The sequence below is a fragment of the Phallusia mammillata genome, chromosome 4 (assembly GCF_965637545.1).
Source record: "Phallusia mammillata chromosome 4, kaPhaMamm4.hap1.1, whole genome shotgun sequence".
Lineage (NCBI taxonomy): Eukaryota > Metazoa > Chordata > Ascidiacea > Phlebobranchia > Ascidiidae > Phallusia > Phallusia mammillata.
In genome coordinates this window covers 24,485,780-24,774,137 of record NC_137255.1, presented here as the reverse complement: position 1 = coordinate 24,774,137, position 288,358 = coordinate 24,485,780, and the positions used below count along the sequence as shown (strand labels likewise).

Genomic DNA, 288,358 nt, shown 5'->3' with positions numbered 1-288,358 from the left:
TGTGATCATGTATATTTGCATTAAACGCCAACCTTTTACGCCGTGTTTACCAGTCCGATTTTACTTACCACACCACCAAACAACAAACCCTAAACCTCTATAATAATATATTACAAAGTCAAACAGCACATGTCCAACAAAGGAAATTGTAAGGCTTCAAATATTTCTAACTGAACCAGCACTTTACACGGCATTTTACCTGTAATAAAACGTCCCGTATGTAACTTTTCCATGACGTACTCTAGTCAATCATTTACCCGGCTCATCCGACGCCTTTTTTCAGAGAAGTCGGAATCGTGACATACGAACCTGGTATAAACTATGTAACGTTCAAATTCTATATTATCCCCAAAGAATAGGAAACGCGTCCACATTAACAAAAATGTTTGAATGAAGTAAACGTGAATCTTAGTAAACGATTCCAATAGACATTCTCAAGCAAACACTTTTAATCTAAGTGTCTAAATTAAAAACAAAACTGTAGCATGATACCATTTTTAAGTTTCCTGTGTCAGTGTTTGAGCGTTTCTCTTTGTGTCGCGGATAGAGTGCGTTTGATTTTTGTAGCGCTTTGACATGGGCGAGTTGTACTGTTGGATTGATTTTTAATTTTCGAATAAACAGACTCATATCGAGTATAACGATTTTAAATGTTGCAGTGTCGACACACATTAAAGAAAATTCGTTTGAATTGCGTATGAAACGAAATTTGAGACCTACGCCGTTCAATAAATATTTCTCCTGGTTACACAAGTCCAGATGCGGTTTGTCAAATAGATCAACCGTTTTGCTGCCGGCAATATACCACTTTCGTTTCGAAAAGCCCCCGTTAGCATTTCCTATCGTATCGAAATGGCCTGCCGTATCTTTAAAATAGAGGCCGCTTGTCAAATGGGACTGTTTGGCAGCCGGTCCGAAAGAAAGCAAGGTTTCGATGTAGGACCGATAAGCGTACGTGTTAGCCGAATTCGTCACTAACTTATTGTTGACCGAAAGATCCAATTGAGAAAATATGCTGTTTGCGAAAGAATTAATCGTAGATATCTCAGCGCCGGCATCCAAATCGCTTCCATCGGCTTTGGTTACCTTTAACCTTATTTGAAAGTAGGTATGGAACAAGTCGATATATTCGTCACTGGCCGCTGCAATGTGGAATTCGATTGGCGACGTTTGACCGATGGTACTTATCGGTAGATATTCGGTAAAATTATTTACACCGAGTTCGACAACGTTCTGGAAATTGACCGTGATCGCAACGTTCTGTTTGACTACGCCGCTTAACAATGGACACTGTTACGATATCGACAATACTGAACGGTGATGCTCAAGCCAGAAGAATTTTTCGAGGCGCTTTTGCCAAAGATCAACTAGAAGACATTATTACCGAGTCAGTTCCTTGCGGTTTCGTTTTTAACACAGACAACTCAAACGAAGAAGGTGAACATTGGGTAGCTGCTTATTTCAATCAAGATGGAGAGGGTATCTATTTCGACAGCTATGGCTTGATGCTCTATCCTGATTTTTACTTATTCATGGCCGAGAACGCCGTCGACCGTTGGTGTTATAACACTGTCAGACTGCAAGGCTTTCATTCAACGGTGTGCGGCCATTACGTGATCCTGTTTCTTATGGCCATGGCGCGTGAAATATCGCTTGACGCATTTGTAGACTGTTTTTCAAGTAATTACCGGGCAAACGATCGCTTCGTGCAACAACTATTTCAAAAACTGCTTTAATTGTGCTTACCTATGTGTGTGTGTGTGTGTGTGTGTGTGTGTGTGTGTGTGTGTGTGTGTGTGTGTGTGTGTGTGTGTGTGTGTGTGTGTGTGTGTGTGAGAGAAATAAAAAAGATCGAAACGAAAAAAACAATCTCTGCCGGGATTACGCATTCGAAACGCCGCGCGCGAGCCCGCGACGCGCACGAGACGCGCCGCTCATCCGATACGCAATCGAGCGCGACGCGCGTTCGCTCATCCGTGCGATTTACCACAGCTGGTAGACGACGCGTTTTTAACTCAGCCATAGAAACTCCATATGTTATGATAAGTTTTCTCGGGGCGGTGTGCTGATCACAAAGGGACCTGCGCGCAAGTCTTAAACAACACTTCCTTTGGAATTCCACGTAAAACGAACAATACCTGTATTATAATCTAACGAGCGCCAGCGCGCTCGCTCATCCGGTGAAACACGACAGCTGACACTAGAAACGCAGAGTAAAAAGTCTATGACGCAACTATTGGCGGTTTACTAACTCGGTTGTTTTTATGAAAGTCATGACCCACTTTCTTGCAACAAACAAACAAACAAACAAATACATATATTTGACTACGTCAAAAACTTGTGCAATTCCTTTGAAATTCCAGTACTTTAAAAACTTGAGCAAGTCTTACTTCCTTTGAAATTCCAGGTAATAACAGGTCTTGCGCAAGTCTTACTCATCCTTTGAAATTCCACGAAACACCTACAACGTCACCGGAAACTTTCACAAAGGTAAATTCGGGGAAGTCCGGATCTTCAAGACGTCTTCAAGATGGGGAAGTCGGAAACCAAGACGTGTAGCCAAGACTTCCTACGGAAGTCTTAAGACGTCTTCAAGGTCAAGGTAACCGGATGTCTTGCACGGAACTGGAGATTCTTTTCACCATCTCCCTACTACTACCATGGACCACAGTTTGAGAATCGCTGTGTTAAATACCAACCATTGGTCGCCTTATATCTATAAGGCTATAGCTTTTCCTCCACAATCTCCCCCTCTACAACAAGTTTTCTCCCTAGAATTACATTTTTTCCTCCGTAAGCCTAGTGGTGCCAGTTTGAAAACCCACGTGTTTAAATAAACAGGTATTAAGGACATATTAACAATTCTACTTTAAATTGTAAATAATACCGAACAGCAGTAAACCACGAACACAAAAGGCGCTCAAACGTTGCCAAATTGGAGCGACAAAAGCCTTTTATAGGCCTAGATCATTGGTTCTCAACTCGTTTCGGGCCATGGACCACCGGCCCAGCAAAAATAATACCGTGGACCATTTCTTTATGGACAAAGATTGAAGTATGCATACGAAACAACCAAGCTTAAAACATAGTTCTTTAAAACCAATTTCAAGAAGTGAGATACAATTATAATTGTACTGTTTTTACAGCTAACATTTAATAATTATTAACAGCTAACATTTTGATGCGCTTTCAAAATGTAATATGCAATCATCTCTAGTTTACAAACAAAGTTAATAGACATCCTGTGGACCACACAAAAAGTCATTATGGACCACCAGTTGAGAACCACTGGCCTACATGAACTGTTACTCTGCCAACTGCACCATACTTGTATTGAGTACATTCACCGTTGTTTGCTGCGTGCATAAAAGTGTCGCGTTACTGACTGTTAAGAGGCAAATTGCAATGTCGTTACCCTACTAGATAGTTTTTAACTGTTGTACGTCGTTAACTCGCGTGCACTTGCGTACTTACCAAAACAATCATAGCAATGTTTCTGAAACAAGTTGGTGCCAGGTTCAATACTTCGCATTTTAACAGACGAACTCTAAATTACTTTAAGTTTTTTAACCAAATCGTAAGCTAAAACACGTTATAACACACAAAATGCACTTACCATTATCCCCAGCTGTAGTTTGCTGTTCTGGTAAATCCACGTCATTCGGCATTTCTACTAACTGATTTTCTTCAATCTTACTAGAATAACCAGGGTTCACAGGATCGTCGGACGTTGTTATCTTTCATATTGTTATCAATAACGGTTCTGTTCGTAAACTTTTTTTTACCACAACAGGCAGAAAATTAGGCTTTTGTAAGTCAACATACATCAACATAAACCACTAACGTAAAGTGAAACAGTCGGTTTCACAACTAAATGATCGCACTGATAGTTTTACAGGAATTTGCTACACTGTAGCGAAAGGTACTGATGATGTACAGAGGCATTTAATTCAATAAATAAGCCTCACAATAGGCACACACACTCCGTTAGCAGGAACACAATGACGTATGTGTAGTTTTATTGACTTGTTAATTCAAAAGTAAATACACCCCTGGCAAAGTGCACAGCCATGTCAATAAGTTACAAAATTATTAGCCTATTGTCATCAGGGGTTTATTTGCTCTTATTGAAGCTACGCCGAGTTTATTGTGTTTGAGGCAACGATGCGTGTGCGCCTATTGTTAGAACTTATTTATTGACTTGATGCCTTTCCACACCACCAGTCGCCTACTGAAGTGTCGTGATGAACAAGTGTTGCACAAAATTAACAATATGTTATTGTTACTTCTAAAAGCTTCTAAATAAAATCAAATTGACCAGTTTTCCTATTATTTATTTGTTTATTTAATAACTCTGAAAGATTTAGCACGAGCATGCAGGAATTTATCCACATTTTACTCAAAACGAGACGACTCGGTTTAGTTAGAGTTTTTTAGTCAAGCTTCACTTTTTTCTAAGAAAGCGATTGTCAAAGTTTTCAGTCTCCCTAAAAACGATTGTTGCTATAAATAGCCAGGTAAAATGTTTGAACAACCACACGTATGGGATGTGCATTTAGTTGCCCTTTCAAAAGGTATTTCTATTTTTCGAGCCAATACAAAATTTTATTGTGTAACATTTAGTACGTCAATATAATTAAGTTGAGTTCGGGGTATGGGTTAATTTGTTTTCGAAGACTGTGTGTAACCAGGAGGCTTTTTTTAGAAATAAAAAATGTTTACATACAGTTTGTAACTAAGGCAATTCCACAACACTCACCTCGAGACTCGAACACCCACCAAACCGGAAACGAATCAGTAAAAAATTCAGTCTGTTTTATATTTTTTTATAGATTTTTTCAAAACGCGCATACAGGAGATTTCCTGCTGCGCAATTAAAAACATTTTGCAAGTAGTGTAAACATTTACGAAATAGACTGAAAAGGGCGTACTATGCACACTAATCGATATATACCAGGATGTCAACGCGTTTTACGCCTTTACTTGGTATTTCGTCTTTCATGAGACTTACATGACGTTGCGATGTTTCGTGTTTAAGCTAAAAAGATTTTATACGTAAATACAACAAACTCGTGTTTAGGCCACTCGTGCATTTTGTTCGGAGAATAAGTTCAACCAGACCGTATCAATAAAAACAGTAAAGGAGTGGGCAACGGTTTATTCAGTAGTGAACCTATACCTGGTGTCGTGCGTTTTACCCGATTTAAACCAGAATAGTTTGTTTTGTACCCAGTTACTATAAAAACGTCTTGCTATCATTTGCAAGCATAGTGTTTTTCTTGTTTTACGATTCTGTTGTTTTGCAGAAATATAAAATGTTTGCATTCAATTTGTAACTATGGCAGTGGGACTTCCACCAGAGGAATCATCTCAAAACTCGGATGTCCCCCAAACCAGTCGCGCCAACGAATCAGGTATTATGCAAAACTAGCTTTTATTTGTGATTTGTCAACACCATTCGTTGCAAAGGTGCAGTCGATAGTAAACCTCAGCCTGGTGTGGCCAAAAAATCGGATCAAAGTCAACCCCAACGCAGTCTACCAACAACATCCAGAAAGAGTGCACATGAGGTAGGTTGGACCAAAAAGAAAACGCTGCTCATAATGTTGCAGAAAATTATTTAAAGTTTTAGTCGATTGTGAAAGTTGGTTGTTTTGTAGGATGAAGCACAAAAGCCACATTTCGGAGAAAAATTCGCACACACAACTGGGCCAGTGTACAACGCACCGGTAGAAATTCACCATCACCACAACACGTTTGTTTTACAACAACCACAGCTGGCGCAGTATACGGAATCACAAATCCTTGGTCTCACCGCACAACCCGGAACGTCGACAAGGCCATCGACAGCAGCTCAGGTTTTAGCAAGTGAACGTCAGCAAACAAGGCAAGCAACTGGAAATGAAAAATGTGAGGACACCTGTAAGTTTGTTTGCCTGTTGAGATAAACTATATAACTGGACAATCTTCATTTTGATTTTTAGTTTACAGGAATGCGGCTGCTATGACTGTAAAAACAACGGCAAGGAAACAGTGGGCTTCAACAACGGTACCAAAACAGTTTCACGCCTCATGTGAACAAGGCGATGACCGGGGAAGAGAAGCCCTCGAGAGACACACGACTTCGAATGAGGTATAAATGTATATCTTTAACAGCTTTATAAATACACAAAATCTAAAAACGACGAGAAATAAAATAATGAATTAGTTGTTGTCAGGTTTCAGATACAATATTTATACAAAATTGAATGTTGTTCTTACCCGTAGTTAAAAAGAGTAATAAAACAACTTTATTCTGCATGTTAAGAATGTCCGTCCTTAAAACAATGATATTTTCAGGTTACGTTTTCCTCCAAGTTACAAGAGTTTAATCCAAAATCGCTTTTAACAAGTACGGACAAAACAGACTACATTGCTTGCGGAGGATTTGGGGCGATTCGTCGTTGCTACCACGAATCTTTGGGAACAGTCGTTGCAAAGTGCATTTCCCTCACTGGTGACAGACATAAAGTGGACAAGCGCAGAAATGGGTAGGGGTATAAAAAGGCGTAGCGTATATTTAGCAAGCCATTGTGAAGCCACAGTGATAGCAAATTACCACTGTGAAGTAAGTTTGTTTGCCTAACTTTCTAATGAGGCAAACCAACTTTTTCAGAGTTCGGCGTGAGGCGGGGGCTTTAGTACGATTTGAACATCAGCACATCATAAAGATTCATGGTTTTACATGCTGGAACAACGAGGTTGCCATTATACTCGAGTATGTCGGGGGTGGTACGCTTTCAGGGTTTTTGAAAGAACACAGGCACAAAAATCTAAGATGGAAGTTGCGACTTCGATTCGCTCGACAACTCATCTCGGCTCTTACTTACCTGCACAACTACAAATCAGGCCAAATATTTTGTCATGGTGATGTAAAACCCGATAATGTTTTACTTACAAACAACCTTTGGATAAAACTTTCCGATTTCGGAGCAAATAACGTTTTGAGAGCTTCAGGCATGAAAACCACAACATTGGATTTGACTACCACAAGACAATATACAGTGTTGTACGTTTCCCCCGAATATTACAACGGACGCCCAATGGATTCAGCATCGGACATATATAGGTTAGCTATGATTACGAACGTTGTTGTCCAAATAAATTTCTAATTGTGTTATTGTTTCAGCTTCGGAATGGTCTTGTATGAAATCGTGACATTGATACCGATTTTCCACGAGAGCGATCGTCCAGCTGAGGTTCTGATGTCGCGTATTATCTCTGGGATAAGACCAGATGAGGCGCATGTCAATGATGTTGAAACAACACTTGCTAGGAATGAGAAGGATATTTTTTATATCTTAACTGACCTCATGAGAAAATGTTGGAACAGAGAGGCTTCATTGCGCCCCAAGGCAAACCAAAGTAACTGCAAAATAAACAATACAATTCATCTTAAATAATATCAACCTTGTTTTATATTTCAAGTTTCGCATGACTTATCACAAGTTAGTACCAATAATCACAGTACAATCAATGTGACTGACAATGATCCTGAAGCTCTGTCCAAAACCTCAAATAAGATGGGAAACTTGAGCCAATTTACTGCTCCATTTATGGTGGCAACGCTCACTGGTTCTGTTCACCAAGCGTAGGATCAAGGTAATATTCAGATTGGTAAACAGATTTGGTAATAAAGAGCCTTTTTTCTCCATTATGTCATTATTCCCAAATTTGGGCCATGTTCTAAGACTTTTTAAGTGAAAAGTATGTATTTTCCTACTTGCCTCTTGAATGACTGTGTCTGGTAGTTGTCAGCTAAATTTTGCAATAATTTATGATAAATTTTACCGTTCACCGTGTAAAACCATAGAAAAATAATGTTTACTCGCATTGGATTAGGATGGTTTTTCTTGTTTCAGTTTTCTTTCACCTCCAACACGAGCATTCCTACGGATCTGTGGAAAAAATATAAACTAAAAACCGAATAAAAACTATCGTAAAACACTAAATTGACAACAATGGAACCAGGGGTGTGGATGATATAACTGCCAACATAGATTTCGACCCTTTCTACACCCACGGTGTGGGTAGCAAGATTGTTGGTAACAACGTTATTGTTTATGTGTCGATATGTAATGCAAAACTGTTCATGGAAAATGTAAAGACGAAGTGTGTGTATCATTTTGTGTTGCTTTGTTCTGTTGGAGGACAAGCAACAGAATAAACCCTGGTTATTTTGTTAAACGCGTGTTGACTTGAGTAAAATTTGTAGAGATTCCGCTTTCGACCCTGTGTGTACATTCGTATAGCCCGGTTATTTTTCTTGTGTTTCTGTCATTTTGATTGTAGGTTTATTGTTTTGGTTTGATTTTGTGTGTCGTGGGCCTTTGTTTCGAGATTCCAGATTCCAACAGTATAAACAACTAAATAAAACAGTAAAATCGTTATTCTAAATCTATGTGAATTGTTATATCCCGTTTTAATTCTGTGTCTTTCACTTGTTAATTGTCATACTCTTTGCGCTCTTTTGTGAACTTGTGACGCAAGATGTGTGCCCAAAATAAGACAAAGCTTTCGCGGCCAGTAGGTAAGGCTTTCGAGAAATGCATTAAACCCTATTGGTTTTCCCGATAACCCTCTAAATTAAATAAAGTTAGCGCACACAAACTGCCTTAAGTAATGATAACGTAAATGAAAAAAATATAGTGGCTTTGAATATTATACTCCGCTCTACAGCGACACCCATTGACAACACTGTTTTCATCTCTTTTAAAAGCCCCTAACCCCTATAACAAAAGCTTTACATTCGTTTTCTGCTGTTATTTAAATTGTCTTAGTCGAGGTTTCGTCATTGGGTTTCTTTTCTTGGTTTGCTTGTTTTTGTGTTTAAACACATGTTACGTTTTTTCTGATGTTTAAGATTGTCCAAACCCTAAAATTTTCTCTTCACGTTTTTTTTCCTGCAGCTACAGACACAATACAAACAATTTTGCCATCTGTGTCGTTTATTACTGTTGAATTGCGAAAGGCATTGCACATTTTCATGCATAAAATGACCCAAGCGAATGACTCTTTTTAATAACTGATGCATTGAAATCACCTTTCAACGCTACTTTAACAAGCATCACTTTCCCTTCTGCAAGTTGAAAAAAAACTTCTGAACGACATCACAACATTAAAAAAGATAACTAACTTATATATTACTGCAACCATTATTTGTAATTTTTTATGGCATTCTGGATCTGGCATCGATTGTATTAAAAATTTAAGCAAACAAGTATATCCGACAAGACTTACCACATGGAACGCAGACCATTCAAAGCGAAGTGAAAACCTCGCGAAATCGCAGCAAGATTAGACGCATAATACAGGTGGTTGCGTTCGAATTTAAAATTGCAAATATTTTTCATTTCAGAAAATATTTTACTGTATTAATCACAAATTTGTAAGAAAATGCGAACAAACAATCTTTATTTGTGTAATTTGTTTGTTGAAATTCAGTAAAAATGGTTTAAAACTCATTCGCGTTTCTAATCCCGCAATCTTTTTATATCCATTAATCATTTTTACGGAATAAAACAGTTTTAAATAAACAGCTCATTTTTTGAACATTTTATCATTCTTCTTTAAAACAATTGTTCTGTTTTAACGCATGACATCAATTTGCAAAATCGTAAGGCGTAAAAATATTGGTTGCGTTCGAGTTTATTCGGTGTTTTATTCCCATAAACTTGCTATGAAACGTTATTACTGTAGTATAAGCTGGAAAAATTTAAGTAGGCCAAATCTATAGTCCTGTACACACGCGGTGTCGCAGCGGAGTAGCTAAACAGGTACAGTCTACAACAGGCGCCACATGTCAGTAACCGAATCGCGGTGACAAAGGCTTTTGGACGTTAAAAAAATAGTGCATGAAGTAAATGTACAGTACATAAACGTTAAACTAGTGGTGATTCGCGCTTTAACAGGCAACAATAAAGTTTATTGTTCACATCAGAATAGGGCTGTGCTTTTCTGTTGCTCCGTAAACACCATTCTGGAAAATCTAAGTCTACGTACAACTTGTGTATTTGTTTCTCATTCCTGCACCTACTAGCTGCACTAAGACAATACTAAATACTAAGACAAAAACATTGTGTTAAAACTACTTGATAAACAACGTTTAACATACTTCAAGGCCTTTGGAATCAGTAGCAGATTCAATTCGTCATATTCGGCACACGTTGAGTCTATAGTTTATATACCAGGAAGTACAGTTGGGAATCAGTTTTACATATTGAAGTTTCTTGCCCCATGCAAAAACGTGATGTAGATCCACACAAAGAGAACAGGTAATAAAGTAACGGTTAGATAGGTTTGGAAAGAAAGTTTCAAGGTTAGAAATTAGTTTTTGGGAGTTTGTGACAGGTTTTTTGGGCCAGTAAAACTGTTTTCAAGCGTTAATGGCAAACGTTTGTCAGATAGAATTGCGTTATCCCCGCTTGGCCATTCCGCATTGCATTAACTCTTTTTCCTTTTCGCCTGAATCAAATAAAACTCACCAAAAAGAGTCAGCTTAGGTAAAGGTAAAGTTCTGGACCATCATAATCTAGAAAAATCTGTTATTATTACATATGTTTTTGCAGAGAAAAGAGAATGAGCGAAATATTTAGCTTGTTGCCAATAAAAAGCAACAATTTGACTCAACAAGGCTGTTGGACACGCTTAAGTGCGTTTTCACCACATCCCTGTACTTCGTGATGTGGAACGACTCGACATCGACTATCACGCGTTGTGACCTTATTTACATACAAGTTTTACCGCTTGGTGAAGCCAGAGCGCACTTAGGACATCATAACAGTATTTTACAACGAAATAGAACAGAACCAGAAATGCGACTTCTATTTATCCTTAATGAGTAGAAGATTTTTGATACTTCTTAAAAGTAGGTACAACACAACTGCGTTACAATTTCGTTTTGAACGTTAATTTAAACTTATTTTTAAACTTAGTGTGTTGGATTTTGTTGGTTGCCTTGTATTTCTAAGGTCGCAATTCGCATTTTAATAAAACTACAACATGTAGTGTGGTTGTACCGACCGCAGTTTTTGGTTTTCTGGTACATTTTCCCCCTGCTGTCCCGCCTGTTCATGGTCCGGTGCAGAACCATGGGGCCGTCTAGCTGTCGCCGTGTCACGTAGACCAAAATGCCTTTTTACTGCTTGGGTGTATGAAGCCGTTCGACGTACGGGTTTGTTTTCAATCCCAATTGGGGTCTATAGTTCTATGACAAAATGCGCAGGTCTATAGTTTTGTGGTTGTAGCAAAGTCGGATTGTTAAATGTTTTTGGCTTTGAATTGTTTACAAGAGTGCTGTAAGCTAGTAACTTGATAGTCAAAGCATGCTCTAATGTAAATGTAATGTAAAGTGACATAATTATATTTCAGAAGTTTAATAATGGTTGATACCAGTACGTGTTTACTGTGTTAAAGAAAACAGGTAAGCGTAAATGCTAAATGCTCAACAGGATATTTTTTCAAGATTCTAGAACACGCTCTTGTGTTTAAATGGTTTTGTCCTGAAATTGTGGTGGTTAGCTGTGTGTTAGTGAATTTGTAGTCAAAGATTTGTGTAATGTGGCTTTATGTTTTGAAAAAAAGTTACGTGTTGTTATCTGTGCAAGTTGTTATTTGCATTTTTTACATACATTGATTTGGGGAAAATATAACGTGATTATTAAATATTAAAAAATCGGCCTGTCGAAAAGAATCGCAAAGTTTCTCTAACGTAAAGTTATCGAAATTGTGCACCATAAACTTATGTTGACGCAGCGCGCTCTGCCCGTGGAATTACTGTATAGTCACCTAATATTTCCAGTTTCCTGTCTCGTGTGACAACGTCATGCATACCTAGCTTGGCTCTCTTGCAGTAAAGCTTGGGCTGCAGTTTTTGGTTGTTGAGTGTGCAGTTAAGAATTTTCGACTAAACACTAGTGATGGCCCCAAACGGCTAACTTTCGGTTCGGCCGAAACCGCATATTTGGCAGGTTTTGCCGAATAAATTCGGCCGAACTAGCCGAATTGTTTATGGCGCCAGGCGAAGTCGTACGTTACGCGATTAACATGAAAACATAAAAATACTAGGCAATTAGTGCAGAATAGTTGTGCTTTGTTGTTTTGAGAGGTTTAACATCGCCTCAAGCATGATTGCTAACCTGTCAAAGTATTATTGATTTTTACGTCTCCAGTGGAAAAAAAACGATAATTTGTGACAAAAAATTCCTACAAATTATTCGGCCAAAACCGAATCTTTACAAAAGTGACCGATTTGGCCGAATAAGTACATCTCCACTAAATACTTACCTTGATGAAAGTTGTTACCACCGTGCACTAACTTAGTTTCACTATTATGTGGAAGATTTTCTTGTTGTCTGAAAGAGTTATTTAATTTTTTGGTTTCAAATAATATTGTTTTGTTGATTTGTCATATTTAAAGTAGCTTTACTGTCGTACAATTACATTATTTAGGTTACAAACGACAAAAAGATTGCTTTCGCTTGATTTCCTGTAAGGAATTGATAAATATTCAATTAAATGTGAATTCCGGAAAAAATACAATCTACTCAATTTTTTAAGACTCGTATTAAAGTTTCAACATTACAACTTAAGTGTTTATAGATGATTGGTTTGTCTTAGATAAGTTACATCGACTTGGAATCACCTGTTTATCAACGTCTTATCGCGGTGTACGGTTGCCTTTGACTTTCTGTACCAGTGCAGCTGATAACCTAACAGTAGGTGTTGTTAAATTAGGTGCATTTCCAAAGCCGCAATGTATCATGCTCATATGTTGGTTATGGTGCAGCTCTACCACATAGCATACTGTACTGTTTTGATTTTTTAACAATCGGTAATTAGGAATAGATAGTTACAATTTATCGACCATGAACAATTGTAAAAGCAGAAACACACCTGAAAACGTACAAAGTAGAATGGCACTTGTTGGTCAGAGACTAAAAGTAGATAGTTTGTGATACTATATAATATCTAAAATGCCTAACTCAAGTGAAACGTTTCAAAATGAGTCAGCGTAGGAATACGGTTTGATGCTGTTGGACATGGTTCTACAGAAAGTATTTTCATCGCCAATCCCGTCCAGCGTGAAATCAGCTCCACCGCATTACAATTTCCTTCAGTGTGTTCAACATCAACTTTGTTATTCTTATAATCAGCGTGTTGCCATTAGATTTCTTGCTTTTTCTGCCCTGTACTTGCCAGGTCGTAATTTGCAACACAGTACAGCATTAACGTGCATTTTTCCGATGACAATGACTGTTGCTGTGTTGCCTAGTTAACCAAACTGGTGCAAAAACAAAATGGTTGTCAATTAAGCTGTCTAAAAATGCCTTTGATTTTTTGTATAAAGCCATTCGGACGTATAAGTTCCGTTTTGGGTCCCATTTTAAATCGTGTGCAGTGACATTTTTAATGGTTGTACCATACGTTATGGCTTAATTAGATTTGAAAAAATGTTACTAGATAAAATAGGTTGGTACAATGCAGCAGTCTGTTTAAAAATTATGATTTTGATTGGTATGGTTACTATATATCTGTCACAATATATGCATCATATTTTTTGGTTTAATTAGCCTACATTTGGAAAAAAAATGTTACTAGATAAAATAGGTTGGTACAATGCAACAATCTCTTGAAAGATTTTGATTGGTATGGTTACTGTATGTCTGTCACAATATATGACAACTCGAATGAAATCGTAAAGATTAACCTAATGCTGATAGAGTAATAGTTGCTGTTTTTTGGCAAAAAACAAAACAAGATTAAATAGTTCAGGCAATGTTTGGTGGGTCGTAATTGTTTCAGTATTTGCAGCTTTTAAAGTTACTTACTGGTATTATGACATACTAAAAAATCTCTTATTTTTATATTTCCTGCAAGAGCGTAATTACCTACGCTGTTTTTGTAAAACTTCACGCCTGGGTGACTTGGAATTTACTTCCGTGTAATCGCGAAGGTTTTGTTGAAGCAGAGTAAACGTTTACATGACAAGGGACGAAGCAAACGCTAATCCAACAAGTCTAGCTAGCAGTTTTATGCATGGTTGACTATGTAAAAATTCTATTTTCACCGGTTGTTTCGTACAGTATTTTTACCCATTTCATTCATTTGCGCCACATCTGTCTTTAGAAAGATATTTCATTTGTGGTTAATTCAGTCGGGATTGTATAATTGTTGTATTACCATGAAAAAGTAATGATTGACATTGCCACATTCCAAACTGCTAAACAGTTCAATAAAAGTTGTTGCTGTGCAATCAAATCAACTTTTAATGTTTCTAAAAACAATCAAACGCCTCAAATTCCCATGTTTGGTACAATCAGTCTGCATTAGGATGACCCATCAATGTTAGTGTGTCAAGTATTATTCATATTATTGCCTACACACCAGTTTATACTGTGATGTGGAATTAGTTTTGTATATTGCTATTAAAGTAACAGACTGTCTGTGACCTACTACACGGTGAGCGCCTAATTTTGCTGACTCAGCAAAAAAATTGTTTCGAATTTTTTATTTTTTTTGAAAAAACGTTTCCGAATTTTAAATTTGTTTTAAGGAAAAATCGTTTCGACAAAAATGTTTCAACATAAATAAAAGCAAAATAATGTTTGAACGTGGATCAAAAATGACTATGTCTCCCTAATTGCTTTTTTTATAATTATTGCAGGGCTTTAAAATAATTATTTAAAAAATTCCACTGCGGTGGCGATAGAGGACCATTTTGTATTCAGTTTGCGGCGAAGATTATTGTGTATCAAACACAAGTTGTTGCACGCGAATTCAAGGATTGTGAAACGGGGCTACTTTTAACGCAAAAGATATGGATTTTGGTGTGTTTTTCAATAACTTGTTTTAACGACCACCTATTTTTTTTGTAAATTGTCTTGCTAACAATAAAATTAAATGTTACGTAAAAATGACGTCATTGGTTGCTGGGCAACGCGTATTCTTTGCTGAAAAGCAGTTTTATTGGCACTAGTTTGACGAAAAATGTTTTTCTGCATCGTTTGCTGGCAAATTTGAGAAAATAGTCTTTGAGAAAACTATTGTGATGATAAAATGTAATAGATATAAATGACCCCGACTGTTTTAGATAATAAAAAAATGTTAAAAAATGATTTAATCAGTTCGATTTATCAAAGTTACACTGTTTAAAGTCTTTATCAAAAGTAAACTTATTTTTGGCTACTGGAAATAGGAAAGTGCAAACCAATGGAAAGTCACAATACATTTACCAGTTCTATGATAAGATGAGCGAAATGTGCACAGAAACTTGCTGCTTAAATTAGTGAAAAATTTATTCGGTGGCCAGTTATGTTTGCCAATATATTGAAGAAACTGTTGGATGGTTAGGCTTTCAAATGAATCAGTCATTGATATTTAAGTATCCTAACTAAACAAGAATTATCTACAAAATTGTCTACATGACAGATAAACAAGCAAAAATCATTTATTTATTTAATTGCCTAATGTAACTTTCTGACATTTAGTATTCTGGTACCACATGCATTGGACTTCATGTAACTACTGTGTTTCAGTTTATGAAGCTATACAAACAGCAATGTCATGCCTAATGCAAGAAATAGAAAACTAATTAATGCAAGAAATATATTTTAGACTTAAAGAATCAGATTCAACTAAACTAGTCCCTTTAAATGCAGTCATATCAGGAAAGCCATGCCGTTTGTTAAGGGCAGGAAAGCAAATTTTCCAAATATATGTACTGCAACCTTCCCATTTTGTGTATAAATATTAGATCACAGTGGGTTTAGTGTAAATTTTTGGTAAATGAATATTTTTCTGTGGAAATAATCGCAGGTTATTAAGATTAAACATTGAAATAACAATAGTATGTGAAATGGAAAATCAGTCTACATGGTGAAATTTGCAACAGCTTGTCCAATTTTGTACCTCAAAGATTAGAACCTGACAAAACAGTGAAGCAATGCAAAGTGACTGTCGACGGTGGGAATTGGGGAAGCATTTAGGGTCACTTTAGGACAATACCTCCAAGAAGGCTAACAAGCACAAAAAGAATCAACAGGAACATGCAGAGGGTTGGCTGAGATTGTCATCCAGTAGACTATTTGTAAAAAAAGATCCCCTGTCAAGTCATTGTTTGTGAAAGAAATTTGCTTATATGAGCTCACTGAAGGTTCTAAAAGTGTCCACAAAACCATTAATGCAAACAGCATGTTACTTTTCTTAAAGTAATGTTGTTGTTTGGCCATTCTTTCCACCTGTACACAAGTTACACTTAATACCTATTTGAAAACCTTCATTAATGTTAATGCCATTTAACCTTCATGCTGTTTATGGTCTTTATGTCTTGGATCTTGGATAAACGCAAAAAAGCTTTGTTCTCTAATGTTGAATTATTGGCAAAAGTGATCTATGAGATGATGAATTAAAAATCTGTTTTTAATTTAAGCATTCTGTTTGATGGCATGTTGTAATAACCTCATTATTTATTGATGTAGCTTAAACCATGACAGCTGGTTTATATATGTTAGTTTGAATGTAGCAAAGCATTGTAATGGCACCTATGCACAGCTGTTTCACCTTACTGTTTTTCAGTCTATATGCCTGATGACAAAAAATATTTGTGTAATTTTAAAGATGTAGGTAAAAGGATTACTGTCATGTATAATCATTTGATTAAATCTTCTATCTACAGGCTAGATCCCTTGTATATAAGCAGATTTTCATTTCTTGAACCAAATTATTGTGGTATATCAACTTACCATGTCTCATTCACATTTATTTCTGCCTTTATATAACTGTGTGAACCAATGTCGAACTGTTGGTAAAGTGCTTTGTTTTACCTAATTTATTATGTTTACTATGATACTAATTACTAATAAGCACAATACTGTATACTTTGTTCATATCATCAGGTTTTTGTGGCCACACAATGATTTATTTGGTGGTCAATTAGAGTCATTTTGCATGAGAAGCGCAATCCTCGTATTATGCTTGGGTAACTGAGTGACTTTATCTTTTTAAATCAATAAAATGTCGTTCTTACCATGTGCATTTGGTGTTTATCGTTGTAATTATTAACTAGTTCTAACAGGCTTTAGATCACAAACGACTTAACGTAAATGCAAAAGATTTTCTCAGGTCAACTAACCTATACCATGTAAGTAGTAAACACAAGCAAAATACCGTTTCAATGTGATCAAAACTTGGAAAATGAGAGGCACACATCATCAGCGAATGCCAGGCATGACCGCTTAAAAGTGGTTTCATGTGCATTTCCTTAAAAATGATTTTATGGGCACGCGCCCCCTCTTGCACCCCGCTGCGGACGCCCATGCAGGGATATGCAACATTTTTCGTTGGTGGGTCATATAACCAATTTCGAACATCAAGCGAGGGCCATACAATTTTTGTCATGTACACAATAAATTTAAAATTCTTCTAAAGCAGGGGTGTCCAACACGTGGCACGCAGAGCATTTGAAAATGGCACACAAGTTTTGCACATTTACATGGTAAACATAAGGATTTGTCACGCAATTAAATTTGTTTCTATTGATTTTTCATGGCCTTTATTCTAACTTCAGTAAAGATTATCAGTAGTAAAATTACACAACCCACTAATTTGTTCGTGAAATTGTTCGTTTTTTGACAAAACTTATGCCCCGTTGCAAACCATTTGTATTTTGTGTTGCATAAACAGAATAAAAGGTTTCTGGAGTACCATAAACAAGTTTACTCGCATTTGACGACATAATTTTTTTCTAATCATTTTATAGGGTTCTACATATTGGCCAAATATTCGGATTGAGCCCGTACCGTTAAGACGTTTAAGACATGGTTTGGAAAAAGTACCAAACGTTGATACGCGAGTATATTTTAAAGCCAAAATTGGCACGGCGGTGTGTACGAGTTGGACACCCTTGTTCTAAAGCATCAATACATTTGTTTTCTCAAAAATACGGTTTCGCCACCACACTGGCTTTCACAACAAAGTAATTGTTTACAAGACGAAGGGAATTGTTACGTCACAGTCGGAAGTACCTTCAAGCTGCTGTATGGCCCACCTGATAGTAAACGCTGGTTTAACTTATATTTGCTACGTATAGTATAGCAACTTAAAACATTTATTAAAAACAAGCGGAAAATTTTGCTGAATTCCTATATACAAGACTTGCATTATTTCTCTGAATCAGTGTGTTGGTGAGGGCCACACTAAATAGCTTCACGGGCCGGATTGTGGCCCACGGGCCGCCTGTTGCACACCCCTGGTTTAAGGCAAATGCAAAGGTTCAACGCATTTGCTAATGATGTGCGCCTTACATTTTCTAAATTTTGATCACATTGAAACGATATTTTGTTGTGTTTACTACTTACATTTTATAGTAGACCTGTAAAAATCGTTTGCATTTACGTTAAGTTGTTCAATTGTGATTTAGTGCCTGTATAATTTAGCTGTGTCGACAGCACATAAAATCATTTCAAAGCGGTCATACCTGGCGTTGCCTATGTAACGGCAGGAAACGAACTTTTAAAATGGTAACAAATTTTCTTAACGGTGAAATACGAAGTTTGTGGGACGTGCAAATTTGTTCCAAACAACGAAAGTTGTTATTGATTGTCCACGTGGATGTGCTACTGGTTTTATTAGTTCAAGATAGCAAACAATATGCACTTTGATTGCTGACGATAAATTGAGTTTTCATTGATTAAAGTTGTCTTTGAACGGGTACCACAACGTCGTCTCTAAAATATGAACAAACAGAGATAAAATTAAACGGTTTTCACAAATCAACTTGGAATTGCAATCAGAAACAGCTTGCAAAGTTCAGTTAAGCGAAACAGAAATGACAAGCGACCATCATACTTATTTTCGTGGGCACAACCGCTAACGAAGTAGGTCGCTTCAGTAGATGCATTGCGCCACAATCATAACAATTGACTGTTACGCCATAGGCGCGGTAACAAACAGCGGTTAGTGAACTAGAAATTGTTGTAGCCAATGGACCTCATAAACCCTGCCTTTTTAGTCCGTCAAGGATTATACGCACTATAAATTTTCGTGAACTTTTACAAAACGTATGCATTGATTCACAACAACCCAGTTTCAAGAAGTAATAAAAAAGGTTGGTGCCACTACCTTATTGGCTTTAAAACACGAACGAACAAAGATACAGTTAAACGTTTTCCACGATCCAACTTGGAATCTCAGTCAGACGTAGCTTGCAAACTTTCAGTTTGTTTAGTTTTGCAAAACGGATATAAAAAGCGAAATTCATTCTTATTTTCGAGGGCACGAAGTAGCTCTGAATATACCTTATTGACTCCAAAACGCAAACGAACTGAAACGGTTTTCACGAGCCAATTTGGAATTGGAGTCAGACATAGCTTGCAAAGTTCCAGTTTGTTCATGTTAGTGAAACCGAAATGACAAGCGAACATAATAGTTATTTTCGTGGGCACGACCGCTAACGCCATAGAAGTAGGTCGCCCTTAGCATACCTTAGTGGCTCTAAAACACAAAGGAACTGGTTTAAAATTAAACGGTTTTCACGATCCAACTTGGATTTGCAAGCAGAAACAGCTGGCAAAGTTCCAGTTTGTTCAGGTTAGCGAAACCGAAGTGACAAGCGAACATGATAGTTATTTTCGTGGGCACGACCGCTAACGCAATAGAAGTAGGTCGCCCTTAGCATACCTTAGTGGCTCTAAAACACGAACGAACAGGTTTAAAATTAAACGGTTTTCACGAGCCAACTTGGATTTGCAAGCAGAAACATCTGGCAAAGTTTCAGTTTGTTCAGGTTAGCGAAACCGAAATGACAAGCGAACATGATAGTTATTTTCGTGGGCACGCCCCTAACGCAATAGAAGTAGGTCGACCTTAGCATATCTTAGTGGCTCTAAAACACGAACAACCTGATTCAAAATTAAACGGTTTTCACGAGCCAACTTGGATTTGCAAGCAGAAACAGCTGGCCAAGTTTCAGTTTTTTCAGGTTAGCGAAACCGAAATGACAAGCGAACATGATAGTTTTTTTCGTGGGCACGACCGCTAACGCCATAGAAGTAGGTCGCCCTTAGCATACCTTACTGGCTCTAAAACACGAACGAACTGGTTTAAAATTAAACGGTTTTCACGAGCCAACTTGGATTTACAACTACAAATAGCTTGCCAAGTTTCAGTTTTTTCAGGTTAGCGAAACCGAAGTGACAAGCGAACATGATAGTTATTTTCGCGGGCACGACCCCTAATGCAATAGAAGTAGGTCGCCCTTAGCATATCTTAGAGAATCTAAAACACGAACGAACTGGTTTGAAATTAAACGGTTTTCACGAGCCAACTTGGATTTGCAACCAGAAACAGCATGCAAAGTTTCAGTTTGTACAGGTTAGCGAAACCGAAGTGACAAGCGAGCATGATAGTTATTTTCGTTGGCACGCCCCATAATTCAATAGAATTAGGTCGCCCTTAGCATACCTTACTGGCTCTAAAACACGAACGAACTGGTTTAAAATTAAACGGTTTTCACGAGCCAACTTGGATTTACAACTACAAATAGCTTGCCAAGTTTCAGTTTGTTCAGGTTAGCGAAACCGAAGTGACAAGCGAACATGATAGTTTTTTTCGTGGGCACGACCGCTAACGCGATATAAGTAGGTCGCCCTTAGCATACTTTACTGGCTCTAAAACACGAAGGAACTGGTTTAAAATTAAACGGTTTTCACGAGCCAACTTGGATTTGCAAGCAGAAACAGCTTGCAAAATTTCAGTTTGTTCAGGTTAGCGAAACCGAAATGACAAGCGAACATGATAGTTATTTTCGCGGGCACGACCCCTAATGCAATAGAAGTAGGTCGACCTTAGCATATCTTAGTGGCTCTAAAACACGAACAACCTGATTCAAAATTAAACGGTTTTCACGAGCCAACTTGGATTTGCAAGCAGAAACAGCTGGCCAAGTTTCAGTTTTTTCAGGTTAGCGAAACCGAAATGACAAGCGAACATGATAGTTTTTTTCGTGGGCACGCCCCTAACGCAATAGAAGTAGGTCGACCTTAGCATATCTTAGTGGCTCTAAAACACGAACAACCTGATTCAAAATTAAACGGTTTTCACGAGCCAACTTGGATTTGCAAGCAGAAACAGCTGGCCAAGTTTCAGTTTTTTCAGGTTAGCGAAACCGAAATGACAAGCGAACATGATAGTTTTTTTCGTGGGCACGACCGCTAACGCCATAGAAGTAGGTCGCCCTTAGCATACCTTACTGGCTCTAAAACACGAACGAACTGGTTTAAAATTAAACGGTTTTCACGAGCCAACTTGGATTTGCAAGCAGAAACATCTGGCAAAGTTTCAGTTTGTTCAGGTTAGCGAAACCGAAATGACAAGCGAACATGATAGTTATTTTCGTGGGCAGGCCCCTAATTCAATAGAAGTAGGTTGCCCTTAGCATACCTTAGTGGCTCGAAAACACGAACGAACTGGTTCAAAATTAAACAGTTTTCTCGAGCCAACTTGGATTTGCAAGCAGAAACAGCTGGCCAAGTTTCAGTTTTTTCAGGTTAGCGAAACCGAAATGACAAGCGAACATGATAGTTATTTTCGTGGGCACGCCCCTAACGCAATAGAAGTAGGTCGCCCTTAGCATATCTTAGTGGCTCTAAAACACGAACAACCTGATTCAAAATTAAACGGTTTTCACGAGCCAACTTGGATTTGCAAGCAGAAACAGCTGGCCAAGTTTCAGTTTTTTCAGGTTAGCGAAACCGAAATGACAAGCGAACATGATAGTTTTTTTCGTGGGCACGACCGCTAACGCGATATAAGTAGGGCGCCCTTAGCATACTTTACTGGCTCTAAAACACGAAGGAACTGGTTTAAAATTAAACGGTTTTCACGAACCAACTTGGATTTGCAAGCAGAAACAGCTTGCAAAATTTCAGTTTGTTCAGGTTAGCGAAACCGAAATGACAAGCGAACATGATAGTTATTTTCGCGGGCACGACCCCTAATGCAATAGAAGTAGGTTGTCCTTAGCATATCTTAGAGAATCTAAAACACGAACGAACTGGTTTGAAATTAAACGGTTTTCACGAGCCAACTTGGATTTGCAACCAGAAACAGCATGCAAAGTTTCAGTTTGTTCAGGTTAGCGAAACCGAAGTGACAAGCGAGCATGATAGTTATTTTCGTTGGCACGCCCCCAATTCAATAGAATTAGGTGGCCATTAGCATACTTTACTGGCTCTAAAACACGAACGAACTGGTTTAAAAGAAAACTGTTTTCAAGAGCCAACTTGGATTTGCAACCATAAACAGCTGACTTTGATTTGCCACACATTAATGTTTCTCTAATAATAGTTTTTTTGAACAAATTTGTTTCCTGTAACAATTTTTGAATCAAATTTGTTTCCTGCAACAATTTTTGAAACAAATTTGTTTCCTGTAACAATTTTTGAAACAAATTTGTTTCCTGTAATTAGTTTTGAAACAAATTTGTTTCCTGTAACAATTTTTGAAACAAATTTGTTTCCTGTAACAATTTTTGAAACAAATTTGTTTCCTGTAACAATTTTTGAAACAAATTTGTTTCCTGTTACAATTTTTGTTGTGCAATTATTTTAATAACCTGTCATGCTTTTCCCCTAAGAACTTATCAAATCTGATCTTCAAACTAAGATACTGAACTTGACTCACTGCTTGTTTGATATTTTTTTTTAAAACCGGAAATTAATGTGACTTTAATAACAATTTTTTGAAACAAATTTGTTTCCTGTAACAATTTTTGAAACAAATTTGTTTCCTGTAACAATTTTTGAAACAAATTTGTTTCCTGTAACAATTTTTGAAACAAATTTGTTTCCTGTAACAATTTTTGAAACAAATTTGTTTCCTGTAACAATTTTTGAAACAAATTTGTTTCCTGTAACAATTTTTGAAACAAATTTGTTTTCTGTTACAATTTTTGTTGTGCACTTATTTTAATAACCTGTCATGTTTTTCCCCTAAGAACTTATAAAATCGGATATTGAAACTAAGAAACTGAACTTGACTCACTGCTTGTTTGGTATTTTTTTTTAAAACGGAAATTAATGTGACTTTAATATCAATTTTTTGAAGCAAATTTGTTTCCTGTAACAATTTTTGAAACAAATTTGTTTCCTGTAACAATTTTTGAAACAAATTTGTTTCCTGTAACAATTTTTGAAACAAATTTGTTTCCTGTAACAATTTTTGAAACAAATTTGTTTCCTGTAACAATTTTTGAAACAAATTTGTTTCCTGTAACAATTTTTGAAACAAATTTGTTTCCTGTTACAATTTTTGTTGTGCAATTATTTTAGTAACCTGTCATGCTTTTCCCCTAAGAACTAATCAAATCTGATCTTGAAACTAAGATACTGAACTTGACTCACTGCTTGTTTGATATTTTTTTTTCAAACCGGAAATTAATGTGACTTTAATAACAATTTTTTGAAACAAATTTGTTTTCTGTTACAATTTTTGTTGTGCACTTATTTTAATAACCTGTCATGTTTTTCCCCTAAGAACTTATAAAATCGGATATTGAAACTAAGAAACTGAACTTGACTCACTGCTTGTTTGGTATTTTTTTTTAAAACGGAAATTAATGTGACTTTAATATCAATTTTTTGAAGCAAATTTGTTTCCTGTAACAATTTTTGAAACAAATTTGTTTCCTGTAACAATTTTTGAAACAAATTTGTTTCCTGTAACAATTTTTGAAACAAATTTGTTTCCTGTAACAATTTTTGAAACAAATTTGTTTCCTGTAACAATTTTTCAAACAAATTTGTTTCCTGTTACAATTTTTGTTGTGCAATTATTTTAGTAACCTGTCATGCTTTTCCCCTAAGAACTTATCAAATCTGATCTTGAAACTAAGATACTGAACTTGACTCACTGCTTGTTTGATATTTTTTTTTAAACCGGAAATTAATGTGACTTTAATAACAATTTTTTGAAACAAATTTGTTTCCTGTAACAATTTTTGAAACAAATTTGTTTCCTGTAACAATTTTTGAAACAAATTTGTTTCCTGTAACAATTTTTGAAACAAATTTGTTTCCTGTAATAAGTTTTGAAACAAATTTGTTTCCTGTAACAATTTTTGAAACAAATTTGTTTCCTGTTACAATTTTTGTTTTGCAATTATTTTAATAACCTGTCATGTTTTTCCCCTAAGAACTTATAAAATCGGATATTGAAACTAAGATACTGAACTTGACTCACTGCTTGTTTGGTATTTTTTTTTAAAACGGAAATTAATGTGACTTTAATATCAATTTTTTGAAGCAAATTTGTTTCCTGTAACAATTTTTGAAACAAATTTGTTTCCTGTAACAATTTTTGAAACAAATTTGTTTCCTGTAACAATTTTTGAAACAAATTTGTTTCCTGTAACAATTTTTGAAACAAATTTGTTTCCTGTAACAATTTTTGAAACAAATTTGTTTCCTGTAACAATTTTTGAAACAAATTTGTTTCCTGTAACAATTTTTGAAACAAATTTGTTTCCTGTAACAATTTTTGAAACAAATTTGTTTTCTGTTACAATTTTTGTTGTGCACTTATTTTAATAACCTGTCATGTTTTTCCCCTAAGAACTTATAAAATCGGATATTGAAACTAAGAAACTGAACTTGACTCACTGCTTGTTTGGTATTTTTTTTTAAAACGGAAATTAATGTGACTTTAATATCAATTTTTTGAAGCAAATTTGTTTCCTGTAACAATTTTTGAAACAAATTTGTTTCCTGTAACAATTTTTGAAACAAATTTGTTTCCTGTAACAATTTTTGAAACAAATTTGTTTCCTGTAACAATTTTTGAAACAAATTTGTTTCCTGTAACAATTTTTGAAACAAATTTGTTTCCTGTTACAATTTTTGTTGTGCAATTATTTTAGTAACCTGTCATGCTTTTCCCCTAAGAACTTATCAAATCTGATCTTGAAACTAAGATACTGAACTTGACTCACTGCTTGTTTGATATTTTTTTTTCAAACCGGAAATTAATGTGACTTTAATAACAATTTTTTGAAACAAATTTGTTTCCTGTAACAATTTTTGAAACAAATTTGTTTCCTGTAACAATTTTTGAAACAAATTTGTTTCCTGCAACAATTTTTGAAACAAATTTGTTTCCTGTAACAATTTTTGAAACAAATTTGTTTCCTGTAATAAGTTTTGAAACAAATTTGTTTCCTGTAACAATTTTTGAAACAAATTGTTTCCTGTTACAATTTTTGTTTTGCAATTATTTTAATAACCTGTCATGTTTTTCCCCTAAGAACTTATAAAATCGGATATTGAAACTAAGATACTGAACTTGACTCACTGCTTGTTTGGTATTTTTTTTTAAAACGGAAATTAATGTGACTTTAATATCAATTTTTTGAAGCAAATTTGTTTCCTGTAACAATTTTTGAAACAAATTTGTTTCCTGTAACAATTTTTGAAACAAATTTGTTTCCTGTAACAATTTTTGAAACAAATTTGTTTCCTGTAACAATTTTTGAAACAAATTTGTTTCCTGTAACAATTTTTGAAACAAATTTGTTTCCTGTAACAATTTTTGAAACAAATTTGTTTCCTGTAACAATTTTTGAAACAAATTTGTTTCCTGTAACAATTTTTGAAACAAATTTGTTTCCTGTAATTTTTAAAAGGAAATGATTTTTTGAACAAAGCACTCTGTGTCGCCATTTTTATCGATTTTGAAAATAAATGGCTCTTTATCTCCATCTAGTGGACCAAAAAGTTCGAAACAAAATTGTTACAAAATGCAACAAATTTTCTGAAATATTGTTAAAGTTTTTTTTTTCAGTTCGAAACAAATTTTGCTCGGAAACAATTTTTTACGTTGGAAACAAAATTCGTTTTGCCGAAACGAATTTCGTTTTGTCGAAACGATTTCGAAACGTTTTTTGCGTTTCAAGCCAAATTTCCTATCTCCACCGTACCCATAGATAGGAAAACGGTTTTGTTCACAAGGCAGTACATGCATCGGATGGCGACATGCAGTAAATATACGGCGTTTTAATAAAGTGGAATGTCACTTTTAAAAATGTTTTTGCTTTGTCGCTTCGTTCGGGTGAATAGCCTCTTAAAGCTTAGGATCTTTACTAGAGTGGTGAACTAAACCAGTGTTTTATTGCATGGTAAGTGTTTTTCTGTATAAACGCATGGGTATCACTGTTAAGCCTTGACATGTCCTTTTTGAGACTTTAGTGTCGTAGTTTCTGGATTCGTGATTGTCAACTAAATGCTAAAATATCTAATAAATCATATTAGGTAGGCTAATATTGCGTACATTGTAAGGCATATAAAAATTCCTTAAAATACAGTAAACTTTTAGGTTTATTTTCTTGTTCTTATAACTTTTTGCATTTTTTGCTGGGCGCCTCTCGATTATTTAAACACTGTTACCTTTAGTCGCTGCTTTACTTGATGCAAAACTCTTTGGCCACCAAGACCTTATTTGTACTCCAATTTGCTATCTTACGAAGTCAAACATAAGGTACCCCTAATTTAGGTAACCCTATACATATCTACAGAAACTGTTAAAAACGTTTTAGCGTTTAGTTATAAGGAAAACCGTTCGTTTTCGTTAAAATTAAACTAAAGCAAAATGAAACGGATGTTTTCGTCTTCACGTTGTAGATCAGCATTTTTTCAATTGTTTTTGAATGTGTAGTATTGCGATAGTTGACTTCAATATTTTGTTGCTTATGATTATTTCAGAGTTGTTATGTTAAATTGCATACAGGGAACAAATTTTCGAGGCAGAAAGTGGTGCATTTTACCACTGCAAACTAGGAAAAGTACTATTTTACAACCAACGCTATTTACATCTATCCTGACCGACGCCAATTACATTGCAGCGGAAAAACTTTAATTTCGAGAAAGCAACATTCCGGAAAGGTTTAAAAGGCGTTCATGTTTTTTGATCAACATGTCTTCCAAAAGCTCCATTTATAAACCTAATAAAACATGTTAAAAATGTTTCATACGTCGTCAGGATCCGAAATGACTTCGGTCCATAGTTTGGTGGCGACACCTGGCCCAGAGGATATTGCATATTGAAAAAGCAGGTCTCATTTTTAGGTTTACTGATTAAAACTTTAGTAAATGTAATATCCCTTTTACATATAGTTTTTTTTTTAGTTTTACAGACACTTAAAACAAAATGTTTTACAATTTGTAACTATGGCTCAACACGGACTCAATGCGCCCCCATTGGGCGATGCTTTACCTCAACTAAACGCATCTCAAACCTTGAATGCTGATGTTACCCAAACCAGTCAAACCAACAATGCAGGTAACTTACAAAGCATCCTATAACTTTACAATTTTGTTGACACAAGGTGTATATTTTAAGGATCAGTTGACATTGCACCTTCACTTGGTGTATCCCGAGAATCGGACAAAGTTCGACCCCAGTCCAATACATCTAAAGAACCAGCAAAAGAAGAACCACTTTTAATTCCAGCCAGCATGGTTCCAGTTAATCCCGAAAGCAATGTTATTAATATTGTAAGAAATTAAATAGGATCCAGCTACAATTTATTTTGAATGGTTATCTATGATTTTAGGGGGAATCAGAGGCTCCACAGTTTGGTGATACAATCACTCACACGACTGGACCGGTGTACAACGCACCAGTAGAATTTCATCACTTCTTCTTTAACTCCGTCCAATTTACAGGAGCCCAGCCTTCAGCAAGTCATCATCTTCAAACAACACAAGCCACTGAAAATAAAAAATGTGAGGACAGGTTTTGTTTAGCTGTTAAGTAAAAATAAAATAATACAGAACGGGATTTAAATTTACGTTTTTATTGTTAAGTTTACGCGGACACGGCTGCAGTAACACGGTTTTCTTGTTTATTTGTTCAGGTGAAGAGCTAAAGTATTTACTAGTAAGTGAAGTAAAAGCCGCTGCCAGTGACGAATCATCATTAGCTTAATATTTAGACCGTTGTATAGAACCAGTGAACGTTGCCATGGTCAGCAAACCAAAACAAATTGACGAGAAGTTTCAAGCAAACGGACTTGATCTTAGGCAAAAAAAGAATGCGCAGCAGGAGGCACAGCAAAAATATAAAGCCCATAAAAAAACAGAAAAACAAAACTACATCGAAAAACATGGGAATGTTGTTGGTGTGGTTGGACAAGCAGGAATAGGAAAAACCATCTCTGCAAAAAAGTGGGCTCTGCAAGCGTTACGTGGACAATTGTGTAGTAGAGTATCATTTATCTTTTACATCACGGTCCGATTTCTTGACTTCACCGCAAAGACGACGCTTCTTCAGTTTCTAATTTCTACCCTATTAACGGACTGGAAGTGCACACCAGATGAAGAAACCATTATCCTCTCTGCCATTTGCAGTGACCCTAATGTTTTGATCATTTTTGATGGTTTAGATGAGGCAGCATTTAGATCATTTTCCAGCTCGGTTTCAAAACCACTATTACATGGAAAAAATAGTGCAGAAAGTTATTTGAAGCATTTAGCGGGAGGAAACTTGCTTCCACGTGCTCGAAAGATTTTCACATCACGACCAGCTCAACTATACAAGCTCCCTCCATCATACCGACCCAAGTTTATAGTTCAGATACTTGGTTTAAACGCCACATCACAAGATAAACTCGAACGTCAGATATGTGGAAGCAGATACGATGCCATACATCAAAAACTAGTACAAAACCGTAACATATTCGAATACTGCTTTGTTCCTGTCAATTTCATATTGACACTTAACTATCTTCTGAACTACGATGGAGATATTCAGTTTGTTTCACTCACTCGTGTTCTTGCTTTCACTTGTAGCCAATACGTAACAACAGATCATCTGCAGGGCCAAGAATGCGAATTGGACAAACTGGCGAAAATGGCTTGGGATGCATTTCTTGAGGGCAACTTGGTATTTAAAGACAAGAACTTTCAAAAAGCTGGAATCAAACCTTCCACAGCCGACGCCTTCCTTAATACGTCAGTAACAAAGCAAGTGAATCTCAAGCTGACGATATTAGACGGACACAAAGTAAGATACTTTTCTCACCCCACCTGGCAGAAGTTTTTTGCCGCCTTCTACATGATGATGATTATGCCCATGAAGGAATTTAAGAAGCAACAGAACCAACTAACGGAGGACAGATGGGAATTTGTCACTAAGTTTGCTTTTGGTATGTGCGATCCTTCGATTTTCAATTTACTGGAAACCCTAGTTTCTACAACTTCCAATGAAGACTGGTTGTCTAAAAGAGCTTTACTCTTTAAACTTCTTAAGTCGTCAACATCAAATATATACACCAAGGAAATAAAGCGAGTTTGCAGCTGGATTTGCGAAATAGATGACGAAGAAGTTCGTTCCTCGCTTCTCAAAGAAGTCGACTCCATTTCGCAAGCTGATTTGCAGAATCTTTCTCTAGTTCATCGACAAAAAGCACAACTGGTATTACAGTGGTTTGTATTGGTTGATATGCCTGCTAACATCTGCAACCGAATATTCTTGAACAACATTTGCAACAAAAATGTCCCCTTAACACATGTGCTACACTGTTTGCATCGGTAACTTTTTTGACATGTTCAGACAAGTTGAAACTGTGCGCCTCATTGTTTAAATGTCCACATTTCAAATCATTAAAAAATAAGTATTAGTGAAAAGATTATTATAAATAAGTACATGGTGATCTGCATGTATTAGATTTAACTGAGATTACGTATGAAAAAGTACATCATTTTGACATAACTCAAATACTGGGTTGTAATAACTGTGATATTTATAGGAATTAACTGTAAAAGAAAAGAAGCTTAAGAAAACAGAAACTGAACTTGTTCCGAAAGTTTTGGACACATTTGGTAAGTAAAGTAGGATAAACTCGTTTTTATTGTTTATGATATACATGGTACCTAACCAGTAATATCTTGTTTTCCAAACTTTGATGGCCTAATACCATGAAATATCACAGGGACTATTGATTGACATGTAAAAAGCTTTACTTAGAATAATGAGTCATTATATTTTGGCTGTCGGTTTTGTTTTGTTATTTTGCTTCCACTGACAACCTTAATTGCGCCTGTTGATCAATGTTTGAATTCTGTTTATAGAATCTTGTTCTTCTGACAGTCTAACTAACGAACATGGCAAGCCCGAAACATCTAACGTCGAGGTAAAGGACACTTGTTTGTCCACAGTTTTTTATAGTCAATCACGAATAATGTTCTACAGTTTCAACCATTTTTCTAGAGTGACAGTTGTGAACCAATACTTCAACAATCGAAGAGACACGGGTTGCAGTACCATCAAAAATCGGTTGATGCCTCCGTACAAGGCCGCAACCTTCGACAAGAAGACGTACTTGCACCAACTAAGAATAAGGTACAGAAATACTTTACATCCAAACAAAACAAGTTCAAGAAGGTCAACAATTGAGTTTCTACTGACTACACTGCTTAATTTTTTTTGAATGTAATGTAAAATTCTAACTTCTTAATCAGCAAATGGATTTATTTCAGGATCCTGAGCTAACGTTCATTTTAAAACTGATTATATTTTTTTGTCTAATTCAAATAAAAAATTTAACCGTATAAGGAAATCTTATTTCGATATTTGTGACAACTGACATATTATAGGTTGTCTCCTCCAAGCTACTTGAAATCGATGCAGCATCACTTTCTACTAGCAGTGGCAAAGAAGACTATATTGCTTGCGGGGCATTTGGCGCAATTCGTCGCTGTCATCACGAATCTTTGGGAATAGTTGTTGCGAAATGCATATCGCTGACAGGAGATAATCATCAAATAGACAAGCGCAAAAAGGGGTAAACATAAATCCAGTCTTTAATGTGTTGAAACCATAAGTGATGTGAAATATAACAGATTCAATGTTTAAAGTGCACCAAACTTGTAACCATTAACATGTAACTAGCAAAACAACAAAATGGTTGCTTAAATGGTCACTGACACATCTCGACTTATGCGGACTAACAATAACTGTCAAAGGTTATTCACAGGGATAACTTGTTTACCGACTGGTAATAGTTTCTGTGACAATGCTGGTGCTTGTATTGCAACCTACCTAAAGAAAGTACTAATTCAATATCCGCATGTAAGCAAGCCAATCACTTTTTTGTAGTGTTAGAAGAGAAGCTGGGGTCTTGGTAAGAGTCCGGCATCCACACATCGTACAGATTTATGGATTTACCAGTTGGAACAACGAGGTTGCCATAATACTAGAGTACGTAAGTGGTGGGAGTCTGGCACGTTATTTAGAGAAACACAGGGAGAAAAATCTGCATTGGCAGCTAAGACTTCGATTCGCTCGACAGCTGATCTCGGCTCTTACTTACCTGCACAACTACAAACCTGGTCAGCAATTTTGTCATGGTGATATAAAACCGGATAACGTTTTACTTACAAACTACTTGCGGGTAAAACTTTCCGATTTTGGGGCCAATAACGTCATCAGGGCTTCAGGTATGGAATCCACCTCATTGGATTTGACCACCACAAGGCAATGTACATGGTTGTACGTTTCACCAGAATTTTTTAAAGGAGAAAAACCTAATCCAGCATCGGACATCTACAGGTTAGTTGTGGCTAAAAGTATTTAGAGCAGTGATTTCCAACTTTTTTCGACAAAATTCTCCCTTAAAAACATTCTCCTTCCTCCCTAATATGCTACATAGCACACGCTAAACCAAACTAAGATTATTTAAAATTGGGTCTTTTGTCAACTTTACAGGCCATTTTCCCAAAGCTTTAGTGTTTATCCACAAATCACCTAAAAATGAAAGTAAATTCCCCTCCCCCTCAAGTTTTAAAATTCTTTCGTTGGGAGAAATGCCTTTCCGATAGGGAACCACTTGTTTAGGTTCCATGTGTTGTTCACAAATATTTTATTCCTCAGCTTCGGAATGGTTTTGTATGAAATTGTGACATTACAACCGATCTTCCAAGGAAGTAACCCACGCCCTGATCTGCTGATGATACTAATTTCATCAGGTACAAGACCAGATGAGACGCATGTCAATAATGTGGAAACTACTCTTGCTGATGATGACAGAGAGATTTTCAATATCCTTACTGACCTCATGAGAAAATGCTGGGACGACATTGCTTCTTCGCGCCCCAGCGCCGAACAAAGTAAAATCGAGGTTGATAACTTTTACCCTTGCTGGTATATATTAACTTAACTACTTTTTAGTTTCTCATCGCTTAACACAAGTTGCTACTGATGATGAAATGAGTCAGACTGACAACGTATCAGAAGCACAACCCCACGCTTCAAGCAAAATGGGAAATCTGAGCCAGTTCACTGCTCCATTTCTCGACGCAACGCTTAATTTGTAAAACCAAATGGCCAAGTTTTCAGGTTAGTCATTAAGCCCACGGATTTTTTTTCTATTACCTTTTATGTCTTATGATTATAAAGCAAACCACAATCCTAACCGTCTGTGAAAATAAAGTAGATTATGAAAACCTATGTGTTTCAAATATGTAATTAAAAATTCTATTAAGCTATTTTGTGCGCATCAAACCCTAGAAAACAAGCATATCTCTTTAAACTTTTTTAGTTTACCACTGCTGGGTTCCGGTACTGAGAAACTTCACTAAATCCGTTCAGAGAAACGAAAGACAGTTTGATGGAGGCCCAAACCAATAGAAAAGTTCTTCGAAATTTGAAAATTAATATGTGAACTGGAACAAAAAAATCGTATTGTTTTGGAAATCGTCTCCTATTTATGTCAAAGGGGAACGTTTTGCAAGTCATTGTTGATTACTACAGTGTGCTTTGTGTTGATCTCAACTACTTTCTTTAATGTTTTATACTTTTTTGGTTTGGTATGTTGTGCTCTTTTTAAATAAGTAGTTTTGTTGTACTCAATCTGTGGTTTGCATCTGTAAATAATCAAAATTGTGTTTGCTATGAGCTCCTGAAATTTATATTGTTCCTCTGGTATCTTGTAGCGTTTGTCATAACAATGTTGTGACAATAACAATATAATTTTGTAGCAATTCTGGTGTGTATACTTTGTCAACGTTGTCGCGGCTGTGATCATCGCATATACAGACCACAAAACGCACTTGATACTTACATCACTGCGTAAATGCTATGACCACAATACATAAAAATGTAAATTCTCACCAATCATTTTGTGTAAATATGTTCCCATGGTAAACTATAAGTAATGTATTTATACATGTCGACAATCTTTGCGTTTGTTTGTAGTTCGACCGCTACCCCGTCTGCCTGGGCGTTGTGGACAGATAGGCTATATGCAACGTTAATGTTGGTTTGCTCTTGAGTGCCACCAAACGACCACCGTGGATTGATAAAATTTTACTGACATTTATGTTGTAGCGTTTGGATATCATATGTGTTGTTCGCTTGTTTATTGTTTTTATTTTCATCTCGTTAAATCTTTGCAATATGCGTCGCATTCAAATGAAACTTAACCATCTGCTAAATACATTATCAACAATAAAAAAATCACAAATATGATACCTGAATCGCATGGTTGTCCTGCTTGCACTGTAAAGTTGCTCAAATATCGAAAATAAAATTGGACGAAATCTCACAAAAAATGTTAAGTGTTGTTTATGTGTTTTGTTATGTGTTATTTACGTTTATGTACGTTTTCCAAAAAAAATGCCACCTTTGTTTGTTGAACCGCAAATCTTTGTTTTTTTTGCAATTGATTTTAAACTTAAATATAAATACTAAACTGGTACAAAAGATTTTTTGTTGTAGAATATAATTTGCTCATATTTCTACAAACCATCTTCAAGTGTTAAAATCAACCTTTCAGCAAGATGGGAAACCTGAGCCAATTCACCGCCCCATTTGTGGTGGCAACACTCACTGGTTCTGTTCAACAAGCGTAAGGATAGCAATGCGATTCAGGTTGGTAACCAAGTATGTAAATGCCAGTTTTTTCTTTTTGTCTTGATCTCTTATTTTTGTCTAGTTGTCACGACACAAGTTTCATTTTTTGTATTAACTTTTTTAAGAAAAACATTCTGATCCCGGCTGTCTGTGTTTCAACCAGCCTACGAAACTGAGTGTCTACTCACTTTGGCTTAGGGTTGGTTGTTTTGTTTCATTGAAAATCTGCGGGTTGCCTCTGCGGGAGATCTACATATTCTTCTTCGGATCTATGAAATAAGAATAGAAACTGAAGCTAGCTTAAAGTATTCTTAAAAACACATCAAATTTACATTTTTTCGACGTTTTTTGTTTACTGTAACGGCACTTTGGGCACTGGGAAAAATCTAATAACACCGCTTGATGTTACCTCAATATTTAGCTAAATTCCGATAAATGGCTGAATTGGTTTAGTTAAGGTAGTATCACAAAAAATACTGAAAACTTACGTTAGCGACTAAATTAATGATTCAGCTCTTTGCGCCGCCTATCGGAATTTAACCAAATGCGGGCCTGACTTGTGGTATGCTTTATCTTGCAGTAGGGACTGGGGAAACAAGTCTGATTTCAGAAATTATCGCTTAACTAAAACTTTTTTCAGCCAATGTTATTACTAAAATTAACTTTTTATCATTGTTGAATAACATCTCAATCGCTTTCTGTACGTTTTTCTGTTGTGCATTTTGAAATTTTGTACAATGTATTTGTAATTAATCCCAAAAGCAGATGGTTCGATTGTGCTTCTGCCTTATTATTGACAATTATTATTAGTTTCTTTAGTTTTCACGACAACTTTTCATACCGACTCCTAGACAATGCAACTTTTATTCGTGTTTGTAAAACTCACTGTAAATCGTACTCTCAAGAAAATATTGCTTTGCAAGCTGTTCGTTGCCTACTTTCTGTTCTGTTCTTACTGTTTCTTCTAATAAAGTTCATTTTTGTTTTTCGACTTGACATCTACTATCTGCATTGTGTTGCGAAGTAAGCTGCTTGTTATATCGTTTTGTGTGTTATTTTAAAGTTGCAAAGTAGGGAATGTGATTTAACTCAGTTTCGGACAATTTGTTCCCCTGGTAAACGAGGAATAAATTTAAATCATGTTGTTTCAGTTTGTATGCGTGCCAATTTGCGTTTGTATGTTTGTATAAACAGTGATCGCATCTTTTAGACCAGGTGTGGCCAACTGGTCAACACCTAAGAGCCACATTTGTTACTGGGTTACCACAAAGAGCCACATTACACACGGGCAAACATGTTCATTGCTTCGTCCTTCCTTACACACATGGACCTGTGCTTTGCCAGATTTATTCTAAATGTCGCACACAAACACAATAATGACACATTTTGACATGTACAGGCCACGGGTCAGTCATTTTCAACGATGAATGACTTTTACTGTCTACTTTAAAACACACAAACTCTCATTTCAACAAATCTCACAAACACAAACATACAAATTAAAACATCTTTTTTTCTCTTTCTATCAGTACCTTGCGGTAAGATTTACGTCTGGAGAGGTTCTGAAATCTTTTTTCTCTGTCATTTTGAAGGCTAACTTGACAAAAATTGTGTACTGAAAAGATTTTCCCTGGTGAGAAACTTTGCGGTATTTTTATTTAACGCGCATGCGCTCCAAAGTTGTCGTCGTGTTTTACAAAATGTAAGGTGGCGATACTAAATTCATCACAATCAAGCCATTTGCAACATGGGTTGCAGTTTCAAGACAAGGTTTGTGGCCGTATCGATAGTAAGTTTGTTTAAAAGCAAAATTTCCATAGCCACAAACTAACCAAAATATCCACAGTGACCCTAAGCTTCGACAACAACGTAACAGCCGCATAAAAACAGGCAAAGAGCCGGATGCGGCCACCCCTGTTCTACACGCTTAGTGCAGATGTGTGCAACTATATTGTTAATCTGCTATCGAGTGCCACCAAGCGACCACCTTGTGTTCATAATCTGTCACTGATTTTCAAATTCTAGACATTGGACACCGTACATATTGTTCGCTTGTATGTTGTTTAATTTTTCTCTCTTGTTAGGTCTTTGCAATCTATGCTTCATTTAATGAAAAACATGCTTTTTATACGTTTTTTAATAAACAATGAAATAAATAAATAAATGTAAGCCTTAATAACATGGTTGGCCCGACCAGAGCTTGTTCAAATATTCATACACAAAATTAAATACTAACAATTTTAAGACTTTAAACTGCAACAACATCATTTTATGTATTCCCAAACCTCTTACTAGAATGCCCCTGTTAACGTTTGCTGATTAGTGTAAATACATCAAAACAGTACTACAAAAATAATATATTTTGTGCTACAACCACCGACGATTTATCAAATCAAAAACACGCCAATTAAGCGACGTAAAATAACAATCTCTTTTCATCTTACATTATAACCAAATGACATAGAGGATGCTTACGTTGTACAAGGGCAAAAGTTAACGGCAATGTTAAAGTCTGCAGACGATTATTTAAAATATACAACAGATTACCACGATAACTTTTATCTTTACATTGCTGTATTCGTCATTTATCTAATGAAAAACTGCAATTCAGACATAACAGCTAGATATCACCCCACATACAATAAACATAACCAGATATAAACTGCGCAGAACAGCGAAAAAATTAGGCAACTGTATGACGTTTTTTTTGTTTAAGCAATGTCGAGCAGTTAGAATAAAAGAAACGTTTTGGCACGGGTCCCAAGCAGCGTTTTACTCACAGTTGCGTGTGTATAACAAAACACTTCGTGAACATTTTATAATGAGGTTTCACTGATTAATTATAGTATTATTTGGTGATTTTTAAAGGGAACAGTATTGTTGCAGTTTTTCTCGTTATATTTAAAAACATACACTTCATATAAAATGCTAGGAGACCACGACTCTTCATAAGTTAGTTTTGCAAACCAGTATCAGGCCAAAGTTTATCGTTGCCCGTAAGGAAGTCACCGCGAAAAAATGTGTGGTCCTGTACCTGATCATCGGACATTGTTTACAGGTGCGTGGGTGGGCAAATAAATGACTGTCGCCCTCTATGAACGTGGCAAGGTGTCATCCATAGTGGACTGGACCTAAATATTACTGCAATATTGGGCATTTGTTTTAAACTTGTAAGTAATCACTGCGGATATGTTCCACATTTGATGTTGTATTAATCAGTTGGTGGTTCTAAAGGGTTGATTTATGTTAGGCTAAGCCTAGTCTGAATGCAATACAGGGATTTTATTGCAGCTTATGTTGCAACAGCAAGGGATTATATTGCAACAGTAGGGGGCTTTTTTTTGTCAGACTTTAGTGTTGACTCACTTGTCTGCCAATATCCCTTCCGCTTGGTACGTTCTGCCTCAGTAAGTTTCGCTGCAAAAGTCGTAACTAAGCAAACAGAAGGAACAACAGGTACTGTAGCTACGTTTCGTTATGTTCCAAAGCAGAACTATAACTAAGTTAAATATTGTATTTGTTATCGGATTTTACATATCTGCATACCAAGGCCTTACAGTTGAAAGTTGTGAATAGGCGGTAAACGCGCTGTAGCTTCACCGTTATTCCAAGTCGTTAATTTCGCACTGAACTTGTACGCGCAAAAAGTTAGTATGCACTTACGATGGTTTATCATTAGTAAACTCGTTTGTACACGAGCGTTCTCGGCATTTGCTATATTTGGAAGTCGAATCCCAGAATCGTAAAACAGAAAAAAAACATGCCTGTAAAAGCGCAAAGCAGTCACGTACGCAATGTCCGCGGTCAAATCACCAGCAAGGTACAACATCTTTCTGTAGGTATTAGCCTCGTTTAGCGACGTGAGTTCTCGATATTTGCCAATTTGGGAAAACAAATTCCTGAATCGTAAAACAGGGATCAACAACTTTTTCTGTGAAAGCTAAAATCAGGCACGTACGCAAAATTTCTGGTCCAACCAACTGCAATTTTTAAATGACTTCGTTACCCAACAATTCGTGTTGAACTTCTTGCGCAGTGGTTTTTATTTTTTCTGCTTGTTTTATAGGTCGAAATGCTTAACAGTAGACATTCAATACAGGATTCTGCGAAACGCTGGCATTTTTAAATGTTGGTCCTGAAATATTTTGCAGTAGAGCTGTGTGTTAGCAAATGGACAGTGAGAGCTTGGTGGTAAAATGTTACTAGTTTCTAAACAGCATTTGGTTTTGTTAATTTGTCAGATTTTAAGCAAACTACTTTGTGCGGTTCTCTAGTTAAGATGCCATATCCCCATTTTAGGTTACCTTTTATGGATTAGGTTACCGGTACATATAAATAGAAACTGTTGGGAACGCTTCAATGGATAACTATGCGGTAAAACTCCGACAAGCTCTTGTTAACTTTAATGTAAGATACTTTACGGATATATTATTTTTCTTTGTTTTGCAAGAACTGAAAACAAAATGCTTTGCAATTTGTAATTATGGCTCAACACGGGCTTAATACGCCCGCATTGGGCGATACGTTACCTCAACAAAACTTATCTCAAGTCTTGAATGATGATGTTCCCCAAACCAGTCAAACCAACAAAGCGGGTAATTTACAAAGCATCCTATAACTTTACGATTTTCTTGACGCAAGTTGTATATTTTAAGGTTCGGTTGACATTTCATCTCCACTTGGTGTATCCCGAGAATCGGATACAGTTCCAGCCCACTTAATTCCAGCTCATCCCGAAAGCAATGTTACAAAAATTGTAAGAAATTCGAAAAGATCTATTATACTTTTATTTCCAATGGTTACACTGGGCAACAAAAAAAAAATATTTTTTTACTAGTGTCTGGAATGTTTTAACTGATTTTGACTAATTCTAGTGCTCTGATTTCAAAAATGCAACCAGTTTATCTGTATCACGTCTAGTTTTTGTGTTATGGTACATCCACATTTGAAAAACAATCTATATGTAAGTTATACACAAAAGTAAAACTGGTTTTGAGTATTTATTTAGAATTAACGTTATTGCAAGAACAAAATTTCGAATTTAATTTTAAATGTAACAGGTGGACACTCCTAAGAAACAAAATTCAACACAAAAAAACAAAAAAATGTTTCAAATGTGTAAGTTATCAGGTATACCCCTACACATGTACTTTGGTAACTTTCGGAACTGAGTGGCAGCAATATCGTCCCGTTTAATTGACCAACAGCAGTTAGCCAGGACCACATTATTCCTTCTTCCCTGACACATTTTGTTTTACTAATATCCTGATGAAACCTTTCAGCTTAATTCTGATCAATTTTATCACCTACGTTTCAAGAGGGAAGTGTAGCTTTATACTCATTTTGTTACCGAATTTTTCAGACCGCTCAATAACTTAGTTATGTACTCTTTCTAATAATTTCAGTCCCTTTTTGCTGTTTTTGTCCAGTACTGCAATATTCCAGTCAACATTAGGTAAGTGGAGCCAATTGCTTGTCCTAAACCCCTAAGACCTCATCGAAGTGTGCAAGATATGCACATTTGATACAGACCTTTTTTTCTTTTTAGTTGTGTTGTATGGGTTTACACCAGAAATGTAGCATAAAACATCTTGGTAATTCATGCAACACCTTATAGATGACCTAGCCACTATTAATTTTAGTTTTACCACCTTGCTTTACTAGACTGAAAATCATTCCATAAAACATGTATAGTTCAAAGTTACCGCTAGCCTGCACCAACCATTTTTAGACAGAGCATAAGCATAGAACGCATATGCTATAAAACTGACTGCACTGTAGGAAATTGATGTGTATAATGTAACAAAACTTTAACAAACACATAAAAGCATGATTTTAAAGTCATTGAATCAATATGGTCATAAATTTTGATTTTGTAAATAACTTAAAAAGTTGATCTGGTTGAAGAAAACCGTAATGATTTTTGAAATCAGCACCCCAAAATTAGTCAATATCAGTTTTAACATTAAAGACACCAAAAATTGTGTTGACCAGTGTAATCATCTATAACCGATAATAAATTTATTTTAGGGGGAAGCACAAGTGGTACAGCTTGGTGACACAACCACCAACACAAGTGGACCAGGGTGCAATGCAAAGCAACCACATACAGACCATAACCTATGGACGGAATCAGAAAGTCCTCCTCCTCCGGTAGCACAACCTGGGAGAGCAAAGAGCCCATCTACAGTAACCCAGTCTTCAGCAAGTCTGCATCAGCAAACAACACAAGCCATTGAAAATGAAATATGTGAGGACTATCTTTGTCTGACTTTTGAGTTAAGTCGTTTGAGAAAATTTTAAAATGTTTACGTGACGTAGTCCACCGGAAACGAAACAAAAAAAGATCATTAAAACACACACATAATAGGATTATTCATAGGTTTTAATTGCTAGTTAACAGGTTTACCCCTATGTTTGCAACCGTCAGTAGTTGCAATATTTAAGAAAACCCACTTATTAAAACGCGAAAGTAGTGTCACTCACGTTCGTAAGAAAGCAGACGACACATGCTACCGCAATGCACTACAAAGGAACACAGCTCACCGCATTGTAGCACCATGATGACGAAAAATTATTTGTCAAACTATTAATTTTCCTCTTTTAGATGAGCAACTACAGTTTCTACTCACCAAAAAAGTTGAAGCCATCGCTGATGATGAATCGTCACTATCTAAAATTGTAGACCGAGCTATAGAACCCGTCCCCGTTGCCATGGTCAGCAAACCACAACAAATTGAAGACGATTTTCAAGCAGAAGGACACTACCGCCGCATAAAGGAGGTCTATGAACCACCAAGTGACTTTACCGGTGAACAAATGTTTAATGTTGCACAACTGATGGCACAACACGAGGCTTCGAAAATATTTAGAACAGTTGAAAAAGAAGCTAAGCAAAACTACATCGAAAAACATGGAAATGTCTTAGGCGTTATTGGACAAGCTGGAATAGGAAAATCCACTATTTCCAAAAAGTGGGCCCTACAAGCTATACGTGGACAGTTATGTGGAAGAGTATCATTTGTCTTTTACATTGCGATCAGGCACCTTGACTTCATGGATAAGGTGACGCTTCTTCAGTTTTTGGTTTCCACCATGTTATCAGACTGGAACTGCACACGTGACGAGGCAACCGTTATACTCTCTGCCATTTGCAGTGATCCTCACGTTTTGATCATTTGCGACGGTTTGGATGAGGCAGCATTCAAATCATTTTCAAGTTTGATTTCGAAACCACTGTTACATGAAAAAAATACTGCAGAATGTTACTTGAAGCATTTAGCGGGAGGAAACTTGCTTCCACGTGCTCGAAAGATTTTCACATCACGACCATCTCAACTGCACAAGCTCCATCCTTCATACCGACCCAAGTTTATAGTCCAGATACTTGGTTTAACTCCAACATCACAGGATGAACTTGGACGTCAGATATGTGGAAACAACTACGAGGTTATACACCAAAAACTTATCCAACACCCCAATGTATTTGCATACTGTTATGTTCCTGTCAATTTCATATTGACACTCAACTACCTGATGAATTACGATGGAGATATTCAGTTTGTTTCACTCACACGAGTTCTAGCTTTTGCTTTTAGCCAATATCTAACAACAGATCATCCGAAGAGTCAAGAATGTGATATGGAGAAACTGGCAAAAATGGCTTGGGATGCTTTTCTCAACGGAAAATTTGTTTTAAAAGACAGGGACTTTGAAAAAGCTGGGATTAAATCTTCAACGATAAATGCATTCCTAAACATACCAGTAACAAAGCAAGTGAATATGAAGCTGACGATATTAGACGGACACAAAGTAAGATACTTTTCTCATCTCACCTGGCAGGAGTTTTTTGCCGCCTTCTACATGATGATGATTATGCCCTTGGATGACTTTCAAAGGCTACGGAGACAACTAACCGAGGACAAATGGGAACTGGTATCCAAGTTTGCTTTTGGTATGTGCGGTTCTGGTGTTTTTGATACACTTGAAACCTTGGTCTCAACAAGCTCCGCGAAAGATTGGTCACTTAAAAAACTTTGGTTATTGGAACCCATTACATCTGAGTTGAACTTATATGCGGAAAATATCAGGCGAGTGTGTAATTGGATTAATGAAGCCAATGATCCGGAACTCATTACATCTGCTTCATCTTTATTAAAAATGCTCAACTCATCACTTCCTTCCTTTGATCAGAGGCATGCCCTGGAAGCTCACCCAGCCAGGGGAGAGGTTTGTGCTATTAGACATATCAATTTCACATCAAGTTTAAGTCGTATTTTAAACTAATTGTTTTAATTTGATTACAGTACGGAAAATGTAAAAATTTTTTGACATGCTAAATTAATTTATTTTTTCTGTGGTTTGGTTATTTTATCGTTGTGTTAAAAAACGTCGTTGGTTTAGAGCTCTCACTCTAGTAGCCAACCAAAATCTCGGGCACCAGAAGACCATAGGCCACACTCTAATCCTGAAGAACACATTGTCGTTAAATCTGCGGAAATCCTTAAAAAAACAGCACAGAGTCAATCCAAGGTAAAAATATATTCTAAACATTTTAATGGTAGTGTTGAATTGACTATTGACATTGTTTGTCGAAATGGTCTACTGCAGTGGTTATCAAACTTTTTCATATTTTTTTCAAAACGTTTTTTTGCCATTGTTTTGAGGGGTCGCGGTCCTAAGCCTAAATGTGTATTTCATAGAAACGAAAGTTGATTTTAGCTAGTTATGCAAAAGGGCGCATAATAATCATCCAAAGACAGCTTGTAACATCACAGACAAAACAAGAAGCATTACGATTGTGAACAATTGCGTTTTTGATAGTTGTCATTCAATAAAGGCTATTGTCTAGCAATGGAGGCAGTCAATTCTCAATTCAACTTTGATTTAAACTTCTTTAGTGACACAAACTGACGCCAAATAATAATATCGCATTACTTCAACTTCGCGGTTCCCCCAAAATTGCCTCACGGACCCTTAAAGTTCCGCGGACCCCACATTGAGATCCGCTGGTCTACTGCGACACTTCACTAACTAATCTCACTTTGTTCTGTCGTAAACGACATATTTTGCGTTGTTTCAGATGCAGTTCTCCTCCAAGTTAACTGAAGTTGATGCAGTGTCACTAGCTACAAATATTGACAAGACAGACTACATTGGTTGCGGAGGATTTGGCGCAGTTCGTCGTTGCTACCATAAATCTTGGGGAAGAGTTGTTGCAAAGTGCATATCTCTGAAAGGCATCGGTCCAGAAATGGACAAGCGCAAAAATGGGTGTGTATAAGCAAAATATTTGATTAGTGGTTTTGATTATCAAAAATAACAAAAAATAATAAAAATCAAGTTTTCCAACAGTCTGTCTCAAGGTAAATTGGTATCAAAACATTAATTTAAGGGTTAGGTGACAAAATGGTCCAAAATGTCTGCGTAGACAATGTCAAATGAACAGACCAGTGTACAAAGTCAAAAAATTTACGTTCAACATCCTTATACCACTAAATACACTTTGCAGTGTTCGGCGGGAAGCTGGAGCGTTGGTTCGATTTCGTCATCCAAACATCGTGCAAATTTATGGCTTTACTAGTTGGAATAACGAGGTTGCCATAATACTGGAATTCATCGGTGGTGGAAATCTAAAAAGCTACTTGGAGGAACACAGGCAAAAAAACCTGCGTTGGAAGTTGAGACTTCGGTTCGCTCGACAACTTATCTCTGCTCTTTCATACTTGCACAACTACAAACCAGGCGAAACATTTTGTCATTGTGATATTAAACCTGAAAACATCTTACTTACTACTAATCTATGTGTGAAACTTGCTGATTTTGGAGCAAATAACGTCATAGCAGCTACTGAAATGACAACCACTGTTGACACGAGCAACACCAAGGAATATACAGCTTTTTACGTTTCCCCTGAGTTTTTTAAAGAGGGAATACCTGACCCAGCATCGGACATCTACAGGTTAGCTGTCATTGTATATTTGGGTAGAATTTAAACAAAACCTGTATTCCAACCAATCATGGTGTTGCATTAAACCCGTTGCTTATACATTTTTTCAGCTTCGGAATGGTTTTGTATGAAATCGTGACATTGTATCCGATTTTTCACGGCAATCAACGACCTCCGTTGGTGGTGATGCTGCGTATTCAATCAGGCCTAAGACCGGACGACGATGTGAAACATGTGACAAATGTTCAAACAACTCTTGCTGATGACGACAAGGAGATTTTCAATTTACTCACAAACCTCATGAGAAAATGTTGGGACGGAGATGCTTCTTCTCGTCCAAAAGCAGAACAAAGTAACTGTAAATTAAACAGTACAATCAATCTTAACGTAACATCTACCTAATTTTATATTTAAAGTTGCTCATGAGTTGTCACAAGTTAGTACCGATGATCACGACGAAATCAATGTGCCTGACGATGTACCTGAAGCTTTGCCCCCCAATTTAAGCAAGATGGGAAACCTGAGTCAATTCACTGCCCCATTTATTATAGCAACGCTCACTAGTTCTGTTGAAAAAGCGTAAGGGTCGCAATGTGATTCAGGTTGGTAAACAAGTATGTTAATGAATAACCAGTTTTTTTCATTACGCCCTGGTACCTTTATTTTGTCTAGTTGGCTTGACACAAGTTTCATATTTTTGAACCCTGAAAGAAAGGCATGCTTATTCAGCCTGCTTCCAGTCTTAAATTGGTACGAGTTGAGTTCTTATTGTTGCGATTCGTGTACTTTGTGCCAGCAAAGCATTTGACAAATGTGTGTGTTACAATTCGATCTAAAATTAGCCTCAGCCTGTGGAACTGACTGTCCATTTGCTTTTTTTGCTAAGGGTTGTTTTTTTTTGTTTCAGTGTACCTCCGTGGAAGTATTCCACAGACATTTCTACCGGTTTGTGGAAATGTAAAAAGAAACAGAAGCTAGCTTAAAGCGTTTCCGAAGACACACCTAAATGACATTTCTACAAAGTTTTTTTGTAACTTTCTTTTGTACTATATGTACCGGGAAAAATCTACTAACACCATTTCACGTCACCTCAATATTTAGCTAAATTCCGACAAGTGAAGCAAAGTGCACCAATACGTATTTGTTAAAACGAGACATTACAAAAAATTCTGCCAGTTTAGACAATGTGGGTTAAAGTAAGGTGATATAACAAAATTTAAAACTAACTTTAAAACTTAGTTTTTCACCCTACCCCACCCCCCTTTTTCCGCTTTATCTAAATGTGGAGCTGTCTTGTGGTATGCTTTACCTTGCAGTAGAGACTGGGGACAAAAGTTTAATTTCGGGAACTGGGATCTATCTAAATGTTTATACAGCCAATGCTTATGACTAAAATAAGTTTTTTATCAGTGTTAAATAACATCTCAATCAGTTTCCCGGCGTTTTGTTGTGTACATATTGAAATCGCCTGCTTTCGTGCACGCAGCTCGTACAAGGTATTTATCTACACTCTACAGGCTGCAAAATGTTCTCTTAATCACTGTAAATGGCATTATTAAGCAAATATTACTTTGCAAGTTTATTGTTGCCTATTTTATGTTCTGTTCTTCCTGTTTTTGTCATCGAGTTTATTTTTGTTTCTCTTGTGCATTTATTGTTGGTGCGATAAAGTTCCATTAATATATATAAGGAAAACGTCAACGTCTTGACTTCTCCTATCTGCTTTTCCTACGCTGTAAGCTCGCTTGTTTCATCCGTTTTGTGTTGTATTTTTAATTTGCAAAGTAGGGGATGTGATTTAACTATAGGTAAAATGTAAATGTAAAATTGTACAAATAATTTCGGGTAAATTAGTTCCCATGGTAAACAAGAAATGACAATTTTAATCATATTGTTATGACTTGTACGTGTATCGACTTGCCTTTGTTTGTGTAAATAGTTATCGCATGTTTTCGGGCGCTTGGTGTAGAAATGGGGGAACTATATTGTTGATTGGCTCTCGAGTTCTACCAAGCGGCCACCTTGTGTCCCAATACTGTCACTGATTTTCAAATTGTATCCATTGTATATCGTAGGCATTGTTCTATTATTGTTCTGGTTTCTTCGCTATTACGTTTTCTACGTTTCTCAAATATTCGAACACAAATATTAGGCGTTAACTATTATAAAAAATCGATTATGAGTGGTTCAAGTCTATGCACATTTCCCAGTAAATATATTTGTGTTGCGGAGTAAGCTTGCTTGTTATATACGTTTTGTGTTGGGTGTTTCATTTGCAAAGTAGAGAATGTGATTTAACTATGCGCAAAACTGTAAAACTGTAGAAATCATTTCGCATATTTTTTTTACATAGTAAACCAGGAATAAAAATCTACATCATGTGTAGGCGTGTCAACTTACGTTTGTTTGTTTGTGTAAGCAGTGAACGCACTTGCTTATTGTTGAGATTTGTGCACTATTCCAGATGATTTACTCTCTAGTTCGGTAAAATTGTATTAATTTTTTTAACTACAGTCTTTTGACGTCATAGGTATTGCTCTTACAATTTGTATTTTTTTGTTTAATTTGTATCTTGCAGTGTACGCCGAATTTAAACAAGATTTTGCCATCAGTATTATACTACATTATCTAAGTATCACAAATAGTCTTGAGCCTTAATCGCAATGTTTGTTTCTCTAAACCCCTACAGTCGAATAAAATATCAAACACAAAATTGGACGTCAACAATCGCACAAATCAAATGAACGTTTATGTGTAGATACACTCGCCAAAATGATGTTGCCGACTTTGTTGGAAAACCGTAAAAATGCAGCATCCTCATTTCATACCTGGCATATTTCTATATCTTTCTGTCAAACGTTAAAAGCAGGAGTTCTGTAATGCTTTGCCGTTTAGGATAAACTTTCACATTTTTACTTTTTTGCAGTAATTTTTGCTACTGTTAATTGTTTTGTCGTATAATACCGTTGCGTTATTAAAACCAACAAATGGTTGCTAATATATCGGTTTATTTGACGAAATGAAGTTGTCCACCGCCGGGTAGAATTTTCTGCAAACAATCGAGCTAAATTAAATAATATCGTCTGTTTGCAAGCAATGTATAAAAACATGGGTATAATGGGACACTTTAGCGGAAACCGTCGTAGCTTCGTTAACACTGGGAATATTGAACCCAAACTTACATGGCAGGTAGTTTAATCTATCTACTACAGAAACCACCCCCCAATAGTCAAGCCTTACTTTACAAACAACAAGTTATTTTAAATTTCCCAAGGGTCCGTTTTTTCCCATTTTGCCCCATAGGTGGGGTAAAATGAGATTTTGTCATACTGCACTAAAATGAATAAGAACAAAATGCACAAAATAGCAACAAATTGTTTTTTTTGCATTTATAAAGAAAATAGTTGCGAAGAACAACGAATACAACCAATGAACACTTTTCTTCAGTAACAGGCCTAATCAGTGGCATAAATCGCAAATATAGCGAATACAGCTTTCACACTCATCAACTCCAGCCGACGAGTAATGTGCCCACCTATGACAGATACAGCAACAAATCCATCATTCTGTAGAAGTGGAATATAACTCACAAAACAAGCAGACTGCATCTTCTTTCTGATTAAGTTTCACATTGTTTGCAGCCTTTTTATACTTTAAAATCCTCGAAGCCAATCTTTGCCGGCTAAGCCAGTGTTTTGATTAAATTTGTTCTCCATGTTGTTTCTTTTAGCAACTTGAAATGCTAGTCCACGAAGTTCTTTTGGAGTAAGACCAAACAGTGATGCTTCCAAAATTTTGACATATTTAAACAATTGCTTTTCTTGTGAAACAGAAAAAATTAGTCTGTATCTTCCAAGTTCTGCAAAATTTTAGTATTGGTAACATTTAAAAAGCACAGTGACAGTGAAAAGTAACCAAACATTAATAGGTAAATGCAGCTACTATACTGAAAAATCTGGGACAGTATGTCTAGATCTAAATATCATGATCTGTTACAGCCATACCTTTCCTGCATGCTGTATTTAATGTCTGGCTTTTTCGGAACCATGACACCCTTCTTTCAAGTGTACTTTCTGGGATATGGAAACTATCTGATGCCTCTCTGTAGCTCAAACGTTTGTTTGTTACCTCTAATACTGCTGATTGCATGGCTTCCTTGGACCAGTTTTGCCTATGAATTTTTCTCTTATATATCCTTGCCATGCTGGGTGTCTAATAAAAATACAAACTTCAATAGCTAACATTTAAATAAACAATTATATAATTTCCAAATCCTAAACCAATTTTCTGTTTCTCAACTGTTTAACAGCTAGCCAGCTATGCTATACCAATAAAAATACTAGATTGCGTGCCATTGTGATAGCAAAGTCAATAAATATGGGTTAGTTGTATTGCAATACCACAGTGGGGTACTTCATTTTGCCCCCCGCCTGTACTGAACAGAAAAAGCTTTCACAAAAAATAACAATAACTGGAAAACTTTTTGATTCATCACCAATTATTTTGTCTCAGCACTAACCAATCTAAAATAAAGACTTTTTATTTCTAAACTGTATATGTCTTGGGAAAAAAAGAATCAAACTTATGTCACTTATATTAAGAAACAGGCTATTTTTAATTTTTTTGCTCCAAACTTTTTAAAGAACCGCCGAAACCAAAATCTTTCCTCGACAAGATTGATACTCAAAATGGCCGCCTAAACACAGATTCGGCGCACGGTGGCGTAAGTAGGTCGTCTAAAAAAGGTCAACTTCATTTTACCCCACCACCTCATTTTAACCCGCTCTCCCCTAACTTTATTTCTTATGATTATAAATGGTCAACAGTTAAGCAATACAACGTAATGTATGTTGGAGCAGGTCGTCCGCAAAAAAGCGGACCCGAACTGCTATCACAAACCACGGCAGAATTATGTGCCTCGTCAGGGGTCTACCTACACCAGGGGTGGGCAACCTGCGGGCCACATGCGGCTCTTGATTAAAGGTTGTGCGGCCCGCAGAGACACAATATGCTGCGAGAATCAAATGCGAGTTTACTTGTAGTAAGGCATTTTTATTATGCAACGAAATAAAATCACCTTGTGTCATACAAAGGTGCTGCCCGCGATCTAGTTATTGCAATTGTATTTGGCCCCACAGTGACGAAGGTTGCCCACAGCTGACCTACACGCAATTAATTGGTCATTTAAATCACGCAGGTATAATTGTTTCCGGGCAAAAGATAATGTGTGCCTATTGTCAAACTTATTCATTGACTTAATGCACCCGCTGACGTATCACCATTCGTACTTCTGCAGCAGTATCAAAAAGTTTTATTAGGTAATAACAAATTTTAATCATTTGAAGACAAAAACCATAAATGATTACAATTTCTTATAAATCGAAATACTCTAGATTTTCTGGTGAAAGTGAAGATCCAAATTAAGAAGGTACCCTTGCACACACTACCGACACTTGTCGGTCTAAGTTTTCCTCTGTCCAATTATCAGCTTATTAAAAAAATCCGAATTATATATAATTGCTTTTTTTATATAATTGCTGTATACAGCAATGTTTTGCCCTTTTGTGTCCAACAGCCTTGTTGAGTCAAATTGTTGCTTTTTACTGGTAAAAAATATTTCGCCCATTCTCTTTTCTTTACCAAAACATATGTAGTAATAACACATCCTTCTGGAATATGATGGTCCAGAACTTTACCTATTTCTAAGCTGACTCTTTTTGGTGAGTTTTATTTGATTCAGGCGAAAAAGAATCCTCAAAAACTAATTCTCAACCTCGAAACTAACTTTCTAACCCTATCTAACCGTTACCTTGGTGCCTGCTTTCTTCGGGTGGATATGCATGACGTTTTGCATTGGAAGATAGTACTTGTTAGACAACATAATCTGCTAAATATTGTATCATAAACTATGTTAAACGTCATTAAGTGACGAATTTTCAACAAAATGTTTTGGCAAGCGAAACCTTAGCCCAGAGCTCGGCACGCGTGCCAAGATTGGCACTCGAGGTGATTCATGGCACGCCAAACGATTAACGTACTCGCACAAATATGCCTAATTTGTGTTTGCTATTGATATCAGCTCACACAAACCACACAGAAAACTCGAACTAAATTGCTTCATATAACTACAACCAACAATCATAAAAACGCTTGTTTGCGTAATAGTTTTCCAAAAATATTTTTGCGATTGTGGATTCCAACTCAAACATTGGGGTTATGCGTTGCGTTTTCGTAACTTCATGTTAACCGAGTTTTTTATTTTGTGCTAGAAGTTTAGCCTACTGCCCGGTTAGTTTTGTTTAAGTTATTTGTTTCCATAAATTGTTTGAAACTGATGAAAACAAGCTGTCAAAAGCAATTCAAACATCTTGTGAGCATTGTTTCACCATCTTTGCCTTTAGCAGCATTCCAGCTACAATTTATTTCAATGGTAACCGACTACAAGCCGTTAGGGCGGTGATAACTGACCACTGGGTTTCGACCACTTGACCGTAAGTTTCTTATATAAGCTTATTGCTGCCAGGCATAATATCAAGTTAATTGAGCTCTTATGGCAAGTATTTCTATTCCGACGTTTCGACGTCCTATACAGGTCGCCTTCATCAGGGTAAATAACACTAAATGCGCGTAGTACAGTGCACGATAAACAAAGGAAAAAATAATTAAACGCAAGCACGTCACGACGCAACGAAAACACCGCGCGATAGGAAATGATTAGGCCTCTAATCTTTGAGCAGGTGCCTGTAGCACGTTGAAAACATCACGTCTTAGTTTCTTTATTAGTTTTGTCGCAAGCCTTTTTTCGTGCGTTACAAGCCGTTTTGCGGGTCAAGTGCTGTTGAGAGGGGTGGTCTACCGGCTGTCGTACTGTTAACTTGTCTTGAATATTGTGCTGCGCAGTGATTTTATCAATATCGAACTGTTTTATTGTTTTTGATGAAAGACAGCAGTGCTCAAACGCGCCTAAACTAGGGTGTTTCGTTGCTTTTGCCAACCGTTAAATTGGAGGGCACACAAATTGGCAAGCACGCCATGACTCTGCAGTCAAGCAGGCGCGAGTTATAGCGCAGGACGTCTTTTACATTAAGTATGTCGCCTCCGTTTCATGAAATGCAGGGAGATTTTTTTAATGTTTTTTTTTAACTCTTCTGCAAGTGTCAAGGCAGCAGACGACGTCAAACGCCATTTGTTTTCAACCCACGTTGGTAAGGATTTTTTGCGAGACCTTGGCAAAGGAACAGGCGAAGGGAACCAATTATCTTTTGAAGGTGACAAAGGCCAAAGTCCAAAAGGAACGCCCCACGAATTTAACAACATTGCGCAATGAACTCCTCAGCTGTAGGCAATGGCATCAGTAAGGTGGGCGTGCTTTTGTTTATGCCCTGCAATCACTTGTTGAGAGCGCTTACCTTGTCGAGGTTAAAAATGAGATATTCTTGAGGATGTATTTGTGCCATCAACTACTGAGGTATGTGTACCGGGTTCGTTTGTTAAGTATGTAAACATGATTGTGTCTGATTCGATACCTGTATTAGTGGAAAGGAACCGACAGTTTACACTTTCCGATAATCTATTAAGCGGGACGTACTTAATTTCGACGAGTAAGAACACAGTACCCGTATTGCAGGACCCGTATTGCATATACTAAAAATGGATACTAAAAGTGGCTCGCATTGTTTAATGTTGGCGCAAGGAATTTATTAACAAAAACGTGCTTGTTTAAATGCTTGTTTATTTTGAAACAATTACAATTGTAGCGTTTCAACCAATGTTTGTCCAAACAAGTGACAACAAATACCTGAAAATATGCATATGTTAATATTTTGAGCTAGATCAGGCGTGCACAACCTGCGGCCGTACGGCCACATGCGGCCGCGGAGACGAGTTTGGCGGCCGTGAAGTAACTAAACCTATTTTGCCAAATATTTTGATGTTTAAACTGCTAAAAACAGAATTCGTGAGACCGGAAAAAAGATTACCAGACTAGTAACTATATGCATCAGGCTTTTTATCCGCTTATTGTGTGCAAACAATGCGAGAAAACAGGCACCGCAATCGTCACAATACATATTATGACGTCATAATCAGTTAGCTTCGTTTAGCTAAACTTATGCAACAAGTTAGAAATTATTAATCTCAGCATTTTACATGGCTTTAAATGGTATATACATGATATAAACCAAATTCTTTACACCAGTTATTATGGGTCCCCTTCCCTGAAGGGGACACATATTGTTTTTGTCTATATTTTTTTTTCTTTTTTCTTTTTTCTTTTTTTCTTTTTTTCTTTTTTTCTTTTTTTCTTTTTTTCTTTTTTTCTTTTTTTCTTTCTAACGCGGATTTGTTCCCACGTTTTGGTCAAGAAAGAATGGTTCAAAATTTTTCAATTTTACACACATTACAGATATTGGTCTAAAGATGGTCCATGTGAATTTTGACCCCGTTTGATTCTTCGGTTCACCCACAGCCCCCCAAAACGTAAAATTTTTAACGCGGATTTGTTCCCACGTTTTGATCAAGAAAGAATGGTTCAAACTTTTTCATATTTACACACATTATAGATATTGGTCAAAAGATGGTCCATGTGAATTTTGACCTTGTTTGACCCCTTGGTTCCCCCACAGCCCCCCAAAACGTGAAATTTTTAAAACAGCCATACTTGCTAAAGCAGATGTTTCTGGAGTTACATACGTTTTGATTGGTACATTGCAGCGTATTTTAAACTATTTTGTAACTTGAAGTTGTATATATCCATTTTCACCCCTTTAGCCCCAAATATTTGTTTGTTTGTTCACATGTTATTGAGGCCAGAAATACAAGACTTAACCTGCTAAAATTTTTAACAGCTGTGTTCCTATTTACGGTTTTTTGTAATTATATGACAATAATGATGCAAAAACAATACGGACAAAACTTTTTGGGGTAAGGCTAAAGTTGGTTAAGCTTGTCCTTAAGAATCTAAAAATAACCAGGATGTTTGTTTACCATAAATCCGCACAAACGCACGTGTGGGGACCCATTCGTTTTTGCTTGCAAAAACAATCATATGTGTACATCAAATTATGTGTACAGTAAATTGGTAAATATCTAACAGTGATTGTGTCATCGCATATGCATATGTGTGGGGACCCATTAGATTATGCTTGCAGAAACAATTAGGTTATAAAGTGCCAGGAAGAAGCTAGGGACCCAATGAAATGTAGGTGCCAAATATATATCCATTATGAATGTAGTAAATGGAATATGTGATACATCATTAAATATGATGTAGTATATATAACCCGGCAATATATAGGAAAACCACTATTCTAGTTTTAAAACAAAAACAAGCAAGTAATTGGTGGCCGTTGATGAAATACTACGCGGCCCCATAAGATTAAGAACTTTTGAATGCGGCCCTTGCACTGAAAAGTTTGCCCACCCCTGCCGTATAGTTTGTCAATATTTTGCCATATTTTTTTCTGCTAATAAACACTCCATAGCGACTGTTACTGCGTTTCCTCTTAGCGCTTGTCCAGGATAACGACCCACACAGAGTTTCTTATTTTGCGTTAGTGGTGGTCGTGGTCTAGTTCTATTGCACTGGTACGGAAAAAGTCAGGTGAGACCACATTTTGTCTATAGGCCAGTGAATCACCTGACGAAAAAGAAGTGTTATACCCTCTACTGAGAGTTGGACGATAGCCACGACGAAATGTCGGACGCTAAATATTTTTCAACGTTAGATCCTAAGTTCGGGTAATCTTAAATACCCATGGCGGACAGTTCTAAAATAACAGCTTTTCTTCACATTTGGGTAATACCAGTTTAATGTCATATGCCTATGGGTTCTCAAACCCAGTAATTGTTTCCCTGTTTTATTGCTGCCAGGCATTATGGCAGGCATTTCTTATTGCTGCCAGGCATTATGTATAACCAAGTATTGCTCATCCAGCAGTTTTATTGTAAACAATCGACGTTTCGACGTCCTATACAAGACGCCTTCATCAGGATAATGAAATATCCTGCAGGACAAAATTCTTATAAAGCGCAACAATCATTGTGTGAAGACGAAACGTTGGTTTCATTTGATGTTACTTCATTGTTTACCAACGTACCAATCGATCTAGCATTGGAAATAACGAAGTCGCGTTTACTCCATGATTACAGCCTTAAACACAGGACCACATGGACTCATGAAGACATACATAGGGGGCTTGAGGTTTCTTTGCAACAAACATACTTTAGATTCAGAGGTTTCTTTTACAAACAAATGTATGGCACGGCCATGGACTGTCCTGTGTCAGTGGCCGTTGCCAACATGGTCATGGAGTCTGCCGAGGAACGTGCCTTGCAAACTATTGCCACGCCACCACGGTTTGGGCGACAGTATGTAGATGATACATGTATCATTGATAAACACCAGGTATCGGAGTTTTTGTGACATTTAAACAATGTGCAACGAGGAATTGCATTCAATATGGATTTTGAAAGCAAGAACAGGTGTGTTCCACAAGCCGACCAGTACCACGCGCTATTTACACTTTACATCCCATCATGCATTATACCAGAAAAAGGCTGTTGTCAAAGCACTTAAAGACCAGGCCGTACGCTTGACGACAGACCTAGCATTGCTCCAAACGGAATTGCACAGGGTAAATGAGGCCCTGCGGTTATATGGCTACCTGAACTAGATTATCCGTGATCATAAAAAGGTTTCACGAAACAGATCCAGTACAAAGAACGTGCCTTTTTCACCTTACCTTACATACCAAGGTTAACAGATATAATCCGTTGTATGTTGAACGATTTCGGTGTATCGGTTGGGGTTAAACCAGCAAACACCCTACGTCAGATGCTGTCGCACCCAAAAGACCCGCTAAATGCTCTACTTCGACAAGGGGTGTGGTGTATGCTATACCGTGCCGGGAGTGTGACGAAATTTATATCGGTGAGACCGGTAGTAGTCTAAACACGAAAGAAGCACGAAAGGAATGTGGACACGAATGATGCTAGTTTTGGAACATCCGTTCACACGCCAACACAATGAACGCTAAAACAGATGTTCTAATGCCGATAAATTTTCGGCCGCTTTTACACCACTGAGCTTGTATTTTTATCACTGCGTTGGTGCGAGTTTGCAGCACGCGCGATCTTATCGCTGTTTTTTTGTGTGTATGTTTTGCATTTTGTCGCTTTATAAGAATTTTGTCCTGCAAGATATGTCATCCTGATGAAGGCGTTTTGTATAGGACGTCAAAACGTCGATTGTTTTCAATAAAACTGCTTGATGAGCAATAAGAGAATTGGCCTGCCTTGCAACAATTGATTTGGGCACCAAAAAATATTTGTGTCGGTTATCCTCGATACCTTGATATTGATATAAATGGAAACAAGCAAGAAAACTACTTTCTTGATTAAACGTAAAACTCTAACCGAAATAAACAAGGGGTCTCCTTTGGAATTCATTGTCGGTACATCCAGTTTGAGTGTGCATTTTCCGTTTTGTGCGCATTTAGTCATCAACCACTGCAGAAAAACATTGGATTGCGTGGTTTAACGGATGTTGCGTCGCCTGTGACAAGCGGATAAATATTCCTCCTACCTATTAGTCAAACAAGATAATCAACATAAGTTTGTGTAACTACTGAAACATTCCAAAGCAATTTTTGTTTATCTTGTAAGTAGTGTATGATAATTATGGGTCATCTTCCCTGAAGGGGCACATATTGTTTTTGTCCGTATTTTTTTTCTTTTTTTCTTTTTTCCTTTATTCTTTTTTTCATTTTTCTTTTTTCTGTCTAACGCTGATTTGTAACGCTCGTTTGGTCAAGAAAGAGTGCTTCAAATTTATTCAAATTGAGACATATGTTAGATATTAATCCAAACTTGGTCCACCTGAAGTTTGACCCCAAATTACTCAGCGGTTCACCCACAGGCCCCCGAAACGTAAAATTTTTAACGCTGGTCTGTAACGCTCGTTTAGTGAAGAAAGCGTGCTTTAAATTTATTGAAATTTGGACATATGTTAGATATTAATTCAAACTTGGTCCACCAGAAGTTTGACCCCAAATTACCCAGCGGTTCATCCACAGGCCCCTGAAACGTAAAATTTTTAACGCTGGTTTGTAACGCTCGTTTAGTAAAGAAAGAGTGCTTCAAATTTATTCAAATTTGGACATATGTTAGATATTAATCCGAACTTGGTCCAGAGCGGGAGGGCTCAGCTTGACGTCGGACAGACGTTTTACGAGACGTCGTTCGGTGATTAGAAATCAGCTGTTTTGCCCAGCAATGCTATGTCGTTTTATTAAGTTATCACTCACATTTTCAGTTTTGGCAAAGGTTTCACACATATGACGCGATTTAAACCTAATAAGCGTGCTTCGGTTTCGTATAATGTCAAGCAAGACTTTGTTAAACAAACTAAATATGAAAAAATAAACTTGACTTTTTTGCAAGATAAAAGTTTTTAAAATGCTCGTTGTTAGGTTGGCCGCTGCATGACCACGGGTTACTTAAGGTCAATTAGTAGGTATTACTAACACAGTTCAGAACTTTCTTTCGCCATAACGTAGCGTTTTTTTTTTTGAATCAAATACTCAAGGCATGTATAAATTAGGTCAAACGGTGTTGTTGAACACCAAGGACGGCGTGCTATTGAAAACGGTGTCAAAAGGTCAAACAGTCGTTTGGTGTGTGCACCCTAAAGGTTCCTACAGGTCAATGGTACTTATTTTGCGAAACAAAGTTAAATGAAAAACTCGTTTTGCGAAACAAAGTTAAATGAAAAGTTATGTATACACTTGCAGCAAATCGCTTTTCAATTGTCTGTAACACAACTGTTACAGCTTTCTAGAAAAAAATTGTGTTTAAAACCCGACCTTGGACGACAATATCTGGGTCAAAGCAAGAGATTAAATTGAAAGTATTTGTTTCGTTCTTTTTTAATGTTTTAGTAATTATACGACAATAATAGTGCAAAAAAATACAACAAAATTTTTCATTGTTTGGTTAACGCTTTCTGAAAATTTGTTCTTAAGAATTTAAAAATCACCGCAACATTTGTTTACCGTAAATCCGCACAAATACGCGTGTGGGGACCCATTAGTTTTTGTTTACAAAAACAATCATATGTGTAGATCAAGTGATGTGTATAGTAAATTGGTAAATATCGTATAAAATATATAAAATGGAAGTATATCAGAAAGCCACCATTCTAGTTTGGTGTTGCAACAAAACATTCTCTATATTTCAGTTTTCCTATTTGACGCTCTCGTATACAGGGATCTATGAACTGCATCACAATTGCAACAAGAAAACTAGAAAGGTTGCTTTCTCATATACTCCCAATTTAAATATTCTATATCCTATTTGCCAATTTACTATACACATCATTTGATCTACACATATGATTGTTTTTGCAAGCAAAAAAATTGATCACAATACGCGTGTTTACGGTAAGGAAATGTTGCGGTTATTTTTAGATTCCAACGGACAAATTATTAGAAAGCATTAACCCAACTTTCAAAAGGTTTTCTTTGTATTTTTTTCATTGTCATATTGTATTTCACCACAGACTTATGGTAACACAGCAAGAAACAACAACATGTTAAAGGGATTTTCTCCTATTCACACATACATTGAAATGATCGGATTGTATCTAATGTGCTGATTGATTATTTAAAATTTTGCCTTAATCGGCCCAATGGTTACGTTTAAAGCCCATAATATGTGTACACTGTCAGTAAGATAGAAGTCCCAAAGGAGTAATGGTTTCCGATAATTTAAAGCAAAGTGTGAGGACTCAGCTTGACGTCGGACAGGCGTTTTACCAGACAGTCGTTTCGGTGATTAGAAATCATCTGTAATGCTACGTCGTTTTGTTGATCAACATAAAGATAAAAAAATAAACTTGACTTTTTCGAAAGCCGGGATACGTGGTCTTTAAATTATTGTTGCCAGCTTGGCCGCCGTATGGCCACGGGTCACCAAAGGTCAACTTGAAGGTGTTACAAACAAGTTAAGAACGATTTTTCGTCATAACGTAGATACTTTATTTTTGACAAATCAATTCTAGAATAAATACTTAAGTGGTGTTTAAATTACGCAAAACGGTATTGTTGAACACTAAGGACTCCCTACTTTGAAAAGTGTGTCAAAATGTCATTTAACGGTCGTTCGGCGTCTGTACCGCAAATGGTTTATACAGGTCAATGGTATTCGTTTTGCAAAACAAAGTTGAAAAATAGTTTGCTATGTATACCTTTTGTAGCAAATGACTTCTTAATTTGTAGTGTCTGTATTACAAATGTTAGTGCCTTCCAAGAAAATTGGTGTTTGAAAACAAACTGACCTTTGACGACAATATCAAGGTCAAAGCAAGAAAATAAATTTAAAGTGGTTTTCCGTTCTTTTTTACTGTCTATTGTACTTATATAACAAGAATGACGCAAAAAAGAATACGGACGGAACTTTTTTTGAAGTTAAGTAAACGCTTTCTAATAATTTGTCCTTAAAAATCTAATAAAACACAACATTTATTAGCGTAAACACGCTACAATCATATGTGTAGATAAAATGAAGTACACAGTAATTTGGCAAATAGGTTATAGATTATATAAAATGGGAGTATATTAGAAAGCAACCTTTTTAGTTTTCTTGTAACAATTCTGCTGCAGTTCATAGATTCCTGTGTACGATAGTGTTTAAAAGGGAAACTGAAAAATATATTTAGGTTTTTCGCGAGTAACCAACTATCATACCCTTCTTACAAAATTAACAAAAGATGCTTTGGAACGTTTCAGTAGTTACACAAACTTATGTTGATTATCTTGTTTGACTAATAGGTAGGAGGAATATTTATCCGCTTGTCACAGTCGACGCAACATCCGTTATACCACGCAACCCAATGTTTTTCTGCAGTGGTTGATGACTAAATGTGCACAAAACGGAAAATGCACACTCAAACTGGATTTACTGACAATGAATTCCAAAAGAGACCCTTGTTTATTTCGGTTAGAGTTTTACGTTTAATCAAGTAAGCAGTTTTCTTGCTTGTTTCCGTTCATATCAATATCAAGATATTGAGGATTATTTTTTGGTGTCCAGATCAAGTGTTGCAATGCAGGCCAATTCTTTTTGTATGATTTGTAGCTTAATCAGTATGAAGCGACGTTTCTTGCAAAAAACTAGCCATTACGTTGCATGGATCTTATAAACTTTAAATCCTCTTCCGAAAATACTATTATGAATGCAAGAAGCCGCTGTAACCCACCACGTAAAAAATTGGCCATAACAATGTCAAAACACGCAAATGTCGTGCAAACTCAGCGATTCCTGATCAATTGAAATAGTTTGAAATCATGTTTAAGAAGTATTTCAACCCTAAGTAAATCGTTTAGAAAAGAGTGGTGGCCTATAATCGTTTCGTTGGACAAATGTTTGCATGTGATGTTGTTTCTTACCTGTAGAACATATTAACAAATTAGTAGTATGACAACAAAATATCCAGGTCGGCTTCGATTTACACTAATCAAGTAAGTCGAACACGGAACGTAACTACTATCACACACTACAGGTTTTTGCGCCTCGTCAGGGAGTTTATTTACACCTCAATTAGTTAATTGGTCATTCAAACCACGCAGGTATAATTGTGTTCCAAGCAACAGATAATGTGCGCCTAGTGTTAGCCTATTTATTGACTTATTGCTCTCACTGCTGTTTCACCTTTGGAAATTCTGCTGCAGTAATAAGATTCACCAAACCAAGGCAAATAAACCTCACAGCTTTGGGTACGATCAGTGGTGGGATTCAGCCGGTTTGCACCGGTTCTATGGAACCGTCCACCAAATTTTATGAGATCAGGCAGTCGGTTAGTGTTACTGGTTACTGTGAATGGACTCTTTGTAACAGAACCGTCTGGAAAATACGACTTCTGTGAAAATTTTGAATCGCATTACTGGGTGCGATCGTTGTTTTTTAAAACTGAATTAATCAAGCTAGGCGTTTTCTCTTTAGGCGTATTGGCCCACAAAAGACTGAGTTTCAGTTTTAGATAATGAGTTGAGGTAATAAAAGATTTAGACCGTTTGATGACAAAAACCCATCGTTGATTACAATGTCTGAATCCAGCTATCCTGGGATTTCTGGTGAAATTGAAGATAATCAAAAAGAAGAGGAACTTTTAACTACACATGCGGATGTTGGTAAGTGATTTTTACGTGTTCTTAGTCATCATCAGCCACAGCAGTTTTCAAACGTGAGTTCACATCCCAGTGCATACGCGGCATGTATTTTGACTTTCTGTCTGCGTAGTTTAGGTGGGCAAACAGCACCTTGTGTGTAGCATGGTTTTGTCGGAGGTTCGAAACCTACAGCAGGCCGAATTTTATCGCCGGGAATGCTTGAAAATGGGTCGATTTAGTTAACGCATTTCGTATATCTGAATTACTGTTGTGTAATAATAGCATCTTCACATTGCGTTGGAAATGTTACTGTTGTCTATCCAAACGGAAAGATTTTATCGTTGAATTTTTAAAGCCTAATAATGTTTGCACAGTAAAGTAAATATGTTAGTGTGTCCCAAATCCTGATGCCTGATCGAAACTGAAAGTTATCTATCAATGAAGTTTTTGAAAGCAACTATTTTTGTATTTGTTTATTTTTAACAAATTCTATTACAACATTGAGGTTGGGAAGTTACATTATTTGCTACTTCCAAAATTAACTTGATGTTGTTTTCTGAATATCTTGTTTTTAGGCTTTGAGAGGGTAGACTGTCTTCCTGCTCACAAAGCTGTGGAAATTATCGTCCGGGATGACAGACATGGCTACAGAATCGACAAACAGGCATTTCAGGAGATATTTAATCATCCAAATGTCGCCAACATACCTGTTGCCATTTATTCTATTAGTGGGCGATCAAGAACAGGAAAATCATTCATGCTTAACCTATTTCTGCGTTTTTTATGGGCAGAAAAAAGCAATGCGGTATATTTGTTTGGTGGTAATAATAAAAAAATCATTTGTTGCGTAAGGTTATAGTGCTATATATTTTGTTTTAGTCACAGTCATGGGTTCAATCCCAAAAAATTAAATTGGACGAAGGTTTTGGGTGGAGTGATGGGATGAGGCACCACACAGAAGGAATATGGATATGGGATGAGCCTTTTTTTGTATCCACTTCTCATCACGGCCTTGTTGGTTTTTGTCTTCTGTTTTTGTCCTGATTTTAGTTACCGCAAGAAATTTATCAATTTTTTTGTACTGTAGAAGACATCAAAAAATCGTTTTGTGACAATAATGTTTCAAAAACTATTTATAGGTTGCATTATTTCTGATGGATACCCAAGGTGGGTTCGACGCTTTATCCTCTGTGAAAGACAACGCCATGGTCTTTGCATTAAGCACCCTTATAAGTTCGATGCAAATATACAACACAAGACAAATGATTCAAGAAGACACATTGCAACATCTTCACGTCAGTTTTGTTTAACTACTTAGTTTTGTTCACTACGCACACAGTGATGTTAAATATAGTTGTTTACAGCTGTTTACTGAATACGCAAGAATGGCACAAAAAGTCCTGAAGCATGATAACAATTCGTTCCAGGTTTGTGAAATGTTATGGAGTTTTTGTTTTGTAAAACACTTACCTTGTTTCAGGAATTGCTGTTTCTTATCCGTGACTTCCCTTACGTTGAGATTCCGCTTGGATTTGATGGAGGGGATAAATATCTTCAGAAAATTTTTCGTGTACACGTCGATCATTTAGATATCAAATCAGTTAGAAAAAACTTGCTTGATTCATTTGAAAATGTTTCGTGTTTCATCATGCCTTTTCCTGGAAACAAAATTGCCGAGAGGCACCGAGAGAACATTCATTTAGACTTGTCAAGTGGTTAGTATGTGTATCGAATTGTCAACACATAAGTTCGGGACAATAGAGAATGAAAATACAAGCTTTTTAAGTAATTTGTCATTGCTGAAAAACAATGTGATTTCTTCAAACTTAAAACATTAAACTAAAAGGAAAAGGCAGTTGAAAACTGGTACTTCGCTTTTAAGATCTACATGACAACTTCAAAGAAATGGTGGAAGTCCTTGCTAGGCGAATTTTTCATCCCGATCAACTAGTCGTAAAACAATTCAACAACAAACCGGTAAAAGGAAATGATCTCATCAATTTTGTGTCTGAATACGCTGACGTTTTTAGCAGCGAAAAAATGCCTAAAATTGGCACCAGTGTCCAGGTGAGTTGGACGTAGATTGTCTAGATTCTAGAACAATATATCTTGTTATTTGTATTGGTTTGAAAATAACACAAGAGGTTAAACTGATTTTTTTGTAAAATTGATCCTCATGAAAAACGCGTAGTTTAACTGTGTTGTTTTAGGCTACGGCAACGGCGGACATTTTAAACATTGTTCAAGAATGCAAAGACGAGTATCGCCAAGAAATGAAACGGGTAAATTGGTGGTTAATCAGTATGCTAACTGTAAAAATACTTAAAGTGAAAGATTTGTTCCTTGCAGTTGTGCAAAAACGCTTTCAAAAGTGACGAAGAATTTATAAACATCCATTATAAGTGCAAAGAAAAAGTCTTGTTGAGCTTCGAAGTCAAGCCCAAGTTTGGCAACGATGCGTTTCACAAAATGTATTTTGAAAAATTGCAAGACTTCGTAGAAAATGAATTTCAAGAGTACAAGAAAATTAACGGAGCCGAAAAGGTTTTTAAAAAAATTATTTGATAAATGTTTAAGAAAAAGTAAATGTAATGTTTGTTGCACCGTTGAACAAAAAATAATGATTGGACAACCCATAGTGGTGTGAAGTGCAAATTTTATCAAAATCGCGAACAGTAATACAAAACAAAGATTAAAGCTTTTTTTAGTTTTTATCTTTATTTAGGAGCAAATGAAACTCAAAGCGCACGCATCTACATTTGCTGCTGAACAAATGTACACAAAAAATCTCGAAGAGGTAGACAATGTTATTATATTGGTTACATAATATGTCACAAAAAACGTAAAGTAATTTTTGATTGTCTATTGACATAAACCTTGTTACAATCCAGACAAAGAATTTTTAAATGAATGAATAAAATAGAATAATGTAAAAACGTTTATAAATCCGATCATTTCAAATTTCGCATGAACTCTTTGGACAATTGTTTAACAGCGGTAGTGTAGCATTTCTTGATTTGTTGACTATCATTGATTACATATCTATACATATGTGGTAAAAACATATGTATTGTTGCATGCTGTTTTATTTATGTTTTCAGTTAAGCAGTGGACAACATGTTGACGAAAACTCAGTGCATAAAATCGAGGGGAGCTTTCGAAAAACAGCTGTTAATTTATATTTCCAAGAAACACATCAATATCCACGAGAAATAGTGAAGAAGTATAAAGGAAAACTAGAGAGACGTTTAGATGAAGCGCTGAAGCAATTTAAAGAGAAAAACCATCACAAAGGAGTAATATTTACAATGATTTATTTTTAAAACTTTGTGTCAAATTATTAGTTTTAGTTATATTTTCAACAATGTCAGTGTTTAAGACACTTGCATGATATTTTGCCAGGGGACAATACATCTGCTAAGCTCATCAAAACGTTTTGTCATAACAAGTGTAAAAGTTCAATATCTTGACAGGAGAATTTGCGGCGCCAACTTGATGGAAAATGGACTTGTGCCATCCAACAGTACAGAAGCTCAATGGAAGAGGTATGTACCACTTCAAATGGAGTTACAAATACTGATGAATAAAACAATACACCTTACTGAAGGCAACATATTGTTGTTAAACAATCAGTCATAACAGATTAATCGACACGATAATCGCTACTATTTTCACCATACTTTTTTATTTTTCGCCATATCTTCCAACCGTAAATGTTGCGCAGATATGTGGCACTGGTTCAACGGACGCGGAAATAATCAAACAAACTCATTCCAACGCGAAGGAGCAAGCAGAAACCCTTGTCTTGTCAGTGGATCACAGCAAAGGATCGGAGCTTGTGGGCAAATATATATCCCGGCTTGATGAATTTCTTAACAACGAGTTAAAATTGTGTCGAAGAAGAATTGAGAATCTGAAAGTTTGTAAAATTGTCGTTTAGAGTTATTTTGCTGAATAGAAGACACGAACCGGACTTTTTTGATCATTTTATGTGCGGTACGTCAAAAATACTCCCATATCTTAAAAATCCGTTTGGACATTGAGGCAAAGTCCGACTTGGCGAATCCCACATTTTGAGCAAGCTGATACGAGTAAAATGTCGAAGCTTGTGCTTGTTTGTTACGTAAAGCAATGGACAACGAATCTAAAAAAATCTTTTTTGTAAACCCAAGGAATATGTTTTACACCAATGAACCTCGACTTAAACAAATGTTACAGTTTAATGTTTACTGTATTGAGATCAATAAATGTGCCGGACTAATCAAACATTTTGAAAATGTCGATTAGGATCGTTCATGTAAAAATATATTTGAAACTACGTAACAAATTGTGCTTTTTAGATCCACTTTTCATCAAAGTTAGCTAAAATCGATGCAGTATCGCTTTCAACTAGCACTGACATAGTAGACTACATCGGGTGTGGGGGATTTGGGGCAATTCGTCGATGTTACCACGAGTCTTTGGGAACAGTTGTTGCAAAATGTATTTCCCTCACAGGCGAAGTGAATCAAATATACAGTCACAAAAAAAGGTAAAGTGTGGTAAAGGTAAATTTTTAATGACAGCGCTACTTGTGTACTGTGACGTAATCACAGCACAATTACGTCATAATGATGAACTCAAATTCGTGTTGCCAGTAAGTTTCAAATGCAAATGGGTAAAAATAAGGTAAATCTGGAAAACAAAATTGGTTGTTTATCATCAGTAAAAACGACATTTTTTACTTTACAAATATAATATTTCAGTGTCCAGGGAGAAGCTGAAACCTTGGTTCGAGTCCAACATCCAAACATCGTGAAAATTTATGGCTTCACGAGTTGGAATAACGAGATTGCCATAATACTGGAATTCATCGGTGGTGGAAATTTGTCACGTTATTTGGAGAAACACAGGGAGAAACATCCGAGTTGGAAGTTAAGACTTCGATTCGCTCTACAACTTATCTCGGCTCTTTCATACTTGCACAACTACAAATCAGGCCAAATATTTTGCCATGGTGATATAAAACCCGATAATATTCTACTTACTACCAGGTTATGCATTAAACTTTCCGATTTTGGGGCAAATAACGTCATCAGAGCTTCAGGTATGAAACACAGCACAATAGATACGACCATCACAAGGCAATATTCGTTGTTGTACGTTTCACCCGAATTCTACAAAGGTGGATCGGTTGACCCTGCATCAGACATTTACAGGTGTGAATGCCTGTAGTTGGAAACAGTTAACAAATTTTGAAAAAATGTCTTCGTTTTAGCTTCGGAATGGTTTTGTATGAAATCGTGACATTGAATCCGATTTTTTACGGCCGTACACTGTCGGAAGAGATCCTGATGGCACGAATTTCATCAGGTGTAAGACCGGATGAGACGCATGTTAATAATGTAAAATCAACACTTGCTGGTGATGAGAAGCATATTTTCAATATCCTCACTGACTTTATGAGAAAATGCTGGAATGGAGATCCTTATGTGCGCCCTAAGGCAGAACAAAGTAACTGCAAAATAAATAATACAATCAATTTAATATAACATAAGCTTAATTTCCTATTTTTAGTTTTTCAGGATTTATCACAAGTTAGTACCACTGACCACGACGAAACCAATGTGGCTGACAATGTACTTGCAGTTCAGCCCCAATCTTCCAGTAAGATGGGAAACCTGAGCCAATTCACCGCCCCATTTATGGTGGCAACGCTCAATAGTTCTGTTTAACAATCGTAGGATCACGATGTTATTCAGGTTGGTAATAAGTTGCCTTTTTTTTCCAAGTTCAGGCTATTTTCTATGACTCTTTTAAGTGAAAAGTATGCTCTTTCCTACTTTTCTTGAGTGACTGTGTCTGGGTGCAAGCTAAATGTTGCAATGCATTTTTAATAAATTTTGCCGTTCACCGTGTAGAAAACCATACAAAAATAATGTTTACTCACCTTGGATTATGATGGTTTTTCTTTTTCAGTTTTCATCAAATTCAGCACGCGCATTCCTATGGATCTGTGAAAAAAAAAATTGAATAAACTGTCGTAAAACACTAGATTGGTAAAAAGGGAACCAGGGGTGTGGATGATATAACCGCCAACCTAAATTTCGACCCTTCTTACACCCACAGTGTGGGTAGTAAGGTTGCTGGTAAAAACGTGATTGTTTATGTGTCGACATGTAATGCACAACTGTACGTGAAAAAATTAAATACGAAGTGTGTATATCATTTTGTGTTGCTTTGTTCTATAGGAGGACAAGCAATAGTACAAACCCTGGTGATTTGCTTGTACACTTGTTGACTTGAGTATAAAGTCTGTAGACCGCTTTCGACCCTGTGTGTAAATTTGTGTTGCCTGGTAGTTTTTTATTGTGCTTCTGTCTTTTTTATTTTAGGTTTGTTGTTACGGTTTTATTGTGTGTGTTTTGGGCCTTTGGCGACACCTATTGACACCATGGTTTTCAACTCTTTTTAACGCCACTAACCCCTATAACAAAAGGTTTACATTCGTTTTCTACTGTTATTTAAATTGCCTAATAGTCGAAGTTTTGTTATTGGGTTTTCTTTTCTTGGTTTACTTAACTTCATGTAAGGTTGAAAACATGTTACGTTTTTCTCTTATGTTTAAGATTGTCCAAACCTTACAATTTTCTCTTAACGTTTTTCTGCAACTATACAGACACAATAAAAAACGTTTCGGCCATATTTGTCATTTATTACTGCTGGACTGCGATAGGCATTGCACATTTTCATGCATAACATGACCCAAGCACATAACTCTTTTTAATAACTGTAAGCATTGAAATCAACTTTTAACGTTAAGTATTACTTTCCCTTTTGCAAATTGAAAAATCACTTCCAAAGGACATAACAAAACCAAAAAAGATAACTAACTTACATAATGCAACCATTATTTTTTAAGTAATATATGCATTTTAGTAATATAAGGTGCTATTATATATTTTTAACATTGTACATCGTGCAGAAAAAAGTATTTTTTATGGTATTACGGATCTAGCATCGATTGTATTACAAATTTATGCAAACAATTCATTTATGCAAACAAGACTTAAAGCATAAAACGCCGATCATCCAAAGCGAAGTGAGAACCTCGCCAAATCGGTGGTGTAGATTGGACGCTTAACATGGGTGGTTGCGTTCGAATAAAAAAAAAAGCAAATAATAATTTTTTAATTTCAGAAAGATGCTACTGTCAAAAAATCACAGTTTTTCATCCACGTTTCTAACCTCATGCCCCACAACATTTTTTGTACCTATTAATCATTCTTACGGAATGAAAGGATTTTAAATCAACAGCTATTTTTTTGAATATTTTACCATTCCAATTTTAAACATTTGTTCTGTTTTATACGTTTTGTTGCCATAAAATTAAAAAATGCGTCAACAGGATGGTTGTGTTCGAGTTTAACATCACAAATATTTTTAAGAAGACGTATTGTGTGACGGATTTATATTTTATTTGTAGATATGATACTTCTATAATCAAACAGGCAAACAAGCATTTCTATATTTGTTGTTTGTTTGTTGTTTGTCTCTTATTACTGTAATATAAACTGAAAAAAGTAGGCAGGTCAAATGTATAGTCTGTACACACGGTGTCGCAACGGAGTAGTTGAACGGGTACAGACCATAATCTGCGCCAGAAGTCAATAATCGAATCGCGGTAAAAAATCCGTGTACTTCGTGATGCGGAACTATCACCAGCAGTAACCTCATTTGCATACAAGTTTTACCGCTTGGTGAAGCCAGAGAACACCCATAGGACATCATAACGGTATTTTACATCGCAAAAAACAGAAATAGTGACTTCTATTTTGCTCAATGAGTAGAAGATTTATGATACTTCTAAAAAAAGTAGGTACAACACAACTGCTTTACAATTTCTTTCATTGTTTTCAACGTTAACTCAAAGTTTTTCCAACAATCAGCGTGTAGATATTTGATTTTGTCCACTGTCTTGTATTTGTCAGATCGCAGTTTGCATGTTAATACAGCAATAACATGTAATGCGGTTGTACCTACTGCAGTTCTTCGGTTTCTTGGTCAACTTTTTCACTTCTGCTCCACCCCAGTTACATGATCTGGTGGAGAACCATGGGGTCGTCCATCTGTCGCTGTGTCACGGAGACCAATATGCCTTTTTTTTGCTTGCGTGTATGAAGCCATTCGAACGTACGAGTTCCGTTTTCGGTCCCAATTAACATAATGCGTAATAGTCCATAGTTTTGTGGTTGTAGTAAAGTCGGAATGTTAAATGTTTTTGGCTTTGAATTGTTGAAAGAGCTGCTGTGTGTTAGTGCATTGATATGTTATAATCTAAATATAATGTAATGTTGCATAATTATATTTAAGAAATTTGGTAATGGTTGATACCAGTGGGTGTTTACTGTGTTAGAGAAAACAGGTTGGCGTAATGCAACCATCCCATAAAAGAGAGATCTTGATTAGTATTAACTGCGCAATAGTTTATAGTTTTCTGGATATATTATGAGTCGAAATGCTTAACAGGAAATTTTCAAGACAAGATTCTAGAAAAGCTGTTGTGTTTAAATGTTGTTGTCTTTACATGGTTAAAATGATAGCTGTGTGTTAGTGAATTGGTAGCAAAAGCTTTGTGTAATGTGGCTTTATATTTAGCAAAAATATTACGTGTTGTTATCTGTGTTAGACAAAATAGGTTGGTGTAATACAACAATTTTTTTAAAGTATACATCATGATTGAAGCATTGTCTTCTTGCAATGCATATAATTATGTTGTTATTTGCAACTTTACATACATTGATTTTGGGAAAATATAATGTGGTTGTTAAATATTATAAAATAACCCTGCCGAAAAGATTTGCAGAATTTTACTGATCCAAACTGTACATCATAAACTTTTTTATGTTTTATGACATCTTTTAATTATGCTTTAGGCATTTAACCTTAACCTTATTATTACCTTTAGTCTCATTCAAATATGTCAATTATAATTCTATAGGATATTGACGCAGCGCGCATTGCCCGTGGAATCACTGTATAGTCACGTGATATTTACAGCTTCCTGTCTCATGTGATAACGTCACGCAGACCTAGCTTGGCCCTCTTGCAGTAAAGTTTGTGGTGCAGTTTTTGGTTGATTGGTTGTGCAATTTTCGACTAAATACTAGTGATGTACCGAATCGGCTAATTTTCGGTTTGGCCGCAAAAGTTTTTGGTTGGGTTAACAAGTATGATTGCCAATCAGCCAATGAATTACTGATTTTTGTCTGCGGTTGGAAAAACGATAATGTGTTACAGAAATATAATAAATGACACGATTTTCGTTAAGTTGTAATTTGAAAGATTGCTTGCTACCTTATCAAGCAGAAAAGACACGTTTAACGCTTTAAATATGTGCTCGTAAAAGATTCGGTATCAGCCGAATCCCAACAAATTATTCTTTGCAAAAGTGACCGATTTGTCTGAATAAGTACATATCCACTAAATACAGTACTTTATGAAAGTATTTTTGTTTGGAGTCGTCTTATACTTACTTAAGTAAAACTAATAACACAATATCTCACAACAAACATAAATAGAGCTATAATAGCATAAGAACTTACATAAGCATATTTTTCTATATATTTAGTTAGCGGAAGCCCTTAGCATAAGGCAACCTGTTAAACAAGCGGTGAAAGAAGAGCAGCACATTGATGAAAAGAAATCAAATGTCTTTTTTACTGTCTTATGTAAAAAAGGCTCGTTAGAAAAAAGTCTTTTTGCCGCCGCGACCCAACTTTAGTTTCACTATGCTGTCGGAGATTTTCTTTTTAATCGAATGAGTTATTTAATTTTTTGGTTTAAATAGTGTTAAGTTTTATTTCTCTTGTTTGCAGTAACTTTACTTTCGTACAATTACATAATCTATGTTACGAAATAATACAATCTAATCTTTTTTCAAACCTTTTTAAGATTTGTATCAACGTTTCAAAATTACAGCTTTAGTATCTAATTGGTTTGTCTTAGTTAAGTTATATCGGTTTGGAATCGCCTGTTCATCAACGTCTTATCGCGATGTACGGTTGCCTTAACTTCATGTACCAGCGCAGGTAAAAGCCAGTAGGTGTAGTTCGTTTGGGTGCATTTCCATACCCGCAATGTATCATGCGCATATGTTGGTTATGATGTTAGCAGCTCTACCACATAGCATACTGCACTATTTTGACAAAAAACATCTTGATTTTTTAACAATCGGTGATGTGAAATGGATAATTATAATTTGTCGACCATGAACCCAAGCAGAAATAAACTTGAAAACGTACAAAGTGGATTTGTACGTGTTGAGACTAAAAGTAGATAGTTTGCAATAATATATAATCTAAAACACCTGAATCAACGGAAACGTTTCAAAATGAGTCAGCTTAGGGATATCGTTTGATGCTGGTATGGTTGAAGTTTTGACAGTAAATCCAACCTTATACGCGTATTGTGAACTACTTAAAATTCTCTTATTTTTATATTTCTTGCAAGCCTAATTACCAACGCTGTATTTATAAAACTTCACGCCTGGGTGACTTAGAATTAACTTCCGTGTAGCCAGAGATTAATGGTCTCTACGTACAATTTTTTTGTTCACCGGTCTTTTTATGCGATATTTTTAACCAATTTATTTGCGCTCAGCAGTCTTTAGACCGATTTTTCATCTGTGGTTAATTCAGTTGGGATTGTAAACTTGTTGCATTGCCGTGATAAAGTAATAATTAAAATTGTCACAACCAAACTGCTGATCAGCTCATTAAAAGTTGTTGTGAAAACTAAATCAACTTTTTATGTTTCTGGAAACAATTAAACAAATTACCATGTTTGGTAGAATCAGTCTGCAACAAACAAACATTAGTTGGTAAGTGTGTCAAGTATTATTTGTATTTTTACCTACACACCATACTGTGTGGAATTAGTTTTGTATGGTGCTATTAACCATCAATGTTGGTAAGTGTGTAAAGTATTATTTGTATTTTTACCTACACACCATACTGTGTGGAATTAGTTTTGTATGGTGCTATTAAAGTAAAAGACTGCCTGTGACCATAGATTTGCTTTGTCGTGCCACACTGCTGTGGCTCAGTAAATATTCGCTTCGTTCCGGTGAATAGCCTCGAAAGCTTAGGATCGGGCATGACAACGTGGCGGATCAAATTTTACTAGCATGGTGAACAAAACCAAGACCTTATTTGTACTCAAATTTGCTATCTTACGAAGTCAATGTTAGTTTACTTGTGCGTTGCTGATGATGTACATACAGTGTTGCAGTTTAAAATTAAAAAGTATGTTTAATTTTAATGTGCAATTAAGCCATAATAATCAGCGGGCTAAAGACTTTTAACGCAAGTTAAGAAACTTGTGTACTATAGATGCTTAATAAACTTTTACACCTCCACCCTTCTAACAAACATAAAAGTCTCGTGCTTAACTTTTCTTTTGTTATTGCCAACAGTGAAAAGTTTCTAATTCTTGCCGTGTTTCCAAAGTATTCATTGGATAACTGGTAATTGAAAAACGCGAGAACAATGTACTAAGCCAAACTGTCTGTACAAGTTGGCGTCAGTAAACACAAAGGTCTTTCATTTAGGTAATCCTATACATTTCTACAGAAACTGTTAGAAACGTTTTAGCGTTTAGGTAAGTGGCAAACCGACCGCAGGGTCTTGTTCGTTTTCGTTAAAATTAAACTAAAACAAAATAAAACGGTGTTTTCGTGTTCATGTTATAGATAAAAATGTTTCGTGTTCACGTTCAGCGTTTTTTCAATTGTTCTTGAATGTGTTGTATTGCGGTAGTTTGACTGGACGTTCAATATTTTGTTGCTTTTGATTATTTTAGGCAGAAAGTGGTGCATTTTACCAATGCAAACTAGGAAAAGTATTATTTTACAACCAACGCTATTTTCATCTATTTTAAGGTGTGCAAAATTCTCCAGCGGTTTCCCAAAATTTGGAATATGGCTATTTTTTGGTATTTAAATGAAACACTTGCGGTCTCTTAAAACTACTTAGCGGTCACCCAAACCAAACCTTAGAAAAAAACCTGATCATGACCGACGCCAACTACATTGCAGCGGAAAAAGAATATTTTCGAGAAAGCAACGTTCCGGTAAACGTTCGAAAGGCGTTAAATGTTTTTTTTATCAACATGTCTTCAAAAAGCTACTTTTATAAATCTAACAAAGCAGGTTAAAAAGTGTTTCATACGTCGTAGGGGCCGAAATGACTTCCGTCCTTACTTTGGTGGCAACTCCTGGCATAGAGCATTATAGGTTGAAAAGGCAGTTCACATTATCAGTTTTTTTTGAAAAAACTTTAGTGAATGTGATATCCTTTCTCCATGTAGTTGTTTTGCAGAAAACTTAAATCAAAATGTTTTGCAATTTGTAACTATGGCTCAACACGGACCTAATGCGCCCTCATTGGGCGATGCTTTACCCCAACTAAACTCATCTCAAGTCTTGGATAATGATGTTCCCCAAAACAGTCAAACTAATAATGCAGGTAACTTACAAAGCATTTTAGCTTTACGATTTTGTTGACACAAGTTGTATATTTTAAGGTTCCGGTGACGTTGTGCCTCCAATTGGCGTATTCCGAGAATCGGACAATGTTCGACCCCAGTCCAATTTATCTAAAGAAGCAGCAAAAGAAGAACCACCGACAAATGCAATCAACATGGTTCCAGTTAATCCAGAAGGCAATGTTATTAATATTGTAAGAAATTAAAAAGGATCGTACAACTAAGGAAGTTGCAATTTATTTAAAATGGTTATCATTGACTTTAGGGGGAAGCAGAAGCTCCACAGTTTGGAGACACCATCACCCACACGACTGGACCAGTGTTCAACGCACCGGTAGAATTTCATCAGTATATCTTGATCAATCAGAAACCCTATCAATCTACAGCAGCCCAGCCTTCAGCAAGTCAACATCAGCAAACAACACCAGCCCCAGGAAATGAAAAATGTAAGGACATGCTTTGTTTGACTTGTGGGTTAAAAAAATATATTTAACGTTACGTAGTTCATGGGAAACGAAGCTAAATGAAAATCATTAAACAAATATTCTAGTTTTCATTTTTAGATAACATGAAAACGACTACGTTTGTAGAACACTTTTTTGGTTTGGAATAGATCTGCGATTCAGTAGCGGAAATCTTTAAAAACAGAGCACAACCAACAATTACACGTGCGAACACAATACCACTATAAAGGAGCGCAGTTTACCGCATTGTAACTGAGAGCACCATAGTGACATACATATATTTCCTTCCACTTTTGGGTGAAGAACTGAAGTCTTTACTAAAGAGAGAAGTCAAAGACATCGCCAGTAAAGAATCGTCTCTTGCTGAGTTTTTAGACCAAGCTATAGAACCCGTCCCCGTTGCCCTAATTAACAAACCAAAACAAATTGACGACATGTTTCAAGCAGAAGGACATTATCACCAAGAAGAGACTTTTAAAAAACTTCATGAAAGACCTGAAAGTAACATTACTGGTGCAGAAATGTTTAATGTTGCCAAACTACTTTCACATCACGAGGCTTCGAAAAAATTTAAAATGCATGAAAAACAAGCAAAACAAAACTACATCGAAAGACATGGAAATATAGTTGGCGTGATTGGGCAAGCTGGAATAGGAAAAACCACACCAGCAAAAAAGTGGGCCCTCCAAGCGTTAGATGGACAATTGTGTGGAAGAGTATCGTTTATCTTTTACATTGTCATCAGGCTACTTAACTTCACTACAAAAATGACGCTTCTTCAGTTTCTCATTTCCACCATGTTATCGGATTGGATTTGCACACCTGATGAGGCAACTATTATACTCGCTGCCATTTGCAGTGATCCTAATGTTTTGATCATTTTCGATGGTTTAGATATGGCAGCATTTAAATCATTTTCCAGTTTGGTTCCTAAACCACTATTAAATGGACGAAATTTTGCAGAAGGGTACTTGAAGCATTTAGCGGGAGGAAACTTGCTTCCACGTGCTCGGAAGATATTTACATCACGACCAGCTCAACTATACAACCTTCATCCGTCGTACCGACCCAGGTTTATAGTCCAGATACTTGGTTTATCTCAAAAATCGCAGATCCAGCTCGGACGACAGATATGTGGAAGCAAATATGATGCTATACACCAAAAACTTGTCCTAAACAGCAATGTATTTGCATACTGTTATGTTCCTGTCAATTTCATATTGACACTCAACTGCCTGATGAATTACGATGGAGATATTCAGTCTGTTTCACTTACTCGAATTCTTGCTTTCACTTGTAGCCAATATGTAACAACAGATCATCTACAGGGCCAAGAATGCGAGTTGGCGCTTTCTACATGATGATGGTCTTGCCCTTGAACGAATTTCGAAAGCAGCAGAAACATTTAACCGAGGACCGATGGAAACTTGTATCCAAGTTTGCTTTTGGTATGTGCGATTCTTTTGTTTTTCGTAGACTTGAAAACTTGGTCTCTAAAAGCTCCGGGGAAGATTGGTCACTTAAGAAACTTTGGTTATTGGAACCCATTACATCTGAGTTTAACTTATATGCGGAGAATATCAAGCGAGTGTGTGGTCTGATTCATGAAGCCAATGATCCGGAACTTATTACATCTGCTTCATCTCTAGTAAATATGCTCAACTCATCACTTCCTTTCGTTGATCAGCGGCATACCCAGCAAGCTTACCGAGCAAGGCGACAGGTTTGTGGTGTTAGACACGTCTATCAATTGCAAGTTCACCCCAAGTTTATGGGTATTTTAAACTATTTGGACTAGTTGTTTTAAATTTATTTTTGTAGCCTGAAGGTAATATGCAACCTAGTAACCATAAAAGAAGAAAATGTATGGAAAATAGTGATAGGATATTGTCCTACAAATTAGCATTAAAATGATGTTAATTTTGTTGTTATTCAGATATTTCCTCAAGGACAAGACGAGGATAAAATGACTGGAAATGAAGATGAGTTCAAAATGCTGGATAAAGATGGTTAGTCTAAAAATTAAAATCGTTGCAAATACGCGTTTTGTGATTTGTTATATCAGTAAAGTCTATTTGTAACTAAAACACACCAAATCGTAAATCCTGCTGGAAAACAATGTTGTATGTTTATTTAAAATTTACTGCTAAAATCCATCCTTAATCTTTGGTTAACAAAAAACTCAGGAATGCCGGTGTATGTTTATTTTTTGTGCCGGTTTGTTATAAACATTAAACATTAAATTTTTTCATACCTGTTTTAGTACCCTCTACTTCGGATGGAAATCTCGTGTCGAAAGAGTTCAACGCCGCGGTACGGAAAATTTGGACGTTTGTTAACCTTTTTTAACATGCTCATCTAATTTAAGTTTTCCCGTGGTTTTCTTGGTTTTGTTGTTGTATTAAAAAACGTTTTTGATTTAGAGCTCTCACTCCAGTAGCCAATCAAAACCTCGGGCATCAGAAGACCATAGGCCACACTTTCATCCTGTTGCAAAAGAAGTCAATGTCGTTAAATCTGTGGAAGTCCTTAAAAAACCAGCACAGAGTCAATCCAAGGTAAAAATATATTTTAAACATTTTAATGACAATGTTTAATCGACTGTTGACATTGTTTGTCGAAATGGTCTACTGCGACACTTCACTAACTAATCTCAATTTGTTCTGTCGTAAACTACATATTTTGCGTTGTTTCAGATGCAGTTCTCATCCAAGTTAACTGAAGTTGACGCAGTGTCACTAGCTACAAATATTGACAAGACAGACTACATTGGTTGTGGAGGATTTGGTGCAGTTCGTCGTTGCTACCACAAATCTTGGGGAAGAGTTGTTGCAAAGTGCACATCTCTAAAAGGCAGCAGTCCAGAAATAGACAAGCGCAAAAATGGGTATGTACAAGCAAAATATTTAATGAGTGACAAAAATGATAAAAAGGGACAAAAAATGATGAAAAAGAAGTTTTCAAAGAGTCTGTCTCCACGTTAATTGGTATCAAAAAATTTAGTTTAAGGGTTAGATGACAAAATGGTCCAAAATATCTATGTAGACAATGTCAAATGAACAGACCGGTGTAAAAAGTCAAAAATTATACGTTCAACATCCTTATACCACTTAATACACTTTGCAGTGTTCGGCGGGAAGCTGGAGCGTTGGTTCGATTCCGTCATCTAAACATTGTGCAAATTAATGGCTTTACGAGTTGGAATAACGAGGTTGCCATAATACTCGAGTACATAGATGGTGGAAATCTAAAAAGCTACTTGGAGAAACACAGGCAAAAAAGGCTGAGTTGGAAGTTGAGACTTCGATGTGCACGACAACTTATCTCAGCTCTTTCATACTTGCACAACTACAAACCAGGCGAAACATTCTGTCATTGTGATATAAAACCCGAAAACATTTTACTTACCACTAATCTATGTGTGAAACTTGCTGATTTTGGGGCAAATAACGTCATAGCAGCTACTGAAATGACAACCACTGTTGACACGAGCAACACCAAGGAATATACAGCTTTTTACGTTTCCCCTGAGTTTTTTAAAGAGGGAATACCTGACCCATCATCTGACATCTACAGGTTAGCTGTCATTGTATATTTGGTTTCTAAGGACCATTGAGAATTTAAACAAAACCTATATGATTCCAAACAATCAAGGTGTTGCATTAAGCCCCGTTGTTTATACATTTTTTCAGCTTCGGAATGGTTTTGTATGAAATCGTGACATTGTATCCGATTTTTCACGGCAATCAACGCCCTTCCTTGGTGGTGATGCTGCGAATTCAATCAGGCCTAAGACCGGACGACGATGTGAAACATGTGACAAATGTTCAAACAACTCTTGCTGATGATGACAAGGAGATTTTCAATTTACTCACAAACCTCATGAGAAAATGTTGGGACGGAGATGCTTCTTCGCGTCCAAAAGCAGAACAAAGTAACTGTAAATTAAACAGTACAATCAATCTTAACGTAACATCTACTTAATTTTATATTTAAAGTTGCTCATGAGTTGTCACAAGTTAGTACCGATGATCACGACGAAATCAATGTGCCTGACGATGTACCTGAAGCTTTGCCCCCCAATTTAAGCAAGATGGGAAACCTGAGTCAATTCACTGCCCCATTTATTATAGCAACGCTCACTAGTTCTGTTGAAAAAGCGTAAGGGTCGCAATGTGATTCAGGTTGGTACACAAGTATGTTAATGAATAACCAGTTTTTTTCATTACGCCCTGGTACCTTTATTTTGTCTAGTTGGCTTGACACAAGTTTCATATTTTTAAACCCTGAAAGAAAGGCATGCTTATTCAGCCTGCTTCCAGTCTTAAATTGGTACGAGTTGAGTTCTTAAAGTTGCGATTCATGTACTTTGTACCAGCAAAGCATTTGGCAAATGTGTATGTTACAATTCGATCTAAAATTAGCCGCAGCCTGTGGAACTGACTGTCCATTTGCTTTTTTGCTAAGGGTTGTTTTTCTTGTTTCAGAGTACCTCCGTGGATTGCAAGTATTCCACAGACATTTCTACCGGTTTGCGGAAATGTAAAAAAAAACAGAAGCTAGCTTAAAGCGTTTCCGAAGACACACCAAAATGACATTTCTACAAAGTTTTTTTTGTAACTTTCTTTTGTACTATATGTACCGGGAAAAATCTACTAACACCATTTCACGTCACCTCAATATTTAGCTAAATTCCGACAAGTGAAGCAAAGTGCACCAATACGTATTTGTTAAAACGAGACATTACAAAAAATGCTGCCAGTTTAGGCAATGTGGGTTAAAGTAAGGTGATATAACTTAAAAAACTTAAAATCAACTTTAAAACTTAGTTTTTCACCCTACCCCACCCCCTTTTTTCGCTTTTATCTAAATGTGGAGCTGTCTTGTGGTATGCTTTACCTTGCAGTAGAGACTGGGGACAAAAGTTTAATTTCGGGAACTGGGACCTATCTAAATGTTTATGTAGGCATTACTTATTACTAAAATAGATTTTCAATCTTTGTTAAAAAACTTGTCAATCAATTTTCCGTGTTTTTTTTGTGTGCATATTGGAATCACCTGCTTTCGTGCACGCAGCTCGTACAAGGTATTTATCTACACTCTACAGACTGCAAAATCTTCTCTTTGTTAAGCAAATATTACTTTGCAAGCTGATCGTTGCCTATTTTATGTTCTGTTCTTCCTGTTTCTTATCATCAAGTTATTTTTGTTTCTCTTGTGCATTTTTGTTGGTGCGATAAAGTTCCATTGACTTCTCCTATCTGCTTTTCTTGCGCTGTAAGCTCGCTTGTTTTATCCGTTTTGTGCTGTATTTTTAATTTGCAAATTATGTGGTAAAACTATAGGCAAAGTGTACATGGATGTGGTAAAACTATAGGCAAAGTGTACATGTACAATTGTACAAATAATTTCGGGTAAATTTGTTCCGGTGGTGAACAAAGAAAACCAATCCAAATCATGTTGTAATGACTTGTATGCTTGTCGACTTGCGTTTGTTTGTTTGTGTAAACAGTTATTGCATCTTGTTGGGCGTTTAATGTAGAGTTGTGCAACTATCTTATTGTTTGCTCTCGTTTTCCACCGAGTGGCCTACACATTGTGTCTCTTAACTGTCACTGATTTTCAAATTGTAGCGTTTAGAAATCGTAAACATTGTTCGCTTGTATGTTGTTTTATTTTTTCTCGCATTAGGCCTTTTCAATGTAAGCCGCACTTTGCTTTTCAAGAAACATATTATCAACTTAAAAATATGGCAAATAAATTTACATGTTTTTTATATAATTTTTGAACACAAAATTGAATGTTAACAATCACCAACAAAGACTTCAAACTGCAATAGCTTTATTTTATGTATTGGCAAACCTTTGTTATTTTCCCTGTTAACGTTTGCTGATTAGTGTAAATACATCAAAATAATATAACAAAAATAATGTATATTGTGCTGCAACCACACCGATGAAAGAAAAAAACGCCGAATAATCGACATAAAATGTGAATCCCTAGGAATTATATTGCTTTTATCTTAGATTTTATTTCCACAAACATTTTTTAAACAAAAAATTATTGAAATACCTTACTTATCTGTCTTTTCATCAAAAACTGACAAAAAGGACATTAAATACAAAACAAAATGACAAAAAGACATTAATCTTGTAGTAGGGCAAGAGTTAGCCGCTATGTTAAACTCTGCTGACGAATGGTCAAAATATACAACATATTACCACGATAACTTTTATCTCCATATTGCTGTATTCGTTTTTATATAATGTAAAACTGTCATTCAGACAAAAGAGCCATGACACGGAAGATATGACTCCACATTCAGTAAACACAACCAGGTATAAAATGTACAGAATAGTGAAAAAGTTAAGCAATTGTCTGCTCAATAACTTTATCTGCTTCAAAACAGAAATTTTCTATTTACGACAAATCGTTTTTTTTTTGTTCAAGCAATTCAGAGCAGTTACAATAAAAGAAACGTTTTGGCACGGATCCCAAGCAGCGTTTTACTCACAGTTGCGTGTGTATCGCAAAACACGTCGTGAATATTTTATAATGAGGTTTCACTGATTAGTATTAATTTGGTGATTTTTAAAGGGAACAGTATGGTTGCAGTTTTTCTCGTTTTACTTCATATAAAATGCAAGGAGACCACGACTTTTCATAAGTGAGTTTTGCAAACCAGTATCGGACCAAGGTTCATCGTTGCCCATAAGCAAGTCATCGCGACAAAATGTGTGGTCTTGTACCTAATCATCGGAAAATGTTTACAGGTGCGTGGGTAGGCAAATAAATGACTGTCGCCCTCTATGAACGTGGCAAGGTGTCATCCATAATGTGAACCTAAATCTTACTGTAATATTAGGCATTTGTTTTAAACTTGTAAATAACCACTGTGGAGATGTGGCACATTTGTTGTTACATTCCCTGGTTACTGTAAAGCTAGGTGGTTCTTAAGGGTTTATTCATGTTAGGCTAAGCTTAGTCTGAAAGCAACACAGGGATTTTACTGCAGCTTATGTTGCAACAATGAGGTGTTATATTGCAACAGTATAAGGGGCGTTTTTGTCAGACTTTTGTGTTGACTCGCTTGTCTGCCTGTCCATTTCAGTGCGTTCCGCTTTGTACGTTCTGCCTCAGTAAGTTTCGCTGTAAAAGCGGAACTAAGCAAACAGAAGGAACAACAGGTACTGTAGCTACGTTTCGTTATGTTGCAAAGCAGAACTGCCAGCTAAATGTTGTATTTGTTATCGGGTTTGCGTATATACGAAGGCCTTAGTATTTTGCAGTAATTTGATGTAAACCACCAATGTCTGAATCCAAAGTGTCTGAAAACGTTGCTGACAGGGAAAAGAATGATATAGCAGGGATACAAAATGAGCAAGGATTCCAGGAACTTAGAATTCAATCTACAAGTGCAAATATTGGTAAGTGGCTTCGAGTTCAATTGCTTTCGGTTTACTGTGTTTAATATGTTTTCAAAGTATCCAAAATTTGACTGTGGTTTAAAGGTCACACCAATACCGGTCATAAGGCAGTGCACATCTTTCCACATCACACAAATCGTTACAGTATCGATAAAACGGCTTTTGAAAGGATTTTTCAACATCCAGGTGTTGTTGATACACCTGTTGCTATTTACTCTCTTGGTGGACCATTTCGGACTGGAAAATCATTCATGCTTAACCTTATGATGCGATTTTTGTGGGCACAAAATAAAACGGTAGGTATACCTAACCTTCAACGAAAGATATATGTGAGGTGATGATGTCGTTCACTTATATTGTAGTCAGCATCGTGGCTACAACAACAACAAATTGATTTAAGAGGTTTTGGATGGAGGGGTGGAATGAGGCACCACACACACGGAATATGGATATGGGATGAGCCCTTTTTTGTAAAAACGCGTCAACACGAACGGGTGTGTTGAATCATTTTTGTTTTGTTTGTTTGAGCACAATAATCTACCAGTATGATTTGAAGGTAGAGTTATAATTGACAATATATGATGAACGTTTCTTAGGTGGCATTATTTTTAATGGACACTCAAGGTTGGTTCGATTCCTCATCTTCAGTGGAAGATAATTCGGTGATCTTTGCACTAAGTACCCTGATAAGTTCAAAGCTAATATGCAACGTGCAGAACACTATCAAAGAGGACACTTTGCAACATTTGCATGTTAGTACAATGACTATAATCTGTACATACCTCATTTAACTGTTTTGAACGGTTTACAGCTGTTTACGGAGTACTTAAGAGTGGCCCAAAAGATACTAAAGCAAGACGACAGATCTCTTCAGGTATATGAATTGATTGTGCGGATGTAGATTGGTAGTAAAATGAACATAATTTACTTTAGGACATAATGTTTCTTGTCCGAGATTGGCTTTTTCCTGATGTTCCCTTTGGCTTCGATGGAGGGAATGAACTGCTTGACAGGGTGTTCCAAGTACAATACGATCATAAAGATATTAAATCAGTTCGAAACAATTTACGTGATTCTTTTAAAAACGTTTCCTGCTTTCTGATGCCTCATCCCGGAGAAAAATTGGGGAGAATGTACGAAAACCAGAGTCAGCTTGATGTGGCAGGTAGTTGCAATACTTTTTGGTTTTGTAGAAAACTATTTTTACCTAAGTAGTGATGAGTTTGTTGTTGAGCTTCCAAATTAAATCAGTTTTCACCCCAAACATAAATTAACGTGGCTTTTAGGGGTACGTACTTGTTTCAAACAAATGGTGGATGTTCTTGTTCGACGACTTTTCCATCCTGACAATCTTGTAGTGAAAGAAGTAAACAACAAACCAGTGACAGGAAAAGATCTCATCAATTTTACGTTTGAATACGTCGATTTATTTTGCAGTGGAAAAATGCCCAAAGTCGGTACAGTTATGGAAGTAAGTATGGCCCATACGCGCTAAAATTAAACAAGGTTAGATGGAACGGGATCATTACCAGTCATTGCGCATGCAGTTTATCGATGACGTCTTGTTTCAAAAACGAACCGTTTTTTAGATGTCTCACTATTTTTACTTGTTTTTAGACAACGGCGATAGCTGCTATTTTAGAAATTAATCAAAAATGCAGAGATATTTATCGCCGACATATGAATCAGGTAAGTTGCACCTTTACTACCTAAACTAAGTATTAAAGTTAAACGCTTTGTTTCAGGCGTGTGAAAATAAGTACAAAACTGACAAAGAGATTTTAGACATCAATGAAGTGTGTAAAAAGAAAACATTGGTTAACTTTGATCAGATGCCAAAGTTTGGCAACGATTTGTTTGTTGAAAAGCATCGAAAAAACTTGGAAGATATTATAAACCATGAATTTGAGGAGTATAAGAAAATTAACATGGCTACAAAGGTTTTGTTATGTTTTTGTGTTATTGCACGGTATATTTGTGTTTGGTGATAGTTCAATATAAGTTATAATGTTTTTCGATTTGATGAAAATACGAACTTTTAAATGAGTAATGGTATAGTTTCTCTTTAGGAACAAGTAAAGCTTAAAGTGCGGGAATCCATTTTTGCTGCAGAGCGTTCATACAAACAAAATCTTGGAGAGGTTGGTTAAAATCTAATGTAAGGTAACTTAACAATAAGAAATCAATTCATCTTACTGACTCTGTACATATCTGTCTAATTTCTTGTGGGTATGTTTCTAATGGTATTTATGTAGGTATTTTCTACTCCTTCGCTTTAAGTTTGGTATTTTACCGATTGACGTGACGACGTAAGTTGATTGATAAAAAAATAATAGCTTTTTGGCCAAACTGGTTTTGTTTTGGATTTTAATTGGCCATTTTGTAGGACTTTAAATTAATAAAGCGTCTAATTCATCGACAATTTTTCTGTTAATGTACAGTATGTACAGTTGCACAGTAAGAAAGTGGAGAAATATATCACACGGATGATGTTCTCATTTTTCTATCCTTTCATCGATCACGGAAATAAATGATGCAAACATTTGTAATGTTTTCAGTTAGGCGATGGACAATATTTCGAAGAAAATGATTTACATGAAATCGAAGAGGGTTATCGAAAAACGGCTGTTGATTTATACTTACAACAAACAAATCAACATCCACAAGAAATAGCGGAAAAGTATAAAGAAAAACTAGAGAGTCGTTTAGATGCAGTGCTGAAGCAATTTACCGAAAACAACCTTCACAAACGGGTAAATTTGCTTATTATATTTATTAGTTTTTTATTAGTTTTATTTGCATAAAAATAATTGCATTAGATTGTGCCAGGTGACAAAAGATCTGCAAGACTTAAAATAATTACCAAAGGTGACTACTTTAACAAACTATGTCACAGGAGGAACTAAGAGGCCAACTTGAAGAAAAAAAGATGCGTGCCGTGCTTCAGTACAGATGCTCAATGGAAGAGGTATGTTAAATACAAGGAAGACAGTAAGGTGCGGTACGCAGGCAAAATCATGAAAAAGCACAGTACGTTGTACTAAACCAGATTCAAAAACATTACTGTGGCCTGTGGTTGGATTCGAACCCACGACACCGGGACTTGCGGTGTACCAACGAATCCCTACTAAGAAGAAAATGTTGGAAAAACCTGATTTATTATGCCAGCAGTCACTGCAGCAGCTGGACCTTCTTACATGCTGTAAGAATGGCGAAGCAGGCTGTCCAAATTTTATGAATTTAATTAAAAAGTAATGAAAATGTTTCTTATACACAACTTTTCATCCCTAATTCCTTACTGGAACGAATTTGCTCCCAGAAAATTAAATTTATCCCCTGGGGAGCCAAGTGGCACCCTTTTGAGAACCACTAGACTCTACTTATCTTTCATTCTTGAATGTTGTTGCAGATATGTGGAACTGGTTACACGGACGCGGAAGTGATCAAATCCGCTCATTTTAAAGCCAAGGAGCAAGCGGAAACTTTCGTATTGTCTGTTGATCACAGCAACGGGTCAGATCTTGTGGGAAAATACATTTCTCAGCTTGATGAATTCCTCAGCAACGAGTTAAAAATATATCAGCGAAGAAATGAGAACCTGAAAGTTTGCAATTTGTTTTTTATTGATGGTTGTTTCATAAAATAGATGATACGTGTTTTACGGCAAATTTGTAAGTGGACATTAAGAACTTTCTGTTTCAGTGTTACAGCTGAGATCAGCAAACTATCCAAACAAATCGAAAATCTTGATTAGGGTTCTTCATATCAAAACGTATTTGAAACTACGTAACAAAATTGTGCTTTTTTAGATCCACTTTTCATCAAAGTTAGCTAAAATCGATGCAGTATCGCTTTCAACTAGCACTAACATAGTAGACTACATCGGCTGTGGAGGATTTGGTGCAATTCGTCGGTGTTTCCACGAATCTTTGGGAACAGTTGTTGCAAAATGTATTTCTCTGACTGGCGAAGTAAATCAAATATACAGTCACAAAAAAAGGTGAAGTGTGGTAAAGGTAAATTTTATTAACAGCGCTACCTGTGTACTATGACGTAATCACACCACAATGACGTCATAATGATGAACTCAAATTCCACTGAACATAAAACAAAGTCGTGTTGCCAGTAACTCCTAACTTTCAAATGCAAATGGGTAGAGACAAGGTTAATCTGGAAAAAACAAAAATTGGTGGTTTATCATTAGTAACATAACAAATATAATATTTCAGTGTTCAGGGAGAAGCTGAAACCTTAGTTCGAGTCCAACATCCAAACATCGTGCAAATTTATGGCTTCACAAGTTGGAATAACGAGATTGCCATAATACTGGAATTCATCGGTGGTGAAAATTTGTCACGTTATTTGGAGAAACACAGGGAGAAAAAAGTCAGCTGGATGTTGAGGCTTCGTTTCGCTCGACAACTTATCTCGGCTCTTACATACCTGCACAACTACAATCCAGGCCAAATATTTTGTCATGGTGATATAAAACCCGATAATATTCTACTTACCACCAGGTTATGCCTTAAACTTTCCGATTTTGGGGCAAATAACGTCATCAGAGCTTCAGGTATGAAACCCAGCACAGTAGACACGACCATCACAAGGCAATATTCGTTGTTGTATGTTTCACCCGAATTTTACAAAGGTGGATCGGTTGACCCAGCATCAGACATTTACAGGTGTGAATACATGTATATGGATAGAGATAACAATTTTTTTTTTAAATGTAACCTTTTTTAGCTTCGGAATGGTTTTGTATGAAATCGTGACATTGAATCCGATTTTTTACGGCCGTACACTGTCGGAAGAGATCCTGATGGCACGAATTTCATCAGGTGTTAGACCTGATGAGACGTATGTCGAAAATGTGGAAACAACACTTGCTGATGATGACAAGGAGATTTTTAATATCCTCACAAACCTCATGAGAAAATGCTGGGACGGAGATGCTTCTGTGCGCCCTAAGGCAGAACAAAGTAAGTACAATATGAACAGTACAATCAATCTCAATGTAACATCCACTTAATTTCCAAATTTTAGTTTTTAAGGATCTATCACGAGTTAGTACCACTGACCACGATGAAATCAACGTGACAGACGATGTACTTGAAGTTCAGCCCCAACCTTCCAGCAAGATGGGAAACCTGAGCCAATTTACCGCCCCATTTATGGTGGCAACGCTCACTGGTTCTTTTCAACAATCGTAGGATCATGATGTTATTCAGGTTGGAGCAAAATATGTTAATACATACCCTGTTTTTTTCCTTCACGTCTTTATTCCCAATCCCGGGCTTGTTTTGTAACTGGCCTAAGTGGAGAGGATGCTTCTTCCACTCTGTGTTTTACGTAACTTTTCCTGCAGGTGCAAGCTTGATGTTGCCATACATTTAATTAAAATCAGTGAAGTCATTGTTAAGACAAGTTTACCCTGAAGTTTGTGCTGACTATTTCGTTTCACTTTTGGTTGTGGAGCAACACTGTAAAAAATGTACACTTACTCACCTCGTTTGAGAAATCTTTCTTATTTCAGTTTTTTTTTCACCACCACCACAAGCATTCCTACGGATATGTGGAAAGGGAGCAAAAACTGAAAAATCAAAAGTATCGAAAAACACTAAATTAGTTCTAATGAAACCAGGACATGAAGGAAAAAAAGGGATTGCGAAAGAAATTTTCTGCCCGCTTTTCGAGCACTATAGTCCCATCTTGAAGGGTCTTTGTTTGTATCAAAAATAGAAAACTAAAACTGATTACTAGATGGTCATTAAAAGTGTTAAGTCAGTGTATATACTATTTTGTGTTGCTTTTTTCTAGCAGTGGTCCAGCAATATTTTATATGGCCCTAGTGACTTATTTTTTTTTTCCCGGGGTTCTAACCCAGGACTCTCGCAGGGTCGAATCTCGATCAGGTTTTTTATGTCTGTATGTGGGTCAAGCGCGCCAGACCATTCCGCCAACTTCCTGCCTCCTAGTGACGTGATTTAGTTTATAGAGACACCGCTTTTTACTCTGCTGCGACCATGTGTGTGCATTTGTGGTGTCTTGTTTTATTTGTTAGCGGCACTAGACGATGTGGTTATGCTATTTGTGTTGTAGTTTTTTTTTTTGGTTTTATTGTATGTGTTGTGGTCTTTAAACTTTCGATATTACAATAGGTAAAAGAAACCCAGTAAAATCGTTTTTCTTAATGCATGTGCATTGTTTTACTGTTTTTATCTATGTTTTTCACTTGGTGTTCCATTCTAGCTCTGATATAAACTTTTATTTTAAAAATTGTTTGCCCAACTTGTAAAAATAAATTTGCAGCGGGTACGTGCAGTCATTGTGGAGAAATCTCTTTGTCCCTAAAGCCAAAGTGTTTTTCCTCGGAAGGTTTACATTGCAATCTGCTCTAGAGCGCCACTAATTTACATCACTTTTTCTTCCAAACTTTAGTTGACATTCGTTTTTAAGCCGTATTTAGATCACCGAACACACGATACTTTGTATTAGGTATTTTATTTAATTACTAAACGTTCCATAATGCGTAACGTGTTAATCGTCCGAAACTTAAGCTTTGTCTTTAAAGGTTGCTCTATAACCTACAGTTAACGAAAAAATCCACATCTTGTACAGTAAAAACATTTATTTTTTAGATTGTCCACAACTTATTTTTTTGTTGTTGGAAAAGTTTTCTGCCGCTGATTCAAAGTATCATTTTTCGAACGCATAATGTTTTGCCCATATGTGACTTTCATTATTGTTAGAGTGCGATAATCGCATCTAGTTTCTTTACTTATAACATACCAAAAACGAATAACATATCCACACTCTTTACAAAACGTATGCCAAGTTTAATTTGCTTTAACAAGAACTGTTACTTTTGCAATGAAAAACATGTTCTATTTGGGGTGTGAGATTTTATAGTTATAGTCAAGTAAATAAATAGACAAAAAAAACTAAGGGTTCTTTTAATTTACAAAATTACAAAAATACAGAAACTTTTATTTCATTCCGGTTCTGGTAAAATAGGAAAACTAATTTATACAAAAATAGTTTAAAGAAGACTCACCCTGTGAAACGCCGACCATCCAAAGCGAAGTGAGAACCTCACGAAATCGCAGCAAGGTTAAACGCGTAACATGGGTGGTTGAGTTCGAATCGAAAATTTCGGGATTTTTTTTACTGTAAACCAAACCTCTAGGTTAACATGCGAACAAGCAATCTTGTTTCTTTAATTGTTTGCTAGAATTTTGTAAAAGTAATTAAAGTTCTATGCCACATTTCTAATTCCACGCCCCACCGACTGTTTTATTATACTCATGTTATACCGTCTTATTGATCACTTTTTTAAAAATCAAACAGTTTAACAGCACAAATCTTGTTTGGGACGTATTGTAATTCTAGGACAAATTGAGATGGTTCAGGATTATTGAATTTTGTAGCGACTCTACAGACCCGCGATAATCAAAGTGTGCTAATAGTGCTTTTTTCTCGCATTCTCTTTTTTCTCTATTATGTCGCGCTGCAGTTTGTTTAGTCATTCGATTTTGCACGCGAAATAAGCAGCGAACGCTCGCCTTACCCTCAGCATACTTTGTTTTTGCCTCTACTGCGAGCAGTGTCTGATTTACCTAAGGGCAGAATTTAAAGACTTTTGATTAAAAGTCTTTGTGTTTATTACCTTTCGTTAAGTTTGTGTTGATGCCTTTTTTGTTTCATCTCGGCGTTTACTTTTGGAGTGTTATTACCCTAATGAAGGCGACCTGAATAGGGTATTGAAACGTCGGTCGGTTAATAGAATACATTTGCCAGAAGTGCATTATTTCGTTTGAAACGTTTTATTGGATAATACATGTTGGTACAGCTCGAAAATAGAACAAACACAACGAACCCGAAACGTAAGTATATGTCGAAGTAACATATAAAATTTAAACGTTCAGCATTAATTCTTGCAAGCAGAAAAATAATCGTTTTACAAAACAACACAGATGCTACAAAAAAGTGTTACTTTTAAAGGCTAGCAGCACCTTACCAGTGTATTTCTAGAATTAACCTTTCCAAATGCACAGGCGTTGGCAACAAAAATCAGTTCAAAAAATAAAAAAATTAAAACAATTATCTAAAACGTTTAAAATGTTCCGGCTTAAATGAAAAAAACCTCAATACAAATCCATGTTGCAATAAAAAACACATGTTAATTTAGCTTGTTTGCCACATCACTGACAACAATGTGCACCAAATACAGTATTATCGACGATATTATCGACGATGCGACGCTAAAGGTTCAAGGAACATAATATAAACACAGCAAAAATCTACGCGCCTAACTAATAGCAGTGAACTTTAAATATAAACGAGTCTATAATACGGGTCGCTTTATAAATACGAGCTACATTGCTCATGAGCGCCCTCTATCGTTACTCTTGTGCTTGTTTGGCCGCCACCAATGGGCGCTGCGAGGAGCTCAGAAGGTGGCGCAGGGAAATCGTCAGCGACTTCCTCCGCTTCCCTTAGCTCTGTGGTCGACGAAAAGAAGTTGGTGTTATCGTAACCATAGCGACCGGGAGATATCGCCGATATAGTGGGTGACATCGATTGAGGACTGGCACAACGTGAAGAGCTGAATGTGCTCATGCTGGAATTGCTTCGTCCTACCGCGTTCTCGAGGTGATCGATGCTCGACCTTCTGAAACCGCGAGAATCAAAAGGCGCCGTGGCGAGGTTGGTGGCGCCCGCGAGCTGCTTGTTGCGGCGTCTTTGTCTCCGAAGTCGGTACAGCACACATATTATGACGATACAGCAAAACACTATGATGACGCTCAAGGAAATCACCAGAATGAGGACTGTCGTTTCTTCCAAGATTGAGCCACTTGTGTCTAAAATACAAAAATTTGTAAGTGACCTTATTGATACATAACCATATGAAACCATCTTTCCAGATCAGAAAGTAAAAATGACGCAAAACACGTACAAAACTGCGTGAGTCTTCAGGTAAAGCACAAACCGTAAAAAGACATCGAAGAAAATGGTATTAAAATGCTTTACTTACTCGTGGTAGCACTGGCTTTTGGCTGTGGAGTAGTTGCATTAATCTTTTTTCCAACCACTACGGGCCCAGCGCTCAGGATGTGTAGACTTTCTTTTTTCTCCTTATTCCTTGTGTCTCTCCTTGCTCGGCTGTTGACGCAGTTCTGGAAATAAAAATATTGTTTGATTAATTAACTTACACAAAATGAAGATGGCAAGAAGACCAATAAGGAATGACTTAAACTGGACTAATCAAATACTGTAACAATATATGGATATAGTGTTGTTTCGGGGTACGCTTCATACTCTTCACTTTTACAACTTATAAGTTATTACCACTTGACAAACTGTTACCGAAAGGAAAAATGAAACCACTGAAATCCTTAGTAATTTTTGATTTATTAAAGCGTTACAATACTCCATTCAAGGTAAGTTTTCAACGTAGAAAAACAATCTAACTATTGTTTCTGCTTACCGGTTGGCAGTTGTCCCCAAAGCAGACTCTGATTTCACAGTGAAGCCAAACATGATCAAACTCAACAAACTTAAAAACTGAACCCTGCCATCTCGCTCTCTTGCTCATTCCGTTCTCCAGTATGCGGATAGAGTCATCCAAGCTCCCAGGGATTGCACAGGACTCGGAAATGATGTCGTATCGGTTCGGGTGATTGTGATCTCTTGCGGGGGTCGCCCAGCATTCACGGACCACCTAAAATTGAATAAGAATCTTTAGATGATTGTGTATCGCTGACACAATATGTATTAGTTATGAGTTATGACATACGACCGAGGTTTAGGCTTAAATTGTTTATTTAAATTGTTAATTTGAATTTTGTTTTGTACAAAGCTTTATCAGATAAAATGCAATTTTCAAACACGTTTCGTGCAACTAGCTATGGGCCAAATGGTTTGCAAATCGGATTTACTATGTTATAACTTACAAGTGACATTTTGCATTTCTTGTAAGCGATGCGAATTAATAAACAATATTCAATTTGGCTTCACTTCTCAAGCAACTTTGGTAATTGGGTTGTAAGCTTGTCAAGTACTAATATAACAAGCTAACTAAAAGTCCTGTAATGACTTACAAGAAACGTCGACATGTCCCTGCTTTCAAGTAGACTGATTCCTACATGCAAGTTGTCATCAATTGCAAGTGTTGGCGGACGCAGGTAGGGATCTTCAAAAGCTTCCGTCTTGTAAAGCTGCATCAGTGCTGAGAACTGACCGTGACCGGACACGTTGAAAGTAAGCATATGGATTCTGCGAAAAAAATATTTGTTGTATTTTCTGTATTGTTGTCTTTAAAAAATATAATAATTTATGGTTGTTTGTTATCTTTCGTCCCTATTAAAAACAAAACAACTGCAAAACAGATTGTTAGACAGAGGCATTGCGTCATACGATTTACGTTGTTATAGCGTAAAAATAATAGCCTGACGTCATTTGTCGTAGCTTAACAGGTCAATAATAATACGTGGGTTAAGGAAATTAGATTGATATTTTTTACGACTTTCTGAAGATAACTGTCCGAGATGGTGACATCATCAACTGTTACGTCATGCTTTGCCTCCGTGATCTCATTAGGGTAAGATCATATGCCAACTTTTTTATCAACAAATGTACTTACTGTATTTGCGGCAAGAACGGCGTACTGACGTTCACATCAATTGGGAAAGTACACCAAATGTTCATGTGGACAAACACCATAGGAAGGCGAGCGAGTCGGTTGCCAAGGATTACTTGACCGTTGCTGTCGCCGATACTCTTCAGCCACTGAGCTCTACGTTGCGAGTTGGACACCACGTTCGTAAAGTTTACGTGGGTTTCGTTCACCTGTAACGGAGCACAAAGTTTGTTTCATCAGGCTAGCTTGTAAATAACTTAGCGTTTTTGATATCTATTTAGCAAGATATATTACCAGTGCCGGATTAACCATTAGGCAAAGTAGGCACGTGCCTACAGGCCAGTCAAAAATCCAGGCCACTTTAAAATTAGTAGAAAGATATGGCAACACGATAATTCTAATTTTTTAGTTGGCAATCCTGATTTTCGGGCCACTTCTAAAATGTGCCTACAGGCCAGCAGACCCTTAATCCGGCACTGTATATTACTGAAATTATTTCCGCTTTTAAGTCAACATCGGGCCTGTTCAAATATTTCGAGCACATTTTAAAATCGCGAGACTTAACGTTTCTTGCTGAAAAGTATGACATTTGTTTACATTTATATTTTTGTCATGATAGGCGAAACATTTGTAGTTTGTGGTAGATTACCAGAATTCAAAACCAAAAAAAGCTTCTTTTGGTGGGAAATATTCCCTTAAATCTTTTTCAAAGCACTTAGATTTCTTGGTGGTGTGTAAATAAAAATAGTGCCAGTCATACCTCGAATTCAGTACCACAGTCCAGAATATCAGGAGCAATAGTGTAACGGTAATAATCCTCGTATTCCACTCCTCTACATCTCGGATCTTCATAATCGTTCAAATGAAGAGGACCGAATTTCGACTCGTACTCGCCAATGACCGACTGTAACAAGATATGGAACGTGTGGACAAATATTTTGATAATTGTTTTTACAAATCAGAAGCTGAACATTGCGTATTTTATGAAAAATATATTTTACCACAAACATTAAAGTGAATCAAGATAAACACAAGCTTTTTTAAATGCAAAAAGTGTTAAAAAATTATCCAATGGCTGTTTTAAGACAAGTTCTGATCTAATACAGTTTGGTCTACACTCTACATCATCAAAACTCTTTTGTTATACCTTGTCTACGAGTATTGTGATGTTGTCTGGTTTGCATATGGTCTTGAATCCACTTTTTATCGGAATCGTTTTTCCCTTTTCTTTTATTGTGATCGTGCTACCGCCGTTGGTGGTCGTTCCGTTAGCTGCGCGAAATGAAACAAAACATTTAAGATAAAGCACAAAACCTCCATATCAACGCAAAATTTATAAAACAAATGAAAGTGACATGACATGGAAGTGTACGGTTTTACAATCATGCGCCATGCAATAATGTATTTATGAAATCTGCAAAATCAAACAAAAGAAAATTTTTAATGTTTGAAAGGCCTAGACCCTAGAGTGATATCTTTAGCTCTGACATAAAAATATTTTTCATTCTCTAAAAGAAAAACTTGTTTTACCGTTGTAAGACGGAGTAGTGGATATCATCGGGTCTTTTCCTTCAGTTGTGGTTGGGTGTGTAACACCCGGCTCAGTAACTTTACTACCATCCGGATCTTTCTTTTCGGGATCATTCGGTTTAACTTTTGTAGTTACATTACCAATGGTTGACGTTGACAGGGTAGTGGTGATTTCAGCTCCAACATTATCAGTTGGCGTTGCTGAAGAAGCTGACATACCTGTCGAAGAGTGTGTTGAACTAGAGACAGTTACTGGTATAGAAGGACCAGGGTTTGATTTCACTGTTCTGGCTGTTTCGAGGGTGATTGGTTGAGCTGTTGTTGAAGTTACAGTCGGAGTCGGAACACCAAATGTTGTGTTATTGTCAATGGTTGATACACCAACCGCCGGTTCATCGGTTGTAGAAAGTTTTTCCATAGCGTTAGTTGTAGTAGATGCATAAGTAGAAAATCCGGTTTCGGAGGTTGTCGAAACTAATGGCTTGTCCTCTTGAGTTGTGGAAAGAATCTCAGTTGTGGTACCAGCTGTTGGTGATAGATTTTCTTCAGTTGTTTGGACAGCAGAAGAAGTTACTAAAACTCGTTCGGTTGAAGCTGTCACAGTACTTATTGCAGTTGAAGGCGTTACACTTGGCACAGAAGTATCAGAAGGCACAAGGGTTGTTGCATCAGGGGTGCTTGTTAAGGCATCTGTGGTTTTAGGGCTAGAAAATGTGTTTTTACTTGTTGAAGGCACAAAAGTTGTTGCTTTAGATGCGGAAATTGTTGTGGAAGACGCTAAACTTGGTTCGGGTTCAATGGAAGACGAAGACCTAGGAGTAGTGGAAGACATTGTGGTGTTGTCATTTGTGGTGGATGGCGTGGAGGCACTCGCGGCAGTGGGAATTGTAACAATTGACTGTTCTGTTGTTGAGGTAACCTGGACAGGTGATGAAAACTGTCTACTTGTGAGAACTACCTCGGTTGTTTGAGCGGAGGTTGATAACATAGTTGTTGTTGATTTTTCATCATCACCGTCTCTTGGAACGGGATCAGCTCCACTTGTAGTTGGTTGGTTTGTGAGTCTGGGCGTCGAACTATCGGTAGTGACACTTGTATCCGTGGATAAAGTTACTGGAACCGAACTGGACGTAACGCCAGATGTAGTTGTTGTCTCTATCAACTTTTCTGGCTTCTCTGGAGTTGTAGTTTTGCCAGCAGTTGCATCTGTAGTTGTTGTTTTGCCAGGAGTTGCATCTGTGGTTGTAGTTTTGCCAGTGGTTGCATCTGTAGTTGTAGTTTTGCCAGGAGTTGCATCTGTAGTAGTAGTTTTGACATCTGTTGCATCTGGAGTTGTAGTTTTGCCATCCGTTGCATCTGTAGTCGTGGTTTTTCCAACCGTTGCATCTGTAGTTGTAGTTTTGCTAAAAGTTGCATCTGTAGTTGTAGTTTTGACATCCGTTGCATCTGCAGTTGTAGTTTTGCCAGCAGTTGCATCTGTAGTTGTAGTTTTGCCAACAGTTTCATCAGTAGTTGTAGTTTTGCCATCCGTTACATCTGTAGTTGTAGTTTTGCCAACAGTTTCATCAGTAGTTGTAGTTTTGCCAACAGTTTCATCAGTAGTTGTAGTTTTGCCAGGAGTTGCATCTGTAGTTGTAGTTTTGCCAGTGGTTGCATCTGTAGCTGTAGTTTTGCCAGCAGTTGCATCAGTAGTTGTAGTTTTGCCAGCAGTTGGATCTGTAGTTGTAGTTTTGCCAGCAGTTAGATCTGTAGTTGTACTTTTGCCATCCTTTGCATCTGTGGTTGTAGTTTTTCCAGCTGTTGCATCAGTAGTTGTAGTTTTGACATCCGTTGCAGATGTGGTGGTAGTTTTGCCAGCAGTTGGGTCTGTGGCGGTAGTTTTGCCAGGAGTTGCATCTGTAGTTGTAGTTTTGCCTGCAGTTACATCTGCAGTTGTAGTTTTGCCTGCAGGTACATCTGTAGTTGTAGTTTTGCCAGAAGTTGGATCTGTAGTTGTACTTTTGCTAGCTGTTGCATCTGTAATTGTAGTTTTGACAGCAGTTGCATCTGTGGTGGTAGTTTTTCCATCCGTTGCAATTGTAGTTGTAGTTTTACCATCAGTTGGATCTGTAGTGGTAGTTTTGCCCGCAGTTGCATCTGCGGTTGTAGTTTTACCATCCGTTGCATCAGTAGTTGTAGTTTTGCCAACAGTTGCATCTACAGTTGTAGTTTTGCCAGTAGTTGCATTTGTAGTTGTAGTTTTACCAGCTGTTGCATCTGTAGTAGTAGTTTTGCTAGCTGTAGCATCTGTAGTTGTAGTTTTGACATCCGTTGCATCTGTGGTTGTAATTTTGACATCCGTTGCATCTGACGTTGTAGTTTTGCTAGCTGTTGCATCTGTAGTTGTAGTTTTGCCAACAGTTGCATCTGTAGTTGTAGTTTTGCTAGCTGTTGCATCTGTAGTTGTAGTTTTGCCATCAGATGTTGTAGTTTTGCCAGGAGTTGCATCTGTAGTTGTAGTTTTGCCAGCAGTTGCATCAGTAGTTGTAGTTTTTCCATCCGTTGCATCTGTAGTTGTAGTTTTGCCATCCGTTGCATCTGTAGTTGTAGTTTTGACATCCGTTGCATCTGTAGTTGTAGTTTTACCAGCAGTTACATCTGTAGTTGTAGTTTTTCCATCCGTTGCATCTGTAGTTGTAGTTTTGACATCCGTTGCATCTGTAGTTGTAGTTTTGCCAGGAGTTGCATCTGTAGTTGTAGTTTTACCAGCAGTTACATCTGTAGTTGTAGTTTTTCCATCCGTTGCATCTGTAGTTGTAGTTTTGACATCCGTTGCATCTGTAGTTGTAGTTTTGCCAGGAGTTGCATCTGTAGTTGTAGTTTTACCAGCAGTTACATCTGTAGTTGTAGTTTTACCAGCAGTTGCATCTGTAGTTGTAGTTTTGACATCCGTTGCATCTGTAGTTGTAGTTTTGCCAGGAGTTGCATCTGTAGTTGTAGTTTTACCAGCAGTTACATCTGTAGTTGTAGTTTTGCCAACAGTTTCATCAGTAGTTGTAGTTTTGCCAGGAGTTGCATCTGTAGTTGTAGTTTTGCCAGTGGTTGCATCTGTAGCTGTAGTTTTGCCAGGAGTTGCATCTGTAGTTGTAGTTTTGCCAGCAGTTGCATCAGTAGTTGTAGTTTTGCCAGCAGTTGGATCTGTAGTTGTAGTTTTACCAGCAGTTGCATCTGTAGTAGTAGTTTTGCCAGCTATTGCGTCTGTAGTTGTAGTTTTGCCAACAGTTGGATCTGTAGTTGTAGTTTTGCCATCCTTTGCATCAGTGGTTGTAGTTTTGCCATCCGTTGCATCTGTAGTTGTAGTTTTGCCATCCGTTGCATCAATAGTTGTAGTTTTGCCAGCAGTGGCACCTGTTGTTGTGGTTTTTGCAGAAGTTACTTCTACAGGTGTAGTTGCAAACGTTCCGGCTGTTGTTCTAGATGTTGCTGATGGTGATACTGTTTCTATTTGTGTGCTTGTCTGTTTGTTGCTGGTTAGAGTTGTAGTTTGTTTTGAACTGGCTGGTGTTTGGGTGTCAACAGTAAACGGATCCGGCTCCTCGGTGGTCGTTAGCGTGATGGATTCACTTGTGGCAGTTGCCGTTCGACTTGTTGTGGCCTGAGAAGATGTTGAACCACTGGAGTTTGAGCTGGAAGTTAAAGGACTTGATGTAGTGGAAACCAAAGCCTCAGATGGTGTTGGTTCTGTTATACTTAGACCCGTCGTGGTAGAGTCTGCAGTAACTGGCTCTGGTTCTGTGATAGTAGTTGGTTGGCTTTGTGACGAGAGTGTAGATGTGGTGACGGAAAACAAACTAGTCGTTGCGGCTTCAGTCGTCACTGGTGTTTCTGAAAAATCGAATGTTGCTGTTGTTGCCTTGGTTGTTATTGCATCTTCTGTTGTAGATTCTATCCTTTTTGTTGTTTTAGGAATGTCACTCGTGGTTGTTGTTTCTCTTGGAATTTTTGTTGATTGTGTAGTTATTGTTGACGGTTCGGTAATTTTTGTTGTCGTTGTCTTAACTTCTTCTGTGCTTGTCGAAGGTGCTTCTGTCGCTTTCGTTGAAGTTTTTGTTGTCGTTGTTGTACTTGCTTTAGGCGGTTCTGTATTTCTGGTTGTGGGTATGGTTACACGTGGCGTAGACGATATTTCTGTCGTCTTTGGTGTTTCAACAGAACCTTTATTAGTTGTGGTTGGCCTTGAAGTTCCTACTGGCGGTGTGGTTTTTGCGGTCGCCGTTGGTGTTTCTACCGACTCTGTTGTGGCAATTTCCGCCTTTGTTGCTCTGGTTAAGACTGGTGTTACTGTAGACGCATTTGGTGTTTCTGTAATTTTTGTTGTAAGTGGTGTAGTAGTATCTTTAAATTCGACCGTAACGTCGGTCGTTCTAGTTGTTCCTTGAGTTTCGGTTGTTCCTGCTGGTCCTTTTGATGTTGCAGTATTTTCTGTGTTTACAGTTGTTACTTGCGGCGTTTCTGTAGATTCTGTTGCAACTGTTGTTGTTATTGGAGTTTCTGCAAATTTTGTTGTTGGTGTGGTCTTTGTTAGTATGTGTGTAGTTGTCATTTCTGTTGTCGTAGATTGACTAGAAACTGTTGAAGCTCTCGGGCTTTCAGTAGATCTGGCGGTGGGTTCGGCGGTAGCTGGTGTTTCTTTGGGTGTAGTTGCCGATGCCACTTTTGCAGTGTTTGTAGTCTCTTTCACTACAGTGGATGACTTTGGTTTCTCTGTAGATGAAGCTGTCGATGTGAAATCCGTCGTTGATTTAGTTGGTGTAGCTGTGATAGTTGATGTTTCAGTGGGTACTTTGGTTGCCGCCGCAGAACTTGTTGCACCTGTTATTCCAGCAGTAGTACTTGGTTTGTCTACAGACTCTGTTGTTGTTGACACCTGTGGGGCTTCTGTTGACTTGATAATGACTGTAGTTGCCCTTGGTGTTTCATCTGCTCCAGTTGTTGCCCTGGTAGCTTTTGTTGTGTCTTTGGATTCTGCTGTTGTTGCTACTGTAGACTTTGAGTTCTCTGAAGGTTTTGTTGAAGATCTCATTGTTGTCGTTGATGTTTTTGCTGAAGCTTCTGATGGCGGTGTTGTTGTCTTTAGCGTTGTTGCTTCTTCAGTACTTGATGGAACAGTGACACTGCTGGTGGCCTTTGTGACTACTTCAGATAAAGTTGAAGCTTTTACTGACGTTGTTGATGCTATCTCTGGTTCTGTTGACGATTGCTGGTCCTGCTGTATTGTAGTAGCCAAATTCGTCGTTGTCAACCAATTTTCGGCAGTTGAACCGAACGTCTTTGTTGTCGATACTGTCGTACTGGTAATAGATTGTGTTGTTGTTGCAGTAGACGACGGCTCAACTAGTTTACCAATTGCCCCAGTAGTAGTTGATAACGTGGTCGTTGATGGCAACTGATTTGGAGTGGTTGATGTGTCCAATGTAGTTTCTGTTGACACTTTGTTTTCAGTACTAGTAAAAATAGGATTAGTTGGGTCTTGTATACCCGAAGTAGGTCGGCTTGCAATTATATTCGGGGTAGTTTGGGTGGTGGGATAGGTGGTTGTTGTAGCAGTTGAAGGGCTTGTTGGTTTGCTCCAGTTTTCGTGACTGGTGCTAGGCGACGATGTGCTGTCTGTTTGTGTGGTTGGAGAAGTAGATGTAGCCTGAGATTTGCTCCAATTTTCTTCGCTTGTAGATTGGGGCATAGTGCTTTTTGTCACCGTAGGTGGAGACGTTGTCACCCGACCACTAAAGTACACAGTTGTTGGAAAAGGTTCGACAGTGTAGTCAACATCTGGTATTGAGTGGTGTGGTGGTAGAGTGCTTGTTATCCTCGGTGCTGTAGTGGTAAAAACTGAAGTCGCCACAGTCGTAGGTGATGTGCTGGTCATGGGGTCTATAGAAGCAAGCGTGTACAACATGCAGTTACAACATGACATGACACCAGTTTCGGCAATTACAAGTTTACACAATCCTTGTTACGCCGTAGTAACGTTCATGCAAACTATAACATATAACACATATAATTCATTCACTATTTTTGTGTAGGAAATAGCCTTTAAATTATGATATAATTGTTAATTTGAGATTTATGGTAGATTTTACAAAAGCTGAGATGTCACCAAATGTGTTATGAAACAAACTGTGTTGCTCTTTGCATCACCTACCGGTTTTGATTTGATCCACGATCGTTTTTGTTTCCTTGGTTGTCTTAAAATAAAACAGGTTTGTTAGCAAATGTTGGAAATTTATCAAAGCAGTTATTTTTTTACTCACAGATTTCGGGGTTCGGGTTGTTTCTGTGAGGTTTGAAATTCGGTCCCTATCTTTTGTTTTGTCAGCATCCTTTGCTGTTGGGTTGTCAGCAGTCCCCACTGCAAGTAATACACAGTTAAATATGCAGCAAATGCCGATCCAATACAAAAAACTAGGACAACAAATATATTAGTGGAACGGTCAGGGTACCAGATCTATGTTATCAAGCAAAGCAACCACCTGGATTAGGCTAGTCCAAAAATGATTTGCGTTATTTTGTATCTTAAAATACCTAATCTTGCTCCGAAAATTAACAAACTTTAAAAAAAACTATTTTTTTCAGTATCTAAGATATTCAGTATCTACACAAACCTGTTGTGGTCAAATTAGGAAGATTATTTATCACAGTGCTAAACACTGTTGTGGTGTTCGGTAGTGCAGTTGTGGTGGTGTTAAAACCTTAAAACAAAAATCACATTACTTGTCATGCACAACAGACAAGACACCATGCAAAGGACGTGACAGCAACCGGTTAATTATGTACTTGGCACATAACTTGCTTACATAAATTATTGATACATTTCCTATTAACTACAAACCGTATGTTTTAAGATACCAGGGGCGCAGAAGATTAAGTTTAGTTAATGAAAAACATGTTTGTAGAAATTTACGTAAAAATCTTTTAGACCACAACTATTAAACACTTGCATAAGATTTCTATCGATAAATTTTACCTGTCCACACGAAGGCGCGCAAGGGCACACTGTGAATTAGGTTGCTCACAGAATAAATTAGAAGGGAGTATTTCGTGTTCGGCTGCAAGTCCGTCAATCTTACTTGAGGCTGCCAGATTCGATGACGCAATCTACTGACGTCACGCGCAGTTGGCCAATAGACGAGCTGTAAAAACAACAACGTAAAAAACAGATATATTTGTTTATCCAATTAGTTCTTGTACTAAAAAAGGTACTAAAAAACTGTTAGTGACCCGACTAACAAAAGCTGATTTTTACCTAGAATTGGGATTGGCATTTAGTACTTAAAAATATTACCAGACCTGTTTAATATCAAACATGCAACGTATTGAGAGCCATATGTGCAACCCATTTAGTTAACGCAGCGAATATTGTATGTACGCTAACTCTTTTTTTTAAAAAAGCCAGTTGTTGTCGCACCAAAAAACTACACATGTTTCACGTGTATGACTGAACTTGAATAAAAAATGTTAAGTTTGCACAAAATTATGCTGCAAAGTCGGTATCTTACACTAGGTTAAGAGCTCGCAAGCTATAAAGGTCATATCACTTGAAACTTGTACGTAACAACAAACCACTATGCCACCCCTTTTATTATTACAAAGTCCCAGGTCGCAATTACCGGTAAAATTGTCGCCAGGACCCCTTGTGCTCCGTGGGTTGAACTCTCAAACACTCAGTAATTAATCGCAATTAGACAACCAACTCTTGTAACCTGAAGGCACGTAGGCTGTGATTTACCGTCATAGGGCCCATTGTTTTTAAACAGAGCTCATTTGGTGACGTTATAATCAGATTTATACCTGGATTTTCTCAGGAATTTCGCCATGTATGGTGATGCTTATGTGGGCAGGACCCACTGCTCAATTCAAACAGCAATAAACAAAGGACAGCACCAACTCGAAGGTGTAAACCAGGCCTATGGACAGTTTTGTTAAACCAACTAATATGTATTGTATGCCAAATTCAATTTGCTTTAATGATGTGAAAAGGCTTAAAAACTGCTGTCCAGGTTGTTAACTATGACGTCATAATGACTTGGCAGACAAACATTTGATTAAAGTTGTGTAATTCTTATTTAAAATGTAGGTTTTTATACATAATATTTTCAATATTCATACACATAACCAGTTTCGCTTTGCAAATGGTTGCGAGGAACGAGATTATTGCGATCAGAAAGTTTAATGTTATCCCGACCAGGGGAGCTATTAGTGATTGGTTGTGGCTAAACAATGTAAACAGACACGATGTTAAGTCAAACATAGGGGAAATTGCCTGTCGTGTTAGGTTAAACCCTGTGACCTTAACCTATGACGCCATAAACAAAGATTTGTAATTTCGAACATGTTCATTGTTAGTGAATGTAATTATGTAATTATTTGTGATGAACCAAGCATTAACAAGGTCTTTAGTTTTGATCAAAAATATTGTCGGGTATAGTTTTACATCGGCAATTTGACCAGAAATTTATGAACAACTGAACTTAACTCTAAAACGGAGAAAACATTAAATTTGATAAGAACCAAAATTTGTTTTCACTAGATTTTTGTGAAATTTTAGAGGCCTGTGCTTTAAATTTGAGTCGGTTTCAGGTCCACGATTTGACTTATTGTTTAATTAAGTACAACGTAGCACATAGGCGTGCCTTGGAATCTTTATTTATCCTTAAAACACTGGTTTTCGCCGGCACAAATATGTCCTTGCAAACCCACAAGACGACGAAGACACGGCAGGAAACACTAAACTACTTCAAACTTAGACAAAAATCTCAAAATTGCCTCAAAGTCTGACTACGTGGCCTACCCAAAGGCGATCTGTACCGCATATAATTGTACTTTGTGTGTATGTTGTTGTAACCGCAGACAACAGGAAAACCGTCAATTATGTTTGTCTGAATATATTCGACGCGGAAAATGAATTTAGGACAAGATGTTTCACCGGAGAAAGCTAAATTTCGACTCAAACTAAGCCTACAATTACAGTGCCTGGATAAGTCATTAAGTAATACTCATGCCATTTAGAGATTTTAAACGGTGTTTCAATCCTTCTTGCATTTCAGATTTCCCATTAGCTTATAGTTTTATAAACAAAAATCCTCGTAAGGCTTCCTTAATCATTTGTGACTTTGTAAAAGCAAACCCCCTTTCTCATCCCTACTACTGCGAGATTTAGTTTTTCCAGGTTACTTTTAATTAAAAAAAAATTAAAAAATTAATTAATTTGTGTGTTACAAAATTTAAACCATGCAAAAATTAGGTATAGTGTTTCAAAAGCCTAATAAGTCCCTCTTTTACAAGACAAAATGCAGATACGCACCTCATAATAATCAAGACGACCTGGTGGACGTTGCCACGATACGATAAGGGAGTTTGTTTTAACATCTCTGGTAAGCACAGGCCGAAGTGGGGTCGCCGGCGGGGTTATGATCCTCTTTTTCCGGGGTTTGAAACTTAGAACGCCAAACGATTCACTATATACATCCAAGTCGTATATCGAACCTGTTCAAATTTGGTTGAACATGATTAAAATATTTTAAAAAAAAACTTACGACCAATCCCGATTGAGATTGTTTAAAAGTTTTAACTGGAACCAAAAACAAACAGACACAGAAATAAAAAACGATCACGTGACAAGCAAACTTACCAGGGGTCAAACCGGCAATAGTTCGCTTTTTATCTGTAGGTCGATTGGGTTCTAAAACGGTGCTGCCTTCAATAGGGGTCACCTCGACCAAGAAGTCATCCAGTATTCCACGATGAGGTTGGTCCCACGACAACGTTACATCGGTTGGTGAAATTTGCTCCACTTGTATTTCACTCGGAATCTCGGGAGCTGTGAAAATTGCATGTTTTATGTTCAGTTTTAAATGCCGTTAATGTTTTGTTCTGCTGGTTATAGTTTCAAGTAAAATCGGTTTAAACGCTTGAAAAGTTAAAACCTACCAACATTAGGCACTTCAACCAAACTACAAGTTGCCTAAACAACTTAAATCATGCTTATCTCCCTTGGTATTCGCACAAAAACGTGCAACAGTGTTTTTTAGCCAGATATTAAATTTCAAGTATAGAACTAGCTTGTTGTAACTCCACAAGAATAGCAAAGTAAAGTCATATCAGTAACGGCTTAATGGCGGACAAGACCGGGTTAAATTTCGAACACATGATACTTACGCATTCTTTCACCGATCGTAGCCGTCTCGCTGACTGTGCTTCCGACCATGCTTCTTGCACCAAAAGTGTAAAAAAATCCGGGCGTAAGGTCCCAGATGATTCGGCGTTTTTGCAACGGTTGAGGAACGGGCTTAGAACCTGTAGAGTGTAAATGTTATTTGTACATCAAATTAATGGTAATAAATGTTATAAATCTTATGTTGCCAATGATAATAAATCGTCTTTAAATTTGGTAATTCAATGGTGAACGTTTCTCAAGACGTTGTAGTTATTAGTATTTAAGTTACGTAAATTTTAATTGTTAAGTAATATGTTTTTACAACCAATATGAAGCAAAGGTACAAAACAAATATTTACTACCCGGTTTATATTTTTTGTAGTCGCCCATTTAAATCACCTTCTTTAAAAAAGTGTCGTTATTTGGACAAAACAGCTTTGAATATATGTCATCAACTTTTAAATTGTAATGTGTAAATCGTTTTGCGGTATTTTTGACTTATGACTCCGGAGATACAATGTTCGATATTCAGAGCAACCTTTTAAGCATATGATTTAGATTAACCTTAGCTGACACATTAAGCTGAAAGTGACCTAACCATGGCAGATTGCATGTGCTCTCAAGGCCTAATAACACATAATGACTGCTCGTTCGTTAGAACATCCCGCAAACGGAGGAAAAACATGCAATCCAAGCGCTTTAACAAGCCAATGACATAACCGCAACCGCTTGAATTCCGTTCCAAATATACCCCGTCGGAAGAGAGACAGGTGCACTCCCAACTTACTCATATATTACTAATACAGATCACTAGATGGTGTTATAATTAACCACTCTCCTTACCTTGTAATTTAATAGGCAGGCGAACCATGCCATCGGGTGGGGAAACGTCCACATCAAAGTTATCAAAACGAACGTTTTCAGACAAAGGATCATCTGGTCCCTTCCATGATAACACTGCCCCGTATACAGGATACATCATTGTACGATCACCCGATACCCGATGTTCTGTTAGAATCGGATTGACGAACCTTGAAAGACGGAGGTCATATGGGGGCAGAGGCTCTGCAAAAAAAGTAAAACAAGATGTTTTGGTGATGCACCCGTTTCATTGGGATATTGGGATTTTCGAAGCCAAGTTATAATTTTAGGAGATTTGTCATGGTAGGTGAATGGACTGTTAGTATTGACTGTTTTACAACGCTAAACAGACAGTCTTTCCAACATTTGTGGTTTTGCATTTGCGAATTGAGTGGTTGCTTTCAAGCAATTATCATCTAAAATAGCAAACTAATTGAGCCAAAGTGCCAATAAAATCAACAACAATGTTTAAACCAGTTACATATCTCGTTTCGCCTTAGTCTAAACTACCACCTTTATAGAAAACCATTTTCCGAACTCTAATTGGTCTTCAAGGGCAGTTTTTACTAACGATGATAACTAAAACTTTTTACTCACTGGTCGTTACAACGGTGGTAGCTGGGCCACTCATAATCCCTTCAGAGGTAACAGCATAAACTGTGACCTCGTAATCTTTTCCAGGCACAAGGTCCACCCATGTTGTCACCGTTTCGTTGATAAACTGTAAACATAGCAATAACTTTAATTAGGTAAAGTATTTTTGGCTTATCTTTAGGTATTTGACTCGCGCTTGATTTTGCCCTTGACGAAAGATATATTTCTTTTTGAGCTGAAAAACGTAATCGTATATGCTTGTTGTTTGTCAACATTTTGTTTTTACTTCTTAATTTAGCTGCAGAGTAATGGTCGTGTACAAAATTAAGCACGTAAAATAAACCAAAGCACAGAAACAGGCAATAGACGTTAGGTAATAAATTTAAAACTTAAATCATAAAAGTCGTGTCTACAAAATGTTACGAGCGTCTGGTTTGTTAGAAGAAGCGTTGAAACACTACACAGTGCAACAGTTTGCACACACATCAAACAACATTTTGTTAAGCACAACATAAATGTGTACATCTTAACATAACGGAACATGGAATTTGGATAGTCCAAAGTGCTACAAGTGACGTCATGAATTGCAATGACGTCATATAAGCACAATGAAGTTTCACGCTCGGATAAAAAATGGATTCAAGAATTTTAAAAATACTAATTTATAGTAATTGTTTATCCTTTGGAATTCTTACTTAATCACAGGCTTTCGTGTTTGAAGTAAACCTTGTTAGGTGTTATGATATATTTGTATAAGATAGTTATAAATTGCTCATTTTGGTGACATTCTATTCTGTTGGTGGTGTCTACACGAAACTTAGGACGATTTATAGATTCTAGGACAAGCTTCGTAATCGGTTCGAAGGATTATGATGTGATCTTATGTACGCGTGCTCAGATTTAGGTCTTTACATTCCATGTCTTTCGAGAAACGAACCAAAGAGGTGTTTTCTAATCACGTCACATCGAAAAAATGCCCAAGCGCTTTCGTAAGGGTGCGTTCTGTGTAAAATGGTGATTTTACGTAGAAACGTAACCAGTTTAGGGAAATTCATGCTTAAAAAAGGATGATTGTTCATACATTGGATTATTTTTAAATTAACGCTTAACTTGGTCATTTCTTTTCTGTATTTATAAAAGGTTTTAAGCAAAGAAAATGCTTCTATAAGTTTATTTGTCTTTTGCAGCTGATTAGAATATTCTAGATATTTTTTCGATTATGTCGGTATAAGTAAAGATCTAAATGTTTCTTATAGCACAATGTACGGTGCTTTTTTGTACCAAACGATTATAATATCTTGTAAGAAGTGCGCAAAATTTAGACTTGTGAGGTTTTAATATCGTTCAACGCAAACACTTCCAAAACACTACGTCGCCTAAACACCTTCTGTACAGTATTTTCAGTGCATAGATGTTTAGGGGGACCTTCATATCGCGGTTATCAAACGAATTTTGCAGTAATCCCATAACACCGATAAGGAACAGTATAGATAGAATCGTACACAATGCAAAGCTCGCGGTACAGAAGTCAAGATGCCATCTATTAGCGCATAAAGCCATGCCACAACATCACCCTGTATTGTTGACAACATAAACATGGTCTTACTGCCAGAAGGCAAGGCTTCAATGCCTGCACTTTCTGTCGTCGGGGAGCGTCGAGATAGAAATCGTATAATATAAGATGCGTCATAATGAGGTGTGTGTTACGTAACTTAGCGTTTATCCTATGATTTTTAAACACAGAAAACGTACACACATTAACACATAAAAATAACAAAAAAATGTTGCTAGGTTTTTTTAAAGCTGGTAAACGTATATATTCTGTAGAATTCAATTCACTGGTAATAAAGTTTCTTACACTTGCTTTCAAAAAATATTTTGGTGGTTTGTAACAAAAAATATGTAGTAACTACTAAAAAAACTTTAAGTTTTTGACATTTAAAAGTGTACGTTTGGTTTAAAATTGCACAAATTTGTTCAGTGGCCAGACTGTTTAATGCCATGTTACCGCTCATAAAGCATGCTGAGAATCGAGTGTTTAAAATTTACACAAAGCAGTATCTACATGATCGATGGTTTAAACTTCAAGTGTTAGCATTGTATACACAGGCCCAAAGGTACGAACAAATGCCCATTAATTAACTGATGACGGCAACTAATCGTATAGATTTAAATAAATAAAACAATGGTGCGATGCTATAGGCCCAAGAGGCGAACTAGCGCGAACTTATTGACAACCGTCGTGTTAAGTATATAAACAAGAACAATTGCTTCACACAGTTGATGATTAAAAACCGTCACATATTTTGTTTTTGTACGTGGAATTACGTTCCGGTGAAGTACAAAGTTGATAAACATATTTTTGCCTAATGCAAATCAAATAGAAACAATATTTTTACCAAATTGGCAAAACACTAAGTCTAATCATGTGAAAAATGGTGTACGTGTTATAAAACGAGCAAAATATATTCAACAACTTTATTAGGACAAAGTACATAATCAGCTGGGCCAGATAAACAAACCAAGTAAAAGAATAAAGGTTATCATTTAAACAAATCTAAATTTGTTTGTTTTCAAATTCTTACCTTCGATGCTTCGGCGGTTTCTCCCTCATCGAGCGGCGAAATATAAACTTCGAAGAAACTTGCTTCACTATCCAATGTTCTCCACAACACGGAGAAACTGTGTGTTGAAATTTCGAAACCTTTCAGATCAACTGGTGCAACTGAAACAAACAAATCGATTCAATGGCTGGATTGTGATTGTTACGAGTTTACGTATGAGTAAGCGTAGACAAATATGACAAACATTTTTTAGCTGTTTAAAATTTAGACCATTTGACTTCAGAACCCCACATTTCCGGAGGGGAATGAAAGTGCCTTTTAAACGGTGGGATTAGCAGCTCAAAAAACATTGAGTTTAAAGCCACTAAAGACTAAACTACTCAGCTATTTATGTGGTCCAATTATTATATTACGTTTTTGATCTGTACACATAAGTTCCTATGTAAGGGGTTGGGTTTTTTAACGTTTGCATGTTTATATTTACATGATAAATTCGCTTTAAAACTAGAAAATCACCATTTGAAAGGGGTAAAAAAAACTTGTTATATATCAAGAATAAAAAGCGTTTAACATGCTTTATATCGCGTCCTAAGAGAAGTGAAGTAATTTCATTCGGTAAATATTTTTGCACAAATCCCAGTTCGACCCCGTTTTCCCTTGAAATTTTTCCGCATTACATCACATTTCGCGATAAACCAAAGGACTTTCCCGAGTACGTGATTCGTTATCCCAAACCGCTTCTAAATTTTACACAACTCCAATGACGGAGGCACCGCAATGTTTTCAAATAACACATTTCCATTTTAACCACGGAACAAGATCATGTCCGATAAAATCCTTAAAAGTAGCTTCGCATTGTATTTCATCTCGCCTCAGGGCATTATATTAAGCTGATCTTGGCATGTTTTCCCAACATGGCGATATCGTGATAGACTTCGTATGATTTATGCCGAAAAACTTACGTAGTGCGGCAGAGGTTTGAAGAAGGAAGGCGACGACGAGATAAATAATGCACAGTTTCATTTTAATTCTTGCATTCCAAAATCTGAAAAAATACAAAGTAAATTTGATAACTATTCCTGACAACAAACTCAATTTAGAGTAATATTTAAATGAACAATATCATATAAATTAACAAATTGAATTCGAAGTATAGTTGGTTGTAACATGGGCTGGCAAATTGTTTTTTTTGAAAATTTATAATGCGAACATCTTAATAAGATCCCGGATATTAGAACGAACGCCAATATTTAACAAGTGCTTTCAGTAATATCTCAATTTATACCACAACACAAAGAGCCTAAATGATATTCACAAAGCTTAAACACTGCCTATATTTCTCTATTTTTATGGCCAAACAATTGACCAAAAAAGTCCTTGAAATAACTGTCTAACTTGACAAATAAGATAAAACGCTTCGAAAATTATGTCGCAAACTTCATCAAAACTTCAAAAGCTATTTAAATACAACACAAAATTGGAGTTTTTGCAAATTGGTACAGCAACCCTGTAGCTCAACAACCAAACAACAACACAGATCGAAGCCTTATACCAATGCATTATGTTAGTACGTCGTTCACGTTGCCTCCAAGCGAGCAATTGGCCGTTGCAATGTAAACCCCAATAGCGGTCATGAAACTAACCACTCAATAGCGAAACTCTAAAGCGCTGCGTGTTTGCAATTCTAAAACAACAACCGCTGCTGATTGCTTTACGACACAAACCTCACAAATCACATCTTCACAAAGTCACGCTGCGCCAACGTCAAGTACAAATTCGCATTGTTAGTTTGTTTGCCTTTTTGTCACGTGACATATTTGCGTAGCGAAGGGCGTAAATCAAGCGGATTCTTGAAGTCTAAATTGAACTTGTTAGAAATCAAATAGAGGTGGTTTGCACGTTCCAATGAAACATAGGCTAGTTATTTTGTTGTTCACGTTTGTCTTTAAAATACTAATTTTTCTATTTATGAAACCCATCACTGCCAATATCTATTTAAACATGCTTTTTGCAATAAATTAGAAATAGTCTTCGACCAATTTATACAACTTTATTTATTTATACAACTTTACAACTTTATTTAAGTTCTACAAACATTGAATTCCCAAAACAAACTTCACTCGACTACAAGACGTATACAACTGACCACATAATCTAACAGAAACTACGTACGGCATATCATATCATGACGTACTGCGTCGTCCCATTCAACCTAATGGAACTCATAAGGCGTTGCCCAAGACGAAAAAAACAACACAGTTTTCTTCCCATGTTGGTCCCACGAGTACATTCGGCAACGGTTACCAACGCATCATTACATGCATTATCACACCACAGTCACATGCATTGTGACGTCACAACGCACAGCGAGGGGCCGCCCCCCACACTGCGTCACAATGAAATAAGAAAAGGGAGAGGTCAAGTTAAGGTGAAATATTGATCAATTAGATTGGAAAGAAAATTATTTAGGTCAAGAACAATGTGTGAAAATTGACGGAGGTGAAAGAAAGGTTTCGAAATATGCGCACAATCAATAAAATACATGAACTTGATTTTTGATTTCTTTATCTTTTTATCCTTTAGTTGTGTTTCAAATACGGTTAACTAAGAATTGATTTTTTTCATTTTGTGGAGATAATTTTTAACACCTTTGACCAAAAAAATTTTAGTTTTAAGAAAATTAAAAACACCACACAAAAGCTTTAAAAATCAATATTCATCGGATCTGTTTCAAACCACCTTGTCTGTAGATAAAGCTGCTTTATTTTCACGTTCATAAAATAAATATTTATCTGAACCAAAATAACTTTCACCAGCTGTGATAAACGAAAAAAAAATGTAAAGACATAAACAAACGGAAAACTGTAAATAAAAACATTTAAATACAACTGAATCGTAAAATAATGGCACTGAAAAACACCTGCGCCTCCAGACCTCTCTTTTCCTGCAATAACAAGCTTAAACTATTGTCCACAAAAGAAGTAATAAAACTAACACTTTACGTGTCAAACGGTCGCAGGACCAAACGCACACAAGCAATAAAATCTCAAGCATCGAACGACAAAGTTTCAAGTCAAAAACAACCAAAATCCTGATCGATAAGCTAATGCGAGTAGGCTGAAGTCCTTGTCCTCTGCTAACCGACGTTCTAGCGCAGGTGGGTTTCCTTTTTTCTTTCCTGTAGATTGCAGAGACTTGCGATAATTACACGACATGAAGTGGAGATGCCTGTGCGAAGCTAAGTCGAGATTGCCGGTTTAACGCGAAAAAGGATTTAAGCCATACGTGAAGCACAACCCACAATTGTCTTTCTGCTTGTTCGTCCAATCACCTTCCGTTCCAAATTCACAATTGATTGTTACGTGATGTAAATTGGCGGGTTTCGATTGTGAGTAATTCGAGAAATATTCTGTTTTAAGTTTGAAATTATAACGCTTGTCTCACGGCTTCACATATTGGCTCTTTTCAGTATGATGAACCCATCAGTTCAAATATCGAAACAATTTGTCTAAGTTTGCAGGTACATGTAAAACTATGTCTCCAGAATAAATTTGTTGTACTTGACACGATTAAATAAGAATCAGCTTCACAAAATTGCCCTTTGAGGTGTTGGTTGTTCAAGGGTGAAAATCTTGACGACAAGTAATCCTTACCTTTATTCTACGTTTGGGTTTTAAATTGGCGATGACGTAGTTTGTTGGTCAATCACATACCAGGTTTAAATTTAAATTATAATCGTATTCTACAACATATTTCACTTAAACGCCCAAAGCTGTTTTGAAAAGTGATTTTCGTGTGTTGTTCTGTTTCGTTTACGCTTTTACTTAAAATATATAAACGTAGATAGAAATCAAGGCGATCAACGAATTCCAACAACAAACAAACGCACCATACCACTGTGACGTAACAAAGCCTAATCCGAAATCTGGAATCTACTTGTCACTGGGCCAGACGACAAATTCATGCGGAAAACCGCACAAGGACAATGAATGTCAGTCACTGGAAGGCTAAGCTGGCATGTAGAGCATAAAGGTGCTTATTTGGAAGCCCGAAATACTGGGTTTTGCATGCTCTTGTGGGTTGGACAGTTTTGAGTGGTTTGGCGGGCCTTTCCAGTGCGTTGTTGTCATGTAATTACATCCGCGCAACAGGATGAACTAAGTAGATGCTATGTGTTGGTGCTTCATTGGAGGGTAATTAGTCTAAACAATATTATCCTGACGTGATTGACATCTGAGCGTGTTTATAACCAAAACGAGACTTTTGATTTGAAAAGTTTTGACTTTCACGATAAACCACACTTCAATTTCATGTTCGGTAAAGCAAAACAAAAACCAGGAGCAATAATACAATTCTATTTTCTAAAAAAAAAATTCAAAAAATGATACTTTACTTCGAATGCAATAAATTCGAAAAGAATTAGGACAACGCAAAAGTTTTTAACATCTGACAAATAAGGTAATTTGATGCACACGTTCCAGCAACGTCACAAACCTCGTTGAATTTCGAAATCCTACAATTAAACTATTCACAAGTGCGAAATCCTATTGTTTTTGAAGCAATGCTTAACGCATATGACATCACTAATCCACGTGATTGCGTCAACCAATCGCATTAGCGCACCAGGCAGATCCGATTTAAGCCTTTGAAACGTGACTGAGGAATGCGGTGACTTGTTGAAGCAATCGAAAACAAACAAGAAATTGACCGTTCCTGGTAAGAGGTCATATTTCCAGTTGTTTTTGACCTCTTGTTGAGTTATGTTAAAAACTCACGACTCGATAGTGTTATTCAAAAAGTTTGTTTCAGACCAACTAGGAGGCCTTGGACTTAAGGTAATTTAAAAACAAAACAAAATACAATTTCTAGAACAAACTGAAGAAAACAACAACACAATATTATTTTTATTGTAATGAAGAATTGAGTTGAGATATAATATAATATATATATATAAGCCTTGACTTATATAATCAAAAAATAATTGTTTTAAAGATTGCAATCTTTTTTAAATAAGCACAAATTTGGAAGACGCGCTGCAACAAAGACTATGAGCAAAGACAATTATACTTTCAAAAGCAATAAATGCCCACACCACCAAATATATGTGTTTAGGTTCATGTCAAATATTTTCTTTTTTGCAATTTTATACTTTGTAATAATAATAAAAAAACGTTAATTTACCTTTCTTCCCAGAAAAGTTCTTTAAATAATCAAGGGCTTTTTGTATTTATATCGTCCTTAATGCATCCTCGTTAGGTCCGGATTAACTTCTCTCGCTTTTGATTCGGAAGTTGGTGATTAAATCCTCTCCCAAATTTAAACGAAAAGTTAAAAATTAACAACACACGACCTCGAGATCGTATCAAAAAAATCTTCTCGAGAAAACAAATCTGTAACAAAACACGTTTGTAAAGCATAAATAAAATTTAAAATACAGTAAAACATGAAGTTAATTCACCTCTGTTTCTACAGTAAAAAATGCACAACAAAAAAGTCTCGCATTTCATTTTAAAACTTTAATTTATTCTCTATCATAGTGAGAAAACTGAACATTCAACTCATGAACACAAAATTTTAAAGCAGACTTCAAATCAGACGCTATGGCAAAACCATTGAAAATGCCTTAGGTTGACTGTACATTCTCTACGCGTAAACAAGTCCATTTTTGTCAAAAGTAACTTTTTCGAATAGCAAAATATACCATGCAGTTCCATAGATCGAAAATCCTGCGGTTTTGTTACCAGCGAGCATTGTTGCAACAGATGGCAAAATTGCGACAAAATATTCGGACGGCAATTTCATTTCGGCGCTGTTGAATTGGACTCGTTGACATTGATTTATGATTGTTCAGAAACATTTCAAGTTTTCGACATGTTTTCGCAACCAACTGCGTTCCAATTAAAGGGCAAGTTTAATGCATTTTGAAAACCATTTTGAAATAAAAAAAAAAAAAAAATTGTAACTTCTACAACTGTGCATAATATGAATAAAATTGAAAACCTTTTCTACATTAAATTTTGAAAAATGTAATTACGTTAAATTGAAAAATTACATTTCCACAGCGTTCTTATTTGCACGTAATATTGACGCAACAGTTACGTCGACAAGGTAATTATCTTTTATAATCGTCAACCTTTTCTCAATTCGACCCCAAATGGCTGATAAATGCCCAAGGAAGTGGTGAACAGTTTATCATTGAAAATGATCTTGCTTACATTATTAACTGATCAAGGTTATTTCCTTTGAAAAAATATCGGAAACATTAAGCTGTTTTAGCATACATTCCTTTTGGGTGCACTTGGAGTAGTGTAAAGAGAGAGAAGTTTTAAAACAAAAACAATGTAGGCATTGAATAAATACCACGCGTCTATTATAAAGCTTTCTGCAAATCTGTGCGGTAACAATAATCAATTTTTTTTAAGGAACTTCGCCTAATCACAACCTTTTTAACTGCTAAATTCATCCAAAACCTTTAATAACCTCTTTTAAAAAAAACTACATTAACTCTAGCCTTTAGCCTTAACTATTGCAAACAAAATGACCCTGCAGCTATTTCTTTGCATTACCTTACAAACGAGCACAAATTATAGCCAACATTCCGTTCAGCGTGGTATTTAACCGATCCTAAATAGCAGTTTACGCCGCAAGGACAACATATTATTAATACAAGATCTCTTAACGTTGCAGAGACAGTCACAAAGACGCAAGTGGTCGGACCGGGTTTGTAAGAAGGACACGCAACGTTCCCTAATTTGTTTGGGTTTACTTCAACAATAACAAAACCCCAGCTATAAACAGTAAATAACTCAAGGCCAGTCTGCGTAAATCGTCTTCGGTCTTGAGAGGGCTTTGTCAGTCGTTGGTATGCAAAGCTTGGTGTTAAACTGTTAGATGTACGTATTGTTTAGTGTTAGTGTTAGATTAACTGTATAGACAAAAAAGGCTTTCGTACCCTCCAAATGTTTTAAATATCGCTCAATTATTCAAACTTCAAACACGCAGTGAAAAAGGATGTTTTATATGAAGACTCATAATTTAAAAGTGAGCTTAACGAAGTTGAAATACAATTGCTAGCTTACTAGGCAAATAATTTTGCAATGTATAACTAAAAATTGTACACACCTAAAAGGACGTTTCATTTTACCCAAACGTCTTGCCATGCAAAAACACACATATGCTACAGAAATATAAAATATATTACGTCAAATACACCTAAAACCACATACCAAAATAAAACCATTTATCTTCGTTCAATCATCACATCCAGCTACTAAACTCATGCATGTAACACAAAACCTTATCTGCATCTCTGCGAACTGTTTCTCGATCTGACCGACGCAGTCATTTTGCACACGTGAATGTATACAATGGAAACAGAACAACATTCCGCGATCGCTGCTAGCTGATCTAACACGATCTGACAAATGTGATATGTTTCTAAGCAACTGACATTTTACCACCGGCCGATTTTTTTGCAACCGCACCCAAAACAAAAATCTCCATATGAATTAAAAGAATGTCCATTAGCGAGATTCGACAAACTGCATTTAAAACAAAACTAATAATCCTATTGGTTTTTCAGTGACGGTTCAATGCCTTTGGTCAGTTCGTAATTCAGCCTAATAATTAAAGACCTAAATATTGTCGGCATTGCGAGACAAAGCTAACATAAGCTGAGGCTTCTGCAAATAAAACGACTCAGGTCCGACGTTAAAGCAGTGATAAAATGGCAAACTCTTCTAACTTGAATCTTACAAATTATTGTCGCAAATTTTTATTCGCCTACGTATCACTTTGCGTGCCATTGCGGCCACACACAAAAATGTAACAAATTACTATTTAGTAAATCGAACCAAAAAACGGACGAAAATGGCCAAATTGGATGAAATAAGGGGCCTTTGCAGCGCTTATAATAACAACCAATTACATCAACAAAAAGCAAGTCATAGATCTTTGCGGTCAGATAGGGAAAAATATTTCCCGCATAGATTTGTATCTGTTGCCGGTTTTAACCTCGCGACCGCATTCGGTTTTATCCAAAGTGCCTCCTGGCGAAACGTCACAATGCGATCTTCGTGTGACGTAATACTACCAGGTGACGTGCGAAAAGTTTTTTTACGACTGTGAAATTAAACTGACAGGAGAAATTTGTCAACGAGCGCTTTGTACAAATAAACGCCGAAACAACTCATAGGTTACTGTACGTAATTGGGGGCGAAGGCAAAGCGTTGCATTTCAAGGTCACAAAGCGAAATTAACAAAATCAAAGCTTTAGAAAAACAGAATTTACAAAATGTAAGATTTGTGTTGCATCAATTTTGTTTAAAGTATACCAACTAGAAAAACGAAATTGTATCAATAAAGACCCTAATCGACGCAAAACAGATTTTTGTTTGTTGTACCACCTACCGGTAACTACAACGTTACTATTATTTCCATATAATTTACCCCATGATTGCATCAGTGGCGAACACAATACTTTCCGTTCAAATGAAACACAAAAATAATTTCTTTATTATTCACATCCAAACTAATTGCCACTACCTTTTTACTTTTTAATTTACTAACAATGACAAATAATGTACCCAAACGTGTAATAAAAAAAATGATTTTTTATCTTTTCATATCATGATTGGCAACCATATCATTATAACTCAAAATTACAATTCTTTCATTTTGTCTTTTTGTATTTTCCGTCATAGGATGTTAAACCCATATTTTAATTCCTATACACACGGCTAAGATTGTAAAATAAATGCTTATTATCCATCTCGCACCTTTGCTTTAATACCTACACGCCTGCTGACATTACACGAACTGAGTCCAAATGAACTCAGACGAACACACAGATTAATTTCGAATGGATTTTTTTTTAATTTTATCTCATCGTGCGCACTTATGTGTTTAGATTACCATGTTGCGCTCATATTATATAGCAACAGCTCATTGACCTACAATGTGTCATTAAACTGCTTTTAGTTGCAAATTAAAAATGCTACATAAAATATGGGGAAATAACTTTTATTTGACGCTTTAGAATCTCGCATTTAAAAACGCCTGGCAAATTATACCTTGTAACAGAACGGCAAAAAATAGCGCATTTTTAAATCTTAGCACTTTAATACACCGCTTATTAAAAAAGAAAACACAGCCTAATTATTGTTATGTGCAAAGAATACAAACATTTTGGGGCTTAGTGTTTGTCACAACATAAAAGCAATAATATTTTCTATTCAAGTGGTTTGTGAGCAACGATACGTTCAATCATTAATGTTGCATTTGTTTACGATGCAATGAACTTTTTAATGCCCTATAGGTTCATTTAAGTTTCAAACTGAAATCACATTTTGGACGAGATTGTTAAAAGCAGAGTAGCTTAATCACGTTTTGCAATCACGATATTACACCAGTCTCAAACACCATTTGTCAATAACATAGGGAACACCAGACCAAACTCATAACGTTTAATGCCAACTCGACAAACTATTTTACGTTCAAACGAGATAAAAAAAAATGGACTGTGCTTTTAATTATGCGATGAAAATTCTGACAGAAACTTTATAGAAAAGCGCCTGTCCTATAAAAGTGATTTTACGGTTCAAATAAAATAAATATAAGTTTTGAATAAATTTTTTTCTTAACTTTTGTGAAAAAAGTGACACTAAATTAGTTTTAAACAAACAGTAGTTTTGCGAACATTATTATTTTGAAAACGATAACTTTGAACAGTTTACCCCACCGTTACGGCACGCAATATTTCTTTTAGGATAAGAAAAACAATAAAAAAGCTAAAAACCCTGAGTAAATTTAACCATGTCAGGCGTTTTCATACAGAAAATATTCCACGTCAAACCAGCATGAAACTCGCCAAACGTACAACTAAATATTTCATGAAACACACCCACTTCCTACGCAAATTGAAAAAGTGAAATTATTTATAAGGTACCTGAAGGTATATAGGCCCGGAAGGTAATAAGGCCCACTGCTAATATTTTTTTATGTGCCAGAAAAAATACTTAAGTTTTGATGTAATTTTAAAATATATGTATACTTGAAATGATTTACAAAGTTTTGGACCTGCAAGTTATATGTAATTGTTATCATGACCAATCCAAATTAAGAAGTGTTTATTTTCAACTTTTTATTATTTTTTTTTAAAATTGGTAGCAAAAATGAAAAGGTTGTGTTGTCGAAATGAAAACTTATTAAGATATATTAGTAATGGGGTCATTTTAGTTTAATTGGAGCATTATCCGATCTGGAAAAAAGAATTACTTCAAATAAATTTTATTACGGTTTTGTTTGTCAGCCATTGCTTGCAATAAGGCCCAGCCATAATTTGTTATTTTCTCAAGTGTCTATTATACTAAAGACGACTGATATGCACAACATTTGCTTTTTTGCTTTCTTAGGGAGATAAAAAGTCCGAATAAGATGTTTGTGGAAGTAATCTTTCATTTAGTATTTTTGGTTATCAAATGTCAAGGGGTCGTTTATTCTTTTTTTTAGTACCTTCAGATTAACAGTTATATGTCTTAGTTAACAGTATATGTGTAATATGAGTTAATAACGTTGCTTGTTTAAACTTTTATTTGACCGAAGCAAAGTATAAATGAGTCTGATTGGTTTCTAGACTCGTTTTAAAAACATAAAAATGTTGGGCTTTATTAACAGCATAGGTTTGTATTAAGGCCCAAGTTTTAATTTTTTTTAAACTGTTATCCTACAAAAACAAAACATGCAAACGTCCTCAAAATCTGATGGATGTTTAATATCAACCTCTGCAACAATCATGCCGAATTTGGCCTGGAACGGTTAAATGGTTTTTCAGTTATACGCAATAGTTTTTTAATGGGCCTTGTTAGCTGCAGGTACCTTACAAGAGCTTGGGCCTCCAACCGTTAAACGTTGACTTAAAATTACCTTATGCATATCAGAAATGTCTCAACCGATTTGCATGTGCCAAGAATACCATAGACAATATATATTTTATATTTTAGAATAACATCAAATATTCGGAAAATATTTTAATTTTACAGACCACATATAACCATTTTTAATTGTATCGCCAAGATTTTTTGTCAGTGAAAAGCTTAGTACCTAAGCTGCCAAACTAATCACGGTCAAATAATATTTTGAAAATTTATGCATAAGGCCATGGCCAACCAAAAATAAAAGTAGTTTCTTAATGGGTCATAAATGTTTGTTCGGAAATTTTTATCCCAAACATTTTTCTTCTAATTTATTTATTTTTGCGTTTAGACGTCATGTGAACATCATCCCATGTAGTCAATATTACAAGCGATACCAAAACAATGTCGTCAATCAGATACGAGAATCTGTCAACAACCGAAACGACGCATTGAATTCAAATCTGGCATTAATCGTATTAGACTCAGCTTACGGACTCCACAAACAATGCGTCGTGTGTGTTAGATGACTTGTAAACCCGAAGGAAAAAATTCTGAAACCACTGCATCATAACACATTTTTATCCTTTTGCGACAATTGCATTTCCCATACTAATTCGTTTTACGTGTTCAGGATTTTCCCGTTTAAATTTCTTTTGTTTTGTGTTTTTGTCTCAGGCGGATTAGATTAAACTCAAGTGGTTTCTTTCTTTAAGTTACGATGTTTGGGCAGCTGGAAAAGCATGACGTCATTTATTTAAAACAACTGAAAAAACAAAGCAGAATTCAAGCTTTTGCACTGTAATTCATCTTCCACGACAGAATAGACACAATAGTACGCCACTGTATAGGCCTTGTAATTTTCAAACAGTTTCGTTTATACCTCTTTACGTCATTGTACAACATAGCACTGCTATTTAGCCAAACATCTCAACGAAGTACATAACTTTAAACATAGCTACCTGCAATAAGTTGTGCATTCTAGATGTAATAATTACCAGCGAGCAAAAGATTCATGCAGGACGAAAGTTAATTTACAGCCTTAAATGAACAAAGAGGTGCTTTCTTATTAAAATGCGTGGCTCTCTCGTAAATTACACCCTTCGTTTCAAAGCACTGCGTTGTTTCTTCAACGTAGGCGCCGTCTACCGCTGATTATTAAAGCAATTATAAACGTCTGTACAACACCAAACACGTTCACAAGAAACTATGCAATTTCACACCGCAAATTTTTCACACTGGTTTAACGTGCTTTAGGTAATCAAAAATAGTGACTTTTTTGAAACATGATAGAATTTAAAACTATTTGATTGTAAACTAAATTGGCAATTATATACTGTCGTTACAATATTCTGCTGTCTTTGATAAATGTTAAAAGACACAGTGTTAGTGAAATGAAACCTAATCAATATAAACAAGTTGCCATTAAATCTATTCACAATAATTGACAAGAAAATAACTTTGAAAGTACTTTAAAATCATTCACCTCGCATTTTAAATGTTAAAAATTCAGATTAAAGTCACGTTTCAAAATGCATTTAGAACTTCTGACATTAGACAACAAAAACATAGTTCTAAAGACCGAAAGTATTTTGACATCAAAATATTAAATTAGCCTTTATACGATCGGACAGAAATAGTCATTTTTTCTACCTTCTCCAACGAACCTAATAAAGTTGGTTAAGTACATTTTCCTATTCTCAAACCTACAACATAGACATGGGAGTTTTAAATATTCTTGAGAAAAACGGCTCCCTGCACATAGAGGACATAGAAAGTAGTACCATGGCTGTATTAATAATTCACATCTCAACAATGCGTCTCAATAATGGATGAAATGCACACCTGATCTTCAACCTAGATACACGATGCCATTGACTCATTCCATTCAACTCACAAAAAGTGTTCACAAAAAGGATGTAAGAACCTTTAAGACTAAGTACAACAAATCCGTTTTTCTGCATTAAAGCTGGCAACTCAATACAGAGTTTTGCACATGAAAACGTAATTGATATTTCATGCATTTGATTGTTTGGGGAATTTCGCCTAAAAATAGCCACAAACGAGCAGTAGGTTTCAACAGTAAAACACAAGCTAAATTTTTGACCAGAGTCGTTGTAACAAAACAATGTGCTTAGTAATGCTTTCGACATGTGATGTAATTCCATATGTTTTTTTTATTTCCATTTACTATAGCAACGGAAAAATAGATTATTTCCGACATTTCCGACTAAATGCTAATACAACTGAGCCGCACGATGGGCGTATTATAGCCCAGCTTAATTAGGAGAAACGAAACCACCCATCATAAAAAACCAAATTTATCTTAACCTGTCTCTCGGCGTCTATTGATCACTGGAATACAAACATATCTCCAAGATTGCAGAATAAACTGAATAAAAATAACATTTACACTGATTCTACATTAACTGCCTGTCTTCTCAAAAAAAGCGTATTGACTATTGTTCGAAGCTTTCTGTCTGCAGATATCTTTAATATCATCAACATAAGCTTTCACAGACAAATTCGATTGCTGTTTATCACTAGCTTATAGCTGGTTGTTTTTAATATAAACATAATATTTCCAACTTTCAGCGGATATCAACCATTGATTGCTTTACAGTTGCTGCAAACCTCTACAGTGCTTTCCTTTAGGTTCTCAAACCACTATTTTTCGCACTGCATCTCGTATTACCATCCCCGGGCAAGGAATACAAAACCTCGAGGTAGAAAACAAATCCACCAGCAGCAAAGCCTGGACCGACTCTTGGGGGGAATTGGTTGAATTCTTGAACGCCGCGGGCCGAAAACGCTTTCAACGCACGTGGCCAAAGATTGAACAATTCGCGAACGGGAGCAATTGTGAGACGCTAAGAAAACAAAGATTGTGGCACGCGAGACAATCGGCCATGATTGTGACATCACCAATGCATTGCCACGATCGCGTAATTACATGCCTGCTGATGAATCGTGTCGAATAATCGCTATTTAATTTGCAAAATGCTGTGTTTGTGTCCGATCGGAACACTTTGTGAATCAAAAAAGTTTGCCTTTGACTAGTTTGCAATTGCTTATGTACGGACAGCAGTATAAAATCAACTTAAACAATAAAATTGAAAGTTGTAAAACCAGTCGAGTCGAGAGTTTAAACAATAACAGCAAAATAGCATCCAAATCGTAGATAAATAACGACCACGAAACTGTTAAATGTCTGGGACTCTTTGATTGGACATCTAACCAAGTATAATGTTTAAGTGTTTACATTTTGATTTTAATACACTCTTAACATTTGTAGTTTTGAACCAAAGTATAGAAAATTGTCTATAAAGTGAACTTGGCTGATACATTTCCTAATGTAACAGGTCAAACTGCTCGTTAAGTCAGCTCTCAATTTCATCGCAATCTCCGCTCAATCAAACAACGTCCTGCGATGCTACGACAAACAATTAATTTGCGGCTCGTAAAAGTTATCGAGCTCTTTGATTGTCAAGAATTCTTCGGTGATTGTGACGTCACAGTGACGAGGTCACGGAAAACGCGACACTCGATGCACGTGATGTTAACTATTGTTGCGTCATAAAACGACCGGTACATCGATTTAGAACGTTCGTTTGTCCGCAAGATTCGGTTTCATTTGCTGTTAGTGTTGCAATGGTGGAAACAAAAATGATTTTTTTTCAAATCAATTCTATTTAGCTTACAAGACCACAAAAATACTCTCAGCTTGTTTATGTAACGAATACATTGATTAAGACGTACTTTTGTCATTACACGTGCACTTGTATTGCATTTGGTTTAAGTAAAAGTGTAGTTTGTGTTGGAATCAACCTATACAGTAGCCATAACTGTTCTTAGGTACCGGTTAATTCTGTTTTTAGCTAGGCTTTGTACATTGAGTATTCAAATACGTGGTTCAACAAATAACATGTTAAGCTCTCCGACTGTTTCGTTTTTAATCACGTTACTTTTCAACCGCCGTCAAATGTTTTTTATCCCATATGACCAACAGGCCTTGGGACGCATACGCATTAACTTGGCTTAATGTGTCGTTTTCCAAACTGACTGGCCTAATCATGTAATTATATCTGGCTCAAGAAACTTTGGTTTTCATCTTGCGTTTCACGCTTTTGTAATTTGTGCAGTTACATTAACATTTGCTGTAATTTCCTCAGCGTATCTTATTTGAAAGGGTATTTTACTGCAAAAGTCAATCATACCTTGTTCGTTAACACGTTGAATTCAATCGGCTACATGCATTTCAAATGATAATAATTAACGCAACCTTTGGAATGCAAACCTTATAAATGTACCCGAAGGCAGTCCAAGTACCCAACATAGGACTTAATTTTTTACGCTGGAAAAGTATATGGTAGTATATTACTTGTGATAAAGCTGTTAACTTATCTAAGATACGTTTTATATCAGTGTTCTTCAATCTGGGTCCAATACAACAATTACATGGGTGAATAGGGGCTCCAGGAAATGTAGTAAAAGTGTGAATGATTCAAAGTGTATGTTAGATAAACGTACCCAAAACTCAAAACAGTCGTTCTCCTAAAACAAATTTAATCCACCTATTCGTTTTTCTGCGTCTTGCCTAACGTTAAACCGACCAAAAACGCCCAAAAGTTACATTGGTCACACGGTTACTGGGGTTCGCGAGTACAGAAGAAACAAAAGTTAAAGAGCAATGTTATATAATGTTAAATAATATTGCACCTTTTGAAGCTTGTATGGCACATTTACTTGTATCTGACTATTCAAAACTTTCTTGTCTAAAACAGAGAATCGGTTCTGAGCGTTCTAACATCATTAAATTGTAATGAAGAAATATGATAGGGGATAAAACTTGGTACACGTGTCAACCTTCTCTGATATCTCACTTTCATCTGCAATCATTTGTAACCACACCGCATTGACACGTCTGTAAGACTTAAAAGCTGGCGCAGTCGTACGAACGTAATTCGAGAAAGTGGTTTAACCAGATGCAAGATGCAATGAAAGGTTGTGAATGATGAACGAGAGGCTTCGGGTTCAAACCTATTCCGTGTGCTTATTTTGCTCACACAATACTTAAGATAGTTTCAGTAGTTTTAGACACATATTCCAAACACTAGTATCTTTGTTGGGGACTAGATGGCTTGGCACTTAACCCATGCATACGTGCCTTGTTTCAATATATGCCTAATTTTTTTTACAAGGTGTACCCGAAGTATATCTGTTTGTTTTCTTCTGAAAACAAAACAGCATATGATGCAAATGGCAGTTATTCTTTGTAATTGTCATTTATGTTGTTTGCATTATTGTACATACTACTTGACATTTGTATTTATCTACTGCACCGCTTGTATGAGTGATGTTTGTAATTTCTTACAATTGCTCTATAACAGTGGTTCCCAAACTTTTTCATATTTTTTTCAAAACGGTCTCTTTGCCATTATTTCGAGGGCTCGCGGTCCTTAAGCCTAAATGTGTATTTCATAAAAACGAAAGTTGAAGGATTTTAGCTAGTTATGCAAAATTGCGCGTAACAATCATCCTAAGACAGCATGTGACATCAAAAACAGGACAAAAACATTACGATTGTGCGCGAACAATTGCATTTTTGATAGTTGTTATTCAATAAAGGGCATTGTTTAGCAATGGAGACAGTCGATTCTTAATTCTACTTTAATTTAAACTTATTTAGTGGCACAAACTGACGCCAAATAAGATTATAGAATTACTTCAACCGCTTCGCGGTCCCCCCAAAATTGCCTCACGGACCCCTACAGGACCGCGGACCCCAGTTTGGGAACCGCTGCTCTATAACGTCTCCAAGTGGAAAATGGTTTCTTTTTATCTTGACCTGTAGAGGTGTCCATGTGTGCTGCATTTGCAAAATAGCCTAAAGTTACCAGGAATTGGGCAGGAACTTGGCCGAATGGTCCGGCGCGCCTGACCCACATACAGACATAAAAAACCTTGATCGGGATTCGTCCCCGGGAGTGTCCTGGGTCGAACCCCGTGAAAATAAATAAAATAAAAAAATGATCAGGAATTGGGCAGGAATTTGGCTGAATGGTCCGGCGCGCTTGACCCATATGCAGACATAAAAATAAAAACCTTGGTCGAGATTCGTCCTCGGGAGCGTCCTGGTGACGAACCACGTAAAAAAATCAGAAACTGTTTTTAAGTCGGTAAAATTTCCAAATATATACGTGCATTAACATGTAAGAAACTCGCGACTTGTAAAGTATAAGTGCACCATGCAGCCTTAAGCCCAACCTGTCGCGTTTTAATAGTTTTTTTCCCCGTCCGTCTTTCTGTTTTTTGTATATTAATGCAAAAACAAACAATTATCAAGAATTAAACTTGACACTGCAGTGTATGTTCCCAGTTTTATTATTGACCCAAATGCATTGCTAGACAATAAATCTACCCTGTCAAAGACTTAGATCCTAGTAATTGGTACACAATTGATCAAACTTTGTATTGTACATTCCATGTCCCAACAATAACAAAGATTTTGATTTCAAACCGATTGCCCTCCATTTCTGCGTATTAACATTCCCAACGTCGTGAATATTATGACGAAATTTTGCTGCTATACGTTTTCTATAGCGTGCAAAATAAACTCAATTTATCGCCTTCATCAAAATATTTACATGCAAACACCGAGGCGTTTAATTTTGACCAATCAAAACGCCAGAAGCAGGATCCACCCCGCAGGGTTGGGCAACATACGGCCCGCGGGCCGGATCCGGCCCGCGGACAGTTTCCGGTCTTACATGATAATGTGGCCCGCGGCCACAGTCTGCCGCAATCCCCCATTACTTGCTTACTACGTCAAATTACAGTTGTAACGCACAGTAACGCTCCCCAATAGCAAAAAAAATTCTTGTTACGACATAACTACCAACCTTGTGTGTGTCCTACTTTAACGGTTTTCTTTGTTTCCACACGTATAGCCTAGTTCAGGCAGGGGTGGGGAACCTGCGGCCTTTCAGGGCACTAAGTGCGGCCTTCGATGGCAAAATACATTTTTAAGATGTTGATATAACCGACTGCACCAGGCGCTGAAAAAAATAGACAGAAACGTATTTTTGACTTGATTGCAGATTATTTTTTGATTAGTTCCAGGGCAGCGGTTTTCAAACAAGACCCATGTGGTCCCATAGTGGTACATAAAGCGATTTCCATAGTTAGGACTACCAAAAACTCCAGGTTCAGCAATTTCTAGGTTAAATAAATCCTGAATGTTGTAGTGAAGATGAAAATGTAGTGAGGAATTTTAATTAGCTGGGACCGTAAGTCCTACAAACTACGAGGAAATAGCAAAACGACCATTCTGTAAGTCAAAAAGTTTGAACATCACTGCCCTTGGCCTGGGAAATAGTCTATGCGGCCTACACGAGTGTCGATAAATCGTTAGGTAGCTTTTATAAACAAAAAGGTTCCCCACCCCTGGTTTAGGTGGTCAAAAATCCGTTTTAAATCACTGGATAAATACGCGATTAATGTATCGATTCAGGAATCCGGCCCGCCAAGTACTTCATTTTCCCATATCAGGCCCGCCGACTGGAGAAGTTGCCCGCCCCTGACCCATTGGCACATATAACAAAAAAGTGCCCAGTCATGGAATGCTTTGGGCGATTTATTTTATGTTGTCAATATATGTGCCAAATTTGTATTAGTTATTTCTCCAAACCATCGTTATTTTACCCAAAATGACAAGATTCGTAAAAATATTTGCCATACGTAACTTTATAACACAGGTGTCTAAATTTTGTTTAATGTCTGTAATTTAGAAAACAAACTTTTTTTACATGTCAGTTGCAATTCAAAAAATTTGAACAATATACAAGTGTAAGTTAAAGTTATACGATGGATAGCTTAATTAGTGGATACTATTATTTCTTAAAAAGCTTAGTTAAGTCACAAATATACGACGTCAGCGGGTGACGTAACACACACGTGCAGGTGATGCGTGTGACGTAATTCGTCGTCAAATAACAATTGCGCAACAAAAAGCAACAAGTTTTCACAATCGCGGTGTTGGAAAACACTAAGCGGGAATCTTGTATTAGTCACATAATTTACCCAATGAAAACGATTGATTTATTTGACTTGGTTCTTTAAGTCACGTGTGTTGTTCGAGCCATTGAATATTACCTATTTTTGAAATCATTTTCAAAATAATGATTTATTGTTAACTATATTTCCAAAGATATTTCTTATTTTCAACACACTTTCTAAAAAGTGTCCAACCAAGTCTAGGCATACACAATTTTAAAATTATAATCACAATTACGGCAAATTGTATAATTACGGCTTTAAATTGTGCAAAAAACATTCAGTCATATATATCCACTTTGGATGAATAACACCGGCAATTAAACTTAGTGCTAATAATCAACAAGCAGAATTTCGCCATCGGCATTACCAGGTGCGGTTTTGCAAAAGGCACGTCCACACCAAGACGGAAAGCACAAACAAAATTTCCAACTCTTTCGATCAGAAACAATAATTCACGATGATAAAGCAAATTTCCATACTACGCCCCCAAGCAAATAAATCTCTATTTAAGAGGGCGTTTCACAAAAATTCATCATTACAATTTGTCGTTCAGATCACATATCAACAAAAGTCAACGTAAATAAACAAAAGAAAATTATGAAGACTTTTATTGCAACTGTTTTCGTCTGTATGTTGGCAACTTGTTTTGCATCAGGTAGGAGAGGGACTAAAATGTTTTATGTTTGTTTGCTGTTTTAATAGCAATCTACGGTAAAAGTTACTGTTTGCTAAACCATCATTTTAAACACTGTCTAGAAACGATTATCCGTATTAACATTTGTCCAAAAGGACCTAGAAATATTTTGGGGGAAATAAAAGTCCGGAAAATGCTTTTGACTTAGCTGATATAGGCGGCGATGCTACCTTTGTGTATCAAAGTCAATTTCAGTTGATTTTATAACTGAAATGTTTTCACTATCTTAGTAAAAACTCAGAACCATGCTAAAACGGTTGACCGTGAATCTGTTGGACAAAGTTTTTCAACCAAGTGTGTAATTAATGCAATTTTAAACGCTTTGTATCATATTTTTCAGAGTGCGAAAACCCGGTCCAGTGCTTCGTGAATCCGTGTGAATACGAAACTTGCCCAGCTTTTCCGGAGGCAACTTGTGTATTTAACAACTGCGGAGGATGCTTTGCCGACTTTTTTCAACCGGACGGGACACCGATTACCCCTGAGGAATGCCAAGCCACATCTTAAGCGACTAAATAATCAAGCTAACCAGATCACCACCTTAACAACGATTTTAGTTTTCTCTTTCTTTGTTTTTTAATGTTTTTTTTAATAATGTTTTTTTCTCTGGACTAATAATATGATTTTTTTTAAAGATTTTCGTTGTATTAGATTCTCATTGTATTACTGATGATGGTATAACTTTTTCCTCCTTTCTTCTGTCAGTAATTTTGTCGTGGGAGTATAACATTATGAAATAAAAATGTCATTGAAAAAAACGCAACAAACATGATATAATGTAGGTCAGATCAGAGTTGTAAACGGGCCTGAAATTGGAGCCCGAAACCGACCAGAACCCGAGTCCTTTTTGAGAAGCCCGTTTAGGGTCGAAAGTTTTATTGATAGGCCTATGCATTGCCTCAGGAAATACCAAGACAACAAACACAATAAACAATAAAAGACAGGTGGACTTGAACAAGGCGTTTTAAGACTGTTTAATATTAGGTCAGGTCTAGCAACTGCTTAGCTAGCCAAATTGCTTAAAAAGTACTGACTCAGAGTGTAAAGTCGGGCCCGAATCATCTCCGTTTTTTTGAAGAAACCCTAGCCCGTAACCGATCCGAAACCGACCCGAACCCGACCCGAACCCAAACCGAACCCGACCCGAACGCGAACCCGTCCCGACTTACAACTCTGTAGTGACAGCTAGATGACGCTAAAAACAATTTTTGGATCGATCAAACATCTTTGGCCGTCTGACCCTGTTACGGACTTAAAAATGATCGGAATTCGTTTACGAGCTCGTCCTGGGTTCAAACAAGATGAAAAACAACAAATAATTTCAACTTTAAATTTCAATTAACGAGATGATAGGTGGAAATCCTATTCACAATTCTTTGACACATGTCTTATAATAACGGTATAGCTGCAGTGCGTTTAGCCTCGACCAAACCGATTGTACCAACCTTTTCTGTGCTTTGATATTCCCAACGTTGCGAGGCTATTTTCAACGTCGTGAATACTATAGCACAATTTTTCTGTTACGTTTTCTTTTAGCGTGCGAATAAACTCACTTTAACTCCTTTATCAAAGTAGTTACATGCAAACAACGAGGTGTTTAATTTTGACCAATCAGAACGTCAGAAGCAAGATCCATCCATTAGCACCATTAAAAAAATTCCAAGTCAACGAATGATTTGTAGGATTTGTTTCATGCTGTCAATATAACTGCTACCATTTTTGTTTGTAATGTCTCTGAAACATTTTTCTTATATGCAGTGCAAAATGGCATAATCCCTAAAAACGTTCGATTTTGTTTCATAACTAAAATTATGAAAACAAACTTGTTTTGGATGTCGTATGCAAAGCTCATAAAATATATTTGAACATTCAAGTACAACTTAAAGTTACGATACCTTATAAAGCATACAATTAAGGTTTAGAACGCTTTGTCGAGTTATAAATAGATGACGTAAGTCGGTGACGTAACACACACGTGCAAGTGGAGCGTATGGCGTGATTGTAGCTCCAACAAACAATTGCGCAACAGAAAGCAACTAGTTTTAACAATCGCGGTGTTGGAAAACACTAAGTGTGAATCTTTGTTTGGTCACGTAATTTACCCATTGAAAACGAGTGATTTTATGTGACTTGGTATTTTAGTTTTTTTACGTTTGTTGTTTGATGCATCAAATAATGTCCATTTTTCAAATCATCCGCCCCCCAAAAAAAATTCAAAAACTTTCAGTTAAATTTCGTCACACTTGATAAGTATCACAGGCAATTTAACTTAGTGCTAATAATCAACGAGCAGAATTTCGCAATCGGCCTGTAATGCCGACGGCAGTGCGGTTTTGCAAAAGGCACGTTCACACCAAAACGGAAAGTACAACTAAAGTTTCCAACTCTTTTGATCAGAAACAATAATTCACAATGACAAAGCAAAACTTCCATACAACGCCCCCAAGCAAATAAATCTCTATTTAAGAGGGCGTTTCACAAAAATTCATCATTTCAATTTGTCGTTCAGATCACTTATCAACCAAAGTAAACGTGAATAAACAAAAGAAAATTATGAAGACTTTTATTGCAACTGTTTTCGTCTGTATGTTGGCAACTTGTTTTGCATCAGGTAGGAGAGGGACTAAAATGTTTTTATGTTTGTTTGCTGTTTTAATAGCAATCTACGGTAAAAGTTACTGTTTGCTAAACCATCATTTTAAACACTGTCTAGAAACGATTATCCGTAATAACATTTGTCCAAAAGGACCTAGAAATATTTTGGGGGAAATAAAAGTCCGGAAAATGCTTTTGACTTAGCTGATATAGGCGGCGATGCTACCTTTGTGTATCAAAGTCAATTTCAGTTGATTTTATAACTGAAATGTTTTCACTGTCTTAGTAAAAACTTAGAACCATGCTAAAACGGTTGACCGTGAATCTGTTGGACAAAGTTTTTTAACCAAGTGTGTAATTAATGCAATTTTAAACGCTTTGTATCATATTTTTCAGAGTGCGAAAACCCGGTCCAGTGCTTCGTGAATCCGTGTGAATACGAAACTTGCCCAGCTTTTCCGGAGGCAACTTGTGTATTTAACAACTGCGGAGGATGCTTTGCCGACTTTTTTCAACCGGACGGGACACCGATTAGCCCTGAGGAATGCCAAGCCACATCTTAAGCGACTAAATAATCAAGCTAACCAGATCACCACCTTAACAACGATTTTAGTTTTCTTTTTCTTTGTTTTTTAATGGCGTAAAAATGTGTGTTTTTCTCTGGACTAATAATATGATTTTTTTTAAAGATTTTCATTGTATTACTGATGATGGTATAACATTTTCCTCGTTTCTTCTGTCAGTAATTTTGTCGCGGGAGTAAAACATTATAAAATAAAAATGTCATTGAAAAAATTGCAACAAACATGGAATAATGTAGGTCAGATCAGAGTTGTAAACGGGCCTGAAATTGGAGCCCGAAACCCGACCAGAACCCGAGTCCTTTTTGAGAAGCCCGTTTAGGGTCGAAAGTTTTATTGATAGGCGTATGCATTGCCTCAGGAAATACCAAGACAACAAACACAATAAACAATAAAAGACAGGTGGACTTGAACAAGGCGTTTTAAGACTGTTTAATATTAGGTCAGGTCTAGCAACTGCTTTGCTAGCCAAATTGCTTAAAAAGTACTGACTCAGAGTGTAAAGTCGGGCCCGAATCATCTCCGTTTTTTTGAAGAAACCCTAGCCCGAAACCGATCCGAACCCGACCCGAACCCGACCCGAACCCGACCCGAACCCGACCCGAACCCGACCCGAACCCGACCCGAACCCGACCCGAACCCGACCCGAACCCGACCCGAACCCGACCCGAACCCGACCCGAACCCGACCCGAACCCGACCCGAACCCGACCCGAACCCGACCCGAACCCGACCCGAACCCGACCCGAACCCGACCCGAACCCGACCCGAACCCGACCCGAACCCGACCCGAACCCGACCCGAACGCAAACCCGTCCCGACTTACAACTCTGTAGTGACAGCTAGATGACGCTAAAAACAATTTTTGGATCGATCAAACATCTTTGGCCGTCTGACCCTGTTACAGACTTAAAAATGATCGGGATTCGTTTACGAGCTCGTCCTGCGTTCAAACAAGATGAAAAACAACAAATAATTTCAACTTTAAATTTCAATTAACGAGATGATAGGTGGAAATCCTATTCACAGTTCTTTGACACATGTCTTATAATAACGGTATAGCTGCAGTGCGTTTAGCCTCGACCAAACCGATTGTACCAACCTTTTCTGTGCTTTGATATTCCCAACGTTGCGAGGCTATTTTCAACGTCGTGAATACTATAGCACAATTTGTTATAAATAGATGACGTAAGTCGGTGACGTAACACACACGTGCAAGTGGAGCGTATGACGTAATTGTAGCTCTAACAAACAATTGCGCAACAAAAGTTTTAACAATTGCGGCATGGAAAAACACTAAGTTGGAATCTTTAATTAGTCATGTAATTTACATGATAAAAATGAGTGTTTTTATTTGTCGTGATATTTTAGTTACGTGTGTTGTTTGATGAAATAAAGATTGTCCATTCTTTAAAAATTTATAAAGAGTGTATTACTTTCAAAAACACTTTGGCTGATGCCAACAAAGTCTAAACTTGCACAATTTGGCAATTCTAATCACAATTACGGCAAAACGTTTAATTACCGATTTAAATAATTCGAAAACGTTCAGTCAAATATCGCCACTCCGCTGTAAATGAAGCAATTTAACTTAATGCTAATAATTAATCAATCAGCATAATTTCGCAATCGGCTGGTAATGCCGACGGCAGTGCGGTTTGGCAAAGGTACGTCCGAAAATTACAACTAAAATTTCCAACTCTTTCAATCATGAAATGGTCATTTACCATGACGAGGCAAAATTTCCATTACGCCCCCAAGCAAATAAATCTCTATTTAAGAGGCCGTTTTACAAAAACTCGTCATTCCAATTTGTCGTTCAGATCACTTATCAACCTAAGCCAACGTGGACCAACAAAAGAAAAGTATGAAGACGTTTATTGCAATTGTTTTGGTCTGTATGCTGGCAACTTGTTGTGCAAAAAGTAAGATAGAGAATTAAATGTTTTTTTTATGTTTGTTTGCTGTTTTAATAGCAATCGATAGAGAGAAAAATAAGGAAGTTGTAATGTTTGCTATATAACACTGTATAAAAATGATTGTCATTCTTAACCTTTTCCCAAAAAGGACCTAGTATTACAAAATTAACTTTGGCCCTAAAAGTCCGGAAATAGGAATTGGGGAAGTTATTTTGGGCGGCGATGGTACCTTTGTGTATCAAACCCGAATGAATTTCTGTTTAATCAAGCTTTTACCCCAAAATAGGGGCAATGCCGATTAAAAGTATTTCAAATGTAGCTAAGATAGCAAAATCGAAATAAGCAAGTTTGCAGCAACAAATTGGCCAAGCTAGTATAAAATTGTCCAGTTTTGTGCAAAAGTTTGGAAAACTATTTGCTCGGTAACCAATGACGGTAATCCATTTTTTGCCTATTAAGTTATTTCATTATTTTAATAGTAAAAGTTATCCCAAAGTTTCTGCAACACTCTAAAAGCTTGTAACATTTCAAAAGATTTGTGTTTGGTTTTTCAGAGTGCAAGAACCCGGTCCAGTGCTTCACGAATCCGTGTGATCATACAACCTGTCCAGCTTTTCCGGATGCAACTTGCGTGTTTAACAACTGTGGTGGATGCTTTGCTGATTTCTTTCAACCGGATGGGATACCGATCTCCCCGGGAGAATGCCAAGCAATGTCTTAAGTTATGCAAAAATGAAGACTAAACAAATAATCATCTTGACAACGCTTTTTGTTTTATTGTTTTTGTTTTGTGATAACGTAAAAATGTTTTGGATTTAAGATTCTTTTTAGTTCACTATAATGTCATAGGTTTTCATTTCAATAAATAATGTCACTGGATATATTTCCGTATATTTATCTTGATAGCATCATAATGCAATAAAATCATATCTTGTAAAAATGCAAAAAGTGGCAAAGAGAGTTTGGTTTTGACAAAAACAGATGCAAACTACATATGTAACGCTGCTTGTCACGGATCCTTGAAAAATCTATAAAAAAATCTAACAAAAACTTGTTTTCAATGTTACGTTATCAATGCTGTGGAAAAGAAAAGGCAAACGTACTCTGTTTCACCTTGATTGAAAATTGGCGCTAGATGACGCTATAAGACAACTTGGGAATTGTTTAAAATTACAAATGGTCTGTCGGGAATTGATATATATATTATCCTCGTCCGTCTTTTTGCGTTGTTTGTGTTTGCGTAGAAAAGTGGTATCACACGTTAAGACAGAAACTTATTCGAGTGGTTTGGGGCGACTGTTACACATACAGATACGCACAAATGATCGGATTTCTTATCCGGAAGAGTGATGGAAACGAGTGAAAAAAATGATCGAAGACGTTTGCCATAAGAGTTGTACGTTGAGCTGGGCTTTTCGAGCGTAATTCGTGTCTGATTTCGCTTTAACTTATATTTCTGTCGTAATTTTACTTTAGTAAACATAACCTTCGGCGCTAATTAAGGCCATGTTTCAACAAAATATCGGCTTCGGGCCAGGCAATGAGCTTGTGGCGCGGGTTTGTACTGGGTTCGGTCTTTAGTTTCAGGGGCCCCTTTCAACTCTGTCTGCCATATACATAAAATAACGACCGGCATTCGTATTCGGGAGTGTCTTGGTTTCAAACCCCTTTAAACAAATATATAAATGATTTTGATCGTCGTAGACATGTTTCAGGCTACATTGTAGCTTTCTAAACTAAAATGCAAATTGCTTGCATACAATTAAAGCAAAGCTCGCCAACTACTCGTTTTGATTCTGAAACATTTCTCCTGCTTATCAGACCTACTTTATGGGAAAAACGCTTGTACTACTGGTTAAAACGGTATGTTTGTTTCAGTTATAGCATTTTTTGCTGTAATTGCGTGTTTTGGGGTTAAAGTTGTCTTATCGAGGCTTAAAATACAGTCGCCACGCATATTCAGAAAAGATCATTATTCCAAACTCTTTCTGTTTTTCATACCTCTTTGGTACATATTGATTTTCTCGTCTTTTCTGTTACTAGTTCAAGGTCAATCAAAATTAAGACTTTGCAATTGGAAGAAGCACTTTTTGTCTGCAATTTAACCGCCAATTTCCACATTGTCAGATTTATTCAGAATTATGCGCCTCAAATAAATATTTACAACAAGATCACGATTCCAAGACAAAACAACACAACAGATACAAACTGCGTTCGTAACAAAAACGAACACAAGTTGATGCTGCCGGGAAGAGGAAGAGCCAAAGTCGTCGACTCCAATATGATGTTGTTCTTTGCTACACAGTATAAAAAAGTTTGTGGCCGAACGGAGACCTTATAGGCTGCCGCCCCGACTTCGAAAGACGCAGGGAAACTTAGGAGGAGTTTATGGAGCGCGTAAAAACGGAAAACACGGAACACCGGGAAACGAGCTCGGAACATTGGTAACAACGGAACAATGTCTTTGGCGAAATTGACGGACAAAGCACGATTGATACGTCATACAGGCATATTGTGACGTCACACGATAAGGCTGCGCGTTTGGATGGTTGCGATTGCGGAGCAGAAAAACGCAAAACTTAAAGCTGCGCGCTAATTATGGAACACAACAAACGGAAAAAAATGTGGCGATAAAAAAAAAACGTTGAGCAGCGTCCGAAAACATACAAAGCAACTGGTTGTCATGGAAACTTAGGTGCATAGTTGTGGCGGTTGTCGTGACTACGAGCTCATCTCTTCTCCGTCCGAGCGGCATCCGCCCTCCACTGTCTCAGTGACGTCATTCTGTAGTTCAGGGGCGCCGCAAGTGGTCGAATTGTTGGCGTTGGTTTGGTGCAGACCGCGCAGCAAGTGAACGTTGAAGTAATACTTCTCGTGGCAATCCTGTCCGCAGATCGTACAACGGAAGGGGGCGCTCTTGTCGTGGCAGCTCATGTGCAGAGCGTGCATCATTTCGTCGCCGAAAATCACATTGCAGTGTTTGCAAGTGCGCGACTCTGCAGCTCCCTCACGCGGACTGGTTACGGTCTGAGTCGAGGCGCTAGTGGTCGCTATTTCGTCTTTGGGTCCGCTCAGATCCAGCGGGGTGAAGTGGCGTTTGATGTAGGTGGGTGAATTGGAGAGGGGCGGGGTGGGGTAAGCAGACGAGGGGCTTCCACACTGTAGTTGAAAAAACACGCGTTAGTAATATGTCACAAAATCTAATAGATTTTTTTGTAAGGATAAGATTTAAAATCCAGCTATATGTAAACCATATTGTTTTTTTACGCTCGAGTGTTTTACGTGAAGTTAAAAAAATGAAGTTATGTTTTATCGAATGTAATTTATGGAATAAAAAATAAATTTATAACGTGACCAACCTGTTCCTCGTTATGCTTGAATGGATACGAAGTTTTGCTTGATGACGAATTTGATTCGTTGCGGTTTCTGCAAAGAAAAAAACAAACACTTAAAACTCTAAATAAAACTTCCAATTTTTGGAACATGTATTTATTCTTTTGCCAAATTTCGAGCTACATTTATGTTTATTCATTTAAAAAACGGATTATCAGGTGTTTTTCGACATAAATAGTAATAATTTACATCCACACATAACGTAACGTGTAAAAGTAGCGAAATTGCGAAGTGGAGAGAATCGAGTCTCAAGACTCGGCAACAACTAAACACTGCGAGCGCCAAATAAGACGAGGCCTTCCGAAACTGGCGGTGTAAAGTAGATGGTAATCGCACACAACCGGCTCGTAGCGTGCGAAGCGAACGTAAACAATCCACTGATTCAGCACTGCCTTATGACGACATAGTAAGCGCCTCGCGTGCGAAGCCGGTAGATTACCTGAGCTCTCGCCTGTTTACAATTCGCCGTTCGCTGTTTATTTGACAAACTAGCATGTCTTAGTGGTTTTCCAAGTTGCCGCTCGACATAAGTTTGACCTCGTCGAACGGCACGCGATTTTATTTTTGGCATCGCATTTGAAGTGCTGTTAATCGGATCTCGGGCAGATTTCGTGTATTCCTTGATTAGGTTAATACTGGATTCAACTCTATAATGCCCCAATGTATGAACACCGTTTGTGTTATGTCACAAGTAGTTTGACTGGTAGGCTGTAATTCTATGCTGCTTACGCAAATGTCAGAAAACGAATCAGAAAAAAACTTGATTGTAACAAAACAAAAAACAGTTTATGACATCAGCGTCGGGTAGGGTGTTGATGGGTAATTTTTTAAGCCTAAAAGTCAAAAAAATCTTTTTGAAATATTGCATTAAAATTTTTCAAGAAGAGAAATAAAAACAAAATTGTGACGTCACAATCGACATTGTCATGTTCCGAATCGCGACAATTGCGTGACAATAGCGCGGCGCGGAAGCCATCTTTGTTGCGTGAAGGAGATTGCCACTCATGCGCGTGTAATCCGAAAATGATCGAGCTCTTCGATGTTGTGGCGTCCGGGCCAAGATCTGTTCAAAACCTGATGGGCCAGACCGCGATTTATACGTCACAAACAGGTGAAATCTGTTTTGGAATGTCTGACGCGGTGGTCGGCGCTTGCACGCGATGGTTGAGCGCAAGTAACACCGGGATTGTTTGTTTGAGTCCTCATCACGTGAATCAGGCGCCTTGTTTTAAGGAGGAAAGGTAAATATGTGTGATTCACGGTGGTTGTTTTTAGTTCTCTTGGAGTTTTTTTTCTTTTCGCTTGAGTGTTCTCGATCGCGTGTGGATACAACCGCCTGTTGCTTATTGTTGCGAGAAGCGGTGATTCACCCAGGTATAACCGTTTCATAAACACTAGGCGGAAACTTGTGAACTTGTGTTCAAACCAAAATCATCGCGAATTTTTCTATTTCGGGTAACGTTAACAAGTACCCGGTGTTGTCACGAAAACAGCTGCGTTGGCGACAAATTAGGCCTCGGGATTTACTTGTTATTGTTGATTATGACTAACAATCGATCCGACAATAATTCGCGAATCGCTGAATCACATTCACCCCCTCGTTTCGTAGCAACGCGCCGGCATCGCAAACACCCCCAAGGTGCCGATTCCAGGCCGGCTTGGTGACTCCCCACGCCTTCCGCGAATAGCGCCGCGCCGGGATTGTTACGTCACATACACATTGTCGCACACACGCGACAAGTTCAAGGTGCGGCGCGCGCAAACATCCATGCGCTACGAGGCGCGCGCCGGCCCCAGGCACACACGCGAAAGATGCTTTGCACGCGAAGCTCGGCAGACGGCGGCGGACAGAGGCACTGGAACGTAAACATAACAACAAGTGGTTTTAGTTACGCGAGCCCGCCTTCTCACGCGAAGCGCTTTGCACGCAAACCCGGCATTTTTTCGTGCCAGGCAAAGGTCAGGCGGTGAGCTCGACTCCACCAGAACGCTCCAATCTCGACGCGAACCTGTAATTATCGACCGCTTAATGGCCATTCGCCTTTCCGCTTTTTCTGCTTAAATCAAAACAGGCTTTGTCTTCTTGGGTCGTGGCTCGTGTGACGAAACAACACGAAACGTTGTGAAAATGAAATCCCCATGTAGATAAGGTAAACGCCAAATTATTTATTAAAATGTTACAGCTAATTGCATTTTTTGAGCACAGAAACCTTGTACTGTTTATGCCAACCGCAAAAACTTACACAACACGCAAGGAATCGTTCTCTATTTGAACTTGGGAGCACAAAGTCCAAAAGGAGCAAATTTCCCGGAGCCTCTCGCTTTGGCAGCGTCACCAAAAACTGTGGTGGCACGGAAAGAGTAGGTGATTTTTATCTCGCCGCGGTGTCACGCGATTTTTGTAGACGCCAACGCGAGAAATGTTGTTTTTGCTGCGCTAAAAATAAAAGCGGCGAATTTTTGAGGAGAAAAACCAGGTCATTTGGTGATTACTTTCTTTTCTATTGGGGCGGGGTTCATTTTTTGCGCCTTATTTGTGACTAATCAATTTTTAAACCACGAATATTTTGTGTTTGTAAGCTCAAAATGAATTTATCAGCGCAAATTTCAATTTGTGTGTGTAATGCCGTTGTCAAAAACGCGCGCGTATTTATAAATACTCAAATCGCGACAGGAAAATTCAACCACCGCGGAGCGGCTTTATGGCGTCACAATCATCTGCTCCAAATGGAAAAAGAGAAACAAAGAAACAACGAAAGAGAAATGGAGAGCGAAAGAGTGGGAAGGGTCAATCTGTGACTAAACAATAACATCCCGCATTTTCTGTAAGCGACAGAAGTTTTAAACGGAGTTTGCAAAGGAAAAAAGCCTTGTACGTGGAACTTGAAGCCTTGCGGTATGTTGTTCATCGAGCGATGGCTGTCAGACCTTAGCACGCGATGGAAAGAGTTCTCACGATATATTTACGTTATGTGTGCGCTTCTTGTTTGGCCTCCATCCATCAGACGCCTCGCCAAGCGTTTAGCACTTATGGATAAGGGGTTGTACTTTAAAGATGATTTTGTGTGTTTCAAAGTTCATATTAAAATTGACAATAAAATTAATCGTTGCATTATGTTTATGAGTTTTTATTTTAATTTATGACCATAATTGAAAATATAACTGAAAATTCTGTTTCGGTAAATACCCCTACTGAAAAACAAATTGTATAACATTTGTATGCGCAATTGCTCCTACCATATTGCAATACACAGGTTTACACCTCGAAATATTATATAAGTTCATGGCCGTAAGTTCACAAAAGGGTTGAAACTTTATAAAACGATATTCCCTATTTATTTGACCTCAAATTTGTTTTGCTACGTCATAATCCGCCGAAATTGGTCCGAATTTGATCCGATTCCCGCTACTGTGTCGTTTTTACCTTGGATCAATAAACAGTGTCATATACCTTGGTCATGCACACCGCGAAGCATGACTCGGCGATTTTTGGCCGTGGTCGCAAGAACACCAACGGAAGGTGCTATCATACACGGTGAACATAAAACCGCAAAAATATTAGCATAAACGTCACAGTGACGTCACACACGCTTTGTCTTGTCGTTTATGTTAAAGACAATCAAATAAGGAAGTGAATTTTGCACAGTAATGACTTCTCGGGGAAATTTGAATGCAGGAATCGAGTTTTGTATAATTTTGTAAATGGCCTGTCTGTTTTAAATGTCGTGTTTAAGATTGGTTGGTTTCTAGCCACTAATTTGATACGAAAGGGTTTATTTTTACCAATTAATTTGAAATAAGTGTCGATTATTTATTTAAAGTTGAACTTCAGGTTACGCTTCTATATTTTCCAGGTGTCAATAATATCTAAAATTTAAGGATATGTTCGCAACTTTTTCAAGATTTATAAACTATTGATTGAACTAGATCATAAACAAGAACGAAAAGATTGAGACAAAGGTTTGAAAGCAGTTGTTTTCTCCAAGAACCGCGACACCATAAGTAAAAGGCTCCACGAGGCACATTAATCAAATCGAGAAGCCACAAAAAGTCCAAGCACAAAACCCGGCACTGTCTTGTAACAACGTCAACGCCCTAGTGTTTAGCCGCTGTGTGTACAAAAACATAAGTAACCTTTTCGCGCCGCCTATTTGCCTCAGCTCATTAAAAACGCCTTGTTTTCGCTCATCGCCTCGTCGCACGCAATCTCGGATGACCGCAAGCGTCGGTCTACGGCGATGTCGGTTGTATCTCCGAAAATCAAGCATTCCTCACCTGCCTGAAGGACTATGGTGTAAATGCGGACATGTTGTGGTTTGGAATGTTAGCGCATTTAAAGGTTTTGTTTTCCTCCTTATTAAGTTAATTTGTAATTCTTCTTCTCAAACTTGCCAAAAATGTTAAACGCTTACCAGTATGTGTTTCTTTTAGCATTTTCTGCCTTAGTTAATAATTTAAAAAAAAAAAAATTAAAAAAATATTTTGCGCGTTCCGTTTTTCCGTACGAAATCGGAATTCCGCTTTTTCCAGCAAAGCGATACAAAGCTTCAAAGATCAGAGGATCGGTGTGGACATGTTGATCCGATTATGGGGAATTTGTCTGTATAGAATCGCGGCGGTGCAAATCGGCAGTCACCTTCCCCACGAAAAACGCGCTTTAGCCTCAGGCCGACCGATGCAGCCTGTCTCGCGTGCGAACAGCGTTTGCCTGTTTATTTTCGTGATGCAGCCGAAAAGCGAAAACAAAACCTACGGCACGCGAGCGCCCGGCCAAAGGGGGAATGGGGTTTTTGGATAAGCACAATCATGCACGTTTTTTGGATTGCAACGAAGTAAATGCTTAGCTCGTATTCCATAATTGGGCGTAAGAGGGTTAGCGCTGCCTCTCGAAAACAAATATCATGGTTTGTTTGCCAGAGAAGTATGGATTTATATTAAGTGGACACGAAATTTAAAATTACAACTTTTTTAACGTGTACTCTTTTGTATACACTACGTAAGATTTCATTTGCAAAAAGTAAATGCTATTCTTCCAGAATAATCGTTATTTGTCAGCTTGAATTTGATACAGACGGGCTAAAAATGAACTTACAAATACCAAAATACGCGTTTTCTGTTTTCCTTTATTAATTTTATCCTGTTTTGTTTAAATTAGATGACGATTTGATATACGACTGTTGTCATTAATTCCCGGCCGCCAAGCAAACAATCAACTTTAGGAGCCAAGAAAAAAACAAGCAACCTCCAGGAACCAAGGAAAAACTCATCGGTTATTTGTTAAAAGAGAAGGAATCACATTTCCAAACCAACAAACCTTGTTTACCGAGGCCCAGCAAGTCGCTCTATGACGTCACAGAGTGCTGATAAACACATTTATGATGTGACAGTGAGTCAACAGCGCGGAATTCCAGTCCTGATTGGTGCCAGACAGGAAAGGGAAAAGGCGCGTAATATTCTGCCCCGGGAATTAAAAACAAGCAAGCCGCGCATAATGTTTGTATTTGCGGGCAATTTAAACTAGGTTTTGTGTGTTTGTGCCAAAGATTAGAGATTTATTCCATAAAAAACAACCCGTTAAGTGATTTATAATTCTCGTTTGGGCTCATTAGGCATTATTCGCTTAATTATGTTTATTTTTCTTTTATGATAAACCTAATCGAATGCATCATTTTCTACAAATTCTTTTTGAAAGGAAAAAAACAAATCGAATCAAAAAACAAGGTTTCGCGAAAAAAGACTTGGGTAGTCATCAACTTCCAAAACACCTCGACTTTGCGTGCGAAGGCCTGACAACAACAGCCCAGGGAAACATAAATACATACAAACTCTGCCAGAGAGCGAGGCAAAGGCAAAAGTGCGCGCGCCAAGCATAGAGCAGTTCTCCTTCGGTTATAAACACGCCTCCTTGGTTCTCTCTTAAGAAGCACCGGCTCATTGTGATGTCACATAGGTGCATGTGTTTCTGCGATACAATCGCGCCCGATTACGCTGTCACGCGATCGCCTATGTTACGTCAACAATCGATTGGCGACGCGACGCAAAGAAAACTTGTTTAAATTTAGCCGGAGTGCGTTTCACAAAAAAACGTATTTTGGTTTAAATTTGACAAAACATGTTTTACCTACGTTTATTTCTGATCATAATTAGTTGTCTTTCAAAGAGAAATACTTTTAAAAGAAGGACAATTCTACATTTTTAACACTATGTGTGCTTCCATGAAGGCAGAGGCAAAGGTTAATTGCGTTCTGTTTGTAATTAATTTTTTAGTAGCAGAGCATTTAGCATCAGAAACGCACTGAGTTCTTCTTAATTAATGAGAAAGCCACATGTTGCAAGCATGTTGTTTCCGAAATTTGTAGCGTTTAAAATGCAAAAAAATGTGAAAATTCGACTTCCCAAAACTGTTTTTGTTTTGCTTGTCAGGTCACAACTGTGGCTTAGCGCGTCGTGTGTGGCGTTTTACTTGTCGAAGCGCCACGCGCCACTGGCATTGAATCAGGTTTTGGGGTGTATGCGTAACAATTCACAACAATCAAGTTGTGATTCTTGTCACCAAAGAATTCGGAAGGCATGAAACAGGCTCTTTTACGCAAGCCAACGAAATTTTAATCGCTATTAGTGGGACTTTAATCACCCAAAGATAACATTTAGGATTTGATTTTAAAATAGCTTCGCGTTGTTGACCAATTTCGCCAAAGTTTACCAAAAAATCATTGATTGATTTTGTGCGGTATATTCTGGGTAACAACAAATAAATTATTGACGTTTGCAAGGTGAAATCGTTCACTATAAGCGTTTGGGCATTAAACCGGTAAGTAACGATACAAATTGAATGTGTTAACTACAGAGCTAAGGAAGCAACTACAATAGCTCAGGGACATATGTACTTATGTTGTGATCCCCAATGTACAGCTGTTACCTCTCTGGCACAGACGGCCATGTAAAACAGTAGCACACGTCCCGCAAGGACTTCTACAAGCCTAAGGGGTGAGCAAATCTAATTAGGCGAACAAACTATAGTTGATGTACATAGCAAATGATGTAAACCATCCAGGCATGTTTATTCGCCGGGCGAACACGAAAACAAGGATCAAAAATCCCAAGCGGCAGCGCCGTAATGGCCGAGAGAAGCACTCTAACGTGCCGGATCAAAGTCGAACAGTTGTCTTATGGAAGCCCACCGGGATTTCGTATCTCTCCACGCGCGATTTCGCTCTGTTACCAAACAGCTCCAAACAACTTACTGCATTTCCAAGTTAGGTCCTGCTGCCGCGTCCTTGACGTCATCAGTTGGTGACGTCATCGCTGTTTTGGCGTGCGTCTTCCTGCAGTGTTGCTCGAGACCGTGTACACCTTTGGCGTGGAAGTCGCACTGGCCGCATTGTTTCTGCGAGGAAAGAATGTCAAAGGTTAATCCTGAGTCGCACTGGAGCTTACTCGCTTCAAGATCTTTCACAGAGGGACGTGTTTGAGATTATTCGGATCAAAGCCGGACAATACAACACAAACGCTAGTGCTAAGCCGCGTGTGAATGAGAGAGTGTTGTTGTTTTACGTGTTGATGGCCGAAGCGAATTTAAAAGTGAAAAGTTCATCGCCGCGTCGTTATGGCAACTCACCCATCCGTGAATGTTCTTTTTCATCTCGGACTCTGCATCCGCCGCTGCGTGAGGACTCCTGCAGTGCTGCGGAGATGTGGAAGTTTCTGCAGCTGTGAAGCAAAAAAGGAGTCACTCCCCTAAAATACTATACTCTGAAATGAGCAGCTCAAACAGAACAAATATTAGTTGCATCTTGATTTAGACCTGTTTTGCCCGCAACTAAAAACACATAAACAGTTTGAATACCTGGTTGTGAGTTGGGACGGTTGTCACCGGAGTTCGATCGCGTTTCTTCCTCACCAGATTTGTTATGTGAGAGTTCCAGAAGCTTCTGCTGGTACTGCCAGAAATGATGCTTCAGCTGAGAAGCTTGATCGGTTTCAGTGCCTGAGAGCTGGAACCAAAATCAACACCAAGGTCACTCCAAAAAGTTCATGGTCAAAACTATGGCGGTGTTTGAATTTAGGAAATTTACCTGGCGCGGGAAGCCGTTGGTGAACGCCGGGTTTGCCTGCGAGTTAAGGAAGGGATTGTGCATCGCCAGTTGTTGATAGAAGAGCCGAAGTTGTTCTTGGGAGACTGATGCCGATGAAGCTGAAAAAATATTCAAGTTTTATCACAACCCCAAGCTTAAAAACCCACAAAAAAGAGATTTTTGCTCACCGGCTGCTGCTTGCTGTAGAGCAGAGTTCAGCATCTGCTGGCGTTGGTAAGCGTAAGCGTCGACTCCGTTGTCATGGCCACCGTTGACGTCACGTTGTTGGTTGACTTGCTGCGCAAGGGACCTCATCATTGATTCGTCGAGAAGGCCGGAAGCGAAGCTACCGGAGTATGGGAACCCGGAAGTGGTAGTTCCGTTCGCAGCTGTTAGTATTAAAATTCTCACGGTTAGTAAAAGCGAAAAAATGAATTTGTGGTTTGTGAAGGTGGATTTTTCAAGTGTCAAATGAGTATGGAGGCTCACCTGATACTTGGGCCGCTGCAAGCATGTTTGTTTGACTGGGAACTCCAATCGAACGCGGGTTAAGGCCGGATACCATATTTTGCAGAGACAATAGACGGTCGGAAGCATCTGAAAACACACACAAAACACGGTTAAAATCCCAAACACAAACAACGAAATTTTGCAAAACTTTTATACTACCTTTTGCACTGACACTCTCGGATGCCGTCTGTTCAGCTTGGGAGCTGGCAACCGCTGCTGCGACGGCTTTGGCTTTCAAGTTGGTGATCTCAAGTTGATGCAAAACCCTAGCGTGCTGCTCCAGCAGGGCCGCGCCGGAACTGACGTAGGTGTAGGGGCAGAAACGACACCTGTAGTGGTGAATCGGAATTTCCGAAGTCTCGTAGCGGATGGTGACGTCACTGCCGATCTGCGGGCGCAAAAATTATGACGTCATATATGTGAATAGTGACGTGAACGGGCTTCCGGGGTGGGGACGACTTACATCCACTCCGTCGACCAACACCGGGCTCTCGTTGGATGCGTAAGTGCCATCTTCTCTACGTTGCCCATCGAAACCATTACGTTCTGGTGATGACGTCATTCGGTCTGGCATCAAAGATGGAAGAAGAATTCCTGATGATGCTGCATTCAATAAAAATCAAACAATTACACACAAGTTTCTCAAGTAAGCAAACCCAATAAGAATGGTAAATTTACCCATAAGGCTCTTCTGTGCTGCTGCGATCCATGGCTGGGTTGATGTTGCAAGGAGCTGAGCCTCATCTCTCTTCCTGGATGACTTGGCGAGCATCGGAGAGTCGATGAGAGCCTTGCTGAACGAGTTCAAAGTTCCCTGCATCTCCTCAACTGATGAAAGAGAGTTTGGCCGTTTTACGTCATCGCTCTTCATGCCTAATGAGGTAAATGCCCGACGCTTTACTTTATGCGATTTAAAGAAAAACTAAACGCTGTTTAAATTTTTGTTGACTTCCAGATACGTATTTGATGGTTTTAATTAATAAGGATAACTGCACGATTGTTTTCAGTTTCTATCTTTTCCGCGAAGCGCTTATCATCGAGTTTTAATTCGAATAGAGGAAATGTCATAATAGGAAGATCGCGTTTCGTGCAGTGACAAATAATGCACTGCATCGTCAGGCAAACGCATGGTCTAAAAGGGCGTTTGGCACACCCCCGAAAATCGACACTTGCAACAGGAAAGGCCTGAGCAATTTACGGGTTAACTCAGCGGGCAGTGGGCAAAACCCTTGGCTCGGGTCGTGTTCACGTTTTAAACTCTGCCTACGAGTGCCACAGCCCGAGCGAAACAAGTCACGAAGCACACGCAAACTGTGTCATTTTATGACGTAAACAATCATGCGAATGTCCAGTGAGATGACTCGCTGTGACGTAACACTCGTCCGGTGAACGTTTCCGGTCGGTATGGGTCAGTTCGCTTTGTTACGTCATAATTCGGTCAGTGATGATCGCTCGGGCGGGCTGCGAGTTGTTTACTGTTGTTTTGCAGGGCGATGTGTGTGTGTATTTGTGATTAATATGTAACGCACCACAGGTGTTGTTAGTGGCGATTTCGTCATCGTGGCTGCAAATATACTTTCTGCTCCCACATGCACGCTTGTGCAATAGCGGTGCACGGCTGAGATAAAGAGTTGTTATTCCATCGCAAACGCATTAGTATCAGCGTGACTCAAACATTGCACAAAATATGACTTAACTTGATAATTGTTACACAGAACAAACACCTACCTAAGTTTGGTCCTTCCCCTTGCTTAAGAACCATCATTCGAGGCTGCTTCGAGGCATCTTTATCGGGCGGGCTCTGCGATCGCTTCCTCCCCAGCTGGCGTGTGACGTCATCGGTGACGTGATAGCTGCCGTCGGCTTGGGGCCACGCGCCGGCGGTCATTGCCATCAGCTGAGGTGGAAACGGCATAGAATAAACGCCAGCAGAGGTCGCTACAACGGGGATATCCTGTTTGCTGGCGGGGGTGTTGTGGCGAGCGGCATCATCCTGATGGTTATTCTTGTTCTTGCGCCCTCCACTGGAGCCTAAAAACAAAAAATGAGGTTTCGATTACGATTTCGTTACCAGGTAAATTGTCCCCGTTAATTACAAGTTATTAGCGATATTTGCATCTCAGGGTTTTCAATTTCGGGCGCTATACCACAAAATCCGGCAACAGGAAAGCCCTACATGTCCCGTACAGGAATACAACTTTCCTGTAACCGTTTATTACCCTCGGTGCTTTGCATGTCTATATCGTAATCTTTACTACGGCGCTTTCCAATAGCAGTGTTGATGGATCGTAGCTAAAAGGCAGTGGGTTCCCCTTCGGGCTGCTGCGCGACTCGGGGAACGTGATTAATACGTGAGCAGACAAAACAGGGCGCAGTAACTACACAAACATCTCTTGATCGGAAGAGCCGAGGTGTCGGGTTTCAGCGATTCCCGACGAATCTATTGACACGTCGATTCGTTACGAACAATTGCGCGGCTGACTATGGGAGGTTCGGGAGTTGTTTCGCCGCTTGCTGATAAACTTTATCCTTTAACAAACGCGGCGACACAAACAAAATGACTTATCGTTTTTGTTGGGTTGTGTTAACACCATTTTGCATGTTTGTAGCGATCATATGCGTTATATCTCATGAAGATGTGTTACGTAACGAAACCTCGGTAAAAGTTCAATTTAAAAGTGGCTAATGTTAAGAAGAAGACAGTTTAACTAAACTCACCGTCGTTTTGATATTTCTTGTTCTTGTAAGCTGAGATTGGCTGCAAAGCCGCACCTCGTCGTCTTCTGCGCTTGAAGCTATTTTCGTTTCCAAACTCGCCAAAACCTTCGCGAGTCATTGTCCAGTAGTTCGATTTTGCAGCGTTCTCATACCTCGGAACTGCAACAAAAACATGATTTAATTTCAGAGCTCCGAAAAAGCATTTCAAGCATGCATAGAGATCGAAAAATTATTGTGGTTAGCATATAGGAAGAAGATGCATTTAATCAACGCTCCGGTTTCGAGGGGCGGATATAAGGGAAAACCGCAACTTCTGATATTTGAGACAAAACGTTCCCCAGTAGTTTTCGTTTGTCGCGCGGTTTCTTTGCAAACAGGATTTTGATGTATGGGATTTCACATGCACACGTGACACGGTGTTGGGACAACTTTTAAAATCGAAACCAAAAGATTATATTGAAATACTAAGTATCAAAATGGTGTAATGAAAATTAAGGCAAATTAATCTACCTGAAAATATATTTGAAATGCAATTCAATACTTCAAACCAAGAGCGTTTTTGTTTTTTTTTGCGAAAAACGGGATTTCGTAAAGTCATAATTAGTGCCTAATTTTACAACGACAATACAGGTACGTTTGTTCTACTTTAACGCATCCTGTACGGACACGACACCTAATCGGACCTAACACGTAAGCAGAACACAAACATGTTTCCCAGAAGCTGCAACAAAAACCGCAGTGGGCAATACACGCAAGAAGCTGGCCCAATTTAATTGAAATCAGTGGCCAGCTCAATTGGAACGGTTTGATAACATTTTCGTGGAGCAAGCTTAAGCTTTCCCAGAAACCACCATTGTAGCTGGCCCGATGTGTTCTGAACAACAAAACGATCTATTCGAATACAAAGCTCACAGCGCACGCCACACACGCACAAATATATATACACATGTTGTTTATTCGATTCGGAAGCGGCCCCCTTGTTCTGCCAAAGCCCTGTAAACCGTTTTGCCGGAAATACTGTGCAATGCATTTAGAAGTCATTACATTTTTTCATCCCTTGAGCAACACACCCAACACCAAAATTACACATCCCTGCGCTATTGGCCATAATTCCAATGCAAGTTAAACATTTCAATTTTGGATTTACAAGTGTAGTTTAAATTATATAACTTAAATTCTTACCTTTGACGAAGCACTGGTTGAGACTCAAGTTGTGACGGATCGAGTTTTGCCAGGCCGACTTGTCGTGGCAGTATTTGTAGTAGGGAAAATTGTTCATTATATAGTCGTAGATGCCACGAAGGGTGATCAACTTTCCGGGACTGTCGAGAATTGCCGATGCTATGAGGGCTGGGTAAGTGTGAGGGGGTCGCTTGTATTGGGACCGCTCTTCAGGGGAGGGGCTGCTTGGGGGCATTCGGTTTTGGCCCCCGCTGGACCCAATGATTCCTCTTGCATTGTGAAACCCATTCGGGGTTTTGTCTTCAGGTTTCGAGCCTTGCAGCTTAAAATTTGCCGCAGCTGCTGGGACGAGACCAGGCATTGCAGTGGTTATTGAAGTTGTGGCTGGGATCATCGTGGGAAGGCCCATGCCCGCTGCCATCGCTGCGATCGAGTTGCTGTTTATTGCGTCATAAGGATGACTCGTATAAGCCGCTACCGCCGATGACATTGCGCTGGCGGTCGGAAAACCAGCTGCGACTTTTATTTCCGGGGAAATCCCTCCTTGCGTTCCCGCGATCGACGTCATCGCTGCTTTCATGTCGTCACTGTGACGTCGTGCTGCGGCGATGACGTGGCCGGCAGATCGCTGCTGCTGTTGTTGCATGGCTTCCGACGACAAAGAACGCTTAAGAGGCAAATCTGGGTCATAACTGGGCTCGATCTCGGGGTTACTTTGGGGCGAGATTTTCACAAATGGTTCTGGGCTGTGCGAGGAAGCCCCGCCATCTGAAAGATTGTCTTCATTTCTTTCGTTGCTGTAAAGACTACCAGCTGACTCGACTGACCCAATTGGGGTGTTTGACCCACCTTTTGGGCTGTGATGGTGCCCCATGGGCAAGGACTCGTGCATATCTATCATACTGTCTTCCTTTGCTTTCAACACGCGCCTGAGTACAAAGTCCAAGCTCTTGGCCTTGCTGTCTTCTTGCACGACGCTTGACGCCGCTGGCTGAATTCTGCGATGTTTCGGCGTGCTCTTTCGCCGCCGAGGGCCGTTCTTTTTTCCGATGTCAGTTACGTTGTTATTGTTGCTGTTGTTACAGGTCCTTTGCTCGACAAGACCTGCGGGGTAACAAGACTATCAATTCGCGCCTCATACGCGACCTAATATTACCTTTAATAGAGAAAAAACAATAGAAAATTTTAAAAACCTTGCTCTGCTGGTACAAGACAGTTGACATTGCGCTGCGACGGCAGCTGAGCTACTACCTGGCCCAGACGACTCGCTCAAGTTTATATAAACACGCGAGGCTGGCGTTTTTCGCGCAGAAAATCTCGCACGAAGCTGCTACACACGCAAATGTAAACCATAAGCGCCGTGTCTGGCCTGTTTAGCTTACAGCTTGCACGCGATGTTACCGCAAAGGCCATAATTACAGGTGGGTGTTATCGCTGGGCCCACCCCACACAGCGGCAAGATTCTATCTAACACGCAAGGACTCGTCCTATCTGCTGTATGACTTTCAGCTTGCGTTTTCCCCAGTGATGAAGTAAACGAGCGATTGGTTGACGACCTGCTGAGTTAGCGATGCTGGGAGATTTAACTTGGAGATACACACGCGATGTGGAAAACACTACCATACTAGGGAGCCCTTCAATTTTGCCAACAAAGGCCCTGCAAAGTCTATGCATTGGCAAATTAAAATGTTTATGCACATATACTAAATCTTCCACACTTTTTGGTGCTCTAAAATTGTTTTTTTTTATCCCAAAGGAATGAAGCATTAAATAGCCTACACATCGAAAGTTGGTGATAAAAATAACAGTCCAAATAGACGTAAAAAGCGACATGCGATTTTGTTATGTCTATTTGGACCATTATTTTCACCATTAAACTTACAAACAGAACCGTATGTAGGGTTCCAAAACACATCAAAATGATCAACAAAAATTAATTATGTGCATTTTTTGTTTTTCTACGTTTACAAAATTCAACGTAATTAATATCGTCCTTTAAAACATTTCTATACTGCCCTGAAGCTAGACAAAATCAACTAAGTCCTTTTCCAAACAACTGACAATTTGGCTGCTTTGAATACAATTGTGGTCGAAATCAATTCGCTATTACAGGTTTGGTTTTACATGCTTTAGTAACATCTCCTCTGGCCAAACTCGAGATGAGAGAAAAAATGGCTTGCGGTTGAGGCTTTCTCACGCAATGAGAGGATTTAAACGCAACGCCCACCGGCCCTAGCGCGTTCACGAAGAGATATTCAACTACTGTTTGACAATTGCATGGTCATTGTTGGGACAAAGCTTTTTAGTGGGATTGTGACGTGTCAATTGACCTTGTTTAAATGAAAACAAAGTACGCCTCGGCCGTGGGAATAGCAATTATTGTTTAGGCCTGTCCTTACAAAATGCAAATTTCAGAGTCAATGCCAGTCACAAGTTTTCACTTTTATTCAATTTGTCGTGCACTTGTATGAGCATTTGTTTGTAGTATTTAGATGATATTGCAATATATGCAACAACAATACACAAATGGATGATTTTACATTAGCAACAAGTTCCAAAAACAATCAACAAACAAAAGTATATTGTTGCAACAAATGCACATGCAGTCAGCGCGCATGTGTTGTTTATGCAGGCGGTATTCAAATCACTGCCCTTACTCAGTGCTGTGGATACTTCCCTGCGCTGTGCGGTTACTCAAACACGAGACAAATTTTGTTTACAAATAGTTAACATCATGAGGTCAATAAACGGATACAGTTGTTGCGTACAGGTTGTTGTTGTGTTGTGTTGCAACGCGACTGCTTTAACCACCACATTTTACTCACTGCAGTGACTCTACCTGTTTGCAATGCAACATACGACACGCTGACTGCATTGTAAAACACAACACACTCGCCTTAGCAATGCAACATTGCCCGTTACAAGCTTTTTACACCTCAAAACAGAATTTCAAACCTTTGGAAGTTTCTGTGCAACACTTACACAAAAACAATACATTGCTTTTAATATTCTAGAACAGGGGTCACCAAACTACGGCCCGCGGGCCGGATCCGGCCCGCGAGGTCATTTCATCCGGCCCTCGACCACATTTTTTGGTTTGCCAAATCGTATTGATAACTTTGTATCATTCAAAAATTAATCTACTTCTTACGAAAAATGTAATAATATTACCTAGTTTAATAGGATTACAACGCCCAGGATTGATTCAAAGTCAGTTTGTTACGTCACAGACAAGACTACTAGTGTCAATTGTGCGCAAACAAATGCCTTTACTTGTGACGAAGCATACAAGCATTGCTTGTAAGAGACGACCTATACAATTTAACAGTCGCATCACCAGATTTTAAATGGGATTGTAGCAAGACCAAATCTTGGCGCACCTAGAAAAATCGCCTCGCGGGCTAAGTTTTGAAAGGCGGCGCTAGGACATGTAAACTATGTGGCCCGCGCGAATTATTTTTAGACTTATCCGGCCCGCAGTCAAAAAAGTTTGGTGACCCCTGTTCTAGAACACGAGAGCTCTAACGCGCAGTTACGAGCATAAGCAAACGAACAATAAATGTTTTGCTAAAAGTCAATGTTTAATTAGGTGATGTCGTTATTGTAGCGCACAAATCAAATATAAACCAAACTTCAATGTTGTGACTACCGTTGTTTATAGCTGTATAAACGCAACTAAGCAACAGGCGTTTGCCAAACAAATAATAACAACTATAAAAAAATGACTGCTGTTTTAACCCACTATTAATGTTGACAAGAGCCATAATAACAGCAACCGTTGGTTTTGTATAAGCTTTAGAAAACAACGTAAATGTTACTTTTCTGTGAAATTAAAATGCCCGAACGTTTAACTGTTTGGAGATCGCATTACAGAATGGCAACAGAATGGCGCATGCTTAAGTCGCGACAAAACTATAAAACATAGCAGCAAGATCTACTAGTCGGTTCACCAACACTGTTATTTAACACAAAAACCAGAAAAACTATAGTGAAAATTCGCGCTGAACGCTTACGGCACAAAAACCTGTCACAAAGCATTTTTTGCCGCTCCACCAACAACGGCAAGCTTTCCTTTTCTATCTTGTGATATTTTTGTGGTCGCGCGGCGCTTGCACGCCAGCATTTCCATACGCCAATCTCGAATTACAACATCCGCATTCGCGAACGCGTAAACAGCGAGTCACGTGATCAGGACCAAGCGCGTTTTTCGGCCGAAAGCGCGGGGCTGTGAAACGTGCGTGCAAACAAGAGTTCCACGTCAACTTCCACGCCTGCGAACACAAATGCAGTTGCATGCACTTCAATGCGGTTCCGTTACTTTATACCACAGTTTTCATGTTTCTATATGTACCTACATTTTTTCACGCGCAGTACTCACTAATACAACCATGCTGCTGTATCTGTTGAAGGGTGTTTACTCAACCATTAACATTTGCATTTCATTTCCTAGGCAAGAGTTTATATCTAAAAACGTGGGCATTTAAAACACATTAACGCACGTAAAAGCTACTGTTTCAAATCATTAACTTATCTGTACGCAGTAAACAGGCTAAGTTTCACCTACCGGCGTTGCTGTTACCAGTTGTCATGTTTTGTAATCTAAGTGCATGTTTTTTGGTAGGTTTGTTCACAATAAGAAAAAAAAAAAGGTTTGTTCACAATCAAACTATTTCCCAAGTCTGTGTCTAGTACTGTTTCTTATTTTGACATCTGCCCTTCCAAAGGAGGTTTGTTTTCTGTTAATCGGTTGAAACCGGAGCGCTGTAGTCAGAAGCAAAAACAACATGTAATTCAAACGGCTCAAACACGCCGACATTTAATGATTACGAGTTGTTATTGACACCGAAGGCAGTTCAACAAAAACAAACCACTCACGTTAGCTACCGAGTGTCGCTACGCGGTGAAATTCTTTTATGCCGTCGTCTCAATGGATCGGCTGGGGACAACACAACATAATGCCTATTTACCTATTGAAAGCAAGAATGTTGACAATAGCGCCGCGCCTAAATGATTAAAGGCGCTCGGGCTATAGGTTGTCGCTATGCTTGAAACAACAGCCATTGAAAAGCACAAACGCGCCGGCGCGACAACAAAAACAAAAATGTTCGATGTTTTGTTGTCATCTAACGACGCGCAAACACAACAGTCCAATGAAAAGCAAGCTTACATCAGTGCAGACAAACAATCTTTCCCCCATTTCCGTTTTACGAGAGGCGACGGTTACAAAACGTCAAACCGCTTGCGTAATTGTATTAGAATCGGACGAAAAATCATCCTGTTTTTGCGGTCCTGTTGGTGCTGGCATCGAAAACGAGGAATCACATGAAGATTATGTAAACAACGAAGCCATTTGCGCAATCTCCAGGCGTTTTCTGGCTCACAGGATTTTAACAGTAACACGACGCTCTGGCCATAAATGGATTGTTTCCGCAATTTGCTGTGGAACTTTTCTGAGCAGTGTTTTTTACAAAAACTAAAACTAAATGCTAAGGCAACATTAACATGTCAGACATTTTGACAAGGTCCTTTACCCTAGAGATATACGCTAAAATGTTGGCTATTCTTAACAGCATTTAAATCGCAACTTTAATGGCATTTATTTAATGTTGTTCAGCCTTTCCGAATCCTAATACTTTAAACATTCAAAACAAAATACTGAATACCATATATTTATAGCATACCTTTTTTCTGAAAACATAACAATAAATTTAGAACTCAGTAAACGTTTTCCACGCTTGTTCAATGCTTGTTCAAAATTTAATTGAATAAAATTGAGATTTACCTAATTTAAGGTTAAATCTGTTTAATTTGTACAATAACTTGAACCTACCCAAAATTCTATATCTCACAAAACAAATTTCACTGACAAGTTTTTCAGTCAATTTTACTTCCAATCTAAACTCTTGAGCCCATCACCAAATCAATAAAACAACAAGTGCAAGAGTCCGGGTGTCAGAGGACAGGGCACGGTTGGTTTGTGACGCGTTGTTTACTACAGCGCGCAATTGTGACAGAACAACGCACACACAGGCAACTTTGTAGCGTCACAAATAACGGTTATGGTGACTAAGAATGACAAGCCGCGGCTATTGACAGTCGGTTGCGCTCACCTGCTAATATCTACACGCGTGTAAAGCGAAAAACAAACTCTCACTATATTGCTGCTGTGTTAAAACATTGTTCTTTGATCACATACGAAACTTTGGACATTTGAAGTCCACGGAACTACCCTGACAGCTTGTTTACAGTAAAGGCTTATCGGCGTGTTAAACCTTTTTCTTGCCTTTCTCTCGCTTTGCGTTTTTCCTTTTTTAAGGGGCTTCTCTCCCTCGTAACGCGCAGTTGAAATTTAAATTTATCGTGCGTTTCATAACCAATAGGTTTAGTCGAATTTTCGATCAGTAAACATGACATTTTAGATCCTGAGTTGCGTAATGCTTAAACCACAAGTAGTGGCTGTTTTGGTGGTTTGAAAGTGCGCAAATAGAAGTGATGCTCTGTTTATCAACGGTCCCCGCCCCACCCAACGACATAACATTAATCAACTCTTAACGATATTATACCAGGAAAAAGGAAACGCATATTCATACATGTTTCCAGAAAGGAACTGTTTTTGTTTCAAAAATAGACACAACACCACCATAAACACACGCAACGCAGTTTTGTACTGAGAAAGCTAAACCGACCCGTGCTACCCGATTCACCTCTTGATTGGCCAGTTTGATCACGTGTATACTGTAAGTAACGATTTGACATGCAATGTATTGCGATAAATAACACGGTAATAGGTAAGTACTGTGTCTTGTGTTTCTCAATCAGGTATCCCACACATTGTATGAATGAGCAATTTTAGAAATGCGTTGTTGTTGGCGTGAGCGCACTTTCATTCAATGAGCAACCTTATTGATGCGCAAGTGATGGGTGTGACCGAGTCATCAGGTCAACAATAATCATGCAGAAATAGAACCACAATCAACATGTATATCAGAGACAGACGAAATGGACTATAGATATGACCGGGATCTGACTCTGAACGCATTGCTTGTTGCAAGTACACTGCAAGGTCAAAACAGTCAATAACGAAACAAAACGTTCTGTACATGTTTAATGGTGTACCAACCAAATTTCGGGAAATGTACTCGAACTTATACTGTGATATAATCCAAAACCCAGTGTATAAAACCCTAGGCCAAACAGAATCAACCGTTGTACAGAGTATTTTCACAGAATATGCATTTCATCACATGTTTATGGCATCCTCAGTTTGTGTGAGCGAATACAACATTATGAAATAAACGGTTGGCGCATCAGGTTAAACGGGACACGTGAAAAGACGTTTTCGTTGACAAGACGACTCAAAACTTCCAACACGAAACAACTACATGAATAATGTATCAACCATGCACCTAATGGCCATAATGATCTGTAACGATGAGGGTTTTTTCTGAAAATGTTAATTGAAGGATGCAATGAACACAATCCAATTCCCCTTTTTACGCCAAAACGTTCACATTTACACTCCTCTGTAATATTGTGAATAATTTAGATCATGTGTCACTGCCAAACATAAAGTTTAATGTCGATCTTGACTTTGACAAAACTACCAAAAAGCGTTTAACTTGTTTTCATAAAATAAACTAAGGCTGTTAGCTACAGTTTGGAATCCAAAGCACAATACCATGCTTTTTCAAACAACTTTTGGGCCTCTCACTTTCTAGGAGTTATCCATCCAGCGTGATTGATATTTGTACAGATTTGGCTCGAAACAACGCTCACCAAGTTTTGGGAAGTAAACAAATCGTGACGTACATTCTCACACCGGTTGGCGTGTTTCCAGGTGCTGTTGTCACGCAATGCAGGTCACGTGTCGAGGCACTTGGCAGCTTTGTGTTTGAGATTTCTGGCAAAATCGTAAACACGCAATCGAGCTTGATTTGGAAAACACCCACTTTACTTTGCGAACGACCGAATCTTTATTTTCTGCCCGTTTGTGGAGATTTGTGGCCAATTTTAGTCTTATCCTGAGTTAAGAAGCATTATAAGTCTGCAAGGTGTTGTTATCAACACATATTTATATGGTTTTGTTATTTTTGCACTTATCGCTGTTTTTCACGTTCACCAAACAAAATTTACTTTAGTTTGCCTCGTTGTTATGTTACTCATCCCTTTTCAATGTACATCAAATTCGAGGGTTTGTAACCATAAACCCATAAACGAAAGCAAAACGGTTTTTAAAAAACGTTAATAAATGATCCACTACCATTCAATTCAGGCACACTGAAATCTTACAAGAACATTTCATTGAATTTGTCCAAGGATGACGAAGCAATGCCCAAATGCGTTATGCTCACATAATGAGTCTGCCAACGATCTATACCTGCTGTCTTATCTGTGCTCACTGTTAAGCGGAAAACTCAACCCGAAGAGCCTAGAAAATGTGGGTATTTCTATGAATATTAATTGCAAACCTTGTACGTTTTTGAATAAAGTCACCTAATATTGATTTCAAACATATTTTGTGACTATCAACATGTAACACAGTTTAAACAACAACAACACGAATTTGTACGGATATTTCAAATCCGGCAATCTCTCGTCTTTGCGTGGTGTTAACATCAACAATATTTATGTATCAACAGAACTGATGTATTTATATCATACCGGATTGATATAATGCATTATCCGCGTTCAGTCTGCGCTTGTGTATGCAAAGTTATGATGAGGTATATCGTGTGTTACAATGTTCTCTTCTGTCCCACTTAGAAACTAATACAGCATAGAATGTCTTCAAAACGGCGCACAAAATCGATGAGTTGAATTTTCCACGTTTTGACAAACTTTGCAACAACAACAAAAACAATTGTATAATAGCACCCACATTATCCAAACAAGGCAACCTTAACGTTAAAATTATAACGGAATGAAATTGGGACCCAAACTGTTGGATAGAAGCTAGCAACACCACGGAAGGTTCACACCAACATTTTTAGAATTCTGAGTAACACCACATATAAAACAATTTTGCAAATTTTAACTAAATCACCAATGAATACATTCATATCTAGGTTACGTATAACGACAAACAAATTTTACATAACACTTCATCAACATTTTTGCATTTATTTGAATAAATCACTGACATTCAGACCCATATAGGTGTAACGCACCATCAGCTTTATGTGACTATTCACATGACAAACAGTGTTACTCAACAATTTATGGGCAACAGTAAAGGTTAAACCAACTTACGTCAACATAAACCTCGTTATAAATCTCCCAAAAGTCACGAATTTCACCATAACCGCTCACTGCCAATTCTCCTAACTCTCAAGCAAGCAAAGTTCCAAACGCCTGCTGTGATGTAACAATGCACGGATAAACATGCTTTGTTATGTCACGCAGGTGGACTTCCCTGTGTAGTTTATTTAGTAAACAAACAACCCAGCGCAGATAAACAGATGACTGCTGGTACGACCCATCAGTTTTTTTTTTTTTGACTAACGTGTTTTGGTAGTTTTTTTCGAACTGCGCAATCGAGCAATGATTGTTGCTGTATGTTTGTTGAGTAAATAGACGAATTGCTGAAAGTAAAACGCCCACATTTGAATTTATAACTGAAATAATATTTCAGATACAAAACAAATACCGCGCTTTGAACAATTTTGTTTTTGTTCCGCAATAAAAACATGTTCGGCTTATCCGCTAAACCTAAGACGCGGAAAGCATTTAGTGCGGGAAAGATGTTGTTTTGATTTCAAAATAAGAATGCATAGTATACAGTTAGGGATAAGACAAAGGGTTGGTGGTTTAAATTTCAGATAAGGACGATAGGAGAAACATGTTGTTCGCATGTTTGACCAAGAAGAAATGTTTGACATTTGCTTCCCTGGTGGGATCTGTTCATATACTTCTCCTCGGGAATCCTCCAGTAAGAATAACAGTTTCTTTATGAGTTTATTCCTTCAGAACCAAGTCGAGCCATAACATTACCCAACAAACGGTTTTAGTCAAAATGTGTTTTGTACACAATTCCCACCACCTGGCGCCTTACAATACTAAACAGTCCGGAACACAAACGGAAGAAGGAGTACAAATCCACAACACAGTGTCTTCCTCCTAATCTGGAGGTTTATACCGACTCTTACGCAAACTTTTAAGCTGTTTGTTTCTTTACTTACACAATGAGGCGTGGGCCAGGAGCATTTAAACCCAAAACACGGGTGCCTACACCGTCTTATGTAACTCTTACGGATTGTGAGGAAGGATTTTGCTGCCTCCCACCGACTTCCGTAAAAGTCCTTGCAAAAACATTGCCAGGCTGGGATGCAAACTGCAAGCTGCAAGTGCGTAGTGAAGGCGGAAAGTTGGTGACAAGAACGCTTGGAGACAGACAACAGAGAGTAAGAAAATTGATAACTAAAGGAACCGTATACAAGACGTGGGAGGCTCCCAACAAAAGAGAGAGAGTGAGATTTTGCTTCTATAATCCCACACACACATACACCGCAGTGATTTGAACCGCATGGTTGACAAAAAAGTTTGACTGTTATGTCCAGGGTTTTTTAAGGTTTGGTTAGGGTGACCGGTAAGTAGTATTAAGAGACCGCAAGTGTTTCATTTAAATACCAAAAAATAGCCATATTTGCTTAAACGAATTATTTATTAGGCTAATGGCAAATTTTGGGAAACTGCTGGAGAAATTCAAAAACAAAAACACCTTAAAAAAAACACTGGTTATGTCTATTGCTGAACAGTCACTGTTGATGGTGAGATTTTGCTCACAAATGGTGGTTGATTTTGTTGACGTTTTCGTAAAAATTCGCAAAACAAAGGTCTACTCAATTACGACAGTATATAGCCCAATGAACACCTTGGTTTCTACGCGTTTTGCGCCTACACGTTATAAGTCTATGCGTGTTGTTGTCAAATGACCATGCTCCAGATTATACTGCTCTGTAAACTCAACACTTTAGGTAAACGATTTAATTTTCACTTCTTTTTTACATTTGCCTGTTTGATTATATCAAATAAGGCCAACAATGCTCTCGATTTTTATTCGATGTTTTTAATTTCACCAAACTATTAAAAAAAATCATTTCAAAGAAAATTCAGTGTGAAAAGCCACTAAATCTGTCATTTCAAAGAATTTACTTTAAAACACTTATAAGTTGTAAATATAGACCATGAAATACATTTGAATTTCGAGTGTGAGATGACTAAGACATGCGTAAAAATACCATATAACAAGACACACTTGCCCAGTATCGGTCCCTATGCGTCGGAAGTCGGTTATGACGCAACAGTAGGGTGTTTGTTTCGTCATACATCGGAGCGCATATTGGTGCATAGTCAGCAAAATGCGAATTAGGAGATTCGGCAAGGAGGACGCGTCGAGCAAACGGAAGGACAAAAGTTTAACCTCAAACCCAAATGATAGAACTAAAATGCAAATAAGGACGCGATTTATTCCTTGGAGATAAATGGAAGGATTCAAAACATGGCCAAGAATATTTACGACAATGGTTAAGTTATTTTTTGCATGATATCAGGAAATGATCATTGCTGAATAGCACAATCAGAGCGTCTGTGTCATAACAGTGCCATTATGATGTGTGCGCCAGTTTGTCATTGGTTGCACCAAATTCATGCCCTAAATTCAGAAGTAGAAAAATTACAAATATAAACGTGTTTCCGGTATTACCTCAGTGTAAAAACGATTTATTACAAGCAACTGTTTCAATAGCAATTGTGTCAAAATACTGTTTGAATTTGTTTTTGTGAAACACTGTTTCGTGTTTTTATTTCTACTTTCAGGTTTTTAGAGAATACAGCCAAAATAGCAGTATATGTGTTTAAAAGTGCGCCATTCGAGTGGACAAGTTTGTGTTCCGACCTGTGAGGTCAACGTTTGCAGTTTAATATTCTCCCTTACATTGCGTAGTCACACCGTGTTCTGTCATGATTTATGGAAGCCGTCATAAGAAACGCATGTCATCTATTTCGATGATTGAAAGTCTTACCTTGAAGCGAAAAGTTCATTAGAATGGAGTAATGTCACAGTGTCGTCTTATGGCCCCAAACGTTTCGAATCAAATCTATTCGAGAACGAGGTACTTCCGGCGTCGTTTAACACGTCACAATGCTTACACAACTTTTGCATGTTGACCGTATGCATTGTTACGTAACAAAGCGTCGTGGGGAGGTGCTCGAACCTGATTGGCCGGCGCGGGCTGGTTTCGCGAAACAGACTTCGAAAGTTGAGTCTGTTATTTTTCGTGCTATTACAACGTACAACATCCGCCTGTTACGTCATAATCAGTGTTGCTTTGCTGAGTCAAATCTTGGCTATAGTGTTCGTTTTGAAGATTAATTGTTGTTGTCGTTCTAGAAACGTGTTTCAAATGATAAAGCGTTTTGGATAACACCAGAGGCCTCTTGTTAAATCCGATGGATTTTCCACATTTATGTCGTTTAACAAAGGAAGTAATCTTGTGAATAATGAGGTGTTATCCCGATCTTTCTGTTGCGTCATAAGGCAAGCGCACACAATCGCTTTTATGCATATTTCGTTACGGGATTGACTTTGTATTTGTTTTGGAATGACCTAATACATCATCATTACAAACGCATTTTGCAACACAGACCCGAGAACTGTTGACAAAATTATGTGGCAATTTCAAACCTCTAAAAAGTCAATTGGATTCGCATTAGACACGAAATAAAGCAGCTTTGGTATTTTCACAAATTTGAAACCCAATTAAACGCACTAAAGTACAACAAAATGTGTTTCTCTTGCATTTAATAATTACATTATTTTCTTTATTAAAATATTATCCGTTGTGCCAATAGGGCTTTATCGTAAAAAGAACATCTACTTACTTAACGCAATTTAAACAAAGAAAAAAACTGAAAAACTTTAATAACTTTTTTTAAATCAAAAGAGCATCATTGCCAAAAAACACAGCACTGTGTAAAACTTTATAGGACTTTCGACATAACAAACATTTCCAAATCTACACATCTTATCTAATAGCTACAAACCGCATTTAAATTTGGCACAACTTGATCTGATAAAATATCTCTTCGCTGTTTCATTAAACTTACAATAATTATTATCCAACAATGACTCAGAGTATAACCAAACCTAGACCAAACATCTCAAGGTAATTTATCACTAACGCAATAATCCGACTAGTTGCGACAGACTAAATAAAATCTAAATAAGGTAAAAAGGAAATTAGACGCTAAGGAGAATCGCACATTCCTTTGCAGTGACGTAGCGCTTTAGGAAGTTTGGGTTTTGATCCAAAGGGCAAAACAAACACGTGGGCAGTAAAAATTGTTTATTCTCCTGATTTAACCGGGGTGGAATTGTCGTATAATGATAATGTAGCGTGAGAACTTAGTGGGGCATTGAGCTGTTTATGCGGAAGTTTAGTTGTGATAAAGGCACCGGAAAGGTGACGCGGTATTGTAATGAAGCGACTGAAGGTTGAAACAAACAGGGGTGTCAACTACCTATATTTACATTATATCACTCATTTTTGGATGTGCATGAACATGGTCATATAAAAACTCTATTCACTTTTAGCACATAAAAGTTTCTGAATTTTGTTTTGCGTGTTGTACTAAAAATTCTTACCTTCGCTCTGGTTCATTTTGTTGTTTCTGTTTCCTTCTTAGTAAGTGTCCATAACTGCAAACAAAAAAAATATTTTTCCAAAATGTGTCAACACGTTGCCATAAGTTACATTGATCAGAAAATAGGGGGTTAAATGAAGTCTTGTTTGGGAATAATTGCAAACTACACGATTGGTTTCATGCCAATGATTTTCCTCGTGTGAAGCAGGTCCGAATATTATTTTTAGAAATGTACGTGTATGTTCTAACAGGAAACGACGTTGACTTTAAAATAAATATTTAGGGCCCAGTGCAAATTTCCACACGGTTTTGTTCAATCGGTTTCGTGCAAGTCTACTTTAGGACAAAAGTTCGCGTACAAGTTTGACGGTCTTTAGGCTCGTTAGCTTTCAAAACGTGCGCTTTTCAGCGGTCTCCCAGCCAAAGACATGTTTCTAGGGCTTAAGAAACGTGTAAAGAATATAACTGCGACCTTCAACAAACGTGTGGCTAAGTTGGACGCCAAAACGGGCCAGGAGCAACCATCGTGATGTCGTGACGTTTCAAAAAACGTTTGTTTATTTCAATTACGCGTGATAATCACCCGTAATGACCGATTTGCGTGCGGTAGCAAGGCGTTTGGCAACAGTTGGGGTAAAGACAAGATGCTTGGCATTTGGGAAGGCGTTAAGGGTCAAAGAGTCAGAGCCATCGCTTCGCGGTTTCAGAATTCGCGACTGATTGATGCTTTTGTGTTGGCGCTTGTTCGGCGATTAAGATACCATGCGTGCTGATGATGTGGCACATCACAAGTTAAACAGACCTATATAAATGTCACGCGTTCTGGACTTGCATGTTGAGACGATTGGTGCCACGATTATAAATAATTGTGGCCTCGAACGTTGCCAATAAACCGAGCAGTGGAGGGGAGGGGGGATGAAGAGGCAAAGACCCCCCCCCCCACCAAAAAAAGTAAAATAACATTTTTGGTCCCATAACTCGGTGTTTTTGAGCAACTTGTATAAAGTTACAACAAAACTGCCCCCCAAAAAAATTATTAAGGGCCTATCAAAATTTTGCTCCCGTCACGGGCGGTGGGAACAAAGCGCATCTATTTTCAATCAAAAGTCCCTTAATTTGTGCAAAATCGTTTTATTGCATTAAATACAACAGGTTTCCAAAATGAATTATATCATAACAATAACTGGGCGTAGTAAATGGGTCGGAAAAGTGCTTTCTCCGTTTTGACGACTTTTTTCTGTCCCCAAACTTTAACATTATTTCCAGATACACAGACATTAAAAAAAATTTGGACCAAAAATTAATTTCAATTTCCTGATGCACTGTAAACACAGATTACAAACAACAAGCTTGCAACCACATAGAGCAAAATGCAGCTCATCAAGCGCTATAGGAAGCGAAATTCATAAGATGTAGAAGGCATCCAAGTCCGCATGAAACGAATACAAACACTGTTCGATAAAACAGCCGGAAAACAAGACGCACTGGGTTAGTCTGAGGTGAAACAATACGCAGCATTGGAAAATTTCAATGTTAGTCGGAATTGTAATGACTTGTGCTTCTGCATGTTGGTGACAACCGAAAAAAGAATGGCGACCTTTTCAACTCTTAGTAGCGCCTCTCATTAGCAGAACCGTTTGTTTGGCATAATGAGTGGTTCTAGGCTAATGCTTGTTAAACAAAAACATGAACAAGATTTGTTACGCGTGTGCTTGCATATACTACTTATGCAAGATGATATAGCGTTTGAAGACTTAACTTGTGCCAGGCATTTTAAATGTGAAAAAGTGCAAGTTTTGGGTACAAACATCATACAAAAAGAGGATATTTTGGGGGGTATATGTACTGGGGAAAACGTATATTTCAAGTTCTAGTGTTTTCCCACATTTCTGCGTTGTTTGCAAAACTACAAAAATCACGTTTCACAACATGTCCTTGGCAAAAATCCAGAAAAATAGCGGATTTTAGTTTCGGCCGGAGGATTGGTCGATGTTTCGCCAGGACAACTTAGCAAGACTTGGATCTCTTTGTCATCTGTGTACACATTTGCACACTACAAGTTCGTGCCAACTGGCTTCTAAATCAACACCATAGCCGAAACCCTAATTTAGGAAGGTGGGTTATGACCTAGATGGTACTTGATGAGTTGTCAAGCAAAGGAAAACGATCAAGTGTTTCCAAACTCAATCAAACGCCAAAGTCGGAAGACCAGCTCACTTCAATATGAGCTTTGGCAGGTGCTAGGCCAAATACAGCTCGAATCAATACAAGGCCCAGTGACCAAGCATGCAAGCTGTACATCATATCGTGTTGGAGATGTTCCACTTATTATCAAGCATCCTGTAACAAAATGCGGCGTCTCGCTTCTTAGCCGAAGTCAACTGTAGTTCAGGCTTGCTATTTTTTTATTTCTCTGACAATTCAAAGCAGGTTTAACTGGACGGGTTCCTGCTCTCTGGATCGGAAAAAGATGTTGAAATCCCTGTTGCAAAGGTGATAAATGTGTTGCAACTGGTTTGTATGTATTATTTATTTTGAACAACGCCCCGAGAAAACTGGACCAGTCAGTTGACAGAAAGACTGTACTTGGACAATGCGACTTACATTTTGGGAACAATTGCTTTCAAAAAATATTCACAATTGGAGCTCATTGGTGGTAACACAAAGGCCTAAAATCCACATACTCGGTATCTACACACAAGCCTTCCCAAATTTATAGCATAAAACAAGAAATAGCATAAAACAGTACATTCAATGGACGATAAAACCCTTGGTTCAAACAGAATCAGTGAGTTTTAAGTGACGAATAAATATTTCGCCTAAACAGCATCACCAATTCCTCAAAATGCTTGAGAAACGCATACCAATGTAAAAATAGATAACCGCTATTGCAAACGCCGCAAAATAAATGAAAACCTTCAAATGGTAATGTGTTATCGTAATAATGTTGCCTTGTGCTTGTGGCCAGGAAATTTTAGCTTACACATTCATTCTAAAAACTTATTCCTTCAACCAAAATCCCTTGGGGGACTGCAATTCTAACAAAAAACAAGTGTTTGACAGAACCGGTAAAAGAACATTCACAGAAAACAATATCGCGCGCCATGTTGTAGAAACAAAACTATAGTATCAGGATATTTGTAACGACAAATCAGATACGTCAGCGGCAATGACGTCAGAAGTGATGATGAAGGGTGGGGCATCGCGTGTGTAACGTAACAGCAGTGATTGTGACAACCTGTTTTGACGTCATATGATTGACAGTTCTACTTCCTGTCGTGAAAAGATAACAAGAGACCAGAATCAACTAAAATCCGATAAGCGCAAGGAATTTGCTCGAATCAACTTTGGCACTTGTCCATCGGAAATCGTGATAGTTACGGTGTTTGATTCAGAACTCGGAAGCTCATGATATTTGTTTGGGACACGTCATCACTCTCACGCTAACAAGAAAGTGACTGTACGAAACCTGTGTAAGAAAAAAAAACTTTGAATATTTTTTCCAGGTGATGCAGTTAAAAAATATTGCTTGTACACAGAGATGCGATTCAAATTTTTTGTCTGCAGTTCTATCACAAAAGTCATATTTTTCAGCCGGTTCTGTTACAAAAAGTCCATTGACAGTAACCAGTAATGCTAACCGGTTTGCTGATCTCAAAGAAATTCGTGAGACGGTTTTATAGAACCGGTGGGAACCGATTGAATCCCAACTCTGCTTGTACATTGTATTGGTTCCTCCGCTCGCGCAAGGACACATGAAAACGTTTTTCATTAAATTAAAAGTCACATTTATTGTTTATCAATTGTTAAAATGATCCCCCGAAACTAAATTATTTTTAAGCGCAAAATTTCAGATCTAAAACTATGCTTTACGAAACTTGCTACCCACAAAGAAGAAAAGAAGAAAAAAATGATTCAATTTACTGGAACAAATGCTTTGTAACTTATTTTCATTCAAATTTATGAAAATGTGAAAATAAATAAATATTTTGTGTATTTACATCATCTTTACATACGGCTGAAATTTTTGATCAGAATTTGCATCCAAGTCGAACAGCAACATTAATTTAAAAAAACACACATTCAAAACGCATTGCAGCGCCCCAGTGATTCAATGCAAATCTGTAAACAGATTGAGGTGAGAGTGAGAGAAACGAAGAGAAAGAGCGGGAGGAGCAGAGAGGGGCATAGGGGTGAAGTAAACAGGAAGAGGACACCAACAACAAAACGTGCATTGCGTGTGCGATCGGCTTGTTGACAATTCAGCGTAATAAGTAATAAATAGTCGGAAGTAGAAGTCAACGTCAACTCATGGACACGTAGTTGATGCCTCTTCTGTTGTTTGTGGTGGTTGCAAACGGTTCTTGATTGCAGGAGGAAGTATAAAAATCAATAAGGAGTTGTTCCTACAGTTCTTTTCCGGGTTATAAGGATAATACGTGAAATAAACAATGATTGAAAAACACGGCTAGTTTTTTTACAGAACGCTAATAGTGTGCCAGAAGTTGGGGCCTGAATTTGAAAGTACAACCTAACTCTTACTTTTTTCAATCACAACCCGAATGTTGCTGAATTTGCTGCACAAATGAGCCCGAATCCCGTTTTATGCAAACTCAAACTCGAAACCGACCCGAAATGTCCGGCCCGGCTTACAACTCTTTGGTGCATGCATACCACAGAGTTATCTTTTGTCTTTGGTAGACGAAATACAAGGAATGCAAATCGTTTTTCGACACATATTTAGATTATTTTCGATAAAATGATAAACAAATAAATCTTTTTTGAAAAACTGAGACAATAGATTGTTTGCGGTAAAATGTAAATCTAACGTAACTCCCAATACAAACAAAACAGACATTAAGTTACAGCACGACGTCGTTTGTTTAATCTTATTAATTAAAATTTACACAACTGTTGGTAACGAGTAATTATTTGGGGTTTAAAATATTTTTATGTAGTAGAAAAATAGAATTGTTTCTCAATTGAAGAAAAGAAATTCTTAAATCCTTGCAAACAGAAAAAGGTTGAACCATCTTCAGTAGGTTAAGATGTCTGTATACCTACATCTTGCACATCGAGACGGAAACCGGTTCGATCTTAATGCTGTCGTTTCCCGATGTGCAAGGGAAAGTGACGTCAAAGCCTTGTTCTTTATCATGTCTTACCTCTACATTGGACTTTTTAAATCATCCTGCTCTTAAATAAGTGAAATTATTCTGCAAAATACCTTTGATAAGCGTTATATCCCCATCATGATTTCAGTATTATATTCATATCTGTCAAAAATGGGTCGACAGTACTTGGGAAAACCCACATTTACGTGTATCCAGTAGCTTTGAACAGGGTCAAACATATAAATTTAGATCAAAGGGCAACAAGAAAGAGCCTGTGGTCTTAAAGTTGAAATGACAGATCAGAGTTTTGATCTTATTCGGTCGCACGCAAGACCTCCAGTTTCCCAGATGCGAATCTTTCAAGCGCTTGGAGTACGGATCCACAGGCGGTTCAACGCCGCTTCTGACAGCAAAATGACATACAACTAAGCGCCCCGCTTGTGCCATTGCGTGACTTATGCTCGTCAACCGTAATGAATGATAGGTCAAAAAAAGGAGTTCCTTTGCTATTCACGTATTTAAAACAAGATAAATAAAAGAATTTTGAAAAGCAATGATTAGTGTACCAAGACTTGAGTAATTGCAGCAAGCAATAGATCCAAACAGTTAAATACTAGACCAATAATTAATTCAATCCTTTTCAAGTGGTAATACGTGCTATTAAGACGACAATACAGAACATCTAATCTTGTTCAAAAGTTGCACGCTTAAGGGTTCCTTCGTCTAAGGGTAAACACAACGCAAACAAAGTCAAGACAAGGACTAAAACAAATACGAGTAAAATTAGCACTTCATCGCCATCAAGTGCTGACTATGAGCACAACGCATTTTGTTTGTTTTCAGGTCCTCAGGAATACATATAATTCGGTGACTTGATCAATGTGAGTTTTTCAAAGGTTGTGGTTTTTTATGTAGGGATTCTACGAAAACGAAAAACAACAACAAAGATCTTGACATTATGACAGAGTTAATGTCAAAGTTTGTTTTCCGTCAGAACGGTGCAAGGACCTTTTCAAGGTAAGACGTTTCGAAACGCCGAAGTTTTAAACACATGAATAATAGATAAGAATTGACGCGACGCAAGGACCGCGGAGGACTAATTTAGCTTTCAGTGCGGAAGGCTAAATGAAGTTCACCTCCTTTTTAACCTTTTATGTCTGTTGTAATCTTAGCATGGCGGAGATGAAAATAATGAAATGAAAACCAAACGAACCCCAAAGTACCTTATTTTGAGCATTTAATGTGGGATTTTGACTTGGTTGGTATGAAAAGAAATACAGAGGCCATAAAAAAATCTGACATGCTTTGTTCTAAAACCAGACCATTTATTAACACGTCTCCATGGGACTTATGAACAGATCTTGTGTTTAGATTAATACGTTGCTGAAATCGTTCATTTTTCTGATAATTTCAACTAGAGTAAACCTCGGTTAAAGCGGATTCGGTTAACCTGGATCTTGGCCTTATTCGGACAAAACTTGAAGTACAAACGATTTGTAATGTGTTAAGGCTTTAACTAATCGGCATCGGTTAATTCGATCTTTGCCTAATCCGGACACTTTTTGGGTCCAAATGGGTCCCGAATAACCGAGGTTTACTGTACTACTTGACTGAAACATCCAACGCAATGCAAATTTGTTACAACGCCATGACCGTATGTTATTAGTTTCTTTATTTTAACCGATAAATATATGGATCAAATGAAAAAAAGGTCACCCTAAACATAGCCTATTAATGTGAAAATTGAACAAAACAGCTTAAAGCTGCCTGTCGCTTAATCACCATCGAGCGCAAATGCAAACAAACAAAGACAAGCAAGCATAAGGCCACGACACAAACAAACCAAAGCACGAAGTCATTTGTTGGTTTTAAGGGCTGTGCCGAGACTGGCGCGCGAAAACCGGTTTCAACCGGTTTCATCCGGTTGCTTTAGCCATAACAAGCGGCAGGAATTGTTTCGCCGCATCCAGGCCGACACACTCAGAGATAGCCAAACAAACTTTGCTGGATAAACAAGGCGAGCTTAGTTAAAGTTTAATTTTTCGTTCGACGGTGGTTTGTGTAAAATGGCTCGACGTCGTAAAGTTATAAAACTTGGCCTTTGCAACGGCTCGTCTAAAGCCGTGCAGATTATTTGATAATTGTTTTACACGGACGACTTTTTCAAAGGGCAATTTTTGAACAGTTTCTGTTTGTAAAGAATTTACAACTCAACAAGTTATTTACAACTCAATAAACAAACACTTTTTTGCCCAAATGTAGAACTGCGTGTGCTAACACCCTACCAACAGCTTTGTTAAGCTTAACGGAGCAAACTTTACAAGAGTTTGAACAATATACGACAGTTTTGATTCCCAGATGAGGTACATTAAGTTTATGTCGTGTCTGTCTTTATGTAGATGCATTTCACAGAAAAATTCGTTTACAGATAAAAAAAACATACTTTTAATTCAGGCAGAGATGCTGAGATAAAGACTTTTTTATCAACTTTGCAAACAATGGTGCAACACGCTCCATGCGGTAACATGACAACCCACACCAAGGTTCCAAGGTACTCGTATTCGAAGAAGGTTCCAGCTAAAAACACACCAATTCCACATTAACCAATCTCCCGGCTTGTGCTCCCACAACATAAGCCTCCTATTCGCCGGCTCCTTATCTCAACAGCTCGCAAGGGGGAGCGTGCGAACGCAGAGACCTGTTTATGGAGCTTATCTGTTTCCACGAATCCTGCGACCGCCCGCTTTTGCTGATGTTGCACTTTGAGCTCGGGCAACATCAACAAATTCGCCTGCGTCTCGTCAGAAACCGGTCAACACCTGACAACCTCTCCCTTCGATAGAGCGATGCATATACTATGCAGACTTTAGGACGAACGGGCGGAAAAAGGGCGTCCTCATCTGAAGGAGATTACATCATACGGCAGTTATTTAGGTTGGAGTAAATGTTTTCAGAATTTTATAATTAAAGCACCTTTAAACCATCTTGAACACTCGTTCGCTCACAGAATTGGTAGAAATTCCGGAACCAAAACAAAACCTGCCAAATGACTAAAACCTGCCAAATGAATTTTGCCACACGTATCTCCGAAAGAAAAAAAGAAAGAAGAATGGTCAATGGTGAATTTGTGCACAATTCATTTAACAACTAACGAAGGCCTAGTTGAAGATGATTTTGTTCCCAGAAGATCAAGGTAGTAAGCATTTTACATCTTCTGTTTGCGTTTCCAAACAAACTACGATATCAATAAAGATGAAAAGATAAATAAACCTCCTGAAATCTTCTCTCTATACCTTTTTGCTATGATGTGACACACCTTTCAATGCAAGCAGAAACACAAGGGTACCTATACCCGCATAATTACAATTTCTTGTATGCACGTGTGAACATTTTAGCCAATTAACAAGCACAAGTAAGAAATTGAATCACGTGTATAGCGCTGTGATACTGTTTACGGTCGTAGACCTGTCAACCACTCACTTCGCATTACACGACAAAGCAACAGCAGCAAAACACTAAGCGTTGAAGCACATTTTTTAAACGGTAAATGCATTCAAGAGCCTTAAAAACTTTAAACAACAAAAATGCAACAGTAGACTATAAACTTCTTTATAAAGGTACCATGTTTGGTTATGTAACTTAAAACATTTTTTCGGGGTATAGCCTAAGGGGGAAATGTATAGAGATAAAATTTTTGGAAAAGTATAGCGTAATAAATCATTTATTAAACAATTTAAAGTAAAAATGATGACTCGCAACTTAGGTCGAGTAACAGGATTTTTTTGACACTTTGGATTACAGTTCCAACTCGGCAAGTAATCTGCCTGAACGACCTCAAAAGAAGTGGAGTATATACGACTTAAGGCACAGTTAAATCAGAAGGTTAATGATAGGATTTTTCTCCCCACGAAACACAGCAGACAAATAGAACACGTGGGGGAATACGACTCGAATGTTTTTCACATTTACTGTACAAACTTTGAAGGGAAGATATTGGAAAGAGGGTGATTTAAAAATTAATCGTTTGAACACTTTACAATCCATGCTGAAAACTTGTGAAAAATGAAGAATAAATAATAAACCCATTAAACGTGCCTGTTGTGTGGAAACTTTTTGTCTCAACTACATTGAAATATAAATAAAAATCGATTAAGTTGAAAGGATAAGTTGGAAAATGCATTGTATTTAAAAGCGTTTCTCCTTGGATTACTTCACGGTATTGAAGTTTTTAATTTCAAGTAAAACCGACTTGTTCGTGTAATTTAACGATCACCTTACTATGATGAATTACACTGTCTAAAACATTCAGCATGTAGTGGTTACGAAATCTTGTTGGTCAAAAGTTAACCCGTTAAGTTGAACACATTCTATTTCAGACGTTTCAAAACGATCTATGTTGTCATTTCAATTGAAGGTGCCAAATAAGCTTGAACTATGCTCCAGTTTGCCGAAACACAACCGTTTTTGATCCACTTTTCAAGTTCGTGTGTAGTGTAAATGTTCCTAAGCCTGTTTAAATTACGTTGCATAACAAGAACGACCTAGTTTTTACAACGCACCAGAACGAAGAGGAACTAAAGCGACCTGCTAATGTATCTACGCTACGTTTAGTAGTGCATAGGATTCACAAACATATTCCTAAATTAAAAATCAAAAGCTATACTGCCTATTCAGGCTACATGAAGGTACGATAGACATAACAATCACGAACGAACGTAGAGAATATAACAAGCACGTGGCTCTTACCTTTCGATGCTGGTATACTTGTCTTTCCAGGTACGTGCGACGATGACACACCAGACTCTGCGAGAAGGTAGTTTGCCGGGCGACAACAATCGATAAATGCAAACAACGAATCGTCGGCGGTCTGACTCTCCTGAGGTAAAGTGTGTGCATGAACATTTAGTGCGTGTGTGTCGAAGTGTGTGTGTGTGCTTTTAACAACAATAAAAAAATTCCGCACACCCGAGAGCTGCGATATACTGAGGCAGACCGGAGGGGGCTATAACCTGTGTACATGGCACAAAATAAACAAGACCACAATTCCCCGGACCGGACAAGGCGCCCTGCGAAAGAAGGACCCGATAAGAGCGATACACAGGTGCGGGGTTTACACTAGGACGACTGCGTTCAATTTTGTTCTTTTTTGTTTTGACCATGAAACCTTTTTAGCATAAATTTGTTTGTTTTTTCACAAAATGACGAAAATACACTGCCAATAATGAAAGAAACGCTGATTAAAAGTTGGATGTTGAATGTATTATTTTAGTCGACACAAACGAAAAGTTGAATGCAATAATTAGGCACAGGAAGTAAAAAATATATATAATGTTTGTTTATTATTGCCGGTGACCAAATGCTTGCTTTATTACCGGGTACTTAATACATTACTGCAAAGTAACAAACCACGAGGATTTTGTGTTTACTTAAGCGGACTATGTTGTGTCACAACGCCCACCGAATGTCGCCTTTTTACAGAAAATTGAGGATTATTTTAGAGTCGGGTCATTGACAATAAACCCCACAATACAAATAATAATTGTAGTAAAAAAATGTTATAAGTGTTATATAAAGAAACTAAGTAGTATCTAAACTGGGAGTGCATTAGTACCCCCAGCCGTCTAAATTCCGGCCCCTGACGATGGGGGAACTGTTTTGTCGGCGGGGCAGCTACAAGCACAAACAACTTCGCATGGCGCGCTCGTGCAAAAGTAAACAGGGAGTAGGGAAAGAGAGAAAACTTGAGGCGCCTGTTTTCAAACATCCTCGATAACAGAACGGTGTTGCCATGAAAACAAAATGATTGCCCTACTGATATGGCTTTTATTGGGTCGAAGAGAACCCGTTTAAAAGTTGTGTCTTAAATCGTTTGACAACTGACGTTGGGTAACATCGGCTCTGAATAATCGAAAACGTTTTGTAGTAATGTTATAGGTTGCTGATGGACATGAAGTATTGTAAACTGTGCACAAAATGTGTCTTAGCTTGTGCTTTCAACTCCGTTCGCGTTGTGGGAGGTTTGCCAACCAACAAATCGTTTAATGCAGGGGTTCTCAACCTTTTTACGATCTCGTACCACTTGGATGCTCTGTATTGCCACGCGTACCACTTCTTACATCAAAACTTATTTAATCGAATCATATCTTGTTCAGAAGAATAACATTGGCCCACTGAAATAACACTAAAGCACCACAACTAAACCTAATGAGATTTTTGTTTTTGTTTACTGTCAATCAATTGGTCGAACAAAACATAAAGTTGTGGTTTGATGTGTTTGTGAGTAAAACGAAAGCTACTCGCGTACCACCTGAAAAACCTTCGCGTACCACAGGTTGGGGACCCCTGGTTTAATGGCTTCCTGTTGTATAAACATCCATTACAGATATAATGTAACCAACAAGCTATAATTCTAAACACAACAACGTAAAACAGTGGTATGGGTTTGCTGCTATAAATGGTGATCTTCTTTGAAGACTGGGGAAATTGCGGAACAATTGACGCCGAGATCCCACAAGTCCGACTAACTTACAACTCTAGTGAGACTTTAAAGAGCAGAAGGCAAAAAGGAAAATACTACTTAGTGTAACAAACATAGAATTGGGTGAAAATTCTAGGGTAAATTCTAGGGTTAGAGAAAAACACTGATCACTTATACGCCAAGATTCTGCTACAGTAGACTTTCAGTGCATGGACGTACGGGTGAAGACAGTATAGAGATCAACCCAGGAAAAACACTAAAGTTTAGAAATACGTTCGATGTGAGATATTTTAAACCGTATTTTAAATCAACAAAGGGAGTGTTTACCTTATGTGATTTGCAAAATTGCACTTACACAAAGGAACTCGTTTTGATCGAGTAAATAACTGGAGACATAAAAACGATGTTGTTGTGAAACATTCGTTGCACGTAAATTATACAATGCATTATCAATTATACATTCAAACATTAAAAATTCGACGGGCGTTAAGTTCACGTGTAAGCCATCCACCGTGCGTTTTGGTTTGACTCGAATCGGACAAATTTTCATGCAAAACAGGCAAAAATGCTTCTAATATTGCTTTGATTATATTCGTTTCCTTGTTGTAAATTGTTGGGTAAAGTTCATAAAAAACGTTTGTCTTAAAGTGGGCCAGAGAGATTCAATCGTATTTATTTGGAGAATTATAGTTAATAATGCAGCAAATAAGATCCCGCTCTTTACTGTCATCTAGCGTTTGCTTCAAGCCGATTTATATAAGTCGATGTTTTTTTCGGGGTGTTTGCTTTTGTGCGTAGTAACCAGTATTTGTGAGTCAAACCAGAATTTGTGTTATTTCGTTACTTATGATACAATAAATGAACATTAGATAGCAATTGAGACACTTAAACATGCTTCATAATTTTACAGTTTAACTGCAGCACCGCCTGAATACAAAAAAAATGTGAAAAGACAGGCCCTTGGCCTTCCCGTCACAACTGCCTCGCTGTGGGAAAGTCTGCTTTGGGGCTTGTAAGCCATGCGGCCCTTGCACGTGATTATTACAATTGTCCGGCCCGCTGTAAAAAAAAGGTTTGGTGAGTCCTGGTTTAGCACACAAACGTCCAAGCTAAAGGGTGATCACAAACTAAAAGAAAAAACTACAAATAATCTACAGTGGAATTTTCACTATATTTGAATCACAAAACGAGGAAATTTACAACTTATTTGCACAACTACTTTAAAATTAATTATTCCGACATAAGGTCTAGAAGTGCCCGTGAGAACATTTTGGTATTTTTTAATGTCAGTTTGCTTTTGACAAAAAAAGGATGTCATATCATACAAAAAGGAGAAGTTGTAATTCCTTTTTGCACATTGCGCTTCCATGGATTGACCAATGACCACCAATGGATTGACCGCCATGTCCAGCTCCACAAATATTTAGCAGCACACTCGTTTCATTGCGGAACACAAACACTCGCCAGTTTAAAACATTGCTTTAGCTATAATTTAATAAGATGAAAAAGAAAAAAAAAGCTCAGAGTTATAATAAAGGCTCTTTGTCAACTATAGCGTTTACCAAAATACAGACTATAATTGACACGTACATTACATATAACAGTGGTTCTCAAAGTATGGGTCGCGACCCAAACATGGGTCGCGCAGGGTCAAAAAACGGGTCCCGCTATGGTGATTCAGTTCTGCCAAAACCAACTTTTTTATTTCATTTTGAAAGTATTTTTAATTCTCCACCATAACTGAATTGTGGCTTCATCTCAGTAACCTGGAGTATTATTGCATCATAAGTGGTTTTCTGAAAGTTTTGATGGCAGTCAGCTACAGAACAGCGGTAGCTAACTACAGCCTCACTCGACTACGTTGCTCAATAAGATGAACCAACTAATCATTACAGATTAGAGATTACAACATACAACAATAGCCTTCCAATTTTACTATTACGCATGTGACGATTGTGACGTCATAACGCGCGGAATAATAGGACAAGTTAATCATGTGAAACTGAACATGGAGATGTAACAGTTAGCATTCAAGAATGAGCAAGTATTCGTACAAGAAAAAATAAATTTATTGATGTTTGAGTCTTGGGTCGTGAGATGTTCATAAAACTCAAATTTGGGTCGCGCTCAAAAAAGTTTGAGAACCACTGACATATAAGTTACTGTTTTCAGTAAATAAAGTAGAAGTCCTCGGATGCACAGATATTTGTACAAATTTGGGCAGCACAGATTTTGTTTTTCAATCCTCCACAACTTTGTACTTAGCTTCCACAAACACACTAATCTTCTTTCCTGCATCATCTTTCTTCTATTGTGATAGTTGATCGATTGTGTCTATTGTTGGATATCTACGAATCAATTCTTTATTCGAAATAAACACGACTTTAATAAATGACGCTGCAACGCGATTCACCACAAACGGCGCGATTTTTCGTTTCAACAGAAATTTACGATGCAAAATATTTACACATGACTGCGCAATGTTTCTTAAAAATATTGAGGAAAGTATTTCCGAAAATTGTCCTGGCATTGCATTCTGGTCTGGTTTAATAAGCTACACATTTAACAAATATGTCGTTCAACTGATGGTGTAATGTTAAGCAAAAATACTAGTTGTATTTGTCCATAACTAGTTGTATTTGTGCATCAGTTGAACGACATATTTGTTAAATATGCAACCTGGTGGACGAAAACGCCTGTTCAGCAAAGCTACATATTACTGACCAAATTAATATCTAATTTGTACATAAAAGGAGCCCTGTGTTTAAAATTTGCAGACAATATTTTTTAAGCGATACAAATATTTAAAAAAAATACGGTAGCCATTTGCCATATTCTAGCATTTAAAAATAGACAATAACATTTGGATGAAAGCTATGTAATATAGAAAGCCCGTTTTCAAAGTAATATCTTAATGCATTAATAATAATAAAATAATCATGATAATTATATTTGAAACACTGAACTTTCATCCTAAAAATAATTTCCAACTTTTACAATCTCAAACACGATGGCGTTTTGATGATGATGTTTACTTTTTCCTGTAGCAAAGCTATGTTTCGTAAAGTGGTTGTTGTTGTTGTTTCATTAGTAGCTTTTTAGCAATGAAAATGAATAATCAAAAGCTCAGCTATCAACTGCTTTTTTGTTAAATTTGTTTAATGTTGTTGAAATCGAAATGTAAGTTTGAAAATGCATGATCGTATTTTATTTTAGTCGATTTTGCCTGGAAAAGCTTAATGAGGAAATAAGATCAAATTTTTCTTATAATATGTTAAAGCTTACTTAGTTATGAATAAACAAGGGCTTTTAAGACTATATAACTGTTTGGTGAAGTACCTCTATAATTGTATTATTTAGTTCATTTTGTTGTCATTTTTCTTGTTTGTTTTTCATGATTATGTTATTAAATCTTTTTGTCTGTTATTTAAAAAATTTCAGGCAGCACGAAATGATAAAAAAAAATCCATCTTATTGATTTGTTTTTTAAATCTTGCTGGATTTTTTATATTAACTACTCAGTTGGAACTTTGTAATAATCGTGGTTACTTGTAGAGTTCCTTCTCGAGAAATCTCGAAAAAATCGAGTCTCGATTCTCGGGAAATGAATAAAAATTTCTCGAGAAAAATTACATCACGTGTCTTAAACAAAAAGTAAATGTGCGGACTGGGCACATAACTTTCTTATTTTGCTTCCGAAACAGCGATTTTTGACGTGCGTTGCCGCGAAACTTTCACCTTTCCCAGGTAGAAGTCACGCCTGGTTGCGTAAGATCTATAACAGTCGCTTCGTTTTTGGCTGATTTGCTAGTGAATCACTACTTGTGATTGCTACTAGAAGCGAAAAAACGTACAATCGGACATTTTTGAAACGAAAAAGTCGAGAAATAGAGGAACCCTAGTTACTTGTCTTTTCACTGCATCCAAATTGTATGAAAAAATTGCAGAATGCGGCTCCTAAAAAGAATCAAATATAAGATAAGTTGGGATGTTGACCAACTAATTGTAAATGTACAAAACAAAAAAATATCTTGATGAAAAAAATAATAATGTTTTCTTTTTTCGAATTAAATTTATATATAATATATTAGTTCTTCGAATAAGGTGTGATGTGCCTGATATGCCAAAGGCAGAATATGTATGCCATTACCAATTATTTGTTACTTGTTAAACCACAAAGCTTCATACTTCCGCAAAACCCACCGTAGAAAAATATGACAAAATACATTCAATAATTCACCTGAATAATTTTTATCGTTTTTTGCATGTTTCAGACATGTGATAGTATAAAATAAAATTAAGCATGTCTAAAAGTCATTTAAATCTGAAAGCTGTGTTTAACAAGGAAAGAACTTTTCGTCCGAAGAAGCGATTTGACCCTGGAACTGTTAAATTTGACTTACACAAAAAGGCTCAAGCAAGCTTAAGATCAGGTTAACAGATGTTTTTTTACATGTTTGTTTGTTTCCTTGTTGTTTTAATATTGTGAACATCTTTCCAGACGTTTCTCAAACTAGTTGTACAGATGGTTGTGGCAAATTGTGCTTTTGTGGATCAAAACTATGACTTAAAAGACATATCATAGTATTATTTACACATGGAGCTATTATGACAATGTTGTAATAACTCTTACATATACCTTAAATAGGTCTAATGAGAAATATAACTGCCCAAATAGACGTAAAAAGTGATGTGATTTATTGTTTTGGCAAGTTTAACTCATGCTTCAATGTTTTAACCTCAGCCTAATTAAGACAAAACTTAAAACCTAACTTATAATCAAATTTTAAAGCCAAACAAAGGGCTTAAGCCTAAAGTAAAAATCCAGAGTTTGCTTTTATTTTGTCTAGTTAATTTGCAACACACAAAATGTATGTGGTCAATTCACACTCTTATTCCATTAAAAGTTGAAAACACTTTAGACTATTTGATACAGAAGTAGTTAAGTGTGCCAATAGAACCCACTCTGTTCCTGTTTGTTTTTGTCTACAACACAAATATGTATTTATATATATCTGTTTATCTTTAATATGTATTGTGTTAGTGTGAATTGTCATCTGTTGACTTGATTGCAGGTTTGGACCTAAAGACAATTGTAGTGTTGCCAGAAGGAGAAGACCTTAATGACTGGATTGCAGTTCACGTAGTTGACTTTTTCAATCGCATCAACCTTATATATGGCACCGTATCAGACTTCTGTACAAACGAGGTCAGTGGCCCACTGTGAAACTCTACATCTCATTGAATGTGCTTGGCATGAAGGCAAAAAGTTACGAGGGCGATATATCACTTCCTGCTTGACTGTCTGTGTGCTGCCTTGCCCTTATATACATCTGTGTGCGTAGTTATTTTGGCCAACAGAGAGTGGTATCAACCATAGCCTTGTAACTGCATGCATAAGTATAACATGTAAATGCAATTATGGAATCTTTTAGTTTTGATTAAAACTGTAAAATGTGTGTCTCAAACATAATACATTTATACACATAAGATGTCCTTTATTTAAGTCTTTTTATACACATATGTTTCCATATGTTTTTCATGCTTGTCTGTTGGACTTCATTTTATGAAAACAATTTTAGCAAAGCAATTGCTACTGTATTTACCACAATTTGATACAAGATTTACAGTTAAAACCGGTGCTTATAAACTGTATGATATCATTGTTGAACTTTGATATTTATATTACATACACATTTTTGCTACACATAATAAACAATGTGCATGTTTGTTATAATTTAAGCTTTAAAACTAAGTCAAATTTATACTGTTCAAACATCAAGTCATATATATATGTACTTGAAAATGTACACCATATACCTAAAAATGTTTATTTTATATGAGTACATTTTAAATCCTTGATAATTGAAATTTTTAGTCTTGTCCGATAATGTCCGGAGGTCCACGATACGAATACAGGTGGCAGGACAATGGAAAATATAAGAAACCAACGAACCTTTCAGCATCAGAATATGTTGCTGAACTAATGCAGTGGATCGAACAACTGATTAATGATGAAGCGATGTTTCCCACAAAAGTTGGTGAGTAACCAGCTTTTCAATGGTAGCTAAGTTCTGCATTGGATGTTTTGTAAAGCAAAACAAAAAACAAAAAAAACTTAGCTTTTGTTTGTCATCATTTTTTTGACGATAACTTACCAACTATTTTGTGCAAATTCACCAAAAAAACTAGTTTCCCACATTTGTGCATTAACTAGTACTTTTGTGGCCTTGGCTTTTGTATTACACTTTTTGGTGTGGTATTGAACATTTCCTAGTATTTGGATCAATGTTTAGCAATGGTTGTGCTATGATTTTACATGTTGACATAATAATTCAATGTATTACATGATGTTGGTAACTGATGTATGTGCTTCATTAATCATCATGTCACTTGAAAGTCATGAGGTTGTTTTGTTGCCAAAAAGCCTAGTGTTTGGTGACCCCTGTTTTAAACATGGTTTGTAGACTGTAAATGTGGAAAAGAGAATTTTTGAAAGGGTTGTTTGTTTCAAAAAAACGTTACCACAAAACTTCACATGCTTCATTATGTATATTTTACCAAATAGTAACTACAAGTCCCTTTTTCTACAGGAACTCCATTTCCAAAGTCATTCCAGGGAACTTGCAAGAAAATCCTTACCCGCCTTCACCGTGTTTTTGTTCACGTCTACATTCACCACTTTGACAGAGTACATGTAAGTCCTAACCTTCCTCTTTGCACTTCCTTTTAGCCTGAGCTACCTGTTTACGCTGTTTTAACTACATACCATCAATCAATTTGCCAATTTTAATTATAATGGGTTTGTTTACAGTTGGTACAGTATCAAAATGTACAGATAGCTGCTCTTAAATAAGTTTGTTGTACTTTGGATTTAGGTAAATTGTAATACATTTATGACTTCCTGTTTATAACATGTTTAAACAAGATAATAACGTATAAACCATAACATGTTGCGGTAAAAGAAATGGGGTTAATTGATTTGTGCTGAAGAGGACACAATTAACTTTAAAGTTTTATTTTTTTTTTTATTTTTTTTTTGCAGCTGGTACATTACTAAATTTCATGATTACCTGCACGTTTGTGTCTACACCCCATTTTTTGGAAATGCTGAAAAAAAGCATGGTTTCGAATACAAAAAATCCCTAATCTAGTTTTTTAATTGCTATTGTCTACAAATTCTATAACAGTCATTATAAGAAAATATTTGTGTTTTTGGTGAATTTTTTTTTTGACCAGTCAATAAATTTACCTCAAACAGGTAAGTTTAGAGAAGACATATAAATTAGGTGTTTTGACAGGTGTGAGTGGTCTGTGCTCTACTTTAATCTGTTAATGTTTTCCCATTTAATTTAGTTTATAGTTTTATGGGCAACCCAGTTGAGACCAGGCCACTGTGTCAGTTGAGATAATGCATTTATATTGATTAAATGATTTCATTTGTTTTGGATTGCTGGGCAAGTGGGGTATAATTTTGTAAAGTCCATGAAAAGAGGCTGTGTTATGGTATTACTGCATCTTTACAATGCCTTTATATATACTTTTTGCATGAAAAAAATGGAGAATTGACATTGTAATTTAAACTATTACATCAGAGTTTACATTTCACTGTTGTGTTGTCAAGCATATTTGTATTAATATGAAGGATTCTGGGCCCCTTTCTTTAAGGGAACACATATTTGTCACAACCTACCATCACGTTTCAAAAATAGAAACAAAAACGTCTTTACAAAGTGAAAAAAATAACTGCTATGTGCTACATGAGTTAACATTTCGATTCTTGGAACAGTTTAAAACAATAAAAGCGGGCCTATACATTAAAAGTAGACATATACTGCTTCCTTACATACTTTTGACATCACACATTCTTTGTATCATTTTGCACAGTCATGTAACAATTACTAAAATAAATTGGTCATATTCCTTCAGATACCACTCTGCCATCGTTTGGTAAAACCTAGTAACTGCAATTTTTCAAGTTTTCGAGAAAAAGCACAAAACGCGTTTGATGTTGGTTAACATCCAAAAATATTTGTTTTGTCTACCTGTTTGGTGTTTTTCACAAACATGTTACAGTAAAAAATTTTTGACATACCTACAGTTCACGACATATTGTTAGTTTGTTTATTATCCATGAAAAAACGATATACTAGGTTTTACCGGATAAGAAATGCAAAACTAACTAAAATATAATTTGGAAAAGTCTAGGCTCAGAACAATAGATGGATTTTTTTTGCTTTATCACCTTCACAAATCAAACAGAAGCTTTTTATTTTTTTCATAAACTGTGTTATTACATTTAAGTCACCAATTTTCAAGCTGTTTGAAGAATGCTGGAGTACAAATGTTCAGTCAAAAACCTTTTATTAGCAATAGCAACATGCTAGTGCTGAGGACCAATAAAAAGTATATTTGTTCAACAACATCACAAGCACATGGCAAAGATGCTTTTACAAAACATGTCATCAACTTTTGTGAGTTCTTGATGTGGTTAACTTACCATTCTACAAAAGTCTAACATGAAAACATCAAGCAGTTTAACCATCAATTGATTGACACCCAAAAAGATGCTTTTACATAACAAATAAAAACATATAACATCTAGAAAGGTAGCTTCTTTATGTATATTTTATTTACAGATTTACTAAACACATGTCATTTTTTCTTACAACAGCATGTTGTCGCAAAACTGGTAAATATAGTTTGTTAAACTACAAAATCTAGTTTCATTGTTTGTTTAATATGGCTACCACACAAGGAAAGTTAATCTTGGACCTTTTAAAGAAAGAAAAAAAAGAATAAAGCTCCATGCAGCTTTCAGTAATTTTGGAAAAAAGGCTTGTTTGCCTTAAAAAGGTTTTGTCAATATATATTCTTTTTTCATTGTTAAATTGTCATGTATTTACAAAACTAGTCAAAAAGAGAGGAAAAATACACTATCAATCCAGATTTGCACCATTTAGTATATTCAGTAATAAACAATCTGTTTTTATTCCCAAATTTGTTTGTATAAAACATTTTGCAAACTGTGAGCTTGGCACCACAGCAACCAGGCAGTTCAGACAGCAGCAGGATATCTTTGCTCCAACATTGCAGTTTTATGAATAGTGCCCTTCATGAATTTCCTTCTTCCAGCAAAGTCCTGCGACCAGCAGTTTTTATAATATTTTTAGACATGAAAACTTATCAATATTAATAAAACATTGGAATGGTTAACTTTGAGATGAGCAAACTTAAATGATTATGTTTATCTGTTCGTGAACATTTATATTTTATAAGCTAAAAATCATCATTAACCTTTAACAACATAAATTAACATCATGCAAGGTTTCAAGCGTGAAAGAAAAATACCTTTAATAGGTTCAGCATGTAAACTTTCAAGCTTAGATGAAATTATAACATATGGATTTTCTTTGGTTAAACTATCTGAATCTTGGTCCAGTGGCACAATTCTTCCTAACCAAGAACTGTCATTTTGGAGCTGAAATAGTTTTGAATCCTGATCATTTGATGAGTTAAATGATGCTCAGTAGTCATGTCAGATAAGACTACAAATGACAACAACTACTCACGTTCTGATTAATATCATCCACACTTGCGGTTTTAATTTCAACACAATAACCTGTTTCTTAGTCTGATTCTGAGCCAAATCTATGTGTTATTTTTTGCTTATGGCTATGATGCTGAAATCAAAGTGTACTTACATGAACTATAATATTTCAAACTTTTATTCTCTTGGACATTAACAATGTGTTTCTCATCTCAACTTAAATTTCTACCTTAATGCCTTCAGAAGTATAACCTGGCAAGCAAGTTTCTTAATCCAAACTACCTGGAAACTGGAGCTTCATTCTTTGTTTTTCTTTGAAGGGCCAAGATTAGTTTTCCTCTTGTGGTAGCCATATTAAACAAACACGGAAACTGGATGGTATAGTTACAGCTAAACAAACTTAAAATACCGGTATTTACTTAGTAGCAAACAAAACTAAATCACAACGCCAATAGATATGTAAACAAGGCGACAACACGCAGCTGTCAGAAAAAAGTTGTCACGTGACGAACTCGACCGTCATGATTGGTCAAACAGCAATACTAGGTTTTGCCAAATACTTTTAGCGTTGTGTTTCACTTACTAGGTTTTTTTAACCGTAAATATATCAATAACTATACATCTTTCAAATTCCAAATTTTAACACAGAAAACTAGCCAACATTAAGTAACCATTCCACTAAAAAAACGCATTTTGAAAAATATGTCGCTTACTAGGTTTTTCCAAAAGACGGCAGCACTATTTTGTCTGTAGTGTTTGGACAGACAAAATTTGCATTGATACCACTGTTTCAAAATTGCATTTGAACAGTATAGTTGCAAACCTTGTGTTTGACCTGTCCACAGAGTTTTGTATGAAATCAAGCAAAATATACTTTTTAGGCCTATAACTGTTATGTATTATATATTTGATGCAGTGGTGGGATAAAAATTTTTTGTCAGACGGTTCTATCACAAAATTCATATTTTTCAGCCGGTTCTGTTGCAAAAAGTCTATTGACAGTAACCAGTAATGCTAACCGGTTCGCTGATCTCAAAAATTTCGTGAGACGGTTCCATAGAACCGGTGCGAACCGGCTGAATCCCACCACTGATTAGATGTGCCAGTTTATTAGGTTGGTCCCAACTTTCGTTTGTTTTGCAACTCACAGTAGTCCTAAGACCATGTTTTTAGCCAGGACCCATGGAGTGTAGGTGCTCACCATAATTGCACTAATCTATAGACAACAGCAGAAAATACAGCTGAACTTATACACCTTCAAATTGAAATTCTTTTGGGCTTTCTTGTGTAACATAGCTTTTGACCTTAATATTTATGGGTCCCCTTCCCTGAAGGGGACACATATTGATTTTACTCGAAATGTTTTTGTTTTTTTTCTTTTGTTTTCTTTTTGTTTTCTTCCCAAAGTTTGTCCGACTCGTTTTTCCATCAAATGTTTGATGGATTTGGCTGAAATTTACACAGATGGTAGATATAGTTATGTAGATGTGCATCCCACTTTGTTTTTGTTGGTAACCCCAGTATTTACCCCGCTAGCCCCCTAAAATGGGTATTTTTCCCCCGAAGTTTGTCCGACTCGTTTTTCCATCAAATGTTTGATGGATTTGGCTGAAATTTACACAGATGGTAGATATAGTTATGTAGATGTGCATCCCACTTTGTTTTTGTTGATAACCCCAGTATTTACCCCACTAACCCCCTAAAATGGGTGAGTTTTTAAACAGTGTCAGAATTGGCTGAAATTTGGATTTCTTGTATAGTATGCCATTTATAGGTGTCGATTGTTGTGTTTAACCCTGTAGTCCTAACATTTACCCCACAAGCCCCTAAAGTGTAAAACGTATTTGTATGTTACTGGGCACCACAAACGAAAGATTTCTTTGGAGCAATAGTGTTACAAGGGCAACCAGTTGTATGTTGCTCGTTGGTGAGTTGCTTGGTGGCCGTTTTTGCGCCATGGCAGTTAGGGGCTTGTTAACAGCCCTATGACGTCAGAAACATTAACGGTTGTTGCTCAAAACACCTCTAGTGGTCGAAATGTTAAACATTGGCGGATTGGTCTGAAAATTTGCAGTACTATTGATTGAGTCATTGTGGTTTTTATATATTTTTTAGTTTGTGTGTCGAACCCAATTAGTTACCCTACTAGCCCCCTAAAATGGGTCAGTTTTTTAAAACGTTGAATAGGACAACAATATCTGGGGTTAATCTAATTTTATAGTTTGTATTCTACATAGTATTATTATTTAAGCCCAGTGCCGATCACTCTGTTTTACCTTACAACACCCGACTTTCTCATGGTTATCTCTTGAATTGCATTATTTTCAACTTTGCATGTGTGGGGACCCATGAGTTTTTGCCTGCATAAACGACTAAAGTTATAAAAGAAGATGGCTAATATGGGACCCAATACAAAATAAGCATAGGAAATATATTTATGTTTTAAAATGGGTTATAGTGTATATGCAAGGGCAATATGTGCTAAGCCACCCTTCTAGTTACCATCTAAATTTGTGTTTAGCAGAGGACCACACACTCTGAGTATTACATTAGGACATCCACAGACTATCGAAGGTTGAGGACCACTGTCCTAGACCAGTGTTCACCCACCTATGGGTCGTGGCCCAAAGTTGGTCGCCTGTTTTTGTGACAATTAGAGCATCTATTTTTTGAATTCGTTTCATAGTGTTTTTATATTTCCCAAGGCTTATATTGTTGCCCAATAATAATTTTATGACAAGTTGATAAATGGTTAAAAACTTGATAATGGTTAAATTTTTAAGTTATGTGTTAGCTTAACTGTTAAGCATTTATTGCTCTAGCTCTTCTGGTTAATTGGAAAAGTTTGGTTGAAAAAACGAAAGTTATTTGTTTGATTTTTTTGGTTTTCAAAAAGCTTACCTGATTTACAGACAAAAATACAACCAAAATAGTAAGAATGCATGTCCATGAGTCACGAGAAACCACAAAATAAAATTTAGATGGGAACCACTGTCCTAGACCTTTTCGCAGTGATTCTGAAAATAGAGATATACATTAGATAAAATAGTTATTATGGGTCCCCTTCCCTGAAGGGGACACACATTGTTTTTGTCCGTATTTTTTGGATTCACCCATTTTACCCCTTAAACCCCAAAATAATAAGTTTTAGGCCAAAAATACAAGCCCTAATGTGCTGAAATGTTAAACAATTGTTTGCAGTAGGTTGTTCGTTCAGTATTTAAAATTTTGCCTTAATCGGCCAAATAGTTACTTTTACAGACCATAATATGTGTACACTGTCAGACAGATAGAAGTTTCTCAAGGGAGTAATTCACTTGTTAAGATTAAGGCGGGTGAATACAGCGGGAGTGCTCAGCTTTTACGAGACAGTCGTGTTGGTGATTAGAAATCAACTGTTTTTGCGCAGCTATGCTATGTTGTTTTATTAAGTTATCAAGCACATTTTCAGTTGTGGAAAATTGTGTTTAAAAACTGACCTTGAACGACAATATCAAGGTCAAAGCATGAGATTAAATTAAAAGTATTTTTCCCGTTCTTATTTACTGTTTTTTTTTGTAATTATATGACAATAATGATGCAAAAAGAATACGGACAAAACTTTTAAAGTTGGGTTATTGCTAAAGTTGGTTAAGTTTTTTCTTAAGAATCTAAAAATAACCAGGACGTTTGTTTACCGTAAATCCGCACATGTGGGGACCCATTAGTTTTTGCTTGCAAAAACAATCATATGTGTAGATCAAATGATGTGTATAGTAAATTGGTAAATATCGTATAGAACAGGGGTGTCAAACTCGTGGGGTTCGTGGGCCACATAGCAGTTTGGCAATTATGCCGAGGGCCGCATGTGATTTTTAATCTAGTTCTGTACACTTAAATAACCTTTTCGCTACTTTGGCCGCATCGCAGATCCCAATTTCACCAACAGCCGCCAATTACCTGGTTTTTATTTTAAACTTACAGATGTAAAGTAATAGGTTAAAATCACATATATACCAACTATATTGACGCGCCAAAAGCCCAGATTAATAACAGTGTTAATATCAGTTTTAATTGTTTATTACCGCATAATCTCTATTGTGACGCTAGTGCTTCCCGTTTTTCCGCATTGTTTGCACACAATAGGCGTACAAAAAATCTGACGCATATGGCTACTAGGCTAGTAATGCTGTTTTCAGTACCACAAAATCTGTTTGGAATAGTTATAATTTAAAATATTTGGCAAAAGAGTTTTAATTGCGTCACGACCGCCAGTACAAATATTTTAATGAACATGTTTACGGCCGCACAAATATCTGACAAAATAATACAATTGTTGTTGAGTGTTCGTGGGCCGCATTGGAGGGCTTTGTGGGCCGCATGCGGCCCGCGGGCCGCAAGTTTGACACCCCTGGTATAGAATATATAAAATGGAAGTATATCAGAAAGCCACCTTTCTAGTTTTCAAGTTCTATTTTGCTTTTCAGAGTATGGGGGCTGAAGCACATATCAATGCCTGTTACAAACATTTCTATTATTTTGTGCGCAATTTTAACTTGGTCGATAGAAGGGAACTTGAACCCCTGGTAAGTTATTTTCAATGAGGGCTTTCGACTTGTTTGACTTAGTTAAGTCTGATAAAATAAATTCAAACTCTTAAAACACAAATCGGGATTCTGCCACATTGTGTCAATTAACTCCAAATCAACCATGGTAAAGAAACATGTTTAGTTTGGAGATTAGATTTGACAAAATGTAAAACTAAGCTAAATGAAACAGGCCTTGGACCTGTTCTACAAAAAAATGCAAGTTTATGTTCAAATTTTAAGAAAAATACTTAAGTTTGCAATTCCAAGTCCAATGCCCTGTTTTAAGATCAATAAGGTGTTAATGCCATTTAAACCTTGACTTTGAAATCACTTTTTTTTCTGACAAAATTTTACTTCATTTCCAGAAAGAAATGCAGATGACAATTTGTCACAGTTGAATTTCTTAAAAATCATTCTCCACTAAGCGAAAAATGTCATGACGCACAACAGGAGGGCATCTTATATTGTCAATGGTCGATTTTTGTGCTGTCGCTGTATGTGTAGCAATGGACATTCTTGAAACTAACCCTTAAAGCCTGTGTTTGTAGTAATTAACATATTTATGCTTAAACCTGTGAAAGATTACAGCTTTCGTTAATTGATTTTTTTTACAGTGATCAAATTTTGGAAATTTGTAAAAGCTATGATTTTTATTTTTGTTCATGTGATTTTTGTAAGTTACTGATCGGTCAGATTACACAACATTTCCTATAATTTTAGAGACCAGCTGTATTGATTTATCACAGTACTGTATCAAGAAAGTAAAAATTCAGCCCATAAAGATAAACATTAATCTTCATCAAAATGTTATTGCTTGGTGTTTTCACCTTAGTTCAAATTCCCACTCTTTTACACCATACATCCCTCACAACTGGTCATTAAGGTCTCCATGTTCCATTTACTACATGTGCACTGTTTTTGTTGCATTTTATCTCGGTGTGTGTATTTTCTAGCAGACCACCTTTTAATTAAGTATGTTTAAAAGTGTTTATTTGTCCAAAATACCCAGTTGGGCAAATTTTAATGCTTGAAATTGGTGTAACGAAATTTTAGTGCATCATCAAAAGCACCATGCTTCAAGTATTAGAGAAAATTTGAAACCGTTTTTACACATCTTGTAAACATAAAAATGCGCATTGATGACTCATTTGACACAGTGGTTCCCAACCTTTTTCAATGAATTCATATCTTTTACAATTTGAAATATTTCCATTCCACCCTAGAATGCTACAAAGTACATGCTAAACCATACAAAAGTCATTCAATATTGGGTCTTTTATCAACTTAACAAGTTATATTCACAGAGTTTAAGTGTCTATTTACAAACCACATGTAAAAATTAAAGTAAATTCCTCCCCTGGTTTGGAACCACTGGATTAACATTTCTGCTCATTCTAAAGTGATGCCTATTTAAAACCTAGCTGCCAGTGTTCCACTTTTTGTCTGAATTATCTTAAGGTTACATGACAAGCAATATTTACTACCAAACCCTACCAATCCCAACCATGACATTGTGAATATTTCCCCCATAAACTAGTTTGTTCCTTACTGGCATTAGACAAAGAAAGCAAATATGAATATTCCAAACATACCTGCATTCCATTCTGTTATTTTGCACTGTTTTAACTGCTGCCTATTGTTGGAACAAAGTTTTGATTCCTTTAGGGCACAACTATGACTTATTGTATGGATAGAAATTGTGAAAGAGTGTTTTTAACACATTTTACTGATTTCTACATCTGATATTGTCATTCTGTGTCTGTGCCTTTACAGAATTTTTGTGTCTGCAGTTTGATTCACTTCTTATTGTCTTGTTTCTCCTTGTATCATGCATCACATGGTCCATAATAAATCAAGTCGACAAACTAGCTACAATTACATGAAAACTAGCTAAATTTTCGTCATATTTTTATGCCGTACCTCAATAGCTACTGGGTAAATTGAACGTAATTTTTAGCATACTATTTTTAGATAAAGCTTCTGAGCAAATAATTTCACTATAGTAGCATATAAGGGCTTATTCTTTTTTTACCAGATGACTTAGGTTTACTTCTGCTGAAGAAAACGTCAGCACCTATCTCATATGTCTTTCTTGGGGACATTTTTATTGGGTACAGCTACGATTTAATTCAATTGTATTCTTCATTTTTCAGGAAACAGTTAATACAGACACCATTTTAGGTAGACCACTTTGATACCACATTATTGTGTTACATCATGAGTGTTTTGATTGTGTATGTTGAGATTATTAGGGTTCGTGTTTTTTTCAAACCGTCCCACTTCTTTCAAACATTGTGTTTTCAGAAACATGTAAATAAAAAAAATCCTGCAACAATTGTTTGCCAAAAGTGAGTTTCTTTGTTATTTTACACAGTTAGAAGACATCAGAAACTTAATTCAGTTTTATTTAAACTTAAATGTGCATCATTTGGTGTGCTGTGGTGGGTATGTAGCAGAGGTCACCAACTACAGCCCGATAGGATAACCTAACCTGACTGGTTCCACCAATGTAGCCCCCCAGTCTTGATGCCCTAATGTGCCAACCTCACCCTCTGATGTGAGTCACTGCCACATAACGCTTATAGTGACGATGTAGCTGCAGCGCGTTTACCATCCATCCACTAGCTGTGCCCTCACCATTGTCGCGTTTCATAACGTCCAAGACAGGAACTCGGCCGAATGGTCCAGCGCGCCTGACCCATATGCAGACATAAAAATTAAAAACCCTGATCGGGATTCGTCCCCGAAGTGTCCTGGGTTCGAACACCGTGAAAAAAAGCGTTTTCCTAATCGTACTTGAATCAGGTATAGCCAGGGTTGCCATTGTGGGGGGCGGCCGTTATCATGGCCCGTCGAAGCTGTAGACTGAGGCCAGTGTGTTCGTACTGCCCAGTGTAACTCCAGTCCAGTGTGTAGAGTGCAGAATGTGTAGAGTGGTGTAGAGTTTACTCCAGTGTGTTTGAGTGTGTTTTATTTAACGAAACGGAAACCGTATATAGCGCAAAACAAATCACTTTTGCAGGCACGCGGCTGGTTTTCTGACTCCGTAACAAAGGAAATTGCGGCGGCCTAATCCCCAACATACAAACACAAACAACTATCAAATTTAGGACAAACAAAAATACGCTATAGGACTACATTTTTTAGATTTATTTCTACTTTTAGCACGAATATTGACTCGTAGTTGTTGAAAATAAGACAAAATAAGGACTCAAGTCAAAAACAAGGACATTTTTTCTAAGGCATAGTCCTTCAAAATAAAGACAAATCTTAGAAAAAGGGCGGTATGGCAACCCTGGGTATAGCAGAATAGTGCTCTTGTACCACATAAAATACTCCGACGTACCACTTATGGTATACGTGTACCACAGGTTAAGAACTACTGCTAAAGCCATTGAGTACATGACGAGGTTTATTATATGAAATGGTAACTTTACTAGACAAAACTATGTCATCGTAGTATTTTAACATCTCATTGAGTCCACCCAATCGAATGCTCTGGGTTAAATCAAATAAACTGGTTGACAAGTGACGCACGAACAAATAAATCCTCGACATAGGCTAAACAAAATGAAACGCTTCTTTAATACCGAATAAAGGTTTATTGTACAGTAGAAGAATATAAACATTTAATCTACAACATTTGCAGGTAAATTTGTTGGAATGATTAGATTAGTAAGTTATTATTTATACTGTGTCGATATGTTTTCTTTCGCTAAATGAGCATATACACGCTGTTATAGGGACAATATGGCGAATACTGCAGAGCAGGGGTCACCAAACTACGGCTCGCGGGCCATATAACAAGTGTTTTTTCTCGTTGAACATCATAAAAATTCAAAGTGTAGCCTTATCTTACGAAGTTTTACAAGTATATTGTCGTGCCAAACTATTCAATTCATTTCAACATGGTTCTTTATGGTGGACACTTTTCGAATCTCTTTGAGGTTTTCTTTAAAAAAATTTGGGGGATGTTCTTTGACATCGTCATGGGAAATAAGTTTGATCGGTTTTCCTGGTTTTCTGTCCTTCGCAATTTCTTCCTCGCCTCGAAGAAACACGAGATCACGAATTCCAAACAGAGCTGCTCTTGCGGCCGCGCCGTACGTGGAATCGTGAATCCGGACTTCGTCAATTCCCCAATCAAGAAAATCCTGAAAATGTAGCCGAAGTGTTTTGTTGTTTTAATAAAGGTGCGCATATTTATACAGTACCAACAAAATTTAGATTTAAAAAACAATTAAAAAAAATTAGATTCAAATTTGACTACCTTGGAAAAGTATTTCGTAGTAAATTTAGGATGTATGTGAAGCATGTAGTTGTTACTCAAATCATAACTGGATTCTGCGATAGATTCGTGTTCAATCCACACGTTCGGTCGTTGCATTGAAGTTTCCTCAATGTGGATTGGAAGATCTTTGCGGCTTAAAGCCAAGTCTCTTGGTCTTATGCATGAGTAGTATTGCCTAGGTTCAGTGAACTACAAAACAAACTTATTGGCAAAATTTGCTAAAAGATTGAATTACATACTTGCCTCGGAAATTTCTGTTAATTCGTTTGAAAGCACTTGAGGGAAAGCGGCGTTCGGTTCGGTCAAAAATGCTCCGTTGTCTAAATTTTAAGCTCAATGATTGATCCGGGATTAGAAACAATCATAAGCCACCGGAAGAAATTAATCGCTAAACATCCCTAAATATTCTACTTGAATATTCACTGCGATGCCGCTGCGAATGCAACATCTAAATACACATAAATATATTAAAAAGTACGAATGGCTTCATTTCAAATAAATTGACATGAGGTTTATTATAGGCCTACCATACGTCCTCTTTTTGGAGGACATGTCCTGCTTTTTAACGAAAAGCAAGTTGTCCTCCAATAAGGACAATAAAAAATACCCAAATGTCCTCCTTTTTGAATTTTCTGTATTTACTAAATGGCTAAATAACAATTGCGACTTTAAAACGGCCAAACAGTGCTAGTTGTGGTTATTGTTAATTAAAATTCATTTTATAGTAAGTTAAACTTCATCCAAACTGGACAATAATAATTGACTGCATGAAATTCGTCAAATATCTTGTACCTTTATTTTCTTTGGGCACAAAAGTAACTGTTAATATTTTTTGTCGGCAATTTGTCCTCCTTTTTTGGTGATGAAAACATGGTTGGCCTATAGTTTATGATCGTCTACATTGCATCTATTTTTCAGTTGGAAGTATTAGTATTGGTATTAATTAGTAATGTAGATAATGCAATCAGTTTTGTACGTGGTTTGTTAGCAAAATGTAAGCCTATATATTAAAATATAAACACATACTTAAGCTTCTCAGACCATCAAATCCAATTGTAAAAGGATATTGACGGAGAGGATCCAATGACTTAACAACAATGACGTCAGAGTCGAGATAAATTCCTCCGTGTTTCAGAAGAATTTGTAACCTAGATTGAAAGTCATTTACGTCATTCAGTCAAAATGCATAAGTTGTAAACACAAGGGGAACCTATAATCACCGGACCTGTTTTCCGATAGGCCCAATTGATTTTCAAATGGGATTAGGCGAAAATTGCAAATCAGCAATGGCCGCAAGCTTAAATGTACAAGTGATACGAGAATCAGCAGTCTTACAGACTGGCCTGAGTGTCTGCCGTAAGTAGAATACTGTCGCCTATTGGCTACATGTTTCAAGCATCTAAAATTAGTGAACGAAGTACCTTATGATATTAGTTTGCATAAGTACGTCTGTAACTTGCTTTCCATTCATTAATGTAGAAACTTCGAACTTTCGTGTTTCGAGACAAGGAATTTGAGCAACCAAATTCAACCACAATTCTCCTTGTGGAACGACATCGTTGATGTGAAATATAATCTTATCTGGTTTCTGTTCGAAAAATCACCAAGTTTGATATTTGCTTTAATAGTTTATGTAATATAAAGATGTGTTTCGGTACAAACAAATCAACGAATAGAAATAACAACTTACGTGGTTAGTAGCAACTGAAAGAATAGAGATATACTGATAAATCTTCAACGGTCCATTCCCAATCCAAATGTAATGAACAATGTTTGGAACGAGGCCTGTACAGTCAAAATGTGAAGCGATTTGGGTTTTTTAACACAGGTACACAAAAGTTGAAATAAAAAAGTTCTCCGCGTCGTTAGTCGAAATAAAATTGTTAAAGCTTTAACTTTGACAAATCGAAGCTTAACGTTATCATTTTTTACCTTCAGTGTTATTTCGGCAGATGGGAGTTTGAAAAGGTAGAGAATCACAAATAATGTGAGTTTCAGCGTTGGCCGGTTTTACACAGTTCGGTGAGTTTCGGAATATTTTTGTTCCCGATTGTTGCCGATCGTCAATATTCTACAACAGAATACGTCACATTTATGCATATTTTCATTAGTTAAAGCTCAATACTGTCTAAAATAATCATATATTTATTGCTCTCACCTCAAAATTTGTTGCAACTCTCAAAATGTTTGTCCTTCGAAACACAAACAAATAAAATGCGAAAAATCCCAAAAAGATTATAATTAGCTTAGATTTTTTTACAAATTGGAACATTTTGCCTTTTACCGATTCCAGTTATGCTGCGATGATAAACAGTTTAATAAGGAACAGAGAATCTAAAAGGCAAATAAAAGCACATATCAATGAAAATGATTTTGAGACGAGTCAATGAAAATGATTTTGAGACGAATATTTTGCTTGTTGAAAGGAAACACTGCGACACGATTTTTTAAGTTAAAAAAATAACTGTTCAAAAAAATCCACCAAACCCACAAAAACACCGGTGCATCTAAATACAGGATCGCTTGGTGCATTATTAACACAGCTTGGTTCATCTTTATTTCACTTGGTACACCTTTGTATCACTTAGTGCATCTTAATACACTTTTGTGCATATTTATATCGTTTGGTTCACCCTTTTATCGCTCGGTGCAACTTTATTTTGCTTGGTGCACCTGTATAATCCAAGTGGTATAAATGTGCAACAAGCGATATAAGGGTTTACCAAGTAATATAAACGCGCACAATGCGAAATAAAGGTGCAACAAGCGATAATAAGGTGAACCAAGCGGTATAAATGTAGACCAAGCGATTTAAATGTGCACCAAGTGATCTTAAGGTGCGCCAAGTGGTATAACGGTGCGCCAAGCTGTGTTAATAATGCACCAAGCGATCCAAGTGATCCAAGCGATCCTGTATACTTTGGATGCACCCTAAAAACACTAACTGTTGCAGACTAAATGTTAATACCCAGGGGTCGCCAACCTTTACTACACAAAGAGCCACTCGGACCAGTTTCATACAGTAAAAAACACTGGGAGCCACAAAGCCGTTTTAAAATTTGAAATGTAATGCCACTGCAAAAACGTTTTTGTCTCATGACACTCGATTTTTTGTTGTTACCTAGTGTCTCATTGCATATTAGGTAAACCAGCGGTTCTCAAACTGGGATCCACGGTCCTTTTGCGGTCCGTGAGGCAATTTTGGGGGGACCGCGAAAAGGTTGAAGTAATTCTATGATCTTATTTAGCGTCAGTTTGTGCCAAATCTACTGTCTCTATTGCTAAACAGTAGCCTTTATTGCATGACAACTAACAAAAATGCAATTGTTCCCGCACAATCGTAATGTTTTTGTCTTGTCTGTGATGTCACAAGCATCTTTGAAACATTATTATTCGCAGTTTTGCATAACTAGCTAAAATCCTGCAACCAACTTTCGTTTTTTCTGAAATACACATTCAAGCTTAAAGGACCGCGAGCCCTTGAAATAATGCCAAAGGGACCGTTTTGAAAAAATAAAGAAAAAGTTTGAGAACCACTGAGGTAAACTATACAGCTAGTTAGCAGAAAAGCAAATTTATCTCCTCATGCACGTAGCGTTGAACGTCCTGTTTTCGCTGAATTTTATTCCTTTGTTTAACACGTTTGATACATAACTATTAACAAACAGCTATTGCACACACACTGCGAACAAAAAACAGTATTGTCTCATATTGCATATTTATCTGCGCGCCGCCAGTTTGCCTCTTTCAGACTTTTGGTGGTATAGAGATGGGGTTGCAGGTAACTACAACAAGCGAGTACAGTTATGGTATTGCACTGCAATTTTCATGTTCGACTTTTGTGCACGGCATACTCGTCACATAATTTGTAATCAAATTAACAGTACAATATTTGGTAAATTCAAAAACTGTGCCGCATCAGATCGGGATCAAAGAGCCGCATGCGTCTCCGGAGCCACTGGTTGGCGACCCATGCACTAAACCAGGGGTGTCCAACTCGAACACACCGTCGTGCCATATTTGGTTTTAAAATATACTCGTGTGCCAACGTTACTTTTTCCAAAACCATGTCTTCTCGTTAAACGTCTTAACGGTACGGGTTCAAATCCGAATACTCGGCCAATACCCATTAAATAGTTGGAAAAAAAGTATGTCTTCAAATACGAGTAAACTTTTTTTATAATACTCCAGACACAAGATACAAATAGTTTGCAACGGGGCTTAAGTTTTGTCAAAAAATGAAGAATTTAATTAATGGGTTTTAACTACTGATCATCTTTGCTGAAAAGATGAACATAAATTCATAACTGGGATCAGCCCTGAAGCGTCTATGCAGACCAGCGATCACGGCACACTCATATATAAATCACAGATTTTTCTAGCCTACGCCTTGCCATATGGTGGTGAATGCTTGGTGACCGACTGATTCGGTATAGCGCCTTCAATGGGCCTGGCGTACTATGATTCATCTTTGCTGAAGTTAGAAAAAGAGGCCAAGAAGTATCAATAAAAACAAAATTAATTGTGTGACAAATCCTAATGTTGACCATCTCATGCAAATGTGCAAAAGCTTGTGTGCCATTTTCAAACGCTCTGCGTGCCACTTTTGGCACGCGTGCCACGTGTTGGACACCCCTGCACTAAACTAAGCTGCTGTTCTAATTAAACAATAGATTACCATTTCATTGTGTTTGGTTGATTTCCGAGATTTGCTCATTGTTCGTATTGTGTGTGCGCGAACTAGTTGAGTGTGTGTGTAATGTGTATTGTACAGTCTATCAGTGGCGGCTCGTGCCTAAAATATGTGGGGGTGCTGCTCCAAATTTTAGCCTTTATTGAACATATATAAGTTGGCAATATATAGAAAAGCTACATTCCTAGTTTTCTAGCCATTTTTGTGTGTAAAAAAAAACAAGTAACACAAATCTTAATTAGCAACTCCACTGTGACGCAATTTTTGTTACGCAATAATGCACACTAGTGTAACAGCAGACGGTATCATTCAAAATCCATAGAAAACACAAGTTGTCGCACGAACTGGATTGCAGTGTTTCGGATCATGGGGATGAAAATGGAGCGAAATTAGCGCGATTTTTGCATTGCGCCTCATGGAGCCGATTAATAAAATGATTAATTTGGATACCTTTGCAGTGTTTAATTTTGCAAATTCTGCCAAATTTTGAATGAAAATATAACTACGCTTAACTTATAATGTTTAAATGATACTGATGAACAAGAGATAGAGTTTAATCAAGTTTTAACGGGTAAATTTTGCAGTAGATATACATGTAGTCTACTTAAGTCCCAAAAGTTTAAAAGATTGTCATGTATATTCATCTAAAATTGGAACAAATAGTTTGACTATGTTCCTCTAACGTCAGAAAAGTGGTGACGTAATAGTGACGTCATTGTGTACATATGTATTTTGATATTAAAAGCTTTTGACAGTGCCTTATATGGTATTGTACAATCTTTTACTCTGCTTATGATTTTTGTATCATTTAATTGACACTTTTCAGTCATAAATATTTTGTTTGCATCATTTAAGGACTATATATCATGTTTATTACAAGAATTACCATGTGAAACACAACAGCAAATCCCTTTAAAGACAGTATGAACAAATACAACTAAAATTGTTACATGCAACAACCAATAGAAAACAAAATTGGAAAAGATTCTTCAACTTATCCACCTGGACAGCATGAAAGCAAAGATTTGTTTTGTAAAAATTTAATTTCCATTATGGCATTTTTATTTGTTTATTTTAGTCTCAGCTGATACTTCCCAGTTCTCATAATACATGTTATATGAGGATATCATGAATAAAAATTTTCCAAGTGATTCTATTAAGGACATAAATTAACATGCAAGGATTATCTGCAATTTTCAAACCTTGTTTTTTTATAAAAAAAGCTGTTTTCAATAAATCGAAAAAGTCACAACTTTAGCAAGAACACCGCATTGTATGATATGGCTGTTGGTAGCTTCATAAACGGAAACACAGTAGTTACAAAAAGTCCAAAGCATCCATTGTCAGTGTACTAAATGTTAGAAAAATTACATTAACCAATTAAAACAAAAACAATGTATTTTGATTTTTTGTTGTGTTATGCATCATTATTTTATGTCAATAATTGTGTCTGTTTTAATCAAATTTATGAAATCAGAAAATACAAAATAAAACACTGCCATGTATGTTTCCCTTTCTTTGTCTTCATGCCTGTTGGTATTGTGAGCCAGGTGCCATCTATCCAACCAGGTTTGGTATGATGAAAAGCTGAAGATGTTTCTTCTTTGGTAAGGATACTTTAAAATCAATGTCTTGTTCATTTTAAAGCCCAATCAGCCAACAGTTTCCTCATTATTAAGGTGAACTTAACTGGCCACTTTTTTTAGTTTTTCACCATTTTAAGCTGCAAGTTTATGTGCACACTTAGTTATCTTATCATAGAACTGTTAAACGTATTGTTACTTTTCATAGGTTTGCACTTTCCTTTTTCAAGGAGCTAAAAATACAAATAGTTTGAAAAGTATAATTTTGACAATTCAAACTGCTTTGGTTAACACTTTTTAATTTTTTAAATATCTGTGCAGACAACATTTTTATTGCTTAAAACTGTCGGGATTATTCATATTTACTACATTTTATCATCAAGATTAGTTTTTTAAAACAATATTTTCACAAATTTGCTAGCAAACGAACATTTTCGACAAACTAGTGCCAATAAAAGAGCTTTCCTGCAAAGATTGCGCGTTGCCTAGCAACCAATGACGTCACTTTTACGTCACATTCAAATTTTCTTGTCAGCAAGGCACTTTAGAAATAAAAAATATTTGGGCGTTAAAGCAGGTTTTTGAAAAAAAACATCAAAAACCCTATCCTTTGCGTTGTTAAAAGCGTGCAAAGTCGCCCCATTTCATGCTCCATGAATTCTCGTGCGACAACTTGTGTTTAATAGAGAGACTTTGGTATCATTTGTGTATTTTGTTTACTTGCACAGCGACGGGCCAAACACAATAACATACAGTAATAAAGTGACACAAAAACACACGTGACACAGACTCGAAACGAAGCGGTTGCAAATACGGTAAAATACAACAAAAATATTAAAAAAAGTAATAGTAAATATAGTTATAAATGAGTCGAAAAAGGTCGAAGTATTTGAGTTTTAGATGACACTTCACAGATTATTGTCACACAAAAAAACTAGCCATACAACTTTTTATTGGTATCATAACTGACAAATTTAACAACCACATTACATTTGTGTCATAATTTGTTTATTTAAACATGTTTTCTTTGAATTTTTGTGTACAGACTATTAACTGTCTTTCAGTTTCTTAACTGCTATACTTGCAGCTTTGTTGCTGGCAAATAGCTTATAATTCCTTTTTTTTAAGTGCAAAACTCCTTCAAGCTTTAAAATGTACAACACTCTCACTTAAATATAAAGCATATTAATAAACCTTGTGCTTCCTTTTTACAACCAAATGAATAAAGTTATAGTTTGGGCGTGATAATTGATAGCTTCTTCCTTGATTCCAAATGACAACTAAGAAACTGTTTTTCTATTTAGTACTATAAGCACTGCAAGTCTTTTGGAAATAATGGTGTTCCTAAGAAAAGTTTGCATCCTTTTCAGTGTTAAAAAGAACTGTTTTGCCTTTGAAGGACTCATGGAAACAGCAAAAAAGGATTTTTCATACCAGTAATTTCACTTGTCACAACATCATCTAGATTATTTTCAAAGTAATCACGAACATCAGATCTACAGAAACATTTCAATTTCAGTAACTAGCTTTTCTTTGTCAACAATAGGATGTGCTTGGTGGTCACTACTATCTTGTCTGTAGAATGTTCATTCCTAAGAAACACTTCCTGTGAAGCAATTTAGCAGCTACTGTTTAGACCAGGGGTTCTTAAACTGGGGGGCGTGAAGGGTTCGCAAGGGGGGCGCAGCACAATCTGGCTGCAAAGTTTTCACTTGCAAACAATTGTAAGTTAATGCATAGGAATTATGTCGGCACTGATTTCGAACTTATTGTTTAAAGTAAACGCTTCATTACTCTGAAATGGATGTCCAGTACTAACCAAACTTTTCTACGTTGCGGGCCGGATACGTTTAATACTAATTCGCGCGTGCCGCATAGTTTACATGCCCTAGTGCCGTCTTCTCAAGCTTAGCCCACGAGACTATTTTTATAGGGGCGCCAAGATTTTTTTTTTGGTCTTTTTAAAAACCAATTTAAAATCTGTTAAATTGTATAGTTAGTCTCATCTTACAAGGAATGTTTGTATATTACGTCACAAGTAACACAACATAAGGCAATTGTTTGCGCACAATTAACACTTTTTGTTTTGTATGTGACGTAATAGACTGGCTTTGGATCAATCCTGGGCGTTGCAATCCTATGAAAGTCGGTAATATTAATTTTACATATCGTAACAGTAAACTTAAGGAGTAGATTAATTTTTGACAGTAACAAAGTTATCAATACGTTTTGGCAAACCTAAAAGATCGGATCGCGGGCCGTAGTTTAGTGACCCCTGTACTATATAGTCGGCTGCACATTCTTTATTTGTTCGCAATTTCTCATTAGAGATTGCCTTGGCTTTGAGTGAATCAACAATTTCTGGGCAACATATGCGTAGTTTACAAGAATACTGGCACTGTGGCTCAGTGCCCGCACAAAAAAAAAACTTTTTTTCGCAACTTATCAGTGTTGAAGTGGCTTTTTCTAACGTTCGGAACTAACTTGACAGTAGCTTAAGGCGGACCTACGATGTATGTTGTTTTCAAAAAACAAGACAAGCATCATTAGTGCTAACGGTTTTTAGGGGGGCGTGAGAATAAATAAATAGTGTCAGGTAGGGCACGACCGAAAAAGTTTAAGAACCCCTGGTTTAGACAAACAGTACATGTCCATTAGATCAATACACATGATTGCACTTGGTTCAAATACTGTCCACATGGTGTGTTAAGAAACCAAAACCTTAAATTGTCATCACTCAGGTATTTCAAAATTCCTGTTGCTTCTGCAATTGTTTGTTCTGCATTTCATATTGCCTGAATTTCAGTGAGGCATTTAACTTCACAGTCACAAATTTATTTTTTCTTTGGTAGCATTAAAAAACTAAAACTTAGTCTTTTTTGTTGTTGCTTATTCCTGCATGATATTGGAGTAGCAAATGTTTTATCCCATATTTTCTCAAAACTTTTTAATTCAGTTATTTATTATAAGGTTAATCGTGACTTTTCAAGGTGTTAGATGAACTTTTTCTTCAAGGTGTTAGATACACTAATTTAATTCAATGATAACTGCAAAAACTGAAACCCACTTCATCTTAAAAAGTCATGACTAACAGTCAAACAACAAATTTAAAGATTACAAAATAATTATTTAACTGTACTCACTGTCGAACTTAAAAAATACAGTACACGGGTTTGGCTTTGGAGCTCACTGACGCGAAGCAGACAACACAACTAGCGCTACGTCACGGGAGGGGCTGCGCGAGCCACAGCCTCCTCTCGCCTATTTCGCCCGGCATGCAGCTTTTCCAAGTGCGCATGCGCACAACTGCAAACGTCATGAAACGTCACGAAACTGGAGCTGCAGCTCCGCCATAGATAACTTATTATTATTATTATTTAAAATATTTTTTTTTTAAACAATGCAAAATTTTGATTATTTTTATTTTAATAAAATGCCGATTAATGCCACAAAAATTATTCTTAGTATACACTGATCAAACATAAAAACTATATGTAAAGATTGTTTTGTTTCACAACTTGGAACAGGAATGTCAAGTAAAAATACTGGGGGTGCTGCAGCTCCGCAGCCCCCTCGCACGAGCCGCCCCTGCAGTCTATACACAATCACATAGGTATGTTACATTTTCCATTTACTAACCAACGAATTGAAAAAAAACTTACGTGGTTAGTAGCAACTGAAAGAATAGAGATATACTGATAAATCTTCAACGGTCCATTGCCAATCCAAATGTAGTTTAATAATTTTGAACAGCACTTCTGACATTTTAACGCAGCAACGCCCAAATGTGCAATGACACGATAATTATGTAATTATCACTTTTTTGTTGCGTAACAATTGCAATTTTGGCACCACATTATGTCGATTATCTGATTTTGGCACCACATTATGTCGATTATCTGATTTTGGCACCACATTATGTCGATTATCTGATTTTGGCACCACATTATGTCGATTATCTGATTTTGGCACCACATTATGTCGATTATCTGATTTTGGCACTACATTATGTCGATTATCTGATTTTGGCACCACATTATGTCGATTATCTGATTTTGGCACCAAATTATGTCGATTAACTGATTTTGGCACCAAATTATGTCGATTATCTGATTTTGGCACCAAATTATGTCGATTATCTGATTTTGGCACCAAATTATGTCGATTATCTGATTTTGGCACCAAATTATGTCGAATATCTGATTTTGGCACCAAATTATGTCGATTATCTGATTTTGGCACCAAATTATGTCGATTATCTGATTTTGGCACCAAATTATGTCGATTATCTGATTTTGGCACCAAATTATGTGCCAAATTCACAATGTTTGTCGTTTGTGTCAAAGAAGCAACTGCAACTGATTGGGGAGATTTGAAAGTTAAGTCGTTTCACAGTTAAAGCTTTCTTTGCGGGATACACGCATGAATATGAGAACTTGCTAAACGATACGACAACTATTTATTAAAATGTTCGGCCAAAAGTAAAATAGTCAAGCGTGAATAAACTGCTATTGAGATGTGTTTCTTGGTATTTTTTGTCTTTTAATCTTGATATTTCGAAAAAAACAAACATTTTGCGACTTTCAACAGAAACCAAATGTGAGTCATTTGTTTCAGAATACAATGGTCAACAATCGGCAGCAAAAATGTGAATTACAGGAAAGACAAATCAGAAAATGTGAAAGTTTGAATGTGTGAACAATTTTAGAAAATATGCATGATATAAGATATGCACAATCATTAGGATTGTTTGATTTTTTAGCTCTCTTATTTGGCAGAAAAACCAAAGTTTGCAGAATGAAAAATAACACAATAACTTTAACAGATACACGCTGTTACAGGGATATAGTAATAAAGAGTTTGTGAATTTAAATGACGAATGCTGCACATTGTCCATTTGTTCATTTTGTTTTTCAAAACGTCTTGTTTAACGAGTTACCAAAATCACTCGGACTAAAAAAACCTTTAACACATGTTTTTCTCGTTGAACATCATAAAAATTCAAAGTGTAGCCTCTTACGAAGTCTTACAAGTATATTGTCGAGCCAGACTATTCAAATTGTTTTGAATGATTCTTTAGGGTGGACGCTTTTCGAATCTCTTTTTGGTTTTCTTTAAAAAAATTTGGTGGATGTTCTTTGACATCGTCATGGGAAATAAGTTTGATCGGTTTTCTTGGTTTTCTGTCCTTCGCAATTTCTTCCTCGCCTCGAAGGAACACGAGATCCCGAGTTCCAAACAGAGCTGCTCTTGCGGCCGCGCCGTACGTGGAATCGTGAATCCGGACCTCATCGATTCCCCACTCAAGAAAGTCCTGAAAATGTAGCCAAAGTGATTCGTTTTTCCAATAAAGCAGCGCATACTTAAAGTAAGTAAGTAAGTTTATTTTGCGCTGTTTAATCGACAGGGTGGCGAATGGCCCTAAAGTCACCTTATCATCCACCCTCGATTTTAAAACAGGCAATCAATTGAATAAACAGAACAAAAAACATGCAAAGGCAAGAAAAAGAATCACCCGTCGGAAAAATTAGCATATTTACATTTAAGGAAAGAACGAATTCGAAAAAGAGGTGATTCGACAAGCAAGTTTACTAAAAATTTTACAGAAGACACAAAAAGGCACGAAACGAAAAAGGTGATTGTGGTAGGAAAGTAGAAAACCCCGAATAAAAGGATCAGCTAAAAATGAACTACGGTAACCAATACCGGTATAAATAAAAAAATCATACATACAGTGCCAACAAAACAAATGAACCACCATCAATAAATTTGACTACCTTGAAAAAGTATTTCGTAGTAAATTTAGGATGTATGTGAATCATGTAGTTGTTACTCAAATCATAACTGGATTCTGCAATAGATTCGTGTTCAATCCACACGTTCGGTCGTTGCATTGAAGTTTCCTCAATATGGATTGGAAGATCTTTGCGACTTAAAGCCAAATCTCTTGGCCTTATGCATGAGTAGTATTGTACAGGATCAGAAAACTAAACAAAAATATTTGATTTTACACTTTTATGAAATTAGTTGTTATTTGCTAATTAAATACTTGCCCCAAAAGCTGATGTGTATCCGTTCAAAACCTCCTGCAAGAAAGCTGCCTTTGGTTTGGTCAAAAATGCTCCGTTTGCTGCAAAGTAAATTTTCGGTTTGATGCATCAAAATTGCATTCACTGATTAAAAAAATAGATCAAAATTGTCATATCTTGTAATGACTCAAAAAATGATGACTGTGAATCCAAGTTAATGGTTCAGTTTTTAAAAAAGATAGCACATACTTAAACTCCTCAAACCATCAAATCCCATTGTAAAAGGATATTGACGGAGAGGATCCAATGACGCAACAACAATGACGTCAGAGTCGAGATAAATTCCTCCGTGTTTCAGAAGAATTTGAAACCTAGATTGAAAATCACGTTAATCAGTCAAAATGTAATCTATAAACCTCACTGCGGTTTATAAGCACAAGCCCTGTTTTAGATGATTTAATTTTTTAAACTGGGATTATACTAAAACACTCGTTATAGCAATCACGCTGATAGGCACAACGCATGTGACTCTAGATTTTGTAAGCATTCATAATAAGTTAACGTAGCTTCCCAAGCAAAGTATACAAAGTACCTTGAGACATCTGTTTGCATAAATACGTCTGTGATTTGATTACCATTGATATGTGTAGGAGCTTCAAACTTTTCTATTTCCAGACAAGGAATTTGAGCAACCAAATTTAACCACAATTCTCCTTGTGGAACAACATCGTTGATGTGAAATATAATCTTTTCTGGTTTCTGTTCGCAAAATCACCATGTTTTTTTGCTTTATTAGTTTATATATTTTCAAGGCGTGTTTCAGTTTGTATATGCAAACGAATCAACAAATAGAAATAACAACTTACGTGGTTTGTGGCGACTGAGAGAATAGAGAAATACTGGAATAACTTCAACGTTCCATTCCCAATCCAAATGTAGCGTACAATGTTTGGAACGAGGCCTGTATCATCAAAAAGGTGAAGTAATTCGTTTGTTTTTAAATCCAGATATGCAAAAGATGTTACAGCGAGAATTAATTGTTCCGCTTGGCTAATTTATGCTCTTCTTTATTCGTGACGTATAGAAATCAGGGCTGCCACTCCTTGGGATTTATCCCAAGATCTTGGAATTTTTGTTGTAAGCTTGGGATCTTGGGAAAAACCTTTGAAACCTTGGATTTTTGATATTATATGTTGAATAAATCTTAATTTCATTTTTTACTATTGATGGCAACAAAAATCTTCTTCAGCTGCTGATCAGATCTTTTGAAATAGCGATTTGCGTAAAAGAACATCATCTATTTAACGTTTGAGACTTTGCCAGGTCTTTAACTAGCAAACCAAGCCCGTACTGGGCTATTTTTGATGTCATTACTGTTGTTACAATGCCTTGCTGCATTATATGCACGTTTCAAGAAACATAGGCGTAACACAGGGGGAAAATGTTTTGCATTTATTGACTTTTTGCCGGTTTTGTAGCAATTTGTAGTAGCCAGGGACGGTTTTTAAGCAAGTAACGAGGTTTTTAAGCTAGTAGCGTGATGCATCAAACTATTGAATATTTATAATGCAAGTGCCAGTCCAGTTAGGATTGACATCGAATTACGTTTTTTTTTGTAATAACAAACGTCTGTTATGCCCAAAGGCAATGTGTTTAGAAATGAAAGTATGTATAATTCTTGGGATTTTTGCTCAAATCTTGGGATTTTTCATAAGTAAACCTTGGGATATCTCAAAATTCTCAGTGGCAGCCCTGATAGAAATATTCATCGCGACAGGGCTGCCACTCCTTGGGATTTTTCCCAAGATCTTGGGATTTCAGTGCAAAGCTTGGGAAAAACTTTTCAAACCTTGGGATTTGTTGAATTCATCCGTTTAATACGTTTAAGATACAATTAATACTTTAGTTGCGAACAAAAATTATCGTGTTGCGAAAATCATCTTTTACCGAACGATTTACGTATAACAGTGCTTCATCAATTTTGTGTTCGAAGCCGTAAAGCTTATTGAAATTCCCTGTCAAAACAAGTGAGTCAGGCCAGTGCTACAGGCTTTTCGATGTATCATGTGCCAGTAAAAAAATGTAGAAAAACATATGTTTTTTCTTTTGTATTTTTCTGGTATTTTTAGCGTCTTTTCAAAGTTATGCGATGGCTGGGACCTGGTGTAACCATAAAGATTATGTTACCTGCGTCAGCTAGGATTTAAACTGTGCATTTGCCATTGTTTGGTTATCTTGGGATTTTTGGACAAACCTTGGGATTTTTGGTGAGGGAACCTTGGGATATCTTAATATTCTCAGTGGCAGCCCTGATCCGCGAGAGAGCATGTGCTTTGAACGCCACTTTTTTGTAATCTGCGTTAGTTGCTATGTTCGCAATCAAGTTAAGTGAATTTATTCTAATGTTGTGTCTTTTTTGTTTATAGTGAACTGTAAATGTTCAGTGAACTGTAAACTGCAATAGCTAGTGAACTGTAAACAACAACAGCTAAAATGCTGAATTGTCAGTTGTGGAACCTCTAGCCGCGTGCTATAGTAAAGCCCTGGTTACCACACATGGTATGTTTTATGTTCTTATTTGATTTGTGTTTAACGTTAATTAATGTGTTCTCAAACTTTAACTAGTGTTATTATGAGTAACTGGAAGTAATTTCAATGTTAAATGTGACTGATTAATGCGGATTTCATTTAAGACCTGTGTGTACGCTTAAACTGCTTATTGTGCGATTGTCGCTATATGACGTCATAATGTGTACGTATGGCTTATGTGCGTTATTTGTGGTTTACAGAAAAACCGTTGCCGTCGCTATTGACGTTGTTGTCTTGGTTGTTATTCGTCACCGTTGCCCTTTATTGCTCAACAAGAACATTCGTTGCACATGCAAGAGTGCTGGGACGTCTTGGAGGAGAGGCTGTAGGAAGGTTAACCTAGTGTGACGAACGGCGCAGGGCCAGGCTGCGCACCTAGCGGTCGTTACACTTTAAATTTGGCAACGCAAAGCATAGCATTATCATTTTTTTTACCTTCAGTGTTATTTCGGCAGATGGGAGTTTGAAAAGGTAGAGAATCACAAATAATGTGACTTTCAGCGTTGGCCGGTTTTACACAGTTCGGTGACTTGACTTTCCTGTCATTCAAATCGAATATTTTTGCTGACGATTGTTGCTTCTTGTCAATATTCTACAACAGAATACGTCACATTTATGTGTATTTTCATTAGTTAAAGCTCAATAATGTCCAAAATATTAACACTCTCATTGTTCTCACCTCAAAATTTGTTGCAACTCCCAAAATGTTTGTCCTTCGAAACACAAACAAATAAAATGCAAAAAATCCCAAAAAGATTATAATAAGCTTAGATTTTTTTACAAATTGGAACATTTTGCCTTTTACCGATTCCAGTTATGCTGCGATGATAAACAGTTTAATAAGGAACAGAGAATCTAAAAGGCAAATAAAAGCACATATCAATGAAAATGATTTTGTGACGAGTTAAGTATATTTTGCTTGTTGAAAGGAAACACTGCGACATGATTTTTCAAGTTAAAAAAAATAACTTACGATTCAAAGAAATCCACCAAACCCACAAAACACTGACTGTTGCAGACTAAATGTTAATACTCGTATACAGTAAACTAAGCTGCTGTTTTAATTAAACAATAGATTACCATTTTGTTGTGTTTGTTGATTTCCGAGATTTGCTCATTGTTCGTATGGTGTGTGTGCGAGTCGAGTTGAACGTGTGTGATGTGTGTGTATTGCACAATCTATAGAAAAGATAATCGTGTTTCTAGTGATTTCTCAATTTTTTAAAATAAGGGCACATACGTAAGCTTCTCAGACCATTAAATCCCTTTGTAAATGGATATTGAGGGTCGTCAGAGTCGCGATAAATTCCTCCGTGTTTCAGAAGAATTCGAAATCTAAATTGAAAGTCATTCACGTTAATCAGTCAAAATGTGTAGGTTGTAAAACACAGGGGGATCTTATAAGCACCAGACCTATTCCAACTTTCAATGACTTCAATCTAGGTTTCAAATTCTTCTGAAACACGGAGGAATTGGATCCTCTCCGTCAATATCCGTTTACAATGGGATTCGATGGTTTAAACAGCTTAAGTATGTGCTATTAAAAAACTGAGCAGCAAAAATGGATTCACTTTTTAGTCATTAGAAAATATGAAAATGTTGATTCATTTAAAAAAAAGTGATTGTTAGCAATTTCGATGCATCAAACCGAAAAGTTACTTTGCAGCAAACGGAGCATTTTTAACCAAACCAAACGCTGCTTTCCTGCAGGAAGTTTTAAACGGATACACATCAGCTTCTGGGGTAAGTTTTCAATTAGGAAATAACAACTATTTTCAGAAAAGGGTATAAATTGAATCTTTTTAGTTTACTGCGCCTGTACACTATTACGCATGCATAAGGCCAAGGGATTTGGCTTTAATTCGCAAAGATCTTCCAATCCATATTGAAGAAACTTCAATGCAACGACCGAACTTGTGGATTGAACGCGAATCTATCGCAGAATCCAGTTATGATTTGAGTAACAACAACTACATGATTCATATACATCCGAAGGATACACAAATACATTTTTCTGGGTTAATAAGTTCTGTGGCCACGAGTTTGCTCCTTTTGTTACATGTTCTTTCACTTAATTAATTGCGCCTCTTTTTGGAATGATTTTAATTCGTTTTGTCTCCTTTTTGTTTTGTCCAGCGAGATTATTTCTTCTTAATCTTTCTCAGGATTTTCTTGAGTGGGGAATTGATAAAGTCCGGAATCACGATTCCACGTATTCCGGCGCGGCCGCAAGAGCAGCTCTGTTTCGAACTCGGTATCTCGGGTTTCTTCGATCGAGGCGAGAAAGAATTTGCGAAGGACAGAAAACCAAGAAAGCAGATAAAGCTTCTTGTACATCAGAGGTTCTCAAAGTATGGGTCGCGACGCAAACATGGGTCGCGCAGGGTCAAAAAATGAGTCGCGCTATGGTGATTCAGTTCTGCCCAAACGAACTTTTTTCATTTCATTTTTAAAGTATTTTTAATTCTCCATCATGACTGAATTATTGCATCATAAGCATTTTATGTAGCTTCATCTCAGTAACTTGGGAGTATTGCATCATAAGTGGTTTTCTGAGAGTTTTGATGGCGGAGTACAGCCATAGCCAAGTACAGCCTCACTCAAACAGACCATAACCTTCCAATTTAACTGTTACGCACATGGCGATTGCAACGTCATAGCACAGGTATTAATAGGACACGTTAATCATGCGAAACTGAACTTGGAGATGTAACAGTTAGCGTTCAAGGATGAGTAAATATTCGTACAAGGAAAAAAATTGTTCTGTGAGGCTTGGGTCGTGAGATACCCATAAAGCTCAGATGTGGGTCGCGCTCAAAAAAGTTTGAGAACCACTGTTGTACATAATGATGAAGTACAACACAAAAATTTTTTTTACAGATTGATTGATTGATCCAAATATGTTTTTAAACTTGCAATACTTATTTTGTTAAATTTTCTATTCGACTCGACAATAAACTTGTACAGTAGTGTAGCAATGACCTTGCATTTTTTTGACTTAGTTGTGAAGAAACTTATCTTGAAGGTCACTGGAAAAGAATGGTTTTAATCAACCGTTGAACAAACTTTTTAAAGAAAAGTTTAAAATTTTTATGCAATTCACCATTCCATATTTAAACACTTGCCTGATAAAAATATACTATCAGTGTACCAGTGGTATCTATACTAATATATAAGCTATTGCTGCCAGGCATAATATCAAGTCTGTAGAGCTCTTCTGGCATATGTAATTATATTCCGACGTTTCGACGTCCTATACAGGTCGCCTTCATCAGGGTAAATAACAATGAATGCGACTAGTACAATGCACGATAAACAAAGGAAAAAAAGAATGGAACGCAACGAAAACACCGCGCGATAACGAATGATTGGGCCTCTAATCTTTAAGCAGGTACCTGCAGCACGCTAAAAGCATCACGTCTGTTTTGATGTTCATTGTGTTGCCTCGTTGGTGAACATTCCATGACTCAAGAAATCGTCTTTTCCTCTAATCAGGCTCCCGGGTCACAACAGACGCCGCATTGAAATCAATACGGTGGCCTTGTAATACCGCGTGATTGGAAAGAGCTGACTTCTTCGCGTCATTGTTGGCAACATCCCGTCGGTGTTCTTTTCGGCGGGTGTTGAATGACTTTCCAGTCTCCCTGATATATATTAACGGGCACTCGGCGCAGGGAATAAAATATACAACACCCCGTTGTTCAAAGGTGTTGATTGGATCTTTCGGGTGACTACACCAAAGTCACGCAACATACGCCGTAGAACATCCGTCAGTTTCGGTATGTACGGAAGTGCTATTTTACCATTTGGACGGCAAACAAGCCAAAAAATCAACACCAACGATCAATAATGTGAGTACATTTGCGATAAAACCTTTTACAAACGGGCTGAGTTGCAAAACAATGCACAAAAAGTTTTTGGCAGACTTTATTCCATTGCAGACTTCAATCGACGTCTTTTTGACGAATTGGGTGGTGTAAATTGTGAACTATAGCACCACAATGCTATTTTGTTTAAATCAACGGTTCTTAAACTGGGCTCGTCGGTCCTTTAGGGCAGTGCTCTTCAACCGGTGTGCACCCTAGGGTTCACCAAAATATGCATGGGGTGCACCAGTACGAAAAGGTATACAAACGTGCATCACAAACTTTCAATGAACTATTAATATTTGACTTTCAGGATATTAGAAAAAAAGTATAGGTATTAACTGATGTATAACTGAACCTCTGTATTTTTTTATATGTTGATGTCGTACAGTCTTACACTATCGGTGCGGTTGACCTATATTAATGTCAAAAGACGTTTTGCACAGAGTGCGGATTAACGTTAATTTACGCCAAAAGTTTTTTTTTAATGCGACTTACCGTTAATTCGACAGCTCCGCTCGGCTTAATTGACATGATGATACACATAATGATTTTTCATATCGCTTTTTACCTCAGTTTACCTTTTAAGTAAACAGGGTGCATGAGTTCGTCACTTTAAGGGTTCGCTAAACGTAAAAAGGTTGAAGAGCACTGCTTCTGCTTTAGGGATACGTGAGGCAATTTTGGGGAGACCGCGAAAAGGTTAATTTATTTATTTATTTTTCATTGTATTTTTCGACAATCAGGCGACAGTCCGAAAACTGAAAATTGCCCTTTGTCGTGTCGTTATGCAACAAGACGAAACGCATTAATGGAAAACAGGGTCATCAGTAATAAAATAAAGTAGTGGAAAGAAGCAAACAGAAGCAGTATAGTAAAAAAAGTACAGTACACAAATCAAAATCGTTTACAAGCAGACAGGTAAACTTGAACAGCATTGAAAAACAACAAAAGATTCACTTTGCTTAAACCGGGATGTCCGAACAAAATATAAAGAAGGATAATTTGAGGAGCAACATTGTGAAAAGAGGATACACTAAGCTCGGTGTCTGCAGAGAAAATTTTCTGCAATGTTGATAGCAAAGTAATTCGGGGACGAGCTGATAATGGGCATTGAAGGAATAGGTATTGTGTTGTTTCTAAACCAGTGGTTCCCAACCAGGGCCTATGGCCCCCCAGGGGGGCCACGAGCTGTGTTCCGGGGGGCCACGGGCGTGGATTCACAAGAAACACCCACTAAACGTCATTTCCACTTTAACTTTATTCCCGAATTTAATCAACTATTTCACATAATATTTGCTTATAGTGAGGTTTATCACGCTCATTTACTCTATTAGACCTGTTTAAGGCCAAAATTAATATCGCATTCCAACGCGAGATTGCTATCTACATTTTAAGGGGGCCACAGATCCTACATGGTAACTTGAAGGGGGCCACGAGGCCAAAAAGTTACTTTAAGGGGGCCATGGTCCACGAAAGGTTGGGAACCACAGTTCTAAACCATTACAAGCACAGCGACGATAATGTTTAGGGTTTATGTTCAGTGGGCTGTGACCAAGTCTTAGCATGCAATGGACTGCGGTGAATTTGGGTTGAAATCCATGTAGGTGCAAAGTATTAGTTGCCGATGTAAAGAAGTGTCTTTTAAGTTTAAATTTAAATGCTGAAAATGACTTCAGGCAGCGAATTTCTTGTGGAAGCTCGTTCCACAAGCGAGTTAACTTGCAAAAAAACGAGTTAAACTTTTGATTGCTGCGACAATGAATGGAGTTAAGTTTAAGTGGATGACGAAGGTCGTAAGAAACCATGTCTTTGACGAAATGTGGTGCGCATTCAAGCAAATAAGAAGGTCCGATGCGATGTAAAACTTTATAAAACTGAAGCAGGGCGTGCACATTTCTGCTAACGTAAAGCTATGTTAGGCCAAGATCACGTAATATTTTATTGTGCGACGTGGTTTTCATACATCCTAGGATTAGTTTTGCCGAGTCGTATTGCACGTTTTCTATTAATTGTTTGTCCGAGGTATTGCAATTGTCAAATAAACTATCGCCATATTCAAGTAAAGGAAGGACGTAGGACTTGTAAAGAGTAAGAATAATGTGACGGGAAACAAATCCGGAAATTTTACGTAGGCGAGTTAGTTGCACTCGTGCTTTGTGGCAAATGGAACAAATGTGGCTGTGCCAGGATAAATTTGGTGTGAACAACAGCCCCAAGTATTTGTGGGAAGAAGACTCCGGCAAAGCGCAACCTTTAAAATAAATCGTAGGATGTGTGGATTTTTTAAGGTTAATGTAATTCTATAATCTTATTTGGCGTCAGTTAGTGCCACTAAATAAGTTTAAATCAAAATAGAATTGATAACGGATTGTTTCCATTGCTAAACAATGGCCTTTATTGCGTGCCAACTGCAATTGTTCGCTCACAATCGTAATGTTTTTTTTGACTTGTCTGTGATGTCAGATGCTGTCTTTGGATCATTGTGCGCAATTTAGCAAAACTAGCTATTATCCTGCAGTCAACTTTCGTCTTTCTAAAATACAAATTCAGGCTTAAGGACCGCGACCCCTCGGTATAATTGCAAAAGGACCGTTTTGAAAAAATAATGAAAAAGTTTGAGAACCACTGATTTAAATTTATTTTTGATGACATGGCAATTTGACATTAATTGTACACATTAAAAATATGCTGAAAAAGTTGAAACTAGATTTTTTAACATTGTGTGTGTAATAATTAAGTATTTTCTACGAACAAGAAGTTGCTGGAACGGATTGTTTCAGGCGAAAAATGTGATATGTCGTGGCGCGTATAAATGGCAAAATTTGTTCATGAACTTTTGTTTCGTTTTGGATGAAAATTTATTTATTTGCATGATTGTCCTTTCAGAGGACCAGGTCCATGTCGATGGCAACCTTGCTTATATCTATGAAAAGTGCTTTTTACCTTACAATTTTTCACAACTTGCAATTTGTAGGTCTCGTCCCAAATATTGTTCATTATGTTTGGATTGGGAATGGAACGCTCAAGTATTATCAGTATATCTCGATTCTTTCTGTTGCAACCAACCACGTAAGAAGATGTTTCTATTTGTTGAACTATTTTCCATATGTTAAAAAGCTAACGCATATCAATGGTTCTCGTATAAATGTCAAAAAAAAAAACTTTGCGTTGATTCGTAACGAAAAAACCTAAATATGATTTACTCGTCTCTATTTACGTTTGTCATGTACTCCTTTGTTTTATTGCGTTCGCACCGAAAAAGTTCAAAATTGTAACGAAATAATTTTGGAGATGTTAAGGTTTTCACAGACTTGCAGTACGATATTTTAGGGTTGGGTATTTGACCGGACAAATAAAATCTGGTCAATTGACTGGCCAAACACTTGTCAAAAAGACAACATAACGGTCAAATGCTACCAAATTATTAAATTGCAATTTTAGTTAAAAGTTAAAAGCTTTTTCATTAAAAAATTACATTTGTAAACTGGATTCTCTACGTGGAATGTAATTATTCCACAAAAATTCTTTCAGGACAATTCAAATACAAACGACTTTTAAGTCAATTACCGAAAAAAGTACAGTAGGCCTAAAACTTTACACAGCTGCTTTAAATTACTTAGATTTGTTTTTGTCATTCAAAACGTGCAACATTTGGAAATAAACACCCAAGTAAATGCGTAATGGTAGTAGTAATCTGTTTTTTTGCCATGGACAAGTTTTACTCGATTTTTTCTAGAAACTGTCCCAGAAGTTACCCATGTGTTCTAATTGCTCTGAAGACATTAACTGCAAACGAAAAGTATAATTGGTTTTGGCATTTATTTCCGATAAACAAAGTACAACTCGTTTGGCTATCAACGCACATATTAATACAAAACTATCTCCTAAATTTTGCTACTTGAGGGTTATTAGAATTTTTTTACCATTTCCTACAACCAAAAAAGTAAGCCCAAGAAAATTTACCATACTTGATTTTCAAAATTGAAAATATTTTGACCGGTCAAATAGATCGCTGTAAATTGACAATCTTTAATTTTTTCTTTTGTCAAAATAGAAGCCGGATAAAATGATATTTCACATCAACGATGTTGTTCCACAAGGAGAATTGTGGTTTAATTTGGTTGCTCAAATTCCTTGTCTGGAAGTTTCGTATCTTCAAGCTCCAACACAAATTTATGGGAATCGAATTTCTGACACTTTGACCCAAACGGACGTTGCAAGGTATTTCGCTAATTCAACGTAGCCGCTGTAGACCATGCACTTACAATATAGCAAACGTGTTTGTTGTGTCAAACGTTTGCTATTGTTATCAAAATTTCAATCACAATGATTTAGAAGAACATTACTTTTCAAACACCAAATAGGTTATTCGTGTGTTAAAATCTACCTTTCATTTTGTCATTTTCATCATTGGTTTACCTTCATATAATTAACATTAAAATAATTGTAAAGATTTGTTCTTCAATAAATAAACATTACCTTTTAATCAAGGTTTCAAATTCTTCTCAAATACGGGGGAATCTATCTCGATTCAGATGTTATCGTTCTCAAGTCATTGGATCCTCTCCGTCAATATCCTTTCACAATGGGATTCAACGGCGTGAGAAGCTTCAGTATGTGCATGTTTAGTTTATCTTCAAGCCGAATACCAGTTGGTAACGACAGTTTTGTCTTGGTCGAAAATATCTTTGTTCACCAATGTTGTAGGCAACATGTATGGCTAATTGATTTTTCGTTGTTGTAGTGCAGCGTTTCTCAACAGCAGCCCATGACACCACAGTTGCACCAATCTATGTGATTTTTTGGCATTTTCGTGTTAAATAAGACTTGTCTCTATAAGTTTGACAAGTTTACTATCTTTACTTTTGATTAGCAGAGAGCCGCGCGCTCCGAGGTTTACTCCAAGAGGGTACAAACTGCGTTTCTGGTGCATTTTAGTCGTCTATGCCTGAATTAAAAAAATAACGATTTTAATTAGTTTCTCTTTTTTGTTTTAGGTGCTGGGGCAATTCTGTCCACGCCGAATGCGAAGTTCCTTGCCGAGATTTTAAACGGATACAAAAATCTTACTAAAGTCAGTAAGCTAAATATACATTTGTTTGAAAAAATAAACCTTACAAAGTTTTTTTTTTGATGGAATCATAGATCAGAAACGGTGCGGCCTTTTTCAGCTGTCATAGACCTAGAAGTTTAGCGTTGAGACGCAAAGATCTTCCCATTCACATTGAGGAAACTTCGATGCAACGACCGAACATGTGGGCTGATGGAAAATCGGTTGACCTTTCCAATTTTGACATAAGTAACAATTATATGCTTCACATTCACCCAAGAAGTAACGTGGAGCTTCTGTCCAAGGTAAAAAAAAGCTTGTACTTTACCATGAAGTAAAAACATACACAAAAGTTAAGCTGTAGACAGTGCACACTGTTTCGAGACATTAACTGTACAAACCAGTGGTTCTCAACCTTTCGTGGACCGTCCTTGTGGTCGACTTCAAGTAACCCTGTAGGACCTGTGGCCCCCTTAAAAAATGTAAATGGCAATCTCAATCGTAAAAAACCTGAATATAGATCAGTGGTCCCCAACCTGGGGTTCACGGACCCCCAAGGGGTCCGTGGGATGGTTTTAGGGGGTCCTTGGAGGCAAACATTCTTAGTACCATTAACCAACAGGGACAATATTTTTTAAGTTTCCAAACCGTCTTTACAATCCTGCGTACCAGTGCTACGGTTTATTAAACCTTTGGATCAAGAAAACTTGCTTTTTGTGGGGGCATGGGCCCTGGTTGAGAACCACTGGTATAAACCTTATAGAGCTCTTCTGTCAATTGTATTTTATACCGACGTTTCGACGTTTAGTCACCCGCTATCGCACAGTGTTTTCATCGCGTTGTAACGTGTCTGCGTTTTTTCCCTTTGTTTATCGTGCTTGGCATTACGCACATTCAGTGATATTTACCCTGATAAGGGCGATATACATAGGACGTCAAATCGTCGGTACAAAAATACAATTGCCAGAAGAGCTCTGTAAGGTTGATATTATGCCTGGCAGCAACTGCTTATATATTAACTACCAGAGCCGAAACGACATACTAGTACTTCGTTAGATCTCCTGTAATGCTTTTTAGAACGAACTGTGCCTCCGCTTGCTGAAACCAAACTAGTGGCTAAGCTGTCCAAAACATGGGTAACTTAACTGTTACAGCGTTCTCTGAGTTTGTGGCTGCTGTCATATTGCAAAAATACCGTTTCTGCACGTTTGGGGTCGCCAATGTAGCGAGGTGTTTATTCGAGGTACATCGTAATAGATTAAATAGAATAACACAATGTGCGAATACGCCGCATAAGACGAGAGTCAAAGAAAGAAGGCAATCTGTCCGGTTCGCTGTAGTATGAAAGCACACGATAAAGGTAGTGAGAGAGGCCGCTACAGTGTAGCCACATAACACCAACCTTTACAGTCAATATGAAGTCACAAGCTGAACAGGCCATATGGTAGTAGCAACAAAACAATTTGTATTCTTCAATGCATTTTTTCTCTCGACGCATGACCGGCGGTTTATAAATTAACTTTTCAAAGTCCAAACGTTTAAGTTTTAAGCGTGTGTAACTGCTAACCCTTGTCTAAGATCGCCATCAGAATAAACAAACTTACAATATTTTTTGTAAAATTTGATAACTAGGCCTATATTGAATGTGTACATGCTACAACTTTTACATTCAACGGCATGAATGTGAACGCCACACCAACAATCTGTAACATTCCTAATGCTAGAAGGTATTGTCCGTCATTTAACTGTTTATGTAAATGCAAAGTAGACGCATGTATATCATTTTGGCCTGTTTTGTTTAGTGGAGGGCGAACCAAATCCGGATTCACGATTCCACGTACACTGCGGCCGCAAGAGCAGCTCTGTTTGGAACTCAAGATCTCGTGTTTCTTCGAGAGGAAGCTTTTCGTGCAACGGACAGGAAGACGCCAATACCAATGAAACTTTATCTACACAACGAAACTCGTCGTAAGAAACAAGATCGGCTACCAAATCTGTTATTGAAGCTTCCATCTAGGGTTGTTTGAAATTCACTTGCACTGCGCTAGACTCCAATGCGATTTTTAGGCCGATTTTGGTTATTGTGTTTTTTTCTCTTTTTATCCTCAAAACTTATTCGTGTCTCTAAAAACTTTTTTGTACGTTTTTGGTACAATTAGCATGGAACTCTACTTTATATAGTAACGGCCTCTCTCACTATGATTATGATGTACATACATATGTATAAGCGGTCACGTGCTTTCAAACCATCATTTTGGCACTTTGGTTTGGCTAAGCAAGTAATGGAAAATTTTAACTTTGCAAGCATGTCTTTTCGTCCCATGGAAATTATATGCTGCGTTTGCGACATATGGTATCGAGCGGTGTAACTTTACTGTTCCATGTGTTCTCATGATTCAGTAACTTTTGGAAGTACATATTCAGTGTCGTTGTTACATGTTCCCGTCTTCCTGATATGTTGCAACTAGTGTTGTACCGAATCGGCTAAATTTCGATTCGGCCGAATCAACCGAATCATTTATGACGTCACGCGACTTCGTACAGTACGCGTTTGACATGAAAAAAATGTTTTTTTACCAGGCAACTAGTGCAGAATAGTTGTGTTTCGTCCTAATTTCAGTTTTGTGGGGTTTAAAATTGCCTCAAGCATGATTGGCAACCTGCCAATGAATTACTGTTTTTTGACTACATTGGGAAAAAACGATAATGTGTTGAAAAAGATACAAATTGACGCGATTTTCGTTATGTTTGGGCTTTAGAAAGATTGCGTGGTACCTCAATAATCAGAAAAGACACGTTTAACGTTTTAAATTTGTGTTCGTAAAAGATTCGGTTTCGGCCGAATCGAAATAAATTATTCGGCCGAAACCGAATTTTTGCAAAAATGACCGATTCGGCCGAATAAATTAGCTAAAGTCGATTAATATAAACTTGGAATTCCTCCTAAGAATTAGAATCGAAAATGTAATCTGCTATCGTGAAATTACAACAAAAATAGCGGAGTTTGAAACCAAGGCCCGAAATAAGTAAATTAAGATATAAAGCGAAAGTTCGTTTTATAAAATAAACATCTACATACACAAAAGGTAAAAACACGGCAAGGATCAAATCTGGTGAGAATTTATTGGTTTGACCCCAGTGGTTCTCAAACTTTTTTATTGTCGGGGCCAAATGGTGTTTTTTTAAGTGTGTTGGGAGCCGCAAAAAAACGAAACCTTGAGAAAATCACTAAAGATTATTACTTTGAAAGCTAAAATAGCAATGTTTGGTGGTATTCTGAGGGCTGGTGCGAGCCGCAAAATAGTTGGGAGCCGCATGCGGCCCCGAAACCGAGTTTGAGAACCACTGACCTAAACTATCACAATATTGCAATAGTACAAATGTGTACATTTGAACTTTTACATTTTACAGCCCACAACAGAAGAGCATTTGTTACTGTTGCTATTTTACTATTTGGAGTCCAGTGGTTCTTAACCGGTGGGAAATTTCCCACTAGTGGGAAATTTAATGTTTTCGGAGGGAAATTATGTAAGCTTGAAAAGAGCAAACTCACGCTCGAGAGTCGAATCCGGCTTTGAATTAACCATTCAAAGTTACTTTACTAAATATTTTCTGCAACAACATGTAAGATTAATTTCAGTAAGGTTTACAAGACACATACAAATCCAAAGGCCGTTTGTTACATTACAGCCAAGACTAACACCATCAATGACTTTGCTATTGTGCGCGAATAAAAGTCTTTCCTTTGTTGATTGTGATGCAATAAATGAATAATGCAAGCAGAGCAGACTCTTCAGTATTCCAAAAAGTTTAATCTCTCACAGAAGCACTATTTAAACTAAATGAGATTGCAGTATGCCTGTAGGGTCCAGACCAAATCGCTCCACAAAATTATTATTTTTTTAAATATTTTTTTGTTAACGTAGGGCACAAAAAATGATTTTAAAAATAACTTCAAAGGGGAAATTCGAAGTTGGTGATTGACGTTAGTGGGAAACCACATCAAAAAGGTTAAGAACCACTAATTTGGACGGTAAACAAGCCCAAAAATCACACCAACCATCAATAATGTGAGTACATTTGCGATAAAACCTTTTACACACGGGCTTAGTTGCAAAACAATGCAGAAAAAGTTTTGGGCAGACTTTATTCCATTGCAGACTTAAATCGACGTCTTTTGACGAATTGGCTGGTGTAAATCGTGAACTATAGCACCACAATGCTTTTTTGTTTAAATCAGCGGTTCTTAAACTGGGGTCGTCTAAAGTTTAGAGGTACGTGAGACAATTTTTGGGGGGACCGCGAAAAGGTTAATATAATTCTGTAATCTTATTTGCCGTCAGTTAGTGCCACTAAATAAGTTTAAATCAAAATAGAATTGATAACGGATTGGTTCCATTGCTAAACAATAACCTTTATTGCGTGCCAACTGCAATTGTTCGCTCACAATCGTAATGGTTTTTTGACTTGTCTGTGGTGTCAGATGCTGTCTTTGGATCATTGTAATGCGCAATTTAGCAAAACTAGCTATTATCCTGCAGTCAACTTTCGGCTTTCTAAAATACAAATTCAGGCTAAAGGACCGCAACCCCTCGGTATAATTGCAAAAGGACCGTTTTGAAAAAAAAATGAAAAAGTTTGAGAACCACTGATTTAAATTTATTTTTGATGACATGGCAATTTGACATTAATTGTACACATTAAAAATATGCTGAAAAAGTTGAAACTAGATTTTGTAACATTGTGTGTGTAATAATTGAGTTGCGAACCTTTGGCTGGTAATGGGATTTAATATTGTTACTGTTTGATAGCACCCTATTAAAAAAGAACATCCGGATATGCGCCTGTTATGACATTATTTGCAACAATGGATAATGCATTGGGCAACCATCCAATTAGTTTTAGGTTCTTCAGCCGCACAGTACCAGTAATGTTATAGATTAAAAGGCAGAATGTACAAGGGTTTCAGGGTAAAGGCCTTATTGATTTGTTTTGTGTGGGTTGTGTATAACGCAGTTTCACTTCAAAGTACGAGATTCTCAAAAGTTGTCACAGATTTCGAAGTAAGTTCCATTAGTTAATTTCTATAGAATTTTTACAATTTAATACCTGTAGACTGCATCCAATATATATATATATATATATACAGTATACAGGATCGCTTGGATCACTTGTTGCACCTTTATATCGCTTGGTGCAACTTTATTTTGCTAGGTGAACCTTTAACAAGCGAAATAAATGTGTACCAAGCAATATAAGGGTGAACCAAGTGGTGATAATAATGCACCAAGCGATCCTGTATATTTTATATGCACCATGTACACCCCTGCTGTAGGCAGTGGTTCCCAACCTTTTTGTAGTCACCGACCCCTTTTATAAATTGTATAAGTCTGCGGACTCCCAACGTAATTTACCGCAGGTCTTTTTATGTTTCACGTTTCTTGCATACACCTTATTACGCTTTTGGAGCATTCCACCTTCACAGTTTTTTTATTTTCAATGAAGTTTCTGTATTGTAGCGGTCAGCACAGCAAACCGATAAATTTTCTGCTATAAGCTAAAACTTAACACATCACGTGTCCTATAAAGTTTATTGTCCATGTGTGTTATTCTGTCACAATAGGGAAAACAATTACAAAAAGTAATTGTTCTTGACCCAATTAAGGTGTGATAAAGAGTTTGAACTTGTATTTTTCTGTTGGGTAATGATACTAAACATATTTGCCTCCATGGACTCCCTGAAACCATCTCACGGACACCTTGGGGGTCCGCCAACCCCAGGTTGGGAACCACTGCTTTAGAACAAAAAAGTTGGACAAAATTAATGTGCCTTTTTACATATTGTATTAAAACACCAAGTTATAGGACCAAGAATGTGTATTTTTTACAATTTAGGGCATGGTCCTAGGCTACACCAGTGCAACCGTGTTTGGTGTAAAACACGAAGCCCATAGTTTGTTTCTTAGAATCAATTGATTGAGCAGTATCTGACCCTCCATAGTTTGTTTGATTCGAGTTTGGATTTTAATTGTTTTTCTACATATTTTAGTCTATTTGACAAACATGGCATGTTTTTTAGACAAATCCTGTTAGCCAACGGTCAGCATCCATAGTTGGAACAAAGCAGATTAAAAATGAAAACTGCGTGAAACCAGCCAACGCCAAAAGTCACATTATCTGCGAAACATTGCCTTTCCAAAAACCTGCCTGCCGAAACAACACTGAAGGTGAAACGCCATCAAATATAACCAGGGTTGTCATACCGTCCTTATTTCTAAGATTTGTCCTTACATTGAAGGAAGGGCAAATGAAACATTTATTGTCATATTTCAAAAAAAATGTATTTGTTTTAAACTTGATCCTTATTTTGCCTTAACTTACTTGCAAAAATACCAAGGAACGGACTTAGTGAAATGACAGCCAAATCCATGCTACAAGTAAAAGTAAACCTGGACTTGAGCTGTCCTGAGATGCACGAAGTATTTTCTACGATCAGTGAATTGCTGGAACACATTGGTTCTGGCAAAAAATGTAATATGTCGTGGCTCGTATTAATGCAAAAAAATGTTCAAAAAACGTTCGTTTCGTAAGTTATGATTTTTTTGGATTGTCCTGATAAGGATGTATGTAGGGTTCCATGTACATGTCAACCGTGTATATAACTATGAAAAGTGCGTTTTACTTTACAACTTTTCCAAACGTTTTACTTTGTAGGTCTCGTCCCAAACATAGTTCATTATGTTTGGATTGGGAATGGAACGCTCGAGTATTATCATTACATATCCATTCTTTCTGTTGCAACCAACCACGTAAGTATGTGTATCTATTTGTTGAGCCATTTTCCATCTGTGAAAAAGTTACGCATGTCAATAGTTCACTTATAAATGTCAACAAAATTAATAAATGTTAGGGTACTTCGTAAAGAAAAGCCAAAATATGATTTTTTTTCTCTATTTACGTTTGCAATGTACTCAAGAAAATTTAGCAAACTTGATTTTCAAAATTAAAAATATATTGACCGGTCAAATAGATCGCTGTAAATTGACAATCTTTAAATTTTTCTTTTGTCAAAATAGAAGCCGGATAAAATGATATTTCACATCAACGATGTTGTTCCACAAGGAGAATTGTGGTTTAATTTGGTTGCTCAAATTCCTTGTCTGGAAGTTTCGTATCTTCAAGCTCCAACACAAATTTATGGGAATCGAATTTCTGACACTTTGACCCAAACGGACGTTGCAAGGTATTTCGCTAATTCAACGTAGCCGCTGTAGACCATGCACTTACAATATAGCAAACGTGTTTGTTGTGTCAAACGTTTGCTATTGTTATCAAAATTTCAATCACAATGATTTAGAAGAACATTACTTTTCAAACACCAAATAGGTTATTCGTGTGTTAAAATCTACCTTTCATTTTGTCATTTTCATCATAATTAACATTAAAATAATTGTAAAGATTTGTTCTTCAATAAATAAACATTACCTTTTAATCAAGGTTTCAAATTCTTCTAAAATACGGAGGAATTTATCTCGATTCAGATGTTATCGTTCTCAAGTCATTGGATCCTCTCCGTCAATATCCTTTCACAATGGGATTCAACGGCGTGAGAAGCTTCAGTATGTGCATGTTTAGTTTATCTTCAAGCCGAATACCAGTTGGTAACGACAGTTTTGTCTTGGTCGAAAATATCTTTGTTCACCAATGTTGTAGGCAACTTGTATGGCTAATTGATTTTTCTTTGTTGTAGTGCAGCGTTTCTCAACAGCAGCCCATGACACCACAGTTGCACCAATCTATGTGATTTTTTGGCATTCTCGTGTTAAATAAGACTTGTCTCTATAAGTTTGACAAGTTTACTATCTTTACTTTTGATTAGCAGAGAGCCTCGCGCTCCGAGGTTTACTCCAAGAGGGTACAAACTGCGTTTCTGGTGCATTTTAGTCGTCTATGCCTGAATTAAAAAAATAACGATTTTAATTAGTTTCTCTTTTTTGTTTTAGGTGCTGGGGCAATTCTGTCCACGCCGAATGCGAAGTTCCTTGCCGAGATTTTAAACGGATACAAAAATCTTACTAAAGTCAGTAAGCTAAATATACATTTGTTTGAAAAAATAAACCTTACAAAGTTTTTTTTTTTGATGGAATCATAGATCAGAAACGGTGCGGCCTTTTTCAGCTGTCATAGACCTAGAAGTTTAGCGTTGAGACGCAAAGATCTTCCCATTCACATTGAGGAAACTTCGATGCAACGACCGAACATGTGGGCTGATGGAAAATCGGTTGACCTTTCCAATTTTGACATAAGTAACAATTATATGCTTCACATTCACCCAAGAAGTAACGTGGAGCTTCTATCCAAGGTAAAAAAAAAGCTTGTACTTTACCATGAAGTAAAAACATACACAAAAGTTAAGCTGTAGACAGTGCACACTGTTTCGAGACATTAACTGTACAAACCAGTGGTTCTCAACCTTTCGTGGACCGTCCTTGTGGTCGCCTTCAAGTAACCCTGTAGGACCTGTGCCCCCCTTAAAAAATGTAAATGGCAATCTCAATCGTAAAAAACCCTGAATATAGATCAGTGGTCCCCAACCTGGGGTTCACGGACCCCCAAGGGGTCCGTGGGATGGTTTTAGGGGGTCCTTGGAGGCAAACATTCTTAGTACCATTAACCAACAGGGACAATATTTTTTAAGTTTCCAAACCGTCTTTACAATCCTGCGTACCAGTGCTACGATTTATTAAACCTTTGGATCAAGAAAACTTGCTTTTTGTGGGGGCATGGGCCCTGGTTGAGAACCACTGGTATAAACCTTATAGAGCTCTTCTGTCAATTGTATTTTTATACCGACGTTTCGACGTTTAGTCACCCGCTATCGCACAGTGTTTTCGTCGCGTTGTAACGTGTCTGCGTTTTTTCCTTTGTTTATCGTGCTTGGCATTACGCGCATTCAGTGATATTTACCCTGATAAGGGCGATATACATAGGATGTCAAATCGTCGGTACAAAAATACATTTGCCAGAAGAGCTCTGTAAGGTTGATATTATGCCTGGCAGCAACTGCTTATATATTAACTACCAGAGCCGAAACGACATACTAGTACTTCGTTAGATCTCCTGTAATGCTTTTTAGAACGAACTGTGCCTCCGCTTGCTGAAACCAAACTAGTGGCTAAGCTGTCCAAAACATGGGTAACTTAACTGTTACAGCGTTCTCTGAGTTTGTGGCTGCTGTCATATTGCAAAAATACCGTTTCTGCACGCTTGGGGTCGCCAATGTAGCGAGGTGTTTATTCGAGGTACATCGTAATAGAATAACACAATGTGCGAATACGCCGCATAAGACGAGAGTCAAAGAAAGAAGGCAATCTGTCCGGTTCGCTGTAGTATGAAAGCACACGATAAAGGTAGTGAGAGAGGCCGCTACAGTGTAGCCACATAACACCAACCTTTACAGTCAATATGAAGTCACAAGCTGAACAGGCCATATGGTAGTAGCAACAAAACAATTTGTATTCTTCAATGCATTTTTTCTCTCGACGCATGACCGGCGGTTTATAAATTAACTTTTCAAAGTCCAAACGTTCAAGTTTTAAGCGTGTGTAACTGCTAACCCTTGTCTAAGATCGCCATCAGAAAACAAACTTACAATATTTTTTGTAAAATTTGATAACTAGGCCTATATTGAATGTGTACATGCTACAACTTTTACATTCAACGGCATGAATGTGAACGCCACACCAACAATCTGTAACATTCCTAATGCTAGAAGGTATTGTCCGTCATTTAACTGTTTATGTAAATGCAAAGTAGACGCATGTATATCATTTTGGCCTGTTTTGTTTAGTGGAGGGCGAACCAAATCCGGATTCACGATTCCACGTACACTGCGGCCGCAAGAGCAGCTCTGTTTGGAACTCAAGATCTCGTGTTTCTTCGAGAGGAAGCTTTTCGTGCAACGGACAGAAAGACGCCAATACCAACGAAACTTTATCTATACAACGAAACTCGTCGTAAGAAACAAGATCGGCCACCAAATCTGTTATTGAAGCTTCCTTCTAGGGTTGTTTGAAATTCACTTGCACTGCGCTAGACTCCAATGCGATTTTTAGGCCGATTTTGGTTGTTGTGTCTTTTCTCTTTTATCCTCAAAACTTATTCGTGTATCTAAAAACTTTTTTGTACGTTTTTGGTACAATTAGCATGGACACTCTACTTTATGTTGTAGCGGCCTCTCTCACTATGATTATGTTGTACATACATATGTATAAGCGGTCACGTGCTTTCAAACCATCATTTTGGCACTTTGGTTTGGCTAAGCATTAGGTAATGGAAAATTTTAACTTTGCAAGCATGTCTTTTCGTCCCATGGAAATTATATGCTGCTTTTGCGACATATGCTACCGAGCGGTGTAACTTTACTGTTCCATGTGTTCTCATGATTCAGTAACTTTTGGAAGTACATATTCAGTGTCGTTGTCACATGTTCCTGTCTTCCTGATATGTTGCAACTAGTGTTGTACCGAATCGGCTAAATTTCGATTCGGCCGAAACCGAATTTTCGGCGGTTTTGCCGAATAAATTCGGTCGAATCAACCGAATCATTTATGACGTCACGCGACTTCGTACAGTATGCGTTTGACATGAAAAAAATGTTTATTTACCAGGCAACTAGTGCAGAATAGTTGTGTTTCGTCCTAATTTCAGTTCTGTGGGGTTTAAAATTGCCTCAAGCATGATTGGCAACCTGCCAATGAATTACTATTTTTTGACTACATTGGGAAAAAACGATAATGTGTTGAAAAAGATACAAATTGACGCGATTTTCGTTATGTTTGGGCTTTAGAAAGATTGCGTGGTGCCTCAATAATTAGAAAAGACACGTTTAACGTTTTAAATTTGTGTTCGTAAAAGATTCGGTTTCGGCCGAATCGAAATAAATTATTCGGCTGAAACCGAATTTTTGCAAAAATGACCGATTCGGCCGAATAAATTAGCTAAAGTCGATTAATATAAACTTGGAATTCCTCCTAAGAATTAGAATCGAAAATGTAATCTGCTATCGTGAAATTACAACAAAAATAGCGGAGTTTGAAACCAAGGCCCGAAATAAGTAAATTAAGATATAAAGCGAAAGTTCGTTTTATAAAATAAACATCTACATACACAAAAGGTAAAAACACTGCAAGGATCAAATCTGGAAAGAATTTATTGGTTTGTCCTAAACTATCACAATATCGCAATAGTACAAATGTGTACATTTGAACTTTTACATTTGATAGCCCACAACAGAAGAGCATTTGTTACTGTTGCTATTTTACTATTTGGAGTTTTGGACGGTAAACAAGCCCAAAAATCACACCAACCATCAATAATGTGAGTACATTTGCGATAAAACCTTTTACACACGGGCTTAGTTGCAAAACAATGGAGAAAAAGTTTTGGGCAGACTTTATTCCATTGCAGACTTAAATCGACGTCTTTTGACGAATTGGCTGGTGTAAATCGTGAACTATAGCACCACAATGCTTTTTTGTTTAAATCAGCGGTTCTTAAACTGGGGTCGTCTAAAGTTTAGAGGTACGTGAGGCAATTTTTGGGGGGACCGCGAAAAGGTTAATATAATTCTATAATCTTATTTGGCGTCAGTTAGTGCCACTAAATAAGTTTAAATCAAAATAGAATTGATAACGGATTGATTCCATTGCTAAACAATAACCTTTATTGCGTGCCAACTGCAATTGTTCGCTCACAATCGTAATGTTTTTTTGACTTGTCTGTGGTGTCAGATGCTGTCTTTGGATCATTGTAATGCGCAATTTAGCAAAACTAGCTATTATCCTGCAGTCAACTTTCGGCTTTCTAAAATACAAATTCAGGCTAAAGGACCGCGACCCCTCGGTATAATTGCAAAAGGACCGCGACCCCTCGGTATAATTGCAAAAGGACCGTTTTGAAAAAATAATGAAAAAGTTTGAGAACCACTGATTTAATTTTTTTTTTGATGACATGGCAATTTGACATTAATTGTACACATTAAAATATGCTGAAAAAGTTGAAACTAGATTTTGTACCATTGTGTGCGCAATAATTGAGTTGCGAACCTTTGGCTGGTAATGGGATTTAATATTGTTACTGTTTGATAGCACCCTATTAAACAAAGAACTTCAGGATATGCGCCTGTTATGACTTCATTTGCAACAATGGATAATGCATTGGGCAACCATCCAATTAGTTTTAGGTTCTTCAGCCGCACAGTACCAGTAATGTTATAGATTAAAAGGCAGAATGTACAAGGGTTTCAGGGTAAAGGCCTTATTGATTTGTTTTGTGTGGGTTGTGTATAACGCAGTTTCACTTCAAAGTACGAGATTCTCAAAAGTTGTCACAGATTTCGAAGTAAGTTCCATTAGTTAATTTCTATAGAATTTTTACAATTTAATACCTGTAGACTGCATCCAATATATATATATATATATATATATACAGTATACAGGATCGCTTGGATCACTTGTTGCACCTTTATATCGCTTGGTGCAACTTTATTTTGCTAGGTGAACCTTTAACAAGCGAAATAAATGTGTACCAAGCAATATAAGGGTGAACCAAGTGGTGATAATAATGCACCAAGCGATCCTGTATATTTTATATGCACCATGTACACCCCTGCTGTAGGCAGTGGTTCCCAACCTTTTTGTAGTCACCGACCCCTTTTATAAATTGTATAAGTCTGCGGACTCCCAACGTAATTTACCGCAGGTCTTTTTATGTTTCACGTTTCTTGCATACACCTTATTACGCTTTTGGAGCATTCCACCTTCACAGTTTTTTATTTTCAATGGAGTTTCTGTATTGTAGCGGTCAGCACAGCAAACCGATAAATTTTCTGCTATAAGCTAAAACTTAACACATCACGTGTCCTATAAAGTTTATTGTCCATGTGTGTTATTCTGTCACAAAAGGGAAAACAATTACAAAAAGTAATTGTTCTTGACCCAATTAAGGTGTGATAAAGAGTTTGAACTTGTATTTTTCTGTTGGGTAATGATACTAAACATATTTGCCTCCATGGACTCCCTGAAACCATCTCACGGACACCTTGGGGGTCCGCGAATCCCAGGTTGGGAACCACTGCTTTAGAACAAAAAAGTTGGACATAATTAATTTGCCTTTTTACATATTGTATTAAAACACCAAGTTATAGGACCAAGAATGTGTATTTTTTACAATTTAGGGCATGGTCCTAGGCTACACCAGTGCAACCGTGTTTGGTGTAAAACACGAAGCCCATAGTTTGTTTGATTCGAGTTTGGATTTTAATTGTTTTTCTACTTATTTTAGTCTATTTGACAAACATGGCATGTTTTTTAGACAAATCCTGTTAGCCAACAATCAGCATCCATAGTTGGAACAAAGCAGATTAAAAAAGAAAACTGCGTGAAACCAGCCAACGCCAAAAGTCACATTATCTGCGAAACATTGCCTTTTCAAAAACCTGCCTGCCGAAACAACACTGAAGGTAAAACGCCATCACATATAACCAGGGTTGTCATACCGTCCTTATTTCTAAGATTTGTCCTTACATTGAAGGAAGGGCAAATGAAACATTTATTGTCATATTTCAAAAAAAATGTATTTGTTTTAAACTTGGTCCTTATTTTGCCTTAACTTACTTGCAAAAATACCAAGGAACAGACTTAGTGAAATGACAGCCAAATCCATGCTACAAGTAAAAGTAAACCTGGACTTGAGCTGTCGTGAGATGCACGAAGTATTTTCTACGATCAGTGAGTTGCTGGAACACATTGGTTCTGGCAAAAAATGTGATATGTCGTGGCTCGTATTAATGCAAAAAATTGTTCAAAAAACGTTCGTTTCGTAAGTTATGATTTTTTTGGATTGTCCTGATAAGGATATATGTAGGGTTCCATGTACATGTCAACCGTGTATATACCTATGAAAAGTGCGTTTTACTTTACAACTTTTCCAAACGTTTTACTTTGTAGGTCTCGTCCCAAACATAGTTCATTATGTTTGGATTGGAAATGGAACGCTCAAGTATTATCATTACATATCCATTCTTTCTGTTGCAACCAACCACGTAAGTACCTGTATCTATTTGTTGAGCCATTTTCCATCTGTGAAAAAGTTACGCATGTCAATAGTTCACTTATAAATGTCAACAAAATTAATAAATTTTAGGGTGCTTCGTAAAGAAAAGCCAAAATATGATTTTTTTTCTCTATTTACGTTTGCAATATACTCCTTTGTTGTATTACGTTCGAATCCAAAAAGTTCTACTTTTCTTTACAACTAAATTGTTTCGTAACAACTTAAACAAAAACAAACTATGCGATTTACGCAAACCAATAACTTACTTGTTGAAATAATGTTCGAGATGTTAAGAATTTCAGAGACTTGGATTACAATATTTTAGGGTTGGGTATTTGACCGGTTAAATAAAATCTGGTCAATTGACTAGTCAAATACTTGTGAAATAGGTCAAATAACAGTCAAGTGCTACATTATAAAATTGGAATTTTAGTTAAAAGTTGGAAGCCAAAACTTCTCATAAACGATGAGTAATGAATGAAAAGGTTTTAACTCATGTTAATTTGTCTGTGAAATGGAAAAGGTTTAGTTTATTCCATCAAATCATTTTCAGACTGCATTATTTCTTTATTTCACCAATGGCCCATCAGACATTTGTAAACTGGATTCTCCAATTGACTTGTAATTTTTCCACAAAAATCCTGTTAGGGCAATTATAAGACAAGTAGGCTATACCTACAAACAAATTTTTGATCAATTACAGAAAAAAGGACAGTACGCCTACAAATTTACACTGTTGCTTCAAATTACTTAGATTTGTTTAAATTTACAATAGTTAATTTTTAAAATTAAAAATAGTATTTGACCGGTCAAATAGAGCGCTGTCAATTGACCCTGTTTGACTTTTTCTTTTGTCAAAATAGAAACCGGACAAAATGATATTTCACATTAACGATGTCGTTCCACAAGGAGAATTGTGGTTGAATTTGGTTGCTCAAATTCCTTGTTTGGAAGTTTCGTATTTTCAAGTTCCAAAACAAATTTATGGAAATCGAATTTCAGACACTTTAACTCGAACGGACGTTGCAAGGTACACCCAGCTAGCTGGGAAATTCGCTAATTTAGTGTAACTGAAGGCAACTTGCAACATGGTAAACGTGTTTTTATGACAAATGTTCTACAAGTTGCTATTGTTATCAAAAGTAAGGGCATGCTTTTAAACACCAAATAGGTTATTCGCGTGGTGAAAATCTAACCTTTCATTTTGTCATTTTCATCATTGGTGTGCCTTTACCTAATTAAAATTGTGTGTCCATAATTGTAAAGATTTGTTATTCAATAAAAAAAGCTACCTTTTAATAAAGGTTTCAAATTCTTCTAAAACACGGAGGAATTTATCTCGATTCAGATGTTATTGTTCTTAAGTCATTGGATCCTCTTCGCCAATATCCTTTCACAATGGGATTCAATGGTCTTAAGAGTCTAAGTACGTGTTTAGTTTATCTTCAAGGCCAATACCAGTTGGTAACGACAGTTTTTTTCTTGGTCGAGAATATTTGTTTACCAAACATTATAGGTAAAATGTATGGCTAATTGATTATCATTGTTGTAGTGCAGCGTTTCTTAACTGCCGCCAGTGGGGGGATTCAGCCGGTTCGCACCGGTTCTGTGGAACCGTCTCACGAAATTTTATGAGATCAGCGAACCGGTTAGCATTACTGGTTATTGTCAATGGACTTTTTGTAACAGAACCGTCTGAAAAATATTATATTTGTGTTAGAACCGACTGACAAAAAATTGAATCCCACCACCGACTGCAGCCCATGACGAGTGTAGGCGTCACCTTAGTTGCACCAATCTATAGATCTATGTGACTTTTCTTTGGCATTGCTGTCATGTTAAATAAGTCATCCTTCAACTTGTCTTAACGTTTGACAAGTTTACCACGTACACTTGATTGGCACAGAGCCACGCGCCCTGAAAGTTACTTTTAGAGGGTACAAACTACAAAAAGTTAAGAGCCATCGTTCTAGTGCCATTTAGATGTCTATGGCTGAATTTTTTTTAAATAACGATTTTAATTAGTATATTTTTTTCGTTGTAGGTGCTGGGGCAATTTTGTCCACGCCGAATGCGAAGTTCCTTGCCGAGATTTTAAACGGATACAAAAATCTTACTAAAGTCAGTAAGCTGAATATACATTTTTTTTAAATAAACCTTACACATTTTTTATGGAATCATAGATTAGAAACGGTGCGGCCTTTTTCAGCTGTCATAGACCCAGAAGTTTAGCGTTGAGACGCAAAGATCTTCCCATTCACATTGAGGAAACTTCGATGCAACGACCGAACATGTGGGCTGATGAGGAATCGGTTGACCTTTCCAATTTTGACATAAGTAACAATTATATGCTTCACATTCACCCAAGAAGTAACGTGGGACTTTTGACCAAGGTAAACAAAAGTTTACACATTAGCATGAAGTAAAAACATACACAACAGTTATGCTGTAGATCAGCGGTTCTCGACCTTTTTGCCTTTGCGGGCCCTTTTCGATGCAGTTATTAAGCTATTTGTCGACCCCTGAAAGTTTAGGCATTTTTATACTTCTTTTATTAACAAGCAACCAATACATGGTGCATAAAATACCAACAACGTTCGGCCCAGGACCATAATTGTAATCCCTTTGTTTTAATCCCATTTTAATTAAATCTGATTGCATTGTGATGTGACGTTGTTTGCCACTGACAACTTATGTCTGTTGCGTCACAATGGGATTAAAATGTCAAAATAACCCATTTGGTTAGTCGCCTAAGAAGAACGTTTTCTAACAAGTTTGATGCCGAAGCGTTTTTTTTCAAAATGGCAATTTATCAATTTTGTCAATCAAGCTTTGAGCGAAATAAGACTGTTTCGCGGTTTACCCTGATGAAGGCGACCTGTTTAGGACGTCGGTAAAAAAAAATCCCGGAAGAGCGGTATAATGTTGCTATTTGCCTGGCAGCAACTTCTTATACATTAACTATATAAGCTAGTGCAGCTACATTACACCAACATGTACACTCAATATGTAGTCACAAGCTACACAAGCGACACCTATTTTGGTTGCAGAAACAAAACAATTAGTGGTTTTCACCTCAATTTCATTTCAAAGCGTGACCGGTGCTTCATTACCTTTTTAAAGTCCGAACGCTTAAGTTTAAAAGTTTTTGTAACTGCTTACCATCAGAATACGTAAACTTACATTTTTTTTGATAAAATTCGATAACCAGGCCTATATTGAATGTGTTATACGCAAGAATTTTTACATTCAACTGCATATGCATATGAACGTCACACCAACAATCTATAGCATTATTAATGGTAGAAGTTAACGTCCGTCATTTAGTTGTTCACGTAAATGCAATGGTTCCCCTTGAAGTAGACGCATGCATATCAATTTTGCCTCTTCTGTTTAGTGGAGGGCGAACCAAATCCGGATCCACGATTCCACGTACGGCGCGGCCGCAAGAGCAGCTCTGTTTGGAACTCAAGATCTCGTGTTTCTTCGCGAGGAAGCTTTTCGCGCAAAGGACAGGAATACGCCAACACCAATGAAACTTTATTTACACAACGAAACTCGTCCTAAGAAATAAGCTGGGCTACCAATTTTATTATCGAAGCTTCTTTCTGGGGTTGTTTGACACTCACCTGCACTGCGCCTGACTGCAGTGCGATTTTTAGGGCAATTTTAGTTATGTGCTATTTTCTCTTTTTATCCGCAAAACTATAATCGTGTGTCGAAAAAAATATATATATATATTTTTTATCGGCATCTCTCACTACGATTATTATCGTGTACTTGCATACATCCAGCGAACCGGACAGATTGCCTTCTTTCTTTAACTCAGTTTTTGACTTTTCGGCTAATCAATAATCATGCGCCTTGTTCGAATAAGTAAAACTGAAACCAACTGATTTTTTTGTTTTGAAAAGATAAACAAAGAATTTTTGACATTGCTTATTTTGAAGTTTGTTTGCTGTAATTGCTGTTTCAGAAAATAATAAATTATATTCAGAAAATAAATGCATGACTGACTTAATAAAGTCACACGTGCGACATCAAGTGGCACAAGCGCGAAATATGAATTTCTGTTTTCATTTTTCAGTTGAGATTGATTTGAGACTTTGAGTTTATTTTGTCAGCAGCATGGAATAATCTCCACGCATGAATTGTGCAAGAATGAAATAGATAAAACTTTTTTGAGTCTGAAAATGTAAAAAGTGCATGTTCCATGGATTAAGGTTGAACGTGTTTTGTTTTCAACGTTGTTCCATTCATTTATACAAGTGGAAAGAAGTATAGTTTGTTTGGTCATCAAGTTAAATAGATTACCTTGAAATATTTGACTTTTATAAAACTATAGTTTCTTGTCTTTGTCCACCACTTTAAACAGGAGTTGAAGTAGTGCCAGATTGTCTGGTACGCAACTGTTTTTGTGTGTCGTGTCACTGTTTTGCACAGGCTTACGGATTTCAAGGCAATGATTTCATCTGGCAATATTCCGCACGGACCTTATCGGGCAACAAAACTGGTAAGAAACATTTGTTTAAGAAAAAACGAATAAACAGTATTTAATACCACTGCTACCAAAGTACAAAACATTGAAAACAACAGAATGTGATTTTTTGCAATACTAGAACATATATTAGTATTGTTTCTAAGGTTTATGTTAGACATGGGTAATTCTAGTATAATATTGGAGATTTTTTTAACTTGGGTTTGTTGCTAAACCTGCTTTTTTTCCAAAGTGGAACGAGGTGGTTCGATTGTTCCAAGCTGGAATTCCAACAAAGAAACATCGCCAACTGTTGAAGTCGTACGAAGATTGTTTCTCTGCAACTGAAGCTATCGATTGGCTGCATGCTTTGTTAAAAGCAAACAGAAACTTTGGAACACAGGTAACGATCATGTCATTTCCTTTGAGAAATATAGCCTATTTGGATAGTGTTATACCAGCTTACATTCACTCTTTTTGCCCAAAAGATATGATAGATACATTTTGCAAATGTCAGTAAAAATAATCAGTAGTATCTATTGTCAATGTGCAAGAATTTTTCTTCAATTGTTTTTGCTGGCAAGTTGTTTCAGTGATTTGCATATACATCCTCTGTGTGGCATAAACCCATTTTTTTTCAATATGGGTTTGTACATGCTGTTTCAATTTTCACAACTTTGTGTTAGGCTGTGGCTTATCCTCAAAAATATGTAAAATCTGAACAAAATTTATTGCAGAAAAACTTCACTGGTCCTAAGTTGTAGGTTTTGTATAGGCGACATATAGTAAAAAGGGTTATGCAATAACACATCTATTTATGCAACAGCCTTTAATCTTTTACAGGTAACAAGACAACAAACCATTCAATTGCTTCAGAAATTTTTGAAGAATCATGTATTTGAAGATGTCCATGGAATGTGGGGAACTGAGGATTTCTCGGACAACAATCAACTTTACAGGTTTAAAATGACAAAAAAAGACATTACAACCTATACTGTCAATAATGAACATAAAACAATATTTTGTATTCACAAATCTTTCGCTAAATGCTCATGCCAGAATATTCCTCTTTGGACTTATTTTTGGCATAGTGTTTCAATTTGCAAATGCCAAAAATAAGAGGGTTAAGAGGTTTTATATGTGGTTCTTGACCACCTAAACTCCTAATGTATATGTTGATTTAAAATTTGATGCAATATCCGAAATTGACAACTAGTTTAACACTAAACATATTTAAAAACTAGATTTTTGTTGTGCAATGTTACACCAAATTTAAACATGCTTTGAAGGTAACCTTCAGTAAAATATACAATTAATGGTAAAGTTTTGTTATTTGGGGGTAAGCTTTAAAACAAGTGCGTGGGTATGTTGGATTGCTAAAACAACTGTATGGTTAGAAAGGTACTTAAAACATATATATGCTTTAGAAAACAACTGAACGTAACATTTCCAAACTTGTTGAATTTAAAGTTTTGAAAATCACAAGGCTCTTCCTAAAATTTATACATATGTTTATTGAAGATTTCCGATTGCTGAAAGTCCTTCGAAATCGATTCGACAGCCACTTGCGTTGCTTCCAACAAACACAAGAAGAGAAGATGAAAAAAAGTCGAACGTTAAAAATTCATCGCAGCTTTTCAAATCTACTCCGAATCTTTCAAAGGTTGGAAATGTTAGGATTTTTGTACATAACACCGCTCCTGCTGATTTTATGTAATGGAGTTTATCTTTACTTTAATTGCACCTAAAACCCAAACTGTGGTCCATCAGTTAACAAAGTTCTAACATTTTACATAAAACAACTTTGCAATATGTGTTTGGTATTGAAACCAGAATTGTACGTTAATTATATGTGCACAAAATCATAAAATAACTGAACTGCATAAACAGTAATTATGGTGAGCTTAATTTCAGGCTGGGTTGCATGCTCTTTTTTATTAATTTCAATATAATTTTCTCTTTTTACATGTAATTTTATTCCCCCCAGTCCCATTACAAGCTTGATAGATATTTTCCGACATAATAATACCAATTGCTGAAACCATAATAGTTTAGTATTTCTTCAACCATTTTAAGTTAACTTCTAGGAAACAGGCAAGCTAATATTATTATTCCTCTGGATTGCATTTAAAATTTACTTTACAAACCTAGACAGTACCTGCCATAAAGTCTTTGTTTTAGAAAAGGTCACATAATTGCGTACTAATTGTTGTTTCTTTGTTCAGATTTCACCTCCTTTTGTATGTGGCCAAAACAATGGAATTATGCAAGACAAAACAAACAGTCTCCAGCAATTGGGATCAAAGGAGCAACAACAACCAGAGTTAACGCAACAGGAAATGGCTGGGGTGTGGAAATCCTCTCTCCTTGTGTGGTGAGTTGTTTGATTGTTGTAAATATCTTCTGGTCTGTCTATATTGTATTTTAACATGGTGTGTGTAATTTACCACTTTAGAAAAGTTAACACTATAGTCAAATTGGGTAAAAAAATTGTGTTGCTGATTTTTTTTGTTTTTGGCAACAGAAGGTCAGTATTTATTTGCAATAAAGCTGATGGGATTACTTTCATAATCATCAGAAGCATTTTAGAGTTTATTACAAATTTATACAGTTGTTTGACAAAATCGCTTGTTATGTTTAACCTAAAATGGTACAAACAAAAACAATTTTGGGTAAAAACACAAGTGGACATTGGGGCAGCTACTTATTTATTTGAAATTGCTCTTATTAGGACAAACACTTTTATCAATGCCTGTTGTATATTTTTCATTTCTAACTTGGTATTCTTGTATGTTGGGTGTTTTTTTTTTGTTTTTTTTTACTCCATGTATGCTAACTGCATTTACTGCACAGTCTCAAAAAAGTGCTTCATCTGGAAAACACAACCGAAATTTTTCCTGGAAAGGAACTGAACGCAGATTGGATCCAACACAATGCTACTCAAATGGCGCCATCTGGTGTTGTACATGTAAAGCCTGAAGAGGAATTACCGTGTTGGTTACTGAGTGCTATGAAATGCTTAGCTGGGTGGCCTAACTCTACTGACTCCGGGTTACCAAATTATCAAGGTACTACTAGTGTTTTTGATACAATTGATATTATTTCTATACTAAATTTTAAAGCAAAGGGTTATGTTTAACTTTCAGAATCATTTTTACTAGATTTAGTTTTTGATTTTACCACTTGGGTTATAAAAAAAAATACAGTATTGTTTTGTTCTGAACATAAAATTATTGTTGTTGTTTTTCAAAAATGTATTAAAAAATTTTACATTTTTAAGAGCCCAGTAAACTAAAAGCAAATTTATTGTTGATTGAAATCTTTGTGTTTTCACAAGTAAAAAACTCTTTCATACAAGGTTTTGAGAAGGATGTCTTCAAAGCCATTTGGGAATATTTTCGTGCTATGCCTGATGCTCTCACTACTCATGGCTACTTTGAAATTTTCACAACTCTTCTGGTTCGTGGTGAACTTCTCGATGAAATGTGCCGCGGTCATAACCACACTGTGGCTATTGAAGGTAGGAAGCATCGTGTATCGATTTATTACAATCCAGGTCAGATTTGTAAGCGAAAATTGAGCTCAAACCCGAATCGTTTTTGAGAGCCCTGATCTTTTAGGATAAGTATTTTTTCTGTAATAGGCAAACAGTTTAAATTTTTGGGGCCACTGGCCCTGGCTGAGAACCAATGGTGTACACAACGGACAGTAAAAGAAAAACATGACATTTTAGGGCTGTTGGGCATTAGGTTACAACCAGCAGCTAGCTACTCATCTTGGTAATTTTTATTTAAGAAGGCCTAAATCAATCCCGTTTGTTAAAAAACAAAGCTCAAACCCAACCCTTAAAGCTTAGCTTGACTTACAACTCGGATCCAGATAGTCTAAAGAAACATTTTGTATGCTTACTGTATCCCAGCTGTAGCTATGTTGTAGGTAATATGGTTATTTGCACATGTAAGTTATTCACAAAAAAGCGTGGACTTGTATTTAAATAAAGTTGCGTTTAACCACAGCAATATTTGCCATAATTTCGTTTTTCGTTCAACAAGGTGCAATATTCAACATCACCTTTTTGACCTTAGATAAATCAACCTTTTTTACACATTTATGTTTTGTTCATAAAACAATCCAAAATGACTAGCTAGTTTTTGAAACCCATGATTAGTATAAGGTTAAAGCCTACAGCCCTACACCATAGATTTGTGTAAATAAATTTAATCAAAAATATTTTATAGATTCCCAACCACATCTACAGTCAGAAGCAGAACTGGATAAAATCCACAAGAAACTTGTTCAAGCTCAGATGCGACATAAAAACTTGGAAGTAAGAAGGCAGAAAAGTGGAAGACGGGGAAAAAAGCTATTTAATGCTGATGGTATGTTATATTTCACCAAATAAAGATAACTTAATAGGCTATGTATAGTCTGACTGTGAGACATGGTATATATAGATGTATGTATATATCCAGCATCGCCATATTGTCTGTGTTTCTAAGATTTGTCCCTATTTTGATGTGATCTTCCTTATTTCTAGAAAAGTCTCTCTTTTGTCTTTAGTTTTAGTTACGTTTTGTATGTAAATTCATCCTAGATGACTGCACTATGATTTCTAACCGAATGTAAACACACATATAGATTTACAACACAAGAAAAGATCACTGCTATCACTATTTTTAGTATAGTAGCTTGGTAGATTCGGTTGTAACAATATGTGAAAATTTAGCATTTGATACAGATAGACTTCAAAGAAAAAATTTAAAATTAAACACTACAATGCAAATATAATCGTTTGTTTTATTTTGGTAAGAAATTCATGACACATTTCTCAGTTAAAAAGTTCAGAAACATAAACATGTTCCTACATTTCCTACTAATTTGAAGTTTTTTTAAACATCTCCTGCATTTTAGTGTTATAAAAGTTGTGAATGGTGTATTTTTCCTGCATCCTAAATCTGACGCATCATTTGGTGTTGTGTTACAGAAAACAATGTTGGGATGAAATTGTGTCCGAGACATGCTGGATTGGAAGCAAACAACAATCATACCCACATGTTACAGAGGTAAATAGAATATGATAAGTATGCATTTTTGTTAAATTAGGCATAAAACCTAAAGTCTGTGGTTTTTTTTTTCAGACTTGTGTCATAGGTTCAAATCCCACCACAGGCTCGATTTTTCGCATAATTATGCCTACTTGAGAGACCATATTGATTCAATATTACACCTTTAAAAGGCCTGACATACAATAACTTATTTATGTGCCTATCGTGACATGCTTTGACATTGAACAGGGGTTGTCTAAGATTTATAAAAACACTATGCACTTGACAAATAAAAGTAGTGTTAATTAACTCTCAATGATGTTACCCAAAGTAACAAGACTTGTTGAATGTCCAGGAACTAATGAACTGTTATTGTTGCACAGAAATCTTAGTTTAAATGATAATTCCATGAGAAAACGGATGAGTGGAATGATGGAAGATCACTTTCAATCCACTCCAGCTCTCGATGTCCTTGATGAAGAGACATCATTCCATTATTCACAGGAAAATAATCCTATCATCAGGTTTGTCACTTGCTTTATTGTGACTAATGGGGTTTGCATAGGGATTTTAGAATAGTTATCAAGAACAGTAAAACTAATCTAGAATAGTTACATCAAATAAAGATTACTATATCCCATTTTTGTTTTCTTCATGCAGATGGGTCTGGTTATTCGCATACCAGTTAATTGGATATTTTTTAGCACATTACATGTCAAAGAATTGTCCAGTTTATCACATAAACTGAGCAATTTGCTAAACTTTTAGAAGCAATTAATCAGATTTTTTTCTGTATTGCATTGAAGACTGATGATATTTATCTCAATGGAACAGAAAGAATGTCTTTATATGTATACATATAAGTGCTTAGGGTTTTAAACTCCGCTTATCACATAAAAAGCTAGGCCAACTGGTTATGTGATGAACTGTTTTTGTCTGCATACGCTTATAAATTTTAAGTTGCAAAATGTTTACAGAAATTACAATTCAAAATATAGAAAGCCAAAATGATTAGCCTCAACAACTTTTGTCGACATTTTTTGCAGGTCAAGCCATACTGATTTAGCATTGAACAAGCATCACAACATTGCTGCTTCACTACCAGAGCTTCGGGTTTCGGAGCACAGTGTTTCAAATCATGATGATAACAGTGAAAAAGAAAACTATGTTAATCTTAGTTTCCAACACAAGGCATTCCCCTCATCTACAAGCACAGGTGAAAAATTAGAAATTGTTTTTTTGCAGTTTAAACCTTATTGGGCTATGTATGTTCCAACTTCAATTATAACAATATTAAACTAATTTATTTTTTATGTGTTTAAATGTTGGAGTTACTGCTTTTACTTGTTTATTGCAATACCCTGTTTGGTAAAAGGTTTTTTTAATGAATCAAAATGATTTGTAAAAATCATCATGTTGCAGTATTAGGATCTGCACTTAATGATATACACTCACTTTTCTTGTTTAACTACTTTACATCTGTGCTTGAGTGCAGTAAAAAACAATAATAATTGGAATTCAAAAACTGCAGACTATAAAAATTTGAATTCAAAAAGTTAGTGAAAAAGCAAAAAGGGATACTGAAGCGCATGATAAAATTGGAATAAACAGAATAGCTAGATGTGGTTTAAAACTAGGATTCAACTTCTCCTGAATTGTGGTCTGTAATATATATACTGATTGATTTGGCATTGATTTTTTATTTTCCAGACTTACACAATAGTACGCCAGACTCATTAAAAGCGTTATACTGAATAAGCCAGTCACCAAACATTCACCATCATATTGTAAAGCATAGGTTAGAAAAATCTAGCCTGTGGTGGGATTCAAACCCCAACAGGAGTCTTTCTGGGACTCGCGCTCTACCAACTGAGATACACAGGCTCAGTGGTGAACCAGTCGAAAGTGAGATTTACACATGAGTGTGCCATAATCACTGGTCTGCATAGACGCTTCAGAGCTAATTCCAGTTGTAAATTAATGTTCATCTTACGCAAATAATGTTATACCCTGCCTAAATTGTTTTTAGCATCACCACATTCACAGTTTATCGGAGACGGACTTCAAGAAGATCAAGGGGATGATATATTCTCCTCTGTGGAAGATCTACTCTTCAACATGAGCCACACAATGAGGAATGAGCTGGAGTTAGATCTGATGGCTGAAAATGATGAAGATCAACCTCAAGATGATAAGGATCTTTTCAGTCCTCCTTACAGAACCATGAAACCTCTTCCCAAAAACTCAGGATACCTAAACAGCCACTCAACCCCGTTTAAGGATACCAACACTGATCCAAAATTTAGGAGTGCAGCTCCGAAAAAGATGGTACCACCTCCGGATTTAATACCTACATCAGGTGACCCTTACATGGAGATGCTGCCTCAGAAGAGCAGACTTCAAGAGGAAAAGAAAAATAAGAGTTCACCTCCATCAGCATTTGATATGTACAACAACATGCACCAGGAAAAGAGAGCAGAGAGATATGGGAGTTTGCCAAGACTTGCAAACAAACCATCGCCACCTGCTGCTCTGGTTGGAAGGGTCTACTCTGTTCGAAATGCAGGTGAGAGCAGCTTGTTTTAAGGCATTTGCTAGGCATTGGAGTTCAAATAGAATGGAACTTAAATTGAAAGAACAAGAAATGATATTAAGTTTACATTATATTTTTTGGCTGCAGTTATTTGTGTAGTTCTTTTGTGGTTCATTGAGAATTTCTTTTTGTCAAATGTTTTTTTAAGATACATAAATAACTTGCATGCTGGCTTTCTACCTGTAATCCGATTAATTGCATTATTGGTTTAGTTGCTAGAAATCATTAATCCCAACCATAGCCATTTGTCAAGTAAATCGTATGTTTAGTTGCATAATCTGGTTAATTGCATAAAACAGCTTGACATATTGGCTATGCTACTACAACGAAATACAGTAAACTTCGGTTAATCTGGACCCGTTTAGACCAAAAAATGCCCGGTTTAGGCGAAGATCTGGTTCATCCGATGTCGATTAGTCAAGGCCTTACCACATTACAAATCATTTGTACCTCAAGTGTCGTCCAAATTAGTCGAAGATCCGGATTAACCGAATCTGGTTTAAAGGTTGATGTACAACAAAATCTATAATCCCTAATTCACAGCTGTTATATTGCCTCCCGTTTAGAAAACATACATAAAAGAAAACATTGTGAAGAAGGCCATCGATTGAACCGCTCTCGACCGAAATCTGACATCATAGAACGGAGAGAGGTCCCGCCATACGATACCGACTCTTCAACTGTAAATGCACACCGCATTAAGTCTCGTATCATGAGGCTGCCTTATGTGTCTGTGGGCATCAGGGACAGGCAGCTTAAGGCCCCATCCATGGACGATGTAGCTGGAAAATTTGCTCGCCTTAGCAGGTAAATGGTCCCTAGCCACAAATAACAATTACAGTATTTTTGATGCAGCAAACATAATAATGAATGTCATATAAGTGTAAAACACACATATCATTGCTTCTATGTTGTCACCAAGTTGGGTAAATTGAATGTTTTTGTTTCAAATTTGTCCTGGAAAAATACAGACAATTAGGAGTAATTCCAACTCCAGTTTTCTAAACTTTTTTCTTGTCATTAATCGGAGTCTTTTTGCGTGTATTGTTAAGTAACGGCAGTGGTTCCCAAACAGGGAGGAATTCCTCCCAAGGAATTTTAAAACTTGAATGGAGGAATTCACTTAAATTCATACATGTGGTTTGAAAATAGACACTTTGGCTTTGGAAATATGACTTGAAAAGTTTATCTTTGTGTGGTTTAGCATCTACTATGTAGCCTGTTGGAGAGGAATGAAAATGTTTTGAATTGTTAAGAGAGGGATTGGGTGCGGTTTAGGATTCAATTTGCAATAATACGAAATTTGCGATTAACCGAACTGGTTTTCATTTATCTAATTTCAGATCGTACAGCAGTCTGCATCCTCGTAGGACTCAACCACCTCAACCAATGGCTTCGACGTCAAACCTACAGCCACCCAATACGTCATTGTTACGTCACAAAAGCGTCAGTCGGCCAAATATCACAATTCCAAGTGAACCTCAATCGCCACTTAGTGCAGCGCTGGATTTGGCGCGAAAACAACGAGTCGCTATTGGTTGGTTTGCCTGCGACGAAAAATGTATGTTGTTTCTTGCTTTGAAAAAATGTTTCGATTTGTTTTTAAGGGGAGCAACAAAATGTGAGACCTCATACCGCTGAAGCATTCCAGTTGTGTCTACTGCTTTTGTCTCCTGTTCGCAGAAGGTAAATCATGGTTTCTATTCTAAAACCGGGATATTGTGTCACACTGCGTTTGTTATCAAATTTGGTTGCAACTGCATATAAAATGTCCAAGCAACAAACAAATGTAGCTTACCAAAAGCTAACGGCTTTGTCGTCAACGCATAGTTGTAAACGGGTCTGAAATTGGAGCCCGAAACCCTGCCCAAACCCGAATCGCGTTCAAGAAGCCCGTTTAGATGCGAAATTGAGTGACAGGTATATACATTAAAAGCCCCATGAACGGCCAAGACAACAATCACAATAATAGACAGTTGGTCTTGAACAAGGGCTTTTTGGGCTGTTTGTCCTTAAGTCAGGTCCAGCAACTGGCTACTACGCTAATTAAATTTATTCAAAAATATTATTACCGACACAGAGTGTAAAGTCAGGTCCGAATCAAGCCCGTTTTTTAAAGAAACCTAAGACCGAACCCGGCCCGACTTACAACTCTGTGCCTACAATTAACTTACAAGGGCAGTTGGGATTCGTCTTAGGATGTTTGCTGATAATGTATCCAGTTGTTCTATCTGTCACAGAAAACTTCATCTACTTCTGAGACTTCTTTCAAAGATGTTGAGCAACCCAAACCTGATTTCATTCGACAATCAACAGTCTCTACGATCTCTGGTAGGAGCTTGCTGTTTTCGTGCGTTAAAATCTTCAAATACCCTAAGAGACTAACGTGTCCCATAGGTCAGTGTTTCCCAACCTGTGGGTCGCGCCCTGATGTTGGGTCGCCTGTTTTTGTGGCAATAGGAGCATCTACTTTTTGGCTTTATACTTTTTTGTTTCGTAGCGTATTTTTTTTTATTTCCCTAGATTTAAATTGTTGCCGAATAATAATTTCATGAAAACTTTTCGTGATAATGGTTAATTTTGTTTGTGACGTCATAAGTAGCTCATTGTTGAGCGTTGTCTGGAGCTGGACGATAATGCTTTGAACCAGCTCTAAATTTCGGGCAAAATGGAAATGTTTTTTTGAAAAAAAAAAGTAAAGGCACGTATGTACAAGAAATCTATTCATTAAGACAGTGGTTCTCAAACTGTGCGTCGCGACGCTCTGGTGCGTCGTTTCAATTTTCCAAGGGCGTCGCAGAATATTTCCGTTTCGTGGCTGAACTCAGTTTATTTCATAAAAATGAGGTTTCAGTGCAGGTGACGTATATCTACGTCCAAATACTTTTTGCGTAGAGTGCGGATTGACGTAAATTTACCTCAAAAGTTTTTGATCAAAAATGCGGCTGTCCGTTAATGTACGTCGAGACCAAACAGTACAAGCAGCAAGTGCGTGATAGGCGCGTGTCTGGGGCGACGCTTGGCGGGCATTAAACTTGATTATGTGAACGGAGTCTTGTTTCTTAACAATGTAACAAAGGCGACTTTTCTAGCAAAGGCTTGAGGTAGTTATAACGTATAATTGTCAGAAAAGTTTGAAGTAATTATTGTGCATGAGTTTTAGCAGTAAATTTTTGTGCATCAGTCATATTGTGCGCAAGTTGAAACATTACTTTCATTGTAATTCGTTATTGATGCTGTTAAGGCCTTGCAGCAGACAAGACAATGCAATTGTGCGCAATAATTAAAACAATTAACAAAAGCCCGCAGGTAATTGCCGGGTGCACTGAAAGTGTTGAGTAACTTTGTCGAAAAACAGTTAAGCTAAATTTGTTCTCTAAGTGCTGTTTAAAGGATTTAAATTAACTGTTTATTGATAAGTTTCCTCATTAACTTTTATTTGCTGGTGCGTCGCAAGTCCAGAAAACTTTTCCAGAGGCGTCGCAACAAAAAAAAGTTTGAGAACCACTGCATTAAGATAACGCAGCTAATTAACGGCTCGAAATATGTAATTGTTACGTCATTGAACCGGCAAAGCACGTCACTTTTTGCTCTGGCTGTTGTACCTTAAAAATAACATCAACCTTTTTGCTTTGGCAAGTTTTTATTTTATTTATTTTTGTTTGTTTTAACATGTGGACGTGTTTTTGCATAGCTCATCCAGAAGTTTACTGCCTGCGTCATTCGACAGCGTGACGTCAGCGATGACGTAGAATCGAAATTATCCGAACGTGTCTTTTGCTTCATGCTTGACCACGCGTCGCTGGTTATGACGGTTCCGGAAAAACTTAGAACAGAAGTGGAAAGTGCAGTGAAGCGTATCGTTGCTGACAAGGTACCTTTCTATTAAATGCCTACACTTGTTTGTAGACTGAGCGCGTTTCATTGATTTTATTTTATTTTTACTGTTAGGACAGGTGTCGGCAACCTTTTTTCTACTGCGGGCCGTTTTTGAAACTGAAATTTGATCGCGGACCGGCCGTCAAAAACCTACAAATATTTAGCTATGAAAACGCCTAAATTAGTTTATCAACACCGGGCCCGGTAATGAACTCGTCGCAGTCCGGTACCGGGCCGCGACCCGGCGGTTGCCGGTCGCTGTGTTATGAGATTCCTAAACTGCCCGCAAAATAACTAACTGCTTATAGTGCTTAAGTCCCAAAAGCTCTGGGTACTTATCTCGTCTCGGTACAGGAGTAATAATATTAAACTGCGTGGTTCCAAACCAGTAAAACATATATAAACGAGTTATAAAAACTTTGCGTTTCAAGATATGCCATTATCCTGATAAAGGCGTCTCATATTAGACGTCGAAGTCGGTTGTTTATAATAAAGGTGCCGGTAGAGCAACGCTCGTTTTAACCTTATGTCTGGGAGCAACAGCTAATTTATTCAATAAAACGTTATTTAACTAAACCAATATATTACTCCAAGCTTATCCCATAAAATTACGACCAGCATTTTCACTGTAAGGCAGATAGGTCTTTAATGAACGTATTTTCTTGTCGTTCAACGTAAAAAATCCTCCATTTATCTTTCTGTTACCTTTTTTCAATTATTCTGTTCTTATGTAGGAGAGTATGAAGAGGGACGCTTTGGGGAGAAAAAAGTTGTCAAGGCAATATACGTTTTGCAAGCAGGTATAGTAAAAATGAGTGGATGTTGATATTCTTGCATGTCTTGTATCTCTACCGCACCTAGCGGTAGTGATTTGTATATAACGTATCCGCTATATGTCGCAGGTGAGCAGTACAGAGTATGAGGATCACAGACAAACAGCGTTGAGATCAGCACTAACAGAGCTTCTTCAGAAAACTGTCGACGACCAAACCATTTCGGCGAAAGAAAAGAAAAAGAAGCTAAAACAAGTTCGAGCAGTTTGAGTTATGATATTTCTGTCTTTGAATACATTTTTGCTGCCACCATTTATTTTTGCAGGGTTTTTTTAAAGTTCTATTTTGCCACAAACCTTACAATTTTATAAACTGTCTTTTTTGTTCAACTGGCAAATATAATAGTTGAGCAAAAGCAAATAGTTTCTGAAATATGCAAAATAGTTTGTAAATTAAGACAATAAATTGTGCAAGAGCAACCTAAAAGCTTTATTTTAGTTAGAATCGCAATTTTAATAATTAAATTTACAATACTGGATATAGGTCAGTGGTTCTCAAACTTTTTTATTGTTGGGGCCAAATGGTAGTTTTTTAAGTGTGTAGGGAGCCGCAAAAAAACGAAACCTTGAGAAAATCACTAAAGATTATTACTTAAATAAGCTAAAATATCAATGTTTGGTGGTTTTTTGAGGTCTGGTGCGAGCCGCAAAATAAGTAGTTGGGAGCCGCATGTGGCCCCGAAAACCGAGTTTGAGAACCACTGATATAGGTCATGGTATAGGTACCTCAGATACATTTTTGAGCTAAAATTGCTTTTCAAAAAATAATTGCGAAAGTAATGTTGCGAAGCCATGATCAACTCACCAACCATTTTGTTCAGTTTCAGAAATCTTACCCAGAAATTTTCAAAGCCCGCTTTCCTAATGGTCACCCAAAATTAGAAACAACCTCCAACAAAAAACAACCTTTGCTCAGCGGCGCCATCCAGAGGTTGAGAAACTTTAGGTAAAATATCACTCATTACTAAAATAGACAAATCCTGTTATATGCTTACAAATATGATTTTTTTTTCAGACTATGATCCTATAACATCTACATACGTTCAAATTCTGTGCTGGCCGTTCAGCTTTTGTACAGTTTTAAACAATTGTGTTCGTTTTGTACTTCTGGATTCTATGATGAAATTAATAGGATGCTGTTTCAGTTTCCTCTGGAAGCAACTTGATCTTCAGCAATCATTGTGTGTGGCCACTATAGTGTGCAACTTTTCGTCTAGTTTACTAGTTTTTTTTGCTTATATGGGGTACAACTTTTTCAACAAATTGTCGTGTGTGTTGTCTCCAAAAGTTTTTTTTCAAGTTATCTTCGATCTGTGTCCGTTTTTTCACCAATCACTGCATGTCTAAACACTGTCACAATTTTTGTTGTTTGTTCTTCACTTTGCAACTTTTTAAGTGCTCAATTTCCTTAGCACAGTAACAATCGGTGCTTCGTTTTGTCGATTTCTTAGTCTTCCATTTCTTTGTTTACGTCGCGTTTTTGCTGCTCAATCACTTTATGTCCTGCTGATTTGCCTATAAGTCGATCAATATTGCTTTGAAAGAGTTTAAACAAACCTAAACCAATATAATAAAAATAAAGTAGTTGCGATTCGAGTTGCTCCGTGGTTATATAATCAGAGCCAGAGTTGCAAGTCGGGCTTAGTTTCGTCAAAAAGCGGGGTTGATTCGGGCCTGACTTTAGACTCTGTGTCAGTATTATTATTTATTTATTTTTTGAATAAATTTAAGTAGCCAGTCGTTGGACCAGACCTAATGTCAAACAGCCCTAAAACGCCAAGTTCAAGACCAGTTGTGTTTGTTGTCTTGGTCTTTCCTGTGGCTGCAATGTATACGCCTGTCAATCAAACTTTCGGGCCTCACAACGGTCTTTTTAAAAACAATTTGGGTTCGGGCCGGGTTTCGGACTTGTACTTTCGGGTTCGGGCCCCAATTTCCGGACCGTTTAGAAATGTGATCACAACAACCACACAGTTACGACCCATTCAAACTTTGTGCATTTGTAAGGGAGTCAAACGACATTAATGACCTGTCCAAAAAATGTGTAGGTGGTCAAAAGTAACCAATTTGTTAAAATGCAACATGATAGTACGTATCAGAATTTGTAGAAGTGCTTTTCAACCACGAGTCCGTGGACTTTTATAAGAATACAGATAGCCCCCTCGTCCTCGAGCAACGGATGGCAAAATCCTTTAAAATGTTAAATAACACAAATTTACAGCAATAAAAATCCAGCCAACCACACTGTTTCTAATTAAAGCAAGATAAAAACATTTCGTAGAGAAATCAAAGATGCAACCGTTTTGGGCAAGTCGACTTTAAATTCGATTTTCGCTGTTTAAAATTAAAGCGACACGCGGCACGCGACGTAATGCGTAAAACTTTGAACACAAGACACAACAAAACATATTTTCAGTTCCCAGTTCCCACAAAATAAACGTGCAGGAGTGAATTTTATTAGTTTAAATTAAATAAATATATAAAAAAATAAAATAATTATTTTGTTAGGGCTAGCAAAGCCAAAGTAACGCTTCAAAGTTTTACTGTATCAGGTCCAGGACTTAGTAATCATAATCAGTCTGCGGAAGGAAAAAGAAAAGCGAACATTTTATTATGGAAGAAGCTACCTGGCAAAGTTTTTTTTATTGATTATGTTGATGTAAAAACACAACTTCCAATGAATAATCGAGTAATGTAAATCTAAATTTTTTTTTAGATTGTTAGTGTTTGTAAGAATAAGGGCATTAATAAATGTAAAAAATTAATGTGAATAGAGGCAAATAAACTATGACAAAAAAGCACAAGAAGCACAAAGGGGATTGGCACCATTCCGATGACAATGTTGCAACTGAAAAAACACCACTTAAGCTCATTTTAAAGCGAGGTTCGGAAGGAACATATGACTCGGATTATGCAGACTCACCAGTTTCACATCATCATCACCACAAAAAGAAAAAGAAAAAGCATTCTTCAGAGGGACTTTTTCGACCAGTCAAAACTCCAAACTTGTCACCGAAGCCAGCGGAGAGCATTGATGCTGATTCTAGTTCTTCTGAAATGCAAACTGAAGAGACACCAGTCATTATTAAGCCAATCGAAAAAGTGAAACTAGTTCTACCAGTCAAAACTACTATGTCTGCTAGTCAGAGAAAAGCTTTAAACTTGGTTTTTATGAACTTGTTGCGTCAACTGGAACGGAAAGATCCGCATGAAATTTTCAAATTTCCTGTAAATGACATAATAGCGCCTGGATATTCTTCTGTCATTAAATACCCTATGGATTTCAGTACAATGAAAAACAAAATTGTTACCAATCGTTATGATAACTTGGATGAAATGAAAGCAGATGTGGAACAAATGGTTGAAAATTGCTGCATTTACAACAAAGAAGACACTATTTACTACCAAATGGCCAAAAAACTGCTAGCTTCTGCTACCAAGATTTTCAGTAAAGACCGCCTTGCAAGTATGCTACGAAGCCTAAGTGCAACCAATGAATTGACAAAAGCTGAAGCCCAAGAAATTCTTGGCATAGAAGTTCCCAATAAAACTGCAGTTGATGTTGCAACAAACGAATGCACAATAGAAGTCACAAGACTAGAAACTGTAAAAGTTTCTGACAAAACCATATCGGAGTCGGCTATACACATTGACGCAGATTCACTACATGAGGCTGTCAGCTTTACTGATGCTGATGATGCCCTTTCAGTTGCTCCAAATGTGATTGAGGCTGCTAAAGAAGCCAAGGAAAAGTTGCTCAAAAAAAATCCACATGGTAAATTTGGTATTTTACGGATGGACGATGATGGCAAAACAACATTAAACTTGTTAAACCCGGATCATGGAAAACAAGAAACTCAGGTGGTGGACATGGGTGTTTTGACAGGTGGCATTTCATCTGGAATAGATGTAATGCCTGAAGTCAAAGAGGATAAGCGTAATAAAGTCACACCTTTGGAGTATTTAAGCTATGGTGCATTTGGATCATTTGCGCCTGCTTATGATTCCAGGATTTCAAATCTGACCCAAGAGGAAAGTGACCTGTTGTTGTCAGCATACAGCAGCGATACTGGGTACCTTTTTGCACAGAGCATTCAAGAGTTTGTCAGCGACTGTGGCAAAGGTCTTGTGAATATGGTGTCTGATTTGCTGGACAATGTAACGCATGGTGCACACTCACAAACTAACCAGGAGATTTTAGAAAAAAGAAAATCTGCTGAAGAGAAAAGTGAAAACAAAACTGACAAAGTGAAAGTTAACTTGGATGAGTTACGCACATTAAAAGACCTTGGTATTGATGTTTCATTTTTGGACAAAATGAAAGAGCAGAACCTACAAACTGTACCAGTTTCAAGTCCACCAGGGAAAACAATCCAATCAGAACTGGACCAAACTGGTGACCTTATCTACAAACTCAAAAGTGAGCAGCAAAAAAGATTGAGTCAAAAGCCAAATCCACAAGAAGCAAATTTAGCCCTGCCAACAACTGCTGAATCTGAAGTGGCTAGTAATCTTCAACAAAAATTTGTGAATCTGGCTTCAAAAGCTTCACCACGAAGTTTGGTTTCTGTTGCAGGCTTGCACAAAGCAATGGGCGTAGATTTGTGATCTGTTTTCAAAAGTACATGTCTTGTTGTAAGCTTGTCAAATTCTACTGCCATGATATATACTTAGGCATGTCAAAGTTTTGATTTTTCTAAAATACCAAACACATGACAAATGTTTTGTTGAATAGAATACCTTACAACTTTTTTGTCGATTAAATTGAAATTGCTTAAAATTAAGGTTGCAAAACGGCCTGACAACCTTCGAGTCCGACTCTTCAAGGTTACCATTTTGGTTTAGAGAGCGAAAATTTCCACAACTAATGTTCAATGCACCCAGGGTTTTTTTAAGGTTTGGTTTGGGTGACCGCTAAGTAGTTTTAAGAGACCGCAAGTGTTCATTTAAATACCAAAAAGTAGCCATATTTGCAAAAAATAGCCAAGTCCAAATTTTGGGAAACCGCTGGAGAATTTTTTTCCCAAAACACCTTAAAAAAAACACTGAATGCACCCTAGTTAAAAAATTACTTTGGTATGCATTCCATATGCTGTTTACAAAAAAATGCATGTCTTGGGGCCCATTTATGGACATGTCACAAGTGAAGCATACATTTTTTCAGCATTTGAAAGGCCTCAAATACTTGACTATAGAAGTCGGAGTCAAATAAAAATTCAGACTTCCAACTCTGCACCCTGCTTAAATTTACATACATTTTGACATTAACTACCATGTTGCTATTGTGAAAGCTTGTTTAACATTGTTCACTTTTGCAGTATATAATGCATTTTTGCATTAGGAATGTGTACAAGATGTTCATGTTGGCGTGTATTGAAAGTTAAAACACAGCACAAAAGTTTGCACCATTTGCTTGTTTTTTTAAATAAAGGTTTTTTTTATAAAGAGAAAAGAGTTTCCATAGACGAGCAGCGGTGGCAAACGAGCAGCGGTGGCAAACAGTTTGGTCTTATTAGTAAATACGGTTAGCTTGCTTGAATTTACCATTCTTTATTGCCACTTATAGTAAGTTTCCACCATACACAGTGAACGGCACCAAAAATACACCACAATCACAAAATCACAGTTGTTGATAAAATGAGGAAAAAAGCGAGTTTCAGTGACCAATTGTTTCTTGAAGAGCTTCCGGTAGGTGGTGTTGTAAATTTTCCAGGTGGAACAAACTTTTTCTTTGCGTTTGGTCTTCGACCGTCCGTAGTCCTCTTTTTGGGCTGCTGTGCAACGACAAGTGAACTAAAGGTCATCTGATCTATAGTGAGCCAATCAGAAACGTCGGCGGCAATATTGCGCTCACATTCTTGAGGAATTCCGCGTTTCGGGTCAAACTTGTATTTAGACACGGTCCGTTGCCCACAGGGCGCAAATTCGCCGCGTAGGGAGGGTTTCCAAACACAGAACGGATTCCAACATCTGGAATTAGAGTAAGCTGTTTGTAACTGTTTTTGACTGCAAATATTACCATGTGGAACGTTGGCTGTAAACATAATGCTTTCGGGAATTGTAAGGTAGGTGGTGTAATCTTTTGTATTTGCTAATCAATTAACCAGCAAAAGTTGTTGACTGTTGTCGAAATGCTTGGCACTATACATAAACCCTTAAATGCCCTAACCACCAAAGTCACTTTTCCTGTATTTGGGTGTTTGTTACAATGCAGTAAACAACCAGTAGCTTAATCAAGCACTTTCAAATAGTTGTTTAATACATTTTCAGCATAGCAGCTTCAACACTGGATATAGCTCACCTGTAAAGACTTCTGGACACGTTCAACATAACCTTGAGTAGTGTTGGATAGTTGCAATACTGATCTTGCACTCTGTCGAAGCAAGTTCTGGCTTGATAGTAACTTGTGCACACGTCGGGATGGGTTAGATTCTTGCGAAATATCTGATGAAACCGTTGCAAACAAAGGCCAGCTTCTGTATAATATCTGGGAGTGCAGTAGTTGATTGGATGCCTAAAAAAATGGATCACTGTTTTACTTCCTTAGACCTAGCTGTGCTTGTAAAGGTTTGAGGTAATATTTCAAGGTGGGCTATACTTTAGGCTAAAGTAGGCCTAGGCTACTTGCAAGCAGACATACTGAAACAATCTTTAAGGTGTCATTTCTGAATCAATATTAAATAGACTAAAGCTAAAAACAACTTTTGCGTTACAAAACACATTAGAAGACACCTAGGCTATTTCGCTTTCGTGACTCACGTAGGCCTATTTGTGTGTATCTTTTCAAAGGGTGTAAATTTCAACAATTAAGAAATATTACCCTGCCCCCGGTAAAGACAGTGTTCCTCCATTACAATAAGTGGCCTCGGAGCTTTGCACAAACTGGTTGTCGGGAATGTTTCCAGCCGACGTTTTCTGATTGGATGTGTTACAACTTTGCCACTTACGACTGACACACTGCTGCAGGGATTTGTAGAGAGTGCTGTGAAATATGAAACATGGTTATTTTACCAAATAGCGAATAATATTATACAGTTGCATGAATTTTCTCAATGTTAAAACCACAGGTTGCTTCAGTGTTACTTGCAAAAATGGGATGACTTAAAGTGACAAAATTTAAAATCCATGTAATGTGACATGACAACTTGGTCGTGACTTGAATTATATCGACTTGGCTATATTTGTCTTGTCGTCATCAAAGCACTTTGTTACTTGATTTTGCAGAAAATTGATCAAGGTCGAAGTATTATGATGCCAACTTATTTCAAACGGACTCATAGTTGCGAATTGGTCTTGCAGCCGTTCATATAGTTTACTATTGAATGCAAGTTTATTTGCGTGCTTTTGCCGATTGTATTAGGTAGGCAGTTTAACGTTTTGCCTTTGCTGACAAATTAACTAGCCCAATTTCTTTGTATTATTGATTGTTGTCAAAGACCTATAAGCAGCTTGCTCTGTGAGTTTTCGGTATTATTTGTGTCGCAGTCGTACGAAAATTTCTGTCTAGTTCGGGATTTCGGGCCTGCTTACAACTATGCTTTCTACATTCATACGTTGTACTTCTCGGTATAACAGTTTAAAACACAGAAGCTGGGCATCGACTACTCAGTAGTACTGTATAATATACACCGAGTACTCCGTTCACTTACGCGCAACTCTCACAGTTGTCTTGCATCAGATGACGAAAGAATAGCGACTCGCATTGTTGAGAAGCGTTCATGATATCCAGATACGTACAGGATCCATATCGTATTGCAAGTAGATCTGAGACATTTATCATCAACTCTGTGGGTCGCTGTAGCGAAAACCGCGGTTGCTTGAAACTTTTCCATCTCTGCGTTGTCGATTGCCAACGGCTGGTGTCGCCCTTGAGACCTTGTGAAACAATGTTTAAAGGTTGAGTTTAGTTTATTTCGCTTGGTGAAAGAACACATAGCTACACAATTGCACTAAAACAATCACCAAACCGGAAATAGCTGCGCAATGTCAAAACTATATGGAACACTAATAAATGGAATGCGCTGGTGGATGACAGCCAAACGCGCTGCAGCTACACTGTCATTACAAGGCGTTATGTAACTGAGGCTCACAAGAAAGTGAGGTTGGCACATTGTGGTCAAACACGACCGGGGAGTGGGACGTTGGTGGAACCAGTGGGGGACTACAAACTAACCACCCTAGCTAGGAAAAGAGGATGGGATTCAACAGGAAAAAAACTGATCAGCTTCATATTTGGGGCGATTAGTATAGGCTTTTTGGTTGGTGATTCTTAGACTGATGTGTACCGCGGCATACCGGTGTCCAGTGAAAAAGTTCAAAGCGTGTCGCGAAAAACTTTGCAGAATATACGTGTTATGTTTTTGGACTTACTTTTGCGTCCGTAACAACGCAAGAACCTGAATTGTTTTAAACTTATTTGTCACCAAAAGCTGTCTCACAGTGTGGCGCGAGGTTAAGAAGTTTTCTTGATGTAGTGCGAAGTTGACATCTCTGAGTGACATTGCCTTATAGTTACACGGTTGATAAAATGTAAGACAGGGTTGATAACTGATAAGCGAAAATGATAGATATCAATTTGTAATATGCGGTTGGCCATGATGATAGCCCATGAATGCTAAGAAATAAATTATTTACTTAGTTTCGGTTGTAGCTTTTGCTATAAGCAACATTATCTTAACCAAAGTCTAACTTCTGACGAAACGGTTATCAAACAAACTACTGCAGCTAGTGTTTTTTCAAACAAATAAACTTTCGATAAAGGGAGGGCTTGGGTTTTGATAGAATAAAGAATAGAGCAGCTAATATATTGTTACGTCACTTATGTGTGATGTCATGGCAAAAACCTTGCCATGCTTGGTGTCGTGCCAAACAAAAACGTTTTGGTTTCTGGTAGATCCCTAACCACATTATGCCCCAACGTTACATGACCATTAAGCGGAGTGTGTAAACCGAACATCAAGCAAAAAGAAAAATCAATACTTGATTCCCAATTCCACAAAAGATAGCCTCTCCAATCAATTGAAAAGAATGGGCGCCTTATGTGATGGTCAGCCTGCGGTCACACGCAATTTGCGTTCACCCGATGTATTTTTGATCATGGTTGATATAACGCACTAATCTCCTTTAATAAAACGCAGCAGCGCGGCTTGATCGATCCTAATAGGCTGTGTACTTTTCGCAATGAGCCACAGATTCGATTTGTCGCGAGATCGGCGCGACAAGACTTGGATTCCCCGGGGAGTCGACGCCGCAAAGACGGCCGGGAAGCGCTCGTTCGTCGTTCGTTTTGTTGTCATGCTGATCAAAAGCGACGGCTTTACATGGGGCATCCAAACACAAGGGACGCAAATTTATGAGCGGACATATTAAACGTGACAGCTCCCTAACAAGAATTGGTTACTCATGGGTCATAAGTAATGTTATGTGAGTTACGTCGACGTTATAAACGCAACGTTGACGTATTTAGAGTCTGTAACGTTGCAAAACATGTTACGCAGTTTGCTAAACATGAGATTTTAAAGGTTTGGTAAACTCGCGGTCAAGAGCTCACACAAAGTTACTTAAAGATTCACTGGAACAAACACCAAAATTTCCAGGCCCCATCTCACACGTGATTTAAAAATATGTAGTTTTCTTTGATTTTATTCAGTGCTATATTTTTCTGTAGCAAGGTTTCTGTCGAAAGTGGCATTCAAAACGAAACCAACAAAGAGATTACATATAGTAAGTACATTTCAAATGTCCAAGCATTCATTTTCCTCTATGAGCACAGAGTTATTGTTAAAACTAGAGATGTACCGAATATTCGGTTTGCCGAATTTATTCGGCCGAATCGGCCACTTTTGCAAAGATTCGGTTTCGGCCGAATAATTTTTTGCGATTCGGACGAAACCGAATCTTTTACGAACACACATTTCAAGCGTTAAACATGTCTCTTCTAATTTTTTGTCTCTTCAAAGCAGACCCGAAAGCCCGTACCTACTAAAATCGAGTCAATCATTATATTTTTAACACATTATCGCTTTTCCTACTGCAAACAAAAAATCAGCGATTCATTGTCGGGTTGACAATTATGCTTGAGGCAATGCTAAATCCCACAGAACTAAATTAGGGACGAAACACAACCAACTTATGTTTTCATGTCAAACGCGTAGGGCACGACTTCGCGTGGAGTCATAAATGATTCGGTTGATTCGGCCGAATTTATTCGGCAAAACTGCCGAATAATCGATTTCGGCCGAATCAAAATTTCGCCGATTCGGTATATCACTAGTTACATCTACCACAATAATCTATGTTTCTAGTATATAAAGGCATGTCAGTGTTGTCTGTATGCAACTACTTTCAAATTTAGTGTTGCTAAAGCATTGTTACTTGTCATGTTGTTGTGCTGGATTTTATAGATGAAGTTCAAACTTTGCTTGTAGTGCATTTTTTGGTAACTTACCGCTATTTTGCGGACGTTTTTATGTCAACAAACTTTCACTAGTTTCTTGGCTTTGACATTCATTCATTTGAGAATGACACAAGTTGATGTGGAAACGTCATGTTTTCTACAAACATATGGCTTGTTTGTTTCTGGTTAGGATTTTTAATACCGTGAATTGTGTACCTGAGTCAAAACAGTTTTGCACAAGGCGAAAAATAAAATTAATCTGTGTAAAGTTAGAAAAATTATAGACTTGGACATAAAACAAATCTTGATGAAAACAGAAAAGTCAGAACGCATGTAAATAGCGAAAACATTATACTTCAGACGTTTAAATGATTGTTGTACTTATTAGTGTTTTGTCGTGCAAGCTTGATGGTAGTAACAGTTCCGTAATAAACCGCTTGAATATTAAAATCACTTCTAACTGAAACTGAAAATAGAGAGATCGCCACGAACTGTAATGTGTGGAGCTTAACAACAGCTAACGTAGGTAGGGCAGTGAAAAATGTTCTATCTGTACGTGGTTTCCCTGACCCAAAGTGTCTTGAAAGCGGCCGTTATGTCGTGGGCAATTAATCTGTTTCGATTATCGAACGATCGAGCGCCCCTCCCGCCCTCAAAGACGTTACGCAAGGGCAGGTGAGATGAGTACGACCCCTGCTTGAAACAAATTCAGTCCTGTGATACTAAACGTTGCCCAGAAGTTTTTTAATTCAGACCCGCTGTTTCCCGTTGTGGTATATGGTTTTTCGTATGGTTTGTCTGTTAATTGTTGTCAGATCTCGAAAAAATGTTAATTGTTTGTTCCTTTAATTGTCTTTTTGTTGTTACGTAAAACAAGACACCTGGCAAAAAATGCCTTTAATAAAATTGATAGCAGTCTAATTTTATAACTTATGAATGCTTCCTACAGTAATAATCTCGTTTCATTGTCTAAGTGCGCTTTTTACAAGGCCACCCAAATTAACAATGACAAAATCGTTTATCAAAAATAATGACATATAGGCCTACGTAAAACCAACAAAAAACATTAATAAAATATTATTAACAGGTTTCAATGATGTTTCAATAGATATTCGATGTTATAGCATATATACCACTAAAAGTCTTTTTTCTGACACACCATTACTAAACTATTTGTTCTATCTATAACTTACCTACGACTTGGCTTAACAACAACACGAAAATCCAAAGTTTGCAATACATCCTGCTGTGTCTAAATCTATTTTTTAATCAATTAATTTATGTTATTCCGCTGAAAAAAACAAGCTCCATGAAACGCTCTGTATGACAAGATGTTGGTAACTACACGTTGCAGTTAGTTTTGGTTCATCAATGCCTAAACGTTGGTATGTGTAACTTTGGTACAATATAACAAACTGGTTGAAACTTGCATGCTTTTCTTCAAGTTGGCAATAGCCCTTATTATAAACTTGTCTGAGCTTTAAAGTCTAAAGGTTGCACAGATTTCTGGCTTGTTTACGTAAAAACGTTTTGAACTTAATATTAGTCCAAAGTCTAATAATAGCATGAATATGTACTTTGTGTGCTCTTTCTTCCGGCGCCTGAAACTATCCGGCAGGGTTTCTTTCGGTGGTTTCTTTTCCTGTCGAACCCCACCCTCTTTCCCTAACACGGGTGGTTAGTTTATAGGGCCCCCTCGACTGGTTCCACCAACGTTCCACCCCCAGTCGGGTTTACCCACAATGCGCCAACCTCACTTTTTTGTGAGCCCAAGACACTTAACGCCTTGTAACGACGGTGTAGCTGCAGCGCGTTTTGGCTCTCATCCACCACTTGTGCCCGACACTTTTATGCGCTCCATAACGTTTTAACGTTGCGCAGCTATTTCCGGCTTGGTGATTGTTTTAGTGCAATTGTGTCGCCATGTCGTCTTTCACCAAGCGAAATAAACTCAACTCAACTCAACGTTGCGAAGACTTTTTTTGCACCAAGCGAAATAAACTCAACTTAGCTACTTCCACCTTTTAAACGTCTATGCACCCATCGAATGCAGGAAGTAAACATCGACGAAACTTATGCCTTGTTTTGCCGATGGTGTACATATGGGTACGTATGTTTGGAAACGCAGAAAAGTAGCCTATTAGGTATTGGGCTCGGTCAAATGAACTCTACTAGTTTTTATCACTTAGTCTGCGAATTCTGAAAGCAAATGTTAGTTTACTCATGTTCGGGACCAGTGCGTTTTAATTACTTTTCTTTTATGCACTCTTCATTACTTTTCTTTTCATGGAGGTTTTGAATTGAAAATGTTAAGCAAAGAAAACGACAATATGAATGTGTTTCAATATGCAATACAACGAAACTGTTTTGAACTGGTGGTACTTTGTGTATGTTATCATTTACAATATTCACATACACTATTCTTACTTACATTTTTGGGGTAAAGCCCTTTAAGCATATATTGTTACCCATGCCTATCTTACCCACACATATCATATAGTTCACTCTCAGGTTGAGGGGGAAATTGAAACAGATTCTAGCGTTTTTACGTTCACTCGCATTTCGTCATTAATAAGATCTTATTAACAATGCTGTAACTTTTTCTTAGCACAACGTTTAGAACCACTGCTATAGCTTGCATGTATCTGCTAAAATTGTATTCAAAATATGTCTAATCAAAACATAACTGTCACAGAATAAAATGTCTGAAATGTCCTCGTTAAAAATACAAACCTCTGACTCAGCAATAGCCAATGTTCACGGCACACTCACTGACTAGGAAATCTCTTTGAGCACACATTTCTAGAACCACTGCTACTGACCATTGTTTATTTATACATGATTTGTATATATCTAGGCTATGTCAACCATAAAGAACTTTTTTTGGTTACAACTGACTTTTAAGACCTCAGCAAGCGTTTACATCCGACTTTAACCTCTCTGAGCTATCTCATCTTAAATATGCTGGAAAACAGGCGGGTTTCTTTTCCGTCAATGTAATATGATGATTCAATCACATGCATATTTAATGCACCGGGGTTTCAGGACGAAGACAGCGCCGTTTTACGAAACGCTTTAATGCTAATGCTTGCCTAATGCGACCAAAACGCGAAATCTCAAACCAACCAAACATTGATTCGTGTGTAAAAATTTCGTGCAGCACCCAGCTTGCAAAAAAGATTCAATAAAAATTTGCATTTGTTTATGGTTAAGCAAGTTTAAACTTGGTGACAATAACGGTGTAAGACAAACCCATTAAAATATCCATCTATTGCAACACTTCGTTCGTACTGTGTAGCAGTATAGGTTCAATAATGTGCAATGTTAGATTGTCGCACCAATCGTTAATCCTATTCTGCTAGAAAGGTAACTCAACTCTTTTTTATTCAGTAACAAATTTTCTAAATACCTTTTCAAGCTGAAATGCTAGGTACATTTTTTCTGTACACTTACAAGGATTTAGGTTGTGCTTATAGCTTCCTTTCTATGTTTTTAAATAGCGAAATCATTAAAGGTTCTTGCTTTTTATGGTAGCCGATTTAATTAGGCTTAACAACAACACAAAAGTAGTTTTTTTTAGATGATATGCTGACATTGGTGCAAAAAAATACGGACAAAAGGGCTAAAAAAACTATTATTTTATTGAAAACCCTTAATTTCATAAAGTACCGAAAAGTTGAAATTGCCCACATTGACTTTATGTCAAATAAAAGTTGTACGTTTTTGTCAACGTCAAGACTTCCAAAAAAAAAACTAAAAACACTCTAGTCTCTGAAATTATAAACATCGCTCCTAACTGCACCAGCCACCATTAGCATCTGCAGTGAAGAAAAATCTCAAAGCGCCATTCATCTCTTGCAAAATTCGTTCAAATTTACGGTCCAACATGGCTGAAGTAACAAGAATGTAATCGTGTTAAAATGGGCGGTGAAGTGAATCCTCGCAGGACCGTGAAGCCGAAGACAAACGATCCGGACCCGTGGGACCTTCGTGGCTCTCTCGTTTTCGCCTTACCTCTCTCGCTCCTTACTTATTGATCGAAGTGTCGCCATCTGTCAACGATGAAAGAATTGCGTTGTCCGCATGCATTAATGTCACACTGATCGTTGGTTGTGGCTGAATATACACGGTTGACATCCTGTAGTGGTCACAGAGTTGCCAACGGGGCTGAAAATGCGAACCCGAATCCCGGCCTGAACCCGAATCGTTTTTGAGAAACCCATTTGGGCCCGAAAGTTTGATTGACTAGTCTTTACATTGAAACCTCGGGACAGACCAAGACAACATAGAACATTAGTCTTGAACAAGGCGTTTTAGGGCTGCTTAACATTATGTCGAGTCCAGAACTGGCTACTTACTTAGTTAAATTTATTTAAAAAAGTATACTGACACACAGTGTAAAGTCAAGCCCGTTTTTTAAGAAACGTAAGCCCGAACCCGACCCGAAAAGCCCGGCCCGACTTACAACTCTGAGTGGTTGATTACTTGTAGTGGTCATGTTCAATTAAAAGCAAATTTATATCTAAAGTTCCAAGTGTGCAAATTGTGTGAAATAAAAGTTCAAAAGAGTGTGAATTAAAATCCCCCCCAAAAGCAACAAGAGTTTCAGAAATGACTGTTACTAAAAGCATACAAACATAAACATTCACATAAACAGTCTACAGCAGTGGTTCTTAACCAGGGCCCATGAATCCCCTGGGGAACCACGGGCTGTATTCCGGGGGGTCACGAGTGTAAGCTCATTATAAACATCCACCAAATATCAGTGAACCATTTTCTTTTATAATGCTTAGAATTGGGTGTGTGCTGCAAATGATATGATTTACTTTCCTACACAATTTCATATTGAGGAATAATTTTAGCAAAAAAAATATTCAGAGATCATGGACTTTATAATTTAGTTGAGTTTGCTACATGCATTTTTGGTAGAGACCACAGGTCTTACGGAGTTATTTATAGAGGGGGCACGAGGCCTGAAAGTTACTGTTAGGGGGCCACGGTGCATAAAAGATTGAGAAGCACTGGTCTACAGCAAACGTAAATCGACAAACAGGTATGCGGCAAGCATCAATCCACAAACAAGCTAAAATAAACAGAACAAACTTGGCCGAATGGTCCGGCGCGTCTGACCTACATGCAAACATAAAAAGTGATAGGGAATCTTCGGGAGCTTCCTAGGTTCGAACCACGTGAAAAAGGCACACATTCAAAGATAAGCAAATTATTATTCGTAGACAAATTATTTCACAAAGCAACGACACAAATCAATAAGGTCAAAAGCGCTTATCAGGAAGACCTGTTTCAGAATACGGAATATGTTTGATCGGTTTTCTTGGTTTTCTGTCTTTCGCAAATTCTTCCTCGCCTCGAAGAAAAACGAGGTAAATTACAGGAAAGACAAATCAGAAAATGTGAAAGTTTGAATGTGTGAACAATTTTGGAAAATATGCATGATATAAGATATGCACATGCAGTAGCATTGTTTTATTTTTCAGCTCTCTTATTTGGTAGAAAAACCAAAGTTTGCAGAATGAAAAATAACACAATAACTTTAACAGATACACGCTGTTACAGGGATATAGTAATAAAGAGTTTGTAAATTTAAATGACGAATGCTGCACATTGTCCATTTGTTCATTTTGTTTTTTGAAACGTCTTGTTTAACAAGTTACCAAAACCACTATGGCTAAAACTAAACCTTTAACAAATGTTTTTCTCGTTAAACATCATAAAAATTCAAAGTGTAGCTTGATCTTATGAGTCATACAACTTACAAGTATATTGTCGAGCCAGACTATTCAAATTGTTTTGACATGGTTCTTTAGGGTGGACGCCTTTTTAATCTCAGCGAGGTTATCTTTTAAAAAATTTCGTGGATGTTCTTTGACATCGTCATGGGAAATAAGTTTGATCGGTTTTCTTGGTTTTCTGTCCTTCGCAATTTCTTCCTCGCCTCGAAGAAACACGAGATCCCGAGTTCCAAACAGAGCTGCTCTTGCGGCCGCGCCGTACGTGGAATCGTGAATCCGGACTTCGTCGATTCCCCACTCAAGAAAGTCCTGAAAAGATAGCCGAAGTGATTCGTTTTTTCAATAAAGGAGCGCATACTTAAAGTAAGTAAGTTTATTTTGCGGAGTTTAATCGACAGGGTGGCGAATGGCCCTAACGTCACCTTATCAGCCACCCTCGATTTCAAAACAGGCAATCAATTGAATAAACAGAACAAAAAACATGCAAAGGCAAGAAAAAGAATCACCCGTCGGAAAAATTAGCATATTTACATTTAAGGAAAGAACGAATTCGAAAAAGAGATGATTCGACAAGCAAGTGTACTACAATTTTTACAGAAGACACAAAAAAGGCACGAAACGAAAAAGGTGATTGTGGTAGGAAACCCAAAATCAAAAAGGATCAGCTAACAATGAACTACGGTAACAAAAACCGGTAATGAATAAAAAAAAATACTGAACCAGCATCAACAAAATTGACTACCTCGGAAAAGTATTTTGTGGTAAATTTAGGATGTATATGAATCATGTAGTTGTCACTCAAATCATGACTAGATTCCGCAATAGATTCGTGTTCAATCCACACGTTCGGTCGTTGCATTGAAGTTTCCTCGATGTGGATTGGAAGATCTTTGCGACTTAAAGCCAAATCTCGTGACCTAATGCAGCTGAAATAGGACACAGGTTCTTTGATCTACAAATAAATACAAAAATTTGGCAAATTAAAAAAGTTTTTTGTCAAATTTCCATCACATTTTATTCTCATTTGGGGCATCTTCATCGGGGTAATGTCAGCTACCCAAAACAATCGTTCTTATAACATAAAAAGGGTGAACATGAAAACAGTAGCAGCCAGTTTGGAGTTATAAGAACGGGTAACTGACATAACCCTGATGAAGACGTCCCAAATGAGACGTCGAAACGTCGGACAAGTCTAATAAAATTGCCGGCTCATTAAAGAGACAGTTTATGAATTGTGCTTAGTAACAACACTAAATTCATAACATACGTAAAACAACTATTGTAATATATTGCAAAATTGCGTGCTTACCTCGTTGAACTGTTTGTATCCGTTTAATAACTCCTGAAGAAAAGTTGCATTTCGTACAGACAGAAACGATCCAGCGCCTACAATGGTCTAGTTTAAAGATTTTTACTTTTTGTGCACTTTTGCAACGTTGTTGCGCAAAATCAAATTTGTTCCTTTTCAAATTCAAGAATAATCTGTGAACCGGTGACCATATTGCGAGACAAAATGGTACAATGGCTTCTATATATATTCTATAGAAAACATGTAAATTTGTATGGCTGTTATTCAATATGCATGACCAAACTATCCGACTTATTAAATGTAAATCATTTCGCAGATAATTTCTCTATGCTTTTGTATTCATTGTGCGTCTGCTGCTGTACCAAGTTACATGAAATCTGTTTAAACAAAAACGCTGTTAAATAGAAGTGTTATTATTACTCATATTTTACCACTTCGTTTCGCAAACGGTGTTCTCACATTCCCTATACTGTTTTCTACCTGTTTCGACATCAACTCAGACAGTTGTAAACGGGCCCGAAGCCCGAACCCGAAAGTACAGGTTCGAAACCCGGCCTGAACCCGAAATCGTTTTGGGAAGCCCGTTTAGGCCCGAAGGTTTGATTCACAGGTATATACATTAAAGCCTCAGAAAAGACCAACACAATAGACAATTGGTCTGAAACAAAACGATTTAGGACTGTTTGACATTAGGTCAGGACCAGCAACTGTGGCTACTTAATTTAGCTAGCTAAATTTATTTTCAAAAATGCTGACACAAAGTGTACAGTCAGACCCGAATCGAGCCCGTTGTTTTTAAAGAAACCCAAGCCCGAACTCGAACCCGAACCCGAACCCGGCCCGACTCACAACTCTGCATCAAATGATATGGAACTTTTCTCAAACTAATTTTAAGGTAACCTATATTATAAACTCAACACATACTTAGACCCTTCAGACCATTAAATCCCATTGTGAAAGGATATTGACGGAGAGGATCCAATGACGCAACAACAATGACGTCAGAGTCGAGATAAATTCCTCCGTGTTTTAGAAGAATTTGAAACCTTGATTACATGAAAGTTACTTTATTCGTATTTAAAATTGTTACAATCATATAACTAAAAATGTATTTGAATACAAATTTAAGTTATTAACTTCACAGATCCGTGTATGGTTTTCCAAACACTTCGTTTCAAATGCCCCATAACCCCAAACAATAAAAACGATTGTCATTCACTCTTCTGTAAACAAAAACACGCGTGTTTTTGTTAATACAAGCAAAGAATTTTTAGACATTTTTCAAATTGAAATTAAAAATAAGACTTAATTGTTTGTTTGCCTTAAATAAAAGAGCATCTATCGGCTTTTTGATGAAAGCAGCGATAGGCGTAAAAAATGCCACAATTAATTTGTTTTAAAGTAATCTGGATATTAGGCTACTATTTTCAAAGGATTTTCTTTGTTCACATCAAAATAATATTGTTGATAGTTCGTATGCGTTCTTTCGGTAAATACATTTAATACGTTTTTGGTATTTTTTTAACATATACAATTTTCGATTCCCCGACGTTTTGTTGCAAGCGAATAATTTGATACAGTACCTTGCGACATCACTTTGCGCCATTAGCTCTTCAATCTGATTCCCATAAATCTGTGTAGGAGCTTTAAACTTTTCTATTTCGAGACAAGGAATTTGAGCAACCAGATTCAACCACAATTCTCCTCGTGGAACGACATCGTTGATGTGAAATATCATTTTGTCCGGTTTCTGTTGTATTATACAATCCAATTAAAACCAGTGAACCATAGTTGTTTATCGGAATATAACATGTACATATCAGTTACTGAAATAAATTTGCGTAACTAAATTCAAAAATAGAAGTGTCATCACAGTACACCGGGCCCATTAAATGCGTCATACCGAATCAGCCGGTCAAGCATTCAACATATAGCAAGGATTGAGTTAATAAAATCTAACATCCTGCGGTGGGATTCGAACCCATTTTGTGTGTAGTGTATGTTTAGCCTAATGTGGGTACAATATCAGCACAATACAATGAAGCTATGTTTCAATGTGCAAAAACCTTGTTTTGTTGGAAAACTTAATTACCTTTTGTTTGACAAACTAAATTTTAATCAATAAGCAAAGCAAGCAAAAGTACACTAATAATCGCTATCGTGTTGAAAAAATTGCATATTTTTATTGCCCAAAATATTTGTTAACAGTATGCCTTGTACTGGAAGTAGAGTAACGTGGTCTGGAAGGCGACAAAACAAATAGAAACAAAAACTTACATGGTTTGTAGCAACTGATAGAATGGAGATATACTGATAAATCTTCAACGTTCCATTGCCAATCCAAACGTAATGCACTATGTTAGGAACGGAACCTATAGAACGTTAATGATATTTGCGTTTCAAAAAATGTATGAAACAATGTAGATCAGTGGTTCCCAACCTTTTTGTAGTCACGGACCCCTTTTATAAATTTTATAGATCCGCAGACCCCCAACGTAATTTAGTCTTGTTATGTTTTTCGTTTCCTGCATTATACGTTAATATACTTTCGCTTTTTGTGGCAGAATTTTAATCAACCTTCACAGTCCTTCAATCTCAATAAAGTTCTGTACGGTGGCAGTCAATGCAACGAAGAGATAAATTTTCTGGTGTACAATCCTACTCCCCCTTGGGGGTCCGCGAACCCCAGGTTGGGAACCACTGATGTAGATGGAATATAGTCCAGGGCTTTTAAAACTTTACTACATCTCCAACTCTTCCATAAAAAAGGCATATTTAAAAATAAAAGGTGAAATATAACATGATCGGTTTCTTGTATGTGACATTTATAGACTGTTAGTCGTAGGCTACATGTATAGACTGATGATTGGATACAGCAGGGGTGTCTAACATGCGGCCCTCAAGCAGTGTTTGTGCGACCCACGAAATAGCCTAACTTTTAGAAGTATGTGTTTTACTCAGGCTCACGAAAGCCCTGTTTGAGCTCTGAATTTACATGTTTAAATCATTCTATATTAGTGCTATTTGCAACGTTTTTTTCCATTCCCGTCAAGCAGGAAAGCACAGTTGGTTCTTTCACTCCGCTACACTGCACATCTGTTTGTTATTTATTACAAGGTTGTATTTTAATGTAGGTAAAGGCATTAATAAACATTATACTTTTTAATTATGCAATTTTGTTGTTGCCATGTTACACAAATATGTAACAAATATTTCGATAGTGCGGCCCTTGACCTACTTTAAAGTTTGGTTTTGGCCATCAAAGTTGTTTGAGTTTGACACCCCTGGGATAAAGCACATTTATTTCAAATACGTTCCAAACAATAATTTTAAACTTAAATAGCCTTATGTTAAACAAAATTGTCCAAACCTTTGGTGTTATTTCGGCAGCTAGGAGTTTGGAAAGGCAGAGAATCACAAATAATATGACTTTCAGCATTGGCCGGTTTCACACAGTTCGCTGACTTGAATTGCCGACTGTTTACAACTTTAATTATTGTCACCGAACGTTGATTGGCCTGAAATGGCATTACAGTTACGGCACTGCTTTTTGTACACACGATTGTTTTCGATTTATTCTTAAATTTTAAATAAGCATGTAAAGTGAAAACAGATGCAAAAAATGTAACACCACATTTTAATTGCCATAACAAATGCTAAAAATGAACTGTTTGGCGTGAGTTGCATAAATGTAAAAGTTTTGAAAAGTTATGTTTGTTTAATTCTTTCAAGAAGAAAAAATCATTGATTTTTTTCTTCTAATTTTAGCTCCCATTCGATAACAGCCCTGACTATAAAACGTTTCTAACACTTACCGTGCGAAAACCAGGCACATACAGTCCCTTGTGAAATGAAAACATATAACAAACTGTCAGACAGAAACAACAGAGGATCAGTAAACTTCCCTCAAGCTTAGATTTCATGATTCTCGCAGTTGTGCCGAAATCAGCAATAAGAATTAAGCGCGGTACGCATATACGACAATCTGTATTGTGGCACATCCAAGCCGGAAAGCATCCCCCCTGCTATGGTGTGATATGGATTTAATTCGGCGATTGTCTTACATATATATCCTCATACTGTCAGTCAGGCATCATAATGTTGCTTTACTGAACATAAAGCGAATTTCGTTACCGGGTTTGGGATGTATTTTGTAAGCTTCCACGCATAATTTTGAAACTTACTTTGCAGGCAGAAACACATGAATTCCCAAATCACTTTGAATTCTATCGTGTTTTTTTTAAATCTATCGTTTTTATGCGACGTTGTTTCGCACCTTATTTATCAATCTTCTACGTGACTAAGATAAACGGGTGTAACTGATGTGAATCATATCACTGATGATGGCATGAGCATTTGTCGAAACGTTCAAATTAAACAATAAAGCATGTCGATTTTTACGTCTATTTGGGCCGTTATTTTCATCTTTAAACTTATCAACAAATCTGTATAGAGTGTGCCGAAGTCAATTTTGTTGTTTTAATTCAGGGATGCGCAACTTTGGCAAAAGCCGCCAGTGCTTATGTTTAGGTCATATATAAGCATCTACAATTCTAAATGCGCCTAAACCCAGATTGCAAACGATGCCTGTGACGCAGCCATGTATATTGTTGCGCTTTGTCTTTCCTGGTCATTTCGCATTGTTTGCAGTTTGCACACAATAAGCTGACAAACACTTGATGGGGTGGCTGTTACCGTATTTACTCGATTGTAAGCCGCCCTCGTTCATAAGCCGTCCTCGATTGTAAGCCGCATGTTGAGGTGTTAAAAAAATAATGTAAGCCGCCCTCGATTGTAAGCCGCACGCTGGAATTTTAGATACGATAGTTTCTTAATACATCCTTCTGTTGTTATATGGTATGACTATTTGTCCATATCTGTTAGTTACGTTGATAACTGTACCCAACAGAACGTATATCGACGTATAATCTGTACACGCATACATGTTTTGAACCCCAAATAATTGAAAATGTTGGAGTGTAGAAATAATTTCGGTATAAAATTAAAATATAAGCCGCCCTCGATTGTAAGCCGCACAAACGGCAGCTAAAAAACAATACAAACCGCGGCTTATACAATCGAGTAAATGCGGTATATGCAAATAGCGATACATCTATGCCACAACCGCGAGAAATATCAATTCTTTCCAAATCATTTCAGACTGGTTTGAAAAAAAACATGCATCTTTTTAGCAAAAGATTTGTAATCAACACACAGCCGCATACATTGGTCTTCGCGGGCCCAAGGCCACGGTTTTAAGTGATTCGTTGCAATTCACCATGTACTTTCAAAACAGAATTCTAGTTTAGCGATAATTCAAGTTCGTCCACTTAACCTGTACCAGAACTTTATTTGTGAATACTTTTGCAGACTAGAAACTAACCACCACTCTAATGGAAAGAGGGTGGTGTTTGACAGCAAAAGAAACCCTGTCGAAAAGTTTCAAGAAAGCTTATCGTCAGTGCTGCAGTCAAAGTAATACTTCAAAATGTTTTTTTAACATCAAATGAACATCAAAACAGACGTGATGCTTCCAGCGTGCTACAGGCACCTGCTTAAAGATTAGAGGGCCAATCATTTGTTATCGGGCGGTGTTTTTGTTGCGTTGTGACGTGCTTGCGTTCCATTCTTTTTTTCCTTTGTTTATCGTGCACGGTACTAGTCGCATTCAGCGTTATTTACCCTGATGAAGACGACCTGTATAAGACGTCGAAACGTCGGAATAAAATCGCATTTGCCAGAAGCGCTCTTTAAACTTGATATTATGCCTGGCAGCAATAGCTTATATGTTTTTTTTAACGTTGTGTACATTTTTCCCAGTTTGCAATATTTTTTAAAAGCACAGCTAACAGGAGCCAAAAACAATCTGTTATTAAGGATGTACCAAAGAGGCAGCCATATGTTAGCAATTTTATTGGGAAGCGTCGTTTGAAAACAATCCAAGCATTAAACTGGGGCCACGAAAATATTTGTCAACTGAAGTTGCGATGTAAAAGCAAATGTGTGAATGGGGGTAAAATATGAGAACGAAACAACCATATTGAGCATACTAGATGCAGAAAATTTGGCCTACCAGTCGAAGACTTCCAGAATATGGGTTCAACTGTATGTATTGTTTAGTTTGCTGATGAAACCGTTTTGCTTCACTTGCAGATGTAACACAAAAATAACACGTTTTAAGTCATTTTGGGTTTAAAGGTTTAATTTTGAAAAGGAAGTTTAACATTTTAGAGCGTTTGTTTGTAAAAATTGGCCAACTTTTAAACTACATATCACCCAAGCCACAACCATACTTTGCAAACACAGCAAATTCAAACCGAAAAACTGTACAACGGGTTGACCATTAAAAAAACACGTCAATTTTAGCAGTTATGTGATGGTAACGTTTAGTAAAACAAATTTTCTCTTCAGTTGCTCCAGACCGAAATGTACAATATTAACAAAAACCGTAGTGTTATGACTTCATTCTATGTGGATGTGCTGCAAATTTCAGTGTCAGCGTATTTACGAGTCGTTAAGCATAAAGCGTGGTTGTGAAATGGCTACACTGGGACTTCACTTTTTTTAAATTCATTTGTATGTAGGCAAGATCGTATGTACCCTGGTAATAACTTTACTGAAATTCAAACCATGGCCCCAAGATGATTTTTTTTGTAAATGAAATACAGTTTCCATCTTTGAATTAAATAAAACCTTGAAAACAACTTTTTTAAGACTGGAACATAGAAGATTATTTGGTAACTTAGCATCCAAAAAACGTTGGCAAACTGATTTAAAATACATTGGAACAGAGTTTAAAATAAAAGTCACACGTCAAGTTTTGGCAATTTTTACAAACACAAAACCAAAACTTGCTGAAAAAACGCTTTTTTAATAATCGTCACCCCGGCTTACAACCTCTTTACAATTTGGGCGCAAAATGATCGTGTGTTCAAACTGCGCAGTGTAACAGCCCTTAATATCACAAAGTGGGGGGTAGGGGTCCACGACACCCGAATCGCAAAGACTCTTTAGCGCCATCAAGTATTTGGTTTCACCCAGTCGGTCAATCCAACGACGACAGAAAGCCAAAGTGCCGAAGTTTTCTGAGATGAGATGTAGAAGACGTTTGGCACGCGGCAATCTGAAAAAGAAAATTTAATATTGTATTTGAGAAATATTTTGTTTGCATAATATCTTGGCATATAAGCTATTGCTACCAGGCATAATATCAAGTTCATAGAGCTCTTCTGGCAAATGTATTTTTATTCCGACGTTTCGACGTCCTATTCAGGTCGCCTTAATCAGAGTAAATAACACTGAATGCGCTTAGTACAGTGCACGATAAACAAAGAAAAAAAATAATAAAAGCACGTGCTTTTCCTTTGTTTATCGTGCAATGTACTAAGCGCATTCAGTGTTATTTACTCTGATGAAGGCGACCTGTATATGACGTCGAAACGTCGGCATAAAAATACATTTGCCAGAAGAGCTCTATAAACCTAATATCCTGGCATATTTATACGTTTTGCCGTAAGACCCGCGGTGTTTTGAAATAGAATCTTATCTTCACACAAAACCAAAAAATCAGTTTAACACACTCGAGTCACGTTTGGTATTTTTATGACGTCACTCACAAATGACGAAACAATGGGTGTTAACTCTACTTTGAGAAAAATTATTTCAGGACAAGTTAAATTTTTCAAGAGTGCAAAAAGCTCGTAATTGAAAAGTACACACCTCAAGTTGACATGTGAATTTGCGAGATCAAAGTTCTTCATATAATGAGAGCATTCCATGTCGTCATGTACAATTCCGCGACCGGTGCTTCCGAATGTCTCAATCGCGAACACTTCTCCCTCCTAAACAATACATTTAATTGTGACAAAAAATACTATTTTTTGGTTAATGTGAGTTTAATCTCATATAGTTCGGCCTTTGGATCTCCCCTTCCCTGAATAGAACACATATTGCTCTTGTCTATATTTTTTCTTTTCTGTCTGACGCTGGTTTCTTTTTTCTGTCTAACGCTGGTTTGTTCCAGGCATTTGGTCAAGAAAGAGTGATTCAAACTTATTCAAATTTACACCTATGTTAGTTAGTACTGCTTTCAACTTATTCAAATTTACACCTATGTTAGTTAGTTATCCTAAGTTGATCCTCCCAAAGCTTGACCCTGGATCACCCAGTGGTTCACCTACAGGTCCCCAAAACTAAAATACAGGACCAAGGAGTTTCATACTTTGTTAGTTGAAACTAGAAGTGTGGCTTAGCACATATTGCTATTGCACATACACTGTGACCTATTTCTTAACATGTATTTACATCCCACAGATATTTTATATTGGGTCCCATATCATGTCTTTTATAACCTTAGTTGTTTCCGCAAGCAGAAACTCATGGGTCCCCACACATGCAAAGTTGTAAATAATGCATTTCAAGAGATAACAATGAGAAAGTTTGGCATTGCATCGTCAAACACAGTGATCGGTACTGTGCATAAATAAATATGCTATATGGAGTAAAGACTACTTAAATTCATTCCATTCATACATTTTGAAGGTTTTTCTATTTTATGACTATCTGAGAAAAAAGTGTTAAATAGTGAGAAAATAGGCTAAACACAACAGTCAGCTGCTATTAATGGTGATTTGCACTTGACTGTAGGAGTCTAGTGGAGTAAATGATGGGTACTACTGATTTTTACAGAACAACCAACACCTACAAATGGTACACTCTACAAACTGTCCAAATTTCATTCAATTCAGACATTGTTTAAAAAATTGAACCATTTTTGGGGGCTAGTGGGGTAAATGTTGGGGCAACAGGGTTGAACACAACATTCTACACCTATAAATGGCACACTCTACAACAGGGGTTCCCAACCGGTGGTACGCGAAGGGTTTTCAGGTGGTACGCGAGTGGCTTCTGTTTTGTTCACAAAAACCTCAATTTGCAACTTTATATTTTGTTTGTCTGGTTTTGTTTACAAAAAAAAAAACAGTCCCCAGGCCTATTGTCATTGTTATGTAACTATTCCTGTTGTTTCGTATCATTACGATCTTCAAAATACAGGTCATGTCAATTCTCAACAAAAAGCATAGTTGCTTCTTGCTATGAAAAGCCGAACAACGCTGCGGCACAGTGGGCGTTAATTATGTCTAATGATTGCTCTTGATAGATATATCTACTGTTTTGGTGCTTAAGATAGCGTTGAATGAAATATGATTCAAACAAATTAGTTGTTCTGCAAGAAGTGGTACCATAGAGCAGGGGTCCGCAAATACTTTTTGGCGCGACCCTAAAAAAATTGCTCTAAATTCTCGCGACCCAAGTATTATGCAAAATTGCTCTAAATTCTCGCGACCCAAGCATTTTCGCATGTACGGTTGTGGAAAATACTAATCAACTAAGCTGCAGACAGTGCACACTGTTTCGACCTATAAGGTCTCATCAGTGCAGCTGGTGACGAGAGATCGGCCGCATTGGCTATAGCATAACAAACAACAACTATAAATAGCACATTCTATAAGCTGTCCAAATTTCATCAAATTCGGACAATGTTTAAAAGACCTACCCTATTTAGGGGGCTAGAGGGGTAAATATTGGGGTTACAGGGTTGAACAAAACAATTGACACCTATAAATGACAAATTCTGCAAGTATTTCAAATTTCACTAAATTCTGACACCGTTTAAAAATCTCACCCATTTTAGAGGGTCAGTGGGGTAACTGATGGGGCTTAACACCCAAAAGTATAAAATATGAAACCACGATGACCTAATTAACAGTCATGTAAAATTTTATCCAAATCGAACAATGTTTAAAATTCTAACCACTAGAGGTGTTATTAACAACATTCATTAACGCTTCTGACGTCATAAGGCTGTTAATACCCCTCTGACCGGCATGTGCAAAAACGTCCACCAAGTAATGCACAAACCCAAGTATACACAGCATGTACTGGTGCCTTTATTATACCATTACACTACAGAAATCTTTCGCTTGTGGTGCGCAGCAACATACAAAAACGTTTCACACTTTGGGGCCTAGCGGGGTAAATACTGGGGTTATCAAGTCAAACGAAGCAGGGGACACATCTACATAACCATATCTAGCATCTGTGAAAGTTTCATCCAAATCCATAAAACATTTCATGCCAAAAGCGCATGGACAAATTTCACGGCGGAAAAAGAAAAAAATCAAAACATAGTGAAATCAAGATGCGTCCCCTTCAGGGAAGGGGACCCATAATCATTGTAAAGTATGTTAAACCCGTTGTTTGGTTCTGTATTTTGTAGTTGATAAACAATGGACAAATCAGGAGGAAGTTTTTTACCTCCATTTTTGTCTGGTCACCACCTCGGACTATTGGGACAGTTTTTCCTGCATGGATTCGATATTGACCAATGGAATGACCGCTTAAGTTCCGGATTGATCGAACTACAAATGATGAAATGATAAATCAGCAAACACCATATTCTCAAATTATCTTATAAAGCTGTTTCAGAGATTGAACCAATGCAAAAAAATCTGATTGGGATTATCATTTTCTTTTTTAGAAATTATTTTTACAAACAAAAATATTTCGTTTGTTGCTAAGAAACATACTTTGGTAAGTTTTTCCATCCAAATCTATCTCGTATGATTCCATTGTCTCCTGTATAACTTCACCCAAATCACACAGACGCACATCAATGCCTGGTCAGCATATGTGTCAAAAAACATTAAAAAAATCAGCAATAAGTATCGATTTTGTCAAGTGCAATGACGATTAAGCATGCCTAAACTTCTTTTCAGTTGCACTTTTTCCATAAAACAAGCTAGGTCTGGGGTGGGCAAATTTTTCAGTGCAAGGGCCACTTTCAAAAATTCACAATATTATAGGATTGCATGGTATTAACCTAAAATCATAAACACCGGTATCTAAAAATATTTTTGGGTAAAGTTTGTAAGATAATAGAAAATTGGCTAAAACAAAATGTCCATGTTTTAACTCATGAGGGAAGAAAATTTAAGGCTCATGATATTAAGCGATGCTCGGTAACTTTCTCTTTTAAATTTACCAACATTTGGCGGGCTGCAGGAACGCATTTATCAGGCGGTAGTTTACGCAATCCTGAGCTAGGTATTCTATAGTCAGTGTTTTATAAAACAAAGTTAAAATTTGCAGTAAAATATAAAAACAATAAACGATGGCAAAAAAAGTCTCTTTCATGAAAACAAGTGTTTTCACTTTGGGATCACAACGCTTTAATTCGGAGTATTCTATAGTCAGTGTTTTATAGAAAAATAAAGTCAAAATCTGCAGTAAAATATAAAACAATGAACACTGGCGAAAAAACTTTCTCATGAAAACAAGTGTATCCCCCTCACAATGCTTCAATTCGGAGTGTTAATTATCAACACTGGATTAACTCTTACAGTGCATCACTTTGATATTGCATGTACTGTTTGGAAGTATATGCTTACCTGCATTCTTTATTCCTGTATTTGTTGCATCTTTAACAGCTTCAAGAAGTTTGTCATACTTTGGATTAAAACTTACTGTGAAGGCACAGTCAATAATTCGTCCTACAAAATACAAACATATCAAAACCGTTTAATCAAAAGTAAAATATATTATTTTTTAACATTTTTTTTCAAAGCACATTTTAATCCAATAAAACTATGCTAAATTAAGAATTCTTTAATCTTGGTTTTAATAATTAGTGACACAAAATGTTGCAATATCAGCTATTAAAATTACTCGAAAAATATCCTCAAAAATAAAGTTTTACTAAGTGACAACAAAAAAAGCAAATGTTTCTGGCTTAAAATCAAATCATTAGATTCTATTTGAACAAGATTTCAGAGAGCAATGATGCCGATATAGGCAAAATATATTTCTTAATTTTTAACAAACTCGTGTTAACCGATTTTTAGTCAGAAGCAATTGCTTCTTTATTATCACTTGCTGAAACAATTAAAATCAGTGATCTTTGACAATAACATGCCTACTATGTACTATTAGAGGACCAAATCCTGTGAAAAGCATTTACACTTTTTATCTTTCAAGCAATGTAACAATGAAATTTGTGAGAGTTAAACTAACGTCAATAAATACAAAACATTGAAATTTCTTACCGTTAATGTGAGTTCCAAAGTCAATCTTGCACACATCATCATATGTCAAAACAGTTTTGTCTCCACTGTTTGGTGTGTAATGTGCCGCACAGTTATTTAAAGAGCATCCTAAAAAACAAGCAAAAAGGCAACTCAAACACTTAATAATGCACCAACCCAGAAACTACAAAATCCAAAGCCATGTACTTTGATAATAACAGACATTTTTTAATTTAATGTTTTAGGGGGCCTGTGGATCTAACTAACTATTACATTCCTAAATTTGAAAAATACTTTTTGTTACCAAATGGGTTAAAAAAAGAAAAAAATACTGACAAAAACAGTCCTGAGTTGCCTTAAGAAAGTGGCCATAATAGCCAATGCTGTATTCTTTAAGTAGTTGGATTAATCAACACAAGTAATTTAGAGTGATTCAACTTAAAATACACAGTATTATAAGGCAACAAGATGTTATTAACATTTCTCTATACAAGATTAAAGTTTACCATGTGCTTGCGGCCCTAAATAGAAATGTCACCAATGCCACAGCACCATAGAAACACAAGGCTTAAAATAAGCTACTAATGGCACACAACACAACTAAATAGTACAGATAGATTGTGTTCACTACACATAAGCCCTATGGCAGTGTTTGTTTTTGGTAAAGCTACTTTTCATATTCAAGTCCATTGTTTCAAACTCCTAGATCAGTGGTGGCCAACCTATGGCGCATTGCATGATTAGAAAGGGCACATTGCCTTCTTTTGATAATCATGAAATTCAAATTAATAAACTAATAAATAAATAAATAAAGTAAGCCAGCCCTATTAATTATATATATATATAGTTTATCAGAGTTGTTTTTTACTTAATAGTTCTTATTTCTTATTACTATCGTTCTCATGCAAAAGTTGTTTCTTTCTCTATCTCTCTATATCAGCGGTTCCCAAACTGGGGTCCGCGGTCCTTTAGGGGTCCGTGAGGCAATTTTGGGGGGACCGCGAAGTGGTTGAAGTAATTCTATAATCTTATTTAGCGTCAGTTTGTGCCACTAAATCAGTTTAAATCAAAGTAGAATTGAGAATCGACTGTCTCCATTGCTAAACAATTGCCTTTATTGAATGACAACTATCAAAAAATGCAATTGTTCGCACACAATCGTAATGTTTTTGTCCTGTTTGTGATGTCACATGCTGTCTTTGGATAATTGTTATGCGCAATTTTGCATTACTAGCTAAAATCCTGCAATCAACTTTCGTTTGTGTGAAATACACATTTAGGCTTAAGGACCGCGAGCCCTCGAAATAGTGGCGAAGGGACCGTTTTGAAAAAAATATGAAAAAGTTTGGGAACCACTGCTCTATATACAAGAAGTAGTCATAGAAGGTGGGGTTACGAGACATTTATGGCGCATCCAACACAGTATGTTAAAAAGTTGGCGAATGGTATGTAGAAGGTTGGCCACCCCTGTCCTAGATGATGTACTTGAGTCAGTACAGCCGTTTTAAAAAAAAACAGGTTGGGCTGTGGGTGAACCGCTGGGTCATTCGGGGTCAAACTTTAGGAGGATCAAATTTGGATTAATATGTAACATCTGTCCAAATTCTAATAAATTTGAAGCACTCTTTATGACCAAACGCGTCTTACAAACCAGCGTTAGACAGAAAAAAGAAAAATACGGACAAAAACAATATATATGTGACCCCTTCATGGAAGGGGACCCATAATTAACCAGACAATTTGATGACAAACCATTGAAATTTCAACAAAAACATCATATTTGTGTTATTCTTTTGATCACTCATTTACTATCCAAGTTACCATTTAATAACAAATCACTCTATGTGTGTAAGAAAAACACCTACTTGTCTAGGCTGTGCACAAATATAATATATACGTATATGATGTTACCTGTAGGAAATGCCAATCCAGCTTCTAATTTGTTTTCATTGATTAAAGAACGAGAAGCCTGCTCCAAACGTTCACTACAAATTAAAATTGATTTTAAACAAACAAAAAATTGCTGCTTACAAGATTGGTATGTTATGGCAACAAAACTACCAACACACATGTACTTATACTTCATTAAAATTTCCTCTTAAATTGTGTTGAAGTCTTGATAGAATATTTATGAAAAACAAATTAAACACACAAGTTTAAATATTAGCATTTGCTGAAACAGTAATACTGGAATGGTAATTTTGCATCAATACAATACTTCATTAAAAATCTTCTTTTTTGAAACATTAACATTAATTATATATACATACTACACTTAAATGAAAAAGGCAAGAAAAACTTTATGCTGCACATAAACTGAACAACAATCATACCATATTTCTATCATTGTTAAACCAGGTTTAATGAATCCCTGCACATGTTTTCGAACTTGTCTGTGTGCTTCTGCTGCTTGTCGAAAGTCATTCCACATTTCTTCATAGGATGTGTCCATCGCTTTCTTTTCAGCTGATGTCGTTCGCCAAGCTGCGGAGCGGCTAAATGCAAAAAAGCTAGTTGCTCAGCTAATACACAACTAGATTAAAAGTTTATTTCGTTACCAACACAAATAAAGTAAAATATTTATGTTGTCAGAAATAGCACACAATGATGGGATATTAAGTGCGACAAAGTAGAGGGTATAATTAGTGGAGTAAATGCACTGCAGCTACACCATTACTCCATATCATTATGAGGCAGGGACTCATTATAAGAGGGTGAAGTAGGCACCCTACAATATTGCGAAAGGGGGGGATATGTGCAATTTTGTAGAAACTACTGAATCATGCAGTTTTTTTTAGTATGCAATCATACAGTGGTTTTTTTTAAATACAACATAAAAGTTTCATAAAATATGACTAAAAGTTAAAGTATATTTTACTGTGCTTTAAAATAAGGTATTTTTGCAATCCTGTGGTAGTGATGTATGTAGAAATTTTAACTTACCCATCCTTATCTGCTGGATATTCACTTTCCTGCCCATGAGGAAAGTTCTTGTTCGGAAATAACTCAGATATGGGGATAGTTGGTGGGTCGGTTTGTTGTTTTACGGCAGGCTTCTTCTTTCTTTTTCGTTTTTTCTTTGTCTCCCCAGTCCCTGCCTCTTGTTCTCCTTAAGTTGTTGTAGTTTTTTTTAAAGTGTCAAAATAGTGAAGTCATTATTTTAGGAAATTCAGTTGCTTGTTTTGTAAGTTGTAGTCAATTTTTCTCCTTTACAGGTTGTGTCACCATGCAGTATTATGCCTGAAATACCTGACATAAGCATGTGTTTGTTAGTTTATTGTACCTTGTTCCTCGGCACCATTTTCAACATCCTCAGTTTCTTTTCCATTCACAGGAGTTTCACATGTTTCTGCCGCCCCTTCTTCATTATCTGGTGTTCCTGAATAATAAATTCTGCATTGTAAACAAAATGAATATTCGCAAAAGTTTCTAAAATAAATACAAATGGACTCGCAGAAACAAAATAACAAGAATAAACCAAGCACTTATAAATGTCTCTACACACAATTTTGCTGTTATCGTGCAATATACTTGCTTAAATTGGCACGCTGGAGAAAACGTATTTAAACCAGGCATACTTTGGCATTTGAAAAAATAACAGCAAGTAGCGTTTGGTATAATCCGTTCTACACACCTGTCTTCTTCTTCTTTTTCTTTTTCTTCTTTTTCTTTTTAATATCTTGGCCTTCTTCATTGATGGCCTCATTTAACTGTTTCATGTCGATGTCATTTTCGATCGCATTTGCTTCTCCGTTGACCTCAACTTTTTCAACAACGGCAGACATTTTGCAAAACGTAAAATGGACGGCACGGAATGAAGATGCTGAAATTCACAAAGCCGTTTGGGAAAATGTCAAAAATTTATATCACAATACATATGAGCAGCGAAAAACAAAAGTTTAAAATCAAATTCGGAATTACTTCATGTAAAACTTCAACAACATCATCACATGGTAATGGCTGCTGCACTGTTTGCTGATGTTGCAAACATTCCGCTAAAAGTGCTAAAGATTTATAATCCATTAATTATATTTTTTGGCCAAGAGTTTGGTATTACAAAATCTTCATTAAGATTTGTTTAATTTCTTGAGTGACGATGTAAATGCCACCGTGGTTCACCCAAAGTATGAACTTTGACTTATTTAAAATCTATGTCGAAAGAAAACCCATACCATCTTAAAGAATGTTTAAGGGCATAAATTACGTTCAAAATTGTGTTTAGTTGATCTCTCTCTTCCTCTCTGATATAGTTTAGGAACAGCTAAAAAAACATCTAAACACTACAAACCCCTGCATTTGTGTCGATATTTCTCTCGCCTGTATTAAAACAAAAGCAACGACACGCACATTCACTTATTTGCAAATTTTATTTTAAACACCGCTACAAAACAATCCAGAGACCAGATAGGCCTACATTTGAACAAAAACAAAATTGGAACATGGTTTAAAGCCTGAATCTGAATAGCAATAACAAGCAGCGTATTATATTAATATAATACAGCGTGTAACGAACTGACATCACCCGATGTATAATAACATCGCATTTTGTGAATTCATAACATTATTTTGTGAAAGTCAACGTGATTTCGTGACATCGTTTCTTTGTGAAACTCTTTTCGGCCTCGTGGGCTGCAATATTTAAGACTTAATGATTACTTCAGTGCATTTGTGTCAAATATTTCAAAAGCAATTCTTTACAACGGAAAAATCATATCACCAAAAAAACGTAAATATCATTGTATTGTGTTACAACTCAAAGTATTTAATTACAAATTACTTATTACAGCAAAACGTTATGTCAAAAATGGACAACAAAGTAGGCTGCAAAACGGCTTGAGGATCAAAAAATATGATTGATTTCCTCATAAAACACACAAAATTTACACACCAAAATTATGTTATTATTCCAGGTATAGTGGTTTTAACATGCAAAAGGTTTCGTAGGCATCTCTGTGAAAGTAGCATCAAATTCAAGGATGGATAATTGAAAATCCTCTACGCCGTAAGCGGAAAAGGCCAAAATCGTGCGCTCCAAAAGCCGCATGCAATCCTTAACTGATCTTCAAATTTACACAGAATATGGCAAAGACACAAATACCAAGCTTTTGTTGTATTTATGTGCAGTTAAAATGCGGTTACTTATTTAATAATCGTCACCCCTGCTTACAACCTCTTTACAAGTTGGCCGCAACATAATCGTGTGTTCAAACTGCGCAGTGTAACAGCCCTTAATATCACAAAGTGGGGGATGAGGCTCAATAACGCCGGCATCGCAAAGACTCTTTAGCGCCATCAAGTATTTGGTTTCACCCAGTCGGTCAATCCAACGACGACAGAAAGCCAAAGTGCCGAAGTTTTCTGTGATTACGTGCAGGAGACGTTTGGCGCGCGGCAGCCTGAAAAAGAATTCCATTTTTTTGCAAACTGTTAGTATTTTTTTAAAGAGTGTCAAACAGAAAATTAAGCCTTGTTGCTCTAACACAGTGTTGTTCAACCTTATACGGATCGCGTACCACGTAGCGACTTTTTCTATTACTGTGTACCACCTAAACCCTATGTGAATGGGTAGACCAAGATGCCCATTTTTCTTGAGCAGGATATCATATTTCCGAAACCATTAAAGTTACCACTTTCAAAGAAATGTCTAACACACGAGTGTTGCTCGAAACCAGGGCTGATCAGTTGGGTCAGTTGAGTTACAATTTCGGATCTGCTTTAAATTCAGTATGACAGAAAGCAACTTGCGTACCACCTGAAAAGCCCGGCGTACCACTAGTGGTATGCGTACCACAGTTTGAGAACCAATACATACCACATGTTCTCCGAAATTCTTAAGCTCGATTCAAAACACCATAACATGGGGTCAGAAGTGAGACTTGGACCAAAATCCTTCGAGACCAAAGACATGTAAAGACGCTGTGACTTGAGTTTCGGCCCAAAATGCCCCAGTGCTCTGAACTCACCTCAAGTTGACATGTTGATTGGCGAGATCAAAGTCCTTCATATAATGAGAGCATTCCATGTCGTCACGTACAACTCCACGACCAGTGCTTCCGAAAGTTTCAATTGCGAACACCTCTCCTTCCTGTACAGCGGACACAAAGCATGATTTTTAATCCACAACACCATCATAAGGTGCAAAAGTGCCATTCCGCATTTTACATACACTTTTAATGTTACCAAATGAAAGCTGTGCAATGTAATAAATTATGGCGATGCAGAGTGCAGACCACTAGATAATGCACTCCGTGCTAGGGATGGGCCAAGCCGAGCCAGAACCCCGAGCATCGCTGTTTTTGATGCTCGTTGCTCGGCCTAGCAGTTGCACAAACTGACCCGAGCACTAAATTAACATATTCATGCCCTACTTACTAGCTCCTAGTTTTGTAGCTTACCAAGGTTTCTTACGTCATCAGCGTTGTATTAGGTTGTACAGGCCCCATAAGCATGAATTTTTCCACTCTCTATTCATTTAAAAAAAACGTCCTTTTTATTCTTGGATACCCTTTCGAACACTAGTTTGGTATGTTAGTAGGGCCTACTATACAGCCTAATACACCGCTGGTGACATAAGAAACCTTGAGAAGGTACAAAACTAGAGCGGAATTTGGAATGCACGGACCGTGTTCAAACAAACAGAACTTTTGCAGTTTTGGGCCATCCTTACTCCAAGCTACAAAAAATCATGTACGAATATAAGCAACTGACCTCCATTCTAGTCTGGTTGCCTCCGCGTACTATTGGGACAGTTTTTCCAGCGTGGATTCGATATTGACCGATCGAGTGACCACATAAGTTGCGGACTGGTCGAACTGTACAAAAGCACTGTGTTTTAAATTACCTAGACACATAGTCAATTTAATAGGAAATGAACTAGTCCTGTATGACACTACAGTCAAGACTTTTGTCATTTTTATCTTATACCAGGCTAGATTGTAATAGCCTATGCCTTAATAGAGGAGTAAAAAGGTAGGCAAAAACACCTCTTGCCAGCAAAAAAACACCTCTTGATTTCTTGCTATTGATGTGGAAAAAGTAATATGGTTATCAGTATAAATTTAACAGAAATATACATTGGCAAAAAAGATATCCAACGCCTTTTATAATCTTATAAGCCATAACATATTGACTTGATGATAAGCTGTATTTTGAGGTGTCAGAAATAGTGTAAACCACATGTTATACAGTTAAGAAATAAATGCATTAGGTACAATAAAAAATTACCCTAATTTGTATTAAAAATGAGGGCAAGGCAATAAAAATGTAAGTTATGTTGATCATTAACTGCCCTCTATTGTAAGATGCACAAAGTATTTGGTATATATGTACTCAGACTGATTCAAAATCTTGTATTTGAAACTAAGATTCATACATAACGTGCAATAGTTGATTTCTAAAACAACACACAACATACTTTGGTAAGTTTTTCCATCCAAATCTATTTCATATGATTCCATTGTTTCTTGAATAACTTCCCCCAAATCACACAGACGCACATCAATACCTGGTCAGAATATGAAAATACTGTGACAAATGTTTTTGACATCACATCAATAATTTCAATATCAAACCTTTTAGCTCCCACCCTTACAGATTCCTTGTGTATAAGTACTGGTGTGCTAACTTAAAGTGAGTTGTTTTGATATTTTTAGCTTATCAATACAGCACTACATACATAAGACAATAAAAGGTCAATTTTGTCCAAAACATTTAGATATGGTTATGAAACAGTATGCTAAAATTTTGGTCAGAGAGATACATTTTGGTCAGAGAGATACATTTTGGTCACAAAGATACATTTTGGTCAGAGAGATACATTTTGGTCAGAAAGATACATTTTGGTCAGAGAGATACATTTTGGTCAGAGAGATACATTTTGGTCAGAGAGATACATTTTGGTCAGAGAGATATAATTTAGTGGAGTGGTTGTTAAGCACTTGTTGTGACTTTAGTGACAACTGTTTTTCAAAAATTTTGCTTAAAACTGATGTACGGCCATTGTATTACAAACCTGCATTTTTTACACCCGTGTTTGTTGCATCTTTAACAGCTTCCACCAATGGGTCATACCTGGGGTTGAACGTAACCGTAAAGGCACTGTCGATAATCCGACCTAAAGGAATACATTCAAATTTCAGATTTTTAGAATATAAAACAGCCTTTTGGACAAACCAACCAAAGAAAAAAAATTCAAAAAAATCTTCAAAGAAAATATATTGTATTGAAATATACAATCCTTTTTTGTTGGATTTAAATAAATCAAAATAAGAAATGCCTTTTTACCATTAATGTGAGTTCCGAAGTCAATCTTGCACACATCATCATATGTCAAAACAGTTTTGTCTCCACTGTTTGGTGTGTAATGTGCCGCACAGTTATTTAAAGAGCATCCTTTTAAAATAAAAAACAAAAATGATTTAATTTCTATCATTTACGAATCTAAAATTAAAAAAAAAAGTTTTGTTACTTTAAGTACAAAGTAGATGGCAATTTCATTGTTTGTAAGCATTGTTTTGGGAATGTAAAGGTATTTTTCTAAAAGACAATAGGACAGTCAGTGCAAAACATAATTTAGTGGTTTTCTAAAGCAGTGGTTTTCAACCGCCGGTCCGCGTCAACTTTCCTGACGGTCTGCCAAATATATTACAATTTTATGTCTCAATTGCAAAATGCAAGATGTTGAAGGCAGAGAAATCGTGTGGAAGTAAACGCTCTACTTTCTTGCAGAAACTTCATTAAACCGCGTTTAACACATATAATATCCAACAGACAGCAGCAAACTTCTCATTAAATTTACTTCTTTTGAACTGCATATTTTTGTCGTGATTACATTTTGGGTTGATTTTGAAAACCCACCGGTCCGCAAAATTTGTTTTGAAAATTTAATGGTCTGCAAACTAAAAAGGTTGAGAACCATTGTTCTAAAGAATAACTTATTAACTTTGAAAACAATAACTGAACTTCAGCAACTTTTTGTATTACCTGTGGGAAATGCCAATCCAGCATCTAACTTGTTTTCATTGATCAAAGAACGGGAAGCCTGCTCTAAACGCTCACTGAAAATTTTATATTTTAGAATTACAATTTAAAAAAAAAATTTAAACCTTCATGTTTTTCAGGAATTGATGTAGTATCACAAAGCCTAAGTCAATGTGTACTAAACTTTTATCCTACGTTCCATAAGCAGTTTTAATGGCAGACCCTAATCAGAAACGAAAAACATTATATGTGTCATAATATATGGTGTAAGTAAGCATGTTTATATTTATTCTATGGTCTTTGGTTAAACCCTACACATTACTGCAAACAGCAAAAATAACTCACCATATTTCTATCATTGTTAAACCAGGTTTAATGAACTCCTGCACATGTTTCCGAACTTGTCTGTGTGCTTCTGCTGCTTGTCGAAAGTCATTCCACATTTCTTCATACGAAGTGTCCGATGCCTTTTTCTCAGCTGATGTCGTTCGCCAAGCTGCGGAGCGACTGAAAAAAATGTTGTGCGTGTACAATTGCGCAAACTCATCTGAAACCAGATTTGGTAAGTTATCCCCAAGATTTGCACAAGCATCATTATAAAAGTACTTAAAACCCTTGCCTGCTACCTAAAACCAAAGTCTACATAAATCATAAGTTGTCCTATTCAATGTTACACAATAGGGGCCAGTTTGTGTCTAAAATACAACAGAAAATTCAAAATGGTCTATGGAAAAACACATAAATTGTCTGATATTTACAAATGGGATGCTTAAACGTAAATTTATTGACCCATATGAATGAAAATGAGGCCAATAGAGGCCCAATAGCATTGGACAACATGTGTTTCATATAGGCTTTGATTACACAGCTTAAGACACCAAAATACATGTGAACAAACAACTTCATCAAGATATGTTTATTACATGGGTAATAACTTTATTGAGTTAATCCTTGCTTGAATTTTTAGAAATATAACCTAGATTCCTTGAACTTACCCATCTTTATCTGCTGGATATTCACATTCTTGTCCATGTGGAAAAATTTTATTTGGGAAAAACTCAGATACAGGAATAGTTGGTGGGTCAGTTTGTTGTTTTATGGCTGGCTTCTTTTTCCTTTTTCTTTTTTTCTTTGCCTCTCCAGTTCCTGCTTCTTGGTCTCCTAAAGATTAATTAAAACCACTTACAATTTGAAAGAAAAACAAACAAGGTTGACTTCAGTTTCTGCACCTATTTTTAAACTCTCAACATTTGAATGATCACATATAAGTGTATATATTTTTTAATTTATCGCTTTAAAGTGTACTGTTCTAAATTGCATTTTTTTAAATTTATCATCAGTTTAGCTGTTTTTGATTAAGCGATTGCTGTACAGACTTTCTGCTGTGTCCAGAAATTATGTTATTTAGCAAATGCATGAACACAATAATGCACCTTGTTCATTAGCACATTTTTCTGAATCTTGTGTTTCTTTGCCATTCACAGGGGTTTCACATGTTTCTGCTGCAACTTCTTCATTGTCTGGTGTTCCTACAACAAAATATACCCGACATAAAATAGCAAAAATATAAAATACCCAAAGTTTTCGAGGCAAATCAGAAAAAAATGCATTTTACAAACCAACGTATTTGAAAATACATCAATACTACATTTGTGTACAATAGTTTAATGTTCCTTTTGTTTTGTTTCCTAAAATTTACCTGTTTTCTTCTTCTTCTTTTTCTTCTTTTTTTTCTTGGCATCTTGAGTCACTTCATTCTGAATTTCATTTGAAGGTTTCACTTCAACAATGTTTTTGATTAACTCAGCTTCTGCTTCTTTATGAACATCATCTTTTTCAACAACTGCAGGCATTTCGCACAGAACTTGATTTTTAGTTTCTAAACAAAAGACATGTAAAAAATTAAGAAAACATTTCACATATCCATATTTGTAATTTCATGAAATACACTTTTATGTTTTTTAACACTTAGCATTGATTTTCCTGTGGGAATATGGTTTTCGACTAGGCCAGTGGTTCTTAACCGGTGGGTAATTACCCACTAGTGGGGAATTTGAGGATTTCAAGTGGGTAATTTGAAGTTGGGTTTGTTGTTCCATGTGTACCTCACTGGTTCTTAACCGGTGGGAAATTTCCCACTAGTGGGAAATTTAATGTTTTTAGTGGGAAATTATGTGAGTCAGAAGTCACCAAACTCGGGCCCGTGGGTTGAAATCAACCATTGAAAGTTAATTTAATATAATATTTTCCGCAACAACATGTAGGCTAAGATTAACTTCACCTAGTTTTACAAGGCGCATAAAAAATCCAAAAATCGTTTGTCGTCACAGACATTACTAAAAATCGTCACAGACAGTACTAAAAGCATCAATGACTTTGTTATTGTTCGCGAATAAATGCATTTGGTCTGTTGATTGTGATGCGATAAATGACTATTGCAAGCACATGAGATTTTTCAAAATCCCACACAATTTTACATACCCACGAAATCACTAAATAAGATTTCAGTATACCTTTAAGGTTCCGACCAAATCGCTTCACAAAATTATTTTGATTAAAGAATCATTTTTGTTGGACACTAAACATGATTATAAAAATAACAGAGTGGGAAATTCGGACTTGGTGATTTACTTTAGTGGGAAACCACACCAAAAAGGTTACGAACCACTGGACTAGGCGTTTTAGTTTTTTATTGTGTCTATAATGCAACTTTGATTTAGTTAACTTTAACACGCATTATCTATTTTTTACGTAATGCGGTAATGGTACGAATGTAAAAACGAACATAATGATTACCTATACGTAGCCCATACAAACAACAGTTGGATGCAATGCAAAGTTAAAGTTTATTCTTAATTTTACGACATTCTAATTTGCTTTTAAATTACAAAAGCTTGTGAATTATATCAAAGAAAAAGAACTTACCGTTTTTGTTTATGTTTTTAAGCGGAACACTAACACTCGTGACCATTGTCATTCTGCCAGAATAAAATCGAAAAAAGGAATGCGATACGAGAGAACGTCACGGATAAATGCGCAACGAACGTTTTGGCCAAATCGAAATATTGACAAAATACGCTAACTTCAATGCAATCTTTGAAATGTTTTCGGGCCCATTATATTTTTTAAATTCGCAACATTGCCTCATCTTTTAGTCTATTTTAATAATCCATTTCAAAAAAGTGAACCCGACTCGATAATTACAGAAAAATGCAATTAACTAACACCCACTTTGGACCAAATGCCTATAGTGACGAAATACGCTAAGTTCAATACAATTTTTGAAATCTTTTCGGGCCCATTATTTTTTTTTAAATTCGCAACATTGCCTCATCTTTTAGTCGATTTTAATAATCCGTTTTCAAAAAAGTGAACCCGACTCGATAATTACAGCAAAATGCAATTAACTAACACCCACTTTGGACCAAATGCCTACAGTGACGAAATACGCTAAGTTCAATACAATTTTTGAAATCTTTTCGGGCCCATTATTTTCTTTAACTTCGCAACATTGCTCAATCTTGTGGTCTATTTTATTAATCCATTTTCAAAAAAGTGAACCCGACTCGATAATTACAGAAAAATGCAATTAACTAACACCCACTTTGGGCCAAATGCCTACAGTGACGAAAAACGCTAACTTGAATACAATATTTGAAATCTTTTCGGGCCCATTATTTTTTTTAAATTCGCAACATTGACTCATCTTTTAGTCTATTTTAATAATCCGTTTTCAAAAAAGTGAACCCGACTCGATAATTACAGCAAAATGCAATTAACTAACACCCACTTTGGACCAAATGCCTACAGTGACGAAATACGCTAAGTTCAATACAATTTTTGAAATCTTTTCGGGCCCATTATTTTCTTTAAATTCGCAACATTGCCTCATCTTTTAGTCTATTTTAATAATCCATTTTCAAAAAAGTGAACCCGACTCGATAATTACAGAAAAATGTAA

The 288,358-nt window shown here is 37.0% G+C and overlaps 15 protein-coding genes and 5 long non-coding RNA genes across 23 annotated transcripts; 10 read left to right on the top strand and 10 right to left on the bottom strand.

Annotated features, from left to right (window-relative positions):
* Positions 1-7,172: 7,172 nt before the first annotated feature.
* On the top strand, positions 7,173-8,791 carry LOC145224556 (uncharacterized). The gene is made up of 3 exons (XM_080091089.1): positions 7,173-7,404; positions 7,468-7,641; positions 7,902-8,791. Exons 1-2 carry the CDS (start codon positions 7,176-7,178, stop codon positions 7,632-7,634), a joined length of 396 nt encoding a protein of 131 aa, XP_079947215.1. The 5' UTR covers positions 7,173-7,175; the 3' UTR covers positions 7,635-7,641; positions 7,902-8,791.
* Positions 8,792-88,270: 79,479 nt separating this feature from the next.
* Positions 88,271-112,259, bottom strand: LOC145222977 (uncharacterized). The gene is made up of 20 exons (XM_080089251.1): positions 112,032-112,259; positions 107,813-107,895; positions 106,872-107,011; positions 104,290-104,413; positions 103,675-103,896; positions 102,834-102,971; positions 102,307-102,495; positions 101,980-102,161; positions 99,643-99,808; positions 99,281-99,367; positions 98,930-99,027; positions 98,821-98,863; positions 92,640-98,549; positions 92,257-92,381; positions 91,870-92,013; positions 91,113-91,318; positions 90,571-90,745; positions 89,958-90,191; positions 89,505-89,646; positions 88,271-89,331 (listed from the first exon to the last, which is right to left on the bottom strand). The coding sequence occupies exons 2-20, from the start codon at positions 107,871-107,873 to the stop codon at positions 88,832-88,834; spliced, it is 8,886 nt and encodes a 2,961-aa protein (XP_079945377.1). The 5' UTR covers positions 107,874-107,895; positions 112,032-112,259; the 3' UTR covers positions 88,271-88,831.
* Positions 112,260-126,370: 14,111 nt separating this feature from the next.
* On the top strand, positions 126,371-127,262 carry LOC145225243 (uncharacterized). Its single transcript, XR_013859836.1, has 2 exons — positions 126,371-126,473; positions 126,853-127,262. It is a non-coding gene; the product is annotated as an uncharacterized LOC145225243 (long non-coding RNA).
* Positions 127,263-128,974: 1,712 nt separating this feature from the next.
* Positions 128,975-129,859, top strand: LOC145225220 (uncharacterized). The gene is made up of 2 exons (XR_013859831.1): positions 128,975-129,123; positions 129,504-129,859. It is a non-coding gene; the product is annotated as an uncharacterized LOC145225220 (long non-coding RNA).
* A 1,650-nt stretch (positions 129,860-131,509) lies between these two features.
* Positions 131,510-132,485, top strand: LOC145225215 (uncharacterized). Its single transcript, XR_013859830.1, has 2 exons — positions 131,510-131,612; positions 132,161-132,485. It is a non-coding gene; the product is annotated as an uncharacterized LOC145225215 (long non-coding RNA).
* A 1,233-nt stretch (positions 132,486-133,718) lies between these two features.
* LOC145223793 (uncharacterized) lies at positions 133,719-171,124 on the bottom strand. 2 transcript variants are annotated; one of them, XM_080090181.1, is made up of 16 exons: positions 170,986-171,124; positions 161,127-161,180; positions 147,485-148,588; positions 146,303-146,461; positions 145,313-145,615; positions 144,263-144,457; positions 144,048-144,187; positions 143,744-143,972; positions 143,564-143,671; positions 143,263-143,463; positions 143,075-143,193; positions 142,846-142,993; positions 142,618-142,709; positions 142,244-142,386; positions 134,966-135,032; positions 133,719-134,765 (listed from the first exon to the last, which is right to left on the bottom strand). In XM_080090181.1, the coding sequence occupies exons 2-16, from the start codon at positions 161,140-161,142 to the stop codon at positions 134,328-134,330; spliced, it is 3,462 nt and encodes a 1,153-aa protein (XP_079946307.1). In that variant the 5' UTR covers positions 161,143-161,180; positions 170,986-171,124; the 3' UTR covers positions 133,719-134,327. The 2 variants fall into 2 exon arrangements, with proteins under 2 accessions (XP_079946307.1, XP_079946308.1); XM_080090182.1 differs by having other exon boundaries at positions 144,263-144,412.
* A 5,848-nt stretch (positions 171,125-176,972) lies between these two features.
* LOC145223191 (MOB kinase activator 3C-like) lies at positions 176,973-189,170 on the top strand. Its single transcript, XM_080089564.1, has 6 exons — positions 176,973-177,150; positions 177,793-177,926; positions 178,596-178,758; positions 179,311-179,414; positions 186,734-186,832; positions 187,201-189,170. The coding sequence occupies exons 1-6, from the start codon at positions 177,021-177,023 to the stop codon at positions 187,231-187,233; spliced, it is 663 nt and encodes a 220-aa protein (XP_079945690.1). The 5' UTR covers positions 176,973-177,020; the 3' UTR covers positions 187,234-189,170.
* LOC145223192 (uncharacterized) lies at positions 181,065-182,541 on the bottom strand. Its single transcript, XR_013859423.1, has 2 exons — positions 182,069-182,541; positions 181,065-181,859 (listed from the first exon to the last, which is right to left on the bottom strand). It is a non-coding gene; the product is annotated as an uncharacterized LOC145223192 (long non-coding RNA).
* Positions 189,171-189,970: 800 nt separating the features above from the next.
* LOC145225114 (uncharacterized) lies at positions 189,971-193,875 on the bottom strand. The gene is made up of 8 exons (XM_080091760.1): positions 193,285-193,875; positions 193,059-193,197; positions 192,817-192,911; positions 192,548-192,714; positions 192,153-192,274; positions 191,370-191,446; positions 191,106-191,315; positions 189,971-190,989 (listed from the first exon to the last, which is right to left on the bottom strand). The coding sequence occupies exons 1-8, from the start codon at positions 193,396-193,398 to the stop codon at positions 190,729-190,731; spliced, it is 1,185 nt and encodes a 394-aa protein (XP_079947886.1). The 5' UTR covers positions 193,399-193,875; the 3' UTR covers positions 189,971-190,728.
* A 6,436-nt stretch (positions 193,876-200,311) lies between these two features.
* Positions 200,312-201,240, bottom strand: LOC145225041 (uncharacterized). Its single transcript, XR_013859794.1, has 2 exons — positions 201,065-201,240; positions 200,312-200,997 (listed from the first exon to the last, which is right to left on the bottom strand). It is a non-coding gene; the product is annotated as an uncharacterized LOC145225041 (long non-coding RNA).
* Positions 201,241-201,821: 581 nt separating this feature from the next.
* LOC145223668 (uncharacterized) lies at positions 201,822-209,327 on the bottom strand. The gene is made up of 10 exons (XM_080090066.1): positions 207,261-209,327; positions 207,101-207,199; positions 206,700-206,875; positions 206,456-206,612; positions 204,298-204,392; positions 204,024-204,190; positions 203,681-203,802; positions 203,456-203,532; positions 203,180-203,389; positions 201,822-202,716 (listed from the first exon to the last, which is right to left on the bottom strand). The coding sequence occupies exons 3-10, from the start codon at positions 206,811-206,813 to the stop codon at positions 202,453-202,455; spliced, it is 1,206 nt and encodes a 401-aa protein (XP_079946192.1). The 5' UTR covers positions 206,814-206,875; positions 207,101-207,199; positions 207,261-209,327; the 3' UTR covers positions 201,822-202,452.
* Positions 209,328-212,630: 3,303 nt separating this feature from the next.
* Positions 212,631-218,772, top strand: LOC145224982 (uncharacterized). Of its 2 annotated transcripts, none has more exons than XM_080091623.1 (6): positions 212,631-212,958; positions 213,944-214,110; positions 214,381-214,502; positions 214,887-214,963; positions 215,035-215,244; positions 216,742-218,772. In XM_080091623.1, exons 1-6 carry the CDS (start codon positions 212,788-212,790, stop codon positions 216,964-216,966), a joined length of 972 nt encoding a protein of 323 aa, XP_079947749.1. In that variant the 5' UTR covers positions 212,631-212,787; the 3' UTR covers positions 216,967-218,772. The 2 variants fall into 2 exon arrangements, with proteins under 2 accessions (XP_079947749.1, XP_079947748.1); XM_080091622.1 differs by having other exon boundaries at positions 214,381-214,544.
* A 1,049-nt stretch (positions 218,773-219,821) lies between these two features.
* LOC145225263 (uncharacterized) lies at positions 219,822-225,842 on the top strand. 2 transcript variants are annotated; one of them, XM_080091949.1, is made up of 8 exons: positions 219,822-220,002; positions 221,019-221,166; positions 221,654-221,748; positions 222,016-222,182; positions 222,437-222,600; positions 222,943-223,019; positions 223,092-223,301; positions 224,790-225,842. In XM_080091949.1, exons 1-8 carry the CDS (start codon positions 219,892-219,894, stop codon positions 225,012-225,014), a joined length of 1,197 nt encoding a protein of 398 aa, XP_079948075.1. In that variant the 5' UTR covers positions 219,822-219,891; the 3' UTR covers positions 225,015-225,842. The 2 variants fall into 2 exon arrangements, with proteins under 2 accessions (XP_079948075.1, XP_079948077.1); XM_080091951.1 differs by having other exon boundaries at positions 222,437-222,558; positions 224,790-225,841.
* A 1,318-nt stretch (positions 225,843-227,160) lies between these two features.
* Positions 227,161-233,459, top strand: LOC145223212 (uncharacterized). Its single transcript, XM_080089590.1, has 8 exons — positions 227,161-227,341; positions 228,314-228,461; positions 228,949-229,043; positions 229,918-230,084; positions 230,359-230,480; positions 231,099-231,175; positions 231,238-231,447; positions 232,452-233,459. The coding sequence occupies exons 1-8, from the start codon at positions 227,231-227,233 to the stop codon at positions 232,626-232,628; spliced, it is 1,107 nt and encodes a 368-aa protein (XP_079945716.1). The 5' UTR covers positions 227,161-227,230; the 3' UTR covers positions 232,629-233,459.
* Positions 233,419-247,476, top strand: LOC145223211 (DEP domain-containing protein 1A-like). The gene is made up of 21 exons (XM_080089589.1): positions 233,419-233,567; positions 233,785-233,934; positions 234,375-234,490; positions 235,053-235,194; positions 235,757-235,905; positions 236,385-236,599; positions 236,890-237,051; positions 237,770-237,910; positions 238,516-238,594; positions 238,960-239,100; positions 239,623-239,792; positions 240,606-241,142; positions 241,736-241,976; positions 242,513-242,706; positions 242,777-242,855; positions 243,410-243,500; positions 244,864-245,043; positions 245,783-245,848; positions 245,951-246,076; positions 246,702-246,826; positions 246,896-247,476. The coding sequence occupies exons 1-21, from the start codon at positions 233,517-233,519 to the stop codon at positions 246,900-246,902; spliced, it is 3,162 nt and encodes a 1,053-aa protein (XP_079945715.1). The 5' UTR covers positions 233,419-233,516; the 3' UTR covers positions 246,903-247,476.
* A 1,101-nt stretch (positions 247,477-248,577) lies between these two features.
* On the top strand, positions 248,578-251,319 carry LOC145224935 (bromodomain-containing protein 7-like). Its single transcript, XM_080091571.1, has one exon. The coding sequence runs from the start codon at positions 248,668-248,670 to the stop codon at positions 250,486-250,488; it is 1,821 nt and encodes a 606-aa protein (XP_079947697.1). The 5' UTR covers positions 248,578-248,667; the 3' UTR covers positions 250,489-251,319.
* On the bottom strand, positions 251,238-259,758 carry LOC145224940 (uncharacterized). Its single transcript, XM_080091575.1, has 5 exons — positions 257,470-259,758; positions 253,530-253,755; positions 252,701-252,862; positions 252,182-252,394; positions 251,238-251,850 (listed from the first exon to the last, which is right to left on the bottom strand). Exons 1-5 carry the CDS (start codon positions 257,516-257,518, stop codon positions 251,493-251,495), a joined length of 1,008 nt encoding a protein of 335 aa, XP_079947701.1. The 5' UTR covers positions 257,519-259,758; the 3' UTR covers positions 251,238-251,492.
* A 1,723-nt stretch (positions 259,759-261,481) lies between these two features.
* LOC145224939 (uncharacterized) lies at positions 261,482-267,475 on the bottom strand. Its single transcript, XM_080091574.1, has 8 exons — positions 267,151-267,475; positions 266,706-266,853; positions 265,613-265,707; positions 264,919-265,085; positions 264,260-264,381; positions 263,336-263,412; positions 262,769-262,978; positions 261,482-262,335 (listed from the first exon to the last, which is right to left on the bottom strand). Exons 1-8 carry the CDS (start codon positions 267,334-267,336, stop codon positions 262,075-262,077), a joined length of 1,266 nt encoding a protein of 421 aa, XP_079947700.1. The 5' UTR covers positions 267,337-267,475; the 3' UTR covers positions 261,482-262,074.
* A 1,758-nt stretch (positions 267,476-269,233) lies between these two features.
* LOC145224937 (methionine aminopeptidase 2-like) lies at positions 269,234-279,344 on the bottom strand. Its single transcript, XM_080091573.1, has 11 exons — positions 279,053-279,344; positions 278,702-278,797; positions 278,362-278,527; positions 277,752-277,913; positions 277,330-277,403; positions 275,440-275,547; positions 274,786-274,887; positions 273,925-274,014; positions 273,653-273,756; positions 271,055-271,176; positions 269,234-270,458 (listed from the first exon to the last, which is right to left on the bottom strand). The coding sequence occupies exons 1-11, from the start codon at positions 279,201-279,203 to the stop codon at positions 270,206-270,208; spliced, it is 1,428 nt and encodes a 475-aa protein (XP_079947699.1). The 5' UTR covers positions 279,204-279,344; the 3' UTR covers positions 269,234-270,205.
* Positions 279,345-279,766: 422 nt separating this feature from the next.
* LOC145224936 (methionine aminopeptidase 2-like) lies at positions 279,767-287,391 on the bottom strand. Its single transcript, XM_080091572.1, has 12 exons — positions 287,323-287,391; positions 286,097-286,276; positions 285,831-285,926; positions 285,393-285,558; positions 284,743-284,904; positions 284,401-284,474; positions 283,702-283,809; positions 283,430-283,531; positions 282,833-282,922; positions 282,127-282,230; positions 281,382-281,503; positions 279,767-280,814 (listed from the first exon to the last, which is right to left on the bottom strand). Exons 1-12 carry the CDS (start codon positions 287,372-287,374, stop codon positions 280,562-280,564), a joined length of 1,509 nt encoding a protein of 502 aa, XP_079947698.1. The 5' UTR covers positions 287,375-287,391; the 3' UTR covers positions 279,767-280,561.
* Positions 287,392-288,358: the final 967 nt, after the last annotated feature.

What these genes read in the sequence shown, in the direction of transcription:
- LOC145224939 (XM_080091574.1), bottom strand. Translation starts at nt 267,336, where the DNA reads ATGTGCCACAATACAGATTGTCGTATATGCGTACCGCGCTTAATTCTT. An exon ending in CTGCCGAAATAACACCAAAG is followed by an intron (nt 265,708 to 266,705) that starts GTTTGGACAATT and finishes AACGTTCTATAG; the next exon opens with GTTCCGTTCCTAACATAGTG. An exon ending in GCGCAAAGTGATGTCGCAAG is followed by an intron (nt 264,382 to 264,918) that starts GTACTGTATCAA and finishes CATGTAATCAAG; the next exon opens with GTTTCAAATTCTTCTAAAAC.
- LOC145225114 (XM_080091760.1), bottom strand. Translation starts at nt 193,398, where the DNA reads ATGTTCCAATTTGTAAAAAAATCTAAGCTAATTATAATCTTTTTGGGA. An exon ending in TGATGGTCTGAGAAGCTTAA is followed by an intron (nt 191,447 to 192,152) that starts GTATGTGTTTAT and finishes CTTAAAATTTAG; the next exon opens with ACAACGGAGCATTTTTGACC. An exon ending in CTACGAAATACTTTTCCAAG is followed by an intron (nt 190,990 to 191,105) that starts GTAGTCAAATTT and finishes CTACATTTTCAG; the next exon opens with GATTTTCTTGATTGGGGAAT.
- LOC145224935 (XM_080091571.1), top strand. Translation starts at nt 248,668, where the DNA reads ATGACAAAAAAGCACAAGAAGCACAAAGGGGATTGGCACCATTCCGAT.
- LOC145223191 (XM_080089564.1), top strand. Translation starts at nt 177,021, where the DNA reads ATGTCTAAAAGTCATTTAAATCTGAAAGCTGTGTTTAACAAGGAAAGA. An exon ending in ACCACTTTGACAGAGTACAT is followed by an intron (nt 179,415 to 186,733) that starts GTAAGTCCTAAC and finishes TTTGCTTTTCAG; the next exon opens with AGTATGGGGGCTGAAGCACA. An exon ending in GAAGGGAACTTGAACCCCTG is followed by an intron (nt 186,833 to 187,200) that starts GTAAGTTATTTT and finishes CTTCATTTCCAG; the next exon opens with AAAGAAATGCAGATGACAAT.
- LOC145224937 (XM_080091573.1), bottom strand. Translation starts at nt 279,203, where the DNA reads ATGTCTGCCGTTGTTGAAAAAGTTGAGGTCAACGGAGAAGCAAATGCG. An exon ending in TGGATTGGCATTTCCTACAG is followed by an intron (nt 275,548 to 277,329) that starts GTAACATCATAT and finishes CTTGTTTTTTAG; the next exon opens with GATGCTCTTTAAATAACTGT. An exon ending in GGATGGAAAAACTTACCAAA is followed by an intron (nt 273,757 to 273,924) that starts GTATGTTTCTTA and finishes CATCATTTGTAG; the next exon opens with TTCGATCAATCCGGAACTTA.
- LOC145224936 (XM_080091572.1), bottom strand. Translation starts at nt 287,374, where the DNA reads ATGACAATGGTCACGAGTGTTAGTGTTCCGCTTAAAAACATAAACAAA. An exon ending in AAAGAAGAAGAAGAAAACAG is followed by an intron (nt 285,927 to 286,096) that starts GTAAATTTTAGG and finishes ATTTTGTTGTAG; the next exon opens with GAACACCAGACAATGAAGAA. An exon ending in GCAACCAGACTAGAATGGAG is followed by an intron (nt 281,504 to 282,126) that starts GTCAGTTGCTTA and finishes TCCGCTGTACAG; the next exon opens with GAAGGAGAGGTGTTCGCAAT.
- LOC145224940 (XM_080091575.1), bottom strand. Translation starts at nt 257,518, where the DNA reads ATGTATTGCAAACTTTGGATTTTCGTGTTGTTGTTAAGCCAAGTCGTA. An exon ending in GTTGTTAAGCCAAGTCGTAG is followed by an intron (nt 253,756 to 257,469) that starts GTAAGTTATAGA and finishes TTGTTTCACAAG; the next exon opens with GTCTCAAGGGCGACACCAGC. An exon ending in GACAACTGTGAGAGTTGCGC is followed by an intron (nt 252,863 to 253,529) that starts GTAAGTGAACGG and finishes CATATTTCACAG; the next exon opens with CACTCTCTACAAATCCCTGC.
- LOC145224556 (XM_080091089.1), top strand. Translation starts at nt 7,176, where the DNA reads ATGGTCTTGTATGAAATCGTGACATTGATACCGATTTTCCACGAGAGC. An exon ending in GCGCCCCAAGGCAAACCAAA is followed by an intron (nt 7,405 to 7,467) that starts GTAACTGCAAAA and finishes TTATATTTCAAG; the next exon opens with TTTCGCATGACTTATCACAA.
- LOC145223211 (XM_080089589.1), top strand. Translation starts at nt 233,517, where the DNA reads ATGATTTCATCTGGCAATATTCCGCACGGACCTTATCGGGCAACAAAA. An exon ending in GAAAATAATCCTATCATCAG is followed by an intron (nt 239,101 to 239,622) that starts GTTTGTCACTTG and finishes CATTTTTTGCAG; the next exon opens with GTCAAGCCATACTGATTTAG. An exon ending in AGCGTATCGTTGCTGACAAG is followed by an intron (nt 245,044 to 245,782) that starts GTACCTTTCTAT and finishes GTTCTTATGTAG; the next exon opens with GAGAGTATGAAGAGGGACGC.
- LOC145223668 (XM_080090066.1), bottom strand. Translation starts at nt 206,813, where the DNA reads ATGTTCCAATTTGTAAAAAAATCTAAGCTTATTATAATCTTTTTGGGA. An exon ending in CTGCCGAAATAACACTGAAG is followed by an intron (nt 204,393 to 206,455) that starts GTAAAAAAAATG and finishes TTGATGATACAG; the next exon opens with GCCTCGTTCCAAACATTGTA. An exon ending in TGATGGTTTGAGGAGTTTAA is followed by an intron (nt 203,533 to 203,680) that starts GTATGTGCTATC and finishes TTTACTTTGCAG; the next exon opens with CAAACGGAGCATTTTTGACC.
- LOC145223793 (XM_080090181.1), bottom strand. An exon ending in AGGGGAAGGACCAAACTTAG is followed by an intron (nt 144,458 to 145,312) that starts GTAGGTGTTTGT and finishes TTACCTCATTAG; the next exon opens with GCATGAAGAGCGATGACGTA. An exon ending in AGCACAGAAGAGCCTTATGG is followed by an intron (nt 144,188 to 144,262) that starts GTAAATTTACCA and finishes TATTGAATGCAG; the next exon opens with CATCATCAGGAATTCTTCTT.
- LOC145223212 (XM_080089590.1), top strand. Translation starts at nt 227,231, where the DNA reads ATGTACAAGGGTTTCAGGGTAAAGGCCTTATTGATTTGTTTTGTGTGG. An exon ending in TTTCTGTTGCAACCAACCAC is followed by an intron (nt 229,044 to 229,917) that starts GTAAGTACCTGT and finishes TTGTCAAAATAG; the next exon opens with AAACCGGACAAAATGATATT. An exon ending in ACTCGAACGGACGTTGCAAG is followed by an intron (nt 230,085 to 230,358) that starts GTACACCCAGCT and finishes CTTTTAATAAAG; the next exon opens with GTTTCAAATTCTTCTAAAAC.
- LOC145224982 (XM_080091622.1), top strand. Translation starts at nt 212,788, where the DNA reads ATGTCGATGGCAACCTTGCTTATATCTATGAAAAGTGCTTTTTACCTT. An exon ending in TTTCTGTTGCAACCAACCAC is followed by an intron (nt 212,959 to 213,943) that starts GTAAGAAGATGT and finishes TTGTCAAAATAG; the next exon opens with AAGCCGGATAAAATGATATT. An exon ending in TTCAAGCCGAATACCAGTTG is followed by an intron (nt 214,545 to 214,886) that starts GTAACGACAGTT and finishes TTTTTGTTTTAG; the next exon opens with GTGCTGGGGCAATTCTGTCC.
- LOC145222977 (XM_080089251.1), bottom strand. Translation starts at nt 107,873, where the DNA reads ATGAAACTGTGCATTATTTATCTCGTCGTCGCCTTCCTTCTTCAAACC. An exon ending in TCACAATACTCGTAGACAAG is followed by an intron (nt 92,014 to 92,256) that starts GTATAACAAAAG and finishes ATCTTGTTACAG; the next exon opens with TCGGTCATTGGCGAGTACGA. An exon ending in GGGACATGTCGACGTTTCTT is followed by an intron (nt 90,192 to 90,570) that starts GTAAGTCATTAC and finishes ATTCAATTTTAG; the next exon opens with GTGGTCCGTGAATGCTGGGC.
- LOC145225263 (XM_080091949.1), top strand. Translation starts at nt 219,892, where the DNA reads ATGTACAAGGGTTTCAGGGTAAAGGCCTTATTGATTTGTTTTGTGTGG. An exon ending in CTGCCGAAACAACACTGAAG is followed by an intron (nt 221,167 to 221,653) that starts GTGAAACGCCAT and finishes TTTACTTTGTAG; the next exon opens with GTCTCGTCCCAAACATAGTT. An exon ending in TTCAAGCCGAATACCAGTTG is followed by an intron (nt 222,601 to 222,942) that starts GTAACGACAGTT and finishes TTTTTGTTTTAG; the next exon opens with GTGCTGGGGCAATTCTGTCC.